The sequence below is a fragment of the Physella acuta genome, unplaced genomic scaffold (genome assembly GCF_028476545.2).
Source record: "Physella acuta isolate Inbredline_101_S28 unplaced genomic scaffold, ASM2847654v3 ptg001322l, whole genome shotgun sequence".
In the NCBI taxonomy this organism is placed as follows: Eukaryota; Metazoa; Mollusca; class Gastropoda; family Physidae; genus Physella; species Physella acuta.
This window is the reverse complement of record NW_026732837.1, coordinates 359,431-606,769: the sequence shown is the minus strand read 5'-3', so window position 1 is coordinate 606,769 and position 247,339 is coordinate 359,431. Positions and strand designations below refer to the sequence as shown.

General features: G+C 37.2%; 6 protein-coding genes across 15 annotated transcripts; 4 read left to right on the top strand and 2 right to left on the bottom strand.

Annotated features, from left to right (window-relative positions):
* Window positions 1-34,253: 34,253 nt before the first annotated feature.
* Window positions 34,254-86,306, bottom strand: LOC131958371 (U3 small nucleolar RNA-associated protein 15 homolog). Its single transcript, XM_059323373.1, has 13 exons — window positions 86,206-86,306; window positions 81,132-81,224; window positions 75,445-75,629; window positions 74,205-74,328; window positions 70,188-70,242; window positions 69,867-69,992; window positions 49,255-49,390; window positions 47,124-47,208; window positions 37,627-37,779; window positions 37,052-37,153; window positions 36,685-36,818; window positions 34,835-34,893; window positions 34,254-34,649 (listed from the first exon to the last, which is right to left on the bottom strand). The coding sequence occupies exons 1-13, from the start codon at window positions 86,296-86,298 to the stop codon at window positions 34,348-34,350; spliced, it is 1,647 nt and encodes a 548-aa protein (XP_059179356.1). The 5' UTR covers window positions 86,299-86,306; the 3' UTR covers window positions 34,254-34,347.
* On the top strand, window positions 79,695-209,870 carry LOC131958372 (endophilin-A3). Of its 10 annotated transcripts, XM_059323375.1 has the most exons (14): window positions 79,695-79,707; window positions 187,587-187,686; window positions 191,935-192,003; window positions 195,433-195,511; window positions 195,623-195,766; window positions 196,284-196,417; window positions 196,913-196,980; window positions 198,657-198,703; window positions 201,423-201,523; window positions 202,653-202,756; window positions 203,021-203,193; window positions 204,670-204,714; window positions 206,083-206,192; window positions 206,596-209,870. In XM_059323375.1, exons 2-14 carry the CDS (start codon window positions 187,642-187,644, stop codon window positions 206,680-206,682), a joined length of 1,206 nt encoding a protein of 401 aa, XP_059179358.1. In that variant the 5' UTR covers window positions 79,695-79,707; window positions 187,587-187,641; the 3' UTR covers window positions 206,683-209,870. The 10 variants fall into 10 exon arrangements, with proteins under 10 accessions (XP_059179358.1, XP_059179361.1, XP_059179360.1 ...); XM_059323378.1 differs by lacking the exons at window positions 79,695-79,707; window positions 198,657-198,703 and adding an exon at window positions 199,181-199,191 and having other exon boundaries at window positions 187,492-187,686; XM_059323377.1 differs by lacking the exon at window positions 79,695-79,707 and having other exon boundaries at window positions 187,492-187,686; window positions 201,438-201,523.
* On the top strand, window positions 86,664-169,749 carry LOC131958374 (AT-rich interactive domain-containing protein 3C). The gene is made up of 8 exons (XM_059323384.1): window positions 86,664-86,777; window positions 92,285-93,136; window positions 117,471-117,543; window positions 150,826-151,009; window positions 162,484-162,765; window positions 165,266-165,270; window positions 167,512-167,745; window positions 169,620-169,749. Exons 1-8 carry the CDS (start codon window positions 86,742-86,744, stop codon window positions 169,727-169,729), a joined length of 1,776 nt encoding a protein of 591 aa, XP_059179367.1. The 5' UTR covers window positions 86,664-86,741; the 3' UTR covers window positions 169,730-169,749.
* Window positions 209,871-211,019: 1,149 nt separating the features above from the next.
* LOC131958377 (cyclin-dependent kinases regulatory subunit-like) lies at window positions 211,020-214,507 on the top strand. The gene is made up of 3 exons (XM_059323390.1): window positions 211,020-211,231; window positions 213,123-213,250; window positions 213,599-214,507. Exons 1-3 carry the CDS (start codon window positions 211,089-211,091, stop codon window positions 213,640-213,642), a joined length of 315 nt encoding a protein of 104 aa, XP_059179373.1. The 5' UTR covers window positions 211,020-211,088; the 3' UTR covers window positions 213,643-214,507.
* An 831-nt stretch (window positions 214,508-215,338) lies between these two features.
* Window positions 215,339-223,554, bottom strand: LOC131958379 (uncharacterized). Its single transcript, XM_059323391.1, has 11 exons — window positions 223,534-223,554; window positions 223,026-223,074; window positions 219,283-219,322; window positions 218,863-218,953; window positions 217,936-217,951; window positions 217,181-217,294; window positions 216,892-216,973; window positions 216,571-216,698; window positions 216,307-216,449; window positions 216,081-216,140; window positions 215,339-215,973 (listed from the first exon to the last, which is right to left on the bottom strand). The coding sequence occupies exons 1-11, from the start codon at window positions 223,552-223,554 to the stop codon at window positions 215,827-215,829; spliced, it is 891 nt and encodes a 296-aa protein (XP_059179374.1). The 3' UTR covers window positions 215,339-215,826.
* Window positions 223,555-223,593: 39 nt separating this feature from the next.
* On the top strand, window positions 223,594-236,280 carry LOC131958370 (peptidyl-prolyl cis-trans isomerase B). Its single transcript, XM_059323371.1, has 6 exons — window positions 223,594-223,703; window positions 224,025-224,207; window positions 226,569-226,731; window positions 231,417-231,507; window positions 234,986-235,170; window positions 235,832-236,280. Exons 2-6 carry the CDS (start codon window positions 224,038-224,040, stop codon window positions 235,991-235,993), a joined length of 771 nt encoding a protein of 256 aa, XP_059179354.1. The 5' UTR covers window positions 223,594-223,703; window positions 224,025-224,037; the 3' UTR covers window positions 235,994-236,280.
* Window positions 236,281-247,339: the final 11,059 nt, after the last annotated feature.

Below are 247,339 nucleotides of genomic sequence, written 5' to 3'. Positions count from 1 at the left end.
AATACATTCACATCCAGGAATGTAAATGAAAAACACCCGATTTCAAAAATTCACAAGGTATCTTAATAATCCAGATCATTATTTAAGAATTCACACGATATTTAAGTAATTTAGAACACTATTTTAAGAATTCACGTGGTATCCTAATAATCCAGAACACTATTTTAAGAATTCACACGGTATCTAAATAATCCAGAACACAGTCTATACTTATCAATTTAACAGGCTCTATTTTTGTTAATCCAACAGTCGACGAGTTCGTTTGATTTCTCGTCGGGGTCTTGTATTTCCCCTTGCGTCGTTGTGTGTAGTAACAGTTAGTTTTGGGCTTGTTTCATCAGCCCCGTGATCATTTCCTCTCTCCGACAGCTGACTCTCTGTGTCTTGACCTTCGTCGCCTGTCTCATCGTCCGTTGAGTAATCCGACAGTGGAGGTGAACCACCATCGTGATGAAGTTTGAGTTGTAAGTCAATGATCCATTTCGTTGGTTCCCGTTGGTGAAATGGTTTTAATTTGTCGTGGTGCACGACTTTTGTCTTTTTGTCCTTGTTCTCTATCTCAAAGAGAAGGTCACTTAGTTTTCTTCTTATGACGTATGGACCTTTCCAGTGTCTGGGAGCAAGCTTCCTACTCACGCCTACTTTACTCGCCTCCTCCAGACACAACACTACATCTCCAACATTGTAGTCATTGGAGACAATGTTGAGGTCGTAGTCTCTTTTGTTCCTCTCGTGTAGGCCTCCTGTCTTCTCGCCAGGTTGTTGCCTAACTTGACATCTCTCGCAACAGTTCACCCAGTTGGTGACCTCATGTTTCATTCTAAACCAAAAATAATATTCTTGTACCTTGGCTAATGTGTTTTGAATGTCAACATGTCTGGCGCCCTTGTTATTGTGACACTTGTCTAGAACCTTAGACATTAGGAGATGTGGCACTATCACCTTTAGTTCTGTCTTCCGTTCTTTTGTCACCCACTTCCAGCATAATATGCCATCTGCAAGTGTCAGTCTGTTAAAATTCAGCCAGTAATAGCGGAGTTCCCGGCCTTCTGCGGTTAACTCCCTCTGTTCAGGTCTCTGTTCGTTCTGCACCCAGGTAATACACTTCTTCAAAACATTATCATCCTTTTGAGCCTTCTGAATTTCCTGCTGGGAGAACTGTAGACCCTTCCGCAGATAGAATCGATCATGTTTCTGGTCTGTAATAGAAGCTTTCAATATTGCGGCAACTGGTGCCACTCTATGTGTATTTTGTGTGCTTCTTGGAACTGCGTCGTTAAAGTTGTAGAAGTTGGACCGCCATCGATGTTCTTCTACTTTGAACATCTTTTCTCTGGTCTGTGTCGGGACCCATCTACCATTAAGGTATAAGCCATTTTTAGCCGAAAATTGAAACTCATGTTTCATTAGGAAGTCCATCCCTAAGAAACCATCTTCCTCAATGTCAGCTATGACGGCTGTCCACTTTGTGACAACATTGCCAGCTCTCATATCTACTGTACATGTGCCTAGACAGTTTATTTTGTCACCCCCTGCAGATTGCATTGTGACCTTCCTGTCCATGGGTTGAAGTTTGTTTCTAACCAAATGTGGTAACTTGTTGAAGGCTCTTGTAGACATGACAGTGACAGCAGCGCCCGTGTCTACCAGAAACATCATATTGTGTCTTGCTACCGTTACAGTCACCACTACTGAACACCCAGGGGCAACACTACGGATTGAAATCTCTGTTGGCACGTCCACTTGCTTGTTGCTTGCCGCGGCTTTTACTTTCAGAAAGTTAAGGCCTAAAAGATTTTCATCATTGTTATCTGTATCATTCTGTCGGATTTCATTTATTCTGGCTGTAGCTTGGGTCGGCCGGGCTTGATAATTGTTTCTATTAGTTGACCGACGTTGGTTCATTTCTTGAAATCTACTATTTCTTGGGCAATTCCTAGCCAAATGTCTGCCCCCACAAGTGTAGCATCCCGAGTCGCTGGGCCTACGTTGATTACTGACCATCTCTTGTAGTCTTTTCACCTCCTGTTGTAGGCTATCTATCTGGCTCTGCTCCTGCACCGAACACATTTTTGTTTTTGTTGTGCTGTCTCTAGCACTGAGGTATTCGTCCAGAATGTTTCTGGCCTCATCTGTGCTAACTGGGCGCTGGGCGGCAATGATACCCGCGAGGTGAGGATCTTGTAGCCCCTTGAGAAAATAGCGCAGTGCAACTGTTGCTTTAGTTGCTTGGTCAGCTGACGGGAAAGCCATGGCCGTCAGTCGTTTCACATCGGACGTATATTCAGCGGTTGTCTCCCTTGCTGACATCTTTCTATTTTCTAACTGGGTCAGATGTGTAGCGGTGCCCACCCTGGTGTCAAATCTAGCGCTCAGTGCTGCGACAAACGTTTCAAGCGTTGCTCGGTCAACTTGAGTGAGTTCAAGAAATGCAAAGTTGGCCGCACTCCCCTCCAAACAAGCTGGTAGATGCAGTAGCTGTCTATCTTCATTCCAGCTGTTAATGCGAGATATTGCTTGAAATTTGTTCCAAAACACTTGGAATGGCGCTGACCCGTCGTATTGTGGTAACGCCTGGTTCATACTTAATGGTCGCTCATCTTGTCTAGCGATTCTGAGTTCTTTAATCGTTTCTTGCAGGTTTCTTATTTGAGCCTGTAGTTCAATATCTGCCATTTTTCTCCTCTGTACTAACTGGCCTGCTTTCAGTCTCTCTGGTTGCGTGTTAAAGATCGTTTCTTTCGCTGCCACCAAATGTAATGTTTTTACTGCTCTCAAAATGTACTGTTATATTGTGATATTCTTGCTTCTATTTCTCACTCTCAGTCACAGTCACAGACGATCAAGAACGAAGAATAAGCAGTCTTCTGCAAATCTTTATTTGACTATCTTTCTTGAGCGGGAATTGTCTGTGTAGCGCGCATCTAACAAGACTATAGCGCCAATACGTGTGCTGCATAAATTACTGACTAGGGCCGTCGTTTCTCCATCCCCTCTAAGGCTAACGCACCGGCTTATATACCCCACCCGCGAGCGTCTCGGATGACACCTTGCTCTTGGCACGAATTCTAACGCTTACCTGTGAAAATTTCCCTCGCTTTTGTGCTAACCGACCCCAATTAACCCTATATAAAAACTTAACGCGATCTCCTAAAATTCTAATACGCTTATCCTCTGAAACCACAGACAATTCCCTTTACAATGATACGAATTACAATAAACATCAATTAGTTGTTCTTCAACAATAATACTTCAAACATGCAAATATTATAAAATTATAATCAAATACACCTAATTAAAGTAGATTTCAATAATATCGGCTTGCTCCTAACTAACACTAAGATATTCTAATTAAAGATCAAGCTTGGCCTAATAGTTCTTCCAATTTTCATGCTATAATAACAACTATTTATTAAGATATGAATTTTTCTTCTTGCCCTACTAAGCACAATTGACTGATTTCTAACAAATTCACTACAAATATAATATAAATGTAAAGTAAGAAACCAATTAACAAATAGAAATCTAGATGCGTGCTTGAAAATGCAAACAAGATATGAGCCAGATTTTACAAAACTTTCAAAATGCATGCAAGGCCAAACTATTGTAAATAGTATTCAATAATTATAGTTATACTAGGCATACTGCCTAGCTTCGCTTAGGTTTTTAAATAACATTTGAGAATTTGAATACTTAATTATTTAGCGATGGATTGGGTGTTGAGTGCTTTAATTTAAACAGTAATGTTAACTTTAGAAAAAAAATGTTTTTGTTTGTTGTTTAAATACCATTCACGGAGAAATATTGGAAAGTACGCAATGTATAAGTAAAATGGAATTAGAACTACACAGGTTCCATGAACAGTACATGTCATAGTTTATATTACATTGCCTTTTGAAATTTATTTATTTATTTAATTGGGATACATAACTGAATTAACAACTTAATTTTGTACTAAAACAAATGCTATACTTCGTCATTTTCTGTTTCTGTTTAAAATAGTATACAATTATTTGAAAAATAATAATTTAAAAAACGTTACCTCCCTTGAAAACTGAACGTATGACGTATGTCTTTGTTTTTTTTTTTACAAATAGTTGCTATGCTTATATAAGACATTGCGGTATATGAACATATTTAACAACTATAATGGCTGTTTCCGACGGGAATAAAGTTTTTTTTGTTAGCCTCCAGGGTCGGTCTACGACGTAACATAATATTAAGGGGATCGTTCTTCGATTTCTTTAAATATATATCTCATATAAGGAGAATTTCACTCAAGATCATCTTTTAGCCCTCGTCGAGGGCTTTGAGTGTAACCGACAGTTTTCCCTAAAGTTCAAGCCATTGACCTAGGAGCATGCAAAAAATTAGCCAGATATACTGAGCTTAAGTACCCTAAAGTCTGCGTTGAAATGACCCTCTGTTTTTCCCATAAAATACAAAGATTATATAGGGAAATACAACTGGTCAGTTTTGACCGCTTTCCGAAGTTTTCCCAGATATGCCGAGTTTTTTGTGACACTCCTAGGTGTTCTTCTACCACCTCACAAAATATCAAGGGGGGTCGTCGGAGGAAATTTTTTTTCGTAATAGAGCTCATATAAAGAGAATTTCACTCGCGGTCACTTTTTAGCCCTCGTCGAGGGCTTTGAGTGAGACCGACAGGTCTGCCCTACGGTCAAGCCATTTTCCTATAAACATGCCAAAAATTAGCCTGATGTAAAGAGGGTAAGTGCCCTAAAATCCGTTTTGAAATGACCCTCCGTTTTTCCCATAAAATACAAAGATTATATAGGGAAATACGACTGGTCAGTTTTGACCCATTTCCCGATTTTTCCCGGGCATGGCGAGTTTTTTGTGACACCCCAAGGCGTTCTCCTACCACCTCACAAAATATCAAGGGGGGTCGTCGGAGGAAATTTTTTTTCGTAATAGAGCTCATATAAAGAGAATTTCACTCGCGGTCACTTTTTAGCCCTCGTCGAGGGCTTTGAGTAAGACCGACAGGTCTGCCCTACGGTCAAGCCATTTACCTATAAACATGCCAAAAATTAGCCAGATGTAAACAGGGTTAGTGCCCTAAAATCCGTTTTGAAATGACCCTCTGTTTTTCCCATAAAATACAAAGATTATATAGGGAAATACGACTGGTCAGTTTTGACCCATTTCCCGATTTTTCCCGGACATGGCGAGTTTTTTGTGACACCCCAAGGTGTTCTCCTACCACCTCACAAAATATCAAGGGGGGTCGTCGGAGGAAATTTTTTTTCGTAATAGAGCTCATATAAAGAGAATTTCACTCGCGGTCACTTTTTAGCCCTCGTCGAGTGCTTTGAGTCGAACCGACAGGTCCGCCCTACGGCCAAGCCATTTACCTATAAGCATGCCAAAACTTAGCCAGATGTAAATAGGGTAAGTGCCCTAAAATCCGTTTTGAAATGACCCTCTGTTTTCCCCATAAAATACAAAGATTATATAGGGAAATACGACTGGTCAGTTTTGACCCATTTCCCGATTTTTCCCGGACATGGCGAGTTTTTTGTGACACCCCAAGGCGTTCTCCTACCACCTCACAAAATATCAAGGGGGGTCGTCGGAGGAAATTTTTTTTCGTAATAGAGCTCATATAAAGAGAATTTCACTCGCGGTCACTTTTTAGCCCTCGTCGAGGGCTTTGAGTGTAACCGACAGTTTTCCCTAAAGGTCAAGCCATTGACCTAGGAGCATGCAAAAAATTAGCCAGATATACTGAGCTTAAGTACCCTAAAGTCTGCGTTGAAATGACCCTCTGTTTTTCCCATAAAATACAAAGATTATATAGGGAAATACAACTGGTCAGTTTTGACCCCTTTACGAAGTTTTCCCAGATATGCCGAGTTTTTAGTGACACCCCAAGGTGTTCTCCTACTACCTCACAAAATTTCAAGGGGGGTCGTCGGAGGAATTTTTTTTTCGTAATATAGCCCATATAAGGCGCCGGTCAGTCGAGGTCAGTTTTGACCCCCGCTCCGTAGACTTTTTGCCGAACCGTCACCGACCCTCGTGTTCTATCGCCCCAAGGCACCATCGTGCCAAATTTGACGCGCCTGCGGCGCCGGGAAGTGCCCTATCGGGCACCCGACCACTTTGCTTTATATATATAGATAATTTGACTTCTAATTGATGTTTCTAACAGAGCTATCTAGCTAAACTACTTGAATATGTTTTGTGCGAAACATGTGCATGTTTTTATATGAATAAATATTATATATATATATATATATATATATATATATATATATATGTAACTAGGTGTAGTTACCAGAGACGATAACAACGCAATAGTGCAGGTGTTAGGCTGATAACGATCACAAAGCCGCTGCGCAGTTCACAGGCTGACGCAACAGTGCAGATGGCTTATTAATCGGAATGTATGACAGAAGCGGCGTAATTAACATTCTGATGCAACGATTAGAATCGATTACGATTACGATTACGATTACGATTACGAATCCGATTACGAATACGAAGGGATATATAGGAAGGCGACGGCTGAGATCAGAGGGAAACAGAACGTTGATGATCAGTGAGGGGATCAGTCAGTCAGTAGGAGAGTGGCAGTATCAAGTTGGTTATTGAACGGGTTAGCCGTATTGTGTTAATAAGGACGATAGACATGTGCATTCAGTTATGTGAAGACTAGTGAGGACTGTTGGGGGTCAGTTGATTCAGACTATTATTGTGAAGCATTTCTTTTGATTCATTATATTATTTTGAAGCATTTCTTTGATTCATGTAATAAAAGGATCATTAGTGAACCTGCATCTTCGAGTATCTATACTGTGGTCGATGTTGTGTAGAATGAGTGGTTAGACTCGTTAACATTTGGCACTACAGGCAAATAGACTCGTTACATTTGGCGTCGTCGGCAGAGGAATCCAATTAGACCAGCCGCTAGGGCACCCATAGTCAACCTAGTTCATAACTGTGTTTAGTGTGTGTGGGAATTCGGACATTCAGGAACAGTGAAAATTGAGGAACGAGGAAAATTTTTCATACACACACGGTAAGAAAGGTCTTTTTTTTATTTGAAGGAAATAAATAAAAGGGAAAACTGAAATCAGAATCGAGGAAATTGAAAAGAACAGAGATGAGACACCTTTCATTATCATTCTGGCTTGGTGTCACATGCTCTTTTGCTGCTGCAAGCATGTGGCTCAGTATACCCCTGGTTGTAGCACCAGCCACCCTGGGGACAGCTATGGGGCTGACCACCAGCATCCAGATAATTGGCATTGGTATCTCCAACTTGGTTGTGGGACAAATACTAGGCAAAGATGACAACCAAGATATAGATGTAACTCTTAGACACTGGAAATGTGTCATGATCTCCCTGTTGGGCAACACTATCTGCTGCATAGCTGCAACATTTTTCCTTAATGTGAATGACAGACGCAGGAGTGGTATTTTAAATATCAGAAAAGAACAAAAACTCCTGCTGGCCCAACAATCTGAGTCAGATAAAGATAGCCCAGAGATAGGCAACGGTGAAGATGACCCTTTGCCTCCAGATGGACCAGGACAAAATTTGGACAAAAAGCCGATCCATATTGTGGTCCTGCCCAGTGAGTCCCACATCAACAAATTTTACGGGGACGGTGATCCAGCTTTAACCAACAGGTTCAGTGAAGAGGTCAAAGCGGCCTGGGCCTCGAGATACATGTCACCAGAGGAAAGATTAAGACTGCTGATGGGCAGTATAGGAGAGATGGTTAGGGCAGAGGTCAAATGCCACGATAAAACCATCCAATCAGATCCAGATAAGGTGCTGGATCTAATTATGGAGACCTTTGGGGAGAGACGGTCGGGATCGCAACTGCTATCGGGGTTCGTAGGCTTAAAGCAGAGAATGGCGGAGAGTGTGATGGAGTATTCACACCGAATGAACGGGGCCTTTGAAGCTGTAAAAGGCAAAATACCCGACATGGATGCGCGCCTGCTGAGGGACCATTTCATCGAGGGGCTGGCGACCCCTATGGCAAGAAGATATTTGAAAGAAGAGGTCTACAAAGACCCACAGTTGACCTTCCTTCAGGTCAGGAACTCAGCGATCCGCAGGTCCGAGGATGAGGACCAATCGAACTGTCCGGTAGACAAAGTCTCGGTGCCGGAACAGAAACAATCCCCACCCACAGGGACCGGCACGATGGAAACCATGATGGCTCAACTGTTGGCCCACCTGGATAAGGTTGACCAACGATTGGAGAGGTTAGAAAGCAGGTCAACAGCAGAGAATCAGGGCAAAAACGGGACAAAACATAGTCAGGTTGGACAGCCGCGACCTGCTGGTCCATCGCTCCGGTGGACGGCTGACGGTCGACCAATCGGCCTGTCCTGCTCTCAACACGGACATGTGGCACGGTACTGTCCGGTGAAACGATCGCCCTCTGTAAGGCAAGACAAGGCTACAGAGTGGCGAGGTTATGGCTTAAGAAACAAAATGGGACAAACAATGAAAGAGTCTCAAACAGGACTTGAAGAGAAATTATCAGATATTGAAAAAGAACTTCAAATTACACAAGGAAAATTAGATTTGAAGCGTTCTGAACTTCAGAATTGTGAAACTAAGCTAACAGATACTATAGCCTTGGTGGAAGAACTTAAGAATTCAAAAGACTTGTTAATAATAGAAAAAATGAACTGTGAAATGAACTTGGATGTTGAAAAGTTTCAAGTGAACAATTTGTTGGCAGAGAAAAATGATGATAAGAAAGAAATTGGTAAACTTAAGAATGAGATCTCAATGTTAACCAGGAAACTGGATAGGGAAAGTTCATGCAAATTAAAAGCACAGGAGAAATGTTCATCTTTAAAGTGTCTGTTAGCTGAAGAAGAAAATAAAAACATGAGACAACAGAACAGTGTTGGCAAACTAGAAGAAATGATAGAAAAAGAAAGGCTATTGAATCAACAGTTAGAAAAGCAAGTATTAGAACTAATGAAAAAGGTTGAAAATAATACACTTCTTATAGCAGATGAGGAAAAAGAAGTAGAAGTCTTGCACATTTCTATTGAAGAAGTAGAGGTGATGCAAAACGGGCAGACTGTGGTGGAGCACATATCCACAGAGCCCCGTCATATGGACATTAGTGATTTTAATTGCCTTAATCACAAAGAGATAAGAGATGCCCAGAAAATGGATAGTGGCTTACAGCCGCTGTTGAAATACGTCCAGGAACAAAAATTCCCAAGAAGAAGGGAAAGAGAACAGTTTGGTCGAGAAACAAAGAAACTACTGAGTCAGTGGGACCGTCTCAGTATAAAGGATGGTGTTCTCGTGCGGAGAATTCATGACCAAATTGATGGGACAATACACCAGGTGGTGGTGCCTGGACAATTACGAGAAGAAGTGCTTAAGTTGGCACATGACAGGGCAGGACACCAGGGTCAGGACAGGACGCACAAAATATTACGACGGAGGTGCTACTGGCCCAATATGGAAATGGAGGTCAAACGCCATTGTGAGGTTTGTGTGAGGTGTCAGCATGCGAAAATGCCAGTTGTTAAAATGAGACAGCCATCAGGACACTTACTGGCGACAAAACCACTAGAGATTGTGGCTATGGACTTTACGTCGTTGGAGCAATCATCGGATGGGACGGAACATGTGTTGGTAATGACTGATGTATTCACCAAATGGACTGTTGCGGTGCCCACACGAGATCAGACGGCCAAAACAGTGGCAAAGGTCTTAATAGAACATTGGTTCATCAAATATGGCATACCAAGACAATTACACTATGACCAAGGAAGGGTCTTCGAGTCAGAAGTAATTAACCAACTGTGCAGCCACTACGGGATCAACAAATCCAGAACAACCACATTTAATCCGAAAGGAAACGGACAGTGCGAGCGGTTCAACCGCAGCATGCATGATTTGCTGCGTACGCTAGAACCTGAACAGAAAAAACGTTGGCCTGATTTTCTCCCAGAGTTGGTATATCTATACAACTGCACCCCCCATGCCACAACCGGCTTTTCGCCACACATGCTACTGTTCGGACGGGAGGCTCGACTCCCTCTTGACTTGTTCCTAGGGAAAAAGGAAAGTATGACTGGCTCATACACCGCACTAGAATATGTGAATGAACATATGAGACGAATTAGAGAAATGTACAGGGTAGTACAGGAAAGACTAGAACATGAAGCACGGCGAAGGGAACCGCCGGTACAGACAAAGGACCCGCCACTCAAACTGAACGACAGGGTATTACTGCGTAGCCACCCGTTAGGCAGAAACAAAATCCACGACCTCTGGGGACAGGAGATATGGCAAGTCGTGGAGATGCCTAAAGTAGCAGGTGGCCCCTTTAAGATAAGACCCATCGATCACACCAAACCGGATCGGTGGGCGAATATTGCTCAATTAAAGAAATATTGTCATAGTCAAGAAGAGCAGTTACACACAAGGAAACCTAAGACAATTAGGGAACCGGAAACTATAACGGAAATTCACATACCCATCCCGGAACCATGTCACCATCAACAGCACAACAGCGATACACAAGTGGAGGATAACGGCAACAATGAGGATCCCGATCCTCCCAGAAGCAGAGAGACAGTAGACCATCAGATAAGTGGTCCGCGGAGAAGTTTGAGAAACAGAAAGAATACGAAATTTTTCGTCAGCAACCATCAATTCTTTCATGGTCGCGCTGGTATGAGAACAGACTGTTCAAAAAGTTATAAAAGTGAACTGGTGAAGGCACCAAACGAAAAAGGTGGATGTGAATTCTAGAACTGCCTTGTGTCTGAGGACTATGATGTAGACACATTTGATATGTGAAATAGGGATAACTGTCAATCTTTTACGAATGTGACGACATTGACAGTGAATGGAACAATAAATTTTTTTTACGATGGTGAGATTGACATTAAAGAAGATGCAACTACACTCGGTCACATTTGGCGTTGTCGAGCAGAAGATTCAAATAGACTCGTTACATTTGGCGTTGTTTGTGGTTGAAAACACACAAAAAAAGGCGGCGGTGGATGTAACTAGGTGTAGTTACCAGAGACGATAACAACGCAATAGTGCAGGTGTTAGGCTGATAACGATCACAAAGCCGCTGCGCAGTTCACAGGCTGACGCAACAGTGCAGATGGCTTATTAATCGGACTGTATGACAGAAGCGGCGTAATTAACATTCTGATGCAACGATTAGAATCGATTACGATTACGATTACGATTACGAATCCGATTACGAATACGAAAGGATATATAGGAAGGCGACGGCTGAGATCAGAGGGAGACAGAACGTTGATGATCAGTGAGGGGATCAGTCAGTCAGTAGGAGAGTGGCAGTATCAAGTTGGTTATTGAACGGGTTAGCCGTATTGTGTTAATAAGGACGATAGACATGTGCATTCAGTTATGTGAAGACTAGTGAGGACTGTTGGGGGTCAGTTGATTCAGACTATTATTGTGAAGCATTTCTTTTGATTCATTATATTATTTTGAAGCATTTCTTTGATTCATGTAATAAAAGGATCATTAGTGAACCTGCATCTTCGAGTATCTATACTGTGGTCGATGTTGTGTAGAATGAGTGGTTAGACTCGTTAACATTTGGCACTACAGGCAAATAGACTCGTTACATATATATATATATATATATATATATATATATATATATATATATATATATATATATATATATATATATATATATATATATATATATATATATATATATATATATATATATATATATATATATATATATATATATATCTATATATATAAAGCAAAGTGGTCAGGTGCCCGATAGGGCACTTCCCGGCGCCGCAGGCGCGTCAAATTTGGCACGATGGTGCCTTCGGGCAATAGAACACGAAGGCCGGTGACGGTTGGCCGAAAAGTCTACGGAGAAGGGGTCAAAACTGACCTCGACTGACCGGCGCCTTATATGGGCTATATTACGAAAAAAAATTTCCTCCGACGACCCCCCTTGAAATTTTGTGAGGTGGTAGGAGAACACCTTGGGGTGTCACAAAAAACTCGCCATGTCCGGGAAAAATCGGGAAATGGGTCAAAACTGACCAGTCGTATTTCCCTATATAATCTTTGTATTTTATGGGAAAAACAGAGGGTCATTTCAAAACGGATTTTAGGGCACTTACCCTGTTTACATCTGGCTAATTTTTGGCATGTTTATAGGTAAATGGCTTGACCGTAGGGCAGACCTGTCGGTCTTACTCAAAGCCCTCGACGAGGGCTAAAAAGTGACCGCGAGTGAAATTCTCTTTATATGAGCTCTATTACGAAAAAAAATTTCCTCCGACAACCCCCCTTGATATTTTGTGAGTGGTAGGAGAACGCCTTGGGGTGTCACAAAAAACTCGCCATGTCCGGGAAAAATCGGGAAATGGGTCAAAACTGACCAGTCGTATTTCCCTATATAATCTTTGTATTTTATGGGAAAAACGGAGGGTCATTTCAAAACGGATTTTAGGGCACTTACCCTCTTTACATCTGGCTAATTTTTGGCATGTTTATAGGAAAATGGCTTGACCGTAGGGCAGACCTGTCGGTCTCACTCAAAGCCATCGACGAGGGCTAAAAAGTGACCGCGAGTGAAATTCTCTTTATATGAGCTCTATTACGAAAAAAAATTTCCTCCGACGACCCCCCTTGATATTTTGTGAGGTGGTAGAAGAACACCTAGGGGTGTCACAAAAAACTCGGCATATCTGGGAAAACTTCGTAAAGCGGTCAAAACTGACCAGTTGTATTTCCCTATATAATCTTTGTATTTTATGGGAAAAACAGAGGGTCATTTCAACGCAGACTTTAGGGTACTTAAGCTCATTATATCTGGCTAATTTTGTGCATGCTCCTAGGTCAATGGCTTGACCTTTAGGGAAAACTGTCGGTTACACTCAAAGCCCTCGACGAGGGCTAAAAAGTGACCGCGAGTGAAATTCTCTTTATATGAGCTCTATTACGAAAAAAAATTTCCTCCGACGACCCCCCTTGATATTTTGTGAGGTGGTAGAAGAACACCTAGGGGTGTCACAAAAAACTCGGCATATCTGGGAAAACTTCGTAAAGCGGTCAAAACTGACCAGTTGTATTTCCCTATATAATCTTTGTATTTTATGGGAAAAACAGAGGGTCATTTCAACGCAGACTTTAGGGTACTTAAGCTCAGTATATCTGGCTAATTTTTTGCATGCTCCTAGGTCAATGGCTTGACCTTTAGGGAAAACTGTCGGTTACACTCAAAGCCCTCGACGAGGGCTAAAAAGTGACCGCGAGTGAAATTCTCTTTATATGAGCTCTATAACGAAAAAAATTTTCCTCCGACGACCCCCCTTGATATTTTGTGAGGTGGTAGGAGAACGCCTTGGGGTGTCACAAAAAACTCGGCATATCTGGGAAAACTTCGTAAATGGGTCAAAACTGACCAGTCTTATTTCCCTATATAATCGTTGTATTTTATGTGAAAAACATAGGGTCATTTCAACGCAGACTTTAGGGTACTTAAACTCAGTATATCTGGCTAATTTTTTGCATACTCTTAGGTAAATGGCTTGACCTTTAGGGAAAACTGTCGGTTTCACTCAAAGCCCTCGACGAGGGCTAAAAAGTGACCGCGAGTGAAATTCTCTTTATATGAGCTCTATTACGAAAAAAAATTTCCTCCGACGACCCCCCTTGATATTTTCTGAGGTGGTAGGAGAACGCCTTGGGGTGTCACAAAAAACTCGGCATATCTGGGAAAACTTCGTAAATGGGTCAAAACTGACCAGTCTTATTTCCCTATATAATCTTTGTATTTTATGGGGAAAATATAGGGTCATTTCAACGCAGACTTTAGGGTACTTAAACTCAGTATATCTGGCTAACCTTTTGCATACTCTTAGGTAAATGGCTTGACCTTTAGGGAAAACTGTCGGTTTCACTCAAAGCCCTCGACGAGGGCTAAAAAGTGACCGCGAGTGAAATTCTCTTTATATGAGCTCTATTACGAAAAAAAATTTCCTCCGACGACCCCCCTTGATATTTTGTGAGGTGGTAGGAGAACGCCTTGGGGTGTCACAAAAAACTCGGCATATCTGGGAAAACTTCGTAAAGGGGTCAAAACTGACCAGTCGTATTTCCCTATATAATCTTTGTATTTTATGGGTAAAACAGGGTAATTTCAACACAATGTTTACGTTACTTAACCTCTGTGCATCATGCTAATGTTTTGCATACACTTCTATTGATGACTAGGCCGTATGGAAAAACTGTTGGTCAGACTCAAAGCCCTCGACCAGTGCTAAAAGATGACCGCGAGTGAAATTCTCCTTATATGAGATATATATAAATAAATTGATCCCCTTAATATTATTTGAGGTCGTAGACCGACCCTGGAGGGTAACAAAAAACTTTATTCCCGTCGGAAAAAGCCATTGTAGACGTTAAATATGTTTATATATCGTATTTTCTTATATAAGCATAGTAACTGTTTTAAAAAAAAAGTAAACAGAGACATAGTCATTCGGTTAATTTTCAAGGGAGGTAACCTTTTTAAATAATTATTTTTCAAATAATTGTATACTATTTTAAACAGAAACAGAAAACGACAAAGTATAGCATTTGTTTAAGAAAAAAATACGTTGTTAATTAAGCTACGTATCATACTTAAATAAACAATTAATTTTAAAAGTCAATGTAATATAAATTGTGAGATATACTGTTCATGGAACCTCTGTAGTTCTATTTCCATTTTAGTTATAAATTGCGTACTTTCGAATGCTTTCTTTGAAAGCGGATATTAAACAACATACAACAACATCTTCTCTAAAATTAGCATTACTGTTTAGATTTAAGAACTCCACGCCTCATCCATCACCAAATAATTAGTAGGGCCTATTCAAATTATCAAATGTTTTTGAAAACCTAAGCGAAGCTAGGCAGAATGCCTAGTATATATATAAAGCAAAGTGGTCGGGTGCCCGATAGGGCACTTCCCGGCGCCGCAGGCGCGTCAAATTTGGCACGATGGTGCCTTGGGGCGATAGAACACGAGGGCCGGTGACGGTTGGCCGAAAAGTCTACCGAGAGGGGGTCAAAACTGACCTCGACTGACCGGCGCCTTATATGTGCTATATTACGAAAAAAAAATTCCTCCGACGACCCCCCTTGAAATTTTGTGAGGTGGTAGGAGAACGCCTTGGGGTGTCACAAAAAACTCGCCATGTTCGGGAAAAATCGGGAAATGGGTCAAAACTGACCAGTCGTATTTCCCTATATAATCTTTGTATTTTATGGGAAAAACAGAGGGTCATTTCAAAACGGATTTTAGGGGACTTACCCTCTTTACATCTGGCTAATTTTTGGCATGTTTATAGGTAAATGGCTTGACCGTAGGGCAGACCTGTCGGTCTCACTCAAAGCCCTCGACGAGGGCTAAAAAGTGACCGCGAGTGAAATTCTCTTTATATGAGCTCTATTACGAAAAAAATTTTCCTCCGACGACCCCCCTTGATATTTTGTGAGGTGGTAGAAGAACACCTAGGGGTGTCACAAAAAACTCGGCATATCTGGGAAAAATTCGTAAAGCGGTCAAAACTGACCAGTTGTATTTCCCTATATAATCTTTGTATTTTATGGGAAAAACAGAGGGTCATTTCAACGCAGACTTTATGGTACTTAAGCTCATTATATCTGGCTACTTTTTTGCATGCTCCTAGGTCAATGGCTTGACCTTTAGGGAAAACTGTCGGTTACACTCAAAGCCCTCGACGAGGGCTAAAAAGTGACCGCGAGTGAAATTCTCTTTATATGAGCTCTATTACGAAAAAAAATTTCCTCCGACGACCCCCCTTGATATTTTGTGAGGTGGTAGAAGAACACCTAGGGGTGTCACAAAAAACTCGGCATATCTGGGAAAACTTCGTAAAGCGGTCAAAACTGACCAGTTGTATTTCCCTATATAATCTTTGTATTTTATGGGAAAAACAGAGGGTCATTTCAACGCAGACTTTAGGGTACTTAAGCTCATTATATCTGGCTAATTTTGTGCATGCTCCTAGGTCAATGGCTTGACCTTTAGGGAAAACTGTCGGTTACACTCAAAGCCCTCGACGAGGGCTAAAAAGTGACCGCGAGTGAAATTCTCTTTATATGAGCTCTATTACGAAAAAAAATTTCCTCCGACGACCCCCCTTGATATTTTGTGAGGTGGTAGAAGAACACCTAGGGGTGTCACAAAAAACTCGGCATATCTGGGAAAACTTCGTAAAGCGGTCAAAACTGACCAGTTGTATTTCCCTATATAATCTTTGTATTTTATGGGAAAAACAGAGGGTCATTTCAACGCAGACTTTAGGGTACTTAAGCTCAGTATATCTGGCTAATTTTTTGCATGCTCCTAGGTCAATGGCTTGACCTTTAGGGAAAACTGTCGGTTACACTCAAAGCCCTCGACGAGGGCTAAAAAGTGACCGCGAGTGAAATTCTCTTTATATGAGCTCTATTACGAAAAAAAATTTCCTCCGACGACCCCCCTTGATATTTTGTGAGGTGGTAGGAGAACACCTAGGGGTGTCACAAAAAACTCGGCATATCTGGGAAAACTTCGTAAAGGGGTCAAAACTGACCAGTTGTATTTCCCTATATAATCTTTGTATTTTATGGGAAAAACAGAGGGTCATTTCAACGCAGACTTAAGGGTACTTAAGCTCAGTATATCTTCCTAATTTTTTGCATGCTCCTAGGTCAATGGCTTGACCTTTAGGGAAAACTGTCGGTTACACTCAAAACCCTCGACGAGGGCTAAAAAGTGACCGCGAGTGAAATTCTCTTTATATGAGCTCTATTACGAAAAAAAATTTCCTCCGACGACCCCCCTTGATATTTTGTGAGGTTGTAGAAGAACACCTAGGGGTGTCACAAAAAACTCGGCATATCTGGGAAAACTTCGTAAAGCGGTCAAAACTGACCAGTTGTATTTCCCTATATAATCTTTGTATTTTATGGGAAAAACAGAGGGTCATTTCAACGCAGACTTTATGGTACTTAAGCTCAGTATATCTGGCTAATTTTTTGCATGCTCCTAGGTCAATGGCTTGACCTTTAGGGAAAACTGTCGGTTACACTCAAAGCCCTCGACGAGGGCTAAAAAGTGACCGCGAGTGAAATTCTCTTTATATGAGCTCTATTACGAAAAAAAATTTCCTCCGACGACCCCCCTTGATATTTTGTGAGGTGGTAGAAGAACACCTAGGGGTGTCACAAAAAACTCGGCATATCTGGGAAAACTTCGTAAAGCGGTCAAAACTGACCAGTTGTATTTCCCTATATAATCTTTGTATTTTATGGGAAAAACAGAGGGTCATTTCAACGCAGACTTAAGGGTACTTAAGCTCAGTATATCTTCCTAATTTTTTGCATGCTCCTAGGTCAATGGCTTGACCTTTAGGGAAAACTGACGGTTACACTCAAAACCCTCGACGAGGGCTAAAAAGTGACCGCGAGTGAAATTCTCTTTATATGAGCTCTATTACGAAAAAAAATTTCCTCCGACGACCCCCCTTGATATTTTGTGAGGTTGTAGAAGAACACCTAGGGGTGTCACAAAAAACTCGGCATATCTGGGAAAACTTCGTAAAGGGGTCAAAACTGACCAGTTGTATTTCCCTATATAATCTTTGTATTTTATGGGGAAAACTGGGTAATTTCTACGCAAATTTTAGGGTACTTACTCTTTGTATAACTGGCTAATTTTTTGCATACACCTCTATAGATAGATGGGCCGTATGGAAAACCTGTTGGTCAGCATTAAAGCCCTCGAAGAGGGCTAAAAATGACTGCGAGTGAAATTCTCCTTATACGAAATTTGGTCAATTGGTCTATGAGCAGGGGAGGTAACTTTTTAATGTAACAATTTTTTAATATTTTGTATACTCTTTTTAAGAAAAAACAAAAATCATAAAGTATAGCATTGTTTTAAATGGATATTGTGTTATAAATTAAGTTTTGTATTGTATTGTAATTGTAAAATTAATTGCAAAAGTAATCCTAATTTATAAAAGGCCATGTGCGCTCTTCTCTCTCTCTCTCTCTTTCTCTGTCCGCAAAAAATTTTCGCCGGACATCACGTCAGAATCGGCAGCGATATATCGAGAACTTTTTACGGACTTTTGTTGAAAATAATATGTTAGATGTTTTAAATGTATAACTACAATTTTAGTTAAAGAAGAAAAATAAAAATTAAAGGCGTATTCGAATGTAGAGAAACAGTATTATTTATGCAACCGGAAAAGCATTAATAGATGTGAAAAAGAACGCATAAAACTGTGACGTCACTATTGCTTATACATTAACTAATGACGTCATCTGCCGTGTTTAGAATGAAAAGAAATGACCTATTTCATTCAAATTTGATTTAGATCTACGTACACTATGAAATGTATACAATACAATTTTTCCGGCCTAAACTCATAAAATTTATTTTATGTATTTGGATTCTAGATCTAGAGATTCTAGATCTAGACTAAATCTAAATCTAAATCTACGCAATAACTAGATTTAGACGTAGACGCTAAGATCTAGATTTACTGATTTAGACTCTAACTTCTCTAAAATCAATTCCAAAAATAAATTTCTATACTAGGACTAAACTATTTCAAGACTTATTTATTTTATACAAAATCTTTGTTTGGAACTGGCTAATTTGGGATAAAAAAATTAATTTGAAAAAATAGGCATATTCGCGTAAGTTAAAATTTTAAAATACGTGTTTCATTCTCCGTACTTTATAAGGTGCCTAAATAGCGGAGATGTTAGTGTACATTAAACCACGCAGGTGGTGCGGGTTCGAGACACACCAAGTCAACTTGGTTAATGTATTTTTTTTATTATGCTCGGGCTAAACTTAAAAAAAAATTCTTTTAGGAATCTAGATCTAGATCTAGATTGTCGGGTGTCCGGCACTTCCCGGCGCCGCAGGCGCTTCAAATTTGGCATGATCTTGCCTTGGTGCGACAGAACACGGGGGCCGGTTGGCCGAAAAGTCTACGATGTGGGGGTCAAAACTGACCTCGACTGACCGGTACCTTATATGAGCTATAAATCGAAAAAAAATGTCCACGGAGGAACCTCTTCATAACTCTTGAGGTCGTAGACCGACCTTCGGGCGAATTAATTAAGCATTCAAATTCTCAATGTTTTCGAAAGCCTAAGCGAAGCTGGGCAGCATGCCTAGTCTATATATATAAAGCAAAGTGGTCAAGTGCCCGATAGGGCACTTCCCGGCGCCGCAGGCGCGTCAAATTTGGCACGATGGTGCCTTCGGGCGATAGAACACGAAGGCCGGTGACGGTTGGCCGAAAAGTCTACGGAGAAGGGGTCAAAACTGACCTCGACTGACCGGCGCCTTATATCTATATATATAAAGCAAAGTGGTCAAGTGCCCGATAGGGCACTTCCCGGCGCCGCAGGCGCGTCAAATTTGGCACGATGGTGCATTCGGGCGATAGAACACGAAGGCCGGTGACGGTTGGCCGAAAAGTCTACGGAGAAGGGGTCAAAACTGACCTCGACTGACCGGCGCCTTATATGGGCTATATTACGAAAAAAAATTTCCTCCGACGACCCCCCTTGAAATTTTGTGAGGTGGTAGGAGAACACCTTGGGGTGTCACAAAAAACTCGCCATGTCCGGGAAAAATCGGGAAATTGGTCAAAACTGACCAGTCGTATTTCCCTATATAATCTTTGTATTTTATGGGAAAAACGGAGGGTCATTTCAAAACGGATTTTAGGGCACTTACCCTGTTTACATCTGGCTCAGTTTTCGCATGTTTATAGGTAAATGACTTGACCGTAGGGCAGACCTGTCGGTCTTACTCAAAGCCCTCGACGAGGGCTAAAAAGTGACCGCGAGTGAAATTCTCTTTATATGAGCTCTATTACGAAAAAAATTTTCCTCCGACGACCCCCCTTGATATTTTGTGAGGTAGTAGAAGAACACCTAGGAGTTTCACAAAAAACTCGGCATATCTGGGAAAACTTCGTAAAGCGGTCAAAACTGACCAGTTGTATTTCCCTATATAATCTTTGTATTTTATGGGAAAAACAGAGGGTCATTTCAAGGCAGACTTTAGGGTACTTAAGCTCAGTATATCTGGCTAATGTTTTGCATGCTCCTAGGTCAATGGCTTGACCTTTAGGGAAAACTGTCGGTTACACTCAAAGCCCTCGACGAGGGCTAAAAAGTGACCGCGAGTGAAATTCTCTTTATATGAGCTCTATTACGAAAAAAAATTTCCTCCGACGACCCCCCTTGATATTTTGTGAGGTGGTAGAAGAACACCTAGGAGTTTCACAAAAAACTCGGCATATCTGGGATAACTTCGTTAAGCGGTCAAAACTGACCAGTTGTATTTCCCTATATAATCTTTGTATTTTATGGGAAAAACAGAGGGTCATTTCAAGGCAGACTTTAGGGTACTTAAGCTCAGTATATCTGGCTAATGTTTTGCATGCTCCTAGGTCAATGGCTTGACCTTTAGGGAAAACTGTCGGTTACACTCAAAGCCCTCGACGAGGGCTAAAAAGTGACCGCGAGTGAAATTCTCTTTATATGAGCTCTATTACGAAAAAAATTTTCCTCCGACGACCCCCCTTGATATTTTGTGAGGTGGTAGAAGAACACCTAGGAGTTTCACAAAAAACTCGGCATATCTGGGAAAACTTCGTAAAGCGGTCAAAACTGACCAGTTGTATTTCCCTATATAATCTTTGTATTTTATGGGAAAAACAGAGGGTCATTTCAAGGCAGACTTTAGGGTACTTAAGCTCAGTATATCTGGCTAATGTTTTGCATGCTCCTAGGTCAATGGCTTGACCTTTAGGGAAAACTGTCGGTTACACTCAAAGCCCTCGACGAGGGCTAAAAAGTGACCGCGAGTGAAATTCTCTTTATATGAGCTCTATTACGAAAAAAATTTTCCTCCGACGACCCCCCTTGATATTTTGTGAGGTGGTAGAAGAACACCTAGGAGTTTCACAAAAAAACTCGGCATATCTGGGAAAACTTCGTAAAGCGGTCAAAACTGACCAGTTGTATTTCCCTATATAATCTTTGTATTTTATGGGAAAAACAGAGGGTCATTTCAAGGCAGACTTTAGGGTACTTAAGCTCAGTATATCTGGCTAATGTTTTGCATGCTCCTAGGTCAATGGCTTGACCTTTAGGGAAAACTGTCGGTTACACTCAAAGCCCTCGACGAGGGCTAAAAAGTGACCGCGAGTGAAATTCTCTTTATATGAGCTCTATTACGAAAAAAAATTTCCTCCGACGACCCCCCTTGATATTTTGTGAGGTGGTAGAAGAACACCTAGGGGTTTCATAAAAAACTCGGCAATTCTGGGAAAACTTCGTAAAGCGGTCAAAACTGACCAGTTGTATTTCCCTATATAATCTTTGTATTTTATGGGAAAAACAGGGAAATTTTAACACAATTTTTAGGTTACTTCATGTCTGTACATCATGCTAAGTTTTTGCATACACTACTATAGATGACTAGGCCGTATGGAAAAACTGTTGGTCAGACTCAAAGCCCTCGACGAGGGCTAAAAGATGATCTTGAGTGAAATTCTCCTTATATGAGATATATATATATATATATAAATAAATTGACGAACGATCCCCTTAATATTATGTGACGTCGTAGACCGACCATGGAGGGTAACAAAAAAACTTTATTCCCGTCGGAAACAGCCATTATAGTAAAGCGGTCAAAACTGACCAGTTGTATTTCCCTATATAATCTTTGTATTTTATGGGAAAAACAGAGGGTCATTTCAAGGCAGACTTTAGGGTACTTAAGCTCAGTATATCTGGCTAATGTTTTGCATGCTCCTAGGTCAATGGCTTGACCTTTAGGGAAAACTGTCGGTTACACTCAAAGCCCTCGACGAGGGCTAAAAAGTGACCGCGAGTGAAATTCTCTTTATATGAGCTCTATTACGAAAAAAAATTTCCTCCGACGACCCCCCTTGATATTTTGTGAGGTGGTAGAAGAACACCTAGGAGTTTCACAAAAAACTCGGCATATCTGGGAAAACTTCGTAAAGCGGTCAAAACTGACCAGTTGTATTTCCCTATATAATCTTTGTATTTTATGGGAAAAACAGAGGGTCATTTCAAGGCAGACTTTAGGGTACTTAAGCTCAGTATATCTGGCTAATGTTTTGCATGCTCCTAGGTCAATGGCTTGACCTTTAGGGAAAACTGTCGGTTACACTCAAAGCCCTCGACGAGGGCTAAAAAGTGACCGCGAGTGAAATTCTCTTTATATGAGCTCTATTACGAAAAAAATTTTCCTCCGACGACCCCCCTTGATATTTTGTGAGGTGGTAGAAGAACACCTAGGAGTTTCACAAAAAACTCGGCATATCTGGGAAAACTTCGTAAAGCGGTCAAAACTGACCAGTTGTATTTCCCTATATAATCTTTGTATTTTATGGGAAAAACAGAGGGTCATTTCAAGGCAGACTTTAGGGTACTTAAGCTCAGTATATCTGGCTAATGTTTTGCATGCTCCTAGGTCAATGGCTTGACCTTTAGGGAAAACTGTCGGTTACACTCAAAGCCCTCGACGAGGGCTAAAAAGTGACCGCGAGTGAAATTCTCTTTATATGAGCTCTATTACGAAAAAAATTTTCCTCCGACGACCCCCCTTGATATTTTGTGAGGTGGTAGAAGAACACCTAGGAGTTTCACAAAAAAACTCGGCATATCTGGGAAAACTTCGTAAAGCGGTCAAAACTGACCAGTTGTATTTCCCTATATAATCTTTGTATTTTATGGGAAAAACAGAGGGTCATTTCAAGGCAGACTTTAGGGTACTTAAGCTCAGTATATCTGGCTAATGTTTTGCATGCTCCTAGGTCAATGGCTTGACCTTTAGGGAAAACTGTCGGTTACACTCAAAGCCCTCGACGAGGGCTAAAAAGTGACCGCGAGTGAAATTCTCTTTATATGAGCTCTATTACGAAAAAAATTTTCCTCCGACGACCCCCCTTGATATTTTGTGAGGTGGTAGAAGAACACCTAGGGGTTTCATAAAAAACTCGGCAATTCTGGGAAAACTTCGTAAAGCGGTCAAAACTGACCAGTTGTATTTCCCTATATAATCTTTGTATTTTATGGGAAAAACAGGGAAATTTTAACACAATTTTTAGGTTACTTCATGTCTGTACATCATGCTAAGTTTTTGCATACACTACTATAGATGACTAGGCCGTATGGAAAAACTGTTGGTCAGACTCAAAGCCCTCGACGAGGGCTAAAAGATGATCTTGAGTGAAATTCTCCTTATATGAGATATATATATATATATATAAATAAATTGACGAACGATCCCCTTAATATTATGTGACGTCGTAGACCGACCATGGAGGGTAACAAAAAAACTTTATTCCCGTCGGAAACAGCCATTATAGTCGTTAAATATGTTCATATAACGTAATTTCTTATATAAGCAAACAATATAAGTAAACAATGACATACGTCATACGTTCAGTTTTCAAGGGAGGTAACGTTTTTAAAATTATTATTTTTCAAATAATTGTATACTATTTTAAACAGAAACAGAAAATGACGAAGTATAGCATTTGTTTTAGTACAAAATTAAGTTGTTAATTTAGTTAAGTATGCTAATTAAATAAATTAATTAATTTCTAAAGGCAATGTAATATAAACTATGAGATATACTGTTCATGAAACCTGTGTAGTTCTAATTCCATTTTAGTTATACATTGCGTACTTTCCAATAATATTTACGAATCTGCATGTAAATGACTAACAAAAACATTTTTTCTAAAGTTAGCATTACTGTTTAAATTAAACTTATTAAACTTATTAAAGCACTCCACACCCAATCCATCGCTAAATAATTAAGTATTCAAATTCTCAAATGCCTTTTAAAAACCTAAGCGAAGCTAGGCAGTATGCCTAGTCTATATATATAAAGCAAAGTGGTCGGGTGCCCGATAGGGCACTTCCCGGCGCCGCAGGCGCGTCAAATTTGGCACGATGGTGCCTTCGGGCGATAGAACACGAAGGCCGGTGACGGTTGGCCGAAAAGTCTACGGAGAAGGGGTCAAAACTGACCTCGACTGACCGGCGCCTTATATGGGCTATATTACGAAAAAAAAATTCCTCCGACGACCCCCCTTGAAATTTTGTGAGGTGGTAGGAGAACACCTTGGGGTGTCACAAAAAACTCGCCATGTCCGGGAAAAATCGGGAAATGGGTCAAAACTGACCAGTCGTATTTCCCTATATAATCTTTGTATTTTATGGGAAAAACAGAGGGTCATTTCAAAACGGATTTTAGGGCACTTACCCTGTTTACATCTGGCTAATTTTTGACATGTTTATAGGTAAATGGCTTGACCGTAGGGCAGACCTGTCGGTCTTACTCAAAGCCCTCGACGAGGGCTAAAAAGTGACCGCGAGTGAAATTCTCTTTATATGAGCTCTATTACGAAAAAAAATTTCCTCCGACGACCCCCCTTGATATTTTGTGAGGTGGTAGGAGAACGCCTTGGGGTGTCACAAAAAACTCGCCGTGTCCGGGAAAAATCGGGAAATGGGTCAAAACTGACCAGTCGTATTTCCCTATATAATCTTTGTATTTTATGGGGAAAACAGAGGGTCATTTCAAAACGGATTTTATGGCACTTACTCTCTTTACATGTGGCTCAGTTTTGGCATGCTTATAGGTAAATGGCTTGACCTTTAGGGAAAACTGTCGGTTACACTCAAAGCACTCGACGAGGGCTAAAAAGTGACCGCGAGTGAAATTCTCTTTATATGAGCTCTATTACGAAAAAAAAATTCCTCCGACGACCCCCCTTGAAATTTTCTGAGGTGGTAGGAGAACACCTTGGGGTGTCACAAAAAACTCGGCATTTCTGGGAAAACTTCGTAAAGCGGTCAAAACTGACCAGTTGTATTTCCCTATATAATCTTTGTATTTTATGGGAAAAACAGAGGGTCATTTCAACGCAGACTTTAGGGTACTTAACCTCAGTATATCTGGCTAATTTTTTGCATGCTCCTAGGTCAATGGCTTGACCTTTAGGGAAAACTGTCGGTTACACTCAAAGCCCTCGACGAGGGCTAAAAAGTGACCGCGAGTGAAATTCTCTTTATATGAGCTCTATTACGAAAAAAAAATTCCTCCGACGACCCCCCTTGAAATTTTCTGAGGTGGTAGGAGAACACCTTGGGGTGTCACAAAAAACTCGGCATATCTGGGAAAACTTCGTAAAGCGGTCAAAACTGACCAGTTGTATTTCCCTATATAATCTTTGTATTTTATGGGAAAAACAGAGGGTCATTTCAACGCAGACTTTAGGGTACTTAAGCTCAGTATATCTGGCTAATTTTTTGCATGCTCCTAGGTCAATGGGTTGACCTTTAGGGAAAACTGTCGGTTTCACTCAAAGCCCTCGACGAGGGCTAAAAAGTGACCGCGAGTGAAATTCTCTTTATATGAGCTCTATTACGAAAAAAAAATTCCTCCGACGACCCCCCTTGAAATTTTCTGAGGTGGTAGGAGAACACCTTGGGGTGTCACAAAAAACTCGGCATATCTGGGAAAACTTCGTAAAGCGGTCAAAACTGACCAGTTGTATTTCCCTATATAATCTTTGTATTTTATGGGAAAAACAGAGGGTCATTTCAACGCAGACTTTAGGGTACTTAAGCTCAGTATATCTGGCTAATTTTTTGCATGCTCCTAGGTCAATGGCTTGACCTTTAGGGAAAACTGTCGGTTTCACTCAAAGCCCTCGACGAGGGCTAAAATGTGACCGCCAGTGAAATTCTCTTTATATGAGCTCTATTACGAAAAAAAAATTCCTCCGACGACCCCCCTTGATATTTTGTGAGGTGGTAGAAGAACACCTAGGGGTGTCACAAAAAACTCGGCATATCTGGGAAAACTTCGTAAAGCGGTCAAAACTGACCAGTTGTATTTCCCTATATAATCTTTGTATTTTATGGGAAAAACAGAGGGTCATTTCAACGCAGACTTTAGGGTACTTAAGCTCAGTATATCTGGCTAATTTTTTGCATGCTCCTAGGTCAATGGGTTGTCCTTTAGGGAAAACTGTCGGTTTCACTCAAAGCCCTCGACGAGGGCTAAAAAGTGACCGCGAGTGAAATTCTCTTTATATGAGCTCTATTACGAAAAAAAAATTCCTCCGACGACCCCCCTTGAAATTTTCTGAGGTGGTAGGAGAACACCTTGGGGTGTCACAAAAAACTCGGCATATCTGGGAAAACTTCGTAAAGCGGTCAAAACTGACCAGTTGTATTTCCCTATATAATCTTTGTATTTTATGGGAAAAACAGAGGGTCATTTCAACGCAGACTTTAGGGTACTTAAGCTCAGTATATCTGGCTAATTTTTTGCATGCTCCTAGGTCAATGGCTTGACCTTTAGGGAAAACTGTCGGTTTCACTCAAAGCCCTCGACGAGGGCTAAAATGTGACCGCCAGTGAAATTCTCTTTATATGAGCTCTATTACGAAAAAAAAATTCCTCCGACGACCCCCCTTGATATTTTGTGAGGTGGTAGAAGAACACCTAGGGGTGTCACAAAAAACTCGGCATATCTGGGAAAACTTCGTAAAGCGGTCAAAACTGACCAGTTGTATTTCCCTATATAATCTTTGTATTTTATGGGAAAAACAGAGGGTCATTTCAACGCAGACTTTAGGGTACTTAAGCTCAGTATATCTGGCTAATTTTTTGCATGCTCCTAGGTCAATGGGTTGACCTTTAGGGAAAACTGTCGGTTTCACTCAAAGCCCTCGACGAGGGCTAAAAAGTGACCGCGAGTGAAATTCTCTTTATATGAGCTCTATTACGAAAAAAAAATTCCTCCGACGACCCCCCTTGAAATTTTCTGAGGTGGTAGGAGAACACCTTGGGGTGTCACAAAAAACTCGGCATATCTGGGAAAACTTCGTAAAGCGGTCAAAACTGACCAGTTGTATTTCCCTATATAATCTTTGTATTTTATGGGAAAAACAGAGGGTCATTTCAACGCAGACTTTAGGGTACTTAAGCTCAGTATATCTGGCTAATTTTTTGCATGCTCCTAGGTCAATGGCTTGACCTTTAGGGAAAACTGTCGGTTTCACTCAAAGCCCTCGACGAGGGCTAAAAAGTGACCGCGAGTGAAATTCTCTTTATATGAGCTCTATTACGAAAAAAAAATTCCTCCGACGACCCCCCTTGAAATTTTCTGAGGTGGTAGAAGAACACCTAGGGGTGTCACAAAAAACTCGGCATATCTGGGAAAACTTCGTAAAGCGGTCAAAACTGACCAGTTGTATTTCCCTATATAATCTATGTATTTTATGGGAAAAACAGGGAAATTTTAACACAATTTTTAGGTTACTTAATGTCTGTACATCATGCTACGTTTTTGCATACACTACTAAAGATGACTAGGCCGTATGGAAAAACTGTTGGTCAGACTCAAAGCCCTCGACGAGGGCTAAAAGATGATCTTGAGTGAAATTCTCCTTATACGAGATATATATATATATAAATAAATTGACGAACGATCCCCTTAATATTATGTGACGTCGTAGACCGACCATGGAGGGTAACAAAAAAACTTTATTCCCGTCATAAACAGCCATTATAGTCGTTAAATATGTTCATATAACGTAATTTCTTATATAAGCAAACAATATAAGTAAACAATGACATACGTCATACGTTCAGTTTTCAAGGGAGGTAACGTTTTTAAAATTATTATTTTTCAAATAATTGTATACTATTTTAAACAGAAACAGAAAATGACGAAGTATAGCATTTGTTTTAGTACAAAATTAAGTTGTTAATTTAGTTAAGTATGTTAATTAAATTAATTAATTAATTTCAAAAGGCAATGTAATATAAACTATGAGATATACTGTTCATGAAACCTGTGTAGTTCTAATTCCATTTTAGTTATACATTGCGTACTTTCCAAAAATTCTGTACGAACATAATATAAATGACGAACAAAAACATGTCTTTTCTAAAGTTAGCATTACTGTTTAAATTCAACTTATTAAAGCACTCCACACCCAATCCATCGCTAAATAATTAAGTATTCAAATTCTCAAATGTTTTTTAAAAACCTAAGCGAAGCTAGGCAGTATGCCTAGTGGGCTATATTACGAAAAAAAATTTCCTCCGACGACCCCCCTTGAAATTTTGTGAGGTGGTAGGAGAACACCTTGGGGTGTCACAAAAAACTCGCCATGTCCGGGAAAAATCGGGAAATGGGTCAAAACTGACCAGTCGTATTTCCCTATATAATCTTTGTATTTTATGGGAAAAACAGAGGGTCATTTCAAAACGGATTTTAGGGCACTTACCCTGTTTACATCTGGCTAATTTTTGGCATGTTTATAGGTAAATGGCTTGACCGTAGGGCAGACCTGTCGGTCTTACTCAAAGCCTTCGACGAGGGCTAAAAAGTGACCGCGAGTGAAATTCTCTTTATATGAGCTCTATTACGAAAAAAAATTTCCTCCGACGACCCCCCTTGATATTTTGTGAGGTGGTAGGAGAACGCCTTGGGGTGTCACAAAAAACTCGCCATGTCCGGGAAAAATCGGGAAATGGGTCAAAACTGACCAGTCGTATTTCCCTATATAATCTTTGTATTTTATGGGGAAAACAGAGGGTCATTTCAAAACGGATTTTATGGCACTTACTCTCTTTACATGTGGCTCAGTTTTGGCATGCTTATAGGTAAATGGCTTGACCTTTAGGGAAAACTGTCGGTTACACTCAAAGCACTCGACGAGGGCTAAAAAGTGACCGCGAGTGAAATTCTCTTTATATGAGCTCTATTACGAAAAAAAAATTCCTCCGACGACCCCCCTTGAAATTTTCTGAGGTGGTAGGAGAACACCTTGGGGTGTCACAAAAAACTCGGCATTTCTGGGAAAACTTCGTAAAGCGGTCAAAACTGACCAGTTGTATTTCCCTATATAATCTTTGTATTTTATGGGAAAAACAGAGGGTCATTTCAACGCAGACTTTAGGGTACTTAACCTCAGTATATCTGGCTAATTTTTTGCATGCTCCTAGGTCAATGGCTTGACCTTTAGGGAAAACTGTCGGTTACACTCAAAGCCCTCGACGAGGGCTAAAAAGTGACCGCGAGTGAAATTCTCTTTATATGAGCTCTATTACGAAAAAAAAATTCCTCCGACGACCCCCCTTGAAATTTTCTGAGGTGGTAGGAGAACACCTTGGGGTGTCACAAAAAACTCGGCATATCTGGGAAAACTTCGTAAAGCGGTCAAAACTGACCAGTTGTATTTCCCTATATAATCTTTGTATTTTATGGGAAAAACAGAGGGTCATTTCAACGCAGACTTTAGGGTACTTAAGCTCAGTATATCTGGCTAATTTTTTGCATGCTCCTAGGTCAATGGGTTGACCTTTAGGGAAAACTGTCGGTTTCACTCAAAGCCCTCGACGAGGGCTAAAAAGTGACCGCGAGTGAAATTCTCTTTATATGAGCTCTATTACGAAAAAAAAATTCCTCCGACGACCCCCCTTGAAATTTTCTGAGGTGGTAGGAGAACACCTTGGGGTGTCACAAAAAACTCGGCATATCTGGGAAAACTTCGTAAAGCGGTCAAAACTGACCAGTTGTATTTCCCTATATAATCTTTGTATTTTATGGGAAAAACAGAGGGTCATTTCAACGCAGACTTTAGGGTACTTAAGCTCAGTATATCTGGCTAATTTTTTGCATGCTCCTAGGTCAATGGCTTGACCTTTAGGGAAAACTGTCGGTTTCACTCAAAGCCCTCGACGAGGGCTAAAATGTGACCGCCAGTGAAATTCTCTTTATATGAGCTCTATTACGAAAAAAAAATTCCTCCGACGACCCCCCTTGATATTTTGTGAGGTGGTAGAAGAACACCTAGGGGTGTCACAAAAAACTCGGCATATCTGGGAAAACTTCGTAAAGCGGTCAAAACTGACCAGTTGTATTTCCCTATATAATCTTTGTATTTTATGGGAAAAACAGAGGGTCATTTCAACGCAGACTTTAGGGTACTTAAGCTCAGTATATCTGGCTAATTTTTTGCATGCTCCTAGGTCAATGGGTTGACCTTTAGGGAAAACTGTCGGTTTCACTCAAAGCCCTCGACGAGGGCTAAAAAGTGACCGCGAGTGAAATTCTCTTTATATGAGCTCTATTACGAAAAAAAAATTCCTCCGACGACCCCCCTTGAAATTTTCTGAGGTGGTAGGAGAACACCTTGGGGTGTCACAAAAAACTCGGCATATCTGGGAAAACTTCGTAAAGCGGTCAAAACTGACCAGTTGTATTTCCCTATATAATCTTTGTATTTTATGGGAAAAACAGAGGGTCATTTCAACGCAGACTTTAGGGTACTTAAGCTCAGTATATCTGGCTAATTTTTTGCATGCTCCTAGGTCAATGGCTTGACCTTTAGGGAAAACTGTCGGTTTCACTCAAAGCCCTCGACGAGGGCTAAAATGTGACCGCGAGTGAAATTCTCTTTATATGAGCTCTATTACGAAAAAAAAATTCCTCCGACGACCCCCCTTGATATTTTGTGAGGTGGTAGAAGAACACCTAGGGGTGTCACAAAAAACTCGGCATATCTGGGAAAACTTCGTAAAGCGGTCAAAACTGACCAGTTGTATTTCCCTATATAATCTATGTATTTTATGGGAAAAACAGGGAAATTTTAACACAATTTTTAGGTTACTTAATGTCTGTACATCATGCTACGTTTTTGCATACACTACTAAAGATGACTAGGCCGTATGGAAAAACTGTTGGTCAGACTCAAAGCCCTCGACGAGGGCTAAAAGATGATCTTGAGTGAAATTCTCCTTATACGAGATATATATATATATAAATAAATTGACGAACGATCCCCTTAATATTATGTGACGTCGTAGACCGACCATGGAGGGTAACAAAAAAACTTTATTCCCGTCATAAACAGCCATTATAGTCGTTAAATATGTTCATATAACGTAATTTCTTATATAAGCAAACAATATAAGTAAACAATGACATACGTCATACGTTCAGTTTTCAAGGGAGGTAACGTTTTTAAAATTATTATTTTTCAAATAATTGTATACTATTTTAAACAGAAACAGAAAATGACGAAGTATAGCATTTGTTTTAGTACAAAATTAAGTTGTTAATTTAGTTAAGTATGTTAATTAAATTAATTAATTAATTTCAAAAGGCAATGTAATATAAACTATGAGATATACTGTTCATGAAACCTGTGTAGTTCTAATTCCATTTTAGTTATACATTGCGTACTTTCCAAAAATTCTGTACGAACATAATATAAATGACGAACAAAAACATGTCTTTTCTAAAGTTAGCATTACTGTTTAAATTCAACTTATTAAAGCACTCCACACCCAATCCATCGCTAAATAATTAAGTATTCAAATTCTCAAATGTTTTTTAAAAACCTAAGCGAAGCTAGGCAGTATGCCTAGTATATATATATACCTAATCCTAATCAAATATCATAAAATTGAAATAAAATTGTTAGTGGCTCTTTAAAACTAGGAAATTTTGTAAACTGTAACTTTTGGCTCTTCCGTCTCTAAAGGTTGCCGAGCCCTGGCCTAGGGTTTAAAAAGTGGGCCTGCTCATTTTAATAATTTTTCTATCATTAGGAAAATTTAACCTATATTTTCAGCACAGATTAAGTTTATAGTAAACTTATATGTATAGTCAAAGGTGACGTCTTTTTTCGACGATATACTCAACCAAAAATGTAAAACAACAATCAAATGTAGCTAAATTGATTATGAATAATATGAAGGATGAATATTCTCTTTTAGAAACCTCGACATTAAAGATGTCAATAAGTGCATGATGATGTATATAATATTAAGTCTTTTATAACGCTATGCATACATTCTTCTTCGCCTTCTCGACGCCTAGTTGAGCAACAGGTACAATGTTCATGTTTATCTAATCTTTCTTGTTTGCTTCTAAGATCTCCACCAGCTTCTGTTTGTATTCCTTATCTAGTTGCAAGTTGACAGTTAAAAAATCACTTGCAGGCCAGCAGATCTAGAATGATTATTGATTATTCTAATGAAAATATCTAGGCTCTCTTACTCAGAGTTTCTTCCAGGCATCTCTTGGGGGGGGGGGGCAAAGCCCCCCCCCCCCAAAAAATCTACCGCCCCCCCCCCCCCCCCCGAGCGAAATGAAATTTGTATAATTTGTATAGAAAATATATACTTTTAACAGTGTCCGCCCCCCGAAGAAAGTCTACCGCCCCCCCCCCCCCCTCCGAAAATGTCAAGTGCCCCCCCCCCCCCCCCGGGAGAAAAAAGTCTGGAAGAAACACTGCTCTTACTATTGCCCTAAATCATCTGCTTCTTATCGAAAGAGATCGGCGTTGGCAATGTCATGTCTCACTAGAAGCCCGTATGCCGAGTTGGCTGAAAGCGGCCGCCATTACGGCCATTCTCGATTTGAACAATAATTTTTTCTTTCCTATTTTTCTATTGTTGTAGCTATATTAATTATTAATGATTATGTTTTACAAGTGTGCCATTTACACTTCCGATACGACATCAGTTTTTTATTTAAAAAATTATTCTATGTATGGACTATGGAAAATGATGTTGTGGATGTCTTGACATAGTATACCAAGTTTCATCTCCATCGGTCAAGTATTATGTAAATTATGACATGCGTACAAAAAATATCCGTCTCGCAATTGAGTAAAATGCCAATACAACTTTATTTATAATATGCAATTCTGGATTTGCTGTTAACTTACTAAAGAAGCAGCTTAGGGGTCGTCCATAAATTACGTCACACTCGAAGAGGGGGTCCGTAATTTTGTGACTGTGTGATGAGGGGGAGGGTTCAGATTTTGTGACGTTACACTTTTGCATTATAATTAAGACTTTCTCTATACTTCGTATATACGAGAAAGTAAAAAAAAAAAAATGTTAGAAAACGTATTTTAGCCGTTATGTCGCGTTTTAGAAAACTTATAATAAATTGTAATAGGAATTGATTAAAACACTCTATGTTGACAGAGTTCAGACAATGTGTGACGGAGGGGAGGGGGAGGTAAAAATTGTCAAAAAAAAAAACGTGACTTTATTTGTGGGTGACCCCTGAATTGAATGCAAACAGTGTAAATTATAGAGCAGAAAATTTGTATTTTCTTTAGGAAACATTTTTAATCAGAAATAGGGTTAAGTACTACTTCCGGCTGTCACTCACAATGTGATATAAAACAGTGAAAAAGCTATTTTATTTAGTTATGCAACTGAAACAGTAGGCCTACTCAAGTTTTTTCAGAGTGCCATTTTCGGTTACCGAAAATCGCTCAAAAGTATAAAGAAAACTACGAATTCGACTACCGTGTCGGAAGGGGACAGTAATACACTTTATTAAAAATGGAAATGATCAACAGTGGACTTAGTGCATGGGCCAAATAAATCGAGCCATTGAATCAAATAACCTGTTACGCCTATGTTTATGAACAGACATGCTTTAAAGAATAACAAACACATAGTTCAGTTTCACGAAAGTATTCAAAGCAAGAACATGTAGGCCTAGATCTGTATCTGTTCAACTAAGACGCAAGTTGTCCGTTCCACCAGAGCAATTAATTTACCAAGTTTTCCTGGATACGAGTTAAGTTTAAAAATAAATTGAACAGGCGAATCCTTAATGATTAAAATAAAACCGGGCGATGATCACGTCACGCGCGCAGTAAGAATAGTTCAATTTAGCCTGTAGCATTTAGGTGATTAATAAACCTACATTTGATTGATTACTTATACCGTCGGTGTTATGGCATTGGTTTTCAATTTCGCACCAAAGTTAATTTTTAAAAAAAATAAACGCCTGCATGTGGGAGGATTGTATGGACAAGATGAAAGTTAAAAGTAATAAATTAAAATCTAAAAATTAGTGGGTTTTTTTTTAACTTTAATTACAAATTTATTTGTGACCACGTGAGATCGAGCGCAAAGAAATTAGGTAGTTTAATGGGGAAAGAACCGAATGGAAAATTAAATATTTGAGTTATTCCCCTTTGACCATATTTCAATAATAAGTAAATTAAAATATCTGAACTAAAATCAACACTATACAAAAACACAAATATTAAAAGTAGAAGTCTTTAAATTAAATATGCATTTTAATTTCAACAATTGTGTAGAATTTTCATAATACATTTTTAAGACATTAATAATAATAAAAACTATAGTGAACACTATGTTTTGATCATGTGATCAGCATGTGTCGCCAATGATCCAATTTGACTCAACAAAGAATGTCCTTCAACAAGTTCATTAACTGTGTTACTGTCTGTTTCCATCCCATTTTCCCCACTGGCACTCGAGGTTGTGGGTAGCAGAGTTTGGTTCTCAGCTACAGCAAACAACAGATCTAAGGAGCCCATGATTTCCTGGACACTGGTCATCAGACGGACCTCCAAGTTGACCAGCTCTTTAATCTTCACCAGCACTGACACCAGAGGACCACTGTTCATTAACTCAGACAGACCATAGATTTCTGTGACAAAACATGTATAAGGATTTCAAAATTAGAATGTATTTTACATTTTATGATAGTAAATAAAGCAAGTATAAATAGGCCTACATCTAATTTTTTTTTCAAAACAAACCATAACAAAAAAAAAAAGTGTATATGGTCAAATAAAAGTACATTGTCTCCAATAGTGTGTTAACATGACTTACCCAGTATCAGGTTGAATACATCCATCAGTGTACTCATAAAGGCAGGATTACTCAGGTTTCTGAGGACATACAAAAGTAGTGGTAGAAAATAAAAACATGGTTGAGATATGCAAGGTGTAGATCTTTTATTTCTATTTCATTTAAAAATAAAAAGATTGAATCCTACATAAAGGTATACGTAAAACATTACTTATATGACACATATGCTGCTGATTAAATTAGCTAAACGTCAGCTGACTTTCTATTACATGAATGCTGAAAATAAAATCTAAAAGCTTTTTGCCTCCTTTTTCTCCAACTAATCCTCCATTCCTCCTTCTACTCACCCAGCCCTATATCTCTTCCCCATCTAACATTAGAGCAGTTAATTTACAGTGAAAGGAAAAAGTTGAAAAACAAAGTACAAACATTTGTAAAGCCATAAGAAATTAAAAATCAAGTCAACCAAATGAGTACAGAACTGGTGAAATATTTTCCCCTAACCAAAACCATAACTCATTACTGAGGATAATATTTAAACTTCTCTAATGCTGGCATCTGGGTAATTCTCCCCCCACCCTCCACCTATACAATAATAGAGGCATGCCCCAGAATTTATTTCCTGTATCCTCTCGCTTCTACAACATGCACTTCCTGTGGTGCACTCTCATTCATGCATGAGGAGTTAATGGATTGCACAGGTAAATGATTCAGCTAGAATTTCAGGCTAATGGGCTGGAATTTTCTCATAATTACACGCAATACATTTCACATCTACTTTGACTGGTGGAATCATCCTGATCATCCCCCATAGGAAGGTAACATTTTAAAATACAGGAATCTTGTTTTCAGATTTTCAGGTGGGATTTTAACATACCTTGTGGGGAAAAAAAAAACACCTGTTGTTTTTTTTCCCTCCCCTGATATAACTTATGAGCATACAGATCCTGAACTTCAGACTAATGACTTTAACATAACAGGTGAGTGGAAAATATTTTTTTTTTATATTACTGTGCTTAGACTCTATGTACAGCATTTTGATCCATTAAGAATAATTTAAACTTAGGCAATGGTTTTTGTTACTTAAGTAAAATTCCTTACACAACAGAAGCAGGAAAAATTTTAAAGTCCTGCGAACTTACAGTAATATCAGGAAAAGAATTACCAGCAATAATTAAAAGGGAAAAAGTGTATATGACTAGAAATTTGACAAAATATTTTAAACGGTTTTTATGTCTATGATTAACAAAATATGTCAGTTATTAATAGGGCTTGTAAGTAGGTCACTAACTTCTCGTTCTCGTACCTGCCAGCTAGTATTTTTCAAAGCAAATATGATCGGTAAAAAAAGTAAAAAGAATAGTTACTTCCGCTATTGTTAAGTTATTTAAAATCGTGAACAATGATGATGCTAGACTACAAGATGCAGGCTAGCTTAAAGAAAAATATAGCCTACGTTAGATTGTGATTGATTTTTCAGAGAAGCTTAAAGTTTTTAAAATTATTAATTCAAATCCATGACAGGTTATTTGATGCAATTTGAGTAATCTTGGTATTTTAACAATCTTGAAGGGATGCCTAGAAAAAAAAAAAGCCACCACATTTACAACAATTAATTTGTTTTAAAAATTATCTCTCTTCCTGGCCAACGAGATTTCAATGTGAAAGTGAAAGAGACTTACAAGCTCTGTTACAATAGTTAAAAATTCAAATTTGAATAAAGCAAAGCACGACTTTTAAAAATAGCAGTTTATTACATTTTACATAAAATATGTGAAATGTGAGGTTCCTTACGTTAAATGGCACAAAGCCTTACTTTTAAAAACAGCAGTATATTACATAGACATGAAAAGAAATGTAAAACTCCTTACTTATGAATGAAGCGGAGCACCATCAGAAGACTATTGTCATCTCTACCAGATAATGCAGCTCTAATGTGACCCCGTCGAATCAGCTCCTGCATGACACTAACTGTCACTTCTGGATTATTGACTCGGATTTTTACCTGGTGAAAAATCAGAGCAAAAATATTTTTAAATTTAGAGCTTACTTCGTTACATTCCATAGTTTATGGTTATTTATTTAAAATTTGACGGATAAGTTGGTTACAATTTCATGTTGTTAAAGTACATTTCGGTTTTTTTAAAATCACTTTTTATTTTTCAAATCTTTTGTTCAGCAATGGTTTCAAAAATAGCGTATTTCCACAAAAAAAAACAACAACTGGTGTACAAATACCTGTAAGGCAGCATCCAAAGCTTTAGTGTGGTTAAATGATTTTAAATGTCTGTCATATGGTGCCAAAAGCTCACGTCTCTTAATGGCTATAAAACTATCTGTCTATGGAGCAGATAAATACAAGAATTTAAGTTACATGTTTTAGAGATCCACAATGTCTTTGTTTTTTGTATTTTATTTTTATTATAAAGTTTTAAGTTTTCCATTTTGAATGGGAGTACATAAATAATGACAAATGCTTAAGTTCAAAAGTTTTTTGATGCAAATATATTTTATTAGCCCCCCCCCCCCCCCCCCCCGCCTTTATTCCTGACTAAAGAGAGCTGCCCAAAACAGTCTGGTGTAGAGGTGTAGCTGCAACCCTTACTCCTGAGAGGGCTCTAAAGGAATAAGTCATGTCAAGTCTCTAGTCATTTCTAAGGGTTTATTATAAAGAAACCCAGAAACTTGAGCTGACCATGATGAAAAAGCTGATGACATCAATGTGATTTGTCCATTGACTATATGATCTCAATGGGGAAGTGGAATACCAGTAGAAAACAATATTTGGCCCAGCTATACTGGGGTCTACTCACTTTGTTGGGTACAAATGTTTTAGCATGGTGTGAATGACCTCTCAGTTTCAGATTCTTTTTGCTTCTGGTAGGTTCTGGTTGTACATCTGGCTTTCTCCTCTGTATGGACAACATCTTATCTGCCATCCCCACCACCAACAGGTTGTCATCTGGCTAGAAACACACAATGATATACATTTACAACAATGTCAAATGAAATCTTATAAAAAACAAAGAAACCAAACAGACTTTTGGATGTACCCTTGTTGTAGAGTAAATACCAGGTCTTTAGAGCAGCAGTAGTAACTATGACAGGAGGGAGCATGGTCCAGGTGTTAGAGCAGTAAAGAAGAAGTAACTATGATAGGAGGGAGCATGGTCCAGGTGTTAGAGCAGTAAAGAAGAAGTAACTATGATAGGACGGAGCATGGTCCAGGTCAGCAGCGTAGCGACCCCTCCCATTGCCCAGGGATAAAATTTCAATTTGGTGCCCCCCCCCTATATTTTATATATTTATTATTCAAAACTGCAGCTAAAATGAGCTTTTATTTTTTTCAACCCATTTTGGCGTCTCTAGGGTGGACGCCCGGGGACATATGTAACCCCCTCCCGTCGCTTCGCCTCTGGTCCAGGTGATAGAGCAGTAAAGAAGAAGTAACTATGATAGGAGGGAGCAGGTAATCAAGTGGTCCAGGTGTTACAGCAATACAGATGTAGCACCTATGACAACATATAACTATTTTCTTACATCATCATATGTAAAATCTTCAAATATTAAGCACTATAAATTTTAAACATTCTCTAAATGCATCTGGTTGTGAGGATGTGCTTAAATTAAACACAAGAATTCAGACTTGCTCACCAAAAACATGAAAATAAATTTTAAGTGCTCAAAAATAGCATAATGTAAAAAAAATTAATTTCAAAGTTGTTAATTCACAGGTTTTAAAGCTCTTTTTAAAAAAAAAAAGTCTTTTAAAAAAATCATAATATAAAAAAAATGTCTTTAGAAGAATAATCTAAGATCAAAAGACTTTCCCATTTTCTGTTTTTTAACTCAATTTCTTTTTTTGTTAACTGATAAAACAGTTCAAAGCCAGTTTATATTAAATAATAATTCCAAGCCCACCAAGAGCTGCCTGTGTGAATCCCCCTATCGTGAAGCATCTGCCTGCGGTAACTTAATGAAATCTGAACACATAAAACCCCTTGTTACAGTTGGACGCAAATATTCCCCGCTTATCGACCATCTTCTGATATTAAAACAAAAATCCCAGCCAAGGTGAGGGTGGATACGTCTCTCGAGGACTAAAACAAGTGCAGGACCCCATCCTCCTTAACATACCTGTAATACAAATCCTACACAGGCTATTAAGCTCATACTTTCACGTGATTACACCCCCCCCTCCACCAACTTCCCGTTTCCTTTCTCCCAGCCGATATAGCACTGTATTAAGATCATGAAACAAAAAAAATCTTAGCAGACACTAACTAATGAACCCTGGGATTATCGTTACGGCTGATCTCGGCATAGGAAACATTCCTTTAATCCCAGCAAAAGATAACGGCTCTTAAGTCTACTACCCCGAGCCCTCAGCATCCCGTGTATCTCATGGCCATTATAATCCTTATCGCCGTGGAATCTACCAGCCTCTACACAAGAATAGGAAGGGGGTAGAATATAGAAGGGGAAAAAAAAATCCTCATTTGATGTGAACGATTTAACAAGCAAGGGAGAGAATGCATGCTGATCCACGTTCAATTGTTAAAGAACGGGTTAGGAAAGCAAGGGTGGGGTGAGGGGGCGGGGCGGCGGGAGACATTTTTATTTCTCCAGAAGCTGGTGAGAGAGGGAGGAAATAATATCAGAAGAAGATGCGGAGATTCATCTGAAAGTTTTCTCGTTTAATTAAAGCAGTGGGAGTGTGTGTGTAGCAGGATCTGGCATGTGAACGTGGATCAGTTAATGAGCTGAGAGAGTTGCATGACGCAACGATCGCTCCTGCAGACTGAAGATGTTGCACAGGCCCGGCCCTCCCGCCAGCAGCTGGCACCAGACCCTAGACCTACCCATCAACAGCCTGCCCCAGACCTACCCACCCACCAGCAGCCTGCCCCAGACCAACCCATCCACCAACAGCCTACCCTAGATCTACCCACCCACCCACCAACAGCCTGCCCTAGATCTACCCACCCACCAACAGCCTGCCCCAGACCTACCCACCCACCAACAGCCTGCCCCAGACCTACCCACCCATCAACAGCCTGCCCCAGACCTACCCACCCACCAACAGCCTGCCCCAGACCAACCCATCCACCAACAGCCTGCCCTAGATCTACCCACCCACCCACCAACAGCCTGCCCCAGTCCTACCCTCCCACCAACAGCCTGCCCCAGACCCACCCACTCACCAACAGCCTGCCCCAGTCCTACCCACCCACCAACAGCCTGCCCCAGTCCTACCCACCCACCAACAGCCTGCCCCAGACCTACCCACCCACCAACAGCCTGCCCCAGACCTACCCACCCACCAACAGCCTGCCCCAGTCCTACCCACCCACCAACAGCCTGCCCCAGACCTACCCACCCACCAACAGCCTGCCCCAGACCAACCCATCCACCAACAGCCTACCCTAGATCTACCCACCCACCCACCAACAGCCTGCCCTAGATCTACCCACCCACCAACAGCCTGCCCCAGACCTACCCACCCACCAACAGCCTGCCCCAGTCCTACCCACCCACCAACAGCCTGCCCCAGACCTACCCACCCACCAACAGCCTGCCCCAGACCAACCCATCCACCAACAGCCTACCCTAGATCTACCCACCCACCCACAAAAGGCCTGCCCCAGACCTACCCCTCACAAACAGCCTGCCCCAGACCCACCCACCCACAAAAGGCCTGCCCCAGACCTACCCCTCACAAACAGCCTGCCCCAGACCCACCCACCCACCAACAGCCTGCCCCAGACCTACCCACCCACCAACAGCCTGCCCCAGACCAACCCACCCACCAACAGCCTGCCCCAGACCCACCCACCCACCTACAGCCTGCCCCAGACCTACCTACCCACCAACAGCCTGCCCCAGACCTACCTACCCACCAACAGCCTGCCCCAGACCTACCTACCCACCAACAGCCTGCCCCAGACCTACCTACCCACCCACAAACAGCCTGCCCCAGACCTACCTACCCACCAACAGCCTGCCCCAGACCTACCTACCCACCAACAGCCTGCCCCAGACCTACCTACCCACCAACAGCCTGCCCCAGACCTACCTACCCACCAACAGCCTGCCCCAGACCTACCTACCCACCAACAGCCTGCCCCAGACCTACCCACCCACCAACAGCCTGCCCCAGACCTACCTACCCACCAACAGCCTGCCCCAGACCTACCTACCCACCACCAACAGCCTGCCCCAGACCCACCCACCAACAGCCTGCCCCAGACCTACCCACCAACAGCCTGCCCCAGACCTACCCCTCACAAACAGCCTGCCCCAGACCCACCCACCCACAAAAGGCCTGCCCCAGACCCACCCACCAACAGCCTGCCCCAGACCTACCTACCCACCACCAACAGCCTGCCCCAGACCTACCTACCCACCAACAGCCTGCCCCAGACCCACCCACCCACAAAAGGCCTGCCCCAGACCTACCCCTCACAAACAGCCTGCCCCAGACCCACCCACCCACAAAAGGCCTGCCCCAGACCTACCCCTCACAAACAGCCTGCCCCAGACCCACCCACCCAGCAAACAGCCTGCCCCAGACCTGCTAATACACTTGAACGAGTTTCTAAATCTCAACTTGCAACGAGCGATAACCCAACATTTTAAGACCAATGATAATTTTAATATAATAAATGCTTTTCATACCGAGATACATCACTAACGCCAAAATGTAGGTGTCAACTTCTTTTAGTTTATATTTCACAGCAGTTTAGTTAGAGTTAGGGTTTTAAAAATGAAAATTTCGAAACAATCTGTGGTCAACTGGAATCGAGCCATTAACACCAGTGATACGTTCGTAATGGGAATAAAAAAAAACAGTTGAAAAAACATAATACGGTACCAAGGGAGCTAAGCAATATAACCGTATGAATGACAGGTACCAGGGGAGTTAATCTATATCGCGGCATGAATGAAAAGGTACTGGAGTCAGAAGGAGAAAGAAACACAGGGCAAACGACTTTCCCAGATCTAATGTAACGTCGGGGTACAGACGGTTATGACCACTTCAATCTGTGCATCATTGCTTAGACAGCCATCTGAGGTGGGGGGGGGGGGGGCGGTTGGGTTTTGTTGCGGGGGGGGGGGGGGGGGGGGGGGGGGGGGGGGAAACACACTTTTTGTTGGGTGGCAAAAAAGCTCCGTGCGGGTAGTTAACCGGGATCCCATTCTTGTTAGTCCGGGTATGACAATTTCTTTTTCGCACCCCGCCCGGATTCGTACCGCCAGTGACGTGCTAACAGATTTTACCGTTTGATGTACTCACCCACGGGGTCGGCGATCCCATCACGTGCGACAAGGTCTGTTTACACGAGTTATAAAAAAAAATATCCCCAGATGCAAATTTCATTTTGTGTTTAATATGCCTACAGTTGGCACAAAGCTAGACATTGTGTTCTGTTCCTTCGGGTGTTTTGTTTCATTGTTTTCATTCCATTTTTTTTACCCCTGTCTCTAGGTGCACGCGTTTGTTACTAGTAGTGGGTTTATCCTCAACATAAATAGCAATTCAAATACTGTCCATATCAATTAACATTAATATTAGCAATGTCAATGTATTTAGTTAACTTTCATTTGAGACATAATAAAAAAAAAAGTTTTTTCAACCCCCCCCCCCCCCCCCCAGAAAAAAAACCTAACAACCTTAATTAAACTTGGTTCACATATACTGCAAGTCAAGCCAGGAGGAGCCAGTGTTTACCGATGCTCCTAAAAAAAATAAGTGTCACGTAAAATTTACTCAGGCTTTCACCCTCAGTTATCTTTCATTTTCATTTGAAACAAGAAAACGGTTAACATGGTTGTTAAAATCTAGACTAGTCATGGTTTGTTAAAAACTAATTTTAACGGATGTAGAAACACGTATGATAGATTTCTCCAAGGAGCATCAATTCATTTTTATACCTTCAATCAAAACATCAATTCATTTAAATATCCCTTATGAAACACCAATTCATATTTACATCTTCTACGAAATATCACTTCATTTTTACATTTTGCTCAACGAAACATCAGCTAATTTTTCCCCCGCATTTTCCTATATGCCAAACATCACTTCATTTTTACATTTTGCTCTATAAAACATAGCCCATTTTTGTAATGAACATAATTTTTTTTAAAGCGTGAACCCAATTTTTAAGCGCTATTTAAATAGATTGAACTCGTTTACAGCTACTTTTGAAGTGTTTTTCCTTGCCGGATTTCTCACTCGTAAATCTATCAACAGGAAACTCCAGCTTTATGAAAAACAAAATTAACTGCTTAAAGCGCGGGCTGCTGCCTCGTGCAGCCGACAGCCATTTTAGCTGTCACGTGAGGTGCTCAATGTTCATGTCAAATGGAAGTAATAGTTTTTTAATTACAAATTTACTTTAGCACACACAAAAATTCTTCGCGTCTAAGTAGAATAGATGAGGATTTGTGTACGTATTTAATCAGATATCGTTATAGATTTGCAGTATCCCATTAAACAAAAACTATCATGACAAAAAGTTGTACCGAATAAATACTTCGGGTTTCTTATCTTAGGTTTAAATGCAATTTTTTAAAAATACACGGTAAATTGCAGTGGAGAAACCGCGCTATTTCTAAGTCAAAATTATAAAATCCATGACAAAAATGTGTTTTCATTGACCGGTCAATGCTCGTCAGTGGTCATTGGGAAATACATAAAGACATAGCCAATCAGGCAGGAGTCGTGCCTGCAGCGAGATGGTGTAGGAGTCAGTGGATAACAGAGTATAGCAGACGCTGACTCAACTAGATGCGAGTGGGGGGAGAGAGGGAGAAAATCTCATACAAATCTCAGTTCCTCCAATTTTCCGAATTTCACGAAGTTTTAAAACTAAACATGTTCCCTACACCAGATACGCCCGACCGGGAGAAAAAAAAATCATTTAGAGGGTAATCATCTTTTCAATACGTTCTTTTAAAAGCTAAACTTCATTACAAGAGAATCTAATTTATTGTAACGTCACCAGCGACCGAGGTATCTTCCACCGCTGTACGGCTGAGAGTTTTAAGAGCTCTTAATGGGGGCGAGTCGCTCCTGTACCCTGTTTGTATCTAGTCGAGTTGAAAAAGAAAATTGTCATCAAGAGAAGCGAGAGGAAACCGCTGGCAGAGTAAGATTTTATCTCCGGATACCCCGTTTCTTCCTTTCATTTAACCTATCTGATCCACGTTTTCTTTCTTACACTTCTATATCCGCTTATAGGGAGAATAATTTCAAGTAATGTGAAAGGATATGCATCAAGTTCCAAGAAATTGTTTATGTTCTGTTAGTAAATGCATTATACTCCAAACTCATGGATATGTTTATCTTCACAAAAATACTGTACATCTTTGGGTGATTATCAAAAGCCTAAAAAAACCGACCAAATAACAGCCGTAATTTTATCTTAGTAAGGTTGAGAGATTGATTAATGTATTGTACCTGTCATTCATACTGTATCATATGATGGGGTATCTCGCACAAAGTGGATGAGATAGCTCGGTGTGCAAGGTTTTAGATGTGACTGTACAAATGGCATCTAGCCTTGACCAAGCCCCACCAGCTGACCAGATGAGGGTGACGGGAGAAGCAAGCCACCCCTTGTTAAAGAAAGCCGGTTCTGTATAATTAGCTGTCGAAGCACAAGAATCTTAGCGCACGCGTACTTTTTTTTCATGCTTGCTGGAGCAACATTTACTCCCCCCCCCCCCAACACACCCACCCACCCAAACAACTTCCAGGATGAGACAGACACTAGAATTTTAAGCAACGTTATTTGTTTTCATGCATGAGTGGGTAACCCCCCCCCCCCCCACCCCTCCCCGTCGTTTGGGTCAGGATGTTTGTTATTTCAAACCTGCTAAACTACACTCTTTAAGCCTTCAACTGTCATATCCAATACATACATGTGACTACTACAAAAGATAAAGATTTCTTATTGTCTTATCTTTTAGGCACCCAATTTTTAACTGACGAAATAAACATTTTTCTTGATAACCCAAATTTCTAAGTAAACAGATAAAGTTTTCATATAATACATGATCGTAGACCAAATGTATTTTCAGCTAGCATTAGGCTTTTGTTTTCACCTGGCTTTTCAAGAGAACAAAATATACTGGGAAGGAAGTACACAAAAACCAAATGTTATATTGTCTTAGGTAAAAATAGCGTGGTTAAAATAAGAAAGAAAAAAAACTCCAATACCAACAGAATAGCTCCCAGTGTATTATAAACAACAACTAGCTGGGTCGCTACAAGAGGAAGTGTCGAGATGGGGTGGGGTGGGGTGGGGGGGGGTAAACCCAACAAGTGATCACCCCTGTGATAAACATCTACAAACGCTCGGCAAATTTGGGGCTCATTTCACGGCAGAATTCACCTGACTGGGGGCTGCTTCAGACCCGTGTTCCTACACCGGTCCTCACATACATGCGTGCTGCTCACCTACATCATACGGTGGGGTGGGGGGGGAGTGAGGGAGACGCCACAATATCCACATACAACGTATCCACATCATACGCCGGAGGAAGGGGGGGGGGGGTGAGGCCACAATATCGACATAAACTTATCCACATTATACGGCGGGGGTGGGGGGAAGTGAGGGGGACGCCACAATATTGACATACAACTTACCCACATAACACGGCGGGGGTGGGGGAGGGGGGTGTGACGCCACAATATTGACATACAATTAACCCATATGGTCGTTTGTCAAAGGAAAGACAATAAATGTACAACTCAACAAAAACCACTAATCACACTGTACGCGTTTTAAATTGTTTGTTGTTGTATTATTATGATAAACAAGTTTTCTTTACTTTAATTAACATTTTGATGGTAATTTTAACTATATTGATGGTAATTTTAACTATACTTTTTATCCTACAGATAACTTAAAGACTTTTTTTTTGTAACTTTTACTTTCCTCAAGAGTAATTCCCCTGGTAAAACATAAAGGATACATATAGTACTACCAGCAGAGAGAGGGGGAGGGAGGGAGGGGGTAGATACTTAAGTACAGCGTAGGCCGAAAGCGATGCAGATGTTGAATATCAGAAGAAAATATTTAGCATTGAGCGCTGGTTAATGGGGGGTTCTAATGAGTGTATCCTAGGTTGATCCAGTTCAAATAAATGTAAAACATGCAGATGGCCGTGTGGAATGTTTGATAATTTCTACTGGAATAATATTAACTATTTTTTGCTTTACGTTCTTTTTAATATTAACGAATCCCGTAAAATAAAGTTTAAAAAGTGTCATTGTAGATTTTTTTTCTTCTCAATGGCAATTTTTTTTTTACGAAAAATAAAAAAATAAAAACAGCTGCTTTTAAATTGGCTTGAAAAGAAAGAGAGAAAAAATGTAATTAGTTACGGAGGGGGAAAATGTGAACGGGAAGAGTAGCTGAAAACGTGTGAAGTTCTACAGGGAAATGTATGTGTCAAGATGTGTGATTTGATTATGATTTCCCCCTCCCTCCCTCTAGCCCCTCCCCCCCACATCTCTCATCCGGAGGAGCCCTCACTTGGCTACATCACAGATGGTGTCTACAGACATTTGCTGGAAGCAGCGCGCGAGCGAGAGAGATGCGCTTTAGAGATTTGCCGGAGCTTTGATTTGATCCAAATTAATAGAACATTTCTACCATTTTCTTCCCCTCCCCCTCACCAACTCTATTAGGCGGAGCTGGCGGCTTTGCATGTGCTAGGGTTAAAGTAAGTCAGCTCCCAGCTAGCGCCGTTAACACGCATCAACTTTAATGCACACCAACTCTCAACTTGATGGGGACACTTAAAAGGGAGAGAGCGGATTTGAACCATATTCGATCATACGCTGGGATATAAAAACTTATCAAAGAGAACAGGTGGTGAAAGTGTCAACAAAACGCAACACAGACATGTGCATTTTGTTACTGACAGTAAAGTGGGACTCATCTGTCAACACATCATAGAAATCAAACACCTATCTTATCTGAAACAGATGGATCGAATTATCTAAAAAAAAAAACGTTAATGTTTACCAAGTGAATAGAACAAGATCATCATTTAAGCTCGGGGTTTGGGAGGTCACATACAATTAAAAAGTATCGATTTTTTAACCACAATATAAAAACTTGAATTTTAAAATTACTAGGTGATTAGACATTATTTTTGTGCAATTAAATTAATGTCGATTCTCTATGTGCGAACAGATAATGAAACAGATAATAAACACACAATCCTAACTAGGTTTATTGTGTTAATTAGATAAAATCGAAAGCAACCCAAGTGAGAAAAGTGAACTTACCGACACAGCATGACTGAGGATGGGACCTGAGTAGGTCAAGGTGTGGACCACTTGATACGAAGCGACATCGTAGACCTTCACATGCCTACACAGATTAAAAGAATTGACTTTATTTATGGATGGCTTCTAAACAAACACTTAAACAATTCTGGCAAGCCGTGTATTTTAACCGAGCAGGGTTCAGATTTAACTACAGGTCGGGAACTAAAAGGTACTCAAGTAGTACCTCAGTACCTAGCATTATTTATATGGATGTCCACACCTCCTACTAAAGACAGTTGAGCATTAGAGACAAGTACTCAAGCCAAGGATTTGCCAGAAGACCTTAGTGCTGAGCACTTTTGTCTACAGAGTACACGTTATCAAACTTCACGTGAACACGTTAAGTGTCCACTTTAAAAGTTTAGTCAACCATATGCTCTTTTGTAACTCGAACTGTCCTTTTTGTATCGCGAACTGACCATTTTGTATCTCATTTTCTCATTTTAAAGAAAATGGAACAGACACAAAGCATAATTTTTAAAAACTATAAAACCCCTACTAGCATTTAAAAAAAAAAAAATCTCGTTGGCTTACTTAATGGACGCCACAATAAATTTCTTAAAGCGACTAGTAAAATGCAATGATTGAAGTAAGGAGCACGTCAATAGAAGGTAAATTTACATCAACATGCAAGTAAAAAACCAAGACATAAAAACAAAGTTGCTATTTGAAAGAAATATGCGATTTGTCGTGGTACATCTCAGATAAGATGAAAGAATGGGTGGGGGAGGGAGGGGGAAGAAAAAAACACCGGAAGAAAATAACCCGAAGACACGGTGCACTCACCCCGAGTAGAAAAAAAAAACCCGGCTCACCAAAAGGACAGAAACAATTACAAACGTGTTGACAGATACTTTTTTTTAGAGGACTATAATTGATGCTCGTGCGATTTTACACCCTCGGGAACCCCTTCGGCTGAAGATCATATCAATGAAATAACGAGACAAATAAGCGTCACTTCCCCCTCCACCTCTCTACCCCCACTACATAAAGGCGGAGAGAGCGAGATGACTTACAGGGTGAAAAAAAAAACTCCCTTCCTGGCTCGGCTGTACTGTTGGTAGATTTTTATCTCGGCGAGCGTGTTTGGAGATTTACAAGACTTAACGATGCCGCGACGTTGTTTCATCCCCCGTCCCTAGACACAGTTTAACACATCATTTCCGAGCTATTTCACTTAGACATGTGTTTTTCTTTTAGAATTAAGCGCAATCTGCCCCCCCCACCCCCCCCCCCCCCCCAGTCCCGGGTGCCCCCCCTCCACCACTCCACCCACGCACCACCTTAAGCTGAGCCCTGCCCTTTATGTTTAGACATTAGTGTCAAACAGCTAGTTCTTGAGTTGTAAGGCGATATACACTTTACACACATTTCAAACCGCCGCCTTGAGAGATGAGTAATTAAAAGTACAAGAAAAATACAACTCATTAGATATCTGGAGTTTAAAAATTACAATTAAACTTAGATTTCAGGGTACGACGGTTGCTGACTAAACAATTTAAATTGGACTTGAAGAGTTGGGGCAAGCCACCGACAGGGACATGCACGTTTGGAAATCAACCACACAGCTTACAAGTCTGGTACTTTTTTTTTTTAAATTTGGATCGTAATAGTATTATCTTAAGTGTTCCAGACAATGACCGCTTAGGCTTTAACGCCCCCCCCCCCCCCCCCCAAAAAAAAGTTATTTCTTTATTTGGAGAGATCGACACTATAAGTAGTTTACTATTTTACAACAAATTAAGACGGAAGAGTTGAGATGGGTAGACGTATAACAAGTCTTGTTACATAGAAATCTAACGTCCTGATTAAAAAAAAAATTAGCAATGTTAACTCGCAGTCTGCCTCAACCTTTTTGACACAACAAAAACTAAATCAAGCCTCAAATACCCATTCAGGAAATGAAACATAAAATATAGGTGAGGACATGAAATGAAACATTAAATAAAACTGAGCAGTAGATTGTTTAAAAAAAAATGGCGGCTTTAAACTTATGTTTAAAGTGGGTGGCACTTGATCAATAAATAAAGCGATTATGAAACTCTGGTAGATGATTAAGTTGAGTTAATGAGCATATGGAAAAACTTACTTGTCCAAGGATGCAGACATAAAACGTTCGTATTTGCTACAGAAACAGAGCGAGGTAACTGTCTTGTGGTGGTTGTTTAATGTTGCCATCAGCTTGCCACCAGCTAGGGCATCCCAGATCTTCACAACGTTACCGCCTGGTGATGAGAGAATGTACAGTTGTTATAACACTATTACCTGATGATGAGAGAATGTACAGTTGTTACAACACTATCTCATGATGATGAGAGAATGTACAGTTGTTACAACACTATCACATGATGATGAGAGAATGTACAGTTGTTACAACACTATCACATGATGATGAGAGAATGTACAGTTGTTACAACACTATCACATGATGATGAGAGAATGTACAGTTGTTACAACACTATCACATGATGATGAGAGAATGTACAGTTGTTACAACACTATCTCATGATGATGAGAGAATGTACAGTTGTTACAACACTATCACATGATGATGAGAGAATGTACAGTTGTTACAACACTATCTCATGATGATGAGAGAATGTACAGTCGTTACAACACTATCACCCGGTGACGACTTCTAGTACTCAAATACAATTCAGAGGGGAAATCAATCTTAAAGGATTTTCAAACAAATAGTTAAGTGGCCAATAGTGGAAATAGTTGCCGTGAATCTGCAATAACAGAATACAAAACATTGTATTACAGGTTGTGCTCAAGTGCTTTCGATATTAACAAAATGTTTGAATTCGGTTTTCAATCCAAGATTAGGATTCAAAACAAATAAAATATGACTGTAGAAATGTGACAAATTAAAATATTGTTATTTTTGCTTATATAATAATGAAATGCGGTGATACTACTTTAAGTTTTTTATCTTTGTATTCATCTAATGCAGATAACTGGCTAGAATGTAGTATAAAGGTGTGCTAATATAGATCAACTTAAATCAAAAATATTTAAACTGAAATTCTCTCAAAAACTAGATGACCTTAAAAATAATTAAATAATGTAAAACAACATGCAAAGAACGTCTGCAAATATTTTACTACCGACCTCCGAGGGTAAAGGTTGTAATTATTTTGTTTCAAATAATTGTAAAAATGTCGCATTGAAATAGAGCAGAGAGCCGCCCGGCAAGACCTGGGGGCGTCTCCCCCCGCATGGCGGCTGACACAAGTTTGAAGGCTGCAGGTTATTGCGTGCAAGTATTCTCTTTCATAAGCGCTGATGTCAGGTGGCGTTAGAGCCAGGCCGCTACCACAGGAAACCGCCGCAGTTTGCAATGAAGTTTGATCGTAACAAACCCTTACAAGCCGGGAGGTTTGAGCCAACATCAGCCTCAATATCACAAGTCATCAGCCAGCGGGTATGTACACACCAACAACACCAGCCGGCACAACAACATAACCACATTCTCGCGTGATCTCAGCTGACAGTAAGGGCAATCATGTCAGAAACAAGCGGCATTACACGCTTTAAAATACAAAGAAATCACCCTCGCATTTCGTCTCTAGGTCTATAAGACTAGTGATAATAAAACTCGAGAAAAGGAAGTTGTGGCTATCTTTGTGTTATGCTGATTGATGTCCATACACAACTCAAGCAACTCTATACTTTTCAATTTGCTAAAATAGAAACAACGGAAGCAATTGATTGCTAATAACGAGTTTACCATTAAAAAAAAAAGGTAAAATTCTTTAAAATGGCAGACGCCGTGTCGCACCCTTCATCAATAGGTGCAATACAATTTATTAAAATATTTTTGTTTCATACCTAATTTAAAAAACAAACAGCTCATAAATTTAGTTTCGAGTTTAAAAAATGAAGATGAGAACGACGAATTGACTGATTTATGGGGAGCGAACACAACCCCAATACACCCGCTCCGTTCACCCTAGGAACCAAAAGTCGGCTGATAGTCTGCGACTCGCATCACTGCTTTGATAATTACGTCTTCCGGTGTGGAAACCCGGCGATGATGTTAACAATAGGGCTGGTAAGTAGGTCACCAACCAGGTCTGTGGCTAATGCAGGTTTTATTGAGCCGTAAAGCTGGTTGGTGACCTACTTACCAGCCCTATAGCTAGCCACATTGCGCGTCTCATTAAACCTACAGAGAAACCTCTGTGCTAGAGCTGGGCTCGCCTTCACGGACCACCAATAACTGCAGTCGGCAAAAAAAAATATAATTCTTTTACACAAACACAAGATATCTCGATAAGATCGCGTAGAATACAAGACGATGTACAGTATAAAAGCGAATTTACAATTGGCAGAAGCAATTAGCTACACATTTCAAAACATTGGCATCATTGTGAAAACCGCCAGGAAATGTGATTTGTGACAGGGAGTTTCTAAATGACATAACATTGGGATTAAAAGAAAATCAGCGAGAAGTCAAATCACAACAAATCAAGTCATAGGAGCTAGGCGTTGTAAAATGTTTCCACTGGGCTCACAAGTAACATCAATTATAACATCATGAAATCGAGTCAATATATTGCAAATCATGTTATAACGAGTTTTTCTACAACATAATTAAAAAAAAAATACTAAACATAAAAACGTGTATTTTAGCGGAGTTCTACCACGCGCAAACGTAGTGTTTCAAAGTTCATTAAATGATAAAAAAAAAAAAAAAATTGACATATTGGCCGCACATGATTGAAGATCAAGATACTGGCACAATTTCAGGACGATTTACCTCTTACATCACGCTATTAAGATTGGAGCAAAATCTGTCCTAAAGCTATAAGAAAACAAGCAACTGAATTAGGAAGCAAGTGAAAAATATATAAGTATATATAATAAAAAAATCTATTTCTCGCCATATGTAAACAGAATTCTAGATGATCACAGCATCTAGATTTCCCCCAACCGACTTCCTGGTATCTCGATCCTATCTCGACCTCCCAGGCTACAGGTTAACACCGTCTACACTACCCTTCATTGATAAACGTACAGTAAAATCTTTGAAAAGAATTTAACTACGTAAACAATAAACGTTATAATAAGTTGCAAAGGTGTCACCCTAACGTCATCTCAACAAAAAGACTACCAGTTTATTTTCGCAACTGTCACAGTAGTTCACTATAACTATTAATCAAATGTATAATCTTAAAAATATAGCTATGCCACAACGCAACATTCGTATTTAAGAAACAGGCTTATTATGAAAAGAATACATCATAATGGGTGGCCATTTTATTTATAGACTTTAAACCGTGTCTGGTTTTATCACAAGGCTGACACAACGTAGCAGAATGTAAGCAGAGAAAAAAGTGTATTTGTGTGGGGGGGGGGGGGGGGGGGGGAGAAGAAGACTGGAGTAATATGAATTATGTACACAACGCAGAAAGTGTAAGGGAAAAAAAAAACAGGATATTATATGAGGAGCAACTGATGCAAGCAATGTCAAAAAACAAATATAAAATCTTGGATTACAAGCGATATGTCAAACAAGAAAGCGATCCACGCAGCATCTTGATAGTGTTGGTAAAACCAATGAAGGAGAAACAGGCTAGACTGGTACCTCGTGTGTCAAAAATTGTTTATTAAAGAAAGAAACAAATAATAACAAAAGGGGAATACACGACCTGGAGATGGAAGAAAGAGCAGAAAAGTCAAAAATTTACATTTGACCTAGGTGACATAGATCCTGGTCTCTGTGTATAGAAATATCACAGACAACAATAAATAACGTTTAAAACTTAAACAGTTTCCATGACAACATACAGAGAGAGAGAGAGAGAGAGAGAGAGAGAGAGAGAGAGAGAGGGAGAGAAATTGCTTGCTTGTTTCCCTTGTACGAGCGTTCAAAGTCACCATAACAAACCCAAGTAAAAATAAACTATATAAAAAACTTTTTTTAAAAACCACGTTTTTCATGTGTAGCAACGGACTAAAAAGGAGAAAATAAAATACTTAAAAAAAACTTTTTAAAAAACCACGTTTTTCTTGTGGACTAAAAAGTAGAAAATAACTATTTACATACATTTGATGACAAAAAAACGTGGGTACGTTCACCATCAAATTTCCCGACCCATCTGCCCGACCCACGTTTTTTGTCATCAAATGTATGTAAATAGTTATTTTCTACTTTTTAGTCCACAAGAAAAACGTGGTTTTTTAAAAAGTTTTTTTTAAGTATTTTATTTTCTCCTTTTTAGTCCGTTGCTACACATGAAAAACGTGGTTTTTAAAAAAAGTTTTTTATATAGTTTATTTTCTACTTTATCTAATGACTTGATTAAGTATGACTTGACTAAGTGTTTATAAATACACGGACTAAAAATCTTGAGCGACCAGGATTCGAACCTGGGTTGTCGCGGCCACAACGCGAAGTACTAACCACTATACGATCACGGCCAGCGCGGTCACATCGATTGGGGCCGAAGTAACTGTGTCAATAGGCCTCCAGTCTTGTCGGTATCTTTAGAAATCATGTCCTCAATTTTATGGTCCTTAGGGCGTAATTAAATTAAGCTAATTACGGTCTCTAATTGCTAGTTTTTATGATTGCATCTGAAATTGTTAGGCGAAAGTAGCCTGCATGCCAAATTTCAGAACTATAGAACAATCAGAAGTGGGCTAATTTTCGATGTCAATTTTAACAACAAACACACGCGAAGCTGAGTTAATAAAAACGTGTTAATAATCAGCAAATTATGTCGCCTCTTTAAAACTGGAGTCTAAAAATTTTTTTTTTTAAATATTCAAAAGAGAAGAGAACTCAGAAAAGGAAAAAACAAAAAGTCAAAGACGACCCATTGAAAGAAAATACGTTCTGTAGATGATATCGTGTCATAAGCAGGGAGGTGGCTTCTTTTGATAGTCCAAACGGTTTCAAAATAAAGTGTCACACAAGCCCCTCTTAGTTACACTAACACAACTACACTCGTCAAGACGGTGATGATAGAACAAACAACCGAAGTCTACCAGGCAGGGGCCAACATTTCCAGGCCAGTTGTTCCACAACATAGATTTAGTCATGATATTTGAACCAGCGGCGATGAAAGGCTGGAGCTGCCCCAATCACACAATCAGGTGACGCTGACACGTCAAATAAGTGAAGAAAGCTTCTGCCCGTCCTTACATGTGTGTTTCAAGTTTTTTCAGCCTGCCGTTACAAAACGATGCTTCATCATTCACATTTAACACCGAGCTATCCAATAAACAAACAAAAAACTTAACGACGCGGTTAACTTTTCTTTAAAAGCTGGCATTATCATATATCCCCCACCCCCTGCCCGTCTAAAACATCTTAAATACCCACCTCCAGCCCATCTATAATCTATGATATCCCCACCCCTTCCCGACTATACCGTCTTAAAACCCCACCCCCACTATAACCCCTGATATCCCCACCCCCTGTCCGTGTATAACCAAACATAGAAACATTTAAAAACATGTACCGGCCCGATGGGAAAATCAGACCCATCGACGCCAGTTGACGGTTGAATAAATAACCCAAGTAAAACAGCTAAGTAAGAGCGGCAGTCGTTAAGTCAACATTGGCCCACGTCTTCACTAGCCTGTAAATGAGGGACGCTCCGTTGACCAACTCGACTCCAGGAACCACGCAAGATTGAACTTCTTAAGTTTGGATTTTCTTTCTTTTCTTTGCATGCATGCAGCGAGCCGGGGAAATGTTTCGAATACTAAACTCAGGTATCCAACCACACGGGATATCGTTTTCACCCTAATGGATTGGAGTAGATTCCTATAGTAAGGATAAACACCATCAATGGGGGAGAAAAACTGGATACAATGAAATGTTAGAGGAAGATTTCAACTGACAATGGCGACCATATAATGTACATTATAATACAATATATTCATTTTCCTTTTATAGTCTGAACATGAAAAAAAAAAACCAAGTCCCAAATCTAACAAAGATATTTGACTGAGCTAGTTACAAACACGTAGAAGTAAAACATATTTTAACAATATTTTGTTTTTAAAGTTGGCACACATTCCCCAACCTATCCCATTACATTTCTTACTAAGCCGTTGTACCTGTGTATAAAATCTTCTGCGACACAGCGCCACGGGCCCAACAAATAAATATCTTGTTATTAAACTACTGTTTGGGGTAGGGGGTAGGGTCTGACATGCAGGGTTTGTATTCATTAGTCCACTCCAATTAGACAGTACGCAGTTGACACTAAGTAAAAACACGAGGAGCTTCATTCAGTAACGGAGGTCACGTGATCTGTCCTTTTAGTTTGATAAGAATAATAATAGTATCAAGTTAAACAAAAATGGAATCTACAGTTAAAAACTTACATTACATCTGATGTCAAACAAATACGACACTAACTATTTACATAATTTTATTTCTGATCACATGTTGTTTGCATTAACGAACTGGAAAAAAAAAATTTAAGTAAAAAAAATGAAGGAATTTCATTTATTTTCTCTTAAGGACGCGTTGAGTCACAACACTGTTCCCCCTTCACCATCTAATTTCTGTTGAGGCACATGAAACAAAGTGGGTTCGTCTTTAAAACCGGGTCAGGTGAGTGAGTGAGCAAGAGATGCTAGATTAGTGTGGACATTCCAGGTGAAAGCTTTAGTTAAATACAGAAATAAAATGAAAAACTCAAACCTAATGGCGTCATAGAAAATTGTTATTTAAATATGATTACCTGTACTTTTACAGGTATTTAAAAAGCGACAACGGTAGGTTATTGGTGGTTCTGTGCTAAAGGGAAACAAGATATTGAATAATGAGAAAACCAAGGGTGGTGACGACACGGGCAGATTTATTGCTCTTGTTCAGGTGGGGATGTGGTAGTTATAGTGCTGTTAGGTCTTTTTTTTCTCCTCCAGGTGAGGCTATTGTCGTTATAGTGCTGTTAGGTCTTTTTTTTCAGGTATGGATATTGTCGTTATAGTGCTGTAAGCTCTTTATGTTCATATGGAAATATGGTCGTTTAAGTGGAACAGCGTGACCGAGCGGTAGAGCATACGACTGCTAACCCGAAACTCTCAAGTTTGAATTCAGATTCATGTCCAAAGAACGTCTCTGAGTCCACCCAGCTCTGATGGTTACCTGACTCCCGTTAGGGAAAGTAAAGGTGACCGTGTATAGTACTCACCACACTATCCGCTCATTTGCAAAGCTCAGAGACAGGTGAACTTTACTTCACTTGACCATGGGCCGTTAGGTTTGAAAGGGAACTTTATTTACTAATGTTGCTATTAGTTCTTTTATTAAGGTGGAATTATGGCCGTTCAAGTGCAAGGTCTATATGAATCATTCATTCATCTAAACGTTATGGGATTTCAGTCTAGTTAGTTCTACAAAAGTGATCACTAGCTAATAATAATTTTGCCACCCTATGGAGGAATTAATATTTTACGGCTGAGTTAGAAGTCTCGGTCATATTGAAGCGAATGTGTTTTCAGTATTGGATGAATGTTTGGACGCTTTAAGAAAGATGGTTTGAGTCACAGACAAAACGTCACCAACAACACTGGACATCGGTCACTATACGCCACTCATCAATTTACCGGTAAAACATATCAATCGAGCCATGCTAATGAACGATGGCTGTCGAAACCCCCACAAATCCTTGTTCTCCGTGCTCCAGCCAACGCTACACGTCAAGCTGGCTGTGACGACGTCACCACAGGACGGGTGTGAACAGAACAGATTAATTCGTACTGCGTGTACCTTCACATAAGACGGGATACCCAATACTTGCACGACAGCCCCACCGTCAGACGCTCGCCCACCTCCATCATCCCCCACCCCCCTAAAAAAACCTGCTAGACGGTAGGATAGAATGATATCAGTACGGATAATTGGTCCCTCAGGTGAGTAGGTATACAAACAAGGCATGAATTTAACGGTATCCCCAACACGGCGGCGGGGAGCAGCACGGTGCCGGCAGCTGTTCTGCAGCTGTGGTCCTCAAATAGATGCAATTAAATTCATTTTTTCCTCTCAACGGAATTTATGACATGAGTGGCTGCTTTTGTTATTATCATTACTGCCTTCCCTATAACGGCCAGGGAAACGGTTTACTAATTTAAGAAAGAATGATTCAACTTTTGCTTTTACCAACGAGATCAGTACAGGAGCTGGTGATACAACGGCATTGCTGCTCCATACATATTGTAATCAATAGAGATTGATGGATGGATGGATGGATGGATGGATGAATGGATAGATAGATCCATCCATCCATCTCTTTTGATTACAATATGTATGGATGAATGGATAGATAGATAGATAGATAGATAGATAGATAGATAGATAGATAGATAGATAGATAGATAGATAGATAGATAGATAGATAGATCGATGGACGGACCGACGGACAGACAGACAGACAGATAGATAGCTAGATAGCTAGCTAGCTAGCTAGCTAGATAGATAGATAGATAGATAGATAGATAGATAGATAGATAGATAGATAGATAGATAGATAGATAGATAGATAGATAGATGGACGGACCGACGGACAGACAGATAGCTAGATAGATAGCTAGATAGCTAGCTAGATAGCTAGCTAGATAGATAGATAGATAGATAGATAGATAGATAGATAGATAGATAGATAGATAGATAGATAGATAGATAGATAGATAGATAGATAGATAGATAGATAGATAGATAGATAATCAAATATCATTCATTAAAAATAGATTTTTAAAAATAGTAAAACACTTAAACAACACACGTGCTTATAGTAAAGCCAGCCAAAGCAAAGACCGATTCCTTGGATAGACCTTCCAAAATAAATAAATTTAAAATGCTGCAAACATTCCGAAAGGAGGATTTCATCTCGCATGAATTTTTATCCATATGCACACATTGATTAGCCTAGAACTGACATCAGAAAGCAACATTTTTAACGTTTCAAAAATAAAATAAAAAGTGTTAATTAGTTTCGGTGGTTTGATTGCTTTTCAGTTTGAAATAGATCATAAGAAGTATGTCTTATGGGTAATTTTTGTCAAAGTACTTTAAAACTGGAAAATATATTAAAGGATTTCTCTCCTTCGGTACATTTTTGTAATTTCCACCGCCTCTAGCGTTGTATTAGATAGCGCTATGACATCCACAGTACAGCTTTGGCAGTGGTTCTTAACTTTTTAGGGGTACCGAACCCCAACAGCTTCATATGCGCATTCACCGAACCCTTCTTAATAGAAAAAATAACCACTAAGACTGGCTCACCGGACCCCTGGGGTTCGATGGAACCCAGGTTAAGAACATCTGTGTTAAGGCCTAATTTAAAACTTGCAGCGATAATAAGAAATGATGTTTAATTCACCAGTGTCAACTTTTCAGGACACAAGCTCTAGATACTGATATTAGGAAATAGGCGTAAAGCTGGATATCATTCAACTAACAAAGTGAAAACAGCAGAACACAAATTAAAATTGTGACTTTTGAGCAATAGTTTAACTTGATGGAGACGGCATAAGTGAAAACAAAAAAGACGCCAAAATCAATGAAATCCCGATGAAACTAGTACACTTCTCAATCATAACCGTAAGAACCCATTCGAACACAAGCCCAATGGAGCCAGCACCTATTGATCTCCACTGATGAGCGTCGACTACTCACCACCCACTCTAAAACAAGTGGATTTCATTAACACTACCTCAAGCTGTTCATGAGCTGATGGTCCGGGCTATTACACGGTAGTTCTAGTAAAAAAAAAATAAATAAAAAAAAAACATTGACAGTAAATGATCATGCGCCAGGTATTCCACCAAATCAACCACTGAGACATTGGTGATTGAAAAACAAGTCAATCGTGGACAGTGTTCATATAGGGAGTTTAATATGTTCTTCTTAGCCAAATTAAATATGAAATGGTCTAAACAAGAAACAAAAATTATAACGATGGCTGTTATTTAAAAAAAACGAGTTCCAGGAACTTCACATTTTTAAAAGTAACGTAACAACCATCGAACTTTACAGTCCACGTGGCAGGTGAAGCAGAGTTCACCTGTTTCTGTGACCTCCACATTGGAAGGAATAACGTGGTCAGTATTATATAAACTAACTTTAGTCGGGTACCCATCAAAGGTGGTGTTACTTACGGCCCATACTAACATGGTGCAGCTGCTCATAGAGCTGGGCCTACTCATGGATTGTTGGCCAGTATCTATAGCGTACAATGTCACTGTATTAAATACTCGCATCCATAAATAATGTGCAAAATATATTAAAATATATGACTTGTCTTGTTTTTCAAATGTATTTCTTCTGACCATTTACAAGGTTAAACAAGGATCGAACCGTGCGCTGAGAGACATTTCCCAAAACATCAAATGTTTAAATACCACCTTTCAGCAGAGACCGTGACTTATGGCAGGAAGATGCCTGGATGTAATGAATCCGCACGGATGTCCCAGAAGCTAATTTATTTTCTTCAACAATCCTACAACTCGCCGAGTGTTGGAACTCATTGGAACAAACCTTAGGGGTGGAGGCGTCACTAGTCTTCGCCGTGGCTTTATTTTACTTTATAATATTTGGAAGCACGCGCATGCAACTTCAACAAAGTGTATAGTTACTAAACGCCTGGTAGCCAACCAAAGGTCAAGTTACAAAAGATGGCAATAAAAAAATTCATTAGAAAATACCAAGAGAGGCTTTAGGAAAATAAATAAAAAAGCGGAAGAAGCAAGAATGGAAGAGTGAAGATTTTTTTTTCTTCTCTCCCTTTATTCGAGCTTTCATTTTGAAAAATTGAAGAAAAAAAAATTACAGCCCTCGCCCTCCCCTCACCCCGCTACAGCACACCTGACAACCATTCGTCAAGGTAAAGCTGTTTTCGGCGCTCATCGCAATAATAGATTATCATAATCGTTTAGTAACTCAATTTATTCAGCTTTGAGCTCAAATCGTTCCAACGAACTTATGACATAAACAGACTTAATCTTAAAAAAAAGATTTTTAAAAAAATATTCTAGCGGTAGATTTTTTAAATAATAAACTAAGCTAGCTTAAGATTTATAACTTCCATTATCTGAAAGGTGTTAAGGACAAGAATTACTTCTTAGTTAGATCCTACTGAGGTTACAACCTTACCGTTTAACAGTGTATAGGAACTACTGACCTACAATAACCTGGGGTCACTACACGGCAACCAAACAATACTGGCGAGGCCACAGTTATAAAAAAATTCATAAAAAACGTTTTAATAACAAGCTTTTATGTAATAATGCACTAAAAAGTAGAAAATAAATTATAGACTACTATTTAAATAACTATAAAGAAAAGCGTGGGTCACTTTAGTATCTATTGGATACCTTTACTAATGTTAAGGAAGACACCCACGCTTTTCTTTATAGTTATTTAAATAGTAGTCTATAATTTATTTTCTACTTTTTAGTGCATTATTACATAAAAGCTTGTTATTAAAACGTTTTTTATGAATTTTTTTTCAGTACTTTACATGTTTTATTTACAATAGAGTTATATGACTAAAAACCATTGCGCGCCTACTGAACATCACGTTCAGTAGGCGCGCAATGGTTTTTGAACGCAGCCATTACGTGATGGCGCAGCTATTGAAGGTGATGACGCGTGTGGTGTGGTTGGCTAGATATGCCTACTAATTCGGTCCAAATTTTAATTAATTCATTAAAAATCAATTAGGCATCCAATTAAGTCAAATTTAGTTTCAGATTGCATTGTCTTCATGTCTTGACCCACGTGCCAAATGTGAATCGTATCGGTCAAGTAGAAGTTTCCGAATTTTCACTCCTGTGTTTCCGTCTAGACTGACGACAGAGGAAGTGAGTTAAATAAAAGCTTGTAAATAGCTTTAATTCTTGCCAAACTCTTGACCCTAACAACACCCTCCACCTTTCTCTAGTGCTATTTTGCCGTCTGCCTTCATCTCTTTTACTATTACTTTTCAACGAAATAAAGTATTTTCACAGAAGCAAACGTAGCCCCATTTAATTTGGCAATATATATAAAAAGCTTATTATATTGGGTTAATGTTCAGATAAAAAACTTTCATACAAGAACCATTAAGCGATAAGATCATACAGTGAATTACACGGCGCTTTCATTTTCATCATTTCGTCTTTATTTGAAGTCTTCAAATACGCATCAAAACCATATCGTATAAAAATATCATTTTAACTGCCGTTTTTTAAATGCTACATTTTTACAGCTTTAAAATTTCAATTTTATATTCTTCAATATAAGTAATAATGAGAAAAAAAAAATTCGTTCCCCGGAAAACTGTCTTGGGGCCGTTGCTAATGGAGCGTAGCGAGATGTCTGCTAAATTCATCAAGGAGAGGAAGCGGGCGGCGACCGGGGTTATGCATGCATTACCCGCTTGATTTCCGTATCTAACACTTTCAAAGAATGAAAACCTCTCAAGAGCTAGCGGCTCCCTGCGCTCTACGTATCCATCATTAAATTGCCACGTTCTTGATATTTCATATTTCAGACTACCGGTAGGGCTGGAACATATTTTTTACTCATTACTAGAGGGGTGGTGGTGGTAGGAGCATTTAGTCTTAGCGTCCATAGACACTTGTGTAGAGCTGCCATTTTTTAACGGCTTATGGGTAAAATTCTGAGACGCCGTGGTCGAGTGTTAGGCCATTTGTCTGCTAGCCCGAAGGTCTCGAGTTCGGATCTGGGTTTGGACTTACAACTGTAGGAAGTCCTTGGTCTAACCAGTTCTGATGGGTACCTGACTAGCTTTGGGGAAAGGTGGCTGGGCATAGAGCTGACTAAACCATCCCTTCACAAGCCGAGAGAGAAAAAAAACATACGAACTCTACTTCATCTGCCCAAAGGACGGCTGGGTCTACCGAGGCACTTGACTTACTTTTATGGGGTAAAACTGACTAATATAATTCACTGTGGTTATGGTACTTGTACTTTCAGGTCATAATAAAAAAAAAAAACCCGGTAGTGATCGTCGAGGCAACTAACGTAAAATCCAGCCCGTGTTAACAAACAATTTACCTAGCCTAAAAACTGGTGTTCACCTAACATGAGTTAACTCCATTATCATTGGCCTCCGATTAATTTCTCTTTGACGAGCCCACAACTCCACACACATGAAACGTTGCTAGCGGGTACAAGCGGGTAGAGGCTGTGGTCGTTGTTCTATAAACCCAGCACTACATCTCATTCAGGGTCTCAAGACAGGCCGAGATATCAAAGTCTAATAATAATAAAGGCGGCCCAGATCCGTAGTGGCAACATCGAAATTATATTTCTTGATGGCCCGGGGTGCTGACAAAATGATCCCCAACAGATGGTCTGGATGGGGCAGGAGGTAAACCGCCTATGGGGTGCACGGGCCGTTCCCCCACTACACGTCCAAAATTCCACGCATGTCGCTCCCGTGGACTTATCTTTCCCTTTTATTTTCCGTACCAGCAATACAATAAAAACCTGATGGCAATAGCATCTTATTGTAGTCAGATATCATTTCACCCCCTCCCGTCTTATTCTCTAGGAATTCCCGTACGGAGAAAAGAACGAGGTTAAGCGCATCTGTAAAGGGGGTGGGGGTGTGGGGGAGTCAGCCTTGGCGGTAATAAAATTCTTTAAAAATATGACGAGAAATTGTAGCAGGTCTTATTAATGAGAAACTTCACACAACAAGGAGGCACATGAGGTATGGATTAAGGGTTCCCATCCCTTTGTGGAGGGTAAATCAAAAAGAAATGCGTTTCGCCAGAATATGCATCGCAATGTTATTGGCTACCTGGTGGATCAGTGGTTCTGACTTCCGCGAATATTATCTGCACATTGACTCCGTTTGAACCGGCTCTAGAAGAATATCAGATATCCCCACCAAAAGAAATAGTTTCTAGATTAGCTATTTTTAAATCGAACTCAGTACATACGACTTAGTTTAAACCAGATCTGAGATATTCACCAACACATCTGACTAGTATAAAACAGAGCTAACAAATAAGTACTGTGAGAGCTGAACAGGTAAAACAGGATGGGGGTAAAGCCTTAATCACTTGAACGATTTTAATATCCAACACCTTTGGATATTTGAGTTTTAAGAAACCGGTGCTAAATGCGTGAAATTAGGTTTAACCAAATATGTTTTAAAAGTTCCCCCCAGCAACAAAATTAAGTAGCCCTCCCCCTCCCCGTAAAAAAGAAGTTAAACAGTTGAGTATAGCGGACGGCGGTGATGCAACTAATGAAAGGTGAATGGATGTGGGGAAAGGGGCGTGTAGACTCGTGCCTCTTAGCGCCTTGATTGGTTAGATAAGAAACATTTCACACCATTTGGTTTGTTTTAAAACGGGCGCGAGCAAACGTTAATTCGCTGGCGTGTAAACGCGATTGCCAGAATAATCTGACACCTTCACACCCAGGCCGAAACGATGCTGTTTACCGTAATGCAATTTGAGCGCATCTTTCAATCCCTTAACGAACTTTTCTCAAACTTGTAATTGTGATTCAAAGATTCCCGGGCTACGAGCTAGGCTAGGTGAGCATCTTGAGGAAAAACGTTACAACGACTGGCCCTTGCGCCTTCATTATTCGCTCCGTCGAAAGTTAATGCTATTTCATCCGGCTCTCTTACAAGTGTTTAGTCTTGCTGAAATTAAAGCCAACGCTCTCCGTTAATTGCTTTTCTATATGGGCCTACATCCTATGAACTATGCATGGGAAGTTTGCTCTTTATATTTGTCATAAGCCTAAACCAATTCTAACCGTAACCTGGCGACTGTCCCACGTAAACAAGTCATATACAAGAAAACTCCCCCTATTGAGAACCATTAAAATAAATATGGTTTACAATAACATGACAGTATCAAAGAATGAGTAAACGCGTCCTCTCTACCCTAACCTTTCCCGAAAATAACGTATCATAATTTGGTGGAATAAAGAAACGGCAAACAAACTTAAAAAAAAAAAATCTGTGAAATTCGCTAAAGTAAACGATAAATAGAGGATATTAAGTAATTAAAAAGGGGGGAAATGTCAAAGCTATTTCACGGCGATTAAACTTTTTACACAAGAAGGGAGCGTGCAGCGAACATACGCGCCATCCTGCCAGCCTGCGTGGCTCATCAACCAAGGCTTGAACCACCCAACCGGACATCCTAGCTAGAGGAGGTGGGAGGGTAGTAGTGGCGGTGGGAGGGTGGTATTAGGGGAGGTGGAGGGTGGTATTAGGGGAGATGGGAGGGTAGTATTAGGGGAGATGGGAGGGTGGCATTAGGAGAGGTGGGAGGGTAGCATTAGGGGAGGTGGGAGGGTAGCATTAGGGGAGGTGGGAGGGTAGCATTAGGGGAGGTGGGAGGGTAGTATTAGGGGAGGTGGGAGGGTAGCATTAGGGGAGGTGGGAGGGTAGCATTAGGGGAGGTGGGAGGGTAGGGGAGGTGGGAGGGTAGGTGAGGTGGGAGGGTAGCATCAGAGGAGGTGGGAGGGTAGGTGAGGTGGGAGGGTGGTATTAGGGGAGGTGGGAGGGTGGCATTAGGAGAGGTGGGAGGGTGGTATTAGGGGAGGTGGGAGGGTAGTGTTAGGGGAGATGGGAGGGTGGTATTAGGGGAGGCAGGAGAGTGGTATTAGGGGAGGTGGGAGGGTGGTATTAGGGGAGGTGGGAGGGTAGTATTAGGGGAGGTGGGAGGGTGGTATTAGGGGAGGCGGGAGGGTAGTATTAGGGGAGGTGGGAGGGTAGCATAAAACCAGGTGGTAGATTGGGGGAGATGGAGGGTAGCCGGGGTAACATTTAACTCATATTTAAATAACCCACTCACATCATAGCAAAGCACTGCATTTTTAACGCACAAAACTGGCTGCTTAAATATTGAATTTCATTAAGAAGTTCTTTCTTAAAATAAAAGAAAATATCTATTTCGGGGACTACTTCAATAACCCAACCTAGCTCAGATTTAATGAAGTTGAAAATGTAGAGAACCTGAAATCAAACAAAGCGTTCCAAACATTTCTAATGTAGTCATCCTAATATATAAAAGCCCAATGTGGGCACATCTCTCTCTCTCTCTCTCTCTGTCCGCAAAAAATTTTCGCCGGACATCACGTCAGAATCGGCAGCGATATATCGAGAATTTTTTACGGACTTTTGTTGAAAATAATATGTTAGATGTTTTAAATGTATAACCACAATTTTATTTAAAGAAGAAAAATAAAAATTAAAGGCGTATTCGAATGTAGAGAAACAGTATTATTTATGCAACCGGAAAAGCATTAATATATGTGAAAAAGAACGCATAAAACTGTGACGTCACTATTGCTTATACATTAACTATTGACGTCATCTGCCTAAATAGCGAAGATGTTAGTGTACATTAAACCACGCAGGTGGTGCGGGTTCGAGACACACCAAGTCAACTTGGTTAATGTATTTTTTTTTATTATGCTCGGGCTAAACTTAAAAAAAAATTCTTTTAGGAATCTAGATCTAGATCTAGATTGTCGGGTGTCCGATAGGGCACTTCCCGGCGCCGCAGGCGCTTCAAATTTGGCAGGATCTTGCCTTGGGGCGACAGAACACGGGGGCCGGTTGGCCGAAAAGTCTACGATGAGGGGGTCAAAACTGACCTCGACTGACCGGTACCTTATATGAGCTATAAATCGAAAAAAAATGTCCACGGATTAAACCTCTTCATAACTCTTGAGGTCGTAGACCGACCCTCGGGCGAATTAATTAAGCATGCAAATTCTCAATGTTTTCGAAAGCCTAAGCGAAGCTGGGCAGCATGCCTAGTTCAATATAAAAGTCCTTATGAGAAGAGTCAAGAGTGAACTACGACAAACAAACGGAAGCAACGAGATCAGAGATTTGTTTTCTTTCAGGCCGGAGTGGACTAGCACTGATAGAAAGCAACTCACCGCCATTCGTCCAAGTACCCTTACTTAAACATTAAGTGGCCCCAGGATTACATACTTGGAGATTTTAATTGTAGAAACTAATAAATCCCCGCGAGAGTGTTTCCGGTGAATGGAATCATCTTGCAGCCAATGATCTAGACTTTCTCATCCCCCGCGGCAAATTAGAGGAAATTTGAAAGATTAAAGCGGCAGCCCACGACATGTGGGTTGGCAATTTGAAAAAAAAAACGGGGTGGGGAAAAAATCATGAGGAAAAAAAAAACACTGCACTAGTAAAACTAAAACAAACTGACGCACCGTGAGCAGGGGGGGGGGGTTAAATATTAAACGGTATGTAAAAAAACTGGCTTGGAAATCAAAGATAAAAAAAAAGTAACTGGTGTTTATTTTAGAGAGTAAGAAAAATGTAGCCGGGATGATGAATAATCGCGGGCTGGGAGACTGCTCAAGACAACGTGAGATATTAAAATAGTATTGAAACAGGAGCGAGAAAAAATACCGGCAGGAGTGGGGGTCGACTCAACTCATTTACCTCCCTTTTTTCATATTAATCTCAAGTCTGGTAGCGCGAATACTTTCTGTGTTTTGACTGACGCAGGGAGATATGTTGGCACCAGAATTTCAGGATGCCCGCGGTATTCAATTACTGCTTAAATATGCGAGGGTTACTTTATTTCTTCATTTGGGCGACTCGCGTTGCTTTTACCTTCTTAAAAAAATACGGCTTTATATAAAAAAAGATTTGCAGGATTCTCATCAGCTAAATTTCTGACTGTCTTTGCCGAGTGCTGTAAATATCTTATTTATTTAGTTTTCTTAAGAAAATAATTACCAGTTTAGCAGGGAGATTAGGTTTGAAAATGTAATGAATATTTGACACCCAACATTTTATCCCCACCCCCAAATTCTGCACTGCTCTAGTGTAGAGATGACACAACATTTTTATACCCACCCCACCCCAACAGGTTCTGGGCAGTTCTAGTAAGGTATTACCTCCAAGGAATTTATATATATACTAGGCATGCTGCCCAGCTTCGCTTAGGCTTTCAAAAACATTGAGAATTTGAATGCTTAATTAATTCGCCCGAGGGTCGGTCTACGACCTCAGGAGTTATGTAGAGGTTCCTATGTGGACACATTTTTTTCGATTTATAGCTCATATAAGGCGCCGGTCAGTCGAGGTCTGTTTTGACCCCCTCATCGTAGACCTTTAGGCCAACCGGCACCGGCCCCCGTGTTCTGTCGCCCCAAGGCAAGATCCTGCCAAATTTGAAGCGCCTGCGGCGCCGGGAAGTGCCCGATGTCAAGCACCCAACAACTTTGCTTCATATATTATTGAGATTAGCAAATTGCATAGATAAACAAAGATTTCCAAAGTAGTTCCTTTCTTTATAGTCTAAAATAGGAAGATTCACATATTTAAAAAAAATAGATTTGACTTGGTGTGTCTCGATCCAGCACCACCTGTCTGGTATCAAGTACACTATCATCTCAGCTAATTAGGTACCTTTTAAAATATGGAGAATATAAGAAGTGTTTAAAAATATAACTTACACGAATATACCTATTTTTTCAAATTATTTTTTTTACCCAAAATTAGCCAGTTTCATTGCTAAACAAACACAGATTTCTATAAAATATTTAAGTCCTGAAAAAGTTTATTATAGAAATTTATTTTTGGAATAGATTCTACGGTAGATAGAGTCTAAATCTAGATCTAGAATAGATCTTAGCGACGTAGCGTCTAAGTGTAGATCTAGTTTTTGCGTAGATTTAGATCTAGTCTAAACTCGGAAGATGACGTCATCAGTTTCATGCTCTTGTTTTAGTGTTTTAGTGTAAACAATAAGCGACGTCATTGTTAAATGCGTTCTTGTCTCAAGTTTATATACACTTTTCCGGTTGCATAAATAATACTGTTTCTCTATATTCGAATACGCCTTTATTTTTTATTTTTCTTCTTTAAATAATTTTGTGGTTATACATTTAAAACATCTAACATATTTTTTTCAACAAAAGTCCGTAAAAAGTTCTCGATATATCGCTGCCGATTCTGACGTGATGTCCGGCGAAATTTTTTTGCGGACAGAGAAAGAGAGAGAGAGAGATGTGCGAACGTGGGGATTTATATATTAGGATATATATATATATATATTGTATAGACACTTCCTTAGTTTAGTGTTAGTAGACACTGAATAGAGTTTACAACAGCAGCACTAGTACCAGATGTGACAATTTCAGCACTAAGATGTTAACTAAGAACTAAGTAGGATGATTGACCTGAAGCAGAAAAAAAACAACCTATTCCCATGTTTAATTGACAACTTTGTGAACTACCTGAAAACAGAATGAAAACAGCAGAGGAAATCCACATATTCCATTCTAGCTGTCTTATGCTGAAGCATACATTAATCAAATATCTAATCAACTCTTACTATAGAGACTACTTTGTGCAACCTTCGTGTATTTTGACCTTATTACAGCACATTGTTTTTTACCTTATTTACAGTAAGTTTTTAAAACCTTTTTATGCCATTTTGTTTTTAACCTTAAATAGAGTTCGGCTTGGTCAGTAAAACTCATGTTTGCAAAAAAGAAAAGTTTTGAGTTTGAACTCAAGGGCAGATGAGGCTCGTTAGTTGTGGACAGCAACCCATCTAGGAGAGACAACTCCAGAATCAAACAATTGCTGCCGTGTAGTTTGTTCTTTATTTGGCAAAATCTATTGAAGCAAATCCAAACAGAAAATCAGGCTGAAATCTGAGACAATGGCCTATATGGCACATAAAAAGTTGACGCTAAGTAATAAATTGTGTTGGAGGGAATCCCTTCAATAGAATTACAAATGAAGATGAACAATTTCAACCTTATTACAGCACATTGAAACCTTATAACAGAACATTGTTATTAATTATAATTCATTCTTACATTTATAGCCATAATCAATAGGAGCATTCTAGTTTAGAAGATTAATACCAGTTGAATGATTAAATCCAAGCTAAAGAAGAACCTATTTTATTTTACATTCTGCGACTTTGTGCTAAGTTTGATTGAGAAATTGTAAAATTTTAGAGAAACATTTGATTATCCCATGGTTAAACTGTAAAAAAAAAACACTTTGCGCCTAAAACTCTGTAATCTATGCACTCTGGAAACACATGTATGCACAACCTTTTTGTGCGAGAATTTTGACACAAAAATATTTAAAACGTAATTAGGAGATTAAATCTGTTGAAACCTGTCTCTCAAATTAAACAGGAACACCAGCTTAAATTGGGATCTCTTTTTTGAGAGCATGACATCCAATTAAGAAAAAAAATATTAATTAAGAAAATAAACTAATTTTTAAAAAATAAACATAATAAATAAGAAGTTATTTATATAAAATGGTAAGCTCACTAATAAGTTAATTTTAATGGCTAGAACAGATTTAAAAAAAAATAATGTAATTTTATTTAGAGTTTTTTTAAAAAGATTTTCATGTATTTCATTTTTTCAATTATGGCTATGAAAAATTTAGCCAATCAAGAATAAGGAAACAGGAATAGCATGTCTCAATATGAGATTACATGCAAATATAATTGAGCTGCTGCTTCACCTACTTCGCCAAAAATCACTCAAGCGTTCTATTAAAAATGCTGTCAGAATTAGCGATAAGCCTCAGAGATACCCAGGCAGGAAATCCAAATCTTGTTTAATTCCTGCCTCTTCCCAAATATTGCTTCTAAAACCTACATGCTGTATAAATATGAATATAAAAAAGTGATTTTAAAAAGTAAGAGAAAAACCGAGTAGTTTACCTGCAGAGAAGAAGATACCGCCATTAGGAAACATAAGGACGCTTTCAACAGGAGAGCCATGATTGACTGAAAGAACACTGGCTTGTGTTCTTGCATCCCATAATTTCACTGTGTGGTCGTAAGAGCCTGAAAAAGATTTCAAATGTCTTAAAAGGAAAAAATTCTCTATAATTCAAACTAAGTCTTGAAGATTACGACAACCAAAATACAAAAAGAACAGGTTTAGATTATATTTGTTGTTTTTAAAATTAAAAGGAATTTTAAGGTAAAATGAATGGCAGTAGGAGAGTGTAAAGAGTGAGAACATTGTAAAAACTCTACCTGTGAGAAATATATCTTGTGTGGAGCTGGACGTGAGACCACAGCGGATGTAGTCCTGAAATTGTACAAACACTTTAAAACAAAAATCTTTAATTAAAGAACTTTTAAATTGTAAGCACTTGGTAACAACCAAGATGACAATACCTAAATCTGTAAGATGTTACATAATAGAACTTAAACTGCATTACTTATAACAAGATGAAGAAAGAAAGTACATCAGCTACCAGAAATATTTTTTAAAAAATGGTAATACTTCAACTGATCAAAAAACAAATCCATGAATGTGATTTTTGTGTAGGCAAGGGATAAAGTCAACTTTTTTTTGTTCGTGTATAAATAGCCATAAAAAAACCCATGATATTACTGTGTGCTTTGTCATGTGTCATTAGCAAAGAAACAAAAAACTTCTCACCATTTATTATTTGAGTGTAGCTTTCTACTAAATAAGTTCCATTAATCAACTTTGAAAATTGACTTTTAAAAAAAAATCGGACACCCTTTCCAAAATGTCACCATAAGATCATGGTCATCCAACTCCACAAGAATGTGTGCCACTGACCCCCCCCCCCCATATGGTCACTATAAGACCCAAATTGCTGAAATGAAGTTAGACCCCCACCCACCCCCTACCCAGAGTGGGTCAGTATGAGACCCACCTCATCCATCACAAGGTTGGACGGTCTCGTTAAACACCTGATTTATTTCCCATTTGGTTATTTATATTGTGTAGCGCGTGTCATAAACGTACTCAACTTAAAAAATGTTGGCACTTTGTGTAAATAACGGGAGACTCAAACACCCCCTCCACCCCCGTCTTACAGAGATCAACCTCTGACCCCGAATATCTAAACATGAGAAGAGCAAAATAAACTGGGAAGAAATAAAAATCTAAACGCACCATCACGAAGCCTGCTCTGCAGTTCCTGTCTCATTGAATTTGCCCGCACGCTCAATTCCCACATTCTTTAACAGGGTTCATTTTTTTCTTCCATTTTTATTTACATTTTGGCTTTTTTTAACGCATTAAAATTCTCGAACTGTCTATATTAACAACTCAGCCCCGGACCTCCCCCCTAACCCCATATGCTGCAACCAACCCTATTTCATTACCCTTCTCGAGCAGGCAGAACCAAAAAGTAAATCAAAAGAAACCTAATAATGTCTTGTTCATTTAAAGATACGCAAGTAAGCCCTTTACAACCGCTGCGCTACAATTCTTTCGTTTAACCAATATACGGGAAATCGTCTTTAAAAGAATCTAATTTAATCCGCATCTAGTTATTTTTTTATTTAATATCGCATCCTCTCCGGTAGAGTTAGCTCCACTGTTGAAGTGGCTCCAAAGTTTGCACCATCCGCCCCGTTTGTTTCCCCTTACCATTCGCCCTCACAGGAGGAAGGGAGACTATCTAGCCATCAAGTTTGGAACAAGAACACAGATGGCTGACAACCCAGTTTGCAGACCTGGGCAATTTTATATCTCATTTTATTTCATCAGTGCGAAACAATAAATGTCGGCTAGACTACAAAATTTAATTTTCTGGCGGTAATTATTTTTAAAAAATTTAAAAACAAAAATCAAATGCTTGATAATTACTTAAATATGAACACAGAAAAAATAGCTAGAAATATATTTTGTTAGTACTAGAACGGCACATTTTTTATTTAAAATCCAAACAAAGTAATTAATGCGATCTTTATGAACGTAGCGGACGTTGTTTGATTTTATATTTAGTGTACATGCCTATATACACATATATATTAAATCTTGAGATACAGACAAAGGCAATGATATAGATTGATATAGTTAGATATCAAGGGATGAGATGGGAAGTTAATACAGGTAGAAGTTGGCGTGACTTTTCACCTGGTCAAGTCTAGAAAGTTAGAGTGAGAGAAATCATTTTCCGAACGAGGTGCAGATGTCTAAACAGCTAGGGTGACTCACACAGCCACGTCCAGTATCAACCACCAATCACGTGTTATAGAGAAAAAATGTACTCAACCTAACCCCCGCCCTCTCCACCCCTCGGTCGGCACGTGATATACAGCAACAGCAAGACGAGCGAGTTCCTTACTATTCTGACGTGAGGGGGACTTAAAAACCATTTCTAGTAACTTTCGGCAATAAATTTCAGGCGGCTCGGGGGGAGAAAAGCCATTAGCCAGGAGTCCAAATTAAACTCAACTTGTCAAGTAAAGAGACCCCCGAACGGACACCCTATACCTAAACGATGAATTTACGGCATTATGTCAACGCAGTAAATATTCTCTTCACGCGGTTAAATAAAAAAAAAAAACTGCCGGGGGTAGGCAACTAATTAAAGCCTTAAGCTCTCAGGTTTTTATTGTTGTACCCGCCATGTTTCGGGCTATCCAGTTACCACAGGGGAACCGACTGACCGAGATAGCGGCCCGTGTGTTAACAGATGTAGGGTGAGTGACTTTTGTACCGGCTAACGGAATTAGACAGGCGTTATCTACGGTCACTCAAATCCTTCTGACCTCTCAACAAGGGGCGGAAAGGGGAGAGCACCAGAAGATAACACCTCTTATAGAAATGTACACAAACATTTGATTTAAACGATGTTTGTTACAGGGCAAGCAATGTAAACATATTCGATATGTCCAACAATATGCGTTATTTCTCTATTAGAATCAACGCAATGTTATTGATACATCATTTTAATTTTAGTTAGATTAGCAAGCTATAACTAGTAAAAAAAGAGGGGTATTAGCTGTACAGTGATACTCTAATTTAATTTATAGCATACTTTATGTTTAAAAATGATGTTTAAAATCTACACCTAAATTATTAAAAATAGCGAAAAAAGCTAAAAAGTTTAAAAATATTTGCTGATTCTTGTGTTAAAATTTCCCCTACCAAAACAAAGCTTTAATATGATTTCAGAGTGGTAGAAAGAAATTTAGCAATAAGACTTTACATATTTTTTTTAAATATTCAGGTACAAAATTCTCTGTTTTATAGAATGTAGCAAGATAGCAATAATTCATATCATAATAGTAGGAACAAGCTAATCTAATACTGAGCAAGGAAAACAAGGGATAACTTTTCAAGCACTCAGTTCTCTCCCTTTCCCCTTGTTTAAAATCCATGCGTCACCAACAGGTAAGGTTTGATAGAGGGAATACAACATAAGACATGTTAACTTTTGATGTTGCTTATCACTCCATAGTTTTAAAACATGGGGCATCAAATCATATTTAGAAACGCATATTTAAACTTTACATCAGATAAATATAGCTACAATTTGAGGTTAAGTTTCCTTATTTTTGTAATAAAATACCTTTAAGATATAAACACGCCAGTTTCGTACATTAATTCAAACACGCAACAAAATTTATTTTTTATGAAATCCATTACGTTTTTATAATAAATGTTTGATCTTGTTTTTATTATAAAAGATATAAAAGAAGATGTTAATGTGAATTGCCATTTATGTGAAGACTGGAAAAGAACTTCAATTTTACTTTCTGCAAATTTTATTTTCAAGTTTCATCAATACTTAAATGTAAGTAAAAAATATATTTCATGAAGCACCTAACACTATACCCAGTGCTTCAACACTCTGCCAACCCACCATCACTTCATTGTACCAACCCTTAAACACTCACTGTGTTCCACCCTACCATTGAACCAACCCTCTATTACTTTGTAGTACCAACCCCCCCAAACAAACCCCACCATTGAACCAACCCTCTGCTCCACCCTCTATACCAGTGCTACAAAAGTGTATAAGCCCCCCCCCCCCCCCCCAGGGCTGCACCAACACCCCTAACCCTCGTCCCACCAAGCTACTAGAACTCTACTTCTGTAACCCTCTCCCCCACTAAATCCTAACCCCACCACTGTATCAGCTCTCACCCCCTACCCCACCCACCCAATCACACTGTAGCTTCCCCCCCCCCATTCCACCATTGTACTACCTATCCCCCCCCCCCCCGCGGCAAACCACAAGCTGTACAGCCGAAACAAGCTGGTCAAGTAAAACTAACCTGATGTTCCTGGTAGATATGAATCTCCTTCTCTGTGGGGATGTCCCAGACCCTGACAGATTTGTCATCTGATCCTGAGATTATCCGGAACTGATCTTGTAGGAACTTTGTCACTCTCACTGGGCTGTTCAGTAAGTTAAACAGTAGAGAAAAATGTCAACTTCACCCAAGTTTTATTCATCGTGGCATTCAACTCCCGTATAAAACTATTGTAGTAGAACATAATAATTGTGTAATATCATGATTGAACAACTAACTATTGTTTTTTTTAAATATAAAAAATATATTGTAAATAATATACATGCAGTACAAAGTCTGCTGAATGGAGATAAAAATGGGTTTGTAGGTTCATCTAAGCCACAAATTTATAATTAAAAAAAGAAAGGTAGATAACACAGCCCAGAAACTATTAACTGTTTATAATTATTGGCCCTTGCTTGTGTTCAAACTGTAGCAGAGTGTCTGGGAGCCCCAGGAAATTTATTAATGAACTGGAATAGTTCCAAGCTATCAACCAGACTCTCTCTAACAGGTTTGATTGGAGCAGGCATGTTATAAAATATGACCCAATTCTAGCTTGAACTGGCACATGTTTATACACTGGGCTGTGTTGACTTTGGCACAAATGCATGAACTGCATTGTATTTTCACAGGCACAAAAGTATGGAGTGGGCTGTATAGGTTCTGGCACAAAAGTATGAAATGGGTTGTGTTGGTCTAGGGACAAAAGTATGAACTCCGCTGGGTAGGTTCTGGCACAAAAGTGTGAAGTGGGCTGTGTTGGTCTTGGCACAATTGTGTGAACTGGACTGTGTTGGTTCTACCACAAAAGTATGAAGTGCGCTGTGTTGGTCTAGGGACAAATGTATGAACTGCACTGTATTTTCACAGGCACAAATGTAAGAAGTGGGCTGTGTTGGTCTAGGGACAAATGTATGACCTGCACTGTTTTCAAGGGCACAAATATAAGAAGTGGGCTGTGTTGGCTCTGACAGAAACGTATGAGCTGAACTATATACTGGCCTTGAGTGGCTGAATGTCAGCAACAAGAAAACTGTGATATCAGTGTCCCACTTCCATCCTGCTATCTTGGTTAACTAGTTATATTTATTGTGTATACCAGAAACATAAGCAGACTCCCTATAAGAATTATATATGTTCACAGACATAAAAACCCATGTTAATGTTATCAACACATGATAATCTGCCCTCATGAGTGAGATAATTTGACATTACGTACCCATGATGCCCTTTAAATGTTCTGAGCAGGGAGCGTGTCCCAGGGTTAAAGAGTTTAATGTATTTGTCCTCAGTGCCAGCCACCAGCAGCTTCCCATCTCCCCTGTAGGTTCCACTGTAGGCCACATCTTTAAACCTACTCACTGTTCCCTCCAGCTGACTGCTGCCGCCATTGTAGATCTGCACCTGTGGTAATAGAGAAAACAATACAGCACTTTTTTTATAACCTTAAAAACTCATATCTCATTTCCCAATTCATCACATTAAGACAGCAATATTTTTTTTATATTAAGTGCAACTCAGTGTAATTCCTGTAAATACGATTCTAATACAAAATGCATTGTATCAACATTAACCACACTACTTTAAAAATTGCAGGTTAAATGTAGAAGAATACTAGCCAGTAATAACCCACAGCACTATTAAAACAGTTAACGAGGCATAACATCGTATCCTAGTCACCCGGTAACTGGTTACTAATTCAACCACACCGGTCTTACACGGAAGATTTCACTTCGTCTTTAGTGGAACTTAAATACATTTTTAACATGACATCAAACTGAAAGTAACAGATTCTTATCCCTTTCTACGTGACAACAATGTAGTAAGAAAGTTAATTGTCGTATCTAAATCGTCATATTCAAATTTCGTTATTTGCTTTAATTAACTGTAGATTTTATTCAGCTGTTTCGGCTCTATATAGCATAGTTTATATAGCGAATAGCGGCTATATTAATAACAACGCTAGTGTTTTATTTCCATGTCTTTTGTATTTCACATGTAGATCTAGTGTTGTAAAATCAACAAAGAGAACATCAAACCCACAGTCCCCAACAACAATAGCGCAGCACAATAACCCAGGCTACAGTGAAAGCAAGGCTTGTATTTTATCACAACAAGATTAGACAACTGAGGCTGGGAGAGTGATAGCATGTTGAACGTAACACGCTTACACGAGAAATTTGGTCGATCAAGTTCTCTTCTCCGTGTACCGACCAACGAAATTCAACAACACTTACGTACGTGGTTCAACAAACTCCTCCAACCATCTCATATAAAATTAAATCAACACAATACGTTGTTTAAAGCACTCAGGAACCGCTGCTTTTCTCTTACTAATATTTTAATAAGCAATAAGGGAGGGGGAAAGGGGGAGATCGATTACCCGACACAGTTGTCAAAACAGCGCCGATACCAACTATAGGTATAGGTTTACCGAGTCTAGTCGTGTTTGTGTGCATCCACAATTTCCAGACATCACTTTTTTATAACTTTAATCAATTTTCGAATATTTAATCAATTTACACAGTGCAGAAGGAAATAATTAAATATTCATTGTACAAATAATACCGGAGAAAGTGTTCAATAAAAATAAAAACATTTCTTCGCGGATACATTTTTATTTCCTACCATTACTATTACGCATGTGGCAAATTCGTGCGTGCAAACAGTAAAAATTTTATACAGGCAACCTGCACAAAAACAAAACAAAAAAAACACATTTTTTGGAGACGGTACTCCGCAGGCTGTGCAACCTCAAGCATGCGAGAAAATGAAACAATACATGCTCTTATCTCATAGCAATCATTAAAAAAAAACTCTATGTTCCTCCTATCTGGCAAACTTATCTGCTTATTTATTCATTGGCTCCTCTCCCCGTCCCGATCACACCTACATTAACTCTCCATTGCCGGGCCTTGTATATTTAAGACGTGGCTTCACGGTGGCGCGGTAGGTTCCTCTGGTATAAGTTTCAATACAGCCTTTATCTCAATCACACATCTAAATGAAATGCCAGCCCTTAACACGGCTCTACAAAATGGGTAGGATTTTAAGGCCACTGCTAGCAGATAAGACGTGGAGATCTCATCCACTATTCTGGATATAATCCAGAGCAGCCATCCAAGGCAGCACCGGGCACTCGCTGCATAATTTTTTACTATTCAGCAAAGCTTATTGGCTGTTAGCGGCGTTAGAAATATTGTTAACTGTTATATTATGCATGGCCCGGCCAAGTTCAATAAACTTAGATATTGTAACTATTTGTTGTGTTCATTCTTTCAATGTATTCTTTACAGGAATCTAAGTGTACCAGTAAGTACAGTAAATATCAAATTGCAATATGTAACAACGTCTCAAAGAAACCAGTTGAAGTACTCCTTTGTTTAAGATGTACAACCTCTAAACGAATACATTGTGTATAGCGGTGTACAGACTGCGATATTAGGTGGGGCACCAAAGAACAAGTCTAGAGCTACTCTTATTCAGTTTAATTTATTATACATAACTTAAGTAGGTGAAAAAAGCATTGCTAGGTTTCCGGAAATACGCAGTATTTATGTACCATTTAAAAGTTCGTCTGTCTGAGGACTGATTAAGTATCTTTAAGGACAGAAGGGCCGATAGAGTTCGTCTGTTTCTTGGACACAATACGATAAACTGTGCTCGATATAAGTTAGGTACTCATCCAGCCCGTACAATTTTTGTGATGGTCATCAACTGAGTAGGTTTATTCGACCTGTCTGTAACCAACTTTTATGGGTAGGTAGAGTCACGCTTATTACAGTTACACTGCCTTTAACAAAGCCTGGCACCAAATACAGAGGGATGCCCTAAAGACCAACCGGTTTGGCTATCAAGCAGATGAAGACCATTCCATGCTTGAAAAAATTTGATGCTCAGAATTTTACTTAAGTTATTTATATTTTAAAATTAGAGTTCGTTTTAACAGCACTCTCGATGAGACGGGCATCTAGGTCTATACATAACTGAACTGCGAGTTTTAACACGCAAAATGAAAACAATATTTTTCAATAAAGAGATCGATAAATATTAAAGAAAGAACAAGCCCAACTAAAAAAATTTATGGGTTCATTTATAATCATTCCACAAGATTGAACACATTGATTGGCTGTTTGTTTTCCACATTAATTATACATAGCAATTGAATCGTTAGGATGGTGGATGTTGTACATCAGCCTACAACTTAGATGATGTGACCAAAAGGATGGTAGTGTACATGATAGGGTATATGGTAGGTAGTGGTGTTTATGTGAGGTTATGGTGTTTATGGAAGCTAGTGGTGTATATGAGTCTAGTGGCGTACATGGGAGGCTAATAGTGCACATGGTGGTTGTGTGGTGGTGTATATGGGAGGCTAGTGGTGTACATGGTAGTGTGGTGGTGTATATGAGACCCTAGTGGTGTATATGGGAGGATGGTGGTGTACATGGTAGTGTGGTGGTGTATATGGGAGGATGGTGGTGTATATGAGTCTACACTAACATCATGCGGCTATTGGGAGGCTGTTAGACAATGGTGGTGTACGTGAGTCTACAATAGGTTTCCAAGCTAATTGGTCTGGAACCTTACTATTATTACCTAGAGATCAATAACCCCGTCGATTTCTCTCCCTCTCAAGAATGCTATAATACATGTTACTGGCTAAGTGAAATACCTGGCATTAGGTACCTGATATAAAAGTGACAACATACAAAAATAATCAACTGATAGAGTTATTAACTGATTAGGTTATTCTCACTAAAAAAAAATGTCTTAAGCTGAACCCTATTCCTTGCTCTAAAATAACTTTAATATGTTAAGTTAAATAGGGGAAGCTCTACTCCTGCTTTTTGGACGGGGTTGTGATGGAGAGGGAGGGGAGGATGAGAATATCCTGTTTCTGATGTTAATATAGCCATTCATTGGGAATATTAATCAGGTTCACTATATTATTTGTTAACCTTCATCACTGGCCATAAACTCCAGGACTGATCCTCTGAAAACCACACTTTCTAGTAATGTGTATTCAAAACTTTGCAGATAGCATTTTTAAATAAAATTATACTTTTTCAAACCACATGGCCTAGTTAATAGTTATGCCATGTTAAAGTACATTTTCATTGACAAAATGAAAACAACCAAATACATCAAATGTTTAGTAAAGTCAAACAAAACTAAAACTGTCAGGCTTTTGAAACACTGGTACACTGGTAAAAAATGTCTTCTATAAAAATTCAATTTCTTTAAGGGGACTGTAGACATGCTTCGAGGTGGGGGAGGTCTGGCTGTCTCCCCCCCCCCCCCCCCCCCCCGTAGAGTCACCTGAAAGAAACTCTAAATGTGACTTTTGTCGTGTTTGAGATTAGATGCAAGGTTTAGAACAGGAGAAAATTTTTGTCCACCCCCAGCTCCCAAAAATTTCAAGTACCCCATCCGGGGAGGAAAAAGTAGAGAAACACTGGTCACATTTGTAGATGATACAGAGTAAAGGTAGACCCTAATTCTATAATATAGAACCGTTTCCTACTATGGCTGCTAAACCTCAATCATGGTGATAGTGTTTCTTTCAGACTTTTTCTTGGGGGAGGGGGGGGATACATTTTGAGCAGAGCGTGCAGATTGATTTCTTGGGGGGGGGGAGGTAATGCCAGAGTATTCATTATAGAGTATCGATGACATCATTACCATTGTGTATTTTTTCGCCATTGGCTTTTTAATTCACTGTTTACTAGAGAATCAATGACATCATATTATTGTATGTACTTTCCTGGCTTTAGACTATTTCCTATTATATGTTCCATGTGACGTCACTTTTCGTTTTCCGTATTACTGTGAATGTTTAACTTTGCTTGTGTTTTCTCTATAATAAAAGCGTTCTCAACAGAGTGACAGCTACTGAATGATTGCTTCACTTATTATCTAAAGAATTTCAAACCAACAGATGAATTAAGTTTTAAAAGCTTGGCCAATACTGGACTAAAATAAAGCTTTGTATTTAATATTCTTAACATTGCAAGACCTACAATTGTGCATTTTCATATGCAAAGAAAACTTTTTTTTCTACCACCTACTTTACTGGGATATTTATTTGTAAACCATAACAAACTATAGCAGCAAATTAACACAGGCTACTTCTTGTAACAACCATGGTAGGTTTGTAATTTATGGATTGAGTTTTTTTTGTCCATGGAATGATGTGGCCAAGTGGTAAAGCACTGGACTGCTAACCATTAAGTCTCAAAATCAAATCGGGGTTCAAATCAGTAGAAAGCCTTGAGTCCACCCAGCTCTGAGGGGTACCTAACTCATATTAGGGAAAGTAATGGCGGCTGGGAATAGTACTATTCCTAGGTGAACTCTACTTTACTTTCCCCATGGAATGTCAGGTTCAAAACGGAACTTTACTTTTTGTCAGTGTGTATTCATCATTGTTAGGGTCATCGTTAAGCAGACTAATATTATAGGTTCAAGGATCTGTGTGTTATCAGTGTTAGTGCTACTAAATACATCCTTTAACCCAAATCTCTCTATGACTATTGGCCTCTCTTTTTTAAAAATACTTTTATAAGAAAGATAAACTATTAGAACTTGTTTTCATGTACAAACAGATTAGGGTCATTACTAAAAGCAAGTCTACAGAGATCAAAGTGACGCTGTATAAAAATGTCACAAGAGCAAAGAACAGAAAGGAAAAATAAGTTTTTTAATAACATGGTACTGACATTAAAAAAAAATGCTTTTATTATTTTACATCTTATTTATTAAAATCTATTTTAAATTCTTTTAAAAGCAGTTTAGAAAGTAAATAGTTTCTCAATGCCCATGCAAGCCCTGGTGTTTCTAACAGCAAAAAGAACACTCAATTAAATCATGAGGCATATAGTCTATAACTAATTAGGTACTTACTCTCATTGAATTAGTAACAGCAAAGTTATGAGGTTTTGTAGGACAAAAGTCAATGTCTGTGATTGCTCCATATTCTTTCACTGTTATAGGGGTCTGGAAATTACAAAAAATTCAATTACACATTTAATCGGAAGGTAAAATTGGACAAATTAGCTAACCCAAACACCCTTTTATTTTCAGCACTAATTTTAGCATGATTTTGTTGAGTATATTTACAGCTTCAAGTTATACATAGTTGTTTGTAACGGAATAAACTTGACAACAGCACGTTCCATATCGGAACACACTTCAATGAAACCTTGCATTTTAATTAATGTGTCTTACTTTTAGTCTTCCCCAAATAAGTAGGTATTTAATGCTACATATATTACAGAAAAATGATAAGGTTATGCCAAGTGTGTTAAATTAGGAAAAAGAAATTCACACAGCTTTAAATGTTAACTCCGCTGTTATCCCCCAACACATTGATACTCATTTTGTTTTAGCAGCTGTTACTTTTTAGTATGAATTTTGTAATTGTTAGAGTGCCTATACGAGACATCACTTTATACTTATTCACTAGCTGACACCAGCAAAGCTACATTATGGTGGAATTGATATAACCCAGGTTAATGACTTATCACGGGAAGGTTTTTTTTTTTGCAGTCCTGTTGACCTTATCGTATAGTATGTGTATAGGCTTTGTATCGTAATAAAAGATCACTTTTTTCCTTTTTCAAAATTTATTTACAAAAAGTAGATACCCTCAATTCCCTTTCCCTCCAGGCCAGAAATTATTTTGCTAAATACGCAAATCTCATAAGATTAAAAATTTGAATATTTTTGGTAAGAAAAATTGATATTGACATGAGTCGTGATGTCAGAGTGTCAGAACTAGTTGTGTGATGTGTAATCACTAAGTCTGATACAGGTTGTAAAAACGGGGAACTAGATTTAAAAACAGTCTATCAACTTTTAAATCTAAGTAAAGTGACCTCTCAGCCAGCATGACTAAGTTAGTAAGATCTGCAAGACAAAGCCATGAGATTGATTTGGACAATATTTTTAAATTCTGTAACTGTTCAAACTTAAAGAAGCAGGTAGGCTTGACCGTTTCTTTTTCAAAAAACACTCTGCCTGGTGCTTTGATTGTGAATGATTAGGGTATGCCCAGAGAAAATAAAGTGAAAACTTCACAATGCAAGCATTGGAACCAACCAAGGAAAAGAAAAGTGGGAGAGCCTGACAAGTCCTGTAGAAGGACTGCTAAAAGCAAAGCAAGGGTTGCAGGGCTTACTATGGCCCAACTAACGAGAGCTGACCAAAACAAGTCAGTTGGAGAGGTGCAACTTCACAGGATTAGTTAAGATAAGTCAGGTCTGCTACTGTGGTGAAAGGTTAAATACTTAATTTTGTGACTGACACTGATTGTAAACAGTACTCCTGTTTGATGGACATTTATTCAGCTGGGCATGGGAATGCAAATTTAAAATGACAAATGATATTAATAATCAATAAGTACATTGATTTCATGTTTGGTTTCAAGACTTCTCATAGGGAATACATTCAACATAGACAATATAGAATATTTTAAGTAAAAAAAAAATATAGGCTAGACCTACAGAAAAACAAAACAATAATAGGAAAAGCTGCTAGAAAATGTTGGCTGCCATGACCTCTGATATGAACTATTTTATTCAATAAATTGCATAGACCTAGATCTAGGCTATCCAAATCTAAACAACTTCTCTTTCTACTGAGCTGTGTTCAGCTTGGGTTTAACATCAAAGTATCAAGGTACAGTCCAGAAAATTATTCTTTGTAGGCTAATGTTTTGGCATAGTAAGAAAGACTGTTACGTTAGGTTTTTCGATTCGGGAAGTCTCGTTCTCGCGGTTTTGAAGCACCCGTGTTTTGGGCGGACATATAAAATATCGAATCTTTTCTTTCTCATGAAGTACATAATAGTTAAAAATAAGGATTGTATCGTAATCGGAAAGATTTGTACTCGAAACTTCCCATGTATTTACAGGGCGAATAATTAACATTTTAATAATGGCAGCTTGACCTAATTTCTTCCTTTGTCTTTCACGAGGCCGTCGAGAGAAAGTCACGCTTATTTAGCTTGTGTTTCAAGTCGAATTATTTAAAGCAGGTGCGTTACCCAATAACTTTTTTATTAGACCCAATTTTTATAACATCTTTACTATCAAATAAAACTAGATTTGTTTAATGAAATTAGGCTGAAAACAATACATTTGCTTCTGTAAGTGGCCAACCCTCTTTTTTTTTTAAGACGCCATTTTATAATAATCTAATTGCCGATTCCGGAAGAGGTGAAGGGGTGGGGTTGGCATTGACGGACTGTTAGAGTGAAAAACACTTAACTTGAATGAAAAAAACTTTATTCGCGCTTACAATTTGAAATAAAGTTTTGATAACTTAGCCATTAAGAGACAGATATGTTTTATTTACTTATTTTAAAACTGGATTGTTAATATATCGACAGTTTTGTTTTGTTTATGGTGTGTGACTGAGTGTGTCCTTGACCTTTAAGTGCTGTTCTAGTTAGGAATGCAGGGCAGATGCCTTAGTTAGATGCCAAGAACTCATAATAGTCATCATAATTCTTAGTTAGTTTATTAAATACCACTTCAAACAGTTCTTATATTATTATTACTTGAGTAATTCATACCTTTATTAATAATTTGCTAATTGTTTCTGACAAAATATGATCATGGCACGGGCCGTCTTCAGGAAGGGGGTGGGGCGGGTGGGGGCTTAAAAAATGTCACATAGTACGTTATTTTGTCATTCTTTTGGGAAATTGTGTTTTTTGTCGTGGGGTGGGACTTTGTGAGATTTTTGGTGGTGGTTTTGAGACATTAGTGGTTGGTGAGTGTAATTATGATGTCTTTTATAGATAACGAGCCGCCCCGTGGCGTATCATACGCAGCTATTTAGTTGTTTTATTTTCTACTTTTCAGTAATTCATAATTTGTGAATTCGACAGTACCAATGCTGCCATTGAAAATATTTGCTTTAAAACACTAACACCCCTCCCTTTCCCCCAACCCCTACCCTACACCCCCCCCCCCCCCGTGAAAGCAGCCTCCTCTTAGTAACCTCCTGTAAGTTTAAAATCATTTCAAACTAAATTATTTGCCCCTGATAGCCGTCACTAAACCCGTCTACGATTTGTAAACATTAACGTGACTACAGCTCACCAGATCATGTGGGGTTGGGGTGGGGGTGGTAGTGATAGCGACAGAGAGGAAGAGAGGGGATTGTAAGGCGCGTTTGCAGCTTGTTTTCTAACGGCTTGAAGAAGAGAATTATATATATAGATATTCAGTATTATTAAATTTTGTCAATCTTTTTTTTCTCACAAAATGTTAATTATGTCCTATTCTATATTACATTGATTCTGAACATCAGAGTCAGTTTTGCCATTCAATATAATATACACCACAGACATATTTACATTGTCAGATGGCTGAAGTTTACAATTGGAAAATGTGAATTATGTCCTACACCATAACACATTGATTCTGAACATCATAGTCAGAATTTGTCAATACACCACTGACATGTTACATTGTGAGAAGTAATTTGTCTGGCTAAAACCATCAGGAGTTTAAAAAATATGAATTGAGATGTATGTTTGGTATTGCAATACAAAAAAAATCAATACATCGCACTGATTCTGAACACTAAGTCAATCTAAAGTCAATATTTGTACACTGTTAAAAAAACACAAAACTGGTGGGTCATGTATATTTTTTTATTTTCAATTTTTCAACTTCAATGACAGGTACATTATTTACAATTTTATTGTCTTGCATGTGTAAATGTGTACATATAACATTTGATTTTTAAAGAATTTACTTGTTACTTGTCGTCTGTGTTGTATATATCTTTTTCAAACTTATTGACAAGTACATTAATTACAATTTATTGTCTTGTTTGTGTACATATGTACATACATATTACATAGGCTTATTTGATGATTGTAAAACTAGTTTGTTATTATGCCTGTATGTATTGTGTTGTGTAACTCCGACATAACCTGGTCCCAAATCAAGGATGAAAAAGAGAGAAGGGGACAGTCACAATTGCTTAAATCTAATCTGATATAGTATGTCTTATCTTTAGGCAGACTGTTCTGTGCCTAAAGAAAATATGTAGTCAATTTAGTGTGCTTTAGAACATAGCTTCATTTAAGATTTTTAGTTTCTATAGAAAGGAAACGCCCATTAAATGTCACACATAATTTCATAAAATAGATCCTACTTTAGATCTTCAAATACTGACTCCCATTGTAAACTGCCTAAATAATAAGTGTGCACAGTCTAAGTAATTAAAATAATAAATATGGATGATTTTAAAATTAGAACTATAAGGCTAATTTTTTGTGTTACCAATATCTGCCAACCTTATTCATTAATATTTTTTTTTAAGTTATTAATCAATCTTGGTTACTTTTAGCTATCTACAATCATTTCTAAGCTATTTTAATATGCTTCTGTTAAGTTTCATTGAAAAATGTTAAAAAATAATCCAGATATCCACTCATGAAATCAGGTCACAGGTCTAGGAGTTTTTTCTTCATTAGCTATGCCACACGGACCCATGACTTTGGAATTTTTTTTCAGTCATAATGACTTTGCACAGAAAGTTTATATATGCTAAATTGACTTAGTTTACCATTGTCCTAGCTATTACTGATACTTTTTTAAAAAAAAATTTTCTTTTTAATTTTTCATCAAACTGCCTACTGTTACGTGCATTTCATTTTCCAGGGTCGCAACTAGCCAAAACTCAGTATAACTCATTGATAAATTAATAGAGAGACTAAGCAAGGATTGCAGTGTTTTCAATCTTTCTCAGATATTTAAAAAAAAACCCTAGAAATCTTGGAATAACCAATCCCCATCAATGAACATTGAACGCCATCATGGGCTAACTAAAGAAAAACAAAAAAAAATACATTGAATTTGAAGTCGAGATTCTATAATTTTGGAACAAAGAAAATTATTAGTGAGACTAAATTTCCCAAAAAACATAAAGCTATTTGCATATAGTAAATGAGCACCTCTAAATTTTTCCAGTATACACCATCAGGCGTAGATTTCTCTTTAACAAGTTTCGGAACACTTATACTCGTTTTCTTAAAGGAGGTCGCCATCTTGTAAACTAAACGGAAACCAGGTTTTGGTTAATAAAAAGTTGTATCTTTATCTAAATTTTAGCTAGGAAATGCAAATATATTTTTATTCATATATTAAATAATCTAGTGTGGTAAATATTTTGTGGTATTTTATATTCCACTTTATATTATTTTTTACAAAGCCAGGTTTTTTATTTGAGTTATAATCAGAATTAATATTTTGTATTCATTCTTTAGTTTTTTTTTAATACTTCATTTATTTTTAGAAGCTGGGATAGCCCTGTAAACGTAAATAGGTCACGAGCCCTGCGCAGAAAGTCAGCCCGCATAAATAATTTCATCGAATAGGGCTTCGCGGCGGAATAACATGATAAATAGTGCAACGAGATGGGTCCGTTCGTCGTAAGCGCCGCCTCTATTGTGAAGAAAGGCGCACAGTAGTTGGTCGGATTAGAATCGCAATGGATCTGGCCGTTAGCGGATCAGAGATGAATCTAGTGAGTACATTTTTGATTTCTTCAACAAAATAAAGCAAAGAATTATAAGCGTCTTTTTTTTCCTGTACAATTAAACAATTGTGAAGAAATAATAAGTAGGAAATTTATATATTAAAGTTTTCGAATTTTCCTTTTTAAACAGAAATTAATAGGAAAAAGTGTTATTTCTGTGGACTTGTTTCTTAATAATTATACTCAGAGTCTCGGAGTATAGGCCTACTGCTTTGTTCAATACTAGAGTTGTATGTTCGACAGTACATCATTCCAAAAAAAAAAAATTACACTATAGATCTAGATATAATATAAATATGTATCTTTTTTTTTTCTTGTGGCTTTTAATCTTGTTACTATCTCAGAGTAGTTTTTGCTCAAGTGCTTTGGATTAAAATGTGCTTTCTATGAATGCGTGTATCCGTTTATATTAACTTACCAAAAGGCAAAATTTTCCATTTGAAGGCGATACATATTGATTTTATATATTTCATTTTTTGTGTGTGTGCAAATACTTGTTCCAATATTTGCGGTATGTTACATTTTTATTTAATGTTTTTTTAATGAGTTGTTTACTTTCGATTATTTTAGCTACTAACTTATTCAAACATAACGTCCGCATTCTTATTTCTGAGTAAACAATAGCGCGCTGTATAAATTGAAAAAAAATATATTTAAGTTATGGAAAATAAAATAGTACTAAAATCACAATGTAGGCCTGTCTTGCTGTGCGGTTTTTTAAATGTAAAAAAATCAGATTAAATTGTAATATATTGTTAAAACATGCGGAATTGTATTACTTGTATAAAGAGCACAAACATGAATAAACATAATGTTACAATCACTTAACATAAACAATTCGGGCACCAAGCCATACGCTAGTACGGTGTACTCTCTTATAACCATTCAACACCTTTAAACTATTGTCTCAAGTGGGTTTTAAATTAAAACTAAAAGCCGAGTTAATACAACAGCGCTTAAGATTTTTATAGATTTAAACTGCGGCGAAGGTAACGAAGAAATTATTTTTTTTACCCGGTGTGTAAAAATTACATGAGCTCTATTTTATAAGACCAAGTAGTTAATGCATCAAACTTTCATTTGGTGATACCTAAATTAAGGGTAGGCTGTACTTTGTATATTTCTTATATATTTGCATCTGCATCTATATAAATAACTTTAAAAATACACACATAACACCTTGATTCGGTTATTAATGTGCAATTTTTTTTTACTATAAAAAATAAAAATTTGATAGTGATTAGGGCTACATATTACATACAAAGAAAGCAAGTGTATTTTAGACGTTAATTTAATTTTTCGAATTAGAAAATTCATCAAAGAAGAAGGTTTAAATCATACTCGTTAAAACGTTTAAGAGAACTTTAATTTTCCTTATGGAAATTTAAAATGTATCATTTTAAACCGATCTCACTTTGGATTTAGTGTTACATTTGTGAATAGTTTTATTTACCAAGCTTAGTTCCCACAAATTCCTAACTCGCGATTTTGATGTGATCACGCGAAATCTCATAAATAGATACAGAAAGCTTGTAGATCCATTGGCAATTACTGAAGAAATTGTTTTGTTTGGCTATGGTCGAATTGATGGTGGTGGAGTTATGTTTGGTTATCTGTTAGGCGGCGCCGGCTTTTAATGTGGTGCGCGGCCCTGAGATATGTGATATGGTCGTGATATATGTGATGTGGGGATACTATTGTGATATCTGATGTGAGATGTGATTGTGATATGTTTGTGATGTGGGGATAATGTGGGGATAATATTGCGATATATGATGTGAGATGTTGTCGCGGTATCTGATGTAAGATGCGGTTGTAATATCTGTAATATGGAGACGTGGTTGTGATATCTGAAATGTGAGGAACTGTTGTGATAATGTAATGTGGAGATGTAGTTGTGATATCTGAAATGTGAGATACTGTTGTGATAATGTAATATGGAGATGTTGTGATACTTGTGTTATATGTTGTTAGTAATGTGGTGTCGCCGTGAGTACGATATAACCCTGATCTCAGTAATGTTGTCGTTGGCTTCTGTTGACGACTGTATGAAGCCATCTTGTTTATGTATCCACTACACAATGCTATGGCGAATTGTGTGTGAATCGCTTGCTCACCTCGCCTTACTCGGCTTGTTGTTATATATGTGTTTTATGGGCAGGAAGATAGGCGATTTAAATTGGGGATTAAAGGCAGTGACTAAAAGCCTTATTTTAATAAACTGATTACAGATATTTTGATTCAATTTTTTTAAATTGAATATCTTGATAATATTTTTCAACTTTGTGTGCCGTAAGTCTGTTCTTTCTATATGTTATTTTAATTAGAAATTTAATTAACAATTTTAGCTTTAAAATTAATTAATCATTTTAAAAGAATTATATTTTGATGTATATTTTAAAGAAGTAATTTCATTTTAGACTTTTGTAAAGATTGCGATAAAACAAAAATTAAAGCTGGATATTAGATAATTATATGTGTAAAATACGTAACACGATCAATACAGTATTGTACAATATTTAGTACAATTTAGATCTAGTTTTGTGGAGAATTTAATACGCTTCCTTTTTATACAATACTTATGAGGCATATACTTTATTTCTGTACAGTATGTGTACAAGTTATCCCAACACAAATACTTAACGCCGATCGATTATTCAAACTCCCCTGTGTATTATGACAGTGTGTATGAAAGTACCCCCAACTCAGTCAAAGCTTATCAGCTAGGATTCATCTCATGCGAGGAGCCGCCCGACATACAGTACCGTGTTTATTAAAAGTAGCTCATCACCACCATCATGAGGCAACCCGACACCATGAAGCTAATCTCAGGGTGAACTCTGAACAACCTTTTCAGCGGCCGGCACCATCATGTCGAGTCGCCACACCTCCATCCGCGGCTCGTCTTTCTAATTTGGCTATTATATTCATATCTTAATCCGATGATTCTCGGGTTTTTTTAAAAAGTAGAATTTTTTTTTAGGTTAAAAAAATTCCCACTCTCGTGTGAATTAATAACAAAGAGTGGGTGGTGGTGGGGAGTTGGGGTTGGGGGTTTGTATGGAGGGGCGGGGCGTGATGAAAGCAAAAGGATTTCATTACTATTCATTTTGTAAAACAGACTGACAATTAGAGATGTGGTTTATTTGTTTTGAATATTTTAAAGTTTTAATTTTAGTTTCCATTAATGTATTTAAAAAAATATTCTAGTCTCATTTTTGATTACTACTTAATACTTACTAAAACTTTTCATTAATAATATGTCATGTATTACTACTTATGCGTGTTATGTATTATAATGTGGACATTTAATAATTGCAATAATTCATTGTTATAATATTTTATTTTTATTTAGTTAAAAAATATTTTAATAAGATAATCTAATTAAATCGTATTTTTGTAAAAAACAAATATTAATAATACATTTGTAGTAGATTCACTAAATTGAACATCATATTTCTATACAATATTAAAACATTATTCCAAGATTTAAATTTAGGTTTTAAATTTAAGTTTAAATAAAAAATAATATTTTTCTAAAAATTAGAAATTTCGGATAAATCCATTTACGTTTCAGATTTTACTGTTTGATTTAGCTAATTAGATGTAAACTAAGCTTATTTAGTTCATTAAATTCTGAGACTAAAAATAAATGTACAACTTCATGTGCGTAAATAGTCATTGGTTGTTTTAATTAAGTTGAGAAACCGTGTTTTGAAATGTGTTGAGTGAATTATTAAAAATTAGTTTTTAGTGTTTCGAAGTGAAAACTTATACGACGTAGGGTTGTTATTTTTATAGACATTCATACGGTAATTAAATATCACTCAACTAATTAATCTTTCTCTTGTTTCTTTTTTAATCTAAGTTCTAATTTTCCACTCTTTCAAAATACCGTTTATTAATTTAAAAATAAAACAAACTAAAAATTGACTAAGTTAAACTGAGATGGTTACGTTCTAGAGTAACTAATTCTAACATAACATTGTAAAAGTAAAACAGTTTTATTCCTCGCAGAACCGTTTGAGACTCGCTGTTGTAACTTAAATGAATTCCCCTCTGATTCTTCTCTCCGGATATTATACCCAAATTACTTAGTCCGTTAACGGTAGTAAATTTAGAATACACCGCAATCGCAAACGTTTCCAATTTGAGAACAACGTCGTAAGAACGGTGCAGGGAAGGGAAATAACTCCCGGCGAGGGGAAGTAAGCGGGGGATGGTAAAATAATAACCAGTGCACCTTGATGCTTAATTTTAAAATCTAAATTATAAATTCAGACTTTCAATGGCTGATGGCGCTCTCTTGAAGGGTTTCCTAGCTGGGTTTAAAGTGTGCGCATGGGCGGTGGATGTGCCACCGCCTGCGAGAATTTCAGGGGGGCGGGGGGCGGTGGAGGGGTTGGGGGTTGCAGGCTGTGCTGGTGGGGGTGAATATTCAGGCAGAAGGTAAATAAACAAACCACATGGAACACCCATTAAGCGACAAATCGGTGGAAGAGTAGGGGGGGGGGGGGAGGGAAAGAGGGGGGTGGGATTTTTTCTTCACTCAAGCGTTACAGGTGAACTAATTTATTTCGTTTAATCACGCCACGTCATAAGTTTATATATATATATATATATATATATATATATATATATATATATATATATATATATATATATATATATATATATATATATATGTGTGTGTGTGTGTGTTGTGTGTGTATGTCGGTTTCATTTTATCGGTCTACCTTTAACATTTTCCCACCAGGAATTAAAAAAAAATTGTTCTGCTTCTCGGATGCAGCCAATCTAGAAGATGATTAGAGCAAATAGGAAACTGCGCCTTAAGTAATGCTCAGAGCCGTGTAAAAAAAACGCAAACTTTAATTCATTTGCCGTTCCTTTTGTATGTTGTGTATCGTCTAGACCACAGCGCACTTTTAAATTTAGATAATTACCGGAAGTTTAATGACATGTTATTTTGATTACTTTTACAGGTTTTGAAAATTAATATGTACCCTAGCATGAGTACATGTATTTAAACTAACAACTTAACTTTATTATACTTCCTGATCGTACTTGCAATAATTCTCGCTCGACGGTTGAGAGCAAATAATCGTTGAAGCTGTTGTCTCTAATTCTAAATATACGTTATTAGAATATCTTTGCTAAACTGCTTTGTGAATCTTTGTATTCTAGCGATACGCTATGAGAATGTCTTTACTGCTTTGTGAATCTTTGTATTATAGCTATAAACTTTGGAATGTCTTTTATTAAACGGATTTGTCAATTTATCCAATTCTTAAGATACTTTAATATAATATTTCCTCTAAACTACGTTGTGAAAATCGCTTTGGGAATCTATGTATCCTAAAGATACGTATATAAAATTGTTTTCTCTAAACTACGCTGTAAACCTTTGCATGTCTCTACTGCTGATTGATCCACAACGTTTGCTTAAAGTTCTCATCAAGACATTACCCTTCATAACATTTCTTATTTTTCAGACAAACGGGAGCACCATGGAGTCGGACCAGGAGTCGGATACGTACAGTGAGAGCGGGGATGTAGCGGACATGAACACGGACAAGCTCGACCCTGCTGACAGGGCCCTGTACGAGAAGCTGAAGCAGCAGGAGCGGGAGGAGCGCGAGGAGATAGAGCGCGAGCTCAAGGAGCACGAGGAGGCGCTGGCCATCCACAACAGCCAGCTCCGTGCCCGTGAGAAAGAGATGCACCTGGCCCAGGAACGGATGCAGCAGAGGTCAGAGCGCGAGCTGGACCTGAGCCGTCCCAGCTCCAACAAGTCTTCCCTGTCCAACGGAAACGTCGTTAACAATAACGGCGGGAGCGAGAACAGCAACGGCGGGTCCAGCAACAATGGTACCGGAAGTAAAACCGGCGTCCTTAACAACAAGAACAGTTTGTCGTTTAGCAGTAACAATAACTCCAACAACCACAATAAAAATCTGGGGAACGGCGGGAACATGATCAAAACCAACGGGGATAGTAGCCTGGATATGAGCAAGTTCCTTGCAGACGATTTCAGGGCGCATCTTCACAACAGCGCTAATTTTTTGTCATCATTCCCCCTGGGTCACCCCCTGGCGCACGCCCACCTCGCCCTGGGCGGGCACCTCCTGGGGCGGGAGATGAAAGGTCTGGATGTGGTGAACCCGTTTCACCCCATCCTCCCCAACCACAGCGCGTTCCCCAGCCCACCGTCCCCGGCCGAGCGCTACCCACCCAGCTCGACCACCCCCGTCTCACCCACGGGGAGCCTGCAGCCCTCCCCTTCCCCCGACGACAACGGGGACAGCAGGTCCCACAACTGGACCTTTGAGGAACAGTTCAAACAGGTACAGGTACATGCACATTTTTTATTTTTTCTAAAATTTCTATTTAACTTGCACGACTTCAACTTATACCTTACTCTCCCATAGTCGCTGCACTAAGCCGATAGGGCCCACTAGGCTATAATATTAATTCTTCCTCCTTTAATCGCACCATTTCCTTAAGTACTACGCTCTCTATAAGTTATACAAGTTTGGTTTTTGAATCCTCTTTTTGTTATTTATGTTTTGTTTTTTTGTGTATTACAAGACCTACTATTGTTTGTTTAACATATTTCGTCGCCTAAAAATACGAATACCGATTTGTGAATGAAACATCGCTCACCAAAACAACAAACACAAATACACGTTCATCAATTTTAAAATCTTTATTTTATTCCAATGTGCTGCCAATAAAGTGAAAAAAAGGTTTAGTTCATTTAATCATCATTCAGTACTTATATCCGAAAACATATAGTATAATCGTTTCATATGAAAAATAATTCTGAGACTGAAAAAAAAACATTTCAGATTTTAAATTATCCAACTAGTTAATTGTTCATTAGTTCATCTGTTGTTCCCTCTATTGCTTAACACAACAACAAAAAATGTCAAAGACGTAAAAAAAAAAAAAAAATTCCTCCCGTGAAGACGGCTTCCCTGGCAAAATGGTTGCTAGGTACGCCAAAGCAGTAGTCAGCCAAAGGTGATGACGTTCTTCTTGCCAAACAACAGCGGAAAACGTGAAGAAAAAATGTCGGCATTGACAGCCCTCGCCCTGTCTAACCTTGTTAGTTACTACAATACCAGCGAGGGGAGAGATAGGGAGAGATAGGGGGAGTGTCAGGGAGACAGATAGAGAGATAGAGAAAAAAACATGTGGCGTTTGAGGCTAATTCAGGAAAACAGAGTTATGCTTTTTATGTTGGCGCTCATTTATATAACACAAAAGAAATTTGAATTATTGGCTTCTATTTGCATGTATGTAATTTATTACATGTATGTATATAACGCATTAGACATTACACAAGTTGGCTTTGATAAAACACAAGAAATATTTGTAACGTTGGCATTAATTCGTTCTACACAAAACGTAGGTCTACCCATGAAAACAATTTAGGACAACATTTTTTAACGTATTTTCGCACGGTAGATACATAAAATTGTGTTTTTAGTCAGTTTTAATTTTAGAAACAAATTAAGGGCTACATTTTCATAAATGAATCTTTTATAATCGAAAATATATTGTTTTGTTCTGTATTTTTTTAAACAAAATTAATGAAACAATTTTGTAAACGTAGCTTCATATGGTATAAAACATAATTGTTTTGTCTGTATTAATTTTGTAAAAAACATAAAGGTAACAATTTCACATAGTAGAAAATAAAATAGTTTTGTCAGCATTAGATTTTAGAATAGTATCTGTAAAACTTAATGGTAGCAACTGTATGTGTGTGGTATGTGTAGCGAGTGAGTATTTTTAGTAGTGTGAGGGGGGGGGGGTGGCAAAATATTATTTTCCCCCATCTGTGGTTAATTACAGGTAAAAATCCCAAACTTATATCTATAATTGGTGCGCCGCATGATACTGTAATATTTATTAGCAGACTATACAAAAACTTTTTTTTTTAAACTTAAAAATATATTTCACGTCTTTTCATTTGTTATTAACTTATTTATCAACTTAAATCAGAAGCATAGAATACAGTTTTTACTTTTTACAAAACGCCTGCCTTTAACACTTACATTTCTTTTGTTTTAAAGTTTGCTTTCCTAACACATTGCCCCTAACGAGTCGAATGAAGACCCCAAAATAAAATATATTCCTGTAACTAAAATGTTTTATCGACAATCCTCATCAAACCGTCTTTATTTTTAACTTTAAAAAAATCTACAACCCATCCACGTTATTTGATCCCCGGTGGCATATCCGCTTCTATAAAACATAATAAAATTAAGGGCGCAAAAAAACACTCAACTTAATGGATAATTTCTTTTTAATGTTAGTTTGACCATTTTTAATCTATCAAAAAAGGTATCGATATATAATTTCCATGCAGGGCATGTTAAATATGATATTGTTTCATGAACATGCCGAGAAACTTAATCAGATTTCATTCGCAATTTTTAAAAAATAATCTGTTTTTCAGTTTTTTATATTCTTAATGGCTTATGCCATAAAAGACAATGAAACGTCCAATAAATTACCAGAGAAAATAGTAAGACGTCATGGCATGTAAGACGATTGGACAGATCAGAATTGATACGAATATTTTTTTTAGAAATGTTGATTTAGACATGCAGGAAATTAATAATCCGAAAGTTCCAGATTAAATCTAATACGCTAAAATACAATTTTCAATAATATTCTAAATCATTATTGTGATTTAAAAAAAAACACTGCGAAATTTGGCCAGTAAAATAATCGACCACCTCGTGTTCGATTGGATATAAATTAATTTCATGATAATTCTATTGAATAACTATAATAGAACTAGATTTTGTCATCACGCAACATATCTACAATAAAACAGATAAAATTCATAACAACTCCACGATTTAGCCAGTCAAAATAAACGAACCTGTATTAATAATAAAAAAAAAATAACCACCATGATGTAACAGATCAGTTATTAACAATTTTGTTACATTACCACTCAGAAATATCAGCTACTAAAATTAATTTAAGTCGTCTGTAGCCATTTAATACAGCATTCAACCATCGAGGCATGAAATGTAGGCAGCATTATGTTAAACTACTTGATACATGCTCTTAATTATCTCAGCCTAGACATTAGAAATGGAATATCAAAAGTACCACAGCACAATCTGTCATAATTCAGTACCTTCTGTTAAACAAAAACAAATTTATAAAGCGCCATGATTTATTATCACATCTCAATTCACGCTTCTTGTATGACTACGAAAATGGAAAAAAAAAATGTTAGTATATCATGAATTTAACAAAATTAACATAACACCCTCCTTGTTTGTCTACAAAAAAAGTCCCATGTTAGTACACCACACATTTAACAATACACCCTCCCTTTTTGATTATAACAAAGCTAAAAGCGTCATGTTAGTACTTCACAAATTTAACAATACACCCTCCCTGTTTGATTATAACAAAATTAAAAGCGTCATGTTAGTACTTCACAAATTTAACAATACACCCTCCCTGTTTGATTATAACAAAATTAAAAGCGTCATGTTAGTACACCACAAATTTAACAATACACCCTCCCTGGCCCACTTTCCCGAGCAACGTGTCAACAAATATCATGAAGCCCCCCTGTTGACCAACCATCTAATGGAACCCCCTTGTTGACCAAGCATGACTTGTGTTCATTTAATTCAGCACTCGTTGTGTGTACATTCAACAAGAACGGACCTCACTGAACACACCGGACCTTTCAGACTTCGTGTCATACTTAATTTATCGCCAATCGTATCCCATTGTGCCGAATGATCATTTTTTTTTCTACATCGTAACTGTACATAGAGAAATATCAAACGCATTGCAATGCAAATCTTAGCCAAGATAAACATGAGAAAAATGGTGGTTTGTTTTGTCTGGCATTCTCTAGTGGAGTGTAAAGATGTACTCTTAAGTTGTTTCCTTATTTCTCTCAATACAAGCTGTATCAAATTTTCTAATCGTTATCAATGTTTATACTAATCAATATCATTACTATTAGTGTTTATACATTTATCAATTTTCCAAAAACATTAGAACTAAATGTTCCGCGACAAGACAAAATTATGATGTACATAAGACTAATGTTTGGAATAAATGTTCCATGCAAAAATGTTAAAAGTATTACAATGGTTTAGAACAAGTGCCTATAGACATAGAACGTCTTTCAAAGCTTAGTACCATACGCCATCCCATTATGTCTACACCCTCCCTGCCCACATCCTCTTCTGCCGACACCATCCTCTGTCTACATCCTTTCTGCCTAGACCCTTCTCTGTCTACACCCTCTCTTCCTAAGCCATACATCTCAACTTACGGCATCATTCTTTGTCTAGAACCATCACCATCTACATATATATCGTTTTCTACCATATCCTCGTTGTCCTTATCTGTCGTCGGCTCTATTATCAGTACACTATTTTATCAATAGCGCTGTTACAAATGGCAAACAACACTTCTCATCCACGCTGTGCTAAGCTATGTAAATCATCCCTAGTTCTGTCCACAGCTTAAATGTACATACTAGCACGACACGGGTCTAGCAACGTACGGGTTTCCTCTGTGTGTTTTATAGTCTAATTAACGTAAATCAGTCCTAGCATGAAATCAGGTTCTGTTTAAATCAGAGATAAATAGTAAATCTCATTGTTTTGCCCCGTTGTGGGCAGATTCCTCGCATACAAGCAGAATATATTGCTTTCATCTCTACGGCGCTTGCATACATCTCGTTTGCTGTCTTCGTCGAGCCTAGCATACAACCCGAAAGCTGCCTTTGTGGAGGATTTCAAACCGTATACATGGGGTTCGTCATTTCAGGGTAGCTGGGTCTGAAGGACTAGGAATGAATGTAATGCTAGAGATATTGTGGTGATCAAAACAAAACGAGCACAGTGTGTTGAGTACTCGTGGATAGAGTGTTAGTGTGTTTGTTTTTCTCGTGCACTGTGGCCAGGGTTCAAGGACACTTAAGGTGTCATGATAAATATCATATCAGTGGTGGGCTGAAGTTGATGTGAGATATGTTTTGAGTTCTTTTTATAGGCCACATTATTGTAGTTAACGTTTGCATAGCTAAAATTAAATAAAATCTTCCTCTGGCAAAATTTTATCCTGACAAAATTCCATTGGACACAATTATCCTCTGACAAAATTTTATCTAGTAAAATTTTCATCTGACAAAAATACAAAATTTTAAAGTCAAAATAGTCAAACTTGAAACTCACACACAGCCAACTAAGACACCCCGTTAAGCCCCGCCCACCACCTCGACAAAATCCAGGCAAAGAGCTATAACGGTAATTTCCAATTCCTTAAAACAAAACAAGGGAAGGATCAATAAAATACTTAAAAAAAACTTTTTAAAAAACCACGTTTTTCTTGTGGACTAAAAAGTAGAAAATAACTATTTACATACATTTGATGACAAAAAACGTGGGTACGTTCACCATCAAATTTCCCGACCCATCTGCCCGACCCACGTTTTTTGTCATCAAATGTATGTAAATAGTTATTTTCTACTTTTTAGTCCACAAGAAAAACGTGGTTTTTTAAAAAGTTTTTTTTAAGTATTTTATTTTCTCCTTTTTAGTCCGTTGCTACACATGAAAAACGTGGTTTTTAAAAAAGTTTTTTATATAGTTTATTTTCTACTTTATCTAATGACTTGATTAAGTATGAATTGACTAAGTGTTTATAAATACACGGACTAAAAAAATCTTGAGCGACCAGGATTCGAACCTGGGTTGTCGCGGCCACAACGCGAAGTACTAACCACTATACGATCACGGCCAGCGCGCTCACATCGATTGGGGCCGAAGTAACTGTGTCAACAAGCCTCCAGTCTTGTCGGTATCTTTAGAAATCATGTCCTCAATTTTATGGTCCTTTGGGCGTAATTAAATTAAGCTAATTACGGTCTCTAATTGCTAGTTTTTATGATTGCATCTGAAATTGTTAGGCGAAAGTAGCCTACATGCCAGATTTCAGATCTATAGAGCAATCAGAAGTGGGCTAATTTTCGATGTCAATTTTAACAACAAACACACGCGAAGCTGAGTTAATAAAAACGTGTTAATAAAAAAAAACAACAACAACTAAACCAATTACGGTTTGTATGATAAAAGCGAGACGAATCTAACGACGTTGAGTAATGTCTTACTACATTATACATTAAATTATTAAAAATACGGCTCCTTTTACGGAGATAATGTACAAAATGGCCTTCAATTCCTCTAAAAAAAACGGTTGTTGACCTCTAACCTACCCTATAGTTTTACTCCTGCTGGATGAATGCCTTGATCAATGCCTAAAATCTAACTAAAAAATCAGTGTTATCTGATGAGTTTAAATTTTTGAGAAACGTAATGAAGAGCGCGATTAAAAAGCTCAAACCACAGATATGGTCGCGGGTCTGTGGGGGATTGTGCGGGTCTGTGGGGGGATTGTGCGGGTCTGTGGGGGCCCGTGCGAGCAGACATGCGGGTAATTAAGTGGAACCAACTGAACACAGGAGGGTATCGGTTACCGGACTTTATTGGCGCCATTCATCCACAAGCTGTATCGTGATGAAACTAGATAAATAAAGTCGCGGTCACGTGACGGGGGCCGGGGCTTGAGAGGGTGGAATTCTGGGAGTTTGGAGAGAAGGGGGGAAGGTGGAGGGGTGAAAATGATTTTCCAGAATCCTGAAAATGCGCTTGAGCGACATGCTATTTTCTTTTTATTATTATTAATCGTCATTGTTGTTTTAAAAGGTTTTTTTTTGGTAGTGTAAATTTCACGGAGCTTACGTGGACTGTTTTGTGTTATGGGCAGGGTTGGGTTGGGGGGTGGAGAATAATAGAATGGGAAGGGGTTTCTTGTTAAAAGATGGCGAATATTTTTTGGAATTCGTGTTTTTTATTTTCTTAATGTATGGCATACAAGGGAAAAGAAAATAGACTGTAGACAGTTTGTTTGCTTCTAAGTTTTGATAGAATATAATGTCAGATTGTTGATGCTGAAATTGTCGAATAGAAGAAAAACATAACTGTAGACTAATCAATAAGTTAAACGGCATGAAGAGTGATATAAATAAGCAAACCGTATGATATAAATAAAAGAAATGTGAACACGCGAGTTGTATGCTAAAGCTTGTGACAGCATGACGTACAAGCTTGCTGTATGCTACAAGCTAAAAAGGGAAGTGTATACTCACCAGATGTATGCTATTGACAACATGACGTTCAAGCTTGCTGTATGCTAAAATAATTTTTTTAAGTTGACACGATCTCTGGTGCGGATTGTATTAATTATTTTTAACGTTTATGATTATAAATTAAAACGAAACAAAATTAAAATGTCAGCAGTACGCTTTAATCAATACGTTTGTTTTGATATAATTACCTTTCAACGCTTATTTATTCAAAACAATGCATGTCCTGTTTTTCGTTTTAAGATGATCTATTTAAAAGTGAAAATGCCTGCTTTGTCAGAAATAAACTGATTAAAATAGACAAACAAAGGCACGTACGACTTTAAATAAAAACTAGTTTTCTGTTGTCCGGGATTGGTCCCACATACCAAGTAAGTATGTTTATAAAAAATATGCCAGGTATTTGCGAACATGCGTTTGTTCATAGACTTCGTTCCTTGTGAAATCAGTACTCACGTTTGTCCCCGGGTGACTGAAAACACTTCACTAACTGGGAGGTTATAACCTAACCTAAACTGTACCTCACTAACTGGAAGGTTATAACCTAACCCAACCTATACCTCACTAACTGGGAGGTTATAACCTAACGCAAACTGTACCTCACTAACTGGGAGGTTATAACCTAACCCAAACTATACCTCCATATCTGGGAGGTTATAACCTAAACCAAACTGTACCTCACTAACTGGGAGGTTATAACCTAAACCAAATTGTACCCCGCGAACTGGGAGCTTACAATGCAATCCAAACTAAGTGTTCACTAATCATCCATACTCAAAAATAGAATGTTGTCATTTCCGTGTAGTTTTTTTTTTATTTTTTTGGCGAGTATTCGAACCACACCACAGGTTGTTTTTATACTTAGTTATAGTATGGTTAGATTTAAGGTTAGGATTTATGTGAGGCATCGTATCGGTTCTAAACAGATTTCCAACGGTTTTTTTTTTAATTTCATGGTACGGCTAAACACTTTTTTAATTTGTCCTTCCTATTTTATTTGGTGATTGGGGTCCGTGTGATAGTGATAGGAAATGGGGAGGTGGGGGGGGGGGGAGGTCTTTTATTCCGCCACACCCCCACCCCGTTGTGGTGATTGAGTCCAAACCCCTCGAGCCTACAGACACCTTGATGAACACCTACCTAGGCCGATATGCACTCACACGTTCATCGTCACAATACCCATTAGAAGGGCGACAACCAGGACAAAGAACCATAACACCACACACATCAATGGGGAAATAATCACCAGCAAACTCATTTTATTGATCCACTTTTGTCTTAACGAGTTTAATGAAGTCAAGATCTCCCCCACACCTGAACGTGTTCTAGATATTATTTCTTTAATGTGTTTCGTATTAGATTTTTTTTTCCTAATGTGTTTTGTATTAAAAGTTTTTTTAAAGATTAGAAAACAGAATCGATAAAGAAAGTGAAAGTGGCAAAGACAATGATGAAATATTTAATTAAAGGCATGTGTTGTGTATTAATAAATACATCTTTGAGGTCTTTTAAAAAAATATAACGAAGACTCAACAATAACTCTAGCATTATTTGCTGATATAGAGTCATGCAAGATCCTTAGGCAAAATGTCATGAGTGGTTTAATCGAAGCAAGTCTTCTTAAAGCAAATATGGTGATTGATCCATTTCAAGTTTTGGTAGCAGCCAACAAGGCAGTCCACCTTCACCATACAAACTCACTGGTAACAAAGAATGTGCACTCAGAGATTTTATATAGTCTTTCACCGAGCAAAAATATTTCTGAATCTTTTCGATCTTTTGGTGCATCAGATTCAGACAAAAGTGTGTTTGTAGCTATTGTGGATGATGCTGATGAGAAAACATTGAACAAAATAACTGAATTGCTGGGGAAAGAGCCATCTCATTTAGATCAACTTCTGAAAATAGCAGACACAAAATTAATCACAAAGGTATATAAAGTAACAGAAGAGGAGTTATCAAATTTTTGTTTACTGGATTCTCTTGTGGCCAGGATATCTTCGAAAGAAATCATCACAGCATGAAAAGGAAAAAACTAAATTTTAATTTTGACATAACACACAATCATCTCATTATAATAAATTTTGTTTGTAAAATGAAAAAAAAATAAAAAAATTAAATTTGGTTGAAGAATTATATACAAGTTAGCATGCAAACTTTAATGTACTGTCGTGTTTAGCATGCAATGTAGTATACAGTATAGCACGTAAACGAATATACAATCAAATGTCGAATCTAGCATGCAATGTAGTATACAGTATAGCACGTAAACGAATATACAATCAAATGTCGAATCTAGCATGCAATGTAGTATATAGTATAGCATGTAAACGAATATACAATCAAATGTCGAATCTAGCATGCAATGTAGTATACAGTATAGCACGTAAACGAATATACAATCAAATGTCGAATCTAGCATGCAATGTAGTATATAGTATAGCATGTAAACGAATATACAATCAAATGTCGAATCTAGCATGCAATGTAGTATATAGTATAGCATGTAAACGAATATAGCATCTAATGTCGAATCTAGCATTCAATGTAGTATACAGTATATCATGTAAACTAATATACAATCTAATGTCTAATCTAGCATTCAATATAGTATACAGTATAGAATGTAAACGAATATACAATCAAATTATCGAATCTAGCATTCAATGTAGTATACAGTATAGCATGTAAACGAATATAGAATCTAATGTCGAATCTAGCATTCAATGTAGTATACAGTATATCATGTAAACTAATATACAATCTAATGTCTAATCTAGCATTCTGTCAACTAATGTTTTTTGTAAAAATGTATATATATTCTTAAATTCCTGTTGAACGGGTCAGGATGGTCGCAGTTTTTAAATAAGCAATTATTATATCATCTCATTAAGTTTTTAATTAACATTTTTTTCATTTGTTTTCCATTTTTAAATTTATTATTGCCCGGATGGTCGGATAAACCGTTCAAATGAAATTAAAGCATACATCTTTGAGAAGTGAAATATCACGGATAAAAACACAGGTGGTGTTTCCGACTAGATGGTGGTATTCCACCTGGATGATGGTATTCCACCTGGATAGTGGTATTCCACCTGGATGGTGGTTTTCTACCTGGATGGTGGTATTCCATCTGCTTCTCACAATAGCTTCGATGGGAGGTACATATCTAATTTTTTTTTCTCTCCAATCATGCTCCACGCTTCAGACGCCATTTTTCTTTTAAATGAAGTACAGCAGTCCTTTAACGTAACGTGTCTTTGGGCAGATCCCTAGTAGAAAGCTACTGAAGATTACTAATGTATAATTAAATAAAATGTTTACCGTAAAAGAAAAAATAACAAAATAATATTAAAATTAGTATTTTTCGTTAGATAATTACAGAATTATGCAAAGTACATGTACATTTAAAATGGAATGAAAAACTTCTCGTCAGATTTATCAGTCTATGAAAGGAATTCAAAAGTAATCATCATTTAAATTTTTATAGTTTTAACTTAATAGCTAATTAAATATTACCCTCATTTTAAAAATCTTATGAATATGAATTTCAATTTACCAAGCCTTATCTAGTTGGGCATTAGTTATTGTAAAAAAAAAACACAATGAAAACTTAGCATAAACTAATTAAAATAATTTAATAACTCCCACTTTCAAACTTTAAATAGTATATTTCAACCGGAATTATTAGCCAGGTACTAGTTGACTAGATAAAAGCTGCCAGATAGGATCTAGGTTCAACAAATCCAATTATCTTAAGCCCTTACACCTTAGCTCTGGGTCAATCTCACAAAAATTCCAACAAGCCATCTGTGTCCTTACATTTCCATTTCATCTTTTGAATGTCATTTATCTGATAGGATATCATCTTTTGAATGCTCTGTATCTTATAGGATTTCATCTTTTGGATGATCTGTATCTGATAGGATTTCATCTTTTGAATGCCCTGTATCTGATAGGATTTCATCTTTTGAATGCCCTGTATATGATAGGATTTCGTCTTTTGAATGCCCTGTATCTGATAGGATTTCGTCTTTTGAATGCCCTGTATCTGATAGGATTTCATCTTTTGAATGCCCTGTATCTGATAGGATTTCATCTTTTGGATGCCCTGTATCTGATAGGATTTCATCTTTTGAATGATCTGTATCCGATAGGATTAACATTTAAAGACTACACGACCATACTTCCATAACAAAACACAAATTTAAAAAACGGATATTCAGAAAGAAACAAAAAATTAGTACATATTGTTTTCTGTGAATGTGTTAAGCGTGTATGTGTGACGGTTTTCTGTGAGTGTGTGTGTGTGTGTGATCTGAGGGTTTTCTGAGTGTGTGCGTGTGTGTGCGTGTGTGTGTGTGTGTATGTGTGATCTGGGTGAATGCTGGGTGAACTCGAATGCTGATCTCTGTTCTATAGCCTTTGGCACCTGCTCTCTGCCACATACCTACCCTGTCTACGAATGTGTTGGTGGTTCGACCTAGGTGAATCTGTTCACAGAAACTCCACAAAATGTACCTAATTGCCAGGAAATATTTATACCCCCCCCCCCGCCTGTTTGTAAGCAAATAGCTAGGAGATTAAATTAAAACATCACTGCGCTACCCGGCCCCCTTCCATTCCTCCCCCACCCCCTCATCTAATTTCTTTGGCACAAATTAAAATATTCTAACCAAGACGAAATGAATTAATCGCTAAAAAAAAATAATTCTGAATGTTTTAACAATTAAAACTAAAAGTTAATTAAAATCTACGAACAATGTTTTTTTTTAAATGAACATATTTTTAAGCTTTTGATATTATTATAATTAGTGTGTGTGTGTACGTGTGTGTGAGGAAGTCGGAGAGTGTGGTATAGTTGGTGGCAGTTAAAAATTATTTCTAAGTATAGATATAGAATAGTGAGAACTTGATAAATAATGTCTAAGTATCTGTTACAGGGATAATGAAATAGTTTAACAATCAAGTATATGTTCTAGAGAGAATGAAATAGTAAGCAATCAATTATCTTTTGTAGAAAGAAGTGACAATCAACAATTAATTATTTGTTACAGAGAGAATGAAAAAGTTAAACAAATCAAGTATCTATTATATAGAGAAGGAAAACGCTAATACAATCAAGAATCTGTTATAGAGAGAATAAAATATATAAAATAGAAAGAAGCGACGATTAACAATTAATTATCTGTTACAGAGAGAATGAAAGAGTTAACAAACAACATCCACTTATCTATTACTTCTGGTTTACGCTCTATTTGACATTCCTGTACCCATTACATTCAGGCGCCTTATCAAAGGACGCAATTAGCCATTTCTTGTAATATTTAGCTCTTTATCTTATCGCTGATGATAGACCAAGCAGGGACCAGATTTTAGTGGGTGTCAATTTCTATGCGAAAAAAAAATGCGCTGGTCGATTTTGTTTATCAAATGTTAAGCTAAAAATATGTAAATGTAACACGTGTTTCATGACTGAAAGTTTTTTTTTAAATATTATGTCGGCTCATATGATGACGATATGAATAGCAATAAAAAAAACCTGAAAATTAAAGAACATAAAACTGTTCAGAATTTAATAATTAAAATAAAATTGCTTTTTTTAAAATTAATTAAAATGAAATGCAGTTTGCGCTACTCAGCTGTTTTAACGCAATTATTATTGTGTGGTCGATTTTTAAAGTTAACTATAATATACTCTACATCTATACTTTTAGTGTCCTTGTTCAATGTTCGTTTAGCCTAATACAAGATTGCTATTATAGTTTATTTACTTCTAATTCTAACCCTAACATACACTAGACTTCTAGCCTAGATACCTAATACTAGACCTTTCACATCTAGACCAAATTCTAGACCTTTAACAGCTAGACCAAATACTAGACCAATATAAATTTATGTATTAACACATGTCACACAAAGCATTGCCCAAATACAGTTCACCAACCCCTACTCCCCCACCTCTCAACCATCTTGCGATTACATAACCGGTCTAAACATCAAATGACACGATTTTTGTAAACTAATACAGAAAACATATCTTTTATCTGATATAATATCACAGACAAAACACAAAGAACAGATTATTTCTATGGTGCCATAAAATAATGACAAGTTCAGCGGTCTCGCTTTGGATGAAATAATCAACACTTAATTAGTACAATAATTAGTACAAAATACAACGACGCTAACATAAACACGTGGGATCTGCTTTCGTAAGACGCATAATTAATCCCTGTATAATTGTACGCTCGTGCGACTATCTCGTGGTCCCCCCACCCATCTTAACGCGGTGATAACATCCCCCCTCGCCCCGCCTTTTATACTTTGTGATAACAAGCCTTGGTGGGAATGAAAGCGAGCTTACATAGGACACGAGAGTTTGGTCATGTGACTGTCTCCAAGTCTAACTCTTACGAAACAGTCACGTGAGTCAAAGAGGACGAGTCCACAACACCTTCCACTGCTCACGCTTGCCAGTGGTCGCATGACGCGCGGCGAGGGAAAGAAAGGGAAATAACTCGCCGGTAGTGTGGTAAAAACGTGAACTAGCCACATGCGAGGTCAGGTGTTTGGCCCAGAAAAATCCAGCCTGGCAGAAACGTGGAGGGAAATGCCAGCTCCCTCTCTTGCATAAAACTCCAGCTTTCATTGATTGGGTGAATTAAAATAAAATACACCCGTGGTCATGCGCCTCGTGAGGTTAAATCCCAGATTAATTACGATTTGATTGGTTGGTTTTATTTTCGTCTGTTGCATAACTGGATCAAAATATGACCGCGGTATAAAGTAATAACCGGGGTAAATGTGTTTGGTCGGTTACTCAATAATTGATAGGCTACTGGCTCGCGTGACTAGAGGCTTGTGTGACGCAACGTGTGAGTGTGGTAGTGATGTGGAGTGTGTGGGGGGGGGGGAGGGGAGCGGTCAACGCTGCAGTAATGTTTAAAGTACACCACTCTTGTAAAAAACAATTCACATTTTGTATTAACAAATAGCTGTTTGTCTAGGTGATATCGTTACACAACGTAACGTTCGAGTGTGGTAGTGATGTGGTGTGTGTGTGTGTGGGGGGGGGGGGGTCAATGTTGTAGTGTCTAATGTTTAAAGTACACCACTCCTGTAAAAACAATTCACATTTTTGTATTAACCAATGGTTGTTTGTGTAGGTGATATCGTTACGCAACGGACATCTGTTAAATAAAAATGGACATCAGAATGTAATGACGTATTGAAAAAGGCTAAAAACTTTGTATAGAATAAAATTACAATGAATAAGTTGGATAAGGGTGGAGGGGGGGATATGTGAAAACAATAATCACCATTTTGTAGACGTAGGAACAGGAATCGGATCAACTATAGTATGTTTATCTAAAATAAAATAAAATAAAACATTGCCATTTAAACAGACGCCTCTAGACAAGGGTGGCATCTTTAGTAGATAGACATGGGTGTCATCTTAAGTAGATAAACAGGGGTGTCATCTCTAGTAGATAGGCAGGGTGTTATCTTAAATAGATAGACATTGGTGTCATCTTAAGATATATTTTACTGACATGTGTAAGTAAATTTTCTTATTTACACGCCTCGTTAGCCCACACTATACTAGAATACTAGATCAATATTTTTCTTTATTGTTTATTGATTGTGCTATTAATTGTAAGTGTGCAATATTCATTCTTCACAATCTCATATTGATCTATGCATTCATCTCTAATTTAAACAACTACACATTTTCATTTTCATGCATATTAAATCATGTTGTATCAACCATGTTATATAATACATGTTATATTATACATATTATATCATACGTGTTATATTATACATATAATATATATATATATATATATATATGTGTGTGTGTGTGTGTGTTAAGAAAGCAGGCAAGTTTCACTCTACACGCTGAGAGGTTAAATCTAAAGGAACTTTTGTGTGTGTTTAAAACGTGTATTTCACCATAGAACAATAACAACACCAATAAATCTGCAGAATTCATCCGCGCGCCTTCAGATAAAAATTATCTGTATGCATACAGACAACGTTAAAAACTATAACGTATATTAATGTCACGGTAATTTAAAACCTGCACCAAGAAATATCTGACACAAAAACTTCGGTTTGACCAGCAAGTTTACGCATACATTTTTAACTTTTTGCTAGACCAAGCACCGTAAAAATATTTAAGAGTTTTTTAGAATTTTGATCACTCAAAAACTTACGTATAAACCAGACCAGATTTTCATTAAATTTTCTGTTTTTAAATGTTTTTATTCGAGTTTTTAGATCATTGGTTTATATTTTTAACTTTCCCTGCTTTTATTGCAAGCAAAATAAACAAAAGACAATATGCGATAAATAAACAAAACAAAGATAAGTATCTTGTGGGAATGTCGGGCATGAAAAGCTCTTACGTGAATGTTTCTACAACAATGTAAGCTAGATGGTATCAGCTATGTAAACCTTTGTACTGGATCTGTAAGCTAGATGGTTTCAGATATGTAAACCTTTGTACTGGATCTGTAAGCTAGATGGTTTCAGATATGTAAACCTTTGTACTGGATCTGTAAGCTAGATGGTTTCAGATATGTAAACCTTTGTACTGGATCTGTAAGCTAGATGGTTTTAGATATGTAAACCTTTGTACTGGATCTGTAAGCTAGATGGTTTCAGATATGTAAACCTTTGTACTGGATCTGTAAGCTAGATGGTTTTAGATATGTAAACCTTTGTACTGGATCTGTAAGCTAGATGGTCTCAGCTATGTAATCATTGTGTCGGATCTGTAATATGGATGGTCTCAGCTATGTGAGCACTAGTCACTGTAAACTGTAAGCTAGATGGTCTCAGCTAGCCATTGCCAGTGCACTGTGTAGGCTAATCAGGCTATACACAATGACATTTTAACTTGCTGAGCCCCAACATATTTCTACACAAAAATGATGAATCAAACTAGGAAAAACCCCTCCCTCCCCATTATGTATGCTATATAATATCACAGTAGAAGTAGAAGAGAAAACCGACATAAGCTTACAATTAATTACACTGCACCCCCCCCCCCCCCCCCCCATCCCACACACACACACCTCGAACAGATGCTTGAAAGAAAGTCTGGATCTAAATAGTTCATAACTTCTCTTACATTGGAGAACATTTTACTTTAATTTTACTCACAATTAACGTATGCTTTTGGTACCCACATCTTGAAATGTGTAAACTGCGCCATACATTACGAACTGCTGCACTTAAATATCAACATTAAACAAAAACTCCGCCTGCAAACCCTCGAGTTTAAAAAATGTATCAAAAATAATTTCAAATGTTTCCTTTAATTAGCCCGTGATTAATCAGCTTTTGATTGCCGCTAATCACATGGCAAGCAGAGTCACAGCACGTGTCAAAACAGCATACAGCAATCGTCGGGGAACAGCTGTCTGGTGCGGCGATTCTCCCTTCACTTGGGTTAGCCGTACGCACGGCCCGTTGTCCACGTTTTGAAGTTATTTGTCGTTTATGTTCTCTACCCGCTCTCGACAACTTCTTGGTTATCTTTTTGATCCCGTGGGCAAAAAGGGGAGTCGGGTTACTACTCACCATCCAGATGAAGGTGGGGTGGAGGGGGGTTGTAGGAGACCCGTGAAAAGGAAGGAAACCCCCACGTGGAGAGAATGAGTGGGGGTTATCGGAGAGACCGGGGGAGAGAGTGGGGGTTATCGGAGGGGCCGGGGAGACTCAAGCGACGGAGGTGGGGTTTTATCTAAATGATGTTTGAAAACATTTAACACGTCGATAGATACGATAGCGGGCGTCGTTAATCATTCTCTGATTGGCTCAATTTACCAGGCGCTATTGTTGTTATTACACGAGATTAGTAAGGGGAGACAATTTAATTTAATTAGAAAGGGAGGCTATTTTTTTAAAGTTATGGTACATTATGTGAGTGGTGGGCTGAGATGGTGTGACATTATATCGCATTTCAGCATTTGCACATAACCATATTATATCATACAATGTTATGTCTAATCAATAATGCATTGTAATTAAATTTCATTTTAAAGTATAACCGGAATTTTTTACAGTAACCCGTGATGAATTTAAACTGCTATTTCTTAAACCTTCGGTTTGTATTACAGTAGGATTAATTCGAATCAGCTCCATTTCGCCACCATTAATTAAATACATTGATCATTGTTTTTTTTTCCCTTTTTTTTTAAATAAACATTTTTAAAAAAAAAGAAAAAATTTAGGAAATAAATGAAATTTAATTCGCCCTCAACGGGTTGGAAGATCTTTGTACAACATAACAAAGATACCCAAAAGGTTGACACTTTAAACTGCAAGGATTTATAGGAGAAAAAAAACCCCGTCTCCTCCAATGTTTTCCCTAATAAAGTAAAGTTGCTTTCAACGTCCTACGTCTTTCTCCAAGTAGAAACTGATCCCCCATCATAATTTACTCAACTGTGGCGCCGCCTATGAACGCTGCCTTTGTCTGACGTAGGCGGTAATCAAGAAGGTCGCTTTGTGAATCTGCCACCTTTATCAAACGGCCAGGGGACAGCTTTGTGCCATTGTAGCTTAATGAACGTCGCTTTGCCGTCGCGAATGACACCAAAACATGATTTTGAGCGCTGGTAATATTATGTTTCCTGGTCCTCCGGTTCGTGTCACCTTGCATCCCCCCTCCCCTCTTACCTTAGCCCGACCAGTTAACCCTTTCTGTTCTGTCCCCATCAATTAACCCCCTATCCCCCAGTCACCAAAACCTTTCCCATGCTCACTCTAACTTCCTCTTTCTAAAAACTTTGTCGTCTGGCTATTACTCCGTGTGCCTTTATTTTTGACCTCTCGATTCCCTCCCCTTGAAATTACCCCCCCCCCCCCCCACCATCCTCATCCCCGCCCCTCAGCTGAAATATTCGTATTTGCCATCGTTCCACATCTTCAACCGTTTAGCAATGCGAGAAATCAACAAGGAATAAGAACCCCCAACATGCTCGTCATTTACTTTTGATTTGTTGTGAACCCCACCCCCCACCCCCAAACCCCATTACCCCCCCTCCCCGCCTTCCTACGTCCCCGGTTTGACAACGCACCGTTACGCTGGTACGAGCGGGCTCGGTAAGCAAAGGGGACTATTTGTCATAGCGGAAGAAACGTGATGAATGTGTGATTTGGTCGCCTTGTGAAGGGCGGTTTGAACGTGCTACTGAAGATTTCTCACATTATGATCCATTGCCCGGCATGTTTCTCCACACTTGACTCATGCTATTTCATTAGGGACCGGTCATTTACATTTTTTTTACCTACTTGCACTTTCATAACAAACGGCTATCTTAGGATTTAAACTTATTTTTGCACCTACCTATGTCACTTCGTATAAATGTATTTGGTCCGGCTTGCAGAAAAGCGACCGGCCATCTCCAATGTTCGTAGTTCCCACTAAAACACAATTCTGCTTTTAACTCACAAACAATTTTATACTATAATATTAAGTCACTCAGTCACACCACATGCTTATGTGTATTCTGCGACAAATTACATCTAAACTAAGTATTAATCTTATACGACCAGGGACGGTTTCGAGCTTAACTTATATGATTATTACAAAATTCATCAAACGTAATAGAATTTTAAGCTTAATAAAAGCTGTTAATGAAACAAAATTTAAAGAAAAAAAAACACATGATGATCACGATATATATATATATATATGGAATGTGCGTTTCCGTTTTAAGCATCCGTGCATTAAAGAGCGAATGTTGAAGTAGGGTGAATGTCGGGTGAGTAGCTCATTAGTCCACACTCGCGTGACTTTGATGGCGCCACATGAAAGCCTGGAACACAAGCCTCAGATGAGTTTCACAGACCTCCGCACGGTGTCCTGTCTCGGGAGGAAGTGGGCGCTGGCTGGCCGGGCGCTGGAGGAAGTCAGCACCCCAGAGATCACTTACTAGCACCAGAATATAACGCTTTAATGATTAAGGAGCGCTCATACGCCCAAAGGGGGTGGATGCATTTAACCCGGAAGAACTCTTTAATATCACGGTTTATTACTTTTTTAAAAAGTGTAAGAAGAGAGAAATTGTATGTGTGAAATAGCAAGTTAAATCAGCTAAAAATACGGTGGAGATTTTTTTTAAAAGGGACATAACTTTACCGGAAGCTTAAAGATACTGGAAACATTGATGCGGAATTATTTTATCGTGAGGGGAGATTACTGATGTCGTACACGCAATGGTTGCTAAATGAGAAATAATTGTCCATACAAATAGAAGCTATCCGGCTACGTTCTTTGGGTCACTTCTTCCCGAATTTTCTCCCATTCATCCCGCCCCTCCCTTCCACCATGTAATCTCATGTAAGAATAATTTGCTTTGGTAAACGACCTCGGCTCTTAACGAGCCGTAAATCTGCTAATTGTTGGCTCTTTACCTCGACTGTGAAGCGGCTCATTCATCTGTTAACACGACTTTAACTTGTTAATCTGTCTTTAAAAATCGATCTCTAGAAGAATAAAAAAAAAAATCTTTGACATTTATCTCCCCTGTCGCACAGTTCTCCCCCCTGTTGAGTCGGCCGTATTGTGTTTCCTTTTAGGCATTGTCCCCGCGCAAGTGACCATCCGATCGCTACAACACCGGTTCAATGGAGGCGATAGACCTCAAGACTCCATGATAAACAATGACGCCATTCATCGGGTAAACCCGGACATTCAATCCCCGCCCCGTGAATTCTCGGCGAGTTTTTATATCGGGACAATTGTCGGCGGTTATCGGTCGTCTGGTTCTCGTTTGCCGCCATCTTATAATATTAAGCGGCGACATTAGAGCAATCGAAAGGACATTTTCAAGTCTCTATTTGAGATTGTATGGACGACTTGGAGAGACGGTATCATGTCAGCTTGTCTCCACCCGGGGTATATTTTCACACGATCGGATTCTCGAGCGCCCCCGGGGTAGGGCCAGGAAGTGACGTCAGTAATTTGTGACAACTTTATGCAGCCAGGCTTTATTCAGTAATTATCTCCCCCCCCCCCCCTCCCCGCCCCTCTAATCGTTTTCATACATCGATAGAGATGTCAGAGAAATAGGTTCTAATTAGGGGTTGTTGGGACCCATCATCACACTAATTTTACACACATCTACACACAAGTCGACCCACACTACCCCACACCACACACACACTACGATACTGACACGTAGATAAAATGACCAGTGTTTTCATCCAATTACCATCTGACGTCACCACCACTATCATGTTATGCTATAGATGTTGGTTCTCAAATTATTATATAGCTCGTAAATTTAAAAAAAAAACAGCCACAAGGTAATTGAATAATTTCAGGATTATCAAATACATGATTTAAATTTTTAATGTACCCGATAAACTTAAAATGTAGGTGTAGATTCGTCTTTTCTTTGGTGTAAAGAACACATCAAGTATTGCAAAACGCTGTTCAAGTTTCTTATGTCATTAAATACTACCCCCCCCCCCCCAAAAAAAAAAAAATTAATTAAAAAAAAATTAAAATAAAATTAAAATAAAACTTTACATAAGCTGAACAGATAAACCTGAAACAATACGACCTATTTTAACACGAACAGATCCCAAAATTTCAGTGACCTGCTATCTAACCACCAGATCACTTATTCTCTAGACCACACCAGCACAAGGTCCTGGGTTCAAACACCAGTCAGACGGCTACCATCAAGATATCAGACGTGTCTCAACCTGCTACAAAACCTGTCCACGTTTGGCCAGACTCGTCTTCTGCTCCTAGCAGCCATAAACATCCCTCTAATTAATAGACTGACGTCATCCCAATAACTCGTTAAAATTGATTCATAGCATGCTTTGTATTGCTCGTTGCTGAAATATGATCTTTCTCTTTTCTTTAAACAATCGACCTCGGCCATAAGTCCTTGCATTTTTGTTAGTTTTAAGTTGGGGAGGATGTAGAATAATGAGCCCCTATAGCATCAACTGTGACATCCCTAGATTTACGTCTGTCTGTGGTATCACTTGCGCAAGATGCTGTTTTTTTTACACATATGAAATGCTTCGTAACATTTTCGTAAGTCCATAAAATAGAAATAATATTACTACCTTTTAAATACCGCTTTCTGTGTACAAAACAACTTATTACCACTATAACCAGTATACAGTCATTTTTTGTATAATCAGTGACAACTTGACTTTGTTTTAATACCCTTCCCCCTCTACTAATCCTCCATTTTTATTAATTTGGAAAAACAATAAAAGCAACGTTTAGCAGCTGTCATAAGGTTTTAACTCTTGATCAGCCAGGACACGCACATTAGGTTTGATGATTTTGTTTTAAACTAGCGTTTAGCTCAGGTTTATTGAACTAAGTGGGTTTTATTTATGTTTTAACCCTCTAAACACCGAAACCGCCTGTTACATCAGCTGATAAAATCTTGTCAGAAGTTGGTCTTTTTTTTTTTTTGCGTGGCAGTCAGAAGTTGGTCTTTTTTTCTTGGCAGGTATCTAGTAAATGCCACCCGATAATCTGTCAAGTTTTTAAAAAAAAATCCTTAATTTAAAAAAATAAAAGTCGAAATATAAAATACTTCCTTTCAATAGTACACAGTATAGGCTGGGGGTTGAGGGGGATTTAAAAAATAGGAATCTATCTTAGGAAAACAACAGTACAAACTTTTAACTGGAGGCAACAGATTTCTCCCCCCCCCCCCCACCATTTCGACTGCTATTTCTATCCAACTAGCCGCCCCTCCTCCCCTCCTTCTCCCTGATGCGACAATTTAAACGGTCAACATTATTTGCTCATTATGGACGGCTGGTGTGTGCTTTAGAATTCCAGACAAATCCCCCCGACGCGAGGTCGGCGTGCTTCTTCTAATGTCTCGCTCCGGTCGCCGGCTTTCATTCGAGTTTGCTCGACAGTCTTCGGCTGCAGCAATCCAGCAAGAGATGGCCCAGGATCGCCCAGAGATGGCCCGGTATCGTTCAGAGATGGCCCGGCTTGCCCCAGAATTAAAAGTCATGTTTGCCTTTCTTTGACTTGAGAACTTGGCTCTTTTTTTTTTAGTTTTTTTTTCTTTTAACTTCGGATCAGCGGTGAGCTGTAGGAAGAGTTACCCTTTTCCGAGCCCCCGAATTCCTGAGGTCGGAAAGAAAACAAAGGCCACACATGGATGTAGTTTGTTTTTGTGACCACGTGATTGGGTGTATTACATACAGGCCTACATGATGTGCGTTATCATGTCTGCAAAGTAATTAGATAATTATCGTGGTCCTATACTTTTTTAAAGCCCAAGTCCGATCACTTTTCTGGATAACTTGATAAAACCTTATACTATCTAGTTTATTATAAATGTTTATGAGATGTAGTTTTTTTTTAATGTTATATTAATGTTTTTTTAAAAATGTTTTCGGTATTCAAAATGTCTAGTTTAGTCTAAAAGTCTTGTTTGGTATAAATATTTCAATAAGTTTATAGCTTATTCACATTGTTTAAATATGTTTTAAAAAGGTCTAGTTTATTCTCATGTTCTGGATAGGTGTAGTTTATTGTTATGTCTCTAAAGTTATACTTCATACTAGATGTCTTTATAGTTTAACGAAGATGCATTTAAAGGTCTTGATTATTAATGTCTAGATGGCTTAATTCAATGTTTACTGAAAATGTAAGCCTCAGGCTTACTCTACTTCCTCTCTGATTACCCTGACATTTTAAAACACTGACCGTGTCACCCCCATCCCCCACCCCCACCACACTTCCTAGGACCCACGTTAAAACACAATGAGATCCGCCGGTACAAAATTAAAAAAATGACCGACAAATAGAACGAAATGGAAAACAAATAGTCGTTAAATAATTGAGTTTTTAATTTAGCCCCGGCTTATTAGTTCGATCTGATGCCGTTTAACGTCAGCCCACTAGTGCTTGACTGACGTTTAATGATCGATCTGACTTTGTTTCTTATCAAGTCATTTGTCTGACTGTTGGTGCTGATATATTGATACACAGAGAAAATATTTGTTTTACAAGCAACAGACGGGTGTTCAAAGTTTAATTAGATCTCATTGTGTCTAGATTGTTGTTAAGTAGTACTGGGGGTGGGTGGTGTGGTAGGTATGGACGGTAGATCGTGTGGTATGTGTGGGGTATGTGTGTGTAATGTGTGGTGTATGTGTGTGTAATGTGTGTGTAATGTGTGGGGTATGTGTGTGTAATGTGTGGGGTATGTGTGTGTAATGTGTGGGGTATGTGTGTGTAATGTGTGTGTAATGTGTGGGGTATGTGTGTGTAATGTGTGGGGTATGTGTGTGTAATGTGTGGGGTATGTGTGTGTAATGTGTGTGCAATGTGTGGGGTATGTGTGTGTAATGTGTGGGGTATGTGTGTGTAATGTGTGGGGTATGTGTGTGTAATGTGTGTGCAATGTGTGGGGTATGTGTGTGTAATGTGTGGGGTATGTGTGTGTAATGTGTGGGGTATGTGTGTGTAATGTGTGGGGTATGTGTGTGTAATGTGTGGGGTATGTGTGTGTAATGTGTGTGCAATGTGTGGGGTATGTGTGTGTAATGTGTGTGCAATGTGTGGGGTATGTGTGTGTAATGTGTGGGGTATGTGTGTGTAATGTGTGTTTTAGGGGTTTGGATTCTTTTAGCGGCAAGAAGATGATAAATATGAGAACTTGTTAACGAGAGCTGAGAACTGATGTCAGCACACATAATCTACCCGTACACATAATCTACCCGTACACATAATCTACTGTACATATAATCTACTGCACACATAATCTACCTGTACACATAATCTACTGTACATATAATCTACTGCACACATAATCTACCTGTACACATAATCTACCCGTACACATAATCTACCCGTACGCATAATCTACCCGTACGCATAATCTACTCGAAATCTAACATAGCACGTGTGTAAACGTGTGTTTATTTCTGTGTGTAAGTTGTGTATATGTATGTGTGTGTGTAAAATGAGGAGCATTTATGTGCATGTGTGTGTATCTATGTATAATTTTTGTGTATGTGTGTGTGTATGTATAATTTATGTGTGTGCATGCTAATAATTTTTTATTGTTGAAGTCAAAATATTAGACTGTTTCATGTTTATTTATGTGATGTATGCTTGATATGTGCATTAAGATGTTGATATATACAGTTTGATATTAACATGTTGATATATTAACGAGTATGTTAGTTCTTGATATTTTCACGTTTATTCGCTAATGTTGAATGTCCTTGTTATTTGTTTAAATATTCATATTGATATGAACATGGTAATGTGAAATACACTGTTCGTAGGTTCATGTTGATTCATACATGATGCATACATAATATGTCTATATGTTGGTTTCTATCGTTCTAATGTTACTCACTACACTAACATTGAGCTTAACAAGTAACGACAACTCTGGTCACGGTATTACCACTGCATGTGTTATCTTTCTTTTCAGTTGTATGAACTGAGCGAGGATCCTAAGAGAAAAGAATTCCTTGATGACCTATTCGCCTTCATGCAGAAAAGAGGTAAGTGTATGTACATTTTTATCATTGTTAGTCAGTTATCTCCCTGCTTTCTATCGAATTACCTCCCTGCTTTCCCCCTGTGTGCATAGCTTTTTACAGTGATTTAAGTATTTGATGTTAATTAGTAAAATGTTAAATAATTTAATAATTGAAAACAAAACACATAGAAAAGTAAATTTAATGGAATGCTAAAATGAATAATTACAATGAATGGGTTCTATTTTATATGCAGACGGTTAAAGAAAATTTCTAGATACATAATTTTTAAAATTTAAAAAAAATATACTCGAACTTAACAAGTATACGATTAACTTTGAAAACTTTACTGGTTTGTTTTTCCTTTTAAAGATTTTTTTTGCGTACATTATTTGCATTTATATATCATGTATAGCTTATCACACACATTAAAAAATAAGGATGCTGAAATTTTAATTGGACATTATGAAGAACCAGGCTAATGGGACTATTCTGTTGTTGGTAGAACGCTATAATTAAGTTAAGTCGTTTAATGGAGTATTTTAAAAATAGAGTACTGAAAAGTGGGTGGTGACATCATTGTCTCCCCCTATTTCACGGTAGTAACCGGTGACATTATTATGTCACTCTGGGGCGGGGGGAGGGGGGGTATCAGTATGACACGACATCCATACCTAACAAGTCTTCCATTATGATTTGGACTAATCACTGGCTAAGAGCTACCCAATGAATGGACATCCCTACAACTGATGTCCCAGAGATCAGTGGCAACCAATAAATATCCACTTCCGGTCGGTCGCCCCCTCCCCCCCCCCCCCTTCTTACCCATCCGTATGAATTCTAATGCTTTCACAACTGATATTCTAATTATTATGTCCCTTCGTCATTCTAGCGCAGAACCGCGGTAGCGTCGAATGACGTCACTCCCCTCATTACGGCTAGATTTATGGCCCATTTTTTATTGGTCCATATCTGATGCTGTTGTCTCAAGCATATGCCTACAACAAAAGAAGTTTTAAGTAGCCTCGCATTAACCTGACATCCCCACGACAATTATAGAATAATGTGGACATTTTTAACAAGGCGGTTCTCTTATTTATTAGATGATAAATTAGATGATTAATTAGATGATAAGTTAGACGATCAGCGTGGAAGGAGAAGAAAGCATCATTAGACAGCAATTTAAATTTTAAATACATTTTTGGTTGGACAATTCAAATGACTTATTTAGGGACTTCGATTAGGTCATCGCTCTTTGACGTGTAGTTCATGCCAGTATTTAAGAACTGTAAGTATGTTTTTAAACTTAGAAAAAAAAGCTGTATTTAAAAAAAATCACTTTACTAGAACCAGAAAACGAAATATCAATATCATCGCCTTATACCCTGATGGTTACTCCCATCTCTCCCCCCCCCCGCCTGATTACGGCGTCTCCCCCACACACAGCTGTTAATTATTGACAAAATAAACAGTTCCATGCCTTCCCCACCCACACTCGTAATCAACTACCTACCCCCTACTCCTACACACGTTAGCAGCTTCATGTCTACCCCCCCCCACATTTAACCAGCTCCATGCCTACCCCACCCCCATACGTAAACTGTTTCATGCCTACCCCCAACCCTATATGTAACCATGCCTCCCCCTCCCCGCCCTGTTAACAGCTTGATACCTCCCTAGACACATTTACCCCCCTTTCATCTTACTTAAAATAACAGCGCTTAACAGCAATAAAAAATTAATTCCATAAATAAATAAATAGCCACCCCTCATCCTTAGCAAATAAGATTTTTTTTCGCTCTAAATATATGCAAATTGTTAAGATAAATATTGTTAAAAAAATTCTAAAATAATCAACCTCGGATGTTTTTTAAAATTAACAAAATTAGCTGCCTGACTGTCTGATTACATCTGATTTTTTTTTGTTTTCTTTCTTGGTTTACAAACATACATGCTTAGAAGCTTAGATGTGATTTAATTATTGGACAAAAATTAACTATGTTTTGGCAGAAAAGAATTAGGTCTAACTCGTTTCATTTTTTAAAGCTAGGAAAAATTCATTTATTACGTTAGGGAAGACTTTTTTTTTCCTACAAAAACATTATTCATTTTTGTATCGGTAAATAGACTACATTGTGATTTACACAGCGTGTGTGAGAGAGGAGGTTTTATTGGCTTGCACTGGAAGCCTCGACGATTCTGATTGGTCCATTGATGGCGCTGCACACGACATTAAACGGCAGCGTACATGCTCGCGTCATTTGACAATCGCGCTTCTCATCCTGCCGTAAAGTGCGATACGGCGATATTCCCAGGAGTGGGAAAAAAGATGGTAAAGGGAGAAAAAAAAATGGGAGAAAAAAATCTATCTTAAAAAAACAAATTTTAGAAATAAAAACTAACAAATTATTAACGTATCTTAAAAAAATAATTAAAAACGAAAAAAAAAAATTTACAATATTTTAAACGAAATAAAAAATAGATCCACCCTTTTCCTTATTTTTATCAGAAGGAAAATCTAAAATGAATATTCGTACCCCTCGGTGAGAAAGAAAAAAAATCATTTATTACCTCCCCTTACGCTTGATTTAAACCTAATCGGCCTTATCTGGTTTCTTAACATCTCTTGATCCGTTTGTTTTACCCGTTCTGTTTTTTAATCCACAGCTCTATTTATTTAATTCTTAACTTTCATGTTCCTCTAGTCATGCGAGTGTGGGTTCTGTAGAACACGCGAAATGCTGAATAAATAAGCTCGGCCGTCTTATCTCGTCGGCTGATGCTTACTCGGTAACACAACGCCGGCTTTAGCACCTAAATAAACAGATTTCGCCACCTCTAAGTCCAGTTCGGGAATCAGATTTTTACGGTAGGTGATGGGGGGGGGGGAGATATAAAAAACGTGTGGGTTACAGTAAGTGGGAGAAGAATCTAATGAGGGGAGGGCGAATTGGGGGAGGGGGGAGTAAATACATATATTTAAAAAAACTTGGGTACTTTTTTAAAGCACAGGATACACCAAACTTTTTTTTTAATAACGTAATATTTTTACTATATAGGACAACGAAAATTTTAAAAATGTTATATTTTTACGATATGGGATATAAAAATGTTTTTTTTACTACACGAAACATCTCTTGTTAATAATAATACCCCCCCCCCCCTCTCATTTAGCCTCGTGTAAGATGTAACACAAGCGCTTGTTTTTCCCATAGCTCGCGCCCCGCTTGTGGAACTGGCGGATAATGGTTACCAAATGGAACCGCTTGACGCAGATACCTCTGATTTCCTTGTTTTTGTACTTTTTTTTTCTCTCACTATCTCTCTATCTAAACCTTGGTTTTGTCCCCCCCCCCCCCTCCCCCTTCCGCCATCCCTCTGATATATTTTTTTTTAACTTCTTTTTATCACTATAACAATGTACCACCCCTTCCATAATCCTTAGAATATAGGTGTTTCTATTTTTATTATGTTTTTAACCACTTTGTCTTTCAATATCTCCATGCCTAAACCTTAGTTTCGTACCCCCACCCCACCCTCTCCTCTAATCCTGAGAATATACGTTGTTATCTTTATTATATTTTTGTTTCTTTTTTTTTCTTTCAAAATCTCAATGTCTAAACCTTGGTTTTGAGCCCCCCCCCCCCCCCCCCCCCCATCGACACGCCGTATCTATCAGTCTATCTGATATAGTTGTTTATTATTTTATTTTTTACTTTTTCTCCTGTTTCTATCTTCATCATGTTTTCAAGTTTTTTTTCTTTTTTTTTTACACTTTCTACAATCACCTTGATTTGTGAATCTGATAGGTACATTTGGACAACGAGAAGCCTAATACTCAGCTCAAAACAGGGGAGAGCACCATTTGATAAACATGGGTCTACAGGGGGGGGGGGGGGCATTTGTTTTGGTATCCAGGTAGGATCCCAGTGTCGTACATGATAGAGATCTGTGGTCCAACATGTTTCATCAGACAACATCCGTGCCGTACGGAGTGAAAGTGGCGAAACCTTTCATCCAGCAGACGTGGCCAGGTTTATTTCGCTTTGATTGCCAAACTAAATTTCCCGGGGATGAAGAGGTTTTACCTTTTAACCGCACACCGAATTTCACCCCCCTCCCCTCCTCTCCACCAGTACCCAGACGGTTCTTATCTAGAAGGGTGAAATAGAGCAGTGAATCGATAAATGATAAGGCTAATACGAAGCGCTAATTCACTTTCAACTCTAGTTGACCTCGCGTGGTTCTATAATTAGCATAAGGAAAACACCGAAGCAGAAAATAATCGGGAATTTCCGGACTGAAATTGGATAACAGTGTTACTGTATTATATTCATTAATTGGCCTATACACACATTTATATATATACACACACACCCATATATATATATATATATATATATATATATATATATATATATATATATATATATATATATATAAACGTACACATCTCTAACTACACCATCCTAATGTGTATATGCCCTACAGCCACCAAAAGTCTTTCAAATTCCTAATGTCTTAAAGTTATCTAAATGTCCTATACCTTCCAAATGTCCTACACCTTCCAAATTTCCTACAGTCATTCTAAAGTCCTACACCCCCTTAATTCCATACCTGAGCATAAAATCGTGAAAGCGGAAGTCAGCCATTAGTGAACTTCCTGGATTCCTCTCTTCACGAGAAGGGAAGCAACTCTACGAATTTTAAAATTATCGCCCTTGGTATCTTGGCGATGTTTAATGCGATTTTTATATCCGCTGACTCAAAATTTTAAACATTTAATAATTGTATGAGGCAACATTTAAGCTCACTGGAAGCATTCACACAGTAGACCTCTATACTCTTAAAACTCACTCGATTAACGAAAAGGTGTCGTTTGATGTCAAGGGTTATGACCCGAGTTAGAGTAATGAAAAATACACCTCCTTTAAGTCAATGGCCAAGTTAACAGAAGTATCGTTGTGCATATGGTGTGTGTGTGTGTGTGTGTGTGCGTGAGGGCGCGCGCGTGTGTAAAAAAAAGATGCTGGTATATTAGCGTAGAAGTTTGTTTTCAACAAGACAGTTTATAGGACAGATAAAATAGAATTCAGCTATTTTTTTCTCTTTCGTGGAAGAAGGGAATGTGTGGTCAGTACTACACATAGCAGGGTTTAATGCCTCGACTTGTCAGGTACTCATAAGAGCTGAGTGGACTCGGGGATTCTATCAGACTTTCGGGTTAGTTGTTGTGTGCTCTACCATTTGACCACCCTCTTATATTCGCTGAACAGGTCTTAAGGGTTATGAAGCATGTAGTTGGTCGTCCCGTTTTTAACCAAGAGGTTAAAGGGCGACTAGAGCCTGTTCTTGTAGACTAACGACGGGTAAAAACACATTTCTATCATTGCCATTGATTAACTTTAATGATATAAAAGTATTGTGAACAGTCACGTGATTTTAATAAAGTATAACGATTAGCTAACTCTAGGGCTTGGAATCGCCATCACAATTAAAAAACACAAAATGCTTCTTTATTAGTTTAATTTTATAAACAGATTTACAACGTGGAACTGAAATACTTCACACGACATAGGCTTTACATAGGGTTGTGTGGTGGTTTGTATGTATGTATGAGTGTGTGTGTGTGTTTATGTGTCTGAGGTAAAAGGGGGGCTGGTGAGTAAATGGCCAGGCTTATGGTCACAATGTCAGTTTAGCCTCTTAGAAATATATTACGCATTTTTTTTACTGGGATGTGGGTGTGGGGTGGGGGGCCACAGGACCCGACTTGAGTCTTGCGGGGAGCCCACGTGATATTTTAAAAATTGCTAACGAAGATGAGAATATTTAATTTAAAACACGTCGTTAAAAAATACTTTCCCTCATACCAATATAATACAAAATACATTTGTAGCTTGTTACAGAAAAAAGCAATTAAAAACTTTTTTCTCAGCCCATTTAAAAACTGTAAATGATTTAGCATTCGTTAACAAGCACATCTGCATGCGTCTCGCGCTAAAACACATGGACTTAACGAAGATAACATTCAGGAGGGAAAAAAAATGTCTATGTCATTTCAAACATTGGGTTTTCCAAAAACGACTTAAAAATTCATCTGTTGCAAATTTTTCTCAATTCTTACCTCAGATATGCAGATTTGGAAAAAAAAAAGTTTAATTAAAAATAATCTCGATAACGGGAGCCATTTTTTTTTGTCTGCCCTCCCAGAATGCCAGTCGCGTGTTAAAGACATCACAAATGGAACGGGGTGGCTAAGAGCTGTATGTGCATCAGAAACTAATTAACAATTAAGATTTTTTTTCTAAATCACCCACCCACCTCTCAACCCCTTATATAAAGACGGTAAGTATCAGAGTAGGTAAAAAAAAAAAACGTGGCACCCCCTTCACTGGACTCGCCTACCTCTTTACCCCCCCCCCCCCACCCCTTTCGTGAGAGCCTGAGCTCACCCAGCGTTTCCCGACCCAACTACGCCCCATTCAGGGAGCTGAAGTAAAAAACACACCACATTTTTAAAAATCTATAATTATGATTGCATTCATGCATCGCTGACCCCACCTCCTCCACCACCCAGAATTCATCCCTACCCCCACCTCCTCCACCACCCAGAATTCATCCCCACCCCCACCCCCCTCCATCCTTTCCATCTGTTTTTGTCATTCGCTTTATCATTAAACAATATAAGGAATAAAAAAAACGTAACCAATTAGCGCTGAATTATCACCTTCAACGAAATATTTTTCCACATATAATCAGGCAGACATCCCAGCGATGCAGCCCGCCCAACACTTTAGCCTACCTCACTCGCATGTAGTCGTGAGAAATTATGTTCCTCGTATACATCATTCAACTCTACTGCATGTGATTTGTGTGTATTAAAACCTAACAACAGCACAAGGACTATGTATCATTCAACCCTAATGTGAGTTGTGTGTATTAAAACCAAACAATGACACAATGACTACTGCCTGTAAAACCACAACAAAGTTCAAATCGTCTTGACCCTTGTGTGCGCTGCAGGGGGGTGGGGGGGGGGGGGGTTGAAGGGTAACAAAGTTTTCTGTAAAGTAGTGTCCCACAAAAACGCATCCTTATCCCAAGAGTAATATAAAAAAAATTAACTTCTACAGTTTAAAGTGTTATTAAATTCATCACCCCACCTCCTTTACCCCCCCCCCCCCATCCCCCCAACCCCCCAAAATAAAAAAAAAGTTTAGTTTTATTACATTTTAAATTAAGTGTTATAAGCTCACCTCTTCTCTTTAAAAATTCATTAAAATTTTAAACTCTTGTGCCCCATGTCCACCCCGCTCACCATGTATCCACCCCCTAACCCCCCCCCCCAAACCCCCCCACCCCCATACCACCAAGTGCAGTACCCCCAGTTCCCTGAGAACCGCCTGTTTCCCTACATCGTCGGCCGGCTCAGCCCGCGCAGCTGTCGGTGCCGCTAGAGAGGATGAATCGCCCTGCTTCTCCCATCAAAATTCCATAATACTGGATAGGGTAGCAGATTAATTATTTGCAGGAATCAGATCCCGAACCTTCCAGTCGCCCGCGAGAATGCAACGGGACTTTGATATTCTCCACGCTCCTCCATCACGTGTCAGATTGGTGGAATTGTTTATGGCCTGACTGAATTCCATCCGTGTATTTCCCACCTTTCAACCCGAATCCCTTGTTCAATTTTAGTCTCCCCTTTGTATTAATCACTGTATTATTCTGGGCGTATTTGTCTAAGGGAGATAATTTACGAGTTTATCCGAGTGCTTCCCCTTGACGAATAACAATCCAGAAACGTAAAAATTTCATTTCGCATTCGTTCTGGTTTCCCAGTTTTAGTTTGGGGGTTATAAAAATAAATTTGTTATCAATGTAATCTGTTTCTATCTCATATTTCATCATTTATTCTTTGCTTTAAACGTTTCCCTTGTTTAAAAAACGATCTAAATCAAATCAGTTATACGATAATTGCCCGAATTTTAATTATAATTGTATCAAGAAATCTCCAGGATTTTTTTTTTCTTTTGACGAATGAAAAAATAATAAGCAGCGGCATTTTATCACTGTCTGTGGTGCCATTTGAGCAGTGTGGTGTAAATAATAAAAGAATTCAGTTAGGCTTTCTTTATTCCAAATTTATCTGGCCAATCTTGATTGAGTGCTTGTTCTTGTCGGACGTCGGTCGTGTGGGAAATACATTTTCAACTTTTCTTTTTTTTATATGTGTATACCAATTCTATCCACCTCCCATCCAGGTAGTGTGGAAATGTACAGGAAAATAAATAGAGGGAGGGGGGGACGGGATGGAGGGGGTTGTATTGTGAGGGGTTGGATGGCGCAGGGATAAGAGTAGGTGATGAGAGAATGTACAAGCTTTTTATACTTCCAAGAATAACTATATTAAATGAAACCATTTGTGCGTGTGTGTGTGTGTATTTGTGTGCGTGCGCGCGCGCGTGTGTGTGTGTGTGCGTGCGCGCGTGCGCCATTCCAATCCCCCAAAGCCAAATGAATCTTAATAGAACATCTTCTGCATGTATAGGAGATAAGCCAATGTCCTTTCATTTACAATCTCGTATGGTTCGTCGGTAGGTGTGTGTGTCTGTGGTTTTGTATGTAGGTGTATCTGTGTGTGGTTCGTCTGTAGGTGTATCTGTCTGTGGTTCGTATGTAGGTGTATTTGTTTACGGTTTGTATGTAGATGTATGTGTGTGTGTGTGTGGTTCGTATGTAGGTGCATCTGTGTGTGGTTAATGTGTAGGTGTATGTGTCTGTTGTTCGTCTGTGTGTGGTTCGTATGTAGGTGTATGTGTGTGGTTGATGTGTAGGTGTATGTGTCTGTTGTTCGTCTGTGTGTGGTTCGTATGTAGGTGTATGTGTCTGTGATTCCTTCAGAGCTGCTTTTTTTTTGACCCTCCCTATAGCTGTATAGGCCTGTTTTTATTTACAGTTTTTTCATAGATGTATCATCGATCTTTACTTCACAGTTTTAAAATTATTGCTTTATTACAACCTAAACTATGATATAATACATCTTAGACTCCCCCCCCCCCCACACCTACCCCTCTCTCCCCACACACACTAATCTACCAAACGACGAAGTACACCTGTTAATCTTTCATTAACCACTGAACACTAATTAACTTACAGGAAATTATTGATTTCATTAAGTGCCTATGCCCTACATCCGGCCATGTTGTTTGGGTAATAAACATCTTTATAGCCCACCTGTGACATAAACATCTTTATAGTCCACCTGTGACGACATCACACACTTCGATTCGCTTGATGGGTGCCATAAATATTTTTTTAAGCTGCTGGCACCGTAGAGCGTAACATGCACCTACAACTAACAAAAACACACATAGGGCCTACTGTCTATACACACTTCGTTTGTAAAATAAAATATATTTCTGTGTTGGCTTTAGGGAGCTGAATATACACCTATATATAAATTTAAATTAAAACACATACGTTCGGAGCATCATTTAGACGAGTTCATGATGTTTATACATTTCGCTTTGTTTTGAAAAGTAGAGCAAAATCGGACCAGAGTTGTTTTTTTCAGGCACTCGACGGGGGGAGGTTGGGGGACGTCTACAACTACCCATCTCACTCCCCTCCCCCAAACAAAATTTATGTAAAAATATATACTTCTACCAGTGTACGCATCCCTCCCCCCTGGAAAATTAAGTTTGCCCCCCCTCCCCCCGAAAATTTCAAGTGCCCCCCACCCCACCCCACGGGGAAAAAACAAGAGAAACAATTCAAGTTTTTCTAGTTTACATTGAATTTAATTAATCTAGTTAAATGGCGAACCACTTTTCAAGGCCGTAAAGTTTTACATCGGCTTGGTTATAAAAAATGTATAAAACAGACGTGTTCGGTTTTATCAAATCTGCTAGCGGTACAAGCAAATATTTCTAAAAAAAAATATCAAAGACTTTGTTACGCGACGAAAGCGCATAGATTAAGAGCCAGATTGAAACAGCAGACGCTGTATGTCGCGTAGAGGGTGTCGTGTGCACAAGAGGTTCTGCATTAGTGATCTTCTTCTTGGGACCGGTGTAAGAACTACTTTCTTATGTCAACCTACACGTGTCTGACTTCAGTTCTTAAAGAACACTTGTCCGACCTAAAAAATATGAACCGGGAAAAATAGAATGAACTAAATTAATGCACCCCGCTTAAAGCTATGCTAGGGTTACGTCGAAGAAAGAGCACAATGCAACACACTACTAAGGTAGAAACGACGCCATTGTCGCGCGATACCCAAGTTGGTTATCTCGCGAAAAAATCGAAGCTTGGATTAAATATAATTGGCCAAATAACCCGTCATGCGCTTTAGCAAGAACCGCGTTAATACCACATGAAGCAACGCCGATGCTTATTTTTTAAAAGTTCGATAAAATTTGCGGTCTTATTAATAATTAGGCAAGAGGTTTTTTAAAGTGTTTTAAACTGTTGATAAAATAAGGAGAATTAAGTTCGGTTTAATGAAGGAAACGATCTGGACATTACAAGTATAATGCAGTTTATGGCCGAGCCTTTAGTGTTTTAATCTTAACGTTAATTTGGTCGAGTTAGAACACAGAGGACCGGCATGCCGTGCAGACATGGAATTTATTCCGTCCGGCGTGAATACGACCCGGGCCGGTTGAAATCGGTACCCTCCCGAGAAATGGTCATATTTATAGGCACGATCTCCGGGGCTTGGGACTGTTGTGGTCCCGCGGTTTACGGGACCATTTGTGGGACCATTTGTGGGACCGTTCATTACAGACCTCTCGGATATCAAAATGCCGTTTTCATGAAGCCCCCCCCACCCCCTTTACCTCTACCCCCCCCCCCACCCTCCGCCCTGATCAGCCCCTATAAATGCTATTTAAGCGAAGCTGCTCTGTAAAGGAGACAAACAACCATTTCTCAGGGACTGTCGTATAGCGATATATGCAGATATCGGCTCGATTCAACGTGGGCCCGATTCACAATTATACTCAATGAATAATTGATAGAACAGGGGAGACGATTGGGTAGGGACAATGTCTTTCTATTGCGTTTATCGCCCGCTGTCATCCAAGTATCATAAATTGAATTATTTTACCCCCCTCTTCCACCGACTACCTCCCCTTATTTCTCCATCTTTCATCAATAAAACACAAGTGTGGGCTTTTGTCAGTAAACATAGCATTACAGGAGGTTTAACGATTGGATCGTTGTAGGCCTATATATATATATATATATATATATATATATATATATATATATATATATATATATATATATATAATACACATATATAAAATACATATATATATATATATATATATATATATATATATATATATATATATATTTATATATATATATATATATATATATATATATATATATATATATATATATATATATATATATATATACACACACATATATATATAATATATATGTGTGTATGCATATATATATATATATATATATATATATATATATATATATATATATATATATATATATATATATATATATATTCTCACACACGCGCACACATACAAACACATGCAACACACACTGTTAATATACATAAACATTCATCATGTAAAAGAAAAAAAAATATCACAAAGAGTACATTCGTTGTTTGGCTGAATGTATCAAATGTTGTACACCTCCCATCTGGCATATGCCAGCAGCCGGCCCGACGTCCCGTGCCCCGAGCACTCTGATCTAGGACCCTGGCCTGTCACAAGCAACCCAAGCAGAAAGCCCCGCGCCCGTCTAGACTTGAACACACCACATCAAGCCTTCTTGTTTCCCTTCATCAATTCTTCATTGGGCGCTCGCTCGGCCGCGTGCCGGCACATAAGGTCGATGATGTCATGGGTGGTTTTTTTATACCCCTACAGTGCAACCTGCTACTATATGGATAGTAGGGGGGGGGGGAGGTATGGATTGTGTGATTAAATTATAATAACAGCTAATGTACGTATCGAGTTTCTTGAAGATTGTGAAGCCCTGATTGACACAACAACGAATTAGCAGATTAAAAAAAAATTCAGGTGAAAAACTGATTTCTAAAAGACACGTCAGACTTTAAACAAGTAGAGCCTGGGTTTCTTGTGGCGTGTGTTAGTGGGGGGGGGGGGGGGGGGGGGCAAGAAGTGGGGATTCGTAGACGTATGATCTAATGAAGGAGGATGTTAGGGTAATTACACCTTAATCCTCATGGCGTAATTTTTTTGTTCAAATTTCTATCCGAAGACGAGATTTTATTTTCTTTTAATCGCCAAAGCCGTCAATTCCTTTTGATTATAAAAAAATTCAAGTGTTAATTTTTATGCCTCGCACGATAAACGCGTGCTCAACTTCTAATTTAAAAACATAATCAGTGATGTAATTACAACTAATCGGAATAAAATTGCAAGGTAAAAATTTAAACACCCGACTCTATTATGCGATATATTGCACCTGTCCCTGGAAAGGTGACACCCCCCACCCTTTCAACAGCAGTGGGGTGTTCCAGTCACGGTTCAAGCGTCAGCGAACAATGAAGAGAGGTGTAATCCCAATATTGGGTTACCGTGGTGAACCCACCCCAACCCACCCCAGCGCCGCCAAAACGTCAGGCCTAGGGCCGCACATGTAATTACGTCAATGAACTGTAAACCTGTGAGTAGCTTTAGCCGCCGTAACCACTCACTCCCGCGGTGAATGTTCAACTCCATCTATTCTACACTGTAAACCAATCTTGATAAATTAAACAAAAAATTACCCGTGCGAAATGATGATTTTCTTTGTACAATGCGTATGATGCTCGTGGCTCATCTTGCCGACCTGGGTTCGAATATGGATGGGCGGCATAACGCAGATGTCAGCTGGACACGCGGACACACAAGGTCACGCAATCTTCTAGAAAAATGGGCGTGTCCGTCCAATTTATTAACGGAACACAAATCCGAAACTTATTGACCTGGAACATAGAACAACGCCAAGAGTTGCTGGAACACAGTTACAAACAAACAAACAAACAAATAAACAAACAAACAAACAAACAAACAAACAAATAAACAAACAAACAAACAAACAAACAAACAAACAAACGAACGAACGAACAAAAATTAACTGGAAAAATATCTAAATTTTCTAGAAGATTGTATGCAACAAAAATTGTGTGAAAAAAAATTACAATTTTACAAAGCAACAATAAACTTTGATGAAATACAACCACGCACATTTGTAATCCTTCACTCCGACAAAACTTGCCACAATACGCACCACAATTTACCACAAATTAAGAACAACTCCTTGACTCAGCGTGTCCTACCCTCGCTCAACCCTCAGCCATTTCCCTGCTCCCCGCCCATCATCTCCCTCGTCCATTCTTCAAAGTATACAACCCTACGCCATTTTATTTCTACAAAATTACCCCCTTTTTTTCAAAAAATGTAATTAAAACTTCTCGCAGGGCAAGCATTTCAACTCTTGAAATTAATAATTAAATTTCGGGCCTTTCATAATGTAAAGTCTCTCAAGTGGGGACTGGAAGCAAAGATTTAACTTACTTTAATCCCGGGTTGTTTCCCTTACTTGCCGGCATAACACTATAACCATGTATATGGCTCTTAAGGACGAAAATAACACTTAAAGGAACTATTAAGTTATATGGGAAGGAAAAATATAGGTGAAAGTTTAATCACAGGCTGGAGATGGGGGGAGGCATTTGAAGAAATAAAAGAGGAGAACGGGGGTATCTCTAATGCGCCGTTTCCAATAACTAAGTGTGTATTCCTAGTAGGGGATCAAAGTGGGGGTAGGGAAAAAAACATGATGGAATACGGTGTTCCTTGTGTGTTTTGTGGCGCACTTGAAGCATGAAGCAGCTACTTGAAGCATTAAGAATCCAAGCCACACACCCACGCGGTGAATTAGAAGGGATGACGGTGTCTTTCATTCGCTTATAAATCGCAAACAAATGTTCGTAGATTTAGATCTACCACTTTACTTATTTTCTTATCTTTTCTCCAGCTTTTAATTTGATTTATTAAAAAAATGTTGCTGCTGTTTGTTATAGTGCAATCAAGCTCAAGTTTATTTTAGTATGGAGGAAATAGATAACTACCATCTTATAAAACGTGTATATCATTTAATTAATTTACCATAAACTTAAAAACAACTTACCATCAACTTACTCTTTGCAAAACAAATCACTTACGATTTTCACTAAAGAGGGTTACTTGTTAGGAACTCTATCACCAACTTACAACCACGCCAACAACTCAGAATTACAACAGCAACGTAGATTTACAGTCCGCAACTACTGAAATTCACAACCGAATCAGCAGCGTACATTTATATCTTTAAAAGCCAAAATACCAATATATCATTATCATTAGTCCTGCAACCTTCAAACAAAAATTAACCAAAAACATATACCGGCGACCTCTTTTTGAGTTTCTTTTGTTCATGTTCTCGATACTTTTGTCACAATTTAAAAACAGAGTAATTTAAAAACCGCGACAGTTGAAAAACCTCAGTAGGAGAAGTAGGCGGTTAATTATAGCTGAGTTAACACAGAGAATTAAATGGTGCCGGGACGGGGAAGGCTGTAATTTGCAGTTTGGAGAAATTCATCTTTTCGTTTTTAATGTGTGTTTCTTTAGTATTGAAACGACAGTGTGGTCGGCAGGAGAGGTAAAAAATATGTTATTGTGTTGGCTGATTGTCTGCCCTTTGTTGTTTTTTTTAGAACTGTTTTCATCTGATTATAGAGACATAGGGTGTAAGTTTTCAGTGCCTAGAGCAAGCATAGTTTCTTTCAGGCATCTCTTCTGCGGGGAGGGGATGGGAGGTTAGAACGGAGCCGACTCCCCCCCCCCCCTCCGAATGAAATACAGTTTAAATAGAAAATATACTTCTACTAATATGCCGTTCCCCCCCCCCCCCCCCTTAAACACTGAGAGCAAAAATGTTAGGGCTACTGTGGGGAGACCGTGAAACACACACACACACACGAACACACACACACACGCCTATACATAGTTGGTTTACAGCTTTAACATTTAATGTGGATAAAAATTGGGTCGGCCGTAAACCTTCCTCTATAAAATAATAATTTCCTCCTCTCCCAGGATACTTTCCCCGCCAGGCGCCTCTACTGACACGACCCCCCCCCCCTCCCCACCCAACCCACACTTTATTTTTTTTTCCCATCCCATTCAAGAAACAAAACACGCCTCAGCCACTATTTTGATGGTTCAACTAAGTCTGCCCCACCTCCTCCCCGCAGCACTTTCGTTTATTTTAAATCTCCCCCCCCCACTACCACCCCTCCCCTACTACCACCCCCCCCTACTACCACCCCTCCCCACACCCGAGCTAAAAGTGAAGATGTGCACCAATAAATTTTTTGCCCCCACAAATTCATCACCGCAGTAAATTTCACAGTAGATTAGGTAACTACTATACAAGGGAGTTAAAAAATGTAGGTAATAGACTGTAAAGCTAAACGAATTTAGATTCCAGGGCGATTTTTTCTGCATTAAAAGAAAATTTATTCGTTGTATTCTCCATGAAGTTTTAGCATCGAGAAACCACTACGCAATCTGTTGATAGAGGCGAAGCTGATAAAGCCATTTACAGTTTGGAATATATTTTATATGAGGGGAAACAAAAAAAATGTGCTTTAAAATTGCTTCCCCTTGTGGTGGCTAGATATAACAGTTTTCTAACATGGGAGGTAAATCTAGATACATTTATGTTTCTGGGCTATAAACATGGACACATTTTAGACTCATATGTATTAGAAAGAGATTCACTTTGATCTCTTTCTTTCTAACAAAAAATTTTATATATAAAAAGATACACATAAAAACGAATAAATAAATAAACAAATAAACGCAAATATTTAGGATTACAAAAAAAAACAACTACCATGAAATGTTAAAAAAAAAACCCTTTAAAAATAATATAATCCATAAGTAATAAAAAAACATGTTTTTATTTCTTTATTTCTAATTATCTTCATTTGAATTGTTGATATTTTTTTTAGTAATGTTCACTATTTTGTTCATGTAATGATAATTTTTATTAATGTTTGAACAATGTCAAATACTAAGCACACACACATTTGTATATTATGTTGATGTAAATATTTCTATTTGAAAATGAAGGTACATAAAAAAAAGTAACAATAAATCCAAATGATAATATTTTAATCTCTAAGGTCCCACAGCACTGCGTTTAAACACAATTTAACCCCACGGTTTCAATCAAGCGGTTATAACCATATTGTTTCACCCCAACCGCTTTAAGCACTGTTTTGAATCTGCAGTTATTAGATCACAAATTAAGATAATCAACCCCCTCCCCCCCCCCCCTTCCCAAGTGAATGAAAACAAAAAAAAAGCCTCTGCTCATGAAGATTAAATCACATTTTTTTCCAAACCATCAGCTGAATTCTTTTTTCACCGTACGTCTCGATCCGACCAATTTTTTCCACCCCATTCAGTGCGGGATTACCATTATCTTCATATTTTCCCTAGCTTCCGCCATGTTTTTTCCCTTCTTTCAATCCGGGTCATCTTTCGCCATCTTTCGTTTATAACAGCCCTCGATATTTCCTCGCGATCCGACGAGAAATTAGATTTCACGATATAATTCATAAACCCCGATGTATAATTAGTAAATTCGCACACTCGCGCGCAAGCCTTTTATGTTATAATTTAATATATTGTCCCCCTAAATCTTTCATACTTTTTCACGCGTTCACGAGCGGAGTTGTCGTCCTTGACGACGTGTTATTAATTTGCAAATTCCTCCCCACCCCCACAAACACATGAGGATAGCAGATTCCACCCCACTAACTCGCGGAAGTTTAACGGAATCCACTTCTTGCTTCGAATGTTTAGAAAATTTAGTCGTCCATTTTATTATTACATTTTTTATATATATTTTTTGCAGACGAAGGTGTTATTATTTTCTATTGATGAAGGGTGTCTGTTTGTAGTTATAGCTGAAAGCGGAAGTGGCAATAAGTACATTCTCACATCTTGGTTACGTTTAAAAACCTCAAACATTTTTTTAACGCAGATGGCTGTTAAATGATATCCGTACATTACATAATAAACCGATCCTGAGTTAATTCGTTTTGCTTTAGAAAAATATTCAAACCACGGGATATTCATTATAGGAATTGTTAAGTTAAACCAGGATGGATTTGGGTAGGGTGGTGGAGGATATTTTAAAATTATTGCATGTTGAAAGAAAAAAAATTGAAGTAGAAAATAATTAACATAATTTTAAAGATACATACAACAGTGTGGTGGTGAGAGATGAATCTACCTACAATGACTTCTAGTGGTGCTCCGGTCTTATATAGACTGTCTACATGGGCTTTGTATTTTCATTGAATACCAAGACTACCCAAATAAAGTTTCAAGTAAACAGATACCGACACATAGACATACAGTCACATAGATATACAGACATACATGCAAAGGTACAGACAAACTGACACAGAAACACACAGACATATAGATATTCAGAACCACAGACGTATAGACACAGGCAGACAAACATACAAACACATATACACATACATATTATGTGATTAATACTTTTGTAAATTATTTCTTTTAATTTCCCAGCTCCAACCAAACATTAATTCCCGAGAAAATGCTTCTAATTTAAGCCTAAAGCGTTAACGCTATTTCCGCGAAAAAAAAACACTATGTGAAGTCATAATTATTAAATGAAGAGCTAAAATATATTTATTGAAGATGTGCAGGAGAGGGGACAGGTTAGGTTGATGGACACCCCCACCCCCTCGCCCTAGGGGTGCAGCTGCTGCAGGAGTCCCCATCAATCACCACCCGGGGGGAGACGGGATAAAAAATTAAACGCATCTTAATGGGGTGTCTCTTTCTTCTAAGACAAATATAAAAACGTGTTGCGTAATGTTGTTGTATAGGAAATAAAGATTCCATGAGTCAAAATTATCTAGAGTTGGACATAAATGCGTGGCGGTTTTTGGTCCGTAATCCAATGTATTAATTTGGACAGGTTTTCTTGTGTGTTTTGGTCCATTATCCAATGTATTAACTTCGAAAGATTTTTTGTTGTTGTTTTTGGTCCGTTATTCAATCTAGTGAGTCGGACGGAGATATGTTGTAGATTTTGGTCTAACTATTAATAAATAAATTAATTAATTAATATAAATATGATACGTTTTTATAGTTTGTAAAAAATTATGTTTTTTTTTCTTCTGTTTATTATAAAATTCCCACCCTCCATTGAATTAAAGGGCTGAAGCGTTAAAAGGGTTGTGATGTGAACTTGTCAAGACTAATTTTATTTCTAAAAGATGGATCACTTTCATAACCTGCAGGAGGGGGTAGCGGGGGATGGGTGGGGCGGAAGGGGTACGGGTGGGTCAGGTGTGGGAGAGGCTCTATTTGTTGAGTACGACAAGCGCGTGTTTAACGTGTGCATTCTCAATAACGCTCGAGTTTCAACTGGGTAAAAAAAAAGATCATTATTTCACCAGTTGAAGAAACAATATACCTATAGTTTAAGACGTTAGGCTAATTTAACAGGCAGGGCTGTGGTAATTTTAAAGCAATAACGAGCCTCGATTTCAAATCCGTCATGAGTTTTCTCCCTGCTCGTTCGAATCATGGTGTTTAAAGTGATAAGACATTTCTCAGCGATAATATCCTTATTCACACCTTCATTCGTTTCTTCAAATTTCGCTTTTCGTTGTTTAAATAAACATTTTTAAATCTAAATTTAAAACGGAAAAAAAAATATGTCTTTGGAGAAATGGATTTTAATTGTCGCTTTAGTTTTAAGCTTCGCTGGATAAAAATAGCGACATTTCGATAGATAAAACTGAAGTTTCGCTGAATAAAAATAATGAAATTTCGATGGATAAAAATAGCGAAATTTTGTTCTTTTCACCCTGCACATCGAGTTGGCGTACTGGTGTTCAGAACAGCTGATGCAAACGCATTAACCACTAATTATTTAAACTACCGTTGTAATAAACCTAAGGTTAATTAAATTAGTCTCCATATTGACATCATTTTAAAGCGCCAGAAGTAGTTTAAATACGGCAAGTGGCTAAAGCACAAGCTCTTACTCTTAACAACAACAAACACGTTGTATGCGTAGTGTTTTTACATTTTTGCGATTTTTAATACTTGCGTCTTCCTGTTTATTTTTAAAATTGTTTTTTTCATTTCAAATATGATCTAATTATTGAAGATAGATTTTCTAATCTTTTATTTTTATTTATTTTTTTTTTTTTTAATTTTGAGAAAAAAAATTAAACCTTGATAGTTGTTTTTTTTTTTAAACTTCTGAACAACATTAATTGGTAGTTGAATGCTAACTCTAAACCAAAGCTAGATGAGGTTGATAGGCCAATTCAGTTCTGTGTCGGCACACAGGTATGAAATCACAAATGCATCCTCTCTTTGTGTTTGCTTGAGTGTACAGGAACCTGGATGTCTATAATTATATTTCTCACCCCGTACAGGTCGGTAGCTATGTATGGTACACCATGCTCCGTTATCAGACTGATGATATCACTTGATTAGTCCAAGACTGACCCTGTTTAAAATGCAGGGGGTCGACGCTAATTGGAGGGTCAGAGATTAGAGCTTAATGCTGGAACGCTTGTCGTCAAAACAAGGGAAATCACCGCGGATTTGCTTCAGCTTGGGAGAGATAACCAATGTAAAAAGACAACTAAACGTATCATGGGATAGAATAATTTCTACCCTCATTAAAAAAAAGTATTGGACAAATTTACGACAGGGTTTTTTTTTAAATTTGTTTAATGTCTAGCTGGGAACCTATGGATACACATTGCTTAAAATAAATTTGCTATTTTTTTAAAAAATACCCAAACAAAAGACAAAACAAAACCGTTGAAAAGATTTTGGGGAATATTATTTATTATTATGACAGGAAATTTAGTTTGTTTCCAAATATAGCTAACATTAATTCAAGGGTCATTACTCGTTTTACTTATGTCTGTTACTTTTAAGTCCAAATACTACTCCCCCCCTCACCCTCACACACCATCATCTAACCCCACCCTCCGTCAGAAGTGAGTACTTTACAAAAACAATCCCGTGAGTGGTAGCATGATTAAGTTCAAGTAGTTTCTGGTACCTGGGTGGGGTGAAGGGTGGGGAACGAGCATTGGGACGGGTGGATGGGTGTAACGATGGGTGTGGGGAGGATGGGTGGCCGTTTACTATTGAAGGAATATTTCATTTTTAAACACAGTGTGAAATAATATGAATATATGATTACATAATAAATTGCAAAATCCAGTTTCTGAGCCCCGACACCCTCCCCCCTCATTCCCCAATATTACAACACTTATTGAAAATCAAACCACAACTAACCCCCCCCCCCCCTTCCTCAACCAACCACCCTTCTTCCCTGTAAACAAAGATTTCTAGACAATAAGTATGAACGGTCGCCAACCCAACTTTCCCAATTCCCAATCCGACCCGCACTATTTAAACCTAAACTTTAAACCTTGTGAAACCTACTGCGGTATTTCCCATCCTCTCCCCTCTAACTCGTTTAAAAAATCAGCCCACAACGTCATCCAATCGTCTGCACGTCAGCCCATCTCCGGACCAATCAAATTTGTTCCTCACCCATGACGCCAAATCAAATTGTCTTACTTACAATTATCCATTTCTATCTCCGTCCCCGGGACTGTCCTCCCCTCCAAAGTCTTTAACGGCTTGTCTTAAGTCAACGCCGGGCTCCCAAGACGTATAGCGCCCGCGAAATTGATGTTGAAATTTCAAGCAAAGTAATTTACTGAAAGAAACTGACATCGTTGGGAGCTGAGACCAGAGGAGCTAGGGAGCTTGAGCTCGAGCTAAAACTGTTATTTAAAGTGTGGCTAATTTATTTTGGTGACATCTCGCTGATGTTTATTGATCCGTGTAATTAGTCCACTCTAGGCCCTGACAGGTCCGATAACTCTTCAGGGGATGTACCCAACCCTGCCACCAATCACTCACCTTGTCTCACACAAAGATGTCTATCATTGTACTTTTTTCTCTCCCATCGACTGCGTTAAATATAATTCTGTTTCCATGGTAATTATTATATTAAAAATACTCCGAACCAGCTTTATTTTAAAAAAATAAGAATCGCAGTTATTATTTTAAAGTTATTTTTTTATCCAGTTAACTTAAGAAACGAGGAAAATAATTGGTTTTGAAATTTTAGATATCACTAGTGATGAGGGTAGAGTGCATGGTCGAGTCATTAACACTCGTGGTTGGTGAACAGAAAAGCCTTTTAGCAGACGAGGCTCGATAGCTAGGGACAACAACTCATCTAAGAGAGAAAACTCCAACTATTGTCTTGTTTTTGGGTGGAAAAATCAAATTAAAAAAAGAAAAGCAAGCTGAAATGAACGGCCTATGAGACGCAAAACAAATTGATACGTAAGACTTAATTGTGTTGGGGGATATCCCCTTCTAACATTACAATTTAGAACAAGGAAGTAGAATTAGTAATGATGGGTTAACAATACTACTTTGTTTAATAAATTATTGGTCTAAACGAATACTTTTCCGGGTAGAAAAAAATGCCTTGAAATTTACAGATCGCATCCGATCTTCATGGGGTTCCATGAGCAGCCCACTAGTCCTCTCTCGTAGTATAAGAATCATGGCTTTAACCCACTCTTAAATCCGCGAGACCTGCTTAGACTGGCCATGTACTGACCATCAGTTAGCCGATCCCTTGTTTATCTAGATCCGCCCATAAACGTTTAATCCGCCCATATTCCTCCATGAGCTGCCCATAATCCCCCACACCAAACCCTCTCCCCCCATAGAGACGCCCCTTGTCAGTGCCCGTGATCGTAGACCGGACACACCGTTGTATCTAATCCTCTTGTAGGCTGTCATGTCGACATCACGTGGTTTCTATTGTCATGGACGCCGACACGATAGCCAGATATCGATACCCACCACCACCACCACCACCATCAACATAGACACCACCATTATCAGTCGTGTGATCCTAATGTGCAAAACCATCACCTCAATTGAACTAACCTAGTACTACCACCCACCCCCCCCCCCCCCTTACACCAATCTCCAGATTACAAGGCCCCCAAGACGAAACCCAATATCAAAAAGCTTGTCAAAAAATTTTCTCTTCCCGTCCCGGCAAGGTGAAAGGTCAATTGTCCAAATATGTCAGATCCCGTCCCCCCCCCCTACGGCCCCATACTCGTCTTACCCCCGCCACACTAAGGTTGGGGGATGGGGTCAAACCCCCCTCCCTTTGAGCAGGCCCCCTACTTGTCTCCGCCCCCACCGACCCGGGGGTCAGATGCTACTAACGCTAATGGCCTCCCCCCACTGACCCTCACCGCTGTCATTTTGTCATAATTGTCCCCACGGTGGTCTCTGAGAAATAAAGCCGCACTCAGAAGACGACCCCTAACTTGTCTCTGACACCCCCTCTTGTCTCTGACCCCCACCCCCCATTTCTTGTCTCCTTCTCCTCAATCTCCGACCCACCAGAAAATCTTCTAGATGGACTGACGTAGCTCAATATGTAAACCATCTTGCCGTTGTGAAAACGTGTCCCCTTGTAGGCCTACTTCTCTATTGTCCCCTTGTACTGCTCTATTGTCCCCTTGTACTACTCTATTGTCCCCTGTACTACTGTAACTGTCCCCTGTATTTCTCTAATGGGATGTACTTGATCATAATTTCCCCGTGGGATGGATTTCAGGAATGTTCACAAGTCAATTACCGGGCTGAACACGGCTTTTTAGCAGCAGTTTTACGGTAAATATGTGTACCGTAGAATCGAACATGGTCGAGAGGCTGGAGTATTGTATTTAATTGACAATACTAACATCTTCTGGGGACTATTTGTTGTTCGAAGTTCCAGCTAAATATCGATACTTAACTTGATACCACTTTAATGCATATCAAGACTTGATTTGATTTTCGGGCAGCATTGATATTTTGAGTAGATTAATTCGTGTTTAATGCACCATTTTTTATTTGAATTATATCAACTTTCGTTTAGAACTATAGTTAAAGTTACAACAAGATTCGAGTATAGCCGGTAGAGTTAAAGTTAGCCCTAGGTTTGATGAAATAAAAATAAAAATTAGAACTAGAAAATAGTGGTTGTGATAAGTATATTAAGCATTATTTAAGTTCGATATTCTACGATCAATGTTAATTTAATTCTTCAACTGTATTGACGCAGGTATAGTAAAGGCTGGTGATAGCTTAACAGAAAAAAATTTGATTGAATAAAGTGCTTAATATTTTAGGCTACTGAATCTGCTGAGATATTCAATAGACACAGAATTAAAAGTAGTGAAGATTTTTGCTTCTACTTTGAGAACAGAGCAATTGATGAACACAAGTGACTAACGGTCAGTGATATCATTAGTCACGTGTGGTGATGGTGTGGGGGTGGGGATTAAGATTAATTAACAGGGAGGGTGAGCGTCTGTGTCAATGCACGGTTGATTAGCCACGGATAACTGAAGCCAGATGAAGGGTGAGCGCTACTCGCGTGTCATGTCTGGTGAGTGCGAGCCCACGTGTTGGCAGACTGACGGTACCATTACAGTGGTAGATAGCAGTGGGGAGACTTACTTTCATGAACACCGTTATCGTAATGAAAACCGTTATCGCCTAGGTCTAGTTATGGTATCTGTGATGACAACGTTTTCATCAAGTTTGAAGTGTTTTAAAAATCGTATGGGAAATGTGTTTATAATATAATTTTTTTTTAATTTCCTAAAATATCCACTTATAGGCCTATGTTACGGGTCATTTGTAGGTTAGACTAGAATAGGATAGAATGATCTAGAATTAGGGGAGAGTGAGTGTGTGAGTTGAGTTTACCCTAGAATATTGTTAACCCCGGTGTGTTTGTGTATTGTTATCCCAAGGTCGAATGCTGTATAAAAGCTGGAGTGAATGTTTGTCAGGGGTCAGTTGGTTAGGTCGAGGGCTATTCTGTAATGTGATATGTGAGACTGAATAAACGTATTGAACGTTAACCCGAGTCGTTCTCGAATTTGAAACCAACCCAGAACCTAACAAATCCAATTTATATTTTTGAAAATATGATATTTTCAAAAAATAGTAAAAACAGTTTAAGAATTAATGTAATTTTGATTGTTAGACATAAAGTTAGTTATTTTTAAACATACTATAGGTAAGTATATTTAAACTACCCCTCCCCCCCCCCATCAAATCTCCATTCAGCCTGACGACTCCAGAAGATTCCCATTACACCTGTTAGCCCTCACCCCTCACTCCCCCACCCCACCCCACCCTAGCAGCTACAACTTAGAGTCACCCCTCGCATCATTCGAGCGATCGTGCACTCACACAATGTGTATTTAATATTGAATTAAAGCTTGAAGTTTATTTTCAAGCGCTCACCGCCTTGAAGTTGGCTAATAACCGAAACACGCCGACAAGAAGCCCAGTAACCGAAACACGCCTGTAAAATAATAAAAACATGACCGGGAGTAAAAAAAAAAAGGAAAGAGAAAAAAAAAACGATGTACATAGTCCTAAGCAGGTGATGTTTGAGCCGTACGCAAACAGCAGCGGTTTTTTAACCTTTGTGTTAAGTATCAGCCATCATCTCCTCTGATCTTTGCCGGCTATCAAAGGCGACATAAGTGTCAAGTTATTTGAATCGGCAGCCTCAAGTGTTTGGTGTAGCCATATTTCAACAACCTTCATCCTGCATCAACCTGCTCACTGTATAATCCTTCATTAAAACTAAATATAAGCGCTGTGAAAGCTGGGGAATATTGAAGCAATCCTCCTCATTTCTAAACATTAAAAGTAAAACTTGTTTTAATTATCAAAAACTGATGCAAATAAAGAACGCGTATAAAGTTTTAGTATGATTTTGTTTTCAAAAACCGAAATTAAATTTGAAGATGTTTGAAATTTAACTGAAAAAAAATTGTAAAGAATAAATGTCAAAGAATAGTTTTTTTTTTTTTTTTTTTTTTTTAAATCTCACATTCATAACGTAGTTCAATTTTTAAAAGTCTGACCTATCTTTAAACTAAGACGGAAACAGAAACATTACGTTTCTAAACAAATTTTGCCTTTAATATCGTTTCTCTCTTCCCCCCCCCCCCCCCAGTTTGATTAAATTCACACTGCTTCATTACTCAAGATTGATACTTGGCCTACAATGATTGACGATGATGTAATTTGAACATCTCCAGCACTAGTGTGCATTACGAAATACATAATGCAATCAAATTGCCGAATCGGCAACATTTTTTTGTCGAGTCTAAATCAGAACAGCCGAGTAACTTGAACGATTTAAAGATGACTAGTTCGAGCGACATTAAAATCAACACCATTTATTTCAAAACAAACCTAGGCGCTCAAGTGGTCACCGGCCCCTCTGAAGTGCTCATTTGATTTCTGCCCGGCCCGACCACTAATGCAATACCAAACAACCCCTTGGCAACCCCCCACATCATGGCGGCCATCTTCATGAGAAGTCACCACACAAGGGGGATAACCGCGGTGATGGAGATGGTCAATATTTGCCCGTGCCCTCCACGGAATGCTCCTCTCTGTGAAGTGTGAATCGTGAGGGTGTTCTCCCCTTTCTTTAAAAAAATGCCCGCAGACGACGTGGATCTCGTCTGCTAGGAGAGCGGTCGTCTGACTGCTGCTTGTTCAAACAGGCGGACTTTGCCCATCATTAGTGGAGAGAATAGGTTAAATACCTGTCGATTAAACGAGATTTGACATTCTCGACTAATCGCTGATTAAATGAAATTTGGCATTCCCATCTAATCGCTGATTATGTGGGATATGTGTTCAAACCCAACTCTCGCATCTGCTGTTTTAAAATCTGTAGCAACCTAACTTCCTCTTCCAGTTGCCTTAGGTCTATTTTTTGTTTTAAATTCCATAATGGATGTGTTGGTATTGGTTACTATTCTTGTGTATAAAAAAAAAGTCTGTTGCGTCTGAAATAGTTTCTTTTTTTTAAAGTAATTTTTGCAGATATGTCTTGTGTACAGACACGGAATGTTGTACAACTCCACTTACGAATTACTTATAGCAAGATGTAGAAATACAGTCAAACAGTCATTGGAAGTTTTATTTTAAAGGTTTTCATCTACACGCCAATACTTTTGTAATGAGGCACCAGACGCTTTGGTTAGCTGCTGTACTTCACACTTTGTGATATTACATCAATACGCTTTGATTAGCTGCTGTGTTTCACACTTTGTGATATTACATCAATACACTTTGATTAGCTCCTATACTTCACAATTTGTGATAGTGCATCAATGCACATTGATTAGCTGCTATACTTCACAATTTGTGATAGTGCATCAATTCACTTTGATTAGCTGCTATACTTCACAATTTATAATGGGGTACCAATGCACTTAGATTAGCTGCTATACTTCACAATTTATGATGGGGTACCAATGTGCTTTAATTAGCTGCTATACTTCACAATTTGTGATAGTGCATCAATGATCTTTAATTAACTGCTGTACTTCTCAAACCTTCCTTGAAAAACCCGCACTAACAAGACAATATGTTCCCCATGCAGAATTCCATAGCAAGTCTTGTCTGAAAGCGATCCTAGTGATGTGTCAATGAAAGGTGCGGGTTGTTGTGTATGTGTAGCAAAACTATGCAATAATGATAGACGTGTGTTTGTTTAAATAGCAAGAAATGATAGGACGGGGAATGCAATCGGTAAGACAGCTAAGCCTTAGGAATGTGATAGCTCTCTTTAATGCTTTATTCTAGCCAAAATATAGCAGGAGACCGAACAGTCAAGACAAAACACATTACTGGCAGCAAGTTGAATTAAAAAAAAAAGGTTCCCTCTATCTGCACTCCTCCCCCACCCCATCCCCACCACCAGTCCTTGATTGGGGGAAGACACGGGTCGCCTGATGAAAAGAGATCAGGATGGGTCGAAGCTTGAATTCATTGTGACTTAGTGTCAAGCCCGAAAGAGAGGCCCCAGCTGCCCGGACGTCCGAGAGGTGTGAAGCAATTTGATGCTGGTGCTGAGGGAGGCGGGGGTGTGGGCTGGAATGGTAATCCTAAGACAGGGCCGGTACCGAGACCGACAGTCTGGAAGATGGTGTTGGTCAGGTCAGGGAGCCTGGGAGGGGATGGGGAGCCGTTTATATTGAAGGCTAAATTAATAACCTTTAAAAAAAGGAAATCCCAATTTTCTGTGACTTTTTAAATAAAGTTAAATAGAATTTTGAATGTTTTTGTCTTTGTGAATAAATAATGACAAGTTTAATTTGAAAAGAAAAAAAATTACGAAACAAGACTGGTAACTAGTAAGGAGAGGTTGCTTAAAAAATTAATTTCATTCAAAACCTTCCGACCATTTTCCAAAACAAAATACAATTTTCGGACACTTTTTGTTTTGTAGAAAGACAAGCACCAACCTCGATGAGCTATTTTAGAGCAAGATTGAAATCTTGTAATTATCTTCCCCGTTGTAATTAAGCTTTATGGGTTAATTTTTGACCAGGGCGAGTCTCCCGTGTCGATCTGGGAGTCATTAAGTATTGAGAGGGTTCTTGGTTAGACATTGCCAGTCTGCAGAGAGGCACGGAGGAAAAAAGGCCAAGGGACCATCGGAGACGATCGTGTAGCGCCCAGCGCGCAGATCATGATTGAATTCTTAGGTTGTGTTCGCCAGATGAGCTTCCATTTGCATACTGGTCAGCTGATCAATCATGTCGGGGGCTAAGCTTGGGTAAGCTTTGTTGTATTGATACACTTGTCAACAGGAATGATCGTGGGGTTTGTTTTTCCACAGATTTAATACGTGAAGTTTTATTATGTTTGACGTATGACGGAAATTGTGTACAAGTTATACATATGGCCAGGGTTCGGTTTAAATATCCTGTGTACGAGATTGATGAAAAGTCAAAGGTCGCATTCCTTAGAGTCTTGAAATTCCGGGGATGGTAATGATACCTTATTAGCATTAAATGTATTTCTTGCGTGTTTCCTGTTGCGTACGGGCCGAGTTGGAATGAGATCATCTTTCAAGCTGATCAGCTTTCCTTTAAGTGTGTGTCTGTGTGCGTGTGTGTGTGTGATTGCATACGTAAAAGTGTGTGTATGAGTGTGTAAGTGGTGTGTGTATTAGTATATGTATTTGTGAGCGTATTTGTGAGATAGAAAACTCAAATATGAACAACTTATTCAACGATTCATTAAGAATTTGAGTGAATTAATATGAAACTGCACTTTGCGGATTCGATAATCTTATTGTTTTGTTTTCGAAATCCGATAAATTTCAACACACACACACACACAAGCATATATATATATATATATATATATATATATATATATATATATATATATATATATATATATATATATATATATATATATATATATATATATATATATATATATATAAAATTATATTCATATATACATACATATATTTTTTTTAAAAACGTGATTAAAGCTCGGCATAGTTTTACAACCTACTACTTACATGTAGGTTGCAACCTACTCTGAAGGAGACATTCAACCTCTCCGTTTAGCACCCAGCTTTCATCTCCCACATACCAGACCCCACAGCTCCCAGGATAATAGAAACTATACGTCTCTATTAAGCAGACGTCACCGTGGAAGGTGTGGGGTGTAAGTATGACGCTTCACCCCCAAGTGCAATTAATAAATCTGGAGCTGCAACCCTAGAAGAGCATGACAGTTCCACGGGCATTTTTCTCCGTGATGGAAGAGATGTGTGAAACGACATCCAATCAGTTTCGGTTAAGTGGTCACGTGGTTGAAAGACTACTTTCTGATTGGTTATATTCATAACGCCAAGTACGAGTCACCTTTTGCAAGTATATGTGGATATACTCTTTGGGGAAGGGGGAGACTCAAAAGGATAATACCAAATTAGCCAAGACATTGTTATAAAAAAATCTTATTTGAGGATTTTGATATTTAAAAATAAAATAAAAATAAAACAACGACTTAGCTTTACTTCAGCTTCACTACTGCTGAATGACGCTAGTACAGCTTGATATTAGAATTAAAAGAAATGCCTTAAATTCAATTTAGTTTTTCTTGATCCATGAACTATTGTACCAAACAGCTGACATCAGTTTAACATAAAAATTTAATACGAGCTTTCATTAAACGCAAAACACTACAGTCTCTACCTATTATAACCATAGAAATGGCAAATATACAAAATCTCTGAACCCTAACACACAGAACCCCACAGAACCCCACCCTTAACCCAGTGAACCCCACTCATAACCCAGTGAACCCCACCTTTAACCCTCAGAACCCCATCGCTTACCACTTAAGGAAACGCGAGTCAGTCCAAATGGCCATGACGAAGATGGGCGTCATGTTGTGAGATGTATCGTCACAGATGATCAGATTTGAAAACACAGGAACATCCCCCCTTTCTACCTACCACCTCACCCTACACCCACTACCACTACACCCTACATCCCCTGCCACCCCACCCCTCCCAACCAAAATGTTTACTTACTTTTCAGCTATCCCTTCCCCCAGTACATATCACCTAAACACCAACATTGACAATGATGTTTAAATAAATCTGAAAACTGACGTCTTTTCCGTTGTCTTTTTTTTTTAATACTAAAAAAATTCATCGTGTATTTCCGTCAACGCTCGTAACGGAAGCTCAAATCTTGTGAAAAAAAAGTTTAAAAAAAAATCCACCAACCTACAACCGAAAGTGGCAAACTATCAAATATCAAAACACATTAAAACGTTTGCGTCGAGAAGATCTGTACGAGCTTTTAATTGGAAACGAATCTAAAACGTTTTGACAGTTGAAGCCCTGACGCCGCGTCGCGTCGACGCGAACAACATTTTTGGCAGGCGTATTCAAATTCGTTCCATTATCCGCCGTTGGAGCGCTAACTACTAACAAACGTCGCGCTCTACGCAACATTAGCTGCGCGCAATTAGAAAATTGTCGCTTTGTGAACGCGTCATTACTTGGCTTAAATATGAATAAAAAAAAAAACAACTACGTTCGCTTATTTACTTTCACGCTAAGCGTTAGCTAAATAATCTGCCGTAACTCTATATTTGCGTAGGAAGAGCTACGCTTACTGCATCTAACTAAATGTATATACAAACCTAAAAAAAAAAAACTTCCTTACTTTGCTTTTAAATCTACAATTAGAGACATAAATATGCCAAGCTAAATTTAAATTTTTCAGTAAAAAATTTAGGTGAATGTATTTGCCCTCAAATTAACGACCTTCCATTCCCCCTTCCCCGCTCGTAACACTTAAAAAGTTGATGGTTTAGTTTAATAATAAAATGTTACGTTAAAAAAAAAAACGAACGAAAACATTAAGTGGCTAAAAATAAACGAAACGCAAGAGACTTCTGGAAGGGGAGATAATTTATTTCAAAAGCGAATTTAACCGTAATTAAATTTGAACATTGAAATGTCTTCTGCTATTTGCCATTCCCCCGGTCTAATCGCTGGTGAAGAAAACATCTCGCAGACGATAACTTTTCTTACCATACGACAGAAGATGAATTGCCTAGGTAACCAGAGAGAGGATTCAATTTATTGGCGATGAAATTTTTTCAACTTTTGTAGTAACTCAGGCGGAAGTTGACGTAAGAAAAGGTTAAGATTTACGAAATACTTTACGTTTTCGGTTTAAAATCTGTCTTAGCGCATTGTTTTTAACTCGTGAATTAGTACGTGATCAACTGTCATGTTTTTGCGGCTGATAATCTACTATCCTGCTAATGTTTCGACATTGAAGTTTTTTCTGCCATTGCTGCGATTAATTGGTACACTGCTCAAGATCAGCATCTCGTTCTTGTTCCAGATTTGGTATAAATTATTCAATCCCAATCAATCTGAGAGTCATTATTAAAAAAAACAAAAGATCATCTGTTTGAAAATGCAGATTAGTATCGAGATTTGTTTATACATAAATGTTTTGAGGGTAATATAGTCAAGTGTTAATATTCGTTTTTTAAGAAAAACATCAAATTCTTCCAACTAGCTTACAACTTAGCAAAAACCAAAGTTCTTTTGAGACGTATTATCGTTTGCCCAAACACGTCTTATATTATATTTTTGACGCCGTATAAAATCACATTTTATGATATATTTTAAATCATTTTTATATTAAATTTAACCCATCTTCTGAATCAAATATTTTAAACATGCTAACCTGCATGCTTGAATTACTTTTCTAACAGTAGTACCCTGATTAAAATAATAGCATATTTGTTTCGTATCTTCTACAGTATAATTCCGCACACCACCATTCATTTTTTTATCGATAACTACCGGTTTGTGCATAGGAAATGATTACAGCTGCGCGCGCATCCTATAGCAGAGCATTACGACATTTGATCACGCCCCGCATAGCCTCTATAAACAGGCAAATAATCGGAATCGTTGGCTGGGAATACGATCTCTTCAGATGCTGTCGATTAGCCCGCCACCATTTAGAGGCGGTGCTTCCATTTTTTTGTGTTCTTTATAGAAGCCGCTGCAGTGTGTGAAATCGGGGCTATCAATTAGCATGATTAATATACTGCTGTGGGGAAGTGCAGGCAGATCTCGCTAGAATGTCATTTATTTTAAACATTTAAAAATTAAAAAAAATAGCTTAGTTTTTTTTTTTACTTTAAAACCCTTACAGTATGTCAAATAAAATAAATATGAAAACGTCAATGAAAAAAAAAAGAAGAGTAATATCATCTTAAATATAAAATTTAAATATTTAAAAGATTGTTCAAGTTTATTTTTAATTCGTGCAAAAATGTAATAAAGTGCTATATCATTAAAGATTGTGTGCAATAAAGCATTAATGTTGGGGGGGGGGGGGGGCGGTTTGAATTCGCTAAAAATAGATCCGCTACGTCGACACTCACTCCATCAAATCATAATTCAGAATTCTTTGGCGCCATTGGGAGCGATTTCACATATTTGAATACAAAACAAAGATAGGTAAAAAAAAAAAAATGATTACGTATACTAGACGTTGGGGGGGGGGGGGGGGGTGGGAGGGGAGTGTTGTGGATTTGGCTGTTATTCAATCTTCGGTTTATTTGACAGCAATATGCAAGAACTGCGTCAAATTAACATTCCTCGCAAATCTGGAACTTTTATTTCTGGCTGTCTGAAAATATAAACAATACAACAGGCATAAAAAAGGAGAAAATCGGAAGCTACAAAGAGAACGAACAAAAAAAAACATACTCTATTATCCTAACAAACACAATGATCCCTGAGTTTTGTGTGAAGAAACTGGTATAGGTACTAAGATGAATGAATAAGAATTCTTCTGTAACACAATCGCTAACCCAACAGTCTAAAACAGAGCTTATCTTATATTTTTTTTTAACTCGGCTAGTATCGCTTTTAATTATTAAGCGTTATCAATGGCATTTAAAAGGTTTATAAAATTACTCTAAAAAATAACTCTCGTAGTAGCTAGATTTAGATTTCTCTTCTTCGTCTTTTATTTCCATAACTGCATTGATGTTTTAACTAAAGTTAAACAATTCCTGTATATGTTTCGAGTTTTTGAGTTTTTTTAACAGCCTATTTTTCATTTGACATATCTTAGAGCCTCGTTTTCATTTTAGATATCCCAGAGCCTCGTTTTTGTTTTAAATATCACAGAGCCTCGTTTTAGTTTTTAACACGTCAGACATTTTATATCATGAAATGTTTGTTTTATTTTTCTGGTTCTTTATGTTCCGGAACATTCTGTGTCTTTTTCTGTCTTCGATTGATGACATGAGACGATTAATCTTGTGCGGCTGAGATGATGTTAAAAAAATTCCGTTCCCTCGACTAAGCTTGTAAATTTTTATAAGACTTTACATTTTTATCCTTGGGATTTCTTTCCTTGGCACGATTGGCCATTAAATTTTGGGTTTTATTTTTTTAAAAAGTGTGTTTTGTTTTCTCAGGCATTAAATTGATGCAAATAAACGCTATTTTTTTTCCTTTAAAAACCAAGACTTCAAGCTTTTATTTTCTAATTTAAAGTTATTTTAGTACATTACTTTAAAATTATATATTTTGTAAACATATTAAATAAAGAATGTTAATTTAATTTATATATATTAATTTTATGAAAATTAATTTAAATAATTATTTTTAAATACATCACAAATGTATATTTTTTTCCATTACCATCCCCTCCCCTTTATCTCCCCTTTCCAGGTACCCCAGTGAACCGCATCCCCATCATGGCCAAACAGACGCTGGATCTATACGAGTTATTCCGCCTGGTCGTTTCCAAGGGCGGACTAGTCGAGGTGATCAACAAGAAACTCTGGAGGGAGATCACTAAGGGACTGAACCTACCCTCGTCTATAACCAGCGCCGCCTTCACATTGCGGACACAGTAAGTTTGGCTTTTCTTGGTTTTTCTTATTCTGTTTTGTTGTTCTACTTGACTGATAGTTTTTTGTTCTTCTACTTGTCTGATCGTTTTTGGTTCTTCTACTTGACTGATAGTTTTTGGTTCTTCTACTTGACTGATAGTTTTTTGTTGTACTTGAGTGATAGTTTTTTGTTCTTCTACTTGACTGATAAATTTTTGTTCTTCTACTTGAATGATTCTTGTTGGTGCTTGTACCTTGACGTAAACATCAAACACCTTTAGCTGGTCCTACTGGATATATACACCCTCCAGCTTATTGACACAATATCCATTAGACTACGTTGACTTCCTACTTTTCTTTCAAATAATGCCTCTTTTGGTCATGCGCAGAAAAACCCAATTTTTATAGCATACTTGCAAGCACTTGGATGTATTTTACCCTTTATTTGCTTGGTGTTTGGCAATGTATGAGACTTTAACGACATTTTATTCAAACATAAACAAAAAATATTGCAAGAATATTTTATATTAATTACTAAGGATTGTGAGAATTTACCTAAAATGGATATTATGACTATGGATCTGTCAGTGTAGACTTTATCCACACATAGAAACCAGACATTAATTAAGGAATAAACCTTACACCTCCCGTGGATTATAATGCTATTAGAAAATCTCCTTCTTGATAGACCCGGAGCTGAACGGGCATCTGACGTGATGGACCAAATTCCCCGTTGCATAATTGACGAGTTAAATTTGATTTCCACTCCAGGCAAATTCAGACGAGATTGAGAAAGATTTGAGGAGAAAATATGACGCCCGCTTGGTAGCACTTCATTACATTTGATAACGGACAGGGTGTTGGAACTGGGGAGGGGGTGGGGGGTCGGGCGGATAATTTTCATGGGAGGCAACTGCAGGTTCAAGGGGAAGTAATTTTTTTTTTGAGTTCGTGACAAAACAAATTGGGGAAGATTCAGTGTCTAATATCGTAGAAATATTAAGCAGGAATTATACAATTAACCAAGGGGTGATCGAATGGGGTTTGTGTGTGATCCCGATCCCCACGAGGTTTGGCGGCAGGCGGGATGTCCACGCCCAATCTTCGGGCTTGTGGATAGGTCGATGGCACGACAAGACAGGGGATGTGGCTGGGGGGTGGGGAGGTGTGGGTGGGGCAGGGGGGATCGATGCTAGGGTCAGATAATGGGGGGAGGGGGGTTAGATGTGGGTGGGTGGGGAGGGGTGGGGAGGAATGGGATTTGGTCGATGTAGGGTCGGCTGATATGGGGGGGGGGGGGTAGATGTGAGTGGGGAGGGGGATTTAGTCGATGTAGGGGCGGCTAATATGGGGGGTAGATGTGGCTGGGGGAAGGTAGATTCGGTTTATGGGTAAAGGGGGCTTCTAATGTACATAATAGTTAATATTTATTTATGAGTCATCACCAATATTTAAAAAGAAGCTGGTATTTTGAATTATAAAAAAAATCTTAAATATTGTAAAGTATGTAATTTAAAAAGTAATAACTTTAAGGTTCATACAACATTTAAATTTAACGATATTTTTCATTATATTTTTATGTTCCATTACATTTTTACTTTCTCGTATATACGAAGTATAGAGAAAGTCTTGTAATCGTGCAAAAAAAAAAAATCGAGATTTTTGCAAATCTCGACGTTTTGCATCTCACTGATACGGAAAAACATAATTTTGCAATCTTGTCCGTATGTCTGTGTGTCTGTGTGTGTGTCTGTGTGTGTGTGTGTCCGTGTGTAAACACGATAACTTGAGTACCGTTACAGCTAGGTTGATGAAATTTCATATATAAGTATTTTATCAAAATCGTAGATCCGTATCAACTTTTGAGCGATTTCTGACAACCGGAAGTGGTACTTTTTCTACTTTGAATTTTTCAAAAGCCTATAACTTGAGTACTATTTCAGATAGATAAATTAAATTTCACATGTAAGTAAAAGATCTAATTCTCTACCTTCTGTTAAATTTTGAGTAATTTCCGTTGACCGGAAGTAGTAATTTACGCTACTTCCGATTTCTCAAAAAACTAATGTAAATTTTTAAAGTAATAATAATATTGCGCACTATTATGCGCTTTTTTATTTCGCGTTCACTTGGTGTGCAATTAATTTGTCTACGAGATTTTATTCTATTTTTAAAACTTTAAGTATTTAAAATGGATTAAAAATCATGTCTATAGCCCGAGTTCCCATCCCCTGTTATTTTATATAAGAATATTCGAGAAAGTTTAGGGGAGATCACTCCCGGTTTATTTAAACACACTTTGAAGACACTTTAAAAATATGACAATTATTTTAACAAACACTGCAGTTGCTAACTAAACCTTACGTCATCACAACCTACCTGATTTACCTGTGCATCAATCCACACCAGCGGGTACACCACACCACTCAACAATTCCTCCCGGGCTGGCTATCACCGGCCCTGCAACCCTTAGTCTCGCCACAAGAAAAACTCGATTATCTCCCCGTGAGGTGGACGATCACGGTATAAAACGGTTTAGCCGTAGCAATCCTTCTCAAATATTTATACCCCGATGGCTAATTGTGCAAGCCGGTTATTTCGTTAGTCCCTAATTCAACAACATCCGGCCATTATTTCCATCCGGCTAATTTTATAATACGTTAACACTGGCCGACGTGACGTGCCGGACGCCGGACCGGACCACGGAGCTAATTGTTTTTATGAACGCGTTGACCCGAACATTGATGAATTATTACTGCCGGGATTAAATTTAGAGCCGGGTGATTATTTGTATAGGATTTGGGGGCTTATGTAATATACATGGGCGCTTGATTAATACGGTAGTATAGAATGGTGGGATAGGGTGGGCAGGTAGGTTGGTTGAGCTGGGTGGTTAGATAAGATGGTTAAGTCAGATGGTTGCTTGACTGATGATCCAGAAGTCTCGGGTTCGGATCCCGGGGTCGAGTCTGTAGGACGTGCCTGAGTTTATCCAGCTGTAATGGGTACCTCGCATTAAGGAAACAAAAGCGGTTGGACATAGTGCTGGTCGAACTATCCAAAATATGTCGAGGTAATTAAAACAGATACGCTCTACTTCATCTGCCCCGATGTTTCTTGGCACGAACGAGAAAACAAAAATTAGCCGGTTTTTAACGTGATGGCTAAATTGGATGTATTCGTTGAATAGTTAAATCCAATGATTGAATTAGATGATTGGATTGGATAGTTAAGTTATATGGAATTTATATGGCCAAATTGGATAATTAAACTAGAAAAATAAATTAGATGTTCATACTTTAGATGGCCCAATTAGATAATCAAACTTGAATGTCTGATTGTTGTAGGTATGGATGATCAAAGTAGACGATGCTTTAGATTACACCAGCAGATATTTTACCTAGAGCTCCCTCTGGGTTATGCTGATCCCGCACAAAATACTACTCACGTTCTGATCCCGCACAAAATACTGCTCACGTTCTGATCCCGCACAAAATACTGCTCACGTTCTGATCACACACAAATTTATGCTCACGTTCTGCTCACGTCCTGATCCCACACAAAATACTGCTCACGTTCTGATCCCACACAAATTTATGCTCACGTTCTGCTCACGTTCTGATCCCGCACAAATTTATGCTCACGTTCTGCTCACGTTCTGATCCCGCACAAAATACTGCTCACGTTCTGATCCCGCACAAAATACTGCTCACGTTCTGATCCCGCACAAAATACTGCTCACGTTCTGATCCCGCACAAAATACTGCTCACGTTCAACTGGAAGCAAACCTAATTGTTCTACACAATTTTTATTTATAGAACTTACCACGGTACCTGTCCTGGGCTAATGTGCTCTTGTAAGTTAAATCTTTAAAAAAAAAGAAAACGAAAGACAAAAGGGGTGGTGGAGGGGGGGTGGGGTGCATTTTTATCTATCCCGCGTTGTCGCGCGCGAAAACAAACAGAACACATTTTTTTTAAAGCGCAGTCCGGCGCAGTCGTGTATTATTGTAATAAATACCCCGGCGTCCCTGTTTGTTTGAACTGCCGCTCTAGATTTCTGTAACATCATTTTCTTCTAATGTCCCCTGCTCATTAAAAATCGATCAAGCGGGGAATGTACTCTAACACCACCCCCCTCCCCCTATATACTACCCCTCTCCCCCAGAAAAAACGGTTCTCATTCTTCTTCATCTCTTTCATGTCTGCTCCTTTGTTGAACTTTGAGGTTCGTGACGTCACCAACGACTGAAATTTAAAATAAATAAGGTAGAACTTACATACTTTCGCTCGTTTTTTAGAAGAAAAAAAATATGCATTAAGGGGAAAAAAAAAGCTAATTATTTTTAACTTTAAAAAAAAATAAAAAATAGCCAATTTATTCTTTTCGACAAAAAAATCTTTAATAAACATTTGCAAGGCGTTTTATAAACACGAGCGCAGAAAGCGTAGCAAAAATAAATTATGTTTAAGTTTATTTCAAATATTTCCTGAAACAAAAATGCGGGAATAGATTACTTTAAAATTTTTAAAATAATACAAAATAAACCGGGAGTGATCTCCCCTAAACTTTCTCGAATATTCTTATATAAAATAACAGGGGATGGGAACTCGGGCTATAGACATGATTTTTAATCCATTTTAAATACTTAAAGTTTTAAAAATAGAATAAAATCTCGTAGACAAATTAATTGCACACCAAGTGAACGCGAAATAAAAAAGCGCATAATAGTGCGCAATATTATTATTACTTTAAAAATTTACATTAGTTTTTTGAGAAATCGGAAGTAGCGTAAATTACTACTTCCGGTCAACGGAAATTACTCAAAATTTAACAGAAGGTAGAGAATTAGATCTTTTACTTACATGTGAAATTTCATTTATCTATCTGAAATAGTACTCAAGTTATAGGCTTTTGAAAAATTCAAAGTAGAAAAAGTACCACTTCCGGTTGTCAGAAATCGCTCAAAAGTTGATACGGATCTACGATTTTGATAAAATACTTATATATGAAATTTCATCAACCTAGCTGTAACGGTACTCAAGTTATCGTGTTTACACACGGACACACACACACACAGACACACACACAGACACACAGACATACGGACAAGATTGCAAAATTATGTTTTTCCGTATCAGTGAGATGCAAAACGTCGAGATTTGCAAAAATCTCGATTTTTTTTTTTTGCACGATTACAAGACTTTCTCTATACTTCGTATATACGAGAAAGTAAAAAAAGTTTAGCTGAAACTTTTCTTAATTAGCGTAAGTTGCCGCTTCTAAACGGTTATATCAGCCACGAATTCTTATGGAAAAAAAATAACCCCTTACCATAGCGACGTTTAATAAATTATTCAGTGATATGGACACGCACGCCATAGGGGGAAAAATTGTAGCCGAGATAAAAAGATACGCAGAAAGGAAATGGAATAAAATGCTTGTTTTGCCTGTTAACGACGGCTGCACTGATGTGCGCTGAACAAGGGGAGGTTAATCACCAACTCCACCGTCTTGGCCTGGCTGTAGAACACGGTGCTTGCTCTTTAGTTTATGACGCGTTACTTTCTTTACGTTAGCTCGCACAAACAACGGAACAAACAGGGAAATGCATTTGATTGCGTATGTTCCGACTGTTTTTTTGTGTGTGATGGTGGGGGTGAGGGTTGCTTGTGTGGGTGGGTAAAGGTAGTGAGAAAGGGGGAGGGGGTAAGCATATGCAGGCATGATTGTGAGCTTTATTTTTTACGACCTCTTTAACTAATCAAGGTCATCAGGACATCGCAGTTTTTGGTGAAAAAAACTTTCGTAAAATGTTGCGCGTTTTTGTTTTTTTAAAGTTTGGATTTCCGGTGTATTTAAAAAAAAAATGAAACTGGGCTCAAGGGTCAAGGTCGTGTGTTTGATGCTATCCGAGTTCATTCAACTGGAACGCAGAACGGAAGAAGTCTTATAATGGTGCTGTTGTACCAAGCGGTTCCTTGGGGGAGATGCTCGTTTTCATTGTATCGTTTATCCCAAAGCAATTTTAATTCCATGGTCACATTTATCACCAAGGTCATATTATCACCAAGGTCACGCTTACCATCAAGGTCATATTTATCACCAAGGTCACATTTATCGCCAAGGTCACATTTATCGCCAAGGTCACATTTATCAACGTGGAAGTTTTAAACGCCAGTCATGTTTTTCTTCAAATTCTTGTTCACTACCATGAATGGTATGCACGACAAACATCCATAGACCCACAACACGTTTATAACATCCATAGGCCCACAAGACGCTTATAACCTCCATAGGCCAACAAGACGCTTGTAACATCCATAGGCCCACAACCTCGATCGTTTCTTAACATCCTCCACATTTCTCGTATCTCTCGCTCTGCGAGCCGCGTAGATAAATATTTTTAATCCTGCTTAACAGAAGAACATCAAGAAAATGGCACGGGTACAAAAAAAATGGCGTTTTTCTTCACAACACCCATAAGATAAGAATATATTTGTTATCTTCCCATTGTTATTTGTTATTATATACAACTACTCATCAATCACCTTGATTAAGCTGAGAAATGAACACCTACCCATCTTTACACAAAAATACCCAGACTACACCGCGAAAAAATAAAAGTTGAAGAAAAGGGAAGACAACTTCGATGCCTTCGTTTCTAGCAGAGGTTCTCGAGGCTAGGGCTGAAAGCGATACAGCTGGGCCAACACAAGACCACATTACAGCGTTGACAAATGGTGCGTGCTTGCACGTAGATTTAATTCCCATTAATTCTCTCACACCTTTCACGGGGAGGGTGAGGGTAGGGGGGAGGGTAGGGGGTGAGCAGCTGCCCTAGTCAATGCCGTGTCAAAAACTCGGGGTCGATTCCAGAAAGAGGCGGAGTGGAAATTCGCGGGAAATAAATCTGGCATCAAGTTCTGTCTAGGATTGAAAACAAATTTAGTATAGTCAGGAGATATATATATATATATATATATATATATATATATATATATATATATATATATATATATATATATATATATATATAACCTGTCTGCTATATACCTTTATATATATATATATATATACATATATAGCCTATATATATGTATGTATATATATATGTATATATATAAGAGTGTTTGTATATATATATGTGTGTGTATCAGTGTGTGCGTGTTGTGTATGTGTTTGTATATAAACTGTTGATACATAGAGCCTGAACATATTTCAAAGATATGAAATGTAGGCTGCTTCATTGATCAAAATGTTACTTAAACGCTCAATGTTTTTGTGTAGACATTACCAGAGCAATTAGCTTCATCCTGAGGCGAATGACGCACATTGAAACTTATGTAGGAGGGGATAAATAATATATGAAACTACGGTAGCTAATTATCTATGCGCAACAAAAATAAAAATTAAAAATATTACTCCTTTTTAAAAATTTAAAATTACTTCCCTTTTTTGTAAAAAAAAAATACTCTCTTCTTTTTAAGTTCAAATTTACAATTCTTGAGATATTAATTGAAAATTTAAATTTTCAAATGCTTCTTTTTTTTGGGAAAGAATTTTAACTTAACACATTTGTTATTGGGGATCTTTAGAGCTAAATTACAGTCGTTTCTGTTTTTTTACGCATGGATGAATTTTTACTTTTCTCAAAACCTACGAACCCGAGGCATATCCGGTGCCTTGTTAAACGAATTATCCCGGGTTATCTTCCCCTTCCGCAAGCTTTTCTCTTCTGATTATTTCTTGTAAATAAAATCGTAATTTTTGGCGTATGAGAAATCCAGTCAAGGGAGACGACTTTTATTCGAGTTATTTCCCTTCCCCCTTCTTAAAAGTAGCAAAGCTCCCGCTGGCATTTGGCATGAATCGGTGTGTGTAATTCAGCGAAAATCCTCATTTAGACCGACATTTAGACTTACTTACGCCGTCACTTTGATACACAAGTAAAATTAGAACCAGAGAAGGGGGTAACTGGAGGTGGGGGTAATTTATTTGTCGTTTAAAAATGAAATGATTTCTGTGGCATTTTTGCCGTGGAACTATTTTTCATGGCGTCTTAAAAAAGATGTTTATGGGTTTTAAAAAATTATCCCTCCTGTACGAAAGTGATGTCTGATAAATGTAAATCATTCACCGAAAGACATTTTAAATTTGTTTTGCAATCAGAGTTATTTCCCTTGATTATTGTTTACTAGTTATAAAAATGCTTTTTTTTTAAAATATTTTTTAGATTTTTAAACGTACTTACATTTTTTTTTAAATATCTTTGCAATTTATTGAAAATCTTCAAAATGAGAGAAATGTAAATTCGAAAAAGTAATGTTGCGGAACCTAAATAAAACAGAAGACATTCGAATAGACGTTTTCGTTTTAAGTAACTATTTGCTTTGCGTATCTTGTTAAATGAGAATTTTTGCGGAATGCTGCGAAAATGCGCTTCTATGTAGCTCCACAAAGAGATAATTACACTCGGGAAAGTAAAATATATAATTTTGAAATAGAGTTTTACCCGTTCAAATCCATTCAATATTTCCCGTGATTTGCCTTAAAGTAAATAACGCTGTTGTCCTTATGTTGTTAATTACTTGCGAAAAACTATTGATTATCGATTCTTTTATTGATTTGGTTATTTTGTAGCTTTAAAATATGCTAACATATTCTAAAATAATTCTTTGTTTTAAAAAAACTCTTTTGTTTTGAAAATTCAATAACTTGTAAAATATTCGATAACTTTATTCACCATAATGAAACATGAATAAGCATTAGGTTTTTGAAAACTAACATTGATTTTTTAACCTAGTACGGCCATGTTTTTTCTGTGATTTTCTAGACAATCACAATCACTATTTTTTTACAATCACAATCACTTGTTTTTTTTATCTTTCGCTTCGTAGATGTTTTAATGATGGATGTAAATCATATCTACATTACCATTAGAAATACGTATGTAAGAGTCTATTTTAATACAGTTATATGTGTAAGTATTAAAAATATAACCATTACATCACTAACACAACGTCTTTGAGTTTTTTGGTATGAAGTGTCCCAACCCACAGACAGAAAAACTTATCTGTTGGATATATTCCCACTTGGCGGATGTTTTTCTATTGGTACAGAATAATATCATTGGAAAGAAAAACAATATAAAAAATCGTGATCAGCATTTGCTGAGGTGGCCAAACGTAGCTTTGTTATCGCCCCATCTAAAAGAATGTTTGGCCAAAAGACAGACTGGGTTTAATTTCATCCCATCTACAAGACAGTTTGGCCAAAAGACAGTTTGGCCTAACGACTGGCTTTAATATTGTTCTATCTAAAAGAATAATTGGCCAAAAGACTACTTGGCCAAAAGACTGCCTTAAATATCGTCCCATCTACAAGAGCACATGGCCAAAAGACTGCCTTAAATATCGTCCCATCTACAAGAGCACATGGCCAAAAGACTGCCTTAAATATCGTCCCATCTACAAGAGCACATGGCCAAAAGACTGCCTTAAATATCGTCCCATCTAAAAGAACACATGGCCAAAAGACTGCCTTAAATATCGTCCCATCTAAAAGAACACATGGCCAAAAGACTGCCTTAAATATCGTCCCATCTAAAAGAACACATGGCCAAAAGACTGCCTTAAATATCGTCCCATCTAAAAGAACACATGGCCAAAAGACTGCCTTAAATATCGTCCCATCTAAAAGAACACATGGCCAAAAGACTACTTGGACAAAAGACTGGGTTTAGTATCGTCTCATCTAAAAGACAGTTTGACCAAAAGACAGTTTGGCCAAAAGACAGTTTGGCCAAAAGACAGTTTGGCCAAAAGACGGTTTGACCAAAAGACAGTTTGGCCAAAAGACGGTTTGACCAAAAGACAGTTTGGCCAAAAGACAGTTTGGCCAAAAGACAGTTTGGCCAAAAGACAGTTTGGCCAAAAGACAGTTTGGCCAAAAGACGGTTTGGCCAAAAGACAGTTTGGCCAAAAGACAGTTTGGCCAAAAGACGGTTTGACCAAAAGACAGTTTGGCCAAAAGACAGTTTGGCCAAAAGACAGTTTGGCCAAAAGACTAGCTTTAATATTGCCCGATCTAAAAGACAGTTTGACCAAAAGACAGTTTGGCCAAAAGACGGTTTGGCCAAAAGACTAGCTTTAATATAGCCCGATCTAAAAGACAGTTTGGCTAACAGCCTGTAACATCCCCCATCTTAAAAAAAATACCTTTATATTGAACTATGCCAACTGTGACTGCTCACCCAGACGATATGATATGTTAAGAATCTCGGCACCACCCGACCCCTACTGGCACCCAATTCATTTCACCTCACGACAACACACCTGTAAAGATCAAACTAGCATCAAACCCCAACATACACGTAAAGCTCATGAAAGCCGTAGAGACTTAGAACACCTCAGCCAAATTATGTTTGCTTGTTTTTATTATAACGGTATAACACTCGTGAAGAATCCTTAAACACAGCAGCCAAATGTATGGGGTTTTTTTTGTCTTTATTAATTCGCTACAATAATCGTGAGTAATCTCCCATCATCTCAGGCTAATTACCTTAGTCTTATCTATTAATTTACTAAGCCACCCTCATCAAACGTCGTGCCAACTCGAGCGTAACTAGAGAAAATTAATCTCATAGAATTAGGTGTGTTGGTCCAAAAAAAAAAATCCCAGATAATGTGAAATAAGTTAAGAACGGGAATTTCCGTTATTTTTCTACTTTCGCTTTTGATAGAAGGGCATTAAGCCGGGAGTGGATTTCTGGGAATTTAGTACATGTTGGTATGTGGGTAATTTATTTCCGAGGGCTGGGAAGGAGTGTCTGGTGATAAATCAGAGGGGGGGGGGGGGGGGGTTGCAGCTGTGCTGATGTGGGGTGGGGGCTGTCTGCTGTCCAACAGCCACAGAGCTGGGTATGGAAGGCACTTCAGTGTCAGAGTTCCACTGGAAATGAATGTGTCTGACCAGTGAGGGTACGGTATTTTTATGGATGCTATTTGACACATGTCGGATTTTTTTTTCTTATATGCGAGACCTTCTAGGTTTTATCTCGGATTCTGTGCGGGCTGTAAGAGGGAAACATTTATGTTTATAATTTAACATAATACACGTAGATAAACATTGGGTATATACATCTATGAACAAAGTGCTCTACTTCTACAGATATGTACAAAACTGTCGTCAATTTATTTTCTGTTTTGAAATTCAATAAACAATTTATTTTCAATTTCAAATAATTGAATAGCTACATTTATCTGTGTCAGTTCTTTAAATAACACCTCAATTCTTTTGTATAAAGCAGTTTAAAATAATCTATATCTGCCATTTAAGCATAGTATTATCTCAATTACTTGGGGGGAAAAAAACGCTTGACTGTTTTAGGTACGTAATATACCTTTACCATTGTCTACTCCAGTTACATGAAATACCACTACCATTGTCTATTCCAGGTACATGAAATACCTCTCCCATTGTCTATTCCAGGTACATGAAATACCTCTACCCCTACGAGTGTGAAAAACTGAAGCTCAGCAACCCCTCGGAACTGCAGGCAGCAATAGACGGCAACAGACGAGAGGGACGTCGCTCCAGCTACGGCTACGACATGTCCCCCGGGCCGACCCTCGTACCATCAAGTCACCCCCTCAATGGGAGCCTTATGAACGGCAAGTTGGGCAGGGCATCGCCTTGTAAGTTGGGCGCACACGATGGTAGATCTGAGAAGTTTAGCTCCGTGGTTTCTAATCTTTCGATACACAATCTTTGGTGGCGGCGTGGTCGAAGGACAGAGCGCGCAGATACAAACCCGAAAAGTTTCGTGTTCGGTTCAAGGACTCGAGTCCGCCCAGGTCTAATAGGTGACTGACTTGAGTAGGGGAAAGTAAAAACGGCTCGGTATAGTGATGAACATGTACGATTTCTTCGTTTTGTTGAGGTTAGTGAAACAGAAGAACTCTACTCCATCTGTCAAATGGAACCAACTGGTCTGAAAGAGAAATATAATCAAGCCTCACCGACTGAATGCCTAAAGAAATCAAATATCAGTAACCAGTAGCATAAGGAGCTTTTTAAACTATAAAACCAATTGAATACCAGACAGGGGATTACATTATTGTAATGCAATCTAATATTCTCCTAAAATGGAATTCTTTGAACTTGTTATTTGATGTTTCAGTGTCTTTCGATGGAGACCGACCGGACGTCAGGCATCTGACCGGAAGTAACCCCCAGGCTCTAACCTTGAACCCTGCCCTCATGCCCCTCAGCCACCACATCTACAGCAGCATGATCACGGAGAAGCTACGGCACTCCACGCCAAGTAAGTAGATCCTTAGCTATATGTTCCTGTACGCCAAGTAAGTAGATCTTTGTTGTATTGCACTCCACGCCAAGTAAGTATATCTTTGTTGTACGGCACTCCACGCCAAGTAAGTAGATCTTTGTTAATCCACGCCAAGTAAGTAGATCTTTGTTACTCCACGCCAAGTAAGTAGATCTTTATTGTACGGCACTCCACGCCAAGTAAGTAGATCTTTGTTAATCCACGCCAAGTAAGTAGATCTTTGTTACTTCACGCCAAGTAAGTAGATCTTTGTTACTCCACAACAAAAGTAGATCTTTAGTTTTATGTTACTCCACGCCAAGTGAGTAGATTTTTGGTCTAGAGCACGAGACAAGCAATATGTAGACATTTGATCAAAGGCTTAAGGCAAGCAAAAATGTTGGTCTTTAACTAGAGCATGAGTCGATCAATAAACATTAGGGCAACAAATATAACATCAACTGTAGACACAGTTATAGAATAGTGTGGCAAACATCAGCATTACTTGAATAATCTCTAACAAATACTTACATAATACAAACAATACCACATGCAATATATAACAGCAGCTGCCCTATTTTGAGTAAAATATAAACAGTTTACAGTGTTTACATTGTTTACAGTTTACAGTGGTAACAATTTAGAAATAAATCAAAAGTGCCCTTTTAATTGATGTAAGTTTAGAGGTTTAATTGTACACTCGCGATGAGATTCCAAATAATGCCCTATAGTCGTGATATGCCATACAATGCCCGTATAATTGGGCACAGTCATTCATCACGTGTTTGGGGAAATGCTAATCCGGGATTAAAAAACCAGGAACTGACACCGTAATTTTTAGATCTGGCGGGGAAGGCCCGGATTAAGGGGAAAAGGTGCAAACGTTCTGGGTCAGAGGTCAGGTGTGACGAGCGGGGTGACTGCTGGGTAGACACTGTACGACCTTGAGAGGTCATCTATGAGCTGGTGTAATTGAAGCAGTCACGAGGTAATATTTGAAAATATTGATTTCACATCTTGGCCAAATTTAATATTTTAATTTGGCCTTTCTCTAAACCAAAATCAACTATTGAAAGAAATAATATCAGTTTTTGTCTTCTAAAAATGGGGATTGGGTCCTTGACAAAATCGAAACTCTGTACCATTTGGCCATATCTAATGGAAACTAAACATATATGCAGTTGTTATTTGGCTGTTCTGAAAAATAACTTCTAACAAATTTGGCCATACAAATCCTTAAGTGTGTAAAGTACTTTTTATTTCGAATAGCAATATTAAAGGAAATTTAAAGAGGAAAATGTTTTTATTCATAAGCTAAGTAAAGTTCAATTTTTCGGACCTGGCGATCCATAGGGCAGATGAAACAGAGTTCATCTGTTTAGTGAACACAGTTTTTAAAGGCGTGACGTGTCCAGCACTATGTCCAACCGCCTTTACTTTCCCTAACGTGTGTCAAGTATCCAAAAAAAAAAAGCTTGGTGGAGTCAAAGATGTCCTAGAGACTCGAGCCCGAGATCCGAACTCGTGATTTTCAGGCAAGCACTTAAGTGCTCATCCACTCGACCATGCCGTTCCATTTAGCCAAACCTAAAGTAAACAATTTATTAGATGAATTTTAGGCTAATACTCCTCGAAACATATGTCTATGTCAAGATGACCTAGTCATCGTCTGCTGTCACTAATACACCGCCAGACCAACCTTTAAAGATGAGCAAACGGCTTAAAAAACAAAACCAGCATTCAATTAAATCATCACCTTACACTCTCGTAATGACGTCACCGCAACTACCTGATCCGGAACCGGATACGCGTTGTTGAGCCAATGAAATCCCGTCTTTGTGCTCACGTGACTCGCGTGTGTAGACCGCGACCAGGAGACAATGTACTCACGTTTTGGCCGGGCATAAATCTTGAGGGAACACGTGTGAGCGCGAGACAGGCGAGCGGACGTCCAAGAGAAGGTGATGTAAAGATTACCTGGCATGGGATAACTGCTTGCTGGCCAGGTGTGTGTCAGAGAGGGAGGTCACGTGGTTTAGAACAATGACAAAGCAGAAAAAAAATATTGCGAAATGTTCAGATGAGGGATAACATTAATTGTGGATAATTTCTTGAGGTTTAAGAACAGATTATTGGAAATTATTTTATTATATTTCAAAAAAATAAACAATAGACTTTTTAAAGCTTAAACCAGATTATCCAAAAATAAATAGCAATTTTGGAAAAAAAAAATAGGAGTAATGAAAACAATAAATTTAAATTGTAAATTTCGTTAAGGAATATCCAAAAGATTTAATTGTTTTTGTTTTTTTCACATTGAAGACGTTGAATAAAATAGTACAAGGGGAGTGAAATTTCATCCCGAGGGAAAAGGTTTACCTCCCCTAGAATGTCCATTAAAAGATGTAACACATTCGAATGAGCGCGGGGCGTGTCAGCCCAATTTAATGTTGAATGTCTTTCTTCTGGAGATGGATGGTCGGGCCAAGGGACGCTACCGGTGTTCAACACTCGACTGCTCCACAAGGTCGCTATTGGGTAGACGGGTGGGCGTACATCAACAAGGGGAGTTAATTAGGGGGGAGGGAAGGGAGGGGGATAGCTGTATACGGAAAAAAATGTTTTTGCAGATTTATTTTATATTTTCCTGGATAGGAGTTTAAAATTCCCTCATTCAGTCTCCATCTATACAAACCATCCATTTCCCTAGACACACATAAGCTTACACGTGCGAGTGCTCACACACATACACACATGCCATATGTTAATACACACACACACACACACACACATATATATATATATATATATATATATATATATATATATATATATATATATAGTCCCTGTAGACACATAGACATATTTATTATTAATGATTTTGTGAAGTGTTCCAGCTATTTTACCTCTAGCAGAATTAAAGTAAATTTTTGGATTAATATAAAGTCGAGAACTAGCATGAAAAACAATTAAATATTGACTCAAAACCTAGGATATATTTTTAAAAAATCAGAAAGTAATAAGAATGAAGGGAGAGAACTAGGGTTAAGATTTTTTTTCTTGTTGTAAGGTCAGACTCTAGACGCTGGCGGTATAATGATACCCTCCCCGCTCGGCAATTCGGCAGCGCCGGGTGATTTGTTATCATAGGTGGATTAAGTGTGAGGATTAAGCGGATTGTTGTATTTTGATACAGCCCCCGACTTAAGATAAGATGATTAATGCAAAAGACCCCCATACAATCCTCTAACCCTCTACGGCTGTGGGAGTCGGCACAATAGACGGAACAGCCTACCCACAATTCTAGATCTGATATCATTAATTATACGGCCGTCACACATAATAACATACACTTCTTCTCGTGTTATTTATAAATAAAAAAAAATTCTGAATAAAAAGGGTGAATTTAAGATTAAATGAATCAAAAGGGGAGTATAGGATCTTCCAACCCTGTCTAGGGACTGGGCTTACTCGGCAATTAAATTATTATTTCGTTTCTTTGCTAGGTATTTATATCTAAGCAAGGGTTAAGTATAATTATAGTGGGATGGGGTATTCGACGCAGGCGTTACTTATTTTGTTAAGCTCGAGGGGACGCCGACGGGTAGTTTAGAAATTATTGTAGGTACACATAAAAACCTGCGCGTTGTATGTGTACTGTGTACAAGGGGTCTTGTGTACAATATATTAAATGTGTACTTAACAAAAAAGGTAGTCCTATTCCTAGTATAAAAAAGAATATTTGTTACTTGAGTAGAGATTCATCTCTCGTACAATTCATTACACAGGTCATGAATTATAGTAACACATTATGTGTACACACACACACACATATATATATATATATATATATATATATATATATATATATATATATATATATATATATATATATTTATACATATATACATATATATATATATATATATATATATATATATATATATATATATATATATATATATATATATATATATATACATATATATATATATATATATATATATATATATATATATATATATATATATATATATATATATATATATAGTAACTGATACATACAGACTTACATATATATATATATATATATAGTAATTAATAAATACGTAATTATACATAGAATGTTTTAAAGTTTTAAAGATGTTCACTATAATAAACCTTCCTCCCCCCTGTTTTACTTGCAGTAGATGATGATAGCCTCCCACCCACACCCCTCCCTGCCCACCACAGGGGCCTGACGGAGCGAGACGCCCTCGCCATGGAGGCGGCCTCCCGTGCTATGGAGGAAGCTACCAGGAAGATGGAGCAAGCGACCCGGGCTTCCATGGAAGACGGACCTCCGAGAAAACGCCTTATAACAGAAAACGATCGTATACTTCCCACGAGCATGCACAGTGCTCACTTTAAAATAACTAGTCGAAGTAAGTTGGATCTTATCTCCCTTTAAGACACTCACGTGTTGTGTTATTATCTACCGTTTCATGCGTAGGTATATAAAGTGAATATTATCTTAACAACTGTTTATTTACATGTTATAATCATCGAACGTTCATGTACTAACAAAAACATCTACTCACCATCGACCGTTTCTGTACTAACATCTACTCACCATCGACCGTTTCTGTACTAACCTCTACTCATCATCGACCGTTCCTGTACTAACATCTACTCACCATCGACCGTTTCTATCTACTTACAATTGACAGTTTCTGTACTTTATCATCTGTCGTGCCCGAGACACACGGGGCAGATGAAGTAGAGTTCATCAGTTTCAGACACCTCGGCATATAGTGTGGTCAGCACTATGTCCAGCCACCTTTACTTTCCTGAGTCAGGTATCTCTCAGAGCTTAGTGGTCGTTCTACTGACTTGAACCTGGATTCGAACTCGCCCTTCGATTAGCAGTCTAGCACTGTACCGCTAGGCAACGCAGTCGCATGTTTCTCTACTAACTCGACCTTTTCAGTATTTACATCTACTTACCATCAACCGTTTCTTTGCTTACATCTAGTTACCAGCGACCGTTTTTTGTACTTATATCTACTTCTCATCGACCGTTTCATAACTTACACCTACTTATCAACGACCGTTCTCCACAATTCTCTTCTGTAAAACACACACACACACACACCATCATAAAAGCTTCGGCTTTCAAGTAAATAACAGAACCATAACCCGTTGAACGGAACGATGGAGAGGGATGAATATTTCATACATATCAGAAAAGATATTTGATCCAGCGAACAGGAGACTTAAGCACCCCTCCAGTTGCCAATTAATATGCGCACGGCCGTTCGATCTATCGATCACTCAACCGTATAAAAATTGGCAAGCCCACGCTCGAGTGGTTTGATTTGTTTTACGAAAGTTGTTCGATTATCGATTACATCAGCGCGAAAGAAATATTGTTTGAAAATTCATTAACAATGTATATGATATTAGCATCTTTAAGTGGGGCATTCATGTTAATTACCTTAGTAGCGAGATCTTGAGAAACACTTGTTAGGAATATACAAGTTGGGACAAAATAGTGGATCAAAGATTTATGGGCTTCTTGTGGGTTGGGGGTTTACGGTTGAAAAGAAATGTTCAGTGTGTGCTTTCGTTTTATCAAGATAGGCGTTTAATTGTGATTGGGCGCAGTGTGGGAATACACGCACTCTTGATCAACTGGTAGATCTGATTTAAAGATGAAGGGCTGGTATTGGTGGGGGGGGGGGGGCTTTGTTTTTGTTGTTGGTGTATGGGGGTTTCTCTTCTTGTTATAGGTTTATGGGGGCTTGTTACTTATTGTATTTGTAGGGGCTTGATCTTGATGTTGACGGTCGTTTTGGGTTCCTCTATGTATGTTACTGATGGGCTTTAGTTTTGTGTATAATATTAGTGCCCACTCTGTATGTTAGGGAGTGGGCTTTAGTTATGTGTATGTATTAGTGCCCACTCTGTATGTTATCACCCCAGTAGCTAACTATACAATGTTTTGGCCTTGTGGAGACGGAATAGCTTTTAAAAAAAGTTGTTGTAGAGACGAGCCTTTAGATGTGTCGCTGTGTGTGTGTGTGTGTGGGGGGGGGGGCGGGGGTGTGAGGGGGGGGGGGCTTACTTTCTACTTTGTCAGTGTGGTCAACTTGTTTGTATGCTGTTGTTTCTGAATACTGGTCTGACGTTGGCTAATTGAGTTTAACCTTTTGACTCTTTTTATGTAATTCTATAAATTAAAAACTCAGCGGTCGATAAGCAATACGACGTAAAGTTGGTTTATAACGCTAACAGAAATGTTTTGATTTGTTTTCAGACGATGGCCGATCAGAGATCGATACATCTTTAGTGGTCAGCATGGAGATTAACGGGATTATGTACCAGGGTGTCCTGTTTGCACAACATCCACACAGGCTTGGAGTGTAGGCTTGGAGTGCAGGTCGGAGTGCAGGGTGGCGGGGTGGGGGTGGGTTTTATTTTCTTTGTGCTACTCGGTGTATGGCTGTGCTAGGTTGTGATGGAGTGCGGATGTGAGGGAGCGTGGGTGTGAGGGTGCGTTAGTGTGAGGGTGCTTGGTGTGAGGGAAAGTGGGTATGAGGGAGCGTGGTGTGAGCGTGATTAAAAAGTATGACAGGAATTTGTATGTTTATGGTGGAGGCGTGAACTTACTATTTCTGGGATCAAAGATATGAACAGTATTATTGATCGAACAGTAAGCTGATACATATGTGTGTTGTGGTTATAGCAGATACAGATTGCTAGTAAATACAATTCATACAATCTTAGTAGATACATTAAAAAAAGGAAACTGACATATTTAAGAAAAAAAAACGAAACAAAACAATTTCAATGCAGATTTAAAACTAGTTTATTTTATAATCTTTTGGTATTCAAGATTATGGGAAAAAAATGTACATTGACTCAACTTTTTAGTAGGGAAATTTTTGAACAATTAAAGTTTTTATTGCATACTGATATAATACTGTATTGTTTGTTATTTGTTAACATAAGAAGCTCACGAATTACAAAAAATAATGACACATTTTACATAAATGATTGAATAGTGTGGATGCAATTGATAGGTGCGTGTATGTGTGCGTGTGTTTGTGTGTGTGAGATCAAAGTGCGATTAACTGTGACCGAAGTGTGACTGACTCTGATCGAAGTGTGTTTGACTGATCGAAGTGTGGTTGACTCTGATCGAAGCCTATGTGTCGAGTGTGTACCGCGTACTGTGTAAATCTAGTTGCATAAACTATTATTTGGTGTACAGAGATCTCAGTCATACAAGTCATGAAATCAAAAGTCATTTATTTTATGATGTAAATATAACAGTATTTTTAAATATCTCATTATCGTTTTCAATTATCTTTATCTGTTGTTTCGTGAATATTAATATCACATAACATTTTGATTTGTCATTCAATTGAATATTTTAAGCTTTAAGGGATTTTTTTTTTAAAATTGTATATTGTTTTCTTTTAAACAAGTATAAAACACCATTTTTTTTTAAAAACAATGATCTGTCATTTTTTTAAATGAAGATTCACGTATTGTCAAAAGTATAGCCAAAATAAAACTACACGAAAAATGGCATTTGCAACCACACAAAACCAATAATAATTTACTTACATGTGCTAGGGGAGGTAATTTTTGTAATAAAGGGAAGTAACTGCATTTTTATAACTATAATATTCAAAAGAAAAGTGTAAGCTAGTTACTTTTTTTCTACAGTCGCATACAGAATAAATCGCATTTGTATTAGTCACCTATCTAGTCGTTATTACTCAATGATAATGGTCAGTGTCAAGCTGCTCACTAATAATGTCTGTTGTGGTGAAACTTGGTCTTTAAATTGATATTGTTATAACACATTTTTATTATGTGGTGTCTAATATAAATACATATAAATATGTATGATATAGATATTTTTATGTGGGTATCGGAAGAATTGTACACTGAAACGTCACATAATAGGAGTTAAAGTATCGGTCTTTCTCATTTTGAAATTTCTCTAGCCAGGGAGAGATATATTTTGGAACTGAATTGTTGTGAACAGGATTGATAAAAAAAAATGGCGGCCTAGATTGTTGGACTAGATTCATTTTTTAAAATTACCAAGAGTTCCCAAAATGCAACAATTATTTTTTTTAAATTACGCTATTATCTTTATATTGTTGGAACTAATATATTTGCTTGTTTTTCTGAATATAAAAGTTATAATAGAATCGAATTAAGTGCGGTAGACCTAGGCTATTTAAAAAAAATAATTATTACCTGTATTATTGTAACTTCTTTAAAATTCATGACTTAAGGAAAGCTTCGTTTTTTCTTTAACCCAGCGTACACCGTATAGTTTATGATCATCATTGTGTACCATTATAAATACATTTACATCAGCGGAATATATATTTCAATTTAATCATTTTGTTTCTTACTACTGATTTTAGTAATGTTAAAACAGCTCTAGCTGGAAAGTACGAAGCTGGTAGCTAATCTGCTGATTAATTATCACTACAATATGTCAATGAAATTAGTTGAAGAAGATACTTTTTTTTTTAAATTTTTAACATTGTACATGTTTTTAGTTAATAGATTTAGAAAAAAAAATTATATTATTATCGCATTAACGGTTCTTAAAAATTTAACGATTTTATAGAAATAGTTTTTTTCTTTTTAAAATGAACAAAAAGTTGTACACAATTTGTACATATTTTATTTTGTTTTGTAAATTATTTCCCTTTTCGCCATTGTGTACTAAATATATTTATATTTAGTTAAGTTAAGTTGTCAAAGCCAGTGTATGTGTATTCGTGTGCATCTGTATCGAGTGTGTGTGTTTAGAATGTTTCTATGTGTACTCTTGTGTTTATGTACGTGTGTGTATAGCATATGTGCGTATGTACTGTGTGATTTATATACGTGTATCTAGGTTTAAGGTTATGTGGTTGTTATGACTTCGTGTACTGGGCCAGGGAGTAAAATACCTCAGTGATTAGGACCATTACGTCAATGTACTCTGGTTTAATTTTTTTTTAATTGCTTATTTATGATAATGCTTGCATATTTTGACTTTAACATAACATTTATGTTGGTTGAGAAGGCTACGTAGCTTGGTTGGTATGTTTTTCAACATACTTTGTTTTTGTTTCTAGTTGCTCGTTCGCTGGTAAAACCCAGATGATGATTCTATAATCTTCTTACTATGTATTGACTACTCATTGATCTGTTTCGTGACACTTGAGTGTGTCTCATTGGAGGATTAATTCTCTGTATAGATTGTGTTATACTCAAATATTATTTTAATTTATTTAATCAATTTTACAAAGTTGCAAAAAAAAAAATAATAATAATAAAAATTATATTTATTTCGCTTTATTTGAAGGGGAGGGGGTGCAATTTAAAATTCTGGTCAAAATCAGTCAGTAGTCGTGTTTTTAAAAATTGGACGTCCAACTCAGCTTTAATAAGTACCTGGAATATATCATGAGAGGGGTGTCTTAACATTGCTATAACCTTATAACGTATACAACTCCTAGGCTAACTGCTGTTGCTAGATTAATACTGGTTACCTTAAAATAAACATGGGCTTACCTGTTAATTTTTTAACTCTTCACTTGAAAAATTAGCTGGTAACTTCACTTTTGTTTTACCCGGGCTTACCTGTAAATTTTTTAACTCTTATCTTGTAAAATTAGCTGGTAACTTTACTTCTGTTTTAACCTGAGCTAAGACGCCTAGTATGTTGCAATACTTCATGTGTAGTCGATAAATTTACAAACAAACCTTTCATAACCTTTTACTTCATTTATTTTTTGTTTTATTTCAATACTAATGTTAGACCAAACTGTATTGTTGAATTAATGTTGTACCAATTTATTTGCTTGTTTTTTTTATACATACAACTTCGTCTGGTCAAATATTTTTTAAATGTTGGATGGTTTTGTGTTGATGTGAACAATTGTTTCAAATCCATTTAACAAAAACAATTTTACGAGTTGAATTCAAATGTCATTTTAGTTTAGGTTTTCAAATGCGTCACTGCCAGTTGTTTTAACATAATTATGTCGTTTTAAAAATTTAATATGCTGTGGATATTTATTGCTATTATGGTCACTTTATTTATGTTAATTTTGTATAATGAAGTGGTCATTAACTGCGGAATTGTATTCTGCATGAGTCGTTGTGAACATTTGAACTCCATTGGAGAAAAAGTAAATAAACTGAATTAAAATGGTGAATTTATTTTGTTTTATTATTATTTAAATGTTTTAGTTGTTTCGATATTTGTTGAAATTAGTTTTGATAATTCTAACGCCTCGTGGGGTGAGGTCCCTTGATTGTGCAGATTAGGCAATAAATATTGTATTTTTAGAATATCCCGTTCTTAAAAATAATCAACTAAAAGATATTTAAAAATACAAAACAAAAAAAAAAAACTTTTCAATGCTATTCTAAATTTTTAAATTGTCTATGGTTGCCAAACATTTGTACAAAATATGTAGTCTGTAAAAAAAAATTATTGATTTTTTTTTTTTAAAACTCTTTTTAGCAGTAATGGCGGCCATATTGACGACCAAATGTGCATACAATTTTAAATATTATTTTCGCTACTAATTTAAAAAAAAACACAACTAAGAATACATGTGGTTAAAATTAAAATTTAACTTAACAATTTTCAATTTTATGGTTATGGATTGTATATGTGCGTTTGCGTTTGGGAGGGGGGGGGGGGGGGCTTCTCCCTTTGAGATTCGCATTAAGGGCAAATATTTTGTATTGACTCAAAAAGGGAAACCACTCACAGTTACACAGGACTTAATTGCTGTTACCTCTTACTTGACGTGGTTTAGAAGATTAAGGAAACAAAGTATGTAAACAAACACGATAACAGTCACGATATACAAGACCAGCACAATACTTTGTATCAAGTAAGCGACGCTAAAGTTTTTTTTTTTCAAAGGGAAGTGAGCCTCTACAATAATCTCAAGGAATTAGGAGGATCATATATTTGATAAAATGAAACACATTTCACAACTATCAATGAGCATTCAATAAGAACTCGTTAAAAACACGACGCTTTGTAATAAATAATCACCAGGATAAATATTTGAGTGGCGCTTAAGTGGATATACAAATGTAAATATAAGCGCATTCTTACATAACACCACACATAAAGCACGTGTTTAATTTTACTGAGGGTCGTGGGAAATTTGAGCTAGTTCGCGGAACTTGTATACAGTAAATCCCTTGCTCATTCTCATAGATAGTTTGTACAAGTTTAATGGTATTTGTGCTGTTCTTTTCTTTAGATGTGTGTGACAGAACACACTATTACAAGCCCGAAGGTTCGGTTCCTGAGTTCACTCAGCTCTAATTGGTACCTGATACCAGGCCCAGGTTTTGAACTCTAGAGTTTGGGTCTAACAGCCGTGCTGGATAGCCGCTACTATCCAACCACACCATTCCGTGGTCTTTACAAGTCTTTACATGTCTTTAAATGCTCAAGCGATGACGCACATGAACTCTACTTTCTCTGCAAAATGGATGAAATGGATGAAAAAATAGAGTAAATTACCCATTTAAGACCAGCTTATCCATGGATGAGATGAAGTAGAGTTTATCTGTTTCCCTGACCACAGTATACAGCGGGATGTTGAATTGGAATTGCTCACACGTTATTGTAACAATTGTGATATATTAAAAAAAAAAGAATAAAATCTAGAGAAAAGTAAGGTGTTTTTAATGAATCCTAATGTCTTATAAATTGTTATATAATCCCCGAAATATTTCTCATACATTTTGACCATAACTTGTTATATTATTGTGTGTAATTGTATGTAGTTTTGTATGACACGGTTAAAAATTGTCTAACCATGAAATATACTAGATCTATCTAAAAAATAAAAGCACGGAATTGTTTTTCCTGCTTCACAAAAGCTGAACCAAGCACTAAACACTATTTAGCTACGTCACAAAGTTAAGGAACACGCATTATTTACACTGAGTATACATTCAGGATTTTATAAAAATCAGAAGAAAAAAAAAATCAGAACAATGAAGTTAAGGGGGGGGGGGGGGGAAGAAAAAAAAATAGTGCTGTGTACAACCGAAAATTTAATGTAGTCTGCAGGTAGACCCCCACACTCACCCCCACCCCCACCCCCACAATGGCTGCCAGCAGCAGACGATCTCAGCCCCTCCTCCACTTCTGGAATAAATGATGGCGCCAACTGGACGTCCCATGCCAGTCTGCCACTCAGCTGTTGTGGAGCGCCCCGACAACTATTAATGAACCGTATCTAGTGTGGTTTTTAAGGAAACAACTTTCGATTTTATAGATAACGTTTAGTTGACTGTACCGGAAAAATCCGGCTTTTTTTTCTCTCTCCCTTTCTCGACTTACGATGGGTTTTTTTTTTAAATATCCCCTAAGCGTATATGTGTTTTGCTGTCTTAACGTTTTAATTGGATTTTTATTTTATTCAAAGTGATAAGTAACAACAAAATTTATCAAAATACGTAAAAGCTTAATACGGGACGGGAAATTCGTTGAGTCAAGATGTTGTAGATCTACAACATCGAGAAAAAAACATGCTTCAAGAGATGACAGCAGTTGTATTTTTGTATATTAAAATCAAATATAACCAATGATTTTAGGTATAATAATTTAAAAATCTCATCTACCAAAAATATTATTGTAGATTAACCAAACATGAAAGGAAACCACACAAAACGTTATTTGGAAAATGCTAATGTTTTAATAAAGTTTTTTTTTTAATTAAAAAATTCCGTTTTGATATTTCTTAATTGGTTGGTTGTAGTTTAAGTGCTGTATGCTGTAAGCGTTCAATGGGATTGGCACACACCACGTGACCCACTCGTCACGTGACTTGTCAAGGGTGAAAAAACTGGAGTGCAGCAACTGAACGGTGACAGTTCCCTTCGTGGCATGGTGTCAGGTTTGTTCTGTGGGGGCTAGTGCTCCAACCAGTTATGTGAGGGCTAGTGGTCCAACCAGTTCTGTGAGGGCTAGTGCTACAACCCGTTCTGTGAGGGCTAGTGGTCCAACCAGTTCTGTGAGGGCTAGTGCTCCAACCCGTTCTGTGAGGGCTAGTGCTCCAACCAGTTCTGTGAGGGCTAGTGCTACAACCCGTTCTGTGGGGGCTAGTGCTCCAACCAGTTATGTGAGGGCTAGTGGTCCAACCAGTTCTGTGAGGGCTAGTGCTCCAACCAGTTATGTGAGGGCTAGTGGTCCAACCAGTTCTGTGAGGGCTAGTGCTCCAACCAGTTATGTGAGGGCTAGTGGTCCAACCAGTTCTGTGAGGGCTAGTGCTCCAACCCGTTCTGTGAGGGCTAGTGCTCCAACCAGTTCTGTGAGGGCTAGTGCTACAACCCGTTCTGTGGGGGCTAGTGCTCCAACCAGTTATGTGAGGGCTAGTGGTCCAACCAGTTCTGTGAGGGCTAGTGCTCCAACCCGTTCTGTGAGGGCTAGTGCTCCAACCAGTTCTGTGAGGGCTAGTGCTCCAACCAGTTCTGTGAGGGCTAGTGCTCCAACCAGTTCTGTGAGGGCTAGTGCTCCAACCAGTTCTGTGAGGGCTAGTGCTCCAACCAGTTCTGTGAGGGCTAGTGCTCCAACCAGTTCTGTGAGGGCTAGTGCTCCAACCAGTTCTGTGAGGGCTAGTGCTCCAACCAGTTCTGTGAGGGCTAGTGCTCCAACCAGTTCTGTGAGGGCTAGTGCTTCAACCAGTTCTGCGAGGGCTAGTGCTCCAGCCAGTTCTGTGATGGCTAGTGCTCCAACCAGTTCTGTGGGGGCTAGTGCTCTAACCAGTTCTGTGGGGGCTAGTGCTCTAACCAGTTCTGTGGGGGCTAGTGCTCTAACCAGTTCTGTGGGGGCTAGTGCTCTAACCAGTTCTGTGAGGGCTAGTGCTCCAGCCAGTTCTGTGATGGCTAGTGCTCCAACCAGTTCTGTGGGGGCTAGTGCTCCAACCAGTTCTGCGAGGGCTAGTGCTCCAGCCAGTTCTGTGATGGCTAGTGCTCCAACCAGTTCTGTGGGGGCTAGTGCTCTAACCAGTTCTGTGGGGGCTAGTGCTCTAACCAGTTCTGTGGGGGCTAGTGCTCTAACCAGTTCTGTGGGGGCTAGTGCTCTAACCAGTTCTGTGGGGGCTAGTGCTCCAACCAGTTCTGTGAGGGCTAGTGCTCCAACCAGTTCTGTGAGGGCTAGTGCTCCAACCCCTTTTGTGTAGGGGTAGTGCTCCAACCAGTTCTGTGAGGGCTAGTGTTACAATCAATTATTTGATGGCTAGTGCTCCAACCAGTTCTGTGAGGGCTAGTACACTATTGCTACAACTAGTTTTTTTAGGGCTAGTGTTCCAACTAGCTAGCCCAGTGTTGTTGTTGCTTTTTTGTATAAATACACAAACATCTGTGTATGTTTGATACACCACGTCTACTTCTATACCTACAACACAAAAAAAATTCAGAGTAAAACAAAAAGTTGTAGACATAAGGTAGCACGAAGACTGTATTGTTTCTGACAATGTACAACTGTACAAGCATGATAAAAAAAGTGTTTAACAAAATCTCCGCCAGGAAGACTTTTACATGCACGTGAGAAGCTGGGTCGGGTCTGGAGGGGAGGGGGGAGGGGAATCTGAGATGAAAGTGTCGGCGTGAGTACAGATGGTAATCTCGCGGCCGTACACGAGACTCGCTCAGGCTGGTGTCATCACCACACCACGAGATTTGTTGTCCGTCCATGTTGATTTCATTCGAAACAATTGCTTTTCTCACTCACGCTAGACATTTTATTTCCCCAGCCCACCCCGTCCAGGTTTGTATTACACCCACCCCATCCTGGTTTCCAACCCCGCCCCCCAACCATCTTTCTTTACTACAGAAAGTTTTTTAAAGATTTCTTTTAACAAGCTTGTCTTGTTTTACTCACGTAGCTACTGGCTTGTTGGACATTATGGCTGTAAACATACAATTTCGACTTTATAGTGGCGATGGTGAAACAAGTGAACTCTACTTCACTTGCCCCGTAGACCGTTTGGTTTGAAAGGGAACTTTACTTATTAATGGAGAGGGTACACAAAGCGTTATTTTATATTTAAAATAATCAAATTTTAAATTTTAAAAATGTAATAACATGTTACGCCGTCGCGGTAGAGTAGGAGATACGGTGAGGGGGTGGAGGGGGGGGGGTGGAGGGGGGGTGGAGGGGGAGGTGGAGGGGGGGTGGAGGAGTAGAGTAGATGCCATTTATGTTGAGGCACGTGATTTTACGATGCACGGTTTCACACTTCTGATTAAATGCCAGTTAGTCACAGCAGTGAAATGGCGCCCAAAAATGATATTCTAAATAGTTCATCGGCGATCACTATTTTAAATGTAGAGAAAATAAATTAATTATAAACTGAAGTAACTACTTCTTATAAACGTTTTAAAAAAACCTTTTATTTAGCGCATACAATTTTAAAAATTGTTAGTTTTTATACTGGTGAATATTTCTGGTAAATGCTTATGTGGAATTTTCATAAGTTCACTAAAATGTCATCTTAACACTTAGTCTTGTAACATAAATATGTATATCAACTTTTTGAGTCAAGTCTAGCTATACACATCTCAAAAAACAGATAACCATAGTTGATGTAGTCAATGACATGTGGGCTAACAAGTGAGGACTTGTGTCTGTGACAATGAAAAACTCTCAATGGTTTCCAAATGAAAGAAATCTTGATGTAGTCAGGCAGCATCCATTCACGACGACAGAAAACACGTATAAACAATTAGTATTGCCAAATTGTTAGAAGAATTGTAAAAACAAGAGACTGCTCATAAAAATCTGGGGTCTCAACATTTTTTGCGTGATTTCAAATGTTTCGGAGGTTTTGTCTAAGTGAAAATTGAAAGCCGGTTGTAAAAAAATAAAAGTGCCAAAAGAAAAAAGAACAATAAAAAATATTTTTAAAAAAAACGGTGCCCCGAGAAGCTAAAAATAATTTCTCTTGAGTGATATGCAAGCAAAGAATGTTCTAGCCGATAGAGTAGCGATACTAATGTTTGCCACAGTTTCTTTCAGATTTTTTTATCCGATTGGGGGGGGGGGGGTCAATTGAAACTTTAGGGGAGGGGACGGACACTGGTCAAAATATATATTTTTATGTACAAATTTAATATTTTCTGTTTCGTAAGGGGACATTTAGCCCCAACCTTTTTCGGGAGTGACGCCATGGTATTTTACCATACCAATCCTAATATTCTACCTCTTTTTTTTTTCAAAAATACACATTAATTATTTAGGATCGTCTTAAAAAACCTCAAAGGATGTACCAGTATAAATTAATTTAAATTCTTGTCGCTTTAAATTACACTCCTTTGTAGGTAAAAATAAACCATAAAATTGTACTTCTAGAGAATCCACAGGAGAATGAATAGCTATAAGATTAATATAAATCTTATTGATAAAATAACATAACACGTTTGTAAATTAAATAATATATTTCGATATGCATCAAGAAAAAAAGCGGGAGTGATCTCCCCTAAATTTTCTAGCATGTAACATTTTTTAATAGAATAGAATCGCGAAGAAAAAAAAAGAATTGCGCAACACATGAATATAAACAATGTGTGTACGATAGAGCGAAAAATTAGCTGTCTTCCAAAGAAAAGATAGATCTAGATTAATTTTTTAAAATTAATTAAACATCTACTTCAGGCCAAATGTTATGTTACGATTCAATGTTTATCGAGTCTAGATCTGAGTGAAAAACTTTGAAGAAATCGGTCTGAAAAGATTAAAAAAAAATTCAGAAATAGTGAAAATCAATACTCCGTTCACCCGAAATCACTCAAAATTTTAAAGAATCAAGAAAACAAGAACATATACCGATTTAATATACCTGTTTAAAATTTCGTCCACCAAACTTTATTTAAGTTAATGGCTTTTCCAAAACTGGATGTACCACTTCCGGTTACCGGAAATAATTCAAAAGTTTATATAGAACTACAAATTTGATATTATACCTATATATGAAATTTCGCCAACACAACCGAAACGATATATTATCGCATTTACAGACAGACACATGACACATAGACATAAGGGCAAAATTGCAAACTAAGTTTCTCCGACTCAGGGGATGTAAAACGTCGTGATTTCAAAAAAAAAAAATCTCGATTTCGATATTTTGCACTATTACTAAGACTTTCTACAAACTTCGGATACTAAGGGAAAATTTTTTTTACGATGGTAAGGACAATAACTCAACAAAATCTTTTGCCTTCAAGTTTTGTGCAAGTTGCGTACCTTGCAATAAGGTGTTGAACCACAATTTCGTTATGTTTATATTTGTTGATGTCGCTAGTATGATGATAAAATAAGATGTGTTTATACACATAAATATTAGTTAGATTTTGAAAACTAGAAAAATAAATCATGCTATTTCTATCAAGGCAAATGTACCTCACTCCATGCTCGCAATAATGCTACATTCTACTCGCTGAACTAACGGCCACGAACCGTTGTTTTGAACTTCCCCAGTCCGATCTTATATTTATTAAGTGCCAAATGTTTACTCTCGCTGCATTCCGATGCTTCAATCTCACTGCTCTGGCCGTGTGTGTATGTGTGTATGTGTGTGTGTTTGTGCGTGCGTGCGTATATGCAATATACGAGTGTATGTATGTACATTAGGTTGTGTATAGATTTATATCAATTTACTAATGTTATTATTATTTATTTATTTTTTGCTGGATGAATTTTTAAAATTTTGAAACTTGTGGGCTAAACTACAAGCTCTATTTTTAATGTATGGGAAAATGATTTCTATAGCAACCAAAGAGATATTTCGAATCTTTGAATCCGCTAGAAGCTCTTTACTTTTTATGTGTATACTAAATGTTTGATCAAACTTTTACCTATTCAACCTACTCCATTTTCAAAAAAAAAAAAATCAAATGTAAGGACCGTACTGATTTAGGACATGGGTTAATTAACAAATAGTTATTTCAAAACGTTTGGCAACTATATATATATATATATATATATATTATATATATATATATATATATATATATATATATATATTCTTGGATACCCTAGAAAACACCAAGCTGTAAGCGCGCCTAGCACCCCCCCCCCTATCTTCCTCTCTAAGAATATCCCTACCACCCCCACCCCCACATGGTCTGGTGAGCTGAGGCTCACGCTAAATGTTTACAATAGTAGAGGCGCGTTTATTAGGGGCAGATAATTTAGTTTGAAACGATTTTAAACTTAGGGAGGTAACCAAGAGGAGGCTGCTTTCATGGGGGGGGGGGGGGGGGTAGGGTAAGGGTTGGGGGAAAGGAGGGTGGGGGGGGGGGTTATCGTCCTTAACGACCTACTGATAGTGTTTTAAAACAAATATTTTCAGTGGCAGCATTGGTACTGTCGAATTCACAAATTATGAATTACTGAATTATGAATTACTGAAAAAGTAGAAAATAAAACAACTAAATAGCGGCGTATGATACGCCGCGGGTCGGCTCGTTCTAATATAAAACCTTACCATTATAGCCCCTGATTCGCTTACAGACACTCCACCAGACATAATTTTAAATATAAATAGAAAAATAGCCCATTAATCAAATCACAAATCATGCATAACATTAACAAATCAATACAAAATCTAATATAAGAGTTTACTATAGACATTAGACGAAATTACTGAAGCCAAATTGCACACTCAAAATTACAATTACTGTTTTACCCTACCCACCACAAACTCATTCACAATTTCACACTCGTGTGATGTTAATACGGAATTTAGCACTGATAAGCTAATTTCGTTCTGATCAGTACATTGTTTGTAAGTGAACGTTGCGATTAGTGCCACAGCCCTCCTCCAATTATGCCTACGGGCGTCAATTTAATAAATCTGGATGTAGCATTTTTTTCACTCCATAGTTAGCAAGTTTACGTCATATGTTACCCCCTTCCCTTTGTCGGGATCATCAACGTGTTCTTTAATTAATTAATTGAATTGGCAAAAAGCATTTCTCTCCTCTAAATTTTACCAATTTTTTTGCCTTATTGTCTTATGGTGTCACCCGGTGCGGTCCGCTCCCAGAGTTTCTTCCAGAGTCTTACCCCCCCCCCCCCCCCACTTTTACTAGGGTCCACCTGTCCGAAAAATGTTGACCGCCCCCCTACCCCCCCCCCCCCCCCGAAAGTATCAAGTACCCCCCCCCCCTGAGAAAAAGTCTGGAAGAAACACTGTCCTCTCCCCGCTGGAGCCTACTACTCCCCTCCACCAATTCCGCGACACCTATTGTCTACTACATTGAAAACAGAAAGGACTGTATGCGACTTGTGATAGATTGATCTAGATCTAGATCTATCTATTTTTTGTTGCTGGCAAAAGTTCGTATTCTATATAATAGTTTCGCTGTCTGTCAAGAACGCTCTGTCTGACAAGAACGCTCTGTCTGACAAGAACGCTCTAGAGAAAACACAAGCAAAATAAAAACATGCACAGTAATTCGAAAAACGAAATATGACGTCGACACATTTAGCGTAGAGTAGAACATAATCTCAAACCAGAGAGTGCACACAGTAATGTAATGACGTCATTGGTTCTACATTGAAAAAAAGGAAATGTTGTCTAATCTAAATGGTTTGCGTGAAGATTTTCTTGCATACAATTCTTCGGGTAGGGGCGAAGCCCCACCCCCCGCGTAAGAACGTCTGAGCCCCCCCCCCCTCCCCAACTCAAAAGAAATTTCCTCATCGATACTCTATAATAAAATTACCGCCTAATTAATGTGTCTAATCTAAAAAGTGGTTTTCTTGCAATGGGACGGTAGACATGTTTTTTTGGGGGGGGGGGGGGGGGGGGGGGGGGTGTGGAGGGGTGGGGGGGTGTGTGGGGGTGGGGGGGTGGTGTGTGGGGGGGTGGGTTGGTTTCAGTGTTTCTTTCAGACTTTTTCCTCCCCGGAGAGGGGTGGGGGTACTTGAAATTTTCGGGGGCGGGGGTAGAATTTTCTGGGAGGGGGCGGACACTGGAAAAAGTATATAATTATATTTCGTTGAATGGGACGGTAGACATGCTTTTTTGGGTGGTGGGGGTGGTGGAGGGGTGGGGAGGGGTGGTGTGGGGTGGGGTGGGGGTGGTGTGGGGGGGGGGTGGGGGTGGTGTGTGGGGGGGGGGGGTGGTGTGTGGGGGGGGGTGGGTTGGTTTCAGTGTTTCTTTCAGACTTTTTCCTCCCCGGAGAGGGGTGGGGGTACTTGAAATTTTCGGGGGCGGGGGTAGAATTTTCTGGGAGGGGGCGGACACTGGAAAAAGTATATAATTATATTTCGTTGAATTGGACGGTAGCCATGTTTTTTTTTGGGGGGGTGGGGGGTGGGGGGCGGTGTGTGGAGGGGGTGGTGTGTGGGAGTGAGGGGTGGGGGTGGTGTGTGGTGTGTGGTGGGGGTGGGGGTGGTGTGGGGGGGTGGGGGGTAGGGTGGGGGTGGTGTGTGGGGGGGGTGGGTTGGTTTTAGTTTAGAGAAAAGAGACAGCACTATCAGCCTAGCGCCCGTTGTACCCTTCCTCAACGGGCCATTTTTCTCGTCTATAATAATAGTTTCGCTGTCTGTCAAGAACGCTCTGTCTGACAAGAACGCTCTAGAGAAAACACAAGCAAAATAAAAACATGCACAGTAATTCGAAAAACGAAATATGACGTCGACACATTTAGCGTAGAGTAGAACATAATCTCAAACCAGAGAGTGCACACAGTAATATGACGTCATTGATTGTCGCGTAAACATTGAAAACAAGGAAATGTTGTCTAATCTAAATGGTTTGCGTGAAGAGTTTCTTGCATAGAATTCTTCGGGTAGGGGCGAAGCCCCACCCCCCGCGTAAGAACGTCTGAGCCCCCCCCCCCCCCCCCTCCCCAACTCAAAAGAAATTTCCTCATCGATACTCTATAATAAAATTACCGCCTAATTAATGTGTCTAATCTAAAAAGTGGTTTTCTCGCAATTTCTTTAATGCAATTCTTCGCGTAGTGGCTAAGCGCGACACCAGTGTTTCTTTCAGACTTTTTCCTCCCCGGAGAGGGGTGGGGGGTACTTGAAATTTTCGGGGGCGGGGGTAGAATTTTCGGGGAGGGGGCGGACACTGGAAAAAGTATATAATTATATTTCGTTGAATGGGACGGTAGACATGTTTTTTTAGAGGAGGGGGGGGGGGGGGGGTAGGGGGGGGGGGGTAGGGGGTGAGTGGGGGGGTGGTTTTAATTTAGACTTTTTCCTCCCCGGAGAGTGGTGGGGGTACTTGAAATTTTCGGGGGTGGGGGTAGAATTTTCGGGGAGGGGGCGGACACTGGAAAAAGTATATAATTATATTTCGTTGAATGGGACGGTATACATGTTTTTCGGGGGGTGGGGGGTGTGGGGGGGGTGGTGTGGGGGGGGTGGTGTGGGGGTGGGTGGGGTGGGTGGGGGGGGGTGGGGGGGTGGTGGTGTGTGGGGGGGGGGGCTGGGGTGGTTTTAGTTTAGAGAAAAGAGACAGCACTATCAGCCTAGCGCCCGGTGTATCCTTCCTCAACGGGCCATTTTTCTCGTCTATAATAATAGTTTCGCTGTCTGTCTATGTATCTGACAAGAACGCTCTGTCTGACAAGAACGCTCTAGAGAAAACATAAGCAAAAATTCTATCTGACAAGAACGCTCTAGAGAAAACACAAGGAAATTAAAAACTCTCACAGTGAAACGAAAGGCGAAGTATGACGTCGACACATTTAGCATGTAGTTGAAAATAATCTCATGGCGGAAAGTGCACACAGTAATATAATGACGTCATTGATTATCGCGTAAACATTGAATAAAAAGGAAATGTTGTCTAATCTAAATGGTTTGCGTGAAGAGTTTCTTGCATACAATTCTTCGGGTAGGGGCGAAGCCCCACCCCCCGCGTAAGAACGTCTAAGCCCCCCCCCTCCCCAACTCAAAAGAAATTTCTTCATCGATACTCTATAATAAAATTACCGCCTAATTAATGTGTCTAATCTAAAAAGTGGTTTTCTCGCAATTTCTTTAATGCAATTCTTCGCGAAGTGGCTAAGCGCGACACCAGTGTTTCTTTCAGACTTTTTCCTCCCCGGAGAGGGGTGGGGGTAATTGAAATTTTCGGGGGCGGGGGTAGAATTTTCGCGGAGGGGGCGGACACTGGAAAAAGTATATAATTATATTTCGTTGAATGGGACGGTAGACATGTTTTTTTTGGGAGTGGGGGGTGGGGGTGGGGTTTGGGGGTGGGGGTGGTTTGTTTGGGGGGGGGGGGGATGGGGTGGGGTGGTTTCCTCATCGATACTCTATAATAAAATTACCACCTAATTAATGTGTCTAATCTAAAAAGTGGTTTTCTCGCAATTTCTTTAATGCAATTCTTCGCGTAGTGGCTAAGCGCGACACCAGTGTTTCTTTCAGACTTTTTCCTCCCCGGAGAGGGGTGGGGGTACTTGAAATTTTCGGGGGGCGGGGGTAGAATTTTCGGGGAGGGGGCGGACACTGGAAAAAGTATATAATTATATTTCGTTGAATGGGACGGTAGACATGTTTTTTTGGGGGGTGGGGGTGGGGGTGGGGGGGTGGTGGTGTGTGGGGTGGGTGGGGGTAGGAGGGGTGGGGGTTGGGGGTGGTGTGTGTGGGGGGGTGGGTTGGTTTTAGTTTAGAGAAAAGAGACAGCACTATCAACCTAGCGCCCGGTGTATCCTTCCTCAACGGGCCATTTTTCTCGTCTATAATAATAGTTTCGCTGTCTCTCTATGTATCTATCTATGTATCTATCTGTCTGACAAGAACGCTCTAGAGAAAACACAAGCAAATTAAAAACCTGCATAGTAATTCGAAAAACGAAGTATGACGTCGACACATTTAGCATAGAGTTGAAAATAATCTCAAGGCGGAAAGTGCACACATTAATATAATGACGTCATTGATTATCGCGTAAACATTGAATAAAAAGGAAATGTTGTCTAATCTAAATGGTTTGCGTGAAGAGTTTCTTGCATACAATTCTTCGGGTAGGGGCGAAGCCCCACCCCACGCGTAAGAACGTCTGAGCCCCCCCCCCCTCCCCAACTCAAAAGAAATTTCTTCATCGATACTCTATAATAAAATTACCGCCTAATTAATGTGTCTAATCTAAAAAGTGGTTTTCTTGCAATTTCTTTAATGCAATTCTTCGGGTAGTGGCTAAGCGCGACACCAGTGTTTCTTTCAGACTTTTTCCTCCCCGGAGAGGGGTGGGGGTAATTGAAATTTTCGGGGGCGGGGGTAGAATTTTCGGGAAGGGGGGCGGACACTGGAAAAAGTATATAATTATATTTCGTTGAATGGGACGGTAGACATGATTTTTTTGGGAGTGGGGGGGTGGGGGGTGGGGGGTGGGGGTTGGGGGTGGGGGTGGTGTGTGTGGGGGTGGGGTGGGGTGGTTTCCTCATCGATACTCTATAATAAAATTACCGCCTAATTAATGTGTCTAATCTAAAAAGTGGTTTTCTCGCAATTTCTTTAATGCAATTCTTCGCGTAGTGGCTAAGCGCGACACCAGTGTTTCTTTCAGACTTTTTCCTCCCCGGAGAGGGGTGGGGGTACTTGAAATTTTCGGGGGCGGGGGTAGAATTTTCGGGGAGGGGGCGGACACTGGAAAAAGTATATAATTATAATTCGTTGAATGGGACGGTAGACATGTTTTTTTGGGGGGTGGGGGTGGGGGTGGGTGAGTGGGGGTGGGGTGGGGTTGGGTGGGGGTGGGGGGGGGGGGTGTTGTGTGGGGTGGGTGGGGGTGGGAGGGGGTGGGAGGGGTGGGGTGGGGGGTGGTGTGTGTGGGGGGTGGGTTGGTTTTAGTTTAGAGAAAAGAGACAGCTCTATCAACCTAGCGCCCGGTGTATCCTTCCTCAACGGGCCATTTTTCTCGTAATCTAATATCTTTGCAACCTACTGGCTGTATAAGTATATAAGAGCACAATGAAGAATTTGATGGAACTAAATATATATTGTTCTTATGCAGTAGATCTATATATGACTAACAATAATTTTTTTGTGGAAATGTAGGCCTATTCGTCAAATAAATAAAAAGCCTACACAAAAAGCGCAATCAAACGACACACGTAAATAAAATATTTTACGCAGCATATCTTTTACTGCGGGACTCGTATTCAACGTGACGTCACGTTATTTAGGAGTAGCTGTGTTACTAGCAAGTTAAATATAGGCTAGTTGTGAATAGTGGCCGTGTAGACATCTGTTCTCAAATGATTTTAATTCCTTAGCGTGGTAGTAATAAAAAACAAAGAAAATGTCTTTTGCTGGATTAAAAAAACAATTCAATAAAGCTAATCAGGTAGGGCATAAGACGTCTGTTCCAAAAAATAGATTTAGAAAATTTTAGAATTTAGACCACCCGAGCGAAATCCCCCCCCCCCCCCCCCGATCTCTAGAGATGATCAAGAGATCTAGATTCAGAATCTAGATCTATTCTAGATTTAGAGTTCTACAGACAGATTCTAGATCTAGTCTAGAATCAGGCTTAGATCTAGAATCTAGATAGTCCTAGGCCCCTATTTTTATATAAATTAGGCCTAATTAATTGGAAGTGGGGGGGGGGGGGGGGCACTGTAAATTTTGTAAAAGTATTTTCTAGATCTATATAAATCCCATTTTGTTTGGGAGGGGGGTAGACTCTCTTGGGGGGGGGGGGTTCCTCGGAAGAAACTCACACACTCATATAGCCTGCATTAAAAATTGATTAAAATAAGTCCTATATATACCGGTAAATGCGGTAACTTGCGGTAAGGCTATACCTTTTAAAATGTTTATTTGATTTTTCTTGTGGATTTGCTTTTATTTATTATTTTGTTGTTTTATTGTAATTAGGGGAGAATGTTTACACCAGTGTCCGATAATGGAATCTTCTTTAAAAAAGGGGTGTTAGGTTACTGGTAGTTAACTAAATAGTAAATACACACATGGCTGGCTAATGTCAATGCTAACCCTGTCCCTAACCCTAACCTCAACCCTGGTCCACCCATACGCCTAACCCTAATTTCTAACCATAAATTAGTCAAGATTGCAATACTACTACTAACAACCTAACACCCCTTTTTTAAAGAAGATTCCATTATCGGACACCGGTATCTATAATCATCCGTAATGAGTTTTGTGGATTTGCTAGTGTTAGATTATTTTTAAATACCCGATGCCTATATTTAGCTACATATTGGCCTATACAAAATCATCAAATATTGGTTTATTGAAATGACGTCATGGTCGAGAGGAGAACGTTGTGCCTCCCTAATCTCGTTAGTTACTGGCTGTGAACCAAACTAAACTCAGGTTACCTGGTAGATCTAAATCAGTCAGTTTTGTGCGAGAAGAAAGTATTAAACTAATTTTGTAGAGCTGTCGAGATAAGTTAATGTTATTGTTTTTTTAGGCCCCTATAGATTCTATTAGGGCCCTACTAATAAATAAATACTAGATCTATGTATTGGGTTAGCATAGCCTTACAGGTTATAGCAGTATAGCATAATTTCATGCATAATATGGACTTAACAATAAGAACAACATCTGTGACTGGGGAATGATGTATAAATTAATGTAACTATTAGTCCTATATTAATAGGCCTAGGCTTATAATGTAGTATTGCCCGCTAACCTGGGACCATTTGCTAACAACATCTTGTCCACACTGGACGCATGACTTCAGACATTTTGTCATCTTAGTTTCAGTGACCTTCTTAGAATTACTTTTAAAAATGTTTACCACTAGCAGAATAGCGGGTTTTTGCATTATAATAAAATACTATGGGCAGCAGAATATATGCCAGAAAAGCATTTTATAATTTGGTTTGGAGAATAAAAGCTAGATTTAAAAGGATTTTCATTAAAATCAATAGAACTTTTAAAATATAAAAGGAGTAGGTACATAAATGAGGTATTAGATTAAGCGTTATTATCTGTCTATGAAAAAAGAAATCAAATATTGTCAGCACTTTCTTTATAAGTTATAAGATCGGCTCTCATTTATCTATATAGGCCTACTGCTAAGAGTGAAAAGTTTGTATTTTTTTGTTTGTTTGTTTGTCTGTTCCGCTAGATGTGAGCATATGCACTATGTGTAGAACTGTAAATAACATTTATGTAGAGAAAATGTTCTTTTTTCCCCAAATGTTATACACAAATTTATTTAAAGACAATAATTAATTTATTGATGTATTCACTTGTAAAAAGTTCAGAACAAATACTTTATTTACATAGTGACGTCACTTAAAACTAATAGGAATTTATCAAAATGAAATAACACAAAGTTTTAATTTTAATGTTGGAAAAAATATACACAATAAAAAAACGATGTCGTTGATTTTAGAGTAAAAATATAGAGTTTAAAATCTAATGCAGAAAACAATACACAATAATAATGACGTCATCGATACTTGGTAATAATAAAGATAACAATAACATACCGCCTTATTTATTTGTCTAATATTAAAAGTGGCCTGCAAGCAGAGTTCCTTACCGAATACTTTATTTACTTATTTTTATAACAAACATGGCTTCCATAAAAGTTCCATTCAAAAGTTAAACGCATTATAAAGCTATAGGCCTACATTTTCTTTTGTCTGTAGCTGAGGTGTGACTTTTCTTTAGATGTGAACAATAAAATTGCCTTTTGGGACAGGTGAAGCAGAGTTCCCCTGTTTATGTGAACTCGTATGAAGGGATAGTGTGGTCAGACCTATGATCAGCCAAAGTTGGTATTTTTAAAAGACAAAAACTTGTTGGCTGATGTGTGATGTCTTTTTAGATGTGGAGTCCGGCATTTTGTGATTGTGTGTTAAGGTGGGAAGGGGAGGGGAAAGATAAAAATCGTTAAACAAAAGTGACGTCATTTATGGATGAACCCCCCCAACCCACAATTATCCAAGAATAATAACAGATAGTCTAGTAGATGCTAATTCTAGAAAACTTGTCTAGATTTAGGATTTATTTATATATTTATTTTCACTGATTTAAGTGATTTAGATAGAATCTAGATCTACTTAGAATTTAGTAGGCCTGCTTGTTTACATTTTGAAAATAAATTTTTTGGGTCTACATGGTTGGGCTGAGAAACCTCATAGTTACTAAACCTGTATAGTAAATTATAAATGCAGATTGCAAACACCAGGGCGATACCTGTGGACAACAACCAATCTAGGAGTGAAAACTCCTTGTTTTTTGGTTTGTCCTAGGATGTAGGAAGCAAATCCATATAGGAAAGCAGATTGAAATCTGAGTCTACAGGCCATTTGGCAGGCACACAACATGTTGACACATTATACTTAACTAAATTGGGTTTTAGGAAATCCCGTATCAATATTACAATTAACAAGGAAGAAGAAAAAAAAAGTACAAAGATACAAGCATATACCAAAATTCAAATGAAACGTTTATGTCTATGCCACTCATAAGGCTATTTAAGTTACCGCTACTCATACTCATACTAGTATATTTACTGACAAAGATGTAATTTTAAAAGATATAATTTAGTATTGCTATACAAAAGCTACGAAGGAGGTGTCCGATCATTAATTGTGTAATTTTTGTCCTACTATGCTGAACTCAGCTTAATGGCTTAATGTAATGAACAAGTAATAAGATTTGCCTTGATTGGCAGAAAAATACATTTTTACTGCTTGTTATAAAAAGCTGGGAGGGCAAGACTGTTTTATTTCATAGTTATGATCCCTAATCTTTTGAGGTCAGGATTAAGCATGGGATACTTAGTGATACTAGCAAAAACTCAAAAGTGCTCTCTGTACAATCAAGTTAATATGTATGGACCCACAACCATTTTTCACTATGCCTTAGACATTTCTTTTGTGTTAATATGTATTGTGAAAGAAAATGGTCCCTGACTAAGAGATGATCTTTTTTTTTCATAAATATTTTTTAAATAAAAATAATTTTTACAGGCAAAAATTTTGAGATGGGCCTGTTTTGTTCAGCTTTTGAATGTTATCTTTTTCCATACATTATAGGGTTTGAATATAGTTCTCAGTGGTGCATCAAATGAATGTAGGCTACACATGTATAAGCAGCATTCTATTCTATTGGTTTGACGACAAGTTACATTTTTGTTGTGTTTTGCTGTTTTATTGTTAATCATTGCCTCTTACAATAGGAATAATCTTCAAGTGAACTTCTAAAATAGCCTTATTACTAATACTATAAACAATATTATTTTTGACAAGACGCACCAAGGTTGTTAAATATATGTAGTTCACTCCATTATTTATGTCTATTATTGTCCATTTGTTAATTTTCTAACAATAAAAAGTAAAATGTATCTAAGTTGCTTTTTGCTTGTTTTGCTATCCTTATTAAAGTTATAACAGAGAAAACTCAGAAATGGTTATTGCTCTGTTGCTGCTCTTATAAAGAACAATTTCTTGTTTATTTGTTATCAACTGTGTTGAATGTGGATTTGTTTTAATATGTTAAATTTGCATTGCCGGTTTTGATACTTTTATGCAAATAATGCAATTGTCTCTAGATTTGACGTCAAACATTTGAAATATGACTTTGTTTTTTTTTCTTTCTTTTATAGTACATGAGTGAAAAGATTGGAGGGGCCAAGGGTACAGAGCTTGATGATGAGTTCGTTGAAATGGAAAGGGTAAAGTTTAATAAGTTTCCAAGTTATGGTATAAAGCATTATAAACTCATTAAGTTGTATTTATTAATTTAATGTAGTCACAGTCTTGGTTGTTAAGTTCATTTGCATACAGTTATGTTGAGTAGTATTTTTTAAACAAAATATCTAAATCTGGCAGCCTAATCAGAATGTTATTAGAAGCTGTGTTAAAATATTGCCAAAGTGTCTGGGTAATTAGATGAAGTAGAGTCCTTAAAAACACATTACATTGATGTATTACTGAAAAGCCATGGATTTTACTACAGCAAAAATTACAGTTTCCCTTTAGCCTATTTTTGTATCATATATAGCAAACCATCCCTCTAAGCTGAAATTACTACTTAAGTGACCTATGTGGAATAGGGTAAAGAATTATTATATTTGTAATCTGGGCTTAAGATTAAAGTCAGTATAATGATAGTAGATTTAAAAAAAAAAATTAAATTTTTTTTTTTTAAAAATCATTTTGTCCTATATTCCTCTGTTGGAAACAGTGTGTAATGTAAACAGTTATAAACAGTGCTATTTAAATTTTAATGTCTTCAGTTTTTTAAATTAATATTAACCTTTGACATGTACATTTAAATATTGATTCCCTCAAGGTAATTCATATATGTTTCATGCCTTTCCTTTCTCATCTGAATATAAATAATATTGACTGTTTTAAGATAGGTCTGAGTGTACTAGTTATGTTTGCTTATTAAAGTACTGATGTAGCATGTAGGCCTGGGTCCTTGTTTTGACACACAAGTTGTGATCCCATTTCTTGATTGCCTCTATTGTTTGTTTCCCTTGCAAAGTGTGAGCATGCATTCTGCTATTTTGCTTGAGCAGTCTTTAATTAGCGGTAATTAACACTAATGAGCACTTAACTTGACCCAAATGTGATAATTGTCTACTGGTGAGCAGCTAGGGGGAGGGGGGGTATTCTAGTTTGTATTTTCTTACATGTCTTTGGCTTATGCAAGATTTGTTTAGAAACAGTGGTCATTAAGGGTTAGTTTTTGTAGTTTTTGCTGTTAGTTATGGGACTATCTTCAAACTTTTCCCCTCCCATCCTAATCAAATCATTTACTTAGGATGTAATGTGACTAAAACTAAAAGCATCTCCATACAGAAAGTATGGTTCAATGTAATATTAATTATATATTAACATGCTTGTGTCTCTAGCATTGGGATGTAGAGGATGTAATCTTGTGTTGCATTGTCTTGTTTTATTAGGTGGGGGAGTTGTAAAAAGTGGATGTCATTTATGCTTTATTACTTGATTTACAGCTGTTTACTTTTTAACTTTTACTCCTAATAAAAAAAGACTTGTTTAAAACTCTATCAGTTTCGTTTGATTAAGAGAAAAAAAAATTGTGATGGAGCTACCCTCATCCAAAATGTCTTTCCTTTATATTTTCTCTAATAATTTTTGTTATAGGCTTACTTCATAAATAAAAATGAAAATAAATCACTGTGGCCCATATGTATTATTAACAAAGCAAAGTATGCATACTCATTACCTGCTATTTAATGAGTATACTGCGATTTTTCATAGAATTATGAGGGACCTATATTTTCTTGTTGGAGTCCTTATTGCGGAAAAGGGGTGGGGTGGGGATCACCTAAAGAGGGTTTGGGAACGGTTCGGAATTATTCATTTATTACGGACGTTAGTCATTGATTGCCCTGTGGTAGCGGTTTCGACATCGTACTGATATGTACTGATATATATATGAGAGATAAGACACGGACACTCAACACACTTCGTCGTGCTCCTATTGTACTGGGATTCGTCTGTGTCGAAGAAAAAAAAACCGTGACATCGGTCTAATTATAGCCGGGCCCTCTATGTAATTATCAACAACAAACCCACATGTTAAATAGATTAATCTCGGCCGTGATGACGGAGTGTTGTATGAGGCCGCCGTGTCATGTGTCAGTGTGATATATTTTTAGTAACGCGCGCGTCCACACACGGGCACACACTATTTTTTTCCCCTCGCCCGTCCCTCGCCGCATTTGTTGTGTGTAAATACAACCGGCCGGTCACCTGATTAATATAAAAATGTATCGTCTCGCAGCCACTTGGCTGTTTTAAAGCCCAGTTATGTCTGGGTATTTCTTGCGATAGTAGTAGGGTCGCGCTGTTGAGTTTGTAGGTGTGATATTAGTGTACTGACCCTGTAAGTTCTGTCAGTTTCATGACCTTGCATGGGGCATGCATATAACTGGTAAACAAAAACCACCTGTTGCATTAGTCTTGTGGTTTAGTGAGATGGGAGGGGCTTCGCGTTTCAAATGAAGCGGCTGATCAATGCCCGGTGTAGTAATCCCTCTATTGTTTGACGGGCATGTTTGACTAAATGACTTTTTTAAAGCCTCACGATAATTAGCTGTCATGAGAAGTTGTTGTAATGTAATGTAAAGTATTGTTGGACTTACAATGGGATGTCTAAAAAAGACAATTATACTTCCTCTATGGCTTACAATATTCTATTTACAAACTTTTAAAAACAACTTTCCCTTCTTTTTTTGGATCAAGTTGCGAGGCCGTTGATTAGGCCTGTTACATTTTTTAAGGCGAGAAGCTTAGGGATGGTAAAACATCGATTGTCATAAATCGTTAGTCGGGAGACGCGCACGCTTGTATGTTATGATCAAACATGCATTCTCTCCCCTTCTCTCGCCCACATTTTTATACACAGCTTGACACAGTGATGTTTGTGTTGTATTTGCCGTAAACAGTCGGGGAAGAAAATAATAGCTGGATAACAAAACAAAAAACTGGGGTACCGCCTTCTTCTACATGAATGCTGTAGCTGTTTATATACTTGCATTTGTCATTAGTGTTTCTTACACACAGTATAGCCTCGTCTACGCACTTACAGGGGGGGGGGGGCGTGTGTAGACTTGATGTGTTGAAAACTTTGAAAGGGACCGGGTCTCAAGTAATGTAAAGTTAGCAACGTATAAAGAGAAATAAAGAAAAACATGGGTTGAAGTGCCTTGTATTTTGTCTGTATGTGTTGCACAGTTTAAATTAGTAACAGCATGTACTTGTGTGTTCGTTAGACATATTACTTGGTGCCTTTCTTTTAAGCTTGTAACTACTAACAGACTAACTTTGAGCCTTCTAAAAACAATCATGTTGCTCATGGGTGCTAATGTTGTTTGTGTCTGTTTGATATACCTCTGTGGGGACCTACTGCTTGTCTAACAGATTTGGTTTGTGGTACCCTATTTTATATTCTAAGCCAGTCCCCCTTTTTCCCCATTGCCTTTTTTTTTACCCCTGATGGTGTAGGAATCCTGCTGTTAATAAATTCAATAAATAAGTTTCCTTAATTTTATGATTTTGCTTTTTTATTTATTTTTATTTTTTGTTCAGTAGTGTAGAACATCTCTGAATGATTTTTATTCCAGCGTATTGATGTGTTAGGGAAATTGGTGGATGATCTTATCAACAAAACACATGAATTTCTTCAACCAAATCCAGGTACAGGTAATTTACAATAAGTCTTAAGCAGTGCATACATTTAGATAAGAATTAGCTCTTAACTTCATTGTTCGGTTTTACATCTTTTTAATAATGTTAAATCTGTTGGTACATCAGCATCAAGGGCAAAGATGTCCACGAGGAATGCAATCTCAAAGTTACGGGGACAAGAAAATAAGATCCTGTACCCCCAACCAGAGGGTACACTTGGTGACTACATGATCAGACATGGAACAGATCTGGGGGATGACTCTATGTTTGGTTTGTTGGTTCACATGTTTTCTTTGACAATATCACTAAACATTGCTGAATGTTACAACTACAATGTTACATTAACTAGTCTAAAAAGATTACTGTTAACTAAACAGTTTGTGGATATCAGGGCCTTATAATTATGTTTTCCCATTTGTGCCTAAGACACATGGGACAGATGAGGTATAGTTAATCTGTTTCAGTGACCTCAGTATATGAAGGGATGGTGTGGTCAGCACTTTGCCCAGCCGCCTTTATTTTCCCTAACGTGAGTTAGGTACCCATCAGAGCTGGGTAGATTTAGGGACATTCTTATGTCTTGAACTGGGATTTGAACTTGTGACTTTTGTATTAGCAGTCTAACTCTCTACCCTGAGGCCACGCTGTCCCCATCAGGACCATCAAAAAAGGATGTGTTATTTCTAAAAGTGTTTAGAGGCTTTGATAATTGTAGTAAACTGCATGTATAAGAGATGTGCCACATGGATGTGAATTAATGTTGTCAAATGACATGATGAACCTACAGGGGGTTGTCTGATTGAAGCCGGTGAATCATTCAAGCATTTGGCAGAGATCAAGTACAACCTAGAGGACAATGTCAAACAAAATTTTCTTGAACCTTTGAATCAACTTCAAAACAAAGATCTGAAAGAAGTTAATGTGAGTAGCTTTTTTAAAAAAAAAAATGAAACAGAGTTCTTAGCCCTTACAACCTAGGTTGTTGTTGAAGAGATCAGTAAATAACCTTTTGGGGTAAGAAGACAACCTGCCTATAGTTGATATATATTGGGTTCAATATTGGCTGCACAGTTACTAGAAACATTTCAGTTTTTAGTAAAGTTAACAGGCCAGTTGGTTTTCATATCAGTGCTTGCTGGTGAGGTGAATCAGTGCTGTGTGTAGCATTGGGCTCGTATCTGGCCAGACTTTTCTATCTTCACAGTAACTTTGTTGTGTTACGATGTTGGGATCACTCTGTTTAATATTGCAATTTCTGCCACAAAACCTGCATCCAAAACCTTTCATAAATTAGGACTAGTCTAATGTGTTTGTAAGCTATTTGTTCTAATAAGTACATTTTATTCAGAAAAAAATGAATTAGTATTTTAAGGCAAAATGGTACTTTGGCTTGAATAAATTTTTTTCTACCATTAGCACCATCGCAAAAAGTTGTCTGGCAGAAGACTAGACTTTGACTGTAAAAGGAGAAAAAAAGAAAAAGGTAAGTGAAATTCTTACGTATAGCAAACCTACTGCCTCTAGGCTTTTGTTATATTTGCTTGTTTTTTTTTTTTAGCTAACTTTAAATTTTTTTCACTGTGTATGTTTATTTCTGTGTGAATGTGTGTAGAATGTGTGATTATTTATTGAGTTTACATTGTCCAATAATCTAGATTTAATGTCTTAGATTTTTTTTTTTAACTTTCTTAATGGTTTTAAATTATATACTGCATTTATGTCCCTTTACTATGCTAGGGGGAAAGTAGTACCTCTGCATTATACAATGCATGGCTGCTTTATCAAGTTCAATCTTGTTTATTGAAATGTAGTAATAAAGTGAGCATTACTTCAGTATTTTAACGTAACTTAAGTATTGTAAAAGCAGTTTAATTTTTTTTGTCATTAACCCTATTTTAGATGTGGTTTGATGATGTTTTTACTGATTTCCTAATTATGGTACTGCCTATATTACTCCCATCTCCTGAAATATATAACTCAATCCATTTTACATGAATGACAAAGCACAATTATATTGCCATGACAGTTCAGCTATTCTGAACAAAATATTTTCTATATGTAGAACATTTCCATTCTCCTCACATATTTATAAATCAGTAATTTTAAGTAAACATATGTCAATTTAGTCTTTGAGGCATTTCATTTTTTTTTTAATATTTATACTTAAAATTTTAACTGTTAAGCTATATCTATAAAAAAAATTACTTGTTTCAATTTAAGATATGTATAAAATAGTCACCTAAATTATAAAATGTTTCAAATAATGTTGTGACATTAACCATGTTAATACAAATAATATTAACCCACATTATGGTTTAACTATAACTGGTTATGTTTATTAACAAATCTGTTAGCACACTTTCCTTGTGTGTATTTTTTCATCACTTATTACTCATTGCTTTTATTTTCATGTCCTGTTCCACCCAACCTAGGAGGTAAGAACCTGTTCTGCTTTATTTTGCTTACTATAATTATTCTTCTCACGTAGGTGATTTAAAGAAAAAGTTTGCCAGATATGGAGTCTTATGGCACAAAGATGTACTGAAGTTGTCACATGCTTAACTTTGCTTGCAGCTTTATTATGTTTTTTATATAGATTTTATGCTAGGCACTGCTAATTTATGATAAGTATGATATCTGTATATCTTAAATAACTGAAAGCTTTAGTTGTGTTAAGTATTTTGGCATAAGACTCCATAGGGTAAAGTTGACACATTTAGATAAGCTTATCATTCATCACATACATACAAACATACTAACCAACTAATGATGCTACACTTAACTTTAGAGCAAACATAATAGATATATTTAGCCCCATGAAAAACCTCATGTTGAGAGTTAACTTAGTTGAAGTATGAGCTGACTTGCATGTTTTAGGAAATGAAAGCTACCCGTCACTTGTTGCAGTGAATTGAAAGCCCTGGTTTCTCAAACATTTTAAGTGTGGTATTATCATTTTAAAAACACAACATCTGTAGCGTAGTGTACTGCACTGACCTTTCTTTCTTAATAATAGTAGAAACTAATAAAAGCACATTCATAGCTGAATACAAGGATAGAATATTGGTAAATGGGTGCATTCCATCAAACAAATTCATTGTTATTATCATCTTTGACTAAGTTTATAAGACATGCTTTGATGCTCATATACGCATTCTAAAGGAAAACCTAATGGGCCAGAAGAAGGTACCTCCTTTCAGAATTCACGTACGTAATAAAAAAAGTCCTGTTTTTCCTTCGTTGCTTATTTTTGTCCTGGGTAAAAATGGCCCATTATCATACTATTTAATGAAAGTTTTAATTGCAAATTTACATTTCATATTTATTTTGTTTCACTTGTCACTGGTAAGATTATAATGTTTAACTACTGTGAGGGATATCTTTTTAAACTCGTGGTACTCATGTCTGAAAATCTCATTCTATCTATTCCATTCAATTTGTGTGTATTGTTTTGGTGAAACCCATGCTAACTAATTTATATTATGCACACGATATTGTATGAAAATTTAATGTAAGTATATTTGTTGACAACCATTGCATACGTCTCCACACAGTACAATCACATGTGTGGTTTACTTGACCTATGTTGTTTTTATTTTATTTTCATCAATGTTTATTTCTCCTAACCTTATTATGGGTTGTATTTTTCTTATGATTAATGTCCTTTTTTCTGTGTGTGTATCTAGCTGCTGGAGGTAGTATAAAGCCTGTGGCCTTTTGTTTTTATTTTTGCCTTTTTCATTGTATTGGGCTGTTTGAGACAATGTCTTATTGTTGTGTAATCAAATAGATGGTCATGCATGAGTGAATGGTGCTAATCAAGAAATCAGTTGCTTCTTGTAATCAGATTTGGCTAGAGCATGCAAAATATATATATGTATTGCCAGTCTATATTAATTTACAAAAACATTTTTTTTCCCTCTTCTGTTGGCTGGTTTAAATTGTCTCACACTTCTTTATATAAACAGATTTATAAATCCAAAATATTTTCTTATTTCAGCTGTTGTAGATTAACTCACATCTTTCGTTTTAAAAGATTTATATTGGAAGTATTTTTGCAAATATATTTCAAGCTGTAATTTGGAAACCAACACAATAACGCTTTAAACTAAAAGTACACTATTATTGGTATAAATATTTTTAAAACTCATCTAAATGCACTAGCAGTTTTACTCATTATATTTAATGTATGTAATGTAAACAAAGAAAAGCTTCTTTTAATTACTAGTTGCTTGCACCCTGAGATCAGTGGTTCTCAGTTATCTCACCTGTCTACCTGACAAATTGATATTTGCTGCCTCTTGTTTCACTTGAGCTACCTTGATCATATCGTAGTTATCTAACAACTGTGTGAGAAAGATAATGAGGAAGTAATTAAAGAGATAGGTTTACGTTCAATCTGCCAACACACCTGTTCTTTTCTTGCCTCTAAAAACAGTCAAATTATATAATCATGTTTTGGAAGCCAGGTAAATGTCTGCTTTAGAGAAGTCTTATAACTCAGTCAATGATAAGGGATTAGACTGACTTTATCTATACGCTGATTTAACTTCCTGTACATTGATTTTTAATCAACATCATACCTTTAAACTTAGATGAATGCTGTAAGACCTTAAACAAGGAACACCCATGCATGGTGCAGTAATGCTGTACTGTTTGTTCCTTTTGAAATTTTTAGTCAGCAGACGTTCCATAGGGAATCACTGCCTTAGGAGCAACACTAAATTGCATTGAATGTTTTAACCCAAGAGCTTTTTAAATGTAGGCCTGTGTGCTAAAATAACTTTTCTATCTAACTCTCATGTTACATTTTACAGTTAGTTTTATGTTGTGGACAGATGGAAAAATTTGATGAAAGGCCTAGCTTTTATCATAAATTTTATATATATATTATATATATATCCTATACACACATTTATATATATATCCTATACACACATTAATATATAGATATACATAAACAAATTCTTATACTAAACTCTTTTACAATACTATGGGGTGTGGTTTCATGTAAGATAGTGTGTGTGCTAGTGCTGTTATGATTTAGCACATCAAACACCCTCACAGACCCATGCATATGACATTAATGTGTGATCTGGTAGCTCTGGTAATTGTACACACGTTGTGTACCTCACTGGGTTTTTTTTTTGTTGTTGTTGCTTTTGTCAAGTTTATTTCTGCATGGTGCCTTGTTAAACAAGAAATGTAGTTGATGTTGATTGTTGCTAATGAAGGCCACACACCATCTATGCATGTTATTTACTTATAAATTCATAATATATAGGCTATACACTGGTCATTCATTAGCTTATTGTATTTAACTGGAGAATTTTATATTTATGTTTACTTTTTATGAGGTTCAAGGGTTTTAATTTTCTACATTTTCTCTTGCTATTCAAGAATGCATTTATTCTACTGTTCAATTTTAAATTATATGTTTTTTAAAATGAGATGCTTGTTAGAAATTATCTCTTAGAATGAAATCAGGTTTAAATTTTGGTAAAATGAATTCATTGAAATTGTTGATGAGTTGGTAACTTAAAGTAAGTAATGAATTGAATTTGTGTCTGTAAAAGGGATCTAATGACCACCTGTATGTAGCCTCTGTAATAAAACAGCATGGCCCTCAATGCAACCATTCAGCATCTCTGTTGTATAGTTCTATTATTTAGTTATTTCATTTCATTTATACAGTTTTGTTGCATTTGTTATAAGTTCAGTGTTTTATTTAGAAAAGTTACAGTTCCATAAATTTGTTATTATAAAACATAAAGATAAATTTCATTATTTACTTTATGATACAAATCATTGTCTTTTTACTAAGTACATAAAAATAATAGTTCATTATGATTCATGAAGACAAATTGTCTGTTATTTTACAAGTAATCAAAATACTTAGTTTTGAAATGAGTTTGAACTCTTTCAGGTTCCAATGTGACAGAGGAGGAACTGAGAGTTGCTGAAGACAAGTTTGAAGAATCAAAAAATTTAGCAGAGAATGCAATGCATAATGTCTTAGAAAATGAGGTATGGGACATTTAGTAGGACTTTTATTAAAGCCACTAGGCATGCTGCCCAGCTTTGCTTAGGCTTTCGAAAACATTGAGAATTTGAATGCTTAATTAATTCTCCCGAGGGTCGGTCTACGACCTCAGGAGTTATGAAGAGGTTCCTCCGTGGACATTTTTTTTCGATTTATAGCTCATATAAGGCGCCGGTCAGTAGAGGTCAGTTTTGACCCCATCATTGTAGACTTTTCGGCCAACCGGCCCCCGTGTTCAGTTGCCCCAAGGCAAGATCCTGCCAAATTTGAAGCGCCTGCGGCGCCGGGAAGTGCCCTATCGGGCACCCGACAACTTTGCTTTATATATTATAGAGATTAGCAAATTGCATAGATAAACAAAGATTTCAATAAAGTAATTAAGGCCTGAAATACTTTAGTATAGAAATGTATTATTTGAATAGATGAATCTAGAATATCTAGATCTAGAATCCAAATAAATAAAATAAATTTTATGAGTTTAGGCCGGAAAAATTGTATTGTATATGCCTACATTTCATAGTGTACGTAGATCTAAATCAAATTTGAATGAAATAGTTCATTTCTTTTTATTCCAAACACGGCAGATGACATCATTAGTTAATGTATAAGCAATAGTGACGTCACAGTTTTATGCGTTCTTTTTCACATCTATTAATGCTTTTCCGGTTGCATAAATAATACTGTTTCTCTACATTCGAATACGCCTTTAATTTTTATTTTTCTTCTTTAAATAAAATTGTGGTTATACATTTAAAACATCTAACATATTATTTTCAACAAAAGTCCGTATAAAGTTCTCCATATATCGCTGCCGTTTCTGACGTGATGTCCGGCGAAAATATTTTGCAGACAGAGAGAGAGAGAGAGAGAGAAGTGCGCACATGGGGAATTATATATTAGGATAGTTTATACTTCTATTCTGGAAAGTATTATCACAAAGCAACATTTTAAACATTTCAATGTGTTTCTATTAGACACAAATATGTATTTACATTACATTTATAATTCTACTAATCTTCATAAAATTCAGCCTGCAACAAAAATATATATTCCGAATAAGATAAAATTATTTCCCATGCAAAGTAAAGTTTTGTTTTAAATGTATCCCAACAGGTAGAATATATAAGCCAGTTACAAGCTTTCATTGAAGCTGAAGTTGATTATCACAGACAGGCCCTAAACACACTGCAATCACTGCTTGACACACTGGAGCAGAAGTGAGTTGCTATCTCTGGATGTCTTTTTGTTATTCTTTGACGTCATAGGAATAGATTGGTTTATGCTTTTGATTTCCGTAGTAGTATCGTTATACACTATTGGGTTAAATCCTCTAGCTTTTAGTTTTTGAAACTTCTATAAAATATATGTACAATTTTGGTTTCTGTGAAGAAAAAAAACATACAGAAATATTTTACTATTGAAAAACTAAAAGTTTGTTAATTAGTGGAAATAAATGAGGGTATTTATTTTTCATCTACCAGGCGAAATGAGGCTGCAAATAGACCAAAATCTGAGCACATACCTAAGCGTGTCAGTTCCTTTAGGCGTAGTGAATCTCCCAATTCATATGATGGTCCCAGCGATGGTATGGAAACAGGGAAGTCTGGCAGCTATAATTTTAACAACATTCAAGCACCATCTTACCACCAGTCTGGTAGGCCTTGTTTTGGTTGTAAATTATTTACAATTTCATCAATAGCCTGTGTTTTGGGTTTTTGCTTTTTATCAAGGCAGCACACCATATAAAATAGGACTAAAATACTGGTAAACAAGGAGTGCATTAATGTGTGCACATTTGATGCCATGGTAACAAGCATCTGGTGTGATCCCTTAGAACAGATGAATAAAAAATGCTTTTGTCTTTGAACTTCTAGTTTTTATTAATGTATACAAAATACATTTATCACCTTTGAAGAGTAGTTTACTTTTTTTTGTTCATTTTTAAAATAACCAAAATACAGTTCATTATTTTTCCTGCAAATTAAGACAATTTTTATTTTCCATATTTACAGATGTGATAGGGTGCTAAACACTAATGCTCTGAATCTTAATTTTTTCCAATATATCTACACTTTATTCCAATAGTAAAAATACAAACCGTTTCTATTTCCATACAGTTTTGTAACCAATATGCTTTTCTTCTCACGTTAACTGCTTGTGGCTGCTCCAAGTTGACAATGAAATTTGTTATTTGAATCACAGTTGGTCAATGCTGAGTTAATAGGATTGGCTATTGCTAAATGTTTTAGATGAAAAGCACCTTCGGTGCCACAAAGTCAGTAATCCAGTTGTTTTTACCTGTTACAACTCTGCAAGTGATTCAAGCATGGAGATTAGTCTCACCTGTAGTCTGACCCTTGGTTCATCTCTCCTCTCAGCTCTGCAGTGTTGGTTGTCATTTCCTTTTGACCAAACTGTTCTTTACCATCTGTTACTCGACTGACTATATCAATTGATTAACATTTTTTTTCTATTTCTGAACGTTTTTTTGGACCTTTCTTACCTGTGCTTAACATTTTTGCAACAACAAAAAATACATGGTATGATGTTTGTGAATTATCGGTGGTAAAGAATCAAACCAATCTTAAGTTAATATTTTGTGCTCAAATATTTTTAATACATAATTACTTCAGAGAATTTAATTAGGTCTATGATTTTACATGGTGTGTGATTCGCATTAGCCCTGTTTAAAATGAAGCTTTGAATTATGTATCAGACATTATCTTATTGAGCTTTTATAGTTTACCTGTATATTATTTATCTGATATTAATTTATTTAGCTTTGACTTTACATGCACTACATTTTATGCCACTAATTTTTATATAAATAAAATGCTTATAGTGAAATTATTTATATCAGAATACCAGGAAATTGAGAGAGAATTTCTTTAAATATAATCCCTGTAAATTATTTTTTCCCTTAGAAACTATTTTTAACAAAAAAATTTTTTATGTCCAATGAACAGTGTAAATCAACACTTATTTTTTATTAGATCTTTTATGGATCTGTATACTATAGAACTGTTGATATAGTCCTGCAAGTAGTTCAAACTTAACCTGAGAAAAATGAAAAAATGGACTGTGTTTAGAATTAATTTGTGTCCTTTCAATGAACATTATTTTGTTTTAGGCTATGATCAGTTTGATGATCAGGATCCTTTTGGATCATATGCTGGTAAGAATTATGGGGGCAAGTTAGGTCAATTTTATTTTACCACTTTTTTTTTACTAAATACAAATCTTTTGGGAAATTCTTTTAAGCATGTAAATTATATAAATATTACTGCTGTTTTAGAAATGCACTTAAAGCAGTAAATGTTTGAATTAAAATAAAAGAAACTGTAAAATTCTATATTGTATGTGCATTATTCTATAAGCATTTATTGTTTTTATTTTTGCCTTTAACTGCATACTGCTTAACCTATGTGTTAGTAGACAAGCAATGGATGTGTAGTTAAACACTGCATCATTTGAGTAAAAAAGTAGATAAATTCTGGTTGCTATCCTTCTTTCTTTTACTTCAGCTATTCATTCAATTCAATAAATCATAAGAATAACTTATTGTACACTGTTTGTGATCATTCATAGATGCTACCAACATTCAATATACTTGCTTTCATGTCTAACATTTAAAAAAAAATGTATAAAAGAATAATTGAAGCATATACTTAAATTACATTTTTTTCTTGCTTAATGTAGGCTGTCACCACAAATGTAGTCACTTGCTTTTTTTACTGCTAATATCCTACATTTCCTTTAATCTTTTGTTTTATATCATGCTTTAATAATCTGGCTAGTATTTTGTTTAGTTTTTTGTCATGTTTGCATGGGGTTAGCTTTAAATTATAAATATTTCATCTTGTAAAATGGGAGATAAAGATTTAATTTTAATATATTTTATTCATTTTTACTGCTTTTTAAAAAGAATCTGCCGTTGAATGCTAAGTAAATGCTTTAGTATGTATTTAAGCATGATAAACAATTATTTGACAATGTTTAATCAGGACACCATTTAAAAAGGGTATTTCTTTATTGTGCCAAAAATTAAGCAACACATTTTTAACTTGGCATATCTATGCCAGCATCTGAATTTTAGGCAAACTGCCTGTCCTAATATGATTTGATTGTAGTTGCATTTACATTACAGCCATAACATTTCCTCCATTTCTGATCCAGAAATATTTGTCAAAAAAGTTGTACCTGATCACTTATAATTATAATCTATGTGGTCATATGTGTATTTGATCTAAAATGTACCATGTATAGCTAAGCAAGTCATAATTCTGTCCTTACTAAACTAGGTTTAGCTGGGTGTTCCTTTTTATTTCTTTAATAATGTTATTACAGATATTAACTGTCTTTTTTATATTTTCATTTTAAATCTGTTAAATTTTGACAAGTAATATAGCTGAGGATTTTCAAACTTACTGTTATAGACTTACCTGTCTTACAATGGGTTCACTATTATTTAAATCCTTATCTCTGATTTCTTAATCACAATTTGTGTAAAAAAAAAACTACTTATAAAATGTAATTTTTTCAGTTCCTGACACCAAGAAAAAGCCAATGGCAAAGGCATTGTATGATTTTATCGCAGAAAACGAGGGTGAACTGGGCTTCCAAGAGGGAGACTATATTGATCTTATTAGTCAGGTTTGGAATTTTTTGTTGATAACCTTTTTTGTGATAAATGCGTATTCTGTTAATAAATTATTTGCTAGAATTGTATTTTATTTTTTAATAGTAAATCCAGTTATACAAGTTTTTACTTAATGTTTTTACCTTTAAAAAAATTTAACACCATGCACGTAATAACAACTGCATTGCATTTTTATGTAAAAAAAAGTGTATAATTGTATAGATAATGTTAAATAAAATTACTTGAAATCACACATTAAAAAGTAAGGAATTGAAGACAATGTAACCATCACTATTGCACAGTTACTAGCTAAAAACATACACTTCTATGTTAATGCTTTCTGTTGTTTACTATGTATTCATTGCATTGGTAATTTTGTTGACTGTGCAGTGGTTCTCAAACAATCATCTTCTGCAGGTTGATGAAAATTGGTATGAGGGCTCTGTGAATGGGCAAGCTGGATTCTTCCCCATCAACTATGTCGAGGTGATCAACCCACTCTGATGATACCAGCTGACCATGCAAGCACCTGTGCTGTCTAGTTTTTGTATTGATTCCTACTTATTGCCTTGTCCTTCTTTACATTCACAATGGTTTCCTTTTAGTTTCCTTTCCACTGTCTACAATGAGTGAATCATGCATATTTATTAGTTTTCAATGTAACTTTTAAACTATTGAAGGGTGCAGTTTTTATTGTTTTGGTTGGGAAAAACACCTTTGGTTGTTTTTATTTTAAGTTGGGCATGCTGTAAATAGAACATAGTGGTAATACAGCTTTGTCAACTAATTTTCAACACAAAGTTGTGTGCTGACCTAAGAAGCATTGTTTGTAGTGCATACATAGGAAGTAAAAAATATATTGCCTTAATGAAAACATTGTTTATGTTGTTTCTGTCAGGTGACCCTACATAACTAAGTATAAATTAATAGGAGAGTATACTGCTGTGTATTAAGTCTAATCGAATACACCTGGTGATAAATGGGCATGGAAGCTACTTGCATGAGTCTGTTAGAGCAATGTAGTGATGTAGATTTGTTAGGGAGGAGAAAAATTGACTTTGATCCGTAACATAAGTCTTAGATTTCATTTCTTTTGTTTTAAAATCTAAATGATTTCTTAAATGTTATTTTAATGTTAGAATTTTTAAAATTTGCAATTTACATAACTACTGTATTTTAAAGTAATTATTTTACACCATATAAAACTGATGTAATTTAATAGCAGTACAAGAACAAATGTCTTTTATCTTTGTATAGTTGAGTGTTGTGGTAGATGGCAGCGATACTAGTATTATAGTTGTCTTTCTATTTCATCCAGCATTTACTGGTATCATATCTTGGTTAAAAAATGATCTAGACTTGATTGTCTATTCACTTTCAAAAAATGGAACTATAGAAATGTAGTAATATTGTAATGTTTGTGTGATAATTACTGTTTCGAAGAGAAGATAATCATTGACTTGTTAAATTAAACTGATGAAAAAAATTTTTTGTTGATACAAGAACACACTTTCAATATCTTGTCAATTATTCCTATGATTTGTATATTATTTTTCTGATTATATGTTCATTTGGTTGTTTTAAAGGATTTTTTTTTTTAACTGATTATCGGTTAATTTAACTGGTGTATTTTCAAACAGAAAAATAAATGTTTGGGTTGATTCCCCCACTCTCCTATTGTCATTGTTTAAATATAGCACAATTTTTTTTTCTAATGATTTGCTCACTAAATGGACAACTCAATATTTCACCTGTGTAACCTCATTATTTATGTTACTTCAAAAATCATTGTTATAATTCAATTTGATCCTGTACATGAAATATATTTTGTCTCCTATAAAAATTAAGCCCTTGACATGTTCATATTAATAAATTTAGTTGTAACTTCATTATAGTTTTACTTGAAAGCAAAATTTCTTCTTTATAAATATGACAGAAAAGTGTAAATTATTTTACAGAATGAAGATACCATTTGTTTGTCAGGAATGTCAAGCATTGAACTGTTTCTATGGCTCGTACAGTACTAAGTAGAAAGCTTGTTTAATGTTTATGTGTACATACATATGGTGTGTGGCTTTGATTGCAATAGTTCTCACATTGAAGTAGAGTCACCAGAAATGAATTGCCTATAAAATTTCTCATCTTTGTTAAAATTAATTACCAAAATATGACTCACCGAAATATGACCATTACTGGATTCTGATCCTATTAACTGAATTTGGAAAATAGATTGAATTAAGATTAACTGGATTATTAATTCAAGCCATTGAGATGATAATCGTCTGTTAAGCATATTTTTGTAAATCTGGTGGTAGAGCTGGATGATAGTATTGTGACACATAGCATAGATTTCTATTTCATGTTTTTTCTGACTGTGATAGGTGTGCTAGACACTTGTTAGTTAAATGACATGTACACATAGTCATTTATCATCCTACATTGATTGTAGAAAAAGTATGTATTTCTGTTGTTGTAACAATGTTTACTAGTAAATATTACATTTCACATGTCTAGATCATGTCCCTCTTTCACTTTTGTTTTAATAATAATAAAATCATTATTGAAGGGATACATACCATTTGCTTATTTGTTATTGCTATTATGATTTTCCTGTTGGTAGTTGGTTAGCCTTATGAAAATGCTTGACTATTAGAAAAAATAATTTTAAGTTTGATGTACAATAAAAGTTAAAAATATATTTATAGGTTTAATATTTTATTAAAAACTATAATTTATTATGTAGTTGGTCACAACTCTTTTGAAAATGTTTTAATTCAGGTTGTTTTCTTACTGCTGGAGTTTCCTTATATCATACACTGAGGCTGTGTGTATCTCAAGTGTTAAATATCAAAGCTGACACATCGCTAACTTTTTTTAAAATCTCAAAATTGTATTTGCAAAGTAAATGCACATATATGATTTAGATGAGCAAAGTAAACAAACTACTGTAGATCCTATGACTAGTTAACTGCTTATTGATAACATTACCATCTGCTGTGACTCTTTACTCCCAGCGTTGTGGATAATATATTTTACCATGTTTTAAATTTTGCTAAGACATAGTACTAGATGTGTAATTGTTTTAAATATTAATTCTTTTCTCAAACAACAGCATTGTAAATCTACAACCAGCAGTTTATTAAAATATTTCTTTCACATGTTAAAACTGAGTAAGATTAAAGTTAAGCTTAGCAGGTCTGGCTTTTCAACACAGGAACAAAAAACTGAGACTTTCTTCATGAAATCCATTTTTTTTCAGACAAAAACCTGAGTTTTTTTTTATGCTGTTAATAAAAAAAACAATGAGATCTTGGGAATCGTATTTTAAAAAAAAAACAGTTTATTTCAACATGAACAGTAAAGCTACAATATAGATGAGGTACTTTCATATCACCAATGATAGATCTCTGAATATATGCTTTGTTGTTAAGTAGAGATTACCACACTTGGGTTATTTTATGTTTTTTTTAAAAATAACATCCTGAGAGCTATATTTCACACAAAAGGCAGATTACTCCTAAAACTCAAACATACCAGCATAATTTACAGTTTTTTTTTTAAATTACTTCCTTATTTTACAAATGTGTTTACCTTTAAAGTCAACATATTATTATGATTTGATTATTGTGTGACTAAATTTTAGGGGATGATGATATGTAGCATGTAAATAAATATAATTATTACAAAATGTTTACTTTGTGTTTTTTTTTATTCCTAAATTTTTTTTTTAAAGTTGAACTTGAATATTGATCTAACTCTACTAACCTGTTGTTTGTTTTTTTTTTTAAATACTTTTATTTGCAATTAAAACAAGTACATCAACATCAACTTTTTTAACATAATTTTGAACACCAAATGAAAACGAAAGGTTTTGCAAATGTACATAATGAATATTTACATGATGTCATGTATTTGACTCTACTAACCTGTTGTGAATAGTGTTTTTCTTTAGTTACTCGCAGACATCAATTAAGGCTAAAGGACCTTGCATGTATTATAGTAGGTACTGATTAAAATCTAAGCAAGTATATGTCTTACATGCGTAATAAGACATTCCCTCTATTTAATAATCTTAACCTTTTTAAAAGTTAACACCAGTTTCCTATGCGCATTCCTTTATCCCTTCTAGTTCTATCATGCGCGGTGACAAAATCCGATCATTTATCTTCTCCGAGGGGATATAACAATGATGGATTGATTTTTGCCAAAAAATATTCAGTTATTTCCCTTTCCTTGAAAAAACTGAAATGCGGTGATAGCAAGCAAGGTGGATTTAGCCAAAAAACCCCATCTCTAATAATTAGATCTATTTAAATACTGAAAGGTTAAGCAAGCAAATCACAGTCAATATGAGATCCATTAGTCTTTTTTTTTTTGTTAAAAAGAATTTTTTAAAATCTATTGAATAAGTGTTAAAAATATGCTTGAAACTAACATTTTTAATATGCATTATACGTTTTATTTCCTTAACCAAGATTTCCCACTTTATCATATATATATATATATATATATATATATATATATATATATATATATATATATATATATATATATATATATATATATATATATATATATATATATGTATATATATATATATGTGTATATATATATATATATATATATTTATATATATCACCACACTAAAATCTGAGCGCCCTCTTGGAATTGTGACCCTCTAAAATAAAATGAAAATTCAAAATAGATCTAGATCTTGAGGTACCTAGCAGGTTCACGCATTACGTATCTTTTACTTGAATTCAGCCAATTAATCTGGCTATCGTTCGCAATTAAAAATAGACCAATAGAAAATCGTCTGACACAAATACCAGCCAATCGTTTTTGGATGGCAGGCAGACTACTCTAGACAACCATATTCAAACTCTCGCTCTAAATTTAATGGCAACTACATGAACAGTGACATGTTGGACAGCAATATCGCAGAGTGCCGAGGCAAAAAAATAACAAATAAACTGACAAAAGAAGAAATGTCTTCACTGCAAAAACAAATATATTATTCAGACAAATATACAGATGATGAATATGAATACAGGTATGTATGAATATTTTGATGAAAAATAGAACTTACCAGAAATTTAAAAAGTTTCTTAAGCAGAAAGTAGAAGAAAGACTTGTCCAAACATGTCATTTTACTCATATTAGTATTTCTAGATGTAGAATTTATATTTTATAACAGTAATCTAATACTAAATCTAGATTAATAGTTATAGCAATTTGGCTAGTCTAGATCTATTTCATAAAAGATCTAGACTAGATTACATTCTAGTCTAGAAAGTAAGTAGATCTAGAATCTAGAAATGATTATGAAATATGAATGGAAGCATATGACATGATGAAGTTGAACTGTCTTTTTAAAAACCTCGCCTAATTTGAAAATTTTCTAAGCTTAGCTAAAATCTAGATTCTAGCTAGTTTATAGGAATCTTACACAATTCTAGACTTATCCAGATTCTAGATCTCCTCCTAGATCTAGATCTAAAATCTAAAACTAGAATCGTCATCAGGAGTTTACATTACATTACAGTATTGTATAACAGTGCCCTATGATCCACAAATAATAGAAGTGAGGTGTTGTATTACTCAGAAATTACTGGTAGTTAACCAATTACAATTAGGACTCGTTGATGATTCACTGATGTCATTGTCAACCCACCCTAACCATCACTTTTTTTACCATAAAAAAACTAAGCCTGTGATTATGTCACTACCAACAACCTTACACCTATTTTCAGAAGAGTCTCAGGTCATACATTTGTAATTGCGATATTCCAAAAATTATCATGTCTGCTAATAAAGTTCACCTCAGACCTAACAGTAGTAACAGTTTGTATGTTTCTTGACCTTTCCATTTGAAGGGATGGTGTGGCCCCTATGTTCAGCCATCTTTACTTTCCCAAAACAACAATCTAGTACCCATCAGAGCTTGGTGGTCACAGGGACGTCCTGAGTCTGGACTGCGATCTGAACTTAAGATCTGTAATGGGGGAGACTTAGCTCTCTGGGATTCTGCTGAATAATATGTTGCTTGTTTTATTGGACACTTTTTTCTTGTATTGTAATCATGATCATGCAAAAAAATTAATGATTTTGGCATTTTACAACCCTCCAGAGCAGGAACAAAACAGGTTTTTTAATTCTGTCTGTCTTTGTGGGTATTTGAACTAGATACCTTGCTTATAGTTTCAGTAAGGTTGATGAAATTTCTTAAACAAATATGGCAAATTAGTAGTTTTCTTTTGAACAATTTCTGTTAACAGGAATTTCTACTTACCCTGCTTCTGCTTCAAGTTTCTCAAAAACCTATAACTTTAGTGCTTAAAGTAAAGGTTAGGTGAACGAAATTTCAAACAGATTGTTTACAAAGGTTTCTTTTAACTTTTGAATGATTTCTGGTAACCTTTATTTCCGTGGGAACATGTTTGTTTTCATTTAGTGTTTTAACATTTTTTCTGAACTAAAATAAATACTATTCCCATTACTACTGTTATCTAAGAATATAAGCTACGGTGAAGTTTCAGGACGATCAATCGCGCTTTATTTGGAAAGATTGCCCAGTTTTTCTCTCATCAGTTTAGGCCATTTTGCAAAGCTTACCTGATAATACTGATATAACTAATGAAATGTGGTATATTACTGCTTATTGCGCTAATAGACTAGAAAAGAGGCAATGTACCTTGTCAATAATATTAAATCTCCTTTTTCTTTTTGTAAATGTAAATCAATAGGCAACTTTTCTTATTATCTATTTTTAAAAGAGCAGGAACTGAGTCAAGGTTTTTGCAATCCAACTTTAATTTAATGTTACACAGTATGTGCATCTTGGCTCTCCCTGCTCTCCTCATCCATAATGTTACGTCATGTTTTATGATGCAATCTAAATGTAGTGTTAAAATGCTTTTTATTGTAACAATTACTTTCAACAGACATGTGATGCTCCCCAAAGAAATTGCAAAATTAGTTCCTAAAACACATCTTATGACTGAAAATGAATGGCGTAGTATAGGTGTGCAACAAAGCCATGGCTGGGTTCACTACATGCGTCATGATCCAGGTATGCATTTTCGTTACTTATTGGTAATAAAGTTGGCAGTTAGGGAATGCTTTTTTGTTCCGTTACAATTTAGTTAATAATATGTTTGACTTGCAAGGTCTCAGATATGGTATTTTAATTCTTTAAAAATTGCTTCACAATATGACTTTTTCATATATAATCGGAAGTGGTAGTTAAAAAGAAAGTGAGGGTGTGTTTAAATTATTTTGTGCATGTGATTGGATTTTTAATTATTACAGTTTGTGAATTTTGCATATTTCTTCAGCTTTTAACTGTACACTTTTCTTGCTTGTGCTTATTACATGGTCATTATTTGATTTTTACTATCCCATTTTTTTCTCTTCCCAGAACCACATGTGCTACTTTTTAGGCGTAAATTACCGGACAAGTGAGCTGGGGACTTTTCAAATATTGTGAATTATGAACATGTGTAAAAATGGATTTTATTAGGTGCAATTTTGATGACATGATTTATAATTGTAAATATTTTGTTGACCGCCTATTTCATATACATGGATATATGTTGCTGTCTTTGAACTCTACTATTCTCAAAATGTGGTGTTTTTAATTTGTGATTTGTTGTAGCCTGGAAAATGTTATTGTTAGATCTATTTTAAATCAAGGTTTACCACATTAGATGCTAAACCATAAGTATTGGGACATTTTTTTAGCTTGGTGGTTAGGAAGGATATTTTTTATAACTTGTTGCCACACATGGTCTTTTATAAGGTACTTTAATTGAATATCCACTTGGTAAATCAATTATGGATTTGTGATTTGAAAAATGATAAATATTAGTTTCAGGTTTAATATGTTAGGATAGTCTCTTGTTAAGTCATTTGTCCTTGTTGCAAGTATCTTTGTGCTTGTTTCATTCATCTTATTCTATCCTACACTTTCACAATCTACTTAATATGTTGTTTGTTCTCCACATTGATCAATCCTGCATTTTTTAATTATAATCATTAGTTCGGTACTGGACTAAGGGCATGGTTATGCCCCCTTTGTTATCAAACCTGATTTGAGTCATGCTGATTTTTTTTTCTTTGGTTACTAATTACCTCTTAATGTTGCCATAATGTACTGTTGAAGTTAGAACTGTACTTTAAACAGCACTATTGAATTTATCAGAATTTATAAATTTGACTGGATTACTTGCTTCAACTGAAGGTTTGTTTATAAAAAAGTTAAATCACAAGTGTATTTAGTAGTCGGTACCTGTACTGTTTTATCAAAATAAAGTACATCTCATGTTAATATTGTTAGTGATGTTTTTTTAAATGTACATTTTGTGGTGTAATGTTAATCTTGTATAGGCCCTGCCATCTCCTTCATTTAGATGAGTTAAGAGGTACTGCTGGATATTTTGCTCACAGAATACATTAAACTACTACGGGCTGCATTTTTTGGCAGTGTTGAACATGTACAGTCCTTTTGGTAAGCAGATGAAAGCCAATCCTGAGATATGCTGTTAGTGGTTTAAACTGGTTAAAAAAAATTAAACACAAATAATACATCAGTAATATGTTAGCTAGTCTTAGTACTTTTAGTGGGGAAAACCAGTCAAATCAAATGGTATGGTATAAAGTGGATAGATATCCAAGTTGATTATTTCAAATTTGTGCTCACAAGGTACAGAAGTGGAAATTTGTGTGAGCCAACCATTTAAATCATCACAAAATTTAATAACCAGTACATTACAATAGTGTGGATGGAGTCTGACTACAAATAATACATTTTCATTGAATTTATTAGACATCTATATATATAATTCTCTTCTTCGAGCCGTTAGAAAACAAGCTGCAAACGCTCTCCCTACCTCCCCACCCCTACATGGTTTTAGTGAGCTGTGTTCACTCTAAATGTTTACAAGCAGAGCCAACGATTTTAAACGTAGGGGGGGGGGAGGGAAGGAAAGGGGGGGGGGTTATGGTCCTTAACGAGCTACTTATAGTGTTTTAAAGAAATATTTTCAGTGTCAGCGTTGGTACTGTCGAATTCACAAATTATGAATTATTGAAAATTAGAAACAACTAAATAGCGGCGTATGTTATGCCGCGGGCCGGCTCGTATAGTAATAATACATGGTATAAACAATGCATTCAAACAACACTTCAACAATAGAATGGAAACATTTCTTTCTTATGAACAGTCAGAACAGGACAAACCACATATTCCACTGTCATATGATTTCACAATACATAACCTGCCTTAAGTCACAGTCAAAACCTGTGCAACAACAGTAATCTACTATACTGTATACCAAAATTAACAAATAGTAAATAATTCCACATTCTTTACACAACATAAACTTTCAACAAATTACATACACTAGTTATTACTGATTAAGAGAGTAGATATCTTTTTAGGACTAAGTCAAAATCATGTAATTTAGTGAATGATGATAGACTGAGAATAGAAATCACTAATAAAGGATCTTAACACTGAAAATTAATTTTTTAAAGAGAAATTAATGCTGAGTATGTTATTTTTTGTTTAATTAAATAATATACAAACATGTATGAGCAAACACTGAGAATTCAATACATTACTTTAATTATATTATAAATAATTAACTAATTTTGATTTTCAGTTTCCAACTCTCTAGTGGAGCTATTCTTGCTCATTGTGAAATTTTTATTATATCCGATGCTCTGGTGGTATTTTATTTTTTGCTCTTCCACTTGACGTTTCAGTCTAGTCAATAAAGCTGAATTTTTTTTCTAGATAGATTTGTAAGTAAGTTGTAACTTGACTGTATAATTATAATGTAGTTGATATTCAGTGTCAATACTACGTTATTAATTTTGAATACAGTATCATGGCCTACCTTCAAAATGTGGTTATCTATTTCCAGTCTTTGCCTTTCTTGTTGATGAGTCTCGAACTGCTGTTGACAAATCAGTAGGCTACCAATACCATTAAAGTACAAATTTAAGTTACACATTTAAACTAACATAGTGACCAGAGCAAAGGCTTATAATAGTTATAATTTATAATAAATTTACAAAAATAAAATAAAAACTAGTTTGTAGTTTTAAAATTAACTAACATACCTGCATAATGTTATTATTTATTATTTTCTTTTCTTCAACTGAAGCCTCTATACCTTCTATTGATGATCTTATCTCAACATCTGATTTATTAGAGTAGCTTATTTCACTATCCCACTTTTTTATTTGCTCCTCTAGTTGTTGTTCTTTAGATATAGTAAACAAAGAAAAGAGCAGGTTTGTTTAACTAAGCGACCAGGAAAAACTAATAAAACTAAAACTAAATTTAAAAAAAATTTATATCTGAGTTTTAAGTGTTACACTTACTTCTGGTTGTTAGTTCCTCTGTTTCTTTCTTGACTTTATCAAGCTCAAACCTTACAGGATTGGAACTTTCATATTGAGAAAATTCTGATTTATAGCTTTCTATTTTTTTCAAATATTCTGAATGTTTCCTGATAAAAAAAAATTGTTAAATGTTTTCAAGGCAAGCTGCCTAAAATATTCTTAATACTTTTCTCATCTGATAAATAGTAAAGGATTTAGAAGGCTGGAGAAACATGGTCCGCTTTAATATAAGTTGTAAAATTTGATTATGGCAGTAGAATAATACTCTTTTAATAATCTTTAACAGTTTTTAAAAATTACTTTTTTTCTTTCTTAACTTCATCTTCTTTTAAAATAATTCTTCTTTTCAGATCTTCATTTCTCCATATAGCTTCTGATATTTCTGTAAAAAGACATCAATTGTTCTAACACTGAATATAATTAAATTTAATTTTAATCAATGTTATTGCTATGCACGTTAGTTTTTAAAGTGGGAAATTGTTAGAACAGTGCCCTGTTATTTGAGTTTAAAAAATTCCGTTATAGAACTAAAAATTTTCACCTGAGATACTTTATGATTTTTTTTTTGTAGTTACAACATGGATCAAACCTTTTTCAAGTTCTTCATTGTGTTTTTTTATCCTACTTCCATCAGCTTCTAGAGCACACAAACTTGAAAACAGACCATTTGCTTCAATAATCAAATTATCCTTTTGAACTTTTTCTGTTAAGATATCAATAATTTAGAAATAACAACAAAAGAAGCTATATACAAAATAACAGGCATAAACTTTATCTATAATAATAGTTTCGCTTTTCTGTCACTCTATAATTCTGGAACGCACTAGAGAAAACACAAAGAAAATAAAAACTTTCACAGTCAAAAAAAAATCTAGAACTGTAACATCACATGGAACATATAGGAAATTTTCAAAACAAAACGCCACAAAAATAATGAAGTCATCGATACTCGATAATAAAGACACTAACATTATAAGTTTAATATTAAAAATGGTCTGCAGGTAAAGTTTATTTCAGGCACCCACTCCCCCTGCCAAGGAATGTCTACCGCTCCCCACCCCAGAACAAAATACAATTCCTATAAAAAATATATACTTTTCCCAGTGTCACACACAGTTTCTTCCAGGCATCTCTTCGGGGGGGGGGGGGGGGGGGGGGGGGGGGGGGCCAAAAACATCTACACCCTCCCCCCCCCCCCCCCCGAACAAAATAGAATTTATATAGGAAATATATATTTTTACCAGTGTCCACCCCCCTGTAAATTTCAAGTGCCCCCAGGAGAAAAAAGTCTAGAAGAAACACTGGTCACACATCATCACAAAAAAATGTCAAAAACAAACTCACCTACAAAATGTTTCTCCTGGTATGAAATATTAAAGTTAAATTAGTCAATTAGTCAATTTCAAGTATTTTTCAAACATTTAAATCTTTATACTTTATTTATAAATTTGATTGATAATTTTAATAAATAATTATATTTATTATCATAATAATAGAGATCTAGTATGATTACACAATTAGTATATTCTATACAACATACAGTTAGTATATAGTTTAGTATAGTATACGAGCCGACTTTTCAGTAATTCATAATTTGTGAATTCGACAGTACCAATGCTGTCACTGAAAATATTTGCTTTAAAACATAAAGCACGAAAACCCTCCTTTCCCCCCCCCCCCCCCGTGAAAGCAGCCTCCTCTTAGTTACCTCCCCTAAGTTTAAAATAGTTTTCAAACTAAATTATCTGCCCCTAATAGGTGTCACTAAACCCGGCTCTACGATTGTAAACATTTAGCGTGAACCACAGCTCACCAGACCATGTGTGGGTGGGGGTGGTTGCGATATGCCTAGAGAGGAAGAGATGGAACTGCTAGGTGCGCTTTTACAGCTTGGTGTTTTCTAACGTCTCCAAGAAGACATTATTCTCATTGGGCTATGGGCCTATATCTATAATCATTACAACAGTGTAAAATAATGATTATTATAGGCCCCTGCCCATTTGAGAATAATATTATTTATATTATGACTAACTTAATGACACTGTAAGTCGTAAGTATTAGTAATACATTAGTAAGTAAGTATAATTTTATATTAATTTAGTATAACGTGGAAGGCAGGCCAAGAGTCAGTATTACTATTATTAGAGTATTAGTTATATTACTATTTGTTCTACAGTTTAGGTCTAGAATCTAGATATTACTATTATAATACATAAATTTTGGATCTGTAAACTACTAGAATCCTTATCTAATATCTATTCTAAATTTCACCTCCAACTCTTTTAGAATGCTTTTTAATTTCGCCACTTCGATCGCATGTTCTTTTTTAGCTTGCGATAAAGCAGCCACTTGGTCAGGTAAACTGTTAAGAAAAGTTTCTCCAACTAATGCACTTTCACTAAAACCATTTTCATCCATGTTGTTGTTAATTTGTTAGAGGTAGAATCTAATCTAGATCTAGATTTCTAGATAGTAAAATCTAGTGATAGATCTACTTGATAGACTAACCAGCGACTAACGCAACTGTCTTCAAACTCAAGATAGATTAGACTAAATTAAAATTAGATATCTTGAAATGTTAATAAGTTTAACAATAGTACCCTATAATATACTGCTAGATACTACTAGACAAATCAAACTTATTTTTGTACACAAGTTAATGTTATTACTATTTTTAATTTTTAGGCTAACCAGTACAAATGAAACAGGACCAATCGAAAGCCTATACGCTCTACCCATAAAATAATTATTTGTAACGTTAAAAAAATAATAAGTATTATTTAAAAATGCAATTTTTCTTTCACACAAACATAGATAAGGGGTCGTCCATAAATGACGTCACTCACACTCGTGGGGAGGGGGGGGGGGGGGGCTCCGTAATTTTGTGACGGTGTGTTAGGGAGGGGGGGAGGGGTTCAGATTGTGCAACGTCACACTTTTGCATTATAAAAAAGCAATGTTAGAAAACGAATTTTAGACATTATTTTGCGTTTTAGAAAACTGTTTTAATAGGAATTGATTAAAATACTCTATTTTGACAGAGTTCAGACAAGATTTTGGAAAAATATCGATGTTTTAAGAAAAATTCAACTGCAATTTTGAGCGGTGTTGTAGACTGAGGTGTGACGTCGTTTTAGGGGGGGAGGTGTCTGGCTTTTTTGTGACGATGTGTGACGGAGGGGAAAGGGGAGGTAAAAATCGTCAAATAAGGGTGACGTCATTTATGGATGACCCCTAAGTCCATCAGTAGGTTGTCAAGCCTCAAACAATAATATATAATAGGCTCTGTACGGCGTTGTCCACAAATGACGTCACACTCCTAGGGGGGTATGGTATGGGGCAGAGGTGTATCCAGGTTTTCGTTGTAGGGGGAGCGAAAAGAGCAAAAAAGGCGCCGGATTTTTAACACGTTCTATATACGTGTATTATATATATATATATATATATATATATATATATATATATATATATATATATATATATATATATATATATATATATATATCTAATATATAAAGCTCAGTTCTGTATGTAATGCATTTGTATGTCGTTGGAATTGTACGATTTTAAGTGTTAGAAAAATTATCGTGCGCATTTGTCTAAATTTATGAGCTAAAAAATTACCATTGAAAGTGTTGGGAAATAATTTTCATTTTTCAAATTATAGTAATAATTGTCGGCATGTTCATTAAACACAAGTTTTAAAAAAAATATCATCTTTTACAAAAATTCTAATTATGTCTTTATTTAGTCCTATAGCACTTACTTCCCTTTGATAAATTAGGAAAAACACAATTACTTCCCTTTATAAAACAATCGCATTCCGTGAAAATAATTTACTTTTTAATTACTTTGTTTTGGTGTTGGGAAAAAAAATAATTACATAATTAGCGGGGATTGATCAAGTGCAAATGTTGTAGGTATTTTACGGATAAGCTTGGAGTATTAAAATTGTTTATTAAATTGAAACAGGCGCGTTCGTTTAAGTGAGTGCAAAAGACTGTGAATAAGTTGGGGTACTATAGTCGTTCATTAAGCTAAAACAGGTGATTCCGACCCGGGCGTTTATGTTCGCGTTAGTGTTTTCTTTGTGTTTAGGTGGGTTTGCGTTAGTGGTTGCGTTTTAATTTGGTTCGTTTTTGTTCTTTCTTTTTTCGTTTTTGTTTGTGTTTTTTTTTTGTTTGGGTTTGTATTTGTGTTTTTGGTTGGTTTTGCGTTTGGATTTGGTTTGTTTTCGTTTGCTTTTTTCGTTGATTTTTTTTTTTTGGTATTGGTGTTTGTGGTTGGGTTTGTTGTTAGGTTTTTGTTTTCGTTTGCTTTTTTGTTTGTTTTTTCTTTGTGTTTGTATTGGTGTTTGTGGGTGTGGTTGTGTTTGTTGTTAAGTTTTTGTTTTCGTTTGTATTTGTAATTGTGTTAGCGTTATGTTTGCGTTTTGTTGTTTTGGTTTTGGTTGGTTGTGGTTTGGGTGGGCAATGCCGGGTTTATGATGATTACTAAACACACAGGTAATGGTCTTTAACAGAAAGGTTTTTCACAGAAGCCAGAGCAGGGCCTGGCCGGGACGGCTAGTATATTATATATATATATATATATATATATATATATATATATATATATATATATATATATATATATATATATATATATATTAGCTGTATGTTGTTGCTTCGCTATGATGTAAAATAAATTGAAAGTAGCACTCTGAAGAAATTTAAAAAACATACACATTGTAGGCCGAGAAAACAAAAAAATGTAGGCTGGCAAAACAAAAAAATCCTTGTAAAACAAATTACATAATAATTCCTGGGACATCAAGACTAGCGAAAAGGGGAAATAATCACTCTTTTAATATAAATATGTATATGTCTACACATTTAATTATAAATATCAAAACAACTCAATAATTACTTAATAATCTAATAAAGTAGCTTAACGCTATTCGGTTTTATAAAAATATTTTGTCTACAATCAGAATTAAATATATTGTTATTATAAATGCTAAAGTATTACAGCATAATGAAAGTTTTTTTTTAATAAGAGTTGGTATAAACCCCAGCTTTTCAATTTACAATCATTAAATTCGGATAAATAGCCTACAGATAACCAATATATAGGACTTGCAATTCAGATCATACATGTAAAGTAATCAACCGACTTTTTGTGTTCTTTAAAGATCATTTTTTAACATAATGATAAGTGGTTCAATGGAGATGGACGGCGAACCGTCAAGGCATAAAACACCATTGGCGTTGGACAAACAGACCGCACTTTGTAACACTGTTATCTGACCGGTAGGGTGATCAATAGCTACTCACACGGTCAAGCGGTCAGTTAAATGATGGAAGGTGAACTTGGTGTCGAGAAAGGGGTAGGGGGGGGGGGGATAAAAAAAAAGTCACGCGACACTAAACATACTTTTATGGGTATAAAAGTGGTACTACAATAGAGGTTTTTTAAACATTGCAATGCATCTTAATGGTTATTTTTAGAATGGCAAACTGATGCAGCTGTTAATCCGTGTTGTAAACGTAGACACTACTAGACTAGTACAATAATGCTTTATTGCTGCATGAAAAGAAATCTTGTGATTTACATAGATGTGCCGACCAAAAATATTTTTTAAACAAACATCATTGTTTAAAACTTTGAGTTTAAAAAGTTTCCAAAAAGGCGCCACTTTGCTGAAAATGGCCAGAGGGGGAGCGGCCGCTCCCCCTGCTCCCCCCCTGCGTACGCTACTGGTATGGGGGTTAGTAATTTTGTGACAATGTGTGATGAGGGTGAGGATGGGGGTCAAATAGTGTGACTATACACTCTCGCTTTAAAATGAAATGTTAGAAACTGAATTTTAACCTTTATTAGACTCTATAAAACTGTTTTTGTACATTTAAATAGACCGATGTCTGACAATATTTTAGTTTAAAAAAAACTGTTTTAGAAAACATAAATATAGAGGGGATTATAGGCTGAGTTGTGATGGTCTTAATAAAAGAGTCTGGCTTTTTGTGACGATGTGTGACGGTGGGGAAGGGCTACGACGTCAAGGATAGCTTGAAGTCATTTTTTTAATGACCCCCCCCCCCTCCCACAACATGGTGTACCATACACATTCTTGCCCAGTACACGCAAACCTTTTTTTCAGGTAATATAATGTATGTACACTATTGGACATTTCTACTGTAGAGATGAGCGAGATAAAGGGAATCTTTCTATGAGAAAAGTCGTGTTCTGTCTGAAACTAGTAAAAGTAGTCTTTGTTGGCTTCAGATAAAATATTTTAGATGGTGCCGCTTATTATCTTACAGTCGTCTGGAAAATGTTTCCGGATATTGATAAAGATCTGCTAAATTTATACATTTGTATCAGCAACTTAATCCAGCAGCAAATATACGCTCGTTGGGGGAGGGGGAGAAAGTAAGAAATTTAAGGCCAACCTTCCACCCCTAATGTTTCAAGTGTAGTCCCTCCCCCGGAGGAAAATGTCTGTTGACAAAAAAAGGCCACATAATAAGAATTTCTTCAAACTTGGACACTAAAGCCTTAACAACCCCCCCCCCCCCTCTCACTCTTAGATGTATAACGTCATTTATGGACAAGCCCTTACAAAAACTTTAAATGTAGGCAGAGGCGTAGCGAGGGGAGGGAGGGGGGGCGGACCGCCCCGGGTGACACCAAGGCAAAAATAGTTAAATATATAGATAAAAATTTGAGGGGGAGGGGTGCAAATCGAAAGTTCGAGGGGGGGGGTGCAAATCGAAAATTGAAAGTTTGTCCCTCTACGCCTCTGGGGGGGGGGGGGGGTGACACCATTAAGTGTCGCACCGGGTGACACCCGACCTCGCTACGCCACTGAATGTAGGTCTACATTTAAAAAGTGGATATCTATTTCTACAATGATATATAAAATTAAGAAGTTATCATGAGTATGTTGTCATAAATTACGCGACACAAACAAGGGCCCATGGAAGACATTAAAAAAAAAACATCGCGTGAAAAATCAATCCTGACATCGACCTTCGTGCCGCACACGTTACCTTGTATGCGTGGCCAAGTGTCGGCTGTAAAACTATACTCACGTTACACACCACTTGTCTTCTCCAACGGTCACCCGGGTACGTGTTGAAGTTTTTTCCTAATTGTTCCTATAAATTATTCCTACTCAGAAACCTATTGGAAAAATTATATTTTGACTCTAGTGTGTTTATTAGTGTACTTTTTTTTTTTTGCAACAATGGTAATTACGTGACCATCACTTTTGAATAAATGCGAGGACTACGTCTTTGTTTGATAATGATAGTATACTTGTATGAAAGTATGACTTCTTAATTGTATAATTTAACCAAAAAAGTAAAAAGAACTGTATCTATTTTTTTTAAGTTACTAAGGATGTTATAATGAAATAATTTTATGAACATTGTCTACTTTGACACTAGGCATCAACTTATCATGGCTCCCTATACAGTAGCCTTGGTGTTGACACTTGTGGTGTCACTCCTAGCTACTGCCGTCTCTCTGGAAGAAGATGCCGAAATAGAATCAGACGAGTTTGACGTCAAACCAGTTAGTACAGAGAAACGGGTGTACGGAGGGAAAGAAATTCTTCCTCCGCCGACAAGGCAAGAATGTTTTTTGTTTGTTAACCCCTTAATGCCTGAATTATGTTCCAAGTGTGTAAAAAATTATTTGTGCTGATTTTCTCTCATCATACTGTCACTGAATTTGAGATATATAGTTGTTTTTGACTTCTGACTTATTTTTGATGATAATTACGGTATGTCGCGAAAACGCGACATCAGGCACTTATGGACCAAACAGTAATTTAATTTTTTTTTAAGTCCGGGTCATTTTACTATTTTTACTGTCACATGTTTCTCTAAATATCCATGCACAAACAATAAAATATCACAAACTAAACATACGGACATGCAAGGAGATGTAGAATCACTTGCAAAACTCATGAAAACTATATTTTATTAGCTCAGGCATAGAGTTACATAACTCTGCTGCACCTGCTCACTGACTAACTCTTATGAATAGGTATTTTGATGTCTTGCTGTCGTAATTCTACTACACTACAGTAACACACTACATATGAAAGGACTTCCTTCAATGTGTAGAGCCTTAGTTGTCCCCGGTTACGTAATTTTCGTGAACTCTTATTCAAGGTCAACTAATAAAGACGCATATTTCTCATTTGACCAATATTTGCTATACACACAAATCACGTGAACAAATAATGTCCTAAATGACAGTGTTCAGCCATTGTATATTCGTCCATGCTCAATGCAGCTGCTGTGGGTACTTAGTGTTACTGCTGTGGGTACTCAGTGCCACCGGTGTGGGTACTCACTGCTATTGTTGATGGTACCCTATGTTTGCAATTCGTGCTATGGCTATTGTTCTCAACTGATTCTGATATTGATTACCAAACACAGTGCTGTAGCTACATATTGCCACTGCTATGGGTACTCAGTGCTGAAACAGTGGGTACTGAGTGTTGAAGCCATGTGTACTTAGTGCTGAAGCTGTGGGTACTCACTCTTGAAGCTGTGGGTACTCAGTGTTACTGCAGTCTGTTCTTAGTGTAACTGCTGTGGGTACTCAGCGCTGGAGCTGTTGGTTATCGATAACGTTGATATAGGTACTCATCCTTAGCAGTGGGTACTCAGTAGCACTGCTGTGATTGCTTATTGTTCAAACTGTGGTTGCTCAGTGTCACTGATGTTGGTACTCAGTGCTGAAGATGTGGATACTCAATAACACTGGTGTAGGTACTAAATGCCAGTATAATGCCACTAATGTGGTTATTCAATAGCACTGCAAAGGGTATGTGTGTCAGCACTCAACCTTACTGTATTTATTACGAGGTGTAGGTCTATGCTCAATGTAATTATTGTCAAGGTCACTGTGAAGACCTTTATTTGGTGGTATCCAGGATAGTGGTCCACCACCTCACTTCCTGTTGTCTATTTTGTTTTTTATGTTCTCCTAATATTGTACAACACTATTTCAAAGCTAAATTCGTTATATTGTACCCAGCAACATGATCACATTATTCTAGCATCGCTCTCTCTCCATATGCTAATATCAATGAAACAGGTGAACTCTACTTCACCTACCACATGGACCGTAACGTTCTAAAGTGCAGTTTTATATATAGGCGAAGACCATATTGTAAATCCTTTACTTATTTATAATCATACTTGAATGAATGACAGCTTGGCGATGCATCGTATTTCGTTATACCTGCTTGGCACCCAAGTTCCATTTGATGTCTTATTGCCGGATGTCGCGAAAACGCGACAAACCGTAATTAGCAGATAACTTCCAAAATTATTCTCATATGTGATTTATATTGTTTATATACATAAAAGAATGAATAATAAAGCTATTAGTATTTTTTGTAGCAGAAACGGATCACCTATTTAGTAATAATAATCAATGTAAGTAGGCTGAATTCACGAAGTCAAAAAAATTACGATGCGCGTGAGTCAAGAGAGTGTGACGTCATAAATTTCGACTTGACAACGTGACCGCTGGTACCAATACAACCGTCTGGATGTACCCAATACACAACGACCGACGGCAGTAGGATCAATGTACATATGCGCAAATACTATGCGCTAAATCGGTATGTCGCGAAAACGCGACTGTCGGCGTTAAGGGGTTAAGTGATGTAGACTTTTTTTTCTTGCTAAGTGAGCTTTTTTAACGTGACCCACTATCATATCGGCACCATTGCAAAGAAATAGACCTCCATGAACTTTTTTTAAAAAAAACTTTTAATATCCTTATATTAAATTTGATTGATGTAAGCAAAGTTAGCTTAGTTAGTATTTTTTACATGTCAAATAAGTACTTTGATGATGTGTTCAAATACGTATTTTAACGATGTGTATTATTATTTTTTGTAAATTAACCATAACAGTACTAAGTTTATTTATTCAGAAAACTGAAAAAAAAATGTTTTGTTTTAGTTTAACAGTGACAGAGGAGATATGGTTTGATTTGAGGATTCAAGACTACTATGGCCCTGATGAAGACTTCACAGGAAGAGTGACAATTGGTTGTTTTGGCAAACTCACCCCCATCACGTGTCTCAATTTTGTTTCTCTGGCCAAAGGCTACAAAAAGGGAAGGGTAAGAGTTACTGCAATATTTGGGCCAGTCTCACTATCACGACATAGTTTCTTTTTAAGAGTGCAGTTTGCGAGCTTTCACTGTTGGAACTATTTTTATAAATATAAAGACTGTAGTAGTTGAAAAAAATATTCAGTCTAATAAAAAAAAACACAAAAAATAGAATAGACTATTTCAACCAATTCAACCGCCATTGTTGGCCTATATTTGGTTTTGAAAAATTCAACCCCCTCTCATATTATACACACAAGAATGTCACCATGTAACACACGTTTGCTACACAGACCTAAAAAATCAATTTCTCAAAGCTTAGAAAAATCTTTGCATTAAAACTCCTAAACATCTGTGCCTATCGCATCATTGATTTCACCTAAAGTCCCGCCATGCTCTGTTGACAAAGCAGATCAAGTTTTTTTTTCCTTGAAGATGCAAACACTTTTTTTAAAGCCGATTTTTAAAGCAAGATTTTACTATTGTTTTATTTTTATCTTCGAGTTAATTTTGTGTGAAAATGTATAAGATGTGAGAGGATGATGCCTTCTGAGTGATATGCTCTTGCGATTGTTGAAGCTTGAATTGCTATGTAATGCTGGATAAGCAATTCACATAGTTTATCATCAGTGATGTGTAAATTACTTATGCAGTCGGCAACATACAGAAAACATACGCAGTGGCGTAGCGAGGTCGGGTGTCACCCGGTGCGGCACTTAATGGTGTCACCCCCCAGAGGCGTAGCGACCCTTCCCGGGGACAGACTTTCAATTTTCGATTTGCACCCCCCCCCCTCCTCAAACTTTCGATTTGCACCTCTTAAAACACTATTTAACACTCGAATTAATCACTCAATTAAGTGGAATTCAGGGGCGGAACTACAGTGCCGCCAGACCCCGCAATGCGGGGGGGCCCAGACCGATTGGGGGCCCAAAAATCCTGGCTAAATTATTTTAAAAATTTAAAAAAAAAAGGTGGATGTCGAGTTTTCTTTCTTCTACAGTTACAAACAAACACGATAGTCGGCAAACGTCTTTGAGAAAAATGTACAGACAATATAGCTCGAGAGACCGCCAGACATATAGACAACTTCAAGACGTAGCCTACCGTTCTTTTTAGTGGCGTTTATTAGAAGAACAAAAAAGCATTGTTATATTGTTTACATTATTAAAATACATATCTATGATTGTGTGTTTAAACTACTGGCCTGAATTCTACAAAAAATATAATTATTTATTTCGATCTCATACATTTATAATTTCGTTCATTTTTAACTTTAACAACTGTATCAATAAACTTGTAAAATAAACTTGTGATTTCCCTTCAGCGAAGCATCTAAAGTTTGGTTGTGCCGGCACGCTTTGAAATCGGGCTGGGGAAATGATGGGGCGACTATCCTGGTCTTCTAGACGATCGGAAAAAGTCGGCTCTATTGATGTAGATGTTTATCGGCGCTTTCTTGTCCCCTTCCAATGAACCTTCCCAACTGTCTCCCCTCCCCTCTCACCCTCCCCCCTAACCTCTACCCCTCATCACACCCTTACTCTTACAATAAGATGTAGTGCATAGATTAACGAACCGTCTATGAACTACTGAACTGTAAACTGACCACTTCTGTACATTTTGTTAAAGACACTAGTCAGTAATTGTTCATTTTCCTGATGAACAGGGGCGGAACTACAGTCCCGCCAGACCCCGCAATGTGCGGGGGGGGGGGGGGGGGGCAGGCCATTTAGGGGCCCACGGCTGACCAAAATTAATATTTTTAAAAATTTTGAATTAAATTTTCGTGTATTTTTGCCTTAATTTTTGGTTTGTAAAAGAAAAACACTGTAGCTGCGGTACGATTATCTTTATTTTACAGTCACTATACCTCGCTCTTCCGCAAAAGATAAAATCCTTTACACAAACTACAGTGTAAAATATAGGCAACTCTTCAAATTTGAATGACTTCTTTGACTCTTTGCCCCCCCCCCCCCCCCTTGATAGCTAAATAGAGGACACGTAACTGTTTGACCGATCCTCCAAAGTGTACTGTGGCGGATGGGGCAGGGGATGGGGACCAAAAAGGGGGTTAAAAAATTGTCGACAAATTTTTTACATATTTAAAAGAGTTATTTATAGTTGTATTTTTTAACCATCGTCAAGGCCGAGTTCTATTTCCCTACAATCAAAAACACGCTGTCGCCGGCAAAATTCTTTTTAAAAAAAACAACAAAGTCCATAGCACGAAAAGCCGCTACATATGAATTGGGCTTTCATGATGCGCGGTTTTTCTTTGCGGCATTTTGTTGTCTCTTTCAAGTTTTTTCCCGAGCCGAACCCTATCCCACCCCTCTTTCTCAACCTCACAAGTATCGAGGAGATATATGTATCGTTTATGAACTACTTCCTAACCGTACGATTCACCACTTCAGCACATTTTGTCAGACACTAGACAGCACTAGATCTAGTCAACAGATATTAATTTACTTTCATAGTATTAGGCACATCTAATTCACAAAACAGGGCAGGTAAGATTATTTTTTATATAATTATTTAGAAATTAATTAGAACGTTTAGAATTAATTGAACATTATTAATAGTAAATTACTATTTATAAATGACGTCATTGAGGTGGGTGTGTGTGAGGGTCTGGCTTTTTGTTAGTCGTTAAAAAATGGGACATCATTTGCCGATTCCCCCCCTCCCCTAAATCAGAAGGTTATCCAACGAGTGACCTGGCCACATACAGTTGTACATGTGAAAAACATTTTTCTCTCTATTATGCATTACTGCATCATTCACCCAATCGCCATGAAAACTTGGGAAGCTGTTGAGTACAGTCCCGCATAGGTTTCTGTCATAGGCCTAACATTTGTACATATTGGAGTGGGGACGCCCAACGGAAATATGTGATTTAACGCCCGAAGATCCTGCATAAGCAGATGAGGTTACTACTTGAATACAACCGGCGGCAGTGTCATCCTGAGCGCATCACATATGAGCAAGTTGGCCCCCACAGACAGTCGCTTATAAGTTCCCACAACACTTGGAATAAGTCTCGCTACAACACTCGACGACTAAATCTAATTAGGTGTCGCACCAATGTTTCTTCCCGGGTAGACTGTTTTAGGGGAGGGGGGGGGGGGAGCTCTGCCGGAAGAAACAATGTGTTGCACCCATCACCCGTGCAGTAATGTAACCGGTAGCTCCAAGAGCCCCGTGACTCCCCTGACACCTGGGCCGTCGCAGCATGCCTTGGCGTGTCTAGTTGGTAGTGTGGACAAACCCGAGCCCTAAGATCCAAGAAATGAACTGCCGACATTGTTAACATTGAATTCAACTTCTGGAAAACAGGGCACACGGTTGGTAACGTTTTGATGAAAGCCTCAGTTTGGTGTGTTGGACTAGATTTAGAGAGTCCGTGCTTCTCACTTGGAAAACTGAAAGGGGCCAGCTCGTGTGTTGGAAAACCTCTGATTTATTCGTGTACCAGATGGAATTCTTTTTTTTTTAAATTTAGAGCGACCCTTGTTTTCCATATATATATATATATATATATATATATATATATATATATATATATATATATATATATATATATATATATATATATATATATATATATATATATATATATATATATATATATATATATATATATATATATATATACATATATATATACATATATATATATATATATATATATATATATACATATATATATATACATATATATATACATATATATATATATATATATATATATATATATATATATATATATATATATATATATATATATATATACATATATATATATATATATATATATATATATATATATATATATATATATATATATATATATATATATATATATATATATATATATATATATATATATATATACATTATATATATATGTATATATACATTATATATATATGTATATATACATATATATATATATATATATATATATATATATATATATATATATATATATATATATATATATATATATATATATATATATATATATATATATATATATATATATATATATATATATAGGGGCCCAAAAAAAATTCTGCGGGGGGGCCCGTTTTTTCTAGTTCCGCCCCTGGTGGAATTATCATTTTTCTCTATATATTTTGCTATTTTTTGCCTTGGTGTCACCCCCCCCCCCCTAAATGGTGTCACCCGGTGCGGTCCGCACCCCGCCCCCCCCCCCCTCGCTACGCTCCTGAACATACATAAAACTACAAACATAACTACATGTAGGCTTCAAAGATTAACACAGGGTTCATAACTTTTTAAAGAAAATTAACATGTTAAATTATTAACTTTAGCATTTATTCTAGTATTGCATTTCCGAGAATTTGCCTGATGCTCAAGTTGTGACGCCAAGACACATTTTTAGTGAAAAAAGGTGTCAGCACGTTATCTTCTCTAGCCGAGGGTCTCTTGGGAGTCTTGTATTATTGAGGGGGGGGGGTCTAAATGTTGTCCTATATAATATAAATAATGCCTAACTTCGTGATATGACTTTCTCGCGATGCCCAAAAGACCCTAGCTTAACACTTCAACTTCAACATGTAGGCCTATCAATGTTTCGTAAAAATAAATAACGGTATTTTAGTTGAAAAATTTGAAGAAATGCACTAATATTATTTTATTTTACATATATCTTATGATACGGCTAGTCAACAATGAGTTACAAAAACACCAAAGTGCAGACGATAGTTCGTGACTTCATGATTCAGATGGGAGATGTTAGAACTAAACACGAATCAGGTAGGTGGCCTATTAATCTCGATTTATGCAGGCCCAACTTCTTAAGGCATAAAAATAAAAATATCCTGAAACTATTGCAGGATTATAACGGTAGTTAAAGGGATATTTGTGCGCTCCTCAAAGGTTAATTTGAGCAGTAAACAAATAGGCCTAATTAGATGGGGCTTGAGGCTTAATATTAGCATCAAGGGAAACAATCTTACTAATATATTAGAATCAAGGGAAACAATCTTACTCGTCTTATACAACGGTCATGTTCCCCAATACTAAGTATAGGTTACTTCCGGCAAAGATAATCTGATTATGATTTTCAATTAAGCTTAGGATTTATGCGTGTATGGCTAATTACAGAATAGCCTAGTTGGCATTTCTACATTGTGTACTAAAAAAAAGTAGGTCAAGACACTATATATAAATGTAACACAAGCGACATTAAAATTCAAATAGCTTGAAATATTTATAATTAAGTTTTATGCTCCAAAACTACATTCCTTGAGTTTTCCTGGAGTTTTAAATAAATTCCAGGAGATTTTAAAATTAAGAAAGTGCTAGTTCAGGTGTCGGTAACCTGCGGCTAGCGAGCCGCATGCGGCTCTTTTGATGTCAATATGCGGCTCTCCAGTTCCATGCACAAATATTAAAGATTATTTAATTATTTTTAAAGCTCACTAAAAATATAACGAAAAACAACTTTAAATAGTATGAAAATATAAGAGAAGGTGAGGTAGAAAGTATAGGGACTGCTGACACCCGCTTGGGCACCAGACCAGCCCCAAAGCGGTGCTGTAGCCAGCCCCGTGGCAACAATTCCATGCTTGCCACTGCCCAAGTGCCGACCTTTTCGAATATCGTTAAATAGGGAATATTATTTATTATTCATAATGCATTCTCCATTGGTCAGTAAGGATTTATTTAGACCTGAGTGACGTGTTTTAAGTTATTAACTTCCTACTGTTGAGCCGGTGGGGTACGAGTTTACCCTGCGTTCAGTGGGTTGGAAGATAAGCCCGGTTAGTCGTAGTTGACCGTGTTGAGGTCTGCCTGGCCATTGTAGACACCTCCTGAGCCGGTGGTGTCCGTAAAGAAAAAAAAAAAAAACATAATTGGCTTCTAAAGAGATTGGGATAGTCGTATACTTATATAATTTGATTACTAATTTTATCATAGCAGAGCTAGCTAAAATACTTAAGTATGCGAAATATTAGTAAGTTTTTAAGTAAAAATATTCTTTGATATCTAAAGCAATATTTTAAATAAAAAATCAAATGTATATATCTATCTAAACCTAATCAAATGCCAAATTGTTGAAATAATAAACTCGACTATTCTTATATAACACTACGTGGGATGGCAACTCGGAATATAGACATGATTTTTTAATTACTTAAACTTTTAAAAATAGAATAGAATCTCGTAGAAAAAAGAATTGCGCACCAAGTGAACGCCAAATAAAGATGTTCATAATAGTGCGCAATATTATTAGTACTTTATAAATTTACATGCGTTTTTTGAGAAATCGGAAATAGCGAAAATTAGTACTTCCGGTCAACGGAAATTACTAAAAAAATTGACAGAAGGTAGAGAATTAGATCTTTTACTTACATGTGAAATTTCATTTATCTATCTGAAATAGTACTCAACTTATAGGCTTTTGAAAAATTCAAAGTAGAAAAAGTACCACTTCCGGTTATCGGAAATCGCCCAAAAGTTGATACGGATCTACGATTTTGATAAAATAGTTATATATGATAAACTTATCGTGTTTACAAACACACACAGACATACGGACAAGATAGCAAAATTATGTTTTTCCGTATCAGTGAGATTACAAGACTTTCTCTATACTTCGTATTTACGAGTAAGTAAAAATGTTAGTGGCTCTTTAAAAACTGGGAACTTATGTAAATTGTAACTTTTGGCACTTCCGGTTCAAAAGGTTGCCGACCCCTGTGTTAGTTCATATGATGGAAAATGTTATAGAATATAGACCCAGATCCGATAAGCTTAAATTAGAAGGGGTCTACTAATTATTTGAAACAGTGTTTTGGAATTACTAGAAAAAACATTGGGGCCAAAGATCGCCACCTTGATAATAACCGAGACTGCTTTTACAATGTGTGGCCGGTATCTCTCTCCCCCCTCCCCCTTCCCTCACAAGAAACGGTAGAAAGGTCACATTGAGGTCAGAATATTAACATATAGGAGGCCTAGAGCGCACGTTACAGCAGAAACAACACTGCTAGATCTATTTAAGATTGGCAGCGACGTCATTTTTATTTTTACTTTCTCGTATATACGAAGTTAAGAGAAATTATTGTAATCGTGCACAAAAATCACTTGAAATTTTAACAATTTTCACCGTATTACACCTCAGTCCTTCATCACATCCGAAGTATAGAGGACTTATTTTAATCGGGCAAAAATTATCAATCCAGATTTATCAAATTTAAGAGGTTTTATGCGTAATCCAGTCTGAAAAACTGGACTTTGCAATTCTGTCCGTATGTCTGTGTGTCTGTCTGTCCGTGTGTAAACACGATAACTTGAGTACTGTTACAGCTAGGTTGATGAAATTTCATATATAAGTATTTTATCAAAATCGTAGATCCGTATCAACTTTTGAGCGATTTCCGATAACCGGAAGTGGTATTTTTTCTACTTTGAATTTTTTCAAAAGCCTATAACTTGAGTACTATTTCAGATAGATAAATGAAATTTTACATGTAAGTAAAAAATCTAATTCTCTATCTTCTGTTAAATTTTGAGTAATTTCCGTTGACCGGAAGTAGTAATTTACGCAACTTCCGATTTCTCAAAAAACTAATGTAAATTTTTAAAGGACTAATAATATTGCGCACTATAATGCACTTTTTTATTTGGCGTTCACTTGGTGTGCAATTCTTTTTTCTAAGAGATTCTATTCTATTTTTAAAACTTTAAGTATTTAAAATAAATGGATTAAAAATCATGTCTATAGTTCGAGTTCCCATCCCCTGTTGTTTTATATAAGAATATTCGAGAAAGTTTAGGGGAGATCACTCCCGGTTTATTTCTAAAACAAGCCGTATCAAACACGAACTAGGCTCTGCTGTTGTATTTGTCCCTCAAAAAAACGGCAACATTTTATCATATATCCAGAAAACATTTTTTTTTAAATATGCGTACCATTTCAGCTCATCCATCATTGAGATCTAAATCCAGATCTTAGTCTACAACTTGCCGATCGAAGGAACAAAAACGAAAATAGGGGTTGGATTTTCACAAAATTTTGGGAGATTTTAAAAAATTTCACGAGAATTTCTGGAGATTTTTACAATTTCATGAGAATTTCGGGAAGATTTTACAATTTTTTAAAATTTCATGAGAATCCCAGGAGATTTTACAATTTTTTTTTTAATTTCATGAGTTTTCCAGGACCTCCTGGAATTCCAGGAGCTCGCATGAACCTTGTAAAGGTTAACGTTGAATTACACCACAGGTAACAGCATATTCGGCAACAACTTCCAGGATGAGAGCTTCGCCATCAGCCACAACCACGCTGGGTGGGTCGGCATGGCCAACTTTGGTCCGGACACCAACGGCTCACAGTTCTACGTCCTTCTCAGGTCCGCCCGGTGGTTGGACGGTAGATACGTCATCTTCGGGAAGGTTCTCTCAGGAATGGTGAGTTGAAGAGGACTGTCAAGTTTTCTAACATCGCGTTTACACTTGCGACATGTAGATATTACTATTCACATTTAGAAAAACGATCTTAGTTATATGTTTATTTTATCAGAACGTGTGTAGGGGAGCCTACTCACTTATTGGGAAGTTTTTTTTTTTAGACTGGTACCTATAGTAATAGGGCTGCAAGTAAATACGGCGTTACAATGAAGTAAGACTATAGTGGTTTGGGTGGGGTTCCTTGTGAGGTTTAATCCCCTAGTAACCAGTGTTTCTTCCGGGGGGGGGGGGGGGGACTTGATATTTCCGGGGGAGGGGGGGGGGGGGCACTGATAAAAAAAAAAGTATATATTTTCTATATAAATTCCGTTTCGTTCGGGGGGGGGGGGGGCGATAGACTTTCTTCGGGAGGGGGGGGGGGCGGGGGATAAACTCTGCTAGTAACTAGTTTTTCACCACCAGTTGGCCAACTTTTAAGTTCAGAAGAATACTTTTTGAAGATTTTCTTTACAAAGGAGATAACCTTTTTTTAAGATTAAAAATAAATATTGACTTATCTCCCTTGGATTGAGAGAGCCTTCTAAAAAAATGCACGGCTGTCATAAATACAAGAAGAAAATAATGAATAAACTTTATCAGGTTTCAAAATGTTTTTCCCCAGGATACAATTGAGAAAATTGGCTTAGAAGAAACAGACAAAAGCCAGAATCCAATCCGTCCAGTTACAATTGATGATTGTGGTGTTGTTGGCTTGACAGATCCCTACACATTAACAGCTGATCAGTTTAACACAGATGGAGACATTGCCAAAGATAAAAATTAGAACATGTGTTTCTAGATTATTTGAAATGTAACTTTGTTTTTGTATAATTACATTGTATGTCATGTTTGGACTATGGAATGACTGTCAATGAAATTCAATCTGGAAGTAGTGAAAGACTCAAGGTAAAAAGTTACCCAATAAATAGTTCCTAGTCTGATGCATGAGTTACTTAAGCAAATGTGTTTTTAGAATGTTGTGAGTTTAGGTGAAAAGGGATATGTGTCATAACACTAGCCAAAACTGTCATTTTTACTAATGATATCATTATCAATAAACAATTTATAGTCTTATGTCTTGGTATTTGTTTTTAAATATAAATTTAAGCAGCCACAAAATTATATATATATTATAGACCTATATAATTTAAAAATGTATTAACAATGACAATTAAATCAACAATATATTAACACTATAAACTATTTTTGTAGTTAGCATAAAGCAAATGAAGACATTTAGCATCTGTTTTACACACAAATTTCAAACTAATTTTATAATCTACCTTAACAACAAATTGTGTTCCAAAATATTTAATAACTGATTGAAAGACTTCAATTCTTTTTTAACAATATGAAATGAAAAGAAGATCTATAAAAAATTTTTAAAACTACTTTAAAATAAAATTTAGCTTCTATTTTGATAACAGCTGAATTAAGAAATTAAAAAAAAAACATTTGAAAATTATAAGCGTAGCATTTATTTAAGATTTTTACAGCTGATTTTACATTCATACTTTGTCATTAATTTCATTACATTTTCTACAAAACTTTCACTATCAAATCAAAAACTCAGGCAAAGTTATCTGACTCTCTCTTTCTATACAAGACCAAAAGCTCATCAAATTTATCCTGCTTTCCATTTCCATTCTTGGCGACACATTGGACAAGGGGAGCTAACTGTCTGTGATTGAAGCCACTTCACAATGCAGTGGATGTGAAACACATGTGAACACTGGCCCCAAACTGAAACAATACAAAAATTCCAGTTTTTAAAAATGTTCACAACAACTTTTTAAAGTTTTGATTTTTCTTAACATTTTTACACTATAATTACTCGGTGACATGAAATCATAGTACTATTATGGTGAGAGATGTGGGCTACATTTTTTTTTACTATGATGGCTTTGATGGATTTAGAACATAAAAGTATACACATCTCAAATAAAAACAAAAATTGGAGTTCTGGTTCAGGGGAAATGGTGTATAATCAGTTACCTACAGTCGGTTAGGAGTTGGAGTGATATTCTAGTAATGCCATGATTATATTTGTATGAATTAAGACAAGATTTAAAAAACCCAATAAAAAAGATTTTCTCTTTACCTAATGGACACTCAGTCAGAGTGATATTCTAGTAATGCCATGATTATATTTGTATGAATGAAGAGATCAGATTTAAAAGACCCAATAAAAAAGATTTTCTCTTTACCTAATGGACACTCATCGCCTGGCAATTTACAGTCTGGGCAACAACCATCAAAAGCCATCCGGCAAATGCCGCAGTTATCATCATTTGCTATCCATTTCCATGTTGCTACACCTGTCCAGCTAAATTATAAGTAGAACAAAACACTCAAACTGGTATTACTAATGTTATGTTAGTTATGAGCACACTATCATTGATTTTTTAAATGTAACTGTGAAGTACAACTGGATTTTATACAGCTTATTTCAAAAACCTGACCAGCCTAAGTATTTGGTATTTAATAACTCAAACCTGATCCACACCACTATTCTGTGTTTACATAATCTCACAATATTTCTGGTATTTTAATTATCATTCAGGTTGCTTATCAGTTAAGGAGCATAAATGAAAATGGTTACTTACCCTAAATAGACCGATTTTGAATAAGGAGAAAAAAAATAAAACAATGATTAGTGTTATAAAAAGATACTTTGTACAAAAATTGGGGCTCATTGATTAGTCACACCAATATTTGTTTGACATTGAATGATTGATTGGTATCATCAACATTAAATAGGATATCTAGTAACCCCTAACTTCAAACCAAGAATATGGTAATCATCTATGCCTGTAGTAGAAGTACAAATATGGGGGTGTGATTAATCAATAATAACAATAAACAATATTAATAAATAATAACCTTTTCTTAAAACATTTCGAGCACCAGCTAACAAAATACAATAGAAAAATTAATAAATTCTTCATGCTAAAACTATAGTTACGATTCAATAGAAAATTAGCTAACAATTCAAGTTGTTAATTAGAATAAAGCTGGCAATAGGCTTTTCCAATAAAATACACCCAAAAATTACAAAAAGTTTGTAGACAGTTGACCAAATCATATTTACAATCTTAGATGGTCGTACTGTAACTGCTGGGTAAACTGACAGATGTCACACAGGATCTTGCATTTTACTAGGACTAGTCTATTATTTTACCACCTTGACATTTTGAGTTTCAAATAGGCCAGGTAAAACTCCATTTTAGCGTGTTTTATTCACCGCTTCACATTCACCTCTGGTTGATCTACTTTTTTTAATGAATGTTTTTTTTAATTAGAAAAGGTAAAAACAATATCCTAAATAAGCATTACAGTTGCAATTAAATAGAGTGTGATCGTTGGTAGGAGAAAAATCATTACACAGTCAAGGGTTCACCATGAGTTCACATTGACTTTATTATCAGTATACGTCATAGCTTGGGCACTTGCTATTTGAAATTGTGGTGGCCTCAGTATTGGGGTCATTGTGAGTTCATATAGAGTAAAGTGCCACAGGCTATGGCCATCCCCCTGTTTATCGCTTCGTATAATAATTGTTTGGATGTTTTATGTACAAAACTACCAATATCTGCTGTACGCATGTCCATTTCCAAATATATCCAGGATAAATTCTTTTGTTTTTTCTTTCTGGAAGACGAGTTTTTAATTTTTTTTAAAGTTTTGAGGTATGACGATGTAGGCGATTCTAGTCCCCCATATGAAAAGCACTAGGTCCCGGATGAGACGAATAAAACCAACCAATCAAAGCTTTTTATAATTAGGTTAACTAATAAATAGCTTCTACATATTACAACATATGTGTAGGACCTTGTAAATACTATATATAAGTGTTAAGGCTATTAAAGCAATCTGAGAGGAGAAATTGGGGTGGCTGCAGCTGGGTAACGATTAGGGTGCTTTACCCTTGCTGCGTAACCAACAACTTGAACTAGACTAGCCTAAATCTAGATCCTCTATATATATTTAAATCTAAGTCTAGAATCTATATATTTTCTAAATTTGTCTGTCGTTGTAAATTATTTTCGATCATCTGCTTCTTCTAGATCTAGATCTAAGCTTCTAAGTTTGTTGTATTTTTTTGGTGTGTTTCGGATGTTTTTATATTAAAATACACTCAGCTGGAGGTGAACGAAGCGGGGAATAAAATACGCTAAAATGAAGTTTTACCCTAGCTAGGCCCTTAATATAAAGGTAAAATCACGATATAGCGTCGGTTATTATTCCGGAACTGTACAGCAGTAAAAAACAGTAAAACTATGGTGTAGTCTGTCGAGCCGTTCCGGAAACCACCGGAAATACTGTAAACCATCATTTATTTGCCACCATATTATTTTTAATACATAATGTTGAAAAATGTGCGTGGATTGATTTTAGTTGCATTTTAAATACTGTTTTGCTAATTATTTTGTATTTCTAATTATTTTAAGTGTATGTGCTAATTATTGCTGCTACTAAACATTATTCTAGTTATTCTTACTACTTTTAACTTTAGTAAATCTAATCGTCTTATTTATATTAAATTATATTTTTTTTATTTACTAACAGAACTAGAGTCTAGAGCTGGTTGTCGCAAATCTTCTGCAAGTTTTTTCTGTTTCTTAAAAAAACATTAATTACTACACTCGACTTTATTAATAATATTTAGATTTACTAATTGTTGCTAATTTTTTGTCAGTTAAACATTAAATTAAGTTAAAACATTAATTTAATGCACTTGACTTTATTTTTCTTTCAACGGTCAAATAAACTATGGTTTACACTTACAGTAACGAATGTTACCGAAACTCAACGAACATTACCCAATAATTTCCGACGCTATATCGTGATTTTACCAATATAAATACTAAATAGGGGAGATAGGCCTATGGATTCTGCATAATTTTTATTTATTTATTTACTGATGCTACTCACTTTTTATTTTTACTTTTAACGCCATATTTGTTTTCGTTTCGTTTTCAAATTTAGGCAAATCCTGTAGAGTGAATAAAAAAATGAAACATTTTTCTTTATGAAACAATTTTCGGTAGCTTTACGAATTCCCCATACAGCTGATACGTAAAGAAGTAGGCTATATAAAAAATCAAACAAGGCTGGAACAAAAAAAAAATGATTCATTCATTATAGGTGGCAGAGTTTCTTCGGGGAGGGGGGGGGGGGGCAAGCATAAAATCATTGGTCGTTAATTGTATTAAAAATAATTTTTTAGAGCTCGATCAACCCTTTCACTCTTAGTTTTTCCATTAGGCCTTAGGCCTAAACATTAAACTTTATTTGTATAGCTTGAGAAAACGTGAGCTTATACTTAGATCTACTTTAGTGCGTTTGTTATTAGTAAGAGTTTGATAATAATTTATACTTTCTACTTTTTCTTGCAAGAACCTCGATCTCTACTTTATAAGTGGGTCTACCACCGGCACTACATTATCAGTAACACTTTGTCAAATAAGGTTTGGCGGTTTACCAAAATCCAATTATAAAATATAACTTAATAATATTGTGATAACATTTGACCAAACACCCCCCTCACAAAGTGACCCAAGACCGATGTTAGAGTACCCGACTCTGCTTTCAAAATCTCGAATCGTTACTGGTAGCGAGATTAAGACCAGGCACCCTTTTATGTGTTACGTAATATCAGGAGAATTCTGAAAATAAAATTGTGACCTATTTATAGATAGGGCTAACTCGGGGAAAAATGATTCTCGTCAAAACGATAACGATCTTGGAGTTAATCCAATGGTCGATAGAACATTAATCAGAGCCGGCGTTAGGGGGTGGCAAACGGGGCGGCCGCCCCAGGCCCCGCGCTTGAAGGGGCCCCGCGCTTCAGCAACGCCATTGTTGCCTGAATTAGTTTGTAAACTTAAATAATCTTTGCTGAATTAAATTTAAAAAAAAAAAAAAACCAACTAAATGGCCGAAATTGTTGTGTGTTAAAACTGAGGCCAAGGCTGATGTTAGTGAGTTATCCTCTACATGGACTGGGACAGACCGCTATTCTAAAGAAAGACATTAGTGTCACACATCGCTGGCACGGTCGACTCGCTATTGTCCTGAGGTGACTGGAGATGGCGGTCGCGAATTATCCCCCGACCTGACATGGGAGGTAAAGAGATACCCTATTGTTTGCGGACCGTTGAAGACGTTTTTTTAGTGAGCAGGCGGGAGTGCCTGTAGTAAACAGTCAGTGACCTGATGATGGCTTGCAGAGGAGGAGGGGGGGGGGAGCGGATGGGGACATGCCCCGGAAATCCAGAGTATTTATCCCTAAAATCATAATTTATACACTGTATGGGCATCTTTTGTGTAATTATGCATATTCACCACGATACGTTTGATAGGCATCCATACAGTAATTATGTTCGTATTTATTTTATATATTGTCAGGTCATCTTTAAATACATTATACTTGTATTTGTTTTTATATTTTTGAAGGGCATTTATACAGTAATTATGTCCATTTTCATTTTGGTAAACTTTAACGGTATTCGTAAAGTGTTTAAGCACATGTTTATTTTAATTAATTGTAGGGACAGTGGCGTAGCGAGGTCGGGTGTCACCCGGTGCGGCACTTAATGGTGTCACTCCCCCCCCCCCAGAGGCGTAGCGACCCTTCCCTGGAAAAAAACTTTCAAATTTTCGATTTGCACCCCCCTCCTCAAACTTTCGATTTGCACCCCCCTCAAGTTTTTCTCTATATATTTTGCTATTTTTTGCCTTGGTGTCACCCCCCTAAATGGTGTCACTCGGTGCGATCCGCACCCCCCCCCGCCCCCCCTCGCTACGCCTCTGTGTAGGGATATTCAGTATAATAGTTAAGACCATAGTCATTCTTGTTTTAAAATAGTGTAGGCAGAGGCGTATCCAGGTTTTCGGTGTAGGGGGAGCGGAAATAGCAAAAAAAGGCGCCGAATTTGTAATATCTTCTATATAAGTATATATATATATATATATATATATATATATATATATATATATATATATATATATATATATATATATATAATCACACTATAACCAAAAACAATAAACGGCATAATCTGTTTCGTAATCCTTGTAAAAAAAAAGGCATAATAATTCCTGGGACATCTATTAAGACTAGCGAAAAAGGGAAATAATCAATATATTAATATAAATATGTATATGTCTACATATTTTATTATAAATATCAAAACGAATCAATAACTACACTTAAGATTCTAATAAAGTAGTTTAACGCTATTCGTTTTTACAAAAATATTTTATCTACAATCAGAATTAAATATATTGTCATCATAAATGCTAAACTTTTACAGCATAATGAAAGTTTTTAAAATCAGAGTAGGTATAAAAGCCAGCTTTTAAAAAGATTTGGGAAAATAGCCTACATATAATTAAGCTATCGGTCTTACACTTCAGATCTTGCACTTTTTAATTAGCTACTGACTTTTAGTGTTCTTTAAAGATAACTTTTTGACATAATGAGAAGGTATGGGTTAGATCACTGTATTGCTCACACAACTTTTACTGGTAATTGCAAAAACAATATTCACAGAGATTTACGGTTCAAATGTGCCGACCAAAGATAATTTTTTTTAACAAATATCAATGTTTAAAACTTTGAGTTTAAAAAGTTTCCAAAAAGGCGCCACTTTGCTAAAAATGGCCAGAGGGGGAGCAGCCGCTCCCCCTACTCCCCCCCTACGTACGCTACTGAGTGTAGGCATACTAAACAAATTATAAAGTCTATACTGTTTGATACATCGGGCCGAGACTGTTTTATGGTAAAGTTCTCCTGATTTCTAAAACGTCTAAATTACCGGCAGTTCGAGCATGCCATCGCGAAACTCATTAATAACATGAAGCTGGCTGTCACATGGTTCACTTTCTAATTATAGACACGGACCTTCTCTTGTGAGAACGCAATGTAATGTATACGCGGACGCTCTATAAACACGCACCTTCTCTTGAATGGCTGCGGTCAGAGATCCAGTAACGTAGTACCCGAACTGATTTTTTTTAGTGTTCGGCATCCCATAGATTTAAATGTACAGTTATCCTTCACGGGTTTCACCTCACTCCAGCAACTGTCACCCCCCCCCCCCCCCCCCCCCCCCAGTGTTCCACCCTACTGAGCGTCCGTGATTACATTTGAGAGTCATTTCATTTGGATATCTATAGCTGTAAACAGTGTTATTCACGATTCGAGCTTATTCCGAAATCTATCAATGTTTTGCTATTTTCCCCGGCATCCACACACTTTGAATGCCCCTGTTAACACTCGATAAATTGAGAAAATATCGATACTATCACCTGCCACTGTGGACCGATTTAACGTTGCTTCAAAGTGCCCTAAGGTATTAAGTCAGCCAAACAGTGCCTTCAGTACATTTGGAGTATTCGGGATTCCTTTCCCAATACGGCGATCGTCTACATAATCTTGCTAACAGTTCCAGTCACAGTTGCAAGCGCCGAAAGAAGTTTCTCCAAACTGAAGTTGATCAAGAACTATTTGAGATCAACGATGTCCCAAGACAGGCTCCGCGGCCTGTCGATTCTGTCAATAGAAAAAGACATAGCCTCCAGTTTGGACTATGATGATATAATCATGGAATTTTCCTCACGAAAGGCAAGAAAAGTAGATCTTCGTTTGTGAACGTACTGGTAAGATTTTCATAAATAAACATTAATGTAAAAAATCAGATTTGAAGCTGACGGTCATCGTCTCTTTAATGCGTGTCTCAAATCTATATCTGTTTTATTTTTTTACTTTTCAAACAAAAAGCCTTAACAGAAAGAAGCAACGTTTCATAAGCACTTCTAAGTAAACAAATTATTTGTTAATCAGTGTCTTAATGTTAATACGACATTGATAAACAGCTTAAAAATACATATATATATCGTTATAAATATTAATTCGCGTTGAGAAGAAAAAAAAACGCCTCACTGTGTACATGTTTTATTAAATTATACACCAATGAAAAAAAATATAAGGCCCCGCGCGGATGGTTGGCCATAGGCCCCGCGTACCCCTAACGCCGGCTCTGGAGTTAATAGTAGAGTTTATCACACTGTCGAACAACGTATACAAGGATATGTGTGGCCAGTACGTTGACCATTATAAACATCTACCTACGCTGGCGCCATAAAGAGCAAAAAACAGGCATAGATTAATCATGATCAGTGTTGGGCCAGGATGGGTGATGAGGTTAATCATAAGCTGGATTATAACCCATTGAAATTTAATTATTTATAAAATAAAGATAGCAACAATCAGGACATGGACATAATTTAAAAAGCTTTTTTTTAGTAAGTAAAAGAGGTAAAGGAGAATTTTTTTAAAAACGTAGCCTACTATTTTTATTTTTGTGAACTTTGAAAACACGCTGCTTGTTGTTAAAATAATGTAGGTCTACCAGTGTAAGCTTACACACATGTATTTTAAATTGACTGCAGGCCTGCTGATGTAAGCTTACACACATGTATTTTAAACTGACAGTAGGTCTACCAGTGTAAGCTTACACACATGTATTTTAAACTGACCGTAGGCTTACTTATGTACGCTTACACAAATGTATTTTTAATTGACTGCAGGCCTGCTGATGTAAGCTTACACAAATGTATTAAAAACTGACCGTAGGTCTACTGATGTAAGCTTACACAAATGTATTTTAAATTGACTGTAGGCCTACTGATGTAAGCTTACACAAATGTATTTTAAATTGACTGTAGGCCTACTTATGTAAGCTACACAAACATCTACAACACTGACGTCATTGTGTGCTACGTTTGTGTACGGGTCTCCGCATAAATCTCATAGCCTGAAGTACCATTTATGTCTGGAGATCTAACCTAAAATAATGTCTCATCGGCCATCATTTAAAGAAACTAAAAGCAACAGCTCTCGATCCTTCATGTTCAGCAAGCCCCACCAATCGATCGATAGCGTGGCCGGGCGCGCGCTCAGCTCGCCTATTTTATTGTAGTTTAGCACTGGCACATCAATACATTTGTTGAGAGAAACACGGCTAGCGGACCTCTGCGGCGTAGCGAGATGGATGGATCGGATAATTGTTAAAAAAAGGAATTCAGATTTGAGAATTTTAGTTACAGACATTTTATGGTGTGTTTTTCTCGCTCGTGCTTTTTTGAGACGATAGAAGGCAGCTGGTGAGTTTATTTTGAATTGCTGTGAGTGAGTATTAAATCGTACGTGTGGGTGCATGAATGTTCTGTCGCTTAGCACGCGTAACATCTTGTACGATTGTGGGATTGATGGCTACAAGCTGACTCCAAAAGATTTAAAAAATGTGATTTAGGTTACATGGCAAGGAAGGAGAAATATTTCACGTAGAAAGGAATTAACAATTAGGTTAATGGCATGTTTTTGTGCTGTTGACAAATGTTAAATGACGCCTCAATTAGCTTTAGATTTGCCGGCTTCACGATTACAGCTCAATCAGTTGTAGCCGGTGTTGAATTCAGAGTGACAGGTGCTGTCAGCGACTCAATATATTATATGTGGTTAATGTGTTACCACAAAATACATCATCATATGTGGTTAATTCAATACATCATATGTGGTATGTAATACCACTCAATATATCATCATATGAGGTTAAATGTAATACCACTCAATGCATTATATGTGGTTCATGTAATACCACTCAATATATCATATGTGGTTAATGTTACCACTCAATACATCGTATGTGGTTAATGTGTTACCACTCATAACATCATTATATGTGGTTCATGTAATACAGCTCAATACATCATATGTTTTTAACTTAATGGATCATATATTGTTTACGTGTTTGCATTAAATACATCAAATGTGGTTGTTACCACTCAATACATTATATGTGGTTAATGTGTTATCACTCAATGAACGACATGTGGTTAACAAGCTAACTAGCAACCAGTTTGGCATAAATTTTTTTACACGCTAACACAGATGTTACATGCAAACACATTTGTACCCAAATGTTGAATTAATTTTACGCAAATCTGTATTTTACACCCGGTAACAGATTTTTACATATGATGAACTTTACACACATGCACATACAAATGTTAACACACCGTTCATGTTGCTTTAAATTAAAGCTACATCGATACCAACAAATCAATTTATTTTCCTTTTAAAATTCAAATTTTTATTTGAGTACTTCCTGTTTACGTTTTTGTCAATTCGCCGTGAGAATAATTCTATTAGATGCACCAGCTGTCTAAATACACGTGCTAATTACCTGTGTTGTGTGTTGGATTGGGTGAATGTGTGCTGGGCTGATGTGGATGTGTATAGACCTATGCAAGTGTGTTGCTTTGGGTAGTCTTTGTGTAGTGTTGTGCGTTAAACTATGGTAGAAGTGGTGTAGGTGTTAAAGCCGCTGTGTTGTATGTTGGATTGAAGCTGGTGGTATTTATATGTAGTGGTGGTGTGTATTAAAGTGGTGGTGTAGAAGTGGTGTAGGTGTTAAAGGCGCTGTGTTGTATGCTGGATGAAAGCTGGTGGTATGTATGTGTAGTGGTGGTGTGTGTTAAAGTAATGGTGTAGGTGTTGAATGCGCTTTTTTTAAGTGGCTGTGGTTATCGCATCTGGTATTATAGAGGAAGGGCTCGTGTGTTTGAATTATAACGTGAGTATTATGTTTACGCTGTGTTGTGTGTTTACAAGACGTGAGTGTGTACACACTAAGCAGACTTCACCCCACTCAGGTAACCCCAGTCTAGCGTTAATGAGACCCCCTGTAAACAAACACGTATCACCAACCAGACCCCCTGTCTTGACGCTCGCCCCTGTGTTATCTACAATTATCACTTTTATTGATACACGTTTTCGTTCAGCTCTGACACCTACACATTCATCTTCTCCGGAATGTGGTTTATAGAAGAAAGTTTCCCCCCTCAAAATGTCACAAGAGATTTGTTTGTTTGGTTAGTTTCCATAGCAACACAGCCAAGGTTGAAGAAGGCGTGCATGAGTGGGGTTATTGTACAGCGTGGCGTGTTGATATTGCCATTGGGTGGGTGGCAGCACTTTATGTTTTTTGGCGCACTGTGATCAATAGTTTTCGAGATGATAAATTATCGCATACACAAACACTACAGATTTGACCTATAT

What these genes read in the sequence shown, in the direction of transcription:
- LOC131958371 (XM_059323373.1), bottom strand. Translation starts at nt 86,298, where the DNA reads ATGGCGACCTCCTTTAAGAAAACGAGTATAAGTGTTCCGAAACTTGTT. An exon ending in ATGTCTGCATCCTTGGACAA is followed by an intron (nt 47,209 to 49,254) that starts GTAAGTTTTTCC and finishes TAATCTGTGTAG; the next exon opens with GCATGTGAAGGTCTACGATG. An exon ending in TGTATTCAACCTGATACTGG is followed by an intron (nt 34,650 to 34,834) that starts GTAAGTCATGTT and finishes GTTTTGTCACAG; the next exon opens with AAATCTATGGTCTGTCTGAG.
- LOC131958374 (XM_059323384.1), top strand. Translation starts at nt 86,742, where the DNA reads ATGGATCTGGCCGTTAGCGGATCAGAGATGAATCTA. An exon ending in GCGGATCAGAGATGAATCTA is followed by an intron (nt 86,778 to 92,284) that starts GTGAGTACATTT and finishes CTTATTTTTCAG; the next exon opens with ACAAACGGGAGCACCATGGA. An exon ending in TTGAGGAACAGTTCAAACAG is followed by an intron (nt 93,137 to 117,470) that starts GTACAGGTACAT and finishes CTTTCTTTTCAG; the next exon opens with TTGTATGAACTGAGCGAGGA.
- LOC131958372 (XM_059323375.1), top strand. Translation starts at nt 187,642, where the DNA reads ATGTCTTTTGCTGGATTAAAAAAACAATTCAATAAAGCTAATCAG. An exon ending in AAGATCTGAAAGAAGTTAAT is followed by an intron (nt 196,418 to 196,912) that starts GTGAGTAGCTTT and finishes TTCTACCATTAG; the next exon opens with CACCATCGCAAAAAGTTGTC. An exon ending in TACCTCCTTTCAGAATTCAC is followed by an intron (nt 198,704 to 201,422) that starts GTACGTAATAAA and finishes GAACTCTTTCAG; the next exon opens with GTTCCAATGTGACAGAGGAG.
- LOC131958377 (XM_059323390.1), top strand. Translation starts at nt 211,089, where the DNA reads ATGAACAGTGACATGTTGGACAGCAATATCGCAGAGTGCCGAGGCAAA. An exon ending in GATGATGAATATGAATACAG is followed by an intron (nt 211,232 to 213,122) that starts GTATGTATGAAT and finishes TACTTTCAACAG; the next exon opens with ACATGTGATGCTCCCCAAAG. An exon ending in CTACATGCGTCATGATCCAG is followed by an intron (nt 213,251 to 213,598) that starts GTATGCATTTTC and finishes TTCTCTTCCCAG; the next exon opens with AACCACATGTGCTACTTTTT.
- LOC131958379 (XM_059323391.1), bottom strand. Translation starts at nt 223,554, where the DNA reads ATGGGCCCTTGTTTGTGTCGC. An exon ending in CAATGAAGAACTTGAAAAAG is followed by an intron (nt 216,974 to 217,180) that starts GTTTGATCCATG and finishes GTCTTTTTACAG; the next exon opens with AAATATCAGAAGCTATATGG. An exon ending in TAGATAACCACATTTTGAAG is followed by an intron (nt 215,974 to 216,080) that starts GTAGGCCATGAT and finishes AAATCTATCTAG; the next exon opens with AAAAAAAATTCAGCTTTATT.
- LOC131958370 (XM_059323371.1), top strand. Translation starts at nt 224,038, where the DNA reads ATGGCTCCCTATACAGTAGCCTTGGTGTTGACACTTGTGGTGTCACTC. An exon ending in ATTCTTCCTCCGCCGACAAG is followed by an intron (nt 224,208 to 226,568) that starts GCAAGAATGTTT and finishes GTTTTGTTTTAG; the next exon opens with TTTAACAGTGACAGAGGAGA. An exon ending in TAGAACTAAACACGAATCAG is followed by an intron (nt 231,508 to 234,985) that starts GTAGGTGGCCTA and finishes ATTACACCACAG; the next exon opens with GTAACAGCATATTCGGCAAC.